This window comes from Periplaneta americana, chromosome 13 (genome assembly GCF_040183065.1).
Source record: "Periplaneta americana isolate PAMFEO1 chromosome 13, P.americana_PAMFEO1_priV1, whole genome shotgun sequence".
Lineage (NCBI taxonomy): Eukaryota > Metazoa > Arthropoda > Insecta > Blattodea > Blattidae > Periplaneta > Periplaneta americana.
In genome coordinates, this window is record NC_091129.1 from 117,375,422 (window position 1) to 117,663,779 (window position 288,358).

Genomic DNA, 288,358 nt, shown 5'->3' on the forward strand with positions numbered 1-288,358 from the left:
GAAAAATACCCAATCCCACTTGATTAATAACTATATAAAATATTTGATTTTTAATAATATTATTATCTTACGTAAGTTTTATAGCTTTCAGTAACATATACTATATATACACTATTTAGCCGCCACTCAGTAAAATATAGAAATCAAAATTTTATTTATGTTATTCTCCACATCTACATATATAACCCCAAAACGTTTCACTTTCATATCATCAATATAGCAATAATATGTATAATTAATGAAAAATAGTCACATCATGGCATTAACTACAATAATATTTCATTCCTAATGGTAACAATGTCATCAAACTACCTCAAGATTTGTAGTTTTTAATATCCAATACACAGCTGTACCCAGAAAATTACACACCACAGAATAGAACCTGTAAATTATTTTTAGTAAGTTAAGTTTTTAATAACCAATTTAATTTGAGCTCTAAATATGTCAGCATTTTTGCAGATCATGGCCTTCGTGTAATATTGTTTACTGTAGTGTGTGTTTTGTTTTATTCTGAAATGCAACACGGCCGACTTGATGCTCGCTTCGCTTCTCCTGAATGCAATTAGCTAGTTCTCAAAACTGACGACAGATGGATTTTGGAGAATAGGAAAGTTATGTAGGAAAATTAACATTTCACTGAAAACTACTATTTTTCCGAAAAACTTTGGGTACAAAGCTTCAAAATGAGACGCCATTTATTAAAATCCGTTCAGCCGTTTTCCCGTAATTTCCATTACTAGTTCAAATTAGCCTATTAACCTGTTTGTCAATTTAAGGATTAAGGAATGAAAAATTGAGTTAACCGAGAAAATATTTGAGCGAATGAGTTTATGAAAATGAAGGAGTGAATTAAAGAATTACTGCTGATCGAATTAAAGAGTGAAAAAATGAGTTAAACGAAACAATAGTTGACTGAGTTTATGAGAATGAAAGAGTAGATTAACGAATGTTTGAACGAAATTAGGAGTGAACAAGTGAGTTAATAGACAACATAGTAAATGAGTGAATGAGTTATTGAAAGTGATGAAATGAATTTAACGAATTATTGAGCGAAATGAGAAAAACAAATAAATGAGTTAATAAACGATGCAATAATTCAGTGACTAGATATAACGAATGAATGAAATTTAAAAGAATCATAATTTTGTGTTTTATCGAGCTACCATTATGTAGTTTGCTTCAAATATTTCACTGTTAAATGAATTCATCGTTGTTTTCCTGCCTCTCTGTGTATCTCTATTCTGTGTGCTGGTTGGGATAAGCCGGCACCAGATTTGAGAGTCTGGCCAGTCTGCTGACGAAGTTTATTAATCCAGCAGACTGCGTGGTGGGGGGCCGGCGTCGAGTCCGGGTGAATGATGAATTGCTTCCGCAAACAAACGCTTAATGAGGCTACTTTGACATCGCGCCCGTGGGGACCTCTGTCTGCGTCGAACAGAACTAACTTATGCGAGGTATATATATTGTTTGTAGGATTTCTATGGCAAATTGTGCCGCTCCATAAGCTTGCAGATACACTGAGTCAGACATCTGATGACTCTTCTCGATTTCCCACAGAAATATAGATATTTGTGTTAGAATTTTTAAAATAAAATTTCGGGTATTTGACTTGCGTCTTTCGCCCAAGCGTTCCCTCTAGGAGTGACGGGCCATAATTTTATACAGAGTGTCTGGGAAAGACCTGACGAAAAGAAAATAACTATATCTCTGAAACTATTGCATTTATTGTTGTGATGTTTTCACAGTTACAAAGAGAATAACAATAAATTTTAATGTACCCCTATATGAGCACCATTTGTGGCCCGGGCTTTGTCCAGGCGATACTCAATCTCCTGCCACACACGCGAAAGTATCTCCGGTATGACTAGTCCTATTGATTCGTAGATTCGACCACATAATTCTGCAATCGGTCACAGGAGTGCGATATACTTTGTCTTTCACAAAAACCCAATAGAAATAAATCCAATGGAGTCATGTCCGGCGACCGTGGTGGCCATGGTATAGGTCCACCTCTCCCAATCCAACGTTGAGGGAGGGTGTCTTCGAGGAAAGAGCGCACATAGTTAGCACAGTGTTTTCTCCTCGCGCAATGGTATGCGCACGCGCGTAACATGCTGCTAGGTAACAAAACTTATTGAGTTTCTCTTTATAATTGTGAAAACATTGAGGTAATAACTGTAATAGTTTCAGATATATAATTACTTCTTTTTCGTCAGGTCTTTCCCGGACACCCTGTATATTTCTGTCTTCTACCGTTTTCCCTTAGTGCATAACGCGTGGCGATTTATATACTACAGCATAGATTGATTATTAATGGAGCAGTAGTGAAATTACTGGAAAGGAAATAGCAATATCATGCGAAAACGTGCCTCCAAGCACCCTCTTTTTCCACCACAAACTTTACTTTGGTCCGACTGGTTTCTAACCTGGGTTACAAGCGTGGAGAACCAAACCTTTCCCTGGAAGTAAAGGCGGCGGGCACGTAAGACCGACATCGCTATTGCTATTAAATTCCGATTGTCTGTAAAGGTGGGAGCCGTAACCTCTCGCCAACCTCTGGGCCGATTTGGCTATCATGGTGTTGACTTTGACTTTCATTAATCTAATCGGTATCTTCTATTACCTGCAATTGTGTCATAAATTTTCGTTATGTGTCCCGCATTGTGTACTTCAGCTAAGATAAACAGGTGAAATGGCATTAATAAGATAGGCATATAGCATGAAAAAAATTAAGACTCATCTAGTTTCTATGCTTATTGTATAATATATATAAGATCCTACTAATAAAAACTTTTATACAGACGTTTAACTTCCTTATATATTTAAGAGCTTGTTTATAATTTGTGTGCAAATTACTTATTAATAATGAACGTACCTATTAATGAACTCGTCATAGTTCCGTCATTATTTTAGTACCGAAGGTAACAGAATAACTGAGAATCTTTATTGCCTCCGATAGTGTGCGCTAGTGTGCCGCGCTAAGTATCGATAGTAGAACTGGGCCTAATCGATTACATTATATTTTGATCAAAGAGTACAGCTACAGCAATATTATACTAATTATTCTGTGCTCTTTAATTTGTTGCTTTGTGGTTACAAGGCAACCATCATCATAAAATGACAATCGTTACGAACAGCTGTTAGGGAGGCGACCATTTTTTCTCTGTATACAATGCGTGTGTACAACTACAGCAAATCAATTCCCATGTATAGTTACACACCGCTTATACAACCATCGCTTATGCATGGTTTACTAGTCTCCATTGTGCGTAAGTCCCGTATAAAAATTATACACGGTTTATTAGTAAGACGGTAGAGTCCTGCTTGGTCTGGAAGCTATCAGGAATTTCTTATGTGCTGATCTTATACAGGGACATCATTTTATTTTTACTTCAATTTTTATTGTACCTGAGTTTTTTAATGTACTTCACACTCACCCTTCTACTAATGAAGTTGAACCGTCCTTCATACAGATCCAAGACCCCATATACAGTCATAGTAGCCTTACGGTCATAATAAACAGTACGTTCCAAAAATATGTTCGCGTTTTCCAGTGACGAAACAGCTTTCAATATTGAATCATTTTCGCACAGGTACTGTCGTCCATTTGCCTACGTCGTATCCCGGTTTCCCCCACTAGCTTTTATTCTCCAGCTAGTGGCTGGGCTGTCTTAGCTCTTTTCTGAAACCATTTATTGCTGTTAGGATTTGGACGTCTACGTAATATTATGCAACTGTTTAAAATAACTTCAATAAAAGGACCTCATTAAATAATTAACTGTCACGTGATTTCCTCCCTTTCTACGACCCTGCGACATAACAACTTGGACGGACAGTAGATAGTATGTCTGAGTAATTTTATCTTTTCGGATCGGGCAGAAGTGAAGATTGAATTTACAGTACCTAAGGTACTCTTTTATAGAGTAGGTACAGAATTATTTCAACATGAGTTACTAGTAGGCCTACGAAGGACGAAACTGGTAATTGGGATTAGGTACAAATAGTCTACAGTGCGATAATATGCACATTAGAACTGAAGCCTGTATCGAAATGAACGGCACCATTTTAAAAATGTGTTTAAATATCCTATTATGATTATTTTCAATTTAACTCCATTCTCTATATTGTATGCTAATGTGCTGTAGACAGTATAATATACACTGCATAATGAGTACGTCCGCACGGACAGCTCAGCTCGTGAGTAAAAACACTCACTGTTAATACTGTACTGTATTTTGATAAAACAAAAACCCAATGAAAATGATCAAATTAAAAAGCGCGATATTTCCTAGTTTACGTAAATGGATGAACTATTTTCTTCCCTCCTATACCTAGTAAAGTGATTTGTTTGTATATTACGCCAGTATCATCGAACTCCAGTCGTAGAAGTGGATAGCAAACGGCGTTGATCCAGAGGTATAGCCAAGTTAATATTAAAAATGTTAGTAAAAATAAAATGATGTCCCTCTACTTGGAATTAATATTACTTGGTTTACTACAGAGCAGAGAATCTTTATATATGTTTGATGAAGGATGGGTGGAGCGGAGAAAAATTCTCTCCGGTACCGGGACTAGAACCCGAATGAGCGCCGTCTTAAATCACTAAGTGACGGCGCTTATTCCGTCGGATCCTGGCCACTTAGTCACTCGTAATGAGTGCACCTCTGCACATAGTGTGTTGGACATTGTGCCACTGTCACACATCTGTGGCACAGTGCATGAGAGTTGGCCACTAAAGAGAAACAAAGAGGTGGAAATTAAACTGAAAGGATTCAATCCGGCATCGGAACTGGAATCCGGTGTGGCTTAGTGGATATAGCTAAAAAGCCCGCGTTCGAGTCCCGGTGTCGGAGAGAATTTTTCTCCGCTTCATCCATCCTTGATCACATTATAATGCAGAATTCCTGCACGGAAATATCATATCTACTTCGATACATCATAATAATATTTATGTTACTAATATGCTCAATAATTCTATCTAGTACTGTATTTCCAAATATGTTTTCAATAGAAGTTTTTCAAATATAAAATTCTTTAGCCTACCTACAGTGTATAAATAATACCAGAAAATTGAGATAGATTTGGAAGTGTACGAGACGAAAGACGTAGCAAAAAGTGATATGTTTTGAACTATGAAACTCTACAATCTGAGTTTAAAGTTTTTAAATAAATTTTTTGCAATTCATTTTGATTAATTTTCAGAAAAGTCTATTATGTGCAATACGAATATTTATTTTCAGTCAATGACTTTACTATTAATATATATAATGTGCAAGTCCTTACATTACATGATTTAATATTGTATGAACGTTTTCATCGGTTTCATACCAACATCATCAGATACAACATTCTATATAGCAATATCATCACTAACAGGTACATATGTCTTAAGACAACCTAATATTGTAATATATCGTCGGATACAAATTATATCCATAACAACTTTGAATAACTAGACTCAAGGCACAACCTCAGTCTATATATCATGACGTACATACATTAGAAGGTGGAAAGACGTGCAATAATGATAAAACAAGAATACGGGCACGAACAAATCAGTTAACATAGTTCAAAGACTGTAATGCATCTCTTCACACAATATAGCATACAGATTTCATTTTATTTTTTATTATTTTATCAGTGAAGACCTGCAAACATATTTGTATAAGTATTGTAATTACACATGTGCATTAATCATTTGACAATAGGGTGTAGTCACATAAGAAAGACACATTTATATCCTAATGATGTTGGTTTTTATCATGTTTTTATCATATTGTATGCTTATTAATATATATTGTATTTTGGTTTGTAGAGACATATGTACCTGTTAGTGATGATATTCCTACTGGGTATATACTGGGTGTTCATTTCAAAGTGTGTCATGACGTCACTGTTGTTGGGTCACCGATTTGAAGCGAGTTTCAGCTTATATGTCAGAGAAGTTGCCTATTATTTAAGGCGTTCTTCAATCTGAACTTGAGAACGTGTACGGTATAACTTGAACGTCGTAGCAACAGATGGCGGTCTGTACGGCCTGTGTGCTACCATAACCTCTTTCGAACTGTGTTTTGCGCCGGCAAGTCGTACGCAGGGTATTTGTTATCATCGGTTGCGTACGGTAACATTCAACAACACAAATCAAATGCTCCGTGTCCATGTTGACCGTCGAAGTTAATGTCAACAAATACGTAAGTAATCGTCTTAACCCTCTCCCCATATCCCGACAGTACGTATTTCCAAACAGTTCACATTCTTGCCACTACCGGCGTTACCGTACGTATCGGTACGTACTCTTCAGAATGAACGCCGTACTCGCTAGGCAACTTCTCTGCCTCACAGGTTACACACCTCTTCGGAAGTGTAGGAAGATTGAATTCTCTAGGCTCATCGGCTAGCCACATGACAGCATACAGCGAGCCATGACACATTTTGAACTGAACACCCAGTAGAATGTTATATCTGATGATGTGGTATGAAACCGACGAAAACGTTCATACAATATTAAATCATGTAATGTAAGGACTTGCACCTTACATATATTAATAGTGAAGTCATTGACTGAAAATAAATATTCGTATTATTTTTAAACAAAGATATGTATTTTATTCTTCTTTTATGCATAATAAAAATTAGTATCAATGATGAAAAATTGTCAAAGAGTTTCTTTAACGTCATTTAAAACATTTATAACGAACCGGGACTCCAGAACAAAACGCCCGTCCGACAGGGTTCTTCAGTGTTCAAATGCGCACTACTTCGCTAGACGAACTTAATGGTTCGGCAAGACAGATCAGTTTTAGTTTAATGTCTCTGCCGCTTTGCTCTAGCTTCCTTCTTCTATTCCGTCTTGCCTTTTTTTTCAGCCCTTCTCTTCTCTGTAGCCTTTTGTAAGAGTAAATTCATTACCGGGATTGTATTGACTCTTCTGAATGTAAATACGCAATATAATTCCGCTCCGAACAAATAAAATAAAAAATCTGAGTTTAACTCCAGCTAATGCAATGCTCTTTATTGTCAAAGTCGTCGGCACGAGAACGGATATGGTTCAATTAAAGTGCACTTAGTCTAGGACATAACATAATCGGCAAAGAGAATTGCACAAAGTTCTGGCATCAGATGTTTCGCAGTTCAATCAGGAAAAATATTAATAAGACTAGGACATTACTCAAATCGCTGATTATATTTGTTCGAAATACTATTTACACAGAAATAAAATTCTGTTTCATTAGCAAGTTGAGAATGTCTTGAAATATATAGGATGAACCGGAAGTCATGTAATTAATTTCAGGGGATTATTCTTTGAGATATTTCAAACAAACAAGTTTACTACAATATCTGACATCTTGATTACACAACTTTTAACACTGTATCACTTCGGAATATGTATGATAAGAACTTTCTTGTGTTAAATTTTAACGTACCATGTTAACATGTTTCGACCTATTTTGGGTTATCTTCAGAACTGATCGTTGTTGGTCTTGGCGCCTCTTGTTTCCTGTGAGGGTGTGTTCGTAGTGTAGAGTCAAAGAGTGTATGTGTTTTAAAATTGAGTTGTATGTTGAGAATATCGTTGGGGTGTGTTTTCGTGTGTCTGTATATTTCATATTGTTCTAGTGTGTTCAGTTTCTGGCTTTTTGGTTGGATGTGCAGTATTTCCATGTCTGTGTTGATGTCTCTGTAGGTGTGGTTGGCATTTGTGAACACATCACAGCCATAACAAAATTACAAAACACCTTCACATATGCAGAACACATCACAAATGCCAACCACACTTACAGAGACATCAACACAGACATGGAAATACTACACATGCAACCAAAAAGCCAGAAACTCAACACACTAGAACAATATGACATATACAGACACACGAAAATACATCCCAACGATATTCTCAACACATAACTCAATTTCAAAACACATACACACTTTGACTCTACACTACGAACGCACCCTCACAGGAAACAAGAGGCGCCAAGACCAACAACGACCAGTTCTGAAGATTGCCCAAAATAGGTTGAAACATGTTAACAAGGTACGTTAAAATTTAACACAAGAAAGTTCTTATCATACATATTCCGAAGAAATACAATATTTTGCTCGTTTTTGCTGATAAGAAATATTATAAACTTTCAATATGTAATGTCACAGTACTCACAATGTATGGAAGATGAAATTGCTTGACTATGACAGAGGGAGACAAATAAATAATAGAAGCTGCAGAAGTGAAACGTTTTAGAATAAGTGAAGACTGCATGTTGAAAGATAAAACTCCAATTAAAAATGTAAAAGGGTACTAAACATTTATTGGAGTAATGATAAAATACAAAATGACAAAGGCAAAATGCATCGGCATTATATAAAAGGAAGATGAAATGAGTGTAAAGTAGGAAGTTCTGAAATACAAACCAACTGGAAGAAGAGATATGGGACGTCCTAGAAAGAGATGTCTGCGATGAAGATGAAACAAACACAAGTGCTAGTTCAGGAAGTGAAAAAGAAGAATGTGATAATTCCGTTCTACTTTACGAAATCAGCATCAAGCAAGTTTTCCTATTCTTCATTAAACTTCTCTATATTCATCTTCTTACATCGTTGCATTACATCGCCTGTGGAATTCTCAACCTAGTGAAGTCAGGAATTGCCGGACACTATCGCAATTCAAAATTAAACCAGAAAAGTATGTTCTTTCTGATGGTATAAATTATTATTAACAAATTTACTTTATTTCCTGAATTCTAATACCTATAACAACTTACTTACTTACAAATGGCTTTTAAGGAACCCGAAGGTTCATTGCCGCCCTCAAATAAGCCCGCCATCGGTCCCTATCCTGTGCAAGATTAATCCAGTCTCTATCGTCATATCCCACCTCCCTCAAATCCATTTTAATATTATCCTCCCATCTACGTCTCGGCCTCCCCAAAGGTCTTTTTCCCTCCGGTCTCCCAACCAACACTCTATATGCATTTCTGGATTCGCCCATACGTGCTACATGCCCTGCCCATCTCAAACGTCTGGATTTAATGTTCCTAATTATGTCAGATGAAGCATACAATGCGTGCAGTTCTGCGTTGTGTAACTTTCTCCATTCTCCTGTAACTTCATCCCTCTTAGCCCCAAATATTTTCCTAAGCATCTTATTCTCAAACACCCTTAACCTATGTTCCTCTCTCAAAGTGAGAGTCCAAGTTTCACAACCATACAGAACAACTGGTAATATAACTGTTTTATAAATTCTAACTTTCAGATTTTTTGACAGCAGACTAGATGATAAAAGCTTCTCAACCGAATAATAACAGGCATTTCCCATATTTATTCTGCGTTTGATTTCCTCCCGAGTGTCATTTATATTTGTTACTGTTGCTCCAAGATATTTGAATTTTTCCACCTCTTCGAAGGATAAATCTCCAATTTTTATATTTCCATTTCGTAGAATATTCTCGTCACGAGACATAATCATATACTTTGTCTTTTCGGGATTTACTTCCAAACCGATCGCTTTACTTGCTTCAAGTAAAATTTCCGTGTTTTCCCTAATCGTTTGTGTATTTTCTCCTAACATATTCACGTCATCCGCATAGGCAAGAAGCGATGTAACCCGTTCAATTCCAAACCCTGCCTGTTATCCTGAACTTCCCTAATGGCATATTCTAGAGCGAAGTTAAAAAGTAAAGGTGATAGTGCATCTCCCTGCTTTAGCCCGCAGTGAATTGGAAAAGCATCAGATAGAAACTGACCTATAATACCTATGACAATGTTGTTAATACCTATAACAACATTGTTAATAATAAATTTGCTTATATTAATTTGTTTATTTTGTCTTCTTCTTCTTTCTGCTTATCCACAGTGCGGTTTTAAACTTCCGACCACGAGCGTTTGCTCATACGGAGGTAAATTCTTTAATTTATATTTCTCTTTTATTTAAATATTTGACAGTTCATTCTTGTTTTATGTGCGAGTATATTATAGTTTTTAATATATCTTTGTTTCCATTACATTTAATATATTTTTTAGATTATCTGATTGTAATAACAGAAAAAAATAATGATAACATTATTAATAGCGTTAAAATAATAATGATTATGTATCTGCACATACGCGTTGTTTCTTATGACACTACATTATTAACCCTGACCAGGTTTTGTAAAGTTTGTCACTGTTGCTTTATGCTATTTCATTCCTTGAGTTGTTTTTTCTGCAACTTACACAAGTTTTCTTTATTATTATTATTATTATTATTATTATTATTATTATTATTATTATTATTATTATTGTTATTGTTATTATTATTATTACTATTATTATTAACATTTTACCAAGACCTACTTTAGTCTATGGATCAGAACCCTAGACTTTGACAAAAAAAATATGTTCAAAGTATAACTACCAACGAAATGAAATTTATGAGGAAAACTATGCGATACACACTTTGGGATAGAAAATAAAATACAGAAATTTTGAAAGAATTGAACGTCCAACCTATATTAAATTTTCTTCAAATCTATAAAGTTAATTGGAAACAGTATGTCGAGAGAATGCGAACTGAAAGATGGCCAAAGGCAGTGCTACATTGTCGCCCTTCTGGACAACGTTCTGTTGCAAGACCATTAAAAAGATGGGATAAGACCATTGAAACCGCAGCAGACCACTAGTTCTAGTGCCTGAATGTGATGATGATGATTATCATTATTATTATTATTATTATTATTATTATTATTATTATTATTATTGTTAATATCAGTATTTGTATTACATTTCTTTCGATTTTACATTTTACTTAGCAGCAATTTTGTATTTTCATCATTTTTCATGTAATGATTGAAATTAAGTTGAAAGTAGCTTTGAAAATAAAGAGAATTAAAAGTGATAATACTCTTTTTTAACCTCTGATTGAAGAGGTTCTGGCTGAAATGTCCACCTATTATCAGGAAGTAGTTACATTTCACTTGACGATATGTCAGAGGAAGAACAATTTTATTGTTTGTATACATACGAAGTCTGATTAATGTAATATGTAACGTCAGAAATATATGCAATGCAGAGGGAAAGGAACTGGCCAACCTACCTCATTATCTCTGGCTTAGTTACCTCATGAATGATGCCTTTTTGGTGTCACTTGTGGGGTCCAGACCTGTCATCGGACAGTTGATTAAACAACAATACTTTTTTCTTTCTTCTGAAAGCCTGTTTAAATGTACATAACAGAGACTCAGTAACGATTTGTACGTTTATTAATTCGTATTTATACCTATAGGCCTATTTATATCACTATTTCGTATAGAATTTCTTTGAATCCGTTGCTGATATTTTATTCACTTTTAGTTTTATATTTATATGTATATTTTATTTGTATTTAAGTAAGTAAGTAAATAAATAAATAATTAAATAAATAAACAAATAAATAAAGAAATAAATAAACAAATAAATAAACAAATAGACAAATAAATAAGGACATTTTTTAAATTATGGTTTATTTAACGACACTCACAACTGCAGAGATTATATCAGCGTCGCCGGTGTGTCGGAATTTTTGTCCCGCATGAGTTCTTTTACATGCCAGTAAATCTACTGAGGTGAGCCTGTCGCATTTAAACACACTTAAATGCCATCGACCTCGGCCGGGAACGAATCCGCAACCTCGAGCATAATAAATAAGAATTAAATTAATAATTAAAATAAATAGATGAGAAAACAAAACAGACCACTCGGTCCAATGCTTGAGAGGATGATGATGATGATGATGATGATGATGATGATGATGATGATGAATAAAATACATATATATTTAATACCCATGTGAACAATTTTATTATATATCAACAACTGACTTATGAAATAAATATTAGTATAAGCTATAACTTGATTACATACATTTAACACCAACCAACCAACCAATCACACGACGTGACGCATAACTTTAGTAATGCAATTTGTTTCAAGTAACACACCTTCTTTAGGTGTTTGCCTTGTCTGGATTTCATAAGAAACATGAGGAGGCCAGCCTCCAATAATACAATATCATTTGAACAAAAAGTTACATATACACAACATAAATTATTTGATCAATTGGCTATTAAAGCTTTTGGACGTCTGTGTGGGCCAGTGAGGTTATAATTTCCAAGAGCGTTGACAAGTGGATTTGGATGCTCTTGTAGATATCTGCCGTAGAGATGAGTGATGCGTCGGATTATGATGCTCTGGATGGTTTCGAGACCCAGGTTCTCATGAAGTTGGGCGATGCGAAGTCCACGTGGTGAATTGGTAATCATTCTTGCTGCTCTGTTTTGCACCCGTTGGATTTTTAATAGATGAGTCTTGGCAGCAAAACCCCAAGCTTCGCAGGCGTACAAGATGGCGGATCTGATGAGTGAGTAGTAAAAGATTTTCTTTATTTTGAGTGAAAGTTTAGAGCTACGGTATAGGGGATAAAGTCTCAACAGTTTAACATGCGCTTTGGCTACAATCGTGTCTATATGCTGTTTAAACGTGAGCCTTCTATCTAAATGAATACCCAAATATTTGACGCTGAGTTCATAATTTATGTAGTTTCCGAATACACTGATGCTTTGAGGTAGTTGGACTCGTCTCTTAGAGTATATAACGGCTTGGGTTTTAGCAGTATTAATGTTAATTCTCTATGTCGTAAACCAATCTTCAAACTGACGAACATAACCTTGGAGAATGCGGATTATAAAAGGAAGGCTCTTAGCAGAATAATACACCAGAGTGTCATCGGCGAAAAAGGCAGTTTGACAAGATCTGTGCAAAGGAAAATCAGCTGTATACAAAAGATAAAGAATAGGGCCAAGGACACAACCTTGAGGAATTCCAGCTTTGATAGGGGTAACGGGTGAAAGTTAATGTTCAAGGTAAACTTGAAATGAACGAGAAGTAAGATAGTCGGCAATGCAATGCACAAGAGTGTCAGGAAAATTGAACAGAATGAGTTTACAGAGGAGACCATTATGCCACACTCTGTAAAATGCCTCCTTGACATCTAGAAATAAAGCGACTGTATGCTGTTTGCGTTGAAATGAGGCTGTAATATGTTCAACAACACGTTGTATTTGAAGCACAGTGGAGTGACCAGTACGACAACCAAATTGCTGATGAGGAATAAGTTGATGTAGATTGATATGGTTCCAGATACGTCGAAGTAAAATACGTTCATATAGTTTACTTATAGTTGACAGTAGGCTAATTGGTCTTAGGTTTTGCGGATAAGTAGGATTTTTACCATGTTTGGGCAAGGTGATGACTTTAGCATTTTTCCAACTTGTAGGAAAGACTGCCGCTGAGAGGAAAAAGTTAAGTATAAATGTGAGTAGTGTAACTGCAGTAATTGGCAAGGTTTCTAGATGTAAGGAAGTAACACTATCGAAGCCTGGAGATTTTCTTGAAGGCAGTCCTTTAATGAGTGAGGTTACTTCATGTGGAGTAATATCTTCTATCACGGCAGCAGGTGGTTTTAGAAGATAACGATGAACTCGAAGTTCAACATCTCTGGTGAAGTTTGAATCTTCAGGATAAACATTTGGCCGAAATCTTGTTTCGAGGGAGTTTGCTATTTTCGCTGCCTTTTCACATGGAGTATAGACAACCCCATTTGATCCTAGTATGGCCATAAGTGGTGGCTGTTTCTGTTTTGTAAATTTCTTTGTAGTTTTCCACAAAGCAGACGGATTTGAAGCTTCCTGTATTTCTTTATCAAGTTTATTTTCTGTTAGAAGGTAGAGTTCTTTCTTGATCCTCTTTGCCAAAATTCTACATAACTGTAGATCAAGACGATCACGATGTAGTTGCCATCGTTTGCGTACAGCTCGTTTTAGACGAAGGAGTTCTCGTAATGTTTGGTCTTCTTTAAAGGAGTTTGCAGGTGAAGAAATTTTAGTATGTTTGCGATATATCTCACGCAAAGTAGAAGTGTAGACGTTTAAAGCCACTTGAGCGTCTTCGACATCAGCAGGTTTTGGAAAGTTTATCATAATAGTGTCCAGTTCATCCTTGTATGCATTCCAGTTTATTTAACATTTCTATCACTTTATTTGTTAAACAAAGAACTTGTTTAACTTTCCTTTGTTAATGACAAACTATTACGGTATTTTACTTTCATTAATGACAAGTTTCGGCTAGTTTTCTCCATACTCAGATTTACAAACACTATTAGTAATTGATCTTACAGCAAATGTACGAGCATGTTATTTGTTGTCATGAAAACACGAAAACGCCTGCAGCGCCATGCCGCATATCAGAACGCAGCCCTGAGCTGTTGACAGAGAAGCCGCAAGTCTGCTCAAGTGCTCGAATCAGAGGCATCCAGTTTAATGCCGTGCGAACTGAAGCCTCCAGCCCGCCCTAATGGCAGTCCCTGCATGCGACTTCACCGCAGCCAGCCAACCACCATTATCGCGGTAAAAATCTCTTCTCCAGAGGAAATGGCTTCACACTTAATGTAGCGAAATGACGTAGAAGTCAAACTGGGGCGAGCGTAGACCCCTCCACCTGCGATCACAAACCGAGTTTACAACGTTTCGACTACAGCTTCAGGAACGTAACTAACAAGAGTTTAAAACAGGGCTGGGCACATTACGTGATTCTGAGAAATGAGCGATGTTTACTTTTAAAGAGCATTTCTCCCGAGCGATGTGACGCTTGCATATTGTACGTCACTCGCTGTCATTGCAGTGGTTGACTCTGCAGTAGGATGGCGAACTTTGAAGATGCATCCGTCTGAGAAGCTTTATGTCATACGAAAACCTAAATTATATTTTGAACATGGCTAATTCATTTGTTCCAAACATTGAACGACTTCTGCAAATGAAACGCTCTCATAAGTCTCGGAAAACAACACATAGTTATTTTGGTTATTGAGTTTGAAGAAGTTTTGTTTCAATAGTAAATATTTATTGATTTCAGATTGATAGAAGTACGATTTTGTTACAATAGTTTATTCATACAAAAAAGTAAGAGAATATTTATTATTAATTTTGTTATTGTGTTTATTTTATTTATTTATTTAACTAGCTAGTGAGTACAAATTAAATTTATAAAACAAAAGTGTTTCTAGCCACTACCGTAAGAGCCAGGCTGATGTACGGTGTGGTCTTAGCCAATAATATAACGTTAAATTAACAAGGACAGTAAATTTATGATTTAAATCCTTTATTATATATGTTTATATTATTAATACCATTATGTAATTGTTAAAGCATTGTGCATATAGCCTAATAATTTGTGTGTATGTGTGTGTAGAGCGAAGTTTATTTCATTAAATTAATAAGAGTGTTAAAAAGTCTGTACTGTACAATGGATTGATGTAATATCCTTATAAACTATTATGTACTGACAGACTGAATGACTAGAACAACCGTGGCTCTTGTTATATTAATGCAGGGAAGGTAGCTGTAATGTGAGTCCGCCACTGCGTGAGCGTTCTGCTCTGGCTTGGAATTGAAGTGCCTTGCGGAGCGAGAGCAGCTCTAGCCAGCTACACGGAGCCGCTCTCATGCCCGGCGCTGGTTTAAAATCATTACTATCTTTACCTCTAATTTTTACATAGGCCTATATTTTAGTCGTCGTCGTCGTCATTTTCCTAACAAGCATTAAGGGGAGAGGATGGTATTTTTTGGTGAAAAATGAGTAAATTAAAAAAAAAATTCTCTGTGCTATGTACGGAATGCATAGCATAACATTTCGTGGGTATTTGTGCCCTTATCGGATGTTGAGTCGCCATTTTTTAACTTCCTGCGTTATGGATTTTTAAATCACTCGTCCACTTTTATTGTTGTTTCCGGTAAATTAAATTTTCAAAAAAAAAAAAATTCTTTAAAATACTCTTTGATATGTATGGAATGCATTGCACAACATTTTGTGGGTATTTGTGTCCTTATCGGATGTTGAGACGTAATTTTTATACTTCCTGCTCTATGGATTTTTAAATCACACGCCCACTTTTATCGGTTTCCAGTAACTTCATTTTTTTTTGCTACATTGCCAGACAAAAATGGATATAATTTCTGAACTATTAAAGATACATGCATGAAATTTAGAACACACATTCTTTAGACTATTAGGAAACGTTTCTCTGTAACAGAATTTTGTTAATTGATTTCATTTGAAAAATACGTCCGTTTGTTTGCAAGAAAGGAAATCAGAAAATTGTTATTAAATTTAATTGTTTATTTTACAAACGTAGGGACTAATATCAAAAATCTGTTACAGACTGTTTGTAGAACATGCTTTTGCAAATACATTGCAAAAAAGTTTGAATCTATCTTTAAAAACGGTTTAGATATATCGGTTGTTATGTTTTATTTAACGACGCTCGCAACTGCAGAGGTTATATCAGTGTCGCCACATGTGCCGGAATTTTGTCCCGCAGGAGTTCTTTTACATGCCAGTAAATCTACTGACATGAGCCTGTCGCATTTAAGCACACTTAAATGCCATCGACCTGGCCCGGGATCGAACCCGCAACCTTGGGCATAGAAGGCCAGCGCTATACCAACTCGCCAACCAGGTCGACTAGATATATCGGTTTTAGTACAATCCTGCAATGGATATATTTTTTTTTTTAAATTTGGGCCCCCAAATAATTTTTTTTTTTTTCAAAATATTTATCTTTGGTTGAGTTCCTACAGCTATGAGCTCTCTAAATACAAAAAATTAATATTTTATACCAAATAGGAAAAAGATTTTAAATAATGCCATCCTCTCCCCTTAAGCCGAGTGGCCTGTTACGGTCTCATCTCTTCTTCGGATGACCTAGAGATCTTTTGCCATGCGGATGGTAACGAAACAGTGCTTTTGGAATTCTGCATCGATCCATTCGTTCGAGATGATCCTTCCACTGAAGTTGATATTTGCTGATGAACTGCATAATGGGTTCTATTTGAAGTTCTTGCATTATGTCCTCATTTATTTTATGATCCTAAAAGTGTCGTCATCATTATAATCCATCTTTGTCATCCGAGGCTTCTGTTGAGACTTGAAAGCAATGTGAAAATGACTCTCAATGGGTTGCTAGCCCAGAGAGGTACAATTGGTGGGGTTCCCACCTACGCAGCATTTCCTCTGCATATGACATTTCAGTTATATCGCTGATACTCGGTCCCCAGAGCCTCGTTCGTTCAAAACGGGTTGCACCACGTCAAGGTGAGGATGGGATTTGGGTAGGAGAGGTTGTAGATGGAATGCACATCACTACCTTTTAGCAACCCCTATATTTTAGTGTTTGTGTAAAAGTTTCACGCTACCGAAAGAGTGGAAGCTGCAATGAATAGCGCAGCTATCAAAATGCGAGCGTGGAAAGATAAAATGTATGTACTACTGTGAACCATTATTCATAGGCGTTGTATCAATTACGATATTAATATAAGGTCGGTGGAAATGTCACTTAAGGGGTTACGTACAGCTTACAGCCGTAAAAGTTGGGAAATATTCAACATTTTTTCCTCCATTACTGTATCTTGTACAATAATGAAAATTAGTATGTGTAAAACACTGTCTTTCTGCTATATGAAAAAAAAAATCTTTAAGATTAAGAAAAATTATTTATTCAAAATTCAGTTCACTGAGCAGTGATAAAGCGTTTCCCACATAAGCTTAACTAAATAACAATCCAATATTTTGTGATGAAAACTGTTTGTGTGTATTTATGCATGTCATATCTACAACATGATGCAAGATCACTTCTCTACCTTTGGTAGATTGTCTGATAAAAAATAAATTCATTTAATAAATGGTCAAATATCAGTATTTTCTTATAACACAAAATAAAAACAATATTGTTTATTAAGGAATGTAGTTGAAAGAGCATGATATTGTAAACATGAGTTTTAAGAATAAAATAAAAGTGAGAGAACATGAAAAGTTAAAAAGTTTATTAGTAGACTTCGTTGAATTGCCACACGCAGCATGCAATCAGGTTGCCGATGTACGGTAGTATAGAAGAGGTGAGCGACCGCCCGGTCTCGTAGCACAAGCAGTTCATGTTAAGAGATGTGACCGGTCCAAATAGATAAAGCAGCTACAGCTAATGTATATCTATGTAAGCACTTTTTTGCATTACTGTGGTTGGAATAGTCAAAGCTTAACATTTGTTCAGTGCAGACAAGAATTCAATCAAACATACTACAATGAGAGTGTTGCTGTTCCAAACAATTGCCCCTGGAATACCCTTACCTCCGCAGCCAGTCTTGACCCGTTGGAAAACGTGGTTGGATGCTGTTAATTATTATGCAGAATATTATGGCAAAATAATGGAGTTAATTGATGCATTGAATAGCACAGACAGTACCGCTGTTGCAGCTGTAAAATCATTGCCTTCTGAACAGCTATTGGAAGATATTCTGTTCATTGATTCTAATTTTAAAATCGTGTCCAAAAGCATCATCCTGTTAGAAACTTCTAAACTACAACTCTCAGAAGTTCTTAATATAGTGGATAAAATATCACAAACCGTTATCCAAAATAACAATTCACTAATTTCAGATAAAGTGAAATGTAAGTTGAGAAACATTATTGCTAAAAATTCTGCCTATTCACAAATTCGTATTATAAATGATGTACCATCAGGTCACGACAAAACGTCTGAAGTTGGTGCACTAAAAAGTAGTGATTTCCCGTTCTTCGAATATGCACCTATTACATCGTGTGATGTTGAACGTACATTTTCCCAATATAAAAATTGTTAGAGTGACCATCGGAGGAGGTTCACTTTGCAGTCGCTCAAAATGTACGTAACTCTTCACTGCAATGCATATATTCAAGGATGATGTGAGTATAATTGCATTAAATTTTAAGAGTTAATATATCTCACTACAAAATAATTGTGTATTTACATGTTTAGACATTTCCTACTTCAATGATCATTCATTATATTTCTTGAATGCAGGATACAGTTTTTATTGTAACCGCAGTATACTACTCAGTGTTTACATCACAGGCATACTCCATCCGTTGCACGTCCCCTTCTCATACAGTCTATATCGCGTGCGTAGTAAACCTTACGATTCTCGTGGCAATTCCACGAAGTCTATTTATAAGTTATGAGGGAAACGCTTCATCACTCCACTGTAAATTGCCACCAGTTTGAATTTTGAAAAAATTATATGAATAATTTTCTAAATCGTGAAAGTATTTTTTCTTATAGCAGGACAGTGTTTTACACACACAAATTTTCATTATTATACAAGATACAGTAATGGAGAAAAAATGTTGAATTTTTTTCAATAAATTTACTGCTCTAAGCTGTACCTAACCCCTTAAGGAATTCTCAATGCTTTCCAGATAATCGAACAGGTATTTTTTTCTACATTATTAAGTTGTAGGATGTGATTTTATTTAATTGTCTCGATATCATTAAAAATTTTACGATTCCTTCAACTATTGTGCCATTCATAAATTAAACTTGTTCAACAGTGTTACGTTCAATTACGAATTTCTCCCCTTTATATAAAAAAGCAAAATGTGAAATTTATTACATTACCTCAGTCTAATGTTAGCTGCGAGATTTGTATTTCCAGCACAGCAAGTACGACGAGGGGAGCAGAAACTTGAAACTAATGGCATGAAACGGGATAACTGAGTGTAAGTTGAGTCAGTTGATAATGCCTCAATTCTCTGCCCTAAGTAGCTGCGACAAATTCTCTGTTAATACTAAGCTAGGTTCGTAATACGAAATGGCTGACTGTAAGATACGAGAGATAAGAAAATGGAGCTGAAGACGGGACTACTCCAGACTTTGATTACGACATGTTGGAGAAGAGGGACGGTTGTTGCCATTAAAAGCTATTTTGGGGATTAGATAGGCATTTACAGAGTTCTGTAACGATGCTTGGACATCTGCAGTAGTTACCATATAAAACAAAAACAATATCTCAAAGGTTCTCTGCAAAAACGAGGTACCTCCACGTTTACAAAGTTGTTGAAAACAACAAAAGTTATTATAAAAAAAATCAAATTTTAACTCAGCTTCTTTTTTTATTTTTCAGAAAATGCCCTAGGTACCTAGAAGTTTCATTTTAGCGCCAATTCATTTATTATAATCAGCAATTTAGAGCATACATGGGCACAATTTTCGGTTACGAGAGGCGCTCGATTTGAAATAATTTGTTTACTAGGAGAGGAGACTGCAGAGTAGGATAGGAAATATAAACTGCTGTGACCTGCTTCACCTTATCGTAATCGCTAAGGCGGTCAGTGGCGAACTATTAGGAAAGCGCTTGGTTAACGTGAGACTCTCGAAAATTTTATTCAATTTGGCAAATTAATTCAGCATCTTTAATCATAAACCTTTTTACTGTTTCTCCATAGCTGAATTGATTTAAATCACAGGCGAGAAATTGCGTAACTAGCCAATAATATTCCATCACGTTGTCTACGTTTATTTTCTTGAATATTCTGACGTTTATCAAGATTACTTAATAGATTTGCACGTTCTCGACCTAAAATAAATTCAAAAAAATCATATTTCGTTTTCTGCGCACATTTAATATTTTTTTATAAATGTCTTTTGGAAATAATACGTACAAACAACATTTAATTCCTCGTACCTTTTAATGCAGCGTGTTTAAGGTATAATGTCGTATTTAGTATACCATGCAAATATTAAGATCATAGATCTTCGAAATAGTACGAAAAGTAACATTTAATTTGTCTTACCTTCTAATTCAGCATGTTCTTTATGACATAAGGAATAATGTCGTTGTATATTAAACTTATTAATGCCTAATAGGATTTTCGAGCATAACATACATCGTATGTTCTCCCCTTCTAAACAGCAAAAAAACTCTTCCTCCCATTTCTCATGAAATAATCGCTTTGTAACGCGTACACACTGCTTTAATAATGCCATTATACCACCACTGATATTGTTTATGAAACTGATATAGAACCTGCCCACGCCTAGGATCTACGTGAGAGAAGAACGGGGACTGTGAAGATAGTTATACATGATCATGAAATTAGAAATAGTGAACAAATTAATATTGCATACTGTAGATTACATAAAACTAGTACAAATTTTTCTATCATGGGGATGAAATTATATAATAAGCTTTCCAGTCAATATTATAAGTTACCAACCAATAGTTTCAAAGCTAGATTTTATAATTGGCTTCTAAATAATCCTTTCTATTCTGTAGATGAGTTTCTTAACATAAATTCACACGAAATTGTTTTTTAATAAATAAAGTTATTTAGATTAGTTACAATTATTTTTCTGTTTCGGAGTTTTTCAACACAAATTTGTATGAAATTGTATTTTAATAAATAAGTTTAATTGCAATTTAGTTAGTTTTCTTCAATTTAAAAGTTTCTAATTATTTTATGTTTTCATTGTATTACTTAAATTTTACTGCTTCTATTATTAGTGTTTTTTAAAATGTATTTATATGTTTTTTCAATGTATTCTGACGAAGCCTAAAACTCTATGTCTAATTGCCAAATAAACTGAATTGAATTCAATTGATGTCACTCAGAGCGATAAGCTCTGTGAAGGTCAGTGAGGCACAATTTCTCAAGTGAGGCACGATGCCCAAGTATGATTTAGAGGGATAAATTATAAACAAATAATTGAGCTACCACCTTTTTTCTGCTATAAAATTGGATATGATTAGTCACATTTTGCATTGAACACACATTTACTGTGCGAATATCATAAACTACAACACAGGACGTCAGATGCATATACATATATACAGAGTAAATGTCATTAAATTCAGGGAGTTATCCTCTAAGATATTTCAAACAAAAAAAGTTTAATAAAATTAGCATACCGCTACTTTTCCAAAATTGTTCAGATATTTCCTTAATTTACAATAAATCCATGCACCCAAATTAATTCGAATTTGTTGGATGCCTTTTTTGACTCATTCTAATTAACACTAAAATTATGCTGAAAATTGTTTTTTTCTATCTATAAGGGTCCATAATCATTTTTTTTTTTTTAATATTGGGGGAAGTTGCAGTCATAATAGAAGCGTTAATGTTGCTTAAAGGAATTTCACAGATTTATTACAGATGTATTTAAGACCTTGTAGAAAATAACATTATTTAGTAACAGTGTCTTATTTTTTCTTCTTGGAGCCAAATTTGTAACTTTTAAAAGTGTGGTTACTATGTTGAAGTGTATGTGTTGTAGCGGATGCTTGATTTCTTATGTATGTGAGTCATAGTTATGGGAGGCTTGATGTCGTCGCAATGTCTTAATTATAGTTTGATTGTTTTTCTGTGACTATTGTGTATTAATTAATGATGTGTGGTACGGAAGCTGCATACTTGTGTTATAGAGAACGGCTTTTAAGAAATGTTACGTATGTGTGTAGTAACTGATTTTTGAATGTATGTAATTGATGCCTGATGTTTGCTTTGCAATCGCAATATCTAGATTACGGATTGTTTATGTTTTGTTTACATTGTGTAAGATAATTTATTTTTTCTTTTTCATTTGTCTTTATGCTTATTTTTTTTGTGTAAAATTATAGCCCCAGCATACATATGTAAAATAGGGCTACCCCTCATTGGAGGTACAATAATAATAATAATAATAATAATAATAATAATAATAATAATAATAATAATAATAATAATAGAGGCGTTAAAAATTTGCGTTAGTGTAGGTAAAATCATACGCCTATGCAAGATTTTGTTTACTAGAATAATGCTAATTTTATATACGCCAGTCGCTTTGGATTTAATCCGTCTCAATGCTGAAAAGACGTCTTCAGGAGTAATATAAGTGAAATGGAATTTTCTCTAGTTGGACTTATGTAATTTTCCAGTTCACTTATTGTATTCTGTGTTGTAGTTGAGTCGTTAGAAATAAAAGTTACAGATGCGAAGTGGTCATTCAATCGGTCTAGAGAGATAGAAATTGTTTCTACCTGCTCTTTTGTATTCCCTACTCCCATTGTTCTGAGGTTTTGTCACATGACGGCTGACGTAGTGCTTGGTGAAATGATAAGATACTAATGTTTTTTATTTTGTTTTTTCCCGATTCCATATATTCTCAGTTTTTCTAGTTTTAGTTACTATTTCTTCCATTTTTTTAATCGTAGTTTTCTAAGATCTTATTACCTCTTTTTGCTATTTTATTCAATCTTTTTATTTATTTCTGTTGGTTTTTATTTCACACATTTCCTCTATTCGTTGTCCCTTCTCAGATTATCAATTTTAATATAGTACATTATCCAACAAGCCTATAATGGTAGTAATTAAGACGCGAGCATGTTTATGAAACGAGCGCAAACGAGTTTCATAATTTTCATACGAGCGTCTTAATTACCATTATAGGCAAGTTTCATACGACTTTTTATGCTCGACCATATTTCTAACTTGAAATTATTCATAACTATTCATGTTATTGTTATGTGAGTGCAATAGCCTACCTCATGAATTGTGAGATGTGCGCAGACGCGAAAGTATTGATTTTTTCAGGGAAACGAATGTCGATGACTTTGATATAATCTAGAGAGTAAGATAAACATTAGTCTTGATATAACCTTGAAATTGAATTCGACATTGAAAAACGAGATGACAAATTGAATTTATTTGAATGTTATTTACAATTAACGCTAATATAGTAACAGAACATAACCTTCTGCGACAGTATTGGATTTCCAGCCTCCGTGACCTTTCGATAGTTGTCTTTCGATTGCATATCCGAGAATAATCGAAAACCTGAACTTTAATGAATAGGTGTACTTTAATTACATGCATTAAAGGACTGCTACCAGGTGTATAATTACTACATTTCGGCATGGTCCAGCATAAATTTCTTTTTTTACATTTTTAATTAGCTGCATACATCTTTATTCGACTCTTTACTAAGTTTCATCGTTTAATTTTATTTCTTTCCCCGATCTCCCTTTATCGTTTCATTCTCCTTTGCTTTTATTTCAGATGTTAGCTGAATGCAACCTATAAACATTTCAGAAGTTCTCTCCGTTTCCACTTCTCATTGGATTGCTACATACACGGTACGGCGTCACATTTGCGGGAAGCCAGCTGTACAGTGCACTGCAGACTATTCACATGAATAAAGCAGCCGGCGGACTGCATCGTCTTACTTCTTAGAGAAATCCAATCACAGGCTCGTGTATAAAGCGTCCGTTTCATAATCTCATCCGGTTGCCACAACTGCGCGCGATGTTCACTTTTTCCAATACAGCGAAAAGTTTGATGCGCCAAAAAAGGGGAAATATGTTGCGCGAAATAAAATACTATTCAGTGGCGGCTCTTTCTACCAAGGGATTTAGCAATATTCCGAATTTCATTCAGAATGAATTAGCATTTTAATTGCGGTGATTGATGCATCCTAATAAGCCTTGTCCCATATTGGTATTTCCAATGCGTAATTTAATAGAAACATTAATTGTGTTTTTAAATTCATGATATTATTATTATTATTATTATTATTATTATTATTATTATTATTATTATTGCAAGGAGATGCACTATCACCTTTACTTTTTAACTTTGCTCTAAAGTATGCCATTAGGAAAGTCCAGGATAACAGAGAGGGTTTGGAATTGAAAGGGGTTACATCAGCTGCTTGTCTATGCGGATGACGTGAATGTGTTAGGAGAAAATCTACAAACGATTAGGGAAAACACGGGAATTTTACTGGAAGCAAGTAGAGAGATAGGTTTGGAAGTAAATCCCGAAAAGACAAAGTATATGAATATTGTCCGAAATGGAAATATAAAAATTGGAAATTTATCTTTTGAAGAGGTGGGAGCAAGAGTAACAAATATAATGATACTCGGGAGGAAATTAAACACAGAATAAATATGGGAAATGCCTGTTATTATTCGGTTGAGAAGTTTTTATCATCCAGTCTGCTGTCAAAAAATCTGAAAATTAGAATTTATAAAACAATTATATAACCGGTTGTTCTTTATGGTTGTGAAACTTGGACTTTCACTCTGAGAGAGGAAAATAGGTTAAGACTGTCTGAGAATAAGGTGCTTAGGAAAATATTTGGGGCTAAGAGGGATGAAGTTACAGGAGAATAGAGAAAGTTACACAACACAGAACTGCACGCATTGTATTCTTCACCTGACATAATTAGGAACATTAAATCCAGACGTTTGAGATGGGCAGGGCACGTAGCACGTATGGGCGAATCCAGAAATCCATATAGAGTGTTAGTTGGGAGGCTGGAGGGAAAAAGACCTTTAGGGAGGCCGAGACGTAGATGGGGAGATAATATTAAAATGGATTTGAGGGAGGTGGGATATGATGATAGAGACTGGATTAATCTTGCTCAGGATAGGGACCAATGACAGGCTTATATGAGGGCGGCAATGAACCTCCGGGTTCCTTAAAAGCCAGTAAGTAAGTAAGTAATGGAAAGAAAAAAAGATTTTATTCTCAACAAAAATATATTTAGAGGCATAAACAAAGGATAGTTACTGGCGTCTGCCTTAGAATATAGAACATTATTATTATTATTATTATTATTATTATTATTATTATTATTATTATTATTATCATTATTATTATTATTATTATTTAGTCAACTATACGACGACAACTTTGAACCTCATAAGCGACATTAATAAGACATTACTAATGACGCAACTAAGCCAGGGGATAAATGGATAGGGTGCCAGTTCCTTTTCTCATCCATTGCACAGGCCTACAGTACATCGCTGACTAGTAACATATTAGCCTACATCAATCAGACTTCGAAGTACACAAACCTATTGTTCTTCCTCTGACACATATTGTCAAGTGCGATGTACTGCCTGATAATATTCAGGGTAATTCACGAGGATTTACCGCCACTTACGGAGCTTATTTCCGAAAGCATTCTGAGCTAAAATGTCATACTTTAACATTTGTCATAATTTCGATATTTTCAGAATTACACTAATTTGAAGTTTTTTTGTAAATTACCATTATTCTTGAATTTTAAGGGTAAAAGAATATTACAGATAAAGAATCATTTCTTTAGTTGGCTAGTATTCTGAAAGAGTAATGGAACGGAGAAAAATTCTCTCCGGCGCCGGGATTTGAATCCGGGTTTTCAGCTCTACGTGCTGATGCTTTATCCACTAAGCCAAACCGGATGCCTACCCCGGCGTCGGACAGAACCGTCTCAGTTTAAGTTCCAACTCTTGGGTTCCCTCTAGTGGCCGCCCTCTGCACTACGTCATAGATGTCTATGAACGTAGGCCTGAAGTCCACACATGCGCTGAGGTGCACTCGTTATGAGTGACTAGTTGGCCGTGATTTAAGATGGCGCTCATTCCGTCGGATCCCGGCCAACTAGTCACTCATAACGAGTGCACCTCAGCACATGTGTGGACTTCAGTCCTACGTTCATAGTCATCTATGACGTAGTGCAGAGGGTGGCCACTAGAGGGAACCCAAGAGTTGGAACTTATACTGAGACGCCGGGGTGGGTATCTGGTGTGGCTTAGTGGATAAAGCATCAGCACGTAGAGCTGAAAACCCGGGTTCAAATCCCGGCGCCGGAGAGAATTTTTCTCCGTTGCATTACTCTTTCATCGTATGATGACGCAGAATATCTGCATGGAAATATCATATGTACTTCGGTACATTAAAATAATATATAGTATTCTGAAGCTAAAAATGTGTTGTGAATTCCATAGTTGCTTCGTACAAATGTTTTTTGTTTGTTTTTTTTATTTATTTTTCGATTTTTAACTACACAATCACAATTTTTACGCATTTATCACAACGATTGTTACAAATCACGCCACTCTTGTAAATTCTTTAACACTGTACATTACTTACTTACTTACAAATGGCTTTTAAGTAACCCGCAGGTTCATTGCCGCCCTCACATAAGCCCACGATCGGTCCCTATCCTGTGCAAGATTAATCCAGTCTCTATTATCACATCCCACCTCCCTCCAATCAATTTTAATATCATCCTCCCATCTACGTCTCGGCCTCCCTAAAGGTCTTTTTCCCTCCGTTTGTTTGTTTACGTTTAATGTTCAATACTTTTTCCTTTCAGTTGAGTCTAATCATCAATTGAGAATGGATGTCTACACTTTTTCCGAGTCAGCCGACATGATAATTTGTTATGGGGAGGCTTGAGATGCGGAAGAAGAGCTCTCCACATGTACCAACAACAGTTTAAAAACAGAAATCACCCTCACCATACAATGTTTGCTCGACTTTATCAGCGCCTTCGAGACGATGGGTCTCTTCGTCCCGGCGCATTGGTGGAAGACCGCGTAGACATCCATTCTCAATTGATTATTACTGAGGAGCGGATTCCTATGTAATTAAATATTCTTTTTGCGTGTGATAAAACACAATTAACAAAGTTAAAAATCCCGAACATGAAGTTTCAAGTTTAAAACGCGAATTTTATTTCACATAAAGACACATATTTCCCCCCAAAAAAATGAAAAATACATATTTTCAGGAAATATATTATAAACACACAAATCTTGGAGTTTTTTACTTAAATATTTTTTTACAAGAACTTCTAATATTTTAAAACTAAATCAATTATATCACTCTGAAGTACTTTATCTTTTTTTTTAAGAATTCTTGATTGCTTCGTGTTTCTAAGCACTGTGTGGTGTATCCGTGATCCATTTTCGTAATAGTATCGCATCAAGTTCTTAGAACTGCTAGGCAGCATAACAGTGTTATTATTAGAGAATAAATTAACATGGACAAGGAGGAGAGATCTTACAACACATAATTAGGAATGTTTATTGTTGCTGAAGATGATTTCATTCTACGCTTTGTTTGTGAAACACATAAGATAAGTGCTCGGGTATGAACATTATTTAATTTAAACAATCTCTCGCCTCTCGCTCAAGTCTATCAAGTAAGGCAATATATCTTGTGATTCCTTGTTATCGGGCTTCGTCAATCGATTTCCTTCAAGATATACTGAAAGATGGTTGTTTAAAAAACGATTTGGCTTTCCCATCAGCAAATGTAAGCTTTTTGTGTGACACCATAAAAAAACTCGAAACATCCAAAAACACGTTGTCTGAAACAGGGAGGTGCGTGCCGTGGAAATTAAACTAGACTCGCTACCAGGTTCAGAAGCGCAATTACTAACCGACAAATTCCAGAATGTGTTTGGGAAAAACAGTGAATATAAAAAAAAATGTATAAAGTTGCTCAAGTATTGGAGGATGTGCCTGTAGGTGAAATTGACGGTGTTTGTGTTTGTGACATTCCTCTCTTTAAATATGCACGTCTGACGTCCTGTGATGTGGAAAGATCGTTTTCACAGTATAAGTCGTTGTTCAGCGATAATCGGCATGCATTTGTGATGGAGAATTTGGAGATGACCTTTGTTGTTCACTGCAATTCTCGGCCAACTACTAGCACTCAAGTGTGGTTGGTGAGTACCTAATAACATTTGTTTTTTCCAAGCTAAGTAAGGTATTTTTGTCATAGGCCTATTAAAATATTTTTTTTTTATTTTCAGCAAATATTTTCGTACTTTTTAGCACATAAAAAATAAATATATTTAAAATTTTTAGCACATAAAAATCCGCTCCCTAATGATTACATTGAACTGAAAGGAAAATATATTGAAAATTAAACGTAAACAAACAACAACAACACTTCACGTCTCTTACAAACATCTCAACAAACAAACAGGGGTGCACACATTCGCATACAGTACATTGACGTGGGCCTACGCCCGCGCATAACATTTTCAACGATAACTTCGAAACGACGCGTCAAAAGACATAGGTTTTTAACAAAAAGGGTTCCTTATTGTTAGATCTATCACTCCTCACAGTTTGTCGCAGAAGTTTTGAATCACCCTGTATAAATGAATAACTGGTGTCGAGGAATAAAAATCCGTAAGTGTAAGTGTATTTTAGAGGCATTCCATTGTGAAAAATTCCTCATTGCCTCCTCTCTCTCTGGTTTGCTCTATATAACTCGTTGCTATGATACGAACGATAGGTGGCATTCATTGCCTGCTCGATTCGTTTGTAATTCCGAATTCCCTTAAAACTGAGCCAAACATACAACGGACTGTGCCTTTGAACCGACCTCAGCGACAATCCCCAGAACACTGATGCATTTTTACCATTGTTGGCTTCCCCAGCGGCTCTCTGCAGGCAATACCCCGCCTCCCACCGCATTCATATTTGGTTTCCAGCTGAGATTGAAATTCTCAGGTCGTAATAGCATGCGGTCTCTGTTCAAAAGCAGCACAGCACTGCCGACATATTTGCTTTGGCTTGCGATACCAATATCGCAAAAGTGAATGGCTTCTAGCTGAAATTCGGGTCATATTTCCTCAAATCCCTTTCCATAAGTTGAAGGATCTTTAAAAGAGTTCATTCAGGAAAAAGAAGAAGAGAGTCATATGACTGTGAATAGGAGGACAAATATTTGCGATATAGTGCTGGTTCTTATTCTAGTTTATATTGCGAACTCTTTAAGGGAAAAAATACAATATGCTTAGAGAAAGCTGAAACGAAAGAAAGTGCGTCATAAATATTTTAGTCAGTGATGAAAAAAATAAACAGCGAATGAAGGAACGATATCACTGAAATAGTACATATTTCCCAGCGATACGTTTTTCCTGTTTCGCAATAATTTAGTTTATATGAGGAGTAGGGCTGGGGACGGAGCGGTTCGGTTCGGAACAGTTACTGTGACGTCATTACTCGGTTGAACCGAGTACAAATTTGTGGCGGCGGCAGATTTAAAATTTAGATAGAGTGAGTCGATTTCAGAACGTACTTTGAAAGTGAAACCAAGTGTGTTTTAAAAGCGTTGTAGTAAAGCGCTTTCGCTTTGCCAATTGACGAGAAAAAAAAGTGCTTCTCTTCATTGCAAAATGGCGGTTGCAAATTTCATTTGCGTGATTACAACTATTTGCAGAGTTATTTTGTATGAAAGGCCTATTTAACTTTCATTACAGACGAAATAAAATTGATAAAATAATTTATAATACTATCGGCTAATAAATTAACATGTGAAGTAAACGTTAAACGCTAAGTAAAAAAGAAGATAGAAAGAAACGGGCTCCATGAAGCGCTGCCTAAAACACTTAAAAATAACACACAGAACTATTTACTATTACGGAAAGTGGATAAAGTAATCAATAAAACGTGGAATCTTAAACTGAAGAAGAACATAATGATTATTTATTATATAACATTACTAGCCTTCAATACAACCATGTTCTCTTTGGTGAAGAGTAATATTATTGGTAAATTAAAGTAATTAGGTAACATAATTCGTAGAAATAAATACAAATATAATGATGACTAATGAGGTAACACAAATCCAATAAACACAAATAGAAGAAAAATATAAGGCACTTCCTTTTTTAACATATTTTAATATTAATCAAACACTCTAATATGATGATGATAATGATGATGGTAATAATAATAAAATAATAATAATAATAATTATTATTATTATTATTATTATTATTATTATTATTATGTACAGTAATATGTTCAGACTGTCAATGTTCATTAGGCCCACTTGACAGGTCATATAATAGGATGATCTCCTCTTTAATACTAGAGACCTTTCAGCCCGCCTTGGGGATAAGGAAATAATTTGTCCTGCAGCAGAAAATATTTAAATACAACAGTTCCTACGTTGTTGTCTGCTAGAATTAAGTAAAACACGTGAACTCTGTTTGAACGTTTGAACTGACCGGTAACGTCTACGGTTAACTGAGTAACTTCGGTGCTCCGCTGCCAAGCACATAAACTGATAGAACCGAGTAACTCAACAGTTCTACCCGCTCCGTCCCCAGCTCTAATGAGGAGCATAAGATCAAAGTTAGACAACTCCATTTTTTGCGATTTCGAGATATTGATGGTTTCTCATAGAATTTTGTGTGCTGAATGCGATTCTAGAACTGTTTAGGGTCAACAACGGACAGAACAGAGCGAAAATAGCACTTAATTGTGCGCTTTAGAATCAAAATGTAGACAATTCCACTTTGGCTTGGTTTCGAATTAGGACAACATTATCAGTAGCCAATGAGAGGGCCACATTCGTACCATCTTTTCCCATCACGCATCGCGAATCCAACATGGCTGATTGTTTATATAATCGGTTTGTGGATGAATAAGTACTGTTTTACGTAAAGTTGCTTTGAAACCGAGTTAGAAGAGACTTAGATTCAAAAGTAGACAATTTCACTTTAAATATGGCTTCGTTTGGTTTCAAAAACAGACAACTCCACTTTAAATGTGGTTTCATTTGGTTTCAAAAACAGACAAGTCCATGTTTCAAAGGTGGACAATTCCACTTTTTAAACTTAAGGGGAGAGGATGGTATTCTTTAAAACATTTTTCCTATTTGGTGTAAAATATTATTTTTTTGTATGTAGAGAGCTCATAGCTGTGGTAACTCAACCAAATAAATATATTTAAAAAAAATATTTGGGGGCCCAAATTTGAAAAAAAAAATATATACCCAATGCAGGATTGTACTAAAACCGATATATCTAAACCGTTTTTAAAGATAGATTGAAACAGTTTTTTGCAATGTATTTGCAAAAGCTTGTTCTACAAACTGTCTGTAACAGAATTTTGATATTAGTCTCTACGTTTGTAAAATAAACAATTAAAATGTAATAACAATTTTCTGATTTCCTTTCTTGCAAACAAACGGACGTATTTCTAAAATGAAATCAATTAACAAAATTCTGTTACAGACAAAGGTTTCCTAATAGTCTAAAGAATGTGTGTCCTAAATTTCATGCATGTATCTTTAATAGTTCAGAAATTATATCCATTTTTGTCTGGCAATGTAGCAAAAAAAAAAAAAAAATGAAGTTACTGGAAACCGATAAAAGGGGGCGAGTGATTTAAAAATCCATAGCGCAGGAAGTTTAAAATTGGAGTCTCAACATCCGATAAGGGCACAAATACCCAAAAAATGTTATGCTATGCATTCCACACATAGCACAGAGTATATTAAAGATTTTTTTTTAATTCTCATTTTTCACCAAAAAATACCGTCCTCCCCCTTAAATTTCGACCTGCATATTAATTTTAATCACATTTTGAGACTGAAATAATATTTGTATGACTCAGGAGAATGTGTAAAAAAAATGTACGTATAACGGTGACATTGGTTGCCAAGGATCTAGTTTTTCGCATCTCCTGTAAAAAAATAAAAAGTGGAGTTGTCCAACTTTCATACCAAGCTCCTCACATTATAAGCATGGAGATATATTCTATGGACATACGTCATTTTTGTTGCTTAAAAGGATTTCTGAGAATATATTATTTCCCTACAACTACTCCAGACAATGTAATTCGCACAAATATGCAGTCTCTTTAATTTGCGCTTATTCAACCTGTGCTTTTATTAATTTTAAAAAGTAATAAACCAACAGTGTTATTACATATGGTAAAAAAACTCTATTCCCTGTGGTTCTAAGAATTTGTCTTCGCAAAACTAATATCCAATTACTCCATTCGAACGCATTGAATAATTATGCACTTCCCGTAAACGCATATTAACAGACTTCACAAATATCAATCTGCAAGTTAATTGGGCAATATGTAGCGATTCCGTAGCCAGATTCGACGGAAGGCGTGTTAACAGCTGTCCCAACTCCGCCTACCAATTAGATGACCCGCCGCACAATTTAATCCGAGGAATTGTCAAATTATCACAGCATTCGACAGTTCCATTGCTTTGGTTCGCATTTGTATGTATTAAAATGTCATCACATGTCATGTTAACTCAATAACCATGACAATAAAATTCCACAACCATATGAGGTCGCAATAGAGCATTGCTCCCAATTCAGTGAACAATATTAATTTGGCAATGGTATTTTAAAAATCTAGGTACCAGTTATTCAACATTGAAATAGCTGCACTGTACCGTGTTCAATAAACTTACACCTCATCATCCTCATACGGCGTCGTCACCGTCACCGTCTTTGTCGTGGTCATAATAATCATTATCAACACTTTCGTCAACATCAGTGCTAAGATATCATGATGACTATTACACTTTAACTACGTCGTACTACTTTTGACCAATAAAACGGTACGAAATGACGTGTTTCAACCAATCATGTCTGTTTATCGCTACAATTTTATCCTTCCGTAGCATTTGTTCGTTTTCATCATTTCCCTAGATTTGTTTCTCTGTTTACCAACATTTCAAACTGCAAATTCTTTACGATACTATAAAACATGCTTTGCGATCGACATTTGTTTACCGCATAAATAGTCAACTGAAAATGGCGGCTCCGTTCAAACGTTCTGGTAAAGCTAACATTAGTGAAATAGAATTTTAGTAAGTCATTTCATATTTTATTGTATTAGATTACTGTATTTCTTCTAATCTTTATATACTTTCTTCTGATCGTGTAATAGTCAGCTAAATACCACTCAAGTTTTGATTTTCTCTAGATAAATCAAAACCTCTAGTGAGAATTCTGTTGACTATTTCGTTTATGTGATATCATTCCATTTTCGGCCAATGAAGTGTAATGAAATTTTGAACTCCAACCAATCTCAGTTATATAGCCTATCGCGATAATATCTGCAGTCAATTTATCACTATCATTTTATCGTTATTTTGTTTATTCAGTGTCGCCAAATGTTTCCACGTAAATCGATGGGCATGAATCCATTGTACTAAATAAAGTGCGAAATCCTATTTCCACATTTACATCTTCATCTTCTAATTCCATGTCCATTGTATCTAAAGACAATGTCACTCCTTCATAATAATTATTCATTTAATTAATGTATTAATCAGGTTGTTTGTAATTATAATATAAAATGTTTAATTTAATTATGATTTCAGCTGATAATGAAAACGTATTTCTGTTATAATAACAAGAGAAAATCGCTGTACACGTAATTAGGCCTACATTTTTAAACCTGTATTTCGCTTTTCTCAATTGGCATTACTGAATAACATTCAATTTCTTTATTGCAGTAATCGATATTCATCTATTTCAACTTCACAATGTCTGAATAGGTTAAGTATTCGTTAATATACAATTTTTAACATTTTGTGATCGAATTTTAGGGATATATTATTTACGTTTTTATTTTATTCACGAAATAGTCCTAATAAATGCCACTCGAGGTCTGAGATTTCCCAAATAAATCCACGAGCTTCGCTCAGGCCTCTTGTGAAATAACTATTGGTAATTATTTTAAAAATTCTCACTATTTTTTTTTAATTTGCGATGTTTTGTGTTAAAAATCAAACTACAAATTCACATTAACTTTGCCCTAATTTTCGGATAAAAGTAATGGGTAATCATTGATATGAAGTTAACAAATATTAATAAGATTAACAGGTAAGTAAGGTAACAGTGATGAATGGTATTCAAAACCTTTTTCGTCAAATTGCAACATTTATTTTACATCATATCATATCATCAAGCATATCACCAAACTGCAACACACACCATTCGTTCTTCATAATTGTCCTTCAGTTGAATCGAAAAATCGAAAAAAGAGAGGAGTATTGGGAGGACAAATTTAAAAGCTACTCAAAATGCGTCCTTGCAAGGGGTCGGGGGGCGGTAATAAACTAAATATGTGAGCTCCAAGCCTGTTGGCCACTAGTCTCACTCCGGCTTGCGCTTCTCCACTGAAGGATTTCTAGTAAATTTTGAAGGGGAAAGCCGAAAATGGACGTAACCTCTTAGGTACCACATACGTGAGGGGGACGTAATGTGATCAAAATGATCACGGGACGGGATGAGGAGGCGATGGCTGGTGAAGATCTGCACATTGATATGAACTGTGTCATTTCGCAGTGCAGGAGGAGTCGAGAAGACTCTGTCGTCTGTTGTTCGATGACAAGGCAGGTGAAGACCGCCAGGAGAGACGCCGTGAATTCTGAATCTGCACATTGAAAGGTTGCCTGTCCTTTCGCATTGCAAATGTATTTCATTATTTTATAGACTCTGAACTAGGCCATTAAGTTGTTCGTTAGAAAAAAGGGGAACTTATGGGGAAGGGCCGTTACAACTATATTATATTAAATTGAGAGAAAAATCTTTCACTGTAGCATGTGATACGGGTAACAGGGTAACAGAAAATAATGAAGGGAATTAAAATATATATATGTGGTAAGGCTCGCCTTTTGCTTTTAATGCTAACTGTTCTGTTACAATATCAGATTTGATATTGTTAATATATGGCTTAACTGTTCAACAAAGCAACAAAGAAGCAAATCAAAACTTGAATTAAACATTCACGATTGTTTTATCTGTAAAGTGATGAGTCCCTTTTTTTTAAAGTTGAAACAAATCTATAAAAAATTCAACATGGGCTTAAATTCTTACATAACATTAATCTAATTCTTGCATTGTCGTTTGTAACCACGGGTGTGCCTTGCGATCTTGCTACTTGGTCCACAGTCCTTAAAGGATGAAATTTCTTTATTGTAAGTCCATTTAAATTACACATCATCAAACCATATAAAATGTTTGTTTCTAATGACGATCTGAATATGTCCCTTATAAGGTTCATCCGACCAAATCTTCGCTCACACGATGTAGAATATTTTTAAGAAGATCGTGGCGTGGTTTTAAGCTTCTTCAGTGACGACAGGGCTTTTGGACTAGATTTATGAATAGGAGAAGAAAGAAAGAAAGAAAGAAAGAAAGAAAGAAAGAAGGAAAGAAAGAAAGAAGGAAAGAAAGAAGGAAAGAAAAAAAGTAAAGAAAGAAAGAAGGAAGGAAAAAAAGTAAAGAAAGAAGGAAGGAAGGAAAGAAAGAAAGAAAGGAAAAAGGAAAGAAAGAAGGAAAGAAAGAAAGATAGAAAGAAAGAAAGAAGGAAAGAAAGAAATGAAGAAGGAAAGAAAGAAGGAAAGAAAGAAAGAAAGAAAGAAAGAAAGAAAGAAAGAAGGAAAGAAAGAAAGTAAGAAGGAAAGAAAGAAGGATAGATAGATAGATAGATAGATAGATAGATAGATAGATAGATAGATAGATAGATAGATAGATAGATAGATAGATAGATAGATAGATAGATAGACAGATAGATAGATAGAAAGAAAGAAATGAAGAAGGAAAGAAAGAATGAAAGAAAGAAAGGAAAGAAAGAAGGAAAGAAAGAAAGAAGGAAAGAAAGAAGGAAGGAAGGAAAGAAAGAAAGATAGAAAGAAGGAAAGAAATGAAGAAGGAAAGAAAGAAGGAAAGAAAGAAAGGAAGAAAGGAAAGAAAAAGGAAAGAAAGAAGGAAAGAAAGAAAGTAAAGAAAGAAAGAAGGAAGGAAACAGAGAAGGAAAGAAAGAAGGAAAGAAAGAAAGAAAGAAAGAAAGAAAGAAAGAAGGAAAGGAGAGTAAGAAAGAAAGAAGGGAAGAAAGAAGGAAAGAAAGAAAGAAGGAAAGAAAGAAAGAAGGAAAGAAAGAAAGAAGGAAAGAAAGAAGGAAAGAAAGAAAGAAAGAAAGATAGAAAGAAGGAAAGAAATGAAGAAGGAAAGAAAGAAGGAAAGAAAGAAAGAAAAAAAGAAAGAAAGAAGGAAAGAAAAAGGAAAGAAAGAAGGAAAGAAAGAAAGTAAAGAAAGAAAGAAGAAGGAAACAGAGAAGAAAAGAAAGAAGGAAAGAAAGAAAGAAAGAAAGAAGGAAAGAAAGAAAGGAGAGTAAGAAAGAAAGAAGAGAAGAAAGAAGGAAAGAAAAAAGAAGGAAAGAAAGAAAGAAAGAAAGAAAGAAAGAAAGAAAGAAAGAAAGAAAGAAAGAAAGAAAGAAAGGCCGAACCTTAGACGACAGTAGCAAAAACACAACTTCCATGGCGACCTGGAATCCAGAATTTCCTCCCTCCGATCTTCTAATCATGTTTAAAAATGATAAGTACGTTTTTCTCAATAGATTTCAGACAGCTGATTGAGCGGATGCTGCTATTAAGTAATAAGGAAAACTCATTTCGGCAGGGTTTGTTCTAGAATACCTTTGTGCCTAAGGGTGACTACAATAACCTGTGAGTGGCAAAGATGAAGGAGCTAACTGTCGAATATTACGCTGAAATGAAGTCTATCCCTCGGTTAGTAGAGAAACAAAAGGACCATTACGAGCTTGCGTACCACATGGTGAGATCCTCTGGATGCAGAGTTGGTTACGCCGCATTGTTTATCCGCAGTATTGTGCACAGGTGTAAATGCAGCGATTGTGTAGCGTGACAGGGTCTCGAACCTCAATGCTCAGGCTACGGAACGCAGAATGGGAGCTGTGACGTCTGAATTTAGTGAAGCGCTCTGTTTCATTGCTGATTACACAAGTAAAAATAGACAGGCAGTTATTTTAAGAAATGGAATGAGAAAATAGAACCAGGAGATCAAGTAATTATACATTTGAGTAATTCAAATTACTGTAGTAGCTGCTTGTCTATGCGGATGACGCGAATGTGTTAGGAGAAAATCCACAAACGATTAGGGAAAATAACGGAATTTTACTTGAAGCAAGTAAGGGTATAGGTTTGGAAGTAAATCCCGAAAAGACAAAGTTTATGATTATGTCTCGTGACGAGAACATTGTACGAAATAGAAATATAAAAATTGGAAATTTATCTTTTGAAGAGGTGGAGAAGTTCAAATATCTTGGAGCAAAAGTAACAGATATAAATGATACTCGGGAGGAAATTAAACACAGAATAAATATGGGAAATGCCTGTTATTATTCGGTTGAGAAGCTTTTATCATCCAGTCTGATGTTAAAAAATTTAGAATTTATAAAACAGTTATATTACCGGTTGTTCTTTATGGTTGTGAAACTTGGACTCTCACTTTGAAAGAGGAACATAGGTTAAGGGTGTTTGAGAATAAGGTGCTTAGGAAAATATTTGGGGCTAAGAGGGATGAAGTTAAAGGAGAATGGAGAAAGTTACACAACAAGAACTGCAAGCATTGTATTCTTCACCTGACATAATTAGGAACATTAAATCCAGACGTTTGAGATGGGCAGGGCATGTAGCACGTATGGGTGAATCCAGAAATGCATATAGAATGTTAGTTGGGAGGCCGGAGGGAAAAAGACCTTTAGGGAGGGCGAGACGTAGATGGGAAGATAATATTAAAATGGATTTGAGGGAGGTGGGATATGATGATAGAGACTGGATTAATCTTGCTCAGAATAGGGACCAATGGCGGGCTTATGTGAGGGCGGCAATGAATCTCCGGGTTCCTTAAAAGTCGGTAAGTAGTAACAATCACGAAAATCATAAACATTTCACGCAATTATGGAATTCGAAGACTCCCATGTTACTTTTGTGCGTTGTACTTGTATTTTATTTATTCATCTCTTATTTGTTTCTTTATTTTCATTATTTACTGACTTTCTACCGACTTGTTCAGTTGTACATCTTTTTTCCACTTATTTCCACAGACATTCTGGGCAAAAAATGTCATATAAACATGGGTCCCATTCTCAATATTTACAGAGTTACGTTTCGTTATTGGAACGCATTGCTGTGAACGCGTGATCTTGGTCAGCGTGCAGTCAGCAGCCAGCGCGAGCGCTACGGAAATCAAAGATAGCCGTATGCAGTTACGTAGAGCGACGAGTGCCGTTCACAAGCGTGCGGCCAAGTGTACTCAAGCGGATGGCGACATTTTTTAAAATGTGTTGTAAACTCTCCAAGACTGTAAATTAGGATGCAAAATTGAGCTGCAAATAATTAAGTCGGTGAAAGTGGTATGATTTGTAATAACTGTTGTGATAAGTGCGTAGGAATAATGTAATTTTCTAGTTAAAAATAGAAAAAGATGTCTGTACGAAGCAACTAAGGAGTTCACAGCACATTTTTAGCTTCATAATACTTGTTAATTAAAGAAACAAAACTTCTGAATGTTTCATTCTCTATTTGTATTATACTTTTACCGTCAAACTAAAGAAAAAACGTATTTTATAAACAAATTTAAATTAGTGTAACTCTGAAAATATTGGGAATAGGAACTATGTTTATATGATATTTTTTGCTCAGAATGTCTTCAGAAATAAGCTCCGTAAAGGACGGTAAATCCTCGTGAATCATTCTGTATATTTTTTTTGTGCTAATAATTTATTTTGTTTCTATATTTTCGTCGTTTCATAATCATCCATGTATCTTATAACTGATATTTATTTTACATTTTATTTCTTTCCTTCAGTTTTGTTTTTTTCATTCTTTATTTTTTATTTTCTGTCATATTTATTTCTTTTCAAGTCTCTTCTATTCTTTTGTTTTCTTCCATTCCTGCATTGGTTTATTCGTCTATTAATCTATTTCCTCATTAATTTTTGGTACAGTACAAGAGGTGAGACGTGACATGTGCGACAGGGGAAATGTTAAGGGATTAGAAAGACAGTTTGGAGCGCGAGGGCTGATGGTCGTTAATATTACACAAATCAGCCGACACGGACGTTCAACTCAGATTAAAATCCTATCCTTTCCCTTCTGACTCATTGGTGATACAGACGCGGCGTATGATAGGGTCACATGACAGTTCTTGCCTCTCCTACTGTAGGGGAGAAGTGGGTACAGTGAGACAGGGAGAACAGTGAGACATTTTTTATTAGATGGTAAATTTTGATGTTGAAATGCTTGTAACAGTGGAGTTGTATGTTGCATGAGCAAAGTAACAGTATTTTTATATTCGATTTGATTCTAGTTATAAAGGTGAGTGATGAAAAGATAATTAGTAATTTTTCACTCTAGAAGTAAAATTTTGGCTTGTGTTTAATGAAGGTTATATTGGATATAAAAATGAAATAGAAATATGAATGATTTGTTACCAAAAACCATGGTATTTGACGTTATGTTTAGCAAAGTTTCGTCTTTCTTGTTTTGATTTTGAAGTGATGGCGCCATTTTTAAACGAACTATGCGTAAGGGTACACTGAGACGTCTCACTATTCCCATGTACCAATGATTTGCAAAAACAAACTGTAATTATATTACATTTACCAGTAACTAACGTTAAAAATGAACATACTAATAACCAATTTAGGAACTATAGCTTAAAATAATGGATACATTACATTTTAATGGTTTCATAAATAAAAAATTATTCACAAAATTTAAGAATATGTTAAAAAATAATAAAGAATCAAATTAAACTATTATAGTTATAAGCTTTGTTGTCACCAAAAATTCATTTCATTTTTTCGCAAAAGTTTGAAATGTCATGGAAAGTTCAATTTTCCAAATGTTCCAGATGTTTAAATGATTTCGAAGCCAGACATCAAAATTACTCTAAATAAGCCTACAGAGCACGACAAGATAAAGAGACAGCAAGCTTTCCTTTCTTTTGAAATAAATGTAAATCATTTCAATGTCCGTTAATAGACACTGTGGTGTCTCACTGTACCCTCCTGAATGGGAACAGTGAGACATTTGCATTTTTTGACATACACGTATTGTATATTATGTTCTTTACAGCCTATATTAACATTTTTGTATATGTAGTATTGTACTCCATGTTTTAATGTATATTTCTATTGCACTTGATTTTAAAAATACTTGAATTATCACTTGCATAAGCCTACATATGTCTTAATATTTTGTGTCTCACTGTACCCACTACTCCCCTACCTATCCTCTTTCAGTACGACTCTCAGCAATACAATTTTCACTGCTATCTGTCAATTTCGTTACAATTCGTTACAGAAAATCTCTCGCTAGTCCCTAAATCCTCCATTCAAGTTGCCCAACTTAACGCAACCCCACAAGAGACCGTCTGCTCAATCAGGCAATATTCACACAAGGTATGCAAGCATCATTTACCTCTGATTGATGCTTTGTGATTTCCGTGTCGTGTAACAACGGTCTATCTGCCTCGTAAATCATCCGATAGAATCGATGGGGGCGGCGTTGGGCGTGGAACAGATCTAATCCGCTTGTCGCCTTGACAACGCTATTCTCTTGTCTTCGTTTTGAGTGTCTGTTGTAGAATAAATTGAGTGCAATGATTCTAGTTACGTTGAGAAAATGAAGTCTGCCTTCCTGGCTCTGATACATTATCTATAAAATTGTACGTACAGGGTGTCAGTGAAAGAATATGAATAGAGATGATGATGGACAGACTCGGAATGTGGTATTTCTTCCAAGTATGAAATAAGTCTCCACATCAGTGATGTTAAAGCCAGCGCATTTTTCTGACCTTGACGTCGTGCGCGGGCATTAAGCGCTAGGTATGCTAGGAGGAATAAGCAGCCTGTTGGATTAAGAAAACAGTGGTGCACAAACTTTAAACGGAACGTGAAATTTTATGTCGTTATTTTTATATGGCTTCTTTCTGTTTCTTATTTTCTATACTGTCTGTAAAACAAAAGTACTAACACCTATTTCTTAGCCTAATATTCCAGTTGTGTTTTAAACGTTAATAACATAATAAAGAGTAAAGAAGGAATATTCACACAAATTCCATAATAACTACAACTATACTGTACTAAGTGAATTAAACACATCATTAATAAAGAAAGTGTTATCCCAAAGAAAGACACTGAATATGACATGATAAGTTGAAATTGATATTGATGGTATCTTTATCCTTATAAATGTAATCAAAACCATATTATAGTACAAAGCAAAGTTGTCTAGGTATATGCTTTAACTGTAACTAATATTACATAATAAAATTCTTATCGCATTATGCTTTTAGGTTATATTGGTGCGCAACTCTCTGTTATCAGAATATTAAATTATCTCGAAATCTGCTGAAATCTGCTTTACCAACACATAGGCATATATCTTTTGTTTGTGATGTAACAGTATTTACTTTGTTAATTCATTTCCTTACAAACATTTTCCATGCGAATATTTTCAAACATTTTAATACATTATCTTCAGTAATACGTATTTACGATATATTAGATTTACGGAAACATTGTTTTAGAACCTGTAAGGCTACTAAACAAACATACCTGAAATTTTCACTTTTCTGTAATAAAAGTTGAGAAAATATTCCTTTTGAATAAAAAAGCAGACAAATCTAAAAATTAACATGGATACAGTTTTAATAAGTTCTCTTCCCTTTATCCATTGAATCAGTGCTGGCCATCCCTGAATATAGCTCGACCAAGCGGCATATACTACCTCTTTCGTCTGTCTCTTTCCTTTCCGCTGTAAAGCGCAAATATTAAAGGAAATTCATTATACAATGTTCCATAATAAAATTGTGTTAGAGTTATCAACACTATTCTAAAAACACACAAGAATCAAGCATTTATTTAATATTCATATCGCAATTATTTAAATTGGAAATTACATTTGGAGATTTGATACATACATTATTTTCTTCTCGCAAGACACAGTTATGTTCCGTTGCAGAATATAGAATCTCATATTTGTCCCCAACGAGTTTTACTTTCTTGGTTGCATTTTCTTTTTCCCCTAGATTCTTCACTTAAAAAACGTCCTAACAACCAGCAAAACAATCATCATGGCTTACTACATATCGAAAGCCGCGAAATCTATCTCTTTCCATATGAATGTAATATTCTTTCATCTTTAACATCAGAAATTCCCCATTGCAAGAGGTCGAATCAATAATTTTTATTCTCTTTAAAATATAAACACATTAGGAATTCTCGAGCGACTGCCTAAAATATCTTCTATGAAACACGTGCGAAAATAGGCTTTAAGCACTCGCTATGTTGTTCACCTCCCTTTCGGGTCGGTGGATGATTTTTATTCTTGTGCTAAGAACGATATAATTTCGCAACTTGTTGCATAAATAGCTATATAAATTCTAACTTTTAGTTTTTTTGAAAGCAGACTAGATGGCAAAAGCTACTCAACTGAATAATAGCATGTATTTTCCATATTTATTCTGCGTTTATTTTTGTCATGAGTGACATTTACATTTGTTACTTCAATGAAATGCGATCCCTAATATTTTTTAATGAATATAAAAAAATATGGGGAAGGAGTACATATATAGAAAACATGAATATGAAAGAAAGATTTAGACTAGCCTGGTTCAGACTGGGAATTTGGAAATGAAGAAGTAATATAGACAAATTACCTTAAGGCACATGCCCATTGTGTGGACGGAGAGAAGATGACATTCACATCGTTCTTGAATGTCAAAATACAGAAGATATACGGATGAAATTTATAAATGAAAAGTTCCTACAAATAAATAAAGAAATAGCTATAAAAAACTGATGAATAATAATAACACAAAATTGCAAAAGCAATTAGGTTTATATCTTTTTTGACTAAAAACAATAGAATGGAAAGAATAAATGAAATAGAATTGAATGAAAAAAAAGAAAATAAATAAATATATAAAAAAAATAAAGAAATACGAAGGTGAACAAATACTGATTGTAACTACATACTAGAATGAGTTGAGTCTTGCACAAATGTATTTATTTTTTTTTTATTTTAGTAGGTTATTTTACGACGCTTTATCAACAGCTTAGGTTATTTAGCGTCTGAATGAGATGAAGGTGATAATGCCGGTGAAGTGAGTCAGGGGTCCAACACCGAAAGTTACCCAGCATTTGCTCATATTGGGTTGAGGGAAAGCCCCGGAAAAAACCTCAACCGGGTAACTTGCCCCGACCGGGAATCGAACCCGAGCCACCTGGTTTCGCGGTAGACGCGCTAACCGTTACTCCACAGGTGTGGACTGCACAAAAGTAAAAGCAAGTGCAAGATAAAACATTATTATGTATTAAATATGTAAATTGTAGAAATTGTATTTCAATAATACTATATCTTTGTGTAAAAAATTATTATAAAGTGTGTAATGTAAGGGTTCAATTGATTACTTGTATGTACTTTGTCTGTGATCTATAATATAATAAATATCATCATCATCATCATTATATGTGTTACTTTTGATCCAAGATATTTGAATTTTTCCACCTCTTCAAAGGATAAATTTCCGATTTTTATAATTTCATTTCGTATGATGTTCTTATCACAAGACATAATCGTATATCTTGTCTTTTCGGGATTTACTTCCAAATCTATTTCTTTTTATGCTTGAAGTGAAATTCCCGTGTTTTCCCCAATAGTTTTAGGATTTTCTCCTAACACACTTCATCGGCATAACAAGTAGCTGATGTAACCCATTCAATTCAAAAATCTCTCTGTTATCCTGGACTTTCCTAATAGCATATTCTGGAACAAAATTAAAAAGTAAAGGTGATAGTGCATCTCGTTGTTTTAGTCCACAGTGAATTGGAAAAATGTCAGAAATTGTTATTATTATTATTATATTATTATTATTCTATTTACTGTTATTATTATTACTATTACTAGTCTTTTCTCTGCCAAGTCAGCAAAAAGTTAAAGGAGATTTCTTTCCATAACACAGGAAATGGACACACATGCACATGCTACGGTAGAAGATTGATCTCTCCAGGTGCCCGGGTTCGAATCCTGGTCTGGGCAAGTTACCTGGTTGAGGTTTTTCCGGGGTTTTCCCTCAACCCAATACGAACAAATGCTGGGTAACTTTCGGTGCTGGACCCCGGACTCATTTCACCGGCATTATCACCTTGATTTCATTCAGACGCTAAATAACCTAGATGTTGATACAGCGTCGCAAAATAACCCAATTAAAATAAAATATTGATCTTTACATTCTAGCGAGAAATCAAACGCAGGCACTTGAGTTTGTAGTTATATATGCTACAACTTAAGACACACTTTGAAAGAATAATAATAGTAATAATAATAAATTTAGTAATATTGTAGGTAAGTTCTATTGCGTAATTCGGTTTGTCTTAATGTGAACCGTAGGAATTGACTGTCATATTTCATCTTTTTGTAGAGAAATTTCAGGAACAAATCAGACTGAATAACAGCTTTGACTTGATGCATGAATTCGATTCTAGTGAAGAAAAAAAATGAATAAAAGAAGACAAAGAATAATGCACTAGACTTGAAGTAAAAATTGTGTTGGGAATAAAAAAGCTTTTCTTTGCCCATCAGAAACAAAACAATAGCGGAAACTGCCAGGGAACTGTGCAAGTCTAATATTATCAAATCTTCAAACAACAGACGAGCGTCTTGTTCCTATAGCAACCAACTAGACCTACATTGAATGTTCGCTTTAGGGTATTTTAATGTCTGGAAACAGTGGTCACATGGCACTATGTCGCCATTTTAAGGGTCAGGGAATTATTGAGCATTACAGAAAAACAGTAATTATTAAGTACGAGAATTTTATGTTGTAAAAACTCGCCAAATATTCATCTAAACTTCATCTTAAAATAAAATTACCCTAATATTGTCTTAAAAACAAAAATATTTTGTTAAAGATTATACAGACTATTACACTTTTACTACGTCATACTACTTTTGACCAATAAAACGGTACGAAAGGACATGTTTCAACCAATCATGGTTGTTTATCGGTAGAATTTTATCACTTTCCTAGCATTTGTTTCTTTGTTTGTCAACGTTTCAAACTGAAAATTCTTCGTGGTACTATAAAACATGCTTCGCGATCGTTATTTGTTTACCGCATAGATGTAGTCCGGGTCAGCTTACTTAATACCCCAAGGGTGAAACCTAACCATTTTTCCTCTACTACTACAAATGCTAGTGGATTATAGTGATTTTTTAGCTCTCAGATTGAATTTTCTTTTACCAACTTCGTTTCGAATGTCAGGTACTGACAAATACTATACAACTGGCAGTTATTTTCTAACCGTTATGTTGGCATCAATAACTTCGGTTTGCAGTAAACTAAACTAATGAAAATGCAAGTACCTAGGCTTGTTGAATTAATAATTAATTAGTAATATCGGTATTAATATTAATATCAATATACAATGCAGTTCTATTTCGTTGTGATTCCAATTCAACTCTATATTCAGGTAAGTGTAATTAAATAAGAAATAACTTATACACGTACTGCGTATGAAACATGCAGAAGGACAATGTTTTATGCATACCAATTTTCATTATTGTACAAGATACAGTAATGGAGGAACAAGTTTGAATATTTCCAAAATTTAACTGCTGTACCTAACCCCATAAGGAACATTATAAGAGAGATGGAGATGATATATCACTGTATCGATAATTATAATATTAGACTGTCTACAAACAGTCAATCATTGTGGGCCATTCACGTTTGTTAAGCACTATTACCATACGAAATTTGTCCCAGATTAAAATATACGGCACCGAAATTCCGTTCAGTTAATCAGTAAAGAATCTAGGTATTTATATGGATAAAAGTTTAAATTGGAACATTCAAGTTGCAGAAACCTGCAAAAAAGTATTCTCATTAATCCACTCGTTTAGGCGATTGAAGAATTTCCTACCCTTTTCCATGAAAAAAAAAAATGTTAGTGCAAACACTCGTGATGCCCCACTTCGATTGCTGTGATATTCTGCTTACTGACCTAAGTGCTACTTCGGCGCAGAGACTACAACGTGTCCTTAATATGTGCGTCCGTTTCGTCTGCAATATTAGCCGGGCTCATCACGTAACACCATCCCTCGAAATGTTTTCCTGGCTCCGTCTAGAAGATCGTAGGAAAATCCACTGTATTTCCCTTCTCTTTCACATATTGCATTTCTCCATTTCTGCCTATCTTGCGTCACGTTTTCAAAATTTATCCACCCATCATAACCTAGACACACGATCACAACATTCCTCAATATTATCCATTCCCTCCTAGCGAACATCCTCATATTCATCTTCTTTCACTGTGGCTGTTCCTCGGCTTTGGAATTCCCTACGATGAAAGAGTAATGGAACGGAGAAAAATTCTCTCCGGCGCCGGGATTTGAACCCGGGTTTTCAGCTCTACGTGCTGATGCTTTATCCACTAAGCCACACCGGATACCCAACCCGGCGTCGGATATAATTGTCTCAGATTAAGTTCCAACTCTTGGGTTCCCTCTAGCGGCCGCCCTCTACACTACGTCTTAGATGTCTATGAACGTAGGACTGAAGTCCACACATGTGCTGAGGTGCACTCGTTATGAGTGACTAGTTGGCCGGGATCCGACGGAATAAGCGCCGTCTTAAATCACGAAGTGATTTAAGCATATCATATATATTATTTTAATGTACCGAAGTACATGATATTTCCATGCAAATATTCTGCATCATCACACGATGAAAGAGTAATGGAACGGAGAAAAATTCTCTCCGGCGCCGGGATTTGAACCCGGGTTTTCACCTCTACGTGCTGATGCTTTATCCACTAAGCCACACCGGATTTTTCTCTGTTCCATTACTCCTTCATCGTATGATGACGCCGAATATCTGCATGGAAATATCATATGTACTTCGGCACATTAAAATAATATATATGATATGCGTAAATCACTTCGTGATTTAAGACGACGCTTATTCCGTCGGATCCCGGCCAACTAGTCACTCATAACGAGTGCACCTCAGCACATGTGTGGACTTCAGTCCTACGTTCATAGACATCTATGACGTAGTGTAGAGGGCGGCCACTAGAGGGAACCCAGGAGTTGGAACTTAATCTGAGACAATTCTATCCGACGCCGGGGTGGGTATCCGGTGTGGCTTAGTGGATAAAGCATCAGCACGTAGAGCTGAAAACCCGGGCTCAAATCCCGGCGCCGGAGAGAATTTTTCTCCGTTCCATTACTCTTTCATCGCATGATGACGCAGAATATCTGCAAGGAAATATCATAATATGTACTTCGGTACATTAAAATAATATATTTGGAATTCCCTACCGAGTAATGTCAGGGACTGTCAGACATCAAACCAATTTAAGAATAGGCTAACGAAATATTTTTCTAACAATTCTTGTTAACAACAATAGCTCTTTCAGGTTTCTCAATGTTTAATGGTTATATATATCACAGACAAATATCTAAATTATTATTATTATTATTATTATTATTATTATTATTATTATTATTATTATTATTATTAACAACCTTTCCTAGCACCGAATAATGTCTTCAAAGCGCTATTAATTTAGAATGTCCAGCATTATCTTCATTCAACGCAAGACCCCCTCAATACGTAGTATAACCCAACATATTACAAACAATGCCATTGCGAACACAATATCATAAGATCCATTTGTCTCTATGACTACTGCAGACAAATGAAGTGCGACCAGGATGTAATGACGTATGAATGTTTCAGGAATGCTCTCAATTCATCCCAAGCGGGGCAGACCTAGCCAGACTTCCAGTGCAATTACAGAACGGGGAGGTTAAACAGATGGAAACTGCAGCAGAATTCATCTCATCCCTCCTCCAACCAGACGCGGGGTGCGGCTAGCTTCCACAGAAGGCTATTACCCTGATTATCTCGCTATTGACGTAAGCACTTCCAACTTTGCCGCGCACATTCAAGTTTCGAGAAGAAACTTTTACAGTTTTCCTGAATGCTTCAACAGATATTTCCACCGTTTTGCAGTGTCAGACTTGGGCGGGTAGGCAATTTCAATTTTACAATTATTTTGCCATCTCATTAAACATAGTACTAACATAATAGCAGAGGTGCCAACTTTTGAATTGGGTCATCCGTAATCCCATCTTATGAACCAGCCCTCTTTTTGAAATAGCCAGATCTGAACTATATTATAAATCGTGGTTACAGCAACTGTATCAGACGGAAATGACGATTTCATCCGCATAGCTACCAAATCTTGCAAAATAGAACTAGAAGCAGTGTTGACATATTTTCTCTCTTTTTATTTACGTGGAATAAATTAGAAAATTATTTTTCTTTCCATTAAAGCCATTTCTTTCCTTTATAATTTTCTCCTCGACAGTAATTCCATAGGGGGAGAAATTTGTAATAATATGGAAAATCCATAACAGATGGCACCTCTCTTTTTGATATTCCTTCATACGAATTAAGAAGGGAAAGTAGGCACTTTCCAACAATGTGGCCTCCGCGATCTCCAGATTTCAATCCGGCCGACTTTTGGTTGCGGAGTTACCTTAAAGAATGAGTTTTCCTGGTACATCCATCTTATGGGGTAACTCTACCAATGTTAATAGAATATGTATTGCACAAAAAAGAATTATACGATCCATTTTTTAAATTAAAGAGTTTTGACTCATGAAAACCTTATTTTAAACAATACAAAATTTTAACATTTCCATCCATTTATATTTACAGATCCCTAATTTTCTTGAAACAGAATGAGAATAAATACAATAAGAATTTAGATTAACATAATTATAATACACGAAATGCACATCTGTTCTCAATAAAAAAATCATAGACTTGTGAAATATGAAAAATCGCCTGCATATACTGGCATCGTGTTTTTTTAATAAATTACCATTGCAGATACAAACTTTATCTTATGCAAAATTTAAAGTGAAAGTTAAGCAGGTTTTAACTGATCAACTTTTTATTCAGTAAAAGAATTCTTAAATCACAAGTTATGATATATGCAATACTACTAGATTAAATTTTTTAAATATATTTTAACTTGTAGTGTTTTAATTTTATTGTGTTTTTTATTTTTTATGTAACTGACGTGTACATCCATGTATATGGCCATGTATAGAATAAACAATCAATCAATCAATCAACTCTACTGCAACTGAAAGATGCCATCTCGCAAGAAAATGCCAATATTCCAAGACATCTGCAAAATTCTGTACATGTGTGTCGAAGACAGAAAGCTGTACGTTGGACAAGAGAACGCGCGGACATCTTCCCAATGTTTTGTAAGCCCCGTTGTTAGTCCAACACTGTGATGTTTTTGTTTTTTCCCTATCTCAAATATTATAATATTTATAGCGGTACAATATTTGAACTGACTTTTGAAATACCCTATATTTTGTACAAATATTTGAATTTCTTGTACGCACCTATTTGTGACACATGAATTTCCACCACAATTCCGTTGAGAAATATCATGTTGTTTTATGTGTTTATAAGCGCCAGTCGTTATACAAAAACAATACGCACAATGGAAGTCAAAACAGCCCTCGGAAATGGACTTTCATATGGAATTAAACAGCTATTACTGTCATCCCGCTCAAAAATTGAAAACTATCAAAATGAACCAGCTTAAATTACAACGAGCCTTCGTTGTGCATGCACGCGGCCTGACAGCAGAGCCCTCTCCACACAAAACAATTGAAACTCGCAAGCTCTAGTTGCATCCATGTTTATTTTCTGTATTGTTATTTTATTGCAGTATTTACAGTAATAATGAAAACAAACGGATGATATGTTACTCGGTCCATGAGTTAATAGCTGCCACAGATATACTGTATGCTAGTCCTAAAACTGTATAAACTCTTTCATTAAATGTGGAGAAGGGATAAAATCAAGAACTGCTTTTATGTAGTCCTTTTTCGCTTTTGTGCTATTATGATTTGTGCACGAATGCAAGCCTGATGTATGTATCAACTGGTTTTTGTATTACACATGAGAGGGACATAATAAACTGTGCTCAAAGGCTCAAATTAAATTATTTTGCAAACGTTCAGTCAGTTGTGAACGTTGATGTTACGATATGGATATGAAGAATTTCAACTCTACAGTTTGCAATTATTATTTGTACAGGGACATCATTTTATTTTTACTAAAATTTTTAATATTAACTTGCTTATACCTCTGGATCAACGCCGTATGCTACCCCCTTCCACGACTGGAATTCGATGATACTGGCGTAATATACAAACAAATCACTTTACTAGGTATAGGAGGGAAGAAAAGTAGTTCATCCATTTACGTAAACTTGGAAATATTGCGCTTTTGAGTTTCATTATTTTCATTAGGTTTTTGTTTAATCAAAATATAGTACAGTGTTAACAATGAGTGCTTTTACTCACGAACTGAGCTGTCCATTATGCAGTGTATATTATACTGTCTACAGCACATCAGCGTACAATATAGAGAATGAAGTTAAATTAAAAAATAATCGTAATATGGATATTTAAACACATTTTTTTAAGATGGTGGCCGTTCATTTCGATACAGGCTCCAGTTCTAATGTGCATATTATCGCACTATATACTATTGTACCTAACCCCAATTACCAGTTTCGTCCTTCGTACTAGTAACTCATGTTAAAATAATTCTGTACATACTCTATAAAAGTGTACCTTACGTACTGTAAATTCAATCTTCACTTCTGCCCGATCCGAAAAGATAAAATTACTCAGACATACTATCTACTCTCCGTCCAAGTGGTTATGTCGTAGGGTCGTAGAAAGGGAGAAAATCACGTGACAGGCCCTTAACGAGGCATTTTATTTAAGTTATTTTAAACAGTTGTATAATATTACGTAGACGTCCAATTCCTAACAGAAATTAATGTTCTCAGAAAAGAGCTAAGACAGCCCAGCCACTAGCTGGCGAATAAAAGCTGGTGGGGGAAACCGGGCCACGACGTAGGCAAATGGACGACAGTACCTGTACGAGAATGATTCAATATCGAAAGCTCTTTCGTCACTGGAAAAAGTGAACATATATATATATATATATATATGTATATAACGTACTGTTTACTATGACCGTAAGGCTATTATGACTGTATATGCGGTCTTGGATCAGTGTGGAGGACGGTTGAACTTCATTAGTAGAAGGGTTGGGAGTGAAGTACATTCAAAAACTCAGGTACAATAAAAATTGAAGTAAAAATAAAATGATGTCCCTGTACAAGCCAGTCAATACATATTAAATTAATAATAATCTGCAATTATTATTAAAGATAACAAACTTCACGTACACTGAAAAAAGTCTCATTAGCCATAAAATTATTCTGTATAGCCACATAAGCTACAAAATATAAATACTGTGAATATTTGTTAGTTCTCGGAACTGCATTTTGTATTTGAAACATTGTGCCGAATAACGGTCTATGTTACAATTTTTCAAAATCGAATTTTTAATGGAATAACGCTGTGTATAATCTTATACAACTGTCACAAAAATTGATTTTCAATATCTGCATCAGAGGCGCTTCTACACGAGTTAAAACCTGGTTGGAACAACAGTCTATGTCACTAGTCACTTCTAGCGTACCGTATCCAGTTTTTTACATCGTATCGGGAGTTATTGCACAGGAGTTTTTTTCTCTTTACGAATACTGGGTGCTTGAACTTTGTGTATCAGGTTTCGGTTGATCTATTACGTAAAACGGACGACTGCAAGACAGTGACGATTTCTATGGTAGATATTGACCGGCTAAAAAAAATAATATCAATAAGTGGAAAGATGTGTCACGAAAGTCGCTGAGAGATAGTGGCACTGACTATACAACAAGGAAGACGAATTCGCAAGTTAGTGTGAAAGATTCCCAAAATAATGTAAGTTCCTGTCTGTTATTTTTGCAGTATTTTATTAGTTGTATTTTAATTTACACTTTACCTAGTGTCAGTTGGTCTATGTTGTGTTTTGATACTATAGTTTATCTTAGAATTTTATCACGGTATTTTATTTCAGGAAGAGATTTGTGGAAATTCTTGTAAGGAGATGTGGTCACAGCTTGCTCTTGATGCCAGAAAGGAGCTGTTTAAAATGTATTACTCTCTTACAGTCTGCATTTAAAAACTGTGATTGTTATTGTCTTCAATATTAATAAAATTTATACATATCAGATAAGCCATCTGTTGGTATGGATACTGCACGGGTTCAAGTGCCATCCCGCAACAATTCCTTAACTGTAATATTTAATTCACAAGAAGTTGAACAAGGTGTATGTAGATGCAGCTGTCGATCGCAGTACGGTTAGTCGGTGGGCAAGCAGATTATCTTGTGAAAGAAGGCACGCCAATATTCGGGATACTCTTCGCAGCAGCAGACCATGCACTGTACGAAGTCCTGACAATGTGCAGAGCGTTAACAACATGGTTGTGGCTGACAAACGTGTTAACAGTGAAAGAATTGCCACTCCAAGTTTGAATAGGAGAAGCAAGTGTGTGCAGAATATTGAAAAATTTTGGATTAAAAATGGTTTGTGCCAGGTGGGTTCTGAGGATGCTGACAGAAGCCCACAAAGAAACCCGAAAAACAGTGTGCAGCGAACTTTTGGACCAGTATGAGAATGGTGGAAATGCAAGAATTGTGACAGGGGATGAAACATGGCTCCACCATTTTGAACCGGAGACAAAGAGGCAGCCAAAGGAATTGAGAAAAATATTATTTTATATTAAACATTTCATAGCGTGTTTTGGAAAAGCTACTGAATTCATTCCAGATATACTCAGTCAATCTAAGAGTGCAATGTGTTATGATAATGAATGATTAAAAGAATTTTAGGTTTGTTCTTTAAATGTGCCGAAATCTCATCCGAACAAATGCATCTCTTCGTTATGAAAATAAATTTTAAAATGTTATATTTGTTTGGATGAAATTTCTGCACATTTAAATTCTTTCAGTCATTAATTACCATAATATACCGCTCTCTTAAACGGACTGATCATATAGGGAATTAAACCAATGGCTTTCCCAAAATACCCTATGAGATGTTTCACATAAAACAGTTTTTATCTCGAAAACAAAGCAAAAACAAGCAAAATTGCATTGGTATATTTTTGTTTGAAATATTTCAAAGAATAAATAACATACATCTTGATTACACAACTTTTAACACTGTATCACTTCGGAATATGTATGATAAGACTTTCTTGTGTTAAATTTTAACATATTTTGTTTAACATGTTTCGACCCACTTTGGGTCATCTTCAGAACTGGTCGTTGTTGGTCTTGGCGCCCTTGTTTCCTGTGAGGGTGCGTTCTTAGTGTAGAATCAAAGAGTGTATGTGTTTTGAAATTGAGTTGTGTGTTGAGAATATCGTTGGGGTGTGTTTTCGTGTGTCTGAATATTTAATATTGTTCTAGTGTGTTTAGTTTCTGGCATTTTGATTGGATGTGCAGTATTTCCATGTCTGTGTTGATGTCTCTGTAGGTGTGGTTGGCATTTGTGATGTGTTCTGCATATGTGGAGGTGTTTTGAAGTTTTGTTATGGCTGTGATGTGTTCTTTGTAACGTGTTTGAAATGATCTGCCTGTCTATCCTATGTAGAAGTTGTTGCAGGTGTTACATTTGAGTTTGTATACGCCTGTGTGATTGTATTCGTTTGTTTGTGTTGTTTGTGTGTTAAGATGATTTTGTAGAGTGTTGTTTGTTCTGTATGCGATGTTGTAATTTAATTTCTTGATTGAGGTTGCAATTTTATGTGTGTTTTTGTTTTCGTATGTTAGTGTGATGTATTTTTGTGTTCTTTTGTTTGTGTTGTATTCTTCTGTTTTTTGTGATTTTGTTTTGTCTTACGTATTATGTTGTCTATTATGCAGAACACATCACAAATGCCAATCACAACCTACAGAGACATCAACACAGACATGGAAATACTACACATCCAATCAAAAAGCCAGAAACTCAACACACTAGAACAATATTAAATATACAGACACACGAAAACACACCCCAACGATATTCTCAACAGACAACTCAATTTCAAAATACATACACTCTTTGATTCTACACTAAGAACGCACCCTCACAGGAAACAAGGGCGCCAAGACCAACAACGATCAGTTCTGAAGATGACCCAAAACAGGTCGAAACATGTTAACAAGGTACGTTAAAATTTAACACAAAAAAGTCTTATCATACATATACCTAAATAAATAACATTACTTACGGTTCACCCAGTACACTCTGAAGTACAGGAGATAAAGAAAGGGAACATTTTGCGTGTCAAATATACGCCAGAGGTACCAAGGTACTTAGTTCTCCCCGAAGAAATATATTATTATAAGTTTTCCTTCGCCTCTTAAAAACCCACATCACCCACAGTCGAGTTAGACTGCTGAATACGGGATCAACTGCCACGTACCCACGCTAACCACTGAACCATGAAGGGAGACATATTTGTGGCTTACTAGCCAACCTGAGTACGATATCTGAGATTTGTGGTTTTATTCTTCCCTCCCAGCAGCTATCTGGCATTACGGTTATATGGGACATATATTACAATTTCGGTTTGAAAAACGGGCCCCTGCGGCATTAGATGTGATAACGCTGCTCCTAGGCAGGGGGCCGGTGCAGACACCATCTTTATGGATGCTCTGAATTCTAAACAGAAAAAGAGAAAGGGAAACCAAGAGAAACAGTAATTGCAAAACCGAAATGTTAACAGAACCAGAGAATTATCAAAATACTGTATCGTGTTAAGCTTAAATACAAACTAAAAGCTCTGCTAACTGACTACTAAAGTGAAAGTATTAAAGTATTATTATTATTATTATTATTATTATTATTATTATTATTATTATTATTATTATTATTATCACTGTGTTGGGCTATTATTGGTCTATGGCTGTTGATCAGAACAATAATATTATAATAATTAAATAAATAAATCAATAAAATAAATAAATAAATTTGTAATAATAGGTAGTAGTAATATTTAAATATTATTGCGACTATTATTATTATTATTATTATTATTATTATTATTATTATTGTCATCATTATCATCAGACAGTACTAGCACAAGATCATGATAATATTATGGTAAGAAAATTAAGAGAATAATATGAAAGAGGGCTATAAGGATAATCGAAAACAATATTATTAAATATATTATTTATATTATTTTAATGTACCGAAGTACATATGATATTTCCATGCAGATATTCTGCGTCATCATACGATGAAAGAGTAATGGAACGGAGAAAAATTCTCTACGGCGCCGGGATTTGAACCCGGGTTTTCAGCTCTACGTGCTGATGCTTTATCCACTAAGCCACACCGGATACCCACCCCGGCGTCGGATAGAATTGTCTCAGATTAAGTTCCAACTCCTGGGTTCCCTCTAGTGGCCGCCCTCTACACTACGTCATAGATGTCTATGAACGTAGGACAAAAGTCCACACATGTGCTGAGGTGCACTCGTTATGAGTGACTAGTTGGCCGGGATCCGACGGAATAAGGGCCGTCTTAAATCACGAAGTGATTTACGCATATTATATATATATATATATATATATATATATTATTTTAATGTACCGAAGTACATATTATTAAAGGTAAAAATTGTTCCCGGACCGGGTCTTAATCCGGGATCTTTGGCTAAGCGCACCAACGCTCTACTACTGAACTATTCAGGAACGATACACAATCTCGGTTATACCTTGGGATAGACGGAGAGGCGGTCACACACTGGTTCCGATCCCAGGTGGCAGACTTGTACGAAACAGGGATACAAACGTTGATCCCATAGTATGAAAAAGTCTCAATTCCAGTTGGGAATATGTTGAAAAATAGCTGTATCTGTTTCAATAATTTTATTCAATGAAATTTTATCATTCTGTAAATGGCCCCAGGGAAATTTTATTTTTTCACGTTCCTTGTAATTGCGCTCAAGTGACCAAAATTTGTATAAGCATTGCTTTGACATTATTAACCTGGTTCAAAAAAAACTTTGTTACCTGCCTCCAAAAGAATGTTTGCTTAAGACGATGACGGAAAAGAGAGAAGCTTGGAGAATGTTGGGTTTGCAGTGTAAGACCTGCTCCTGGGCACAAACCTGTGAACGAATCCCATGTAACTCCATTATGATATGATATACACCCTAGTGGTTTTTCTCTTCTTTAATTAATCTCCCTTTCACGTAACAATATTAATATGAATACAAAAACTGAATTGTTTTGAAATGGGTGAAACAAGCAATGAAACAATTAGCGTTATGCACAGACATCGATTACTTTAATTCGGTTTAAGAGGTTAGGTACAGCTTACAGCAGTAAAAGTTTTGGAAATATTCAACATTTTTTCCTCAATTATTGTATCTTGCACAATAATGAAAATTGATGTGTAAAAACTGTCCTTTTGCTGTATGAAAAAATATATATATTATTAAAATTTAAAAAAAAAATATATATATATTTATATATATTTTTTCAAAATTTAAAATGGTGGCAATTTACTGTGCACTGATGAAGCGTTTCCCTCACAACTCATAAACTTGTTAACATTTTCATGATCTCTCTCTTTCATTTTATTGCTGAAACTCATGTTTACAATATCATGCTCTTTCAACTACATTCCTCAATAAATATTTTTTTTTTATTTTGTGTTCGAAGAAAATATTGATATTTGACCATTTTTAAGTGAATTTATTTTTTATCAGACAATCTATCAAAGATAGAGAAGTGATTTTGCATCGTATTGTAGATATGACATGCATAAATAGGGCCTACACACAAGAAAAATTCATCACAGAATGTTGGATAGTTTTTTAGTTATGTGGGAAACGCTTCATCACTGCACAGTGAACTGAATTTTAAAAAAGTGTAAATAAGTTTTTTTAAATCGTAAAAATATTTGTTTTTCATATAGCAGAAGGACAGTGTTTTACACATACTAATTTTCATTATTGTACAAGATAGAGTAATGGAGGGAAAAAATGTTGAATATTTCCAAAATTTTACTGCTGTAAGCTGTACCCAACCCCTTAAAAATAGTCTTATTCCGATTGTCAAATAATATGATATTCAGTACTTATATTATCTATTAACATATTTATTTTCAATTGGGCTTTGTAGTTAGAATATCCTTTATTCGAAACAAGACGAATGGGCAGACATTTTAGATGAAATTTAATACGGATGAAGTTGATATTAATGTTAATACATAGCGAATGCTTTTGTTATTTGTGGTGCGAATTACAGAGGAATGTAGGCAACGAGTTTTCCACGAACTCTGCTCGTTTTTGTCCTCTGACTTAATTAAACTGACAGACTTAAAACTGTGGCGGACTTGCACGCAGCATCACAATGTCTGCCTTTGATTCCAGCACAAAGGGATCCCCGCTAAAAGCTTCGCAGGAAGAGAGGCTGTACGGACCATTCAGAGGGCTTTAAAAAATTGATTCAGCCAAGAAGGTGCACATAAAGCCTTCTCATCAATCACTATTCCCACTTGTGGATGGGTTAATCCAGTAGAGTGCAGTTCAGATTATGCTAGTCAACTCAATTTACGACATTACTTTAAAGGTAATAAGGCCATCTTCTTTGAAGATATTGAAGGGATAGAAGATTATGAGTTTACGTACAACTAAGTACAGGAAAAGAATGATTACATGCATATAAAGTATTTTGCAAAGAAATTGTTCTTTAAAATATAGGCTAATAATAATAATTTATTTATGTTTATTTATTTATTTTTTATTTATTTATTATTAATATTTGTGTGCTGAACAACAGCCAGAGGCCAATTATAGTTCAGCACAATACACAAACAGAAGATACAAAGGTACAAAAACAATTAAATAATATCTTAAATAAACAAAAACATACATAAATAAAATAGATAACAAGAACAGTAAATACTAATAATCGAAACTAAACTATACCTTAAAAGGATCTAAATTGTGCCCATGCAAATTGGCATATTTTATGCATCTACAGACTGGAGAAAGTGATTTAGAATTATAATATCATAATCAATAATAATAATATTAATAATAATAATAATAATAATAATAATAAACATATACAAAGAGTTGAAATTAATTTTAACACAAAATTCGCTTCACTTATTGTACAATAATTTGGTTCTACTGGAATGAGATCTGATTCAAGATACAGTTTGAAAAGAACAGTACGCCTAATGATTGCGTTAATTATAGCCTATTTCATTTACAAAGCCATAAGATAATTTTGGATTATTTATTTTGCAACCAAATTAAAGTTTGAAAGGTCCTCTACATATTACAAATATCAAATATTTCTTAGAATTATTAATATATGTAGACCTCATCCCCATGTATTGTGGGTCCCTATCACCACGGCATGCCGCGTACTCAGGTTGCGGATAGAGGAGACGGCCTCCAGATATGGAGGGTTGTTGTGAATATATTGAATAAGCAGTCGTGGACAGCCGAAAACGGGTGGTCCTCCAGCTTTGGGGTTGAGCGAAGGCCTAACAACCCATCACCAATAAAAAACAGCTTGTTACGAATCCACACAATAAGCCTCGGAATGGGACTGGTTCTCTGGCACGACCACATAAAAATTGGAGATTTGTCCTTCGAAGAGGTTGAAAAATTCAAATACAAGTATCTTGGAGCAACAGTAACAAATATCAATGACATTCGGGAGGAAAATAAACGCAGAAAAAATATGGGAAATGTGTGTTATTATTCGGTTGAGAAGCTTCTGTCATCTAGTCTGTTGCCAAAAAATCTGAAAGTTAGAATTTATAAAACAGTTATATTACCGAGTGTTCTGTATGGTTGTGAGACTTGGACTCTCATTTTGAGAGAAAAACAGAGATTAAGGATGTTTCAGAATAATGTTCTTAGGAAAATATTTGGGGCTAAGAGGGATGAGGTTACAGCAGAATGGAGAAAGTTACACAACACAGAACTGCATGCACTGTATTCTTCAGCTGACATAAAATTAGGAACATTAAATCCAGACGTTTGAGATGGACACTGCATGTAGCATGTATGGGCGAATCGAGAAATGCATATAGAGTGTTAGTTGGAAAAAGACCTTTGGGTAGGCCGAGACGTAGATGGGAGGATAATATTAAAATGGATTTGAGAGAGGTGGGATATGAGGATAGGGAGTGGATTAATCTTGCACAGGATAGGGACCGATGGCGGGCTTATGTGAGGTGGCAATGAATTTGTGGATTCCTTAAAAGGCTTTTGTAAGTAAGGAAGGAAGTAATTAATAATAATAATAATAATAATAATAATAATAATAATAATAATAAACATAGGCCCTATACAAATAGTTAAAATAAATTTTAACACAAAATTCGTTTCACTTATTGTATAGTAATTTGGTTCTATTGAAGTGAGCTCTAATTCAAGATGCAGTTTGAAAAGAACAGCAATGATTGCGTTACCCTCCTTAATTTACAAAGCCATAATATAATTTTGGATAATTTATTTTGCAACCAAATTAAAGTTTGAAAGGTCTTCTACATATTACAAATATCAGAACCTTCTTAGAATTATTAATACATGCAGACCTCATCCATTGTATGATTAAATACCAACCTTTAACCTTCAATGATTCTAAGCCATTAACTTGATGGCGGAATTGTATGAGGTAAAAAAAGCAAGACAAACTAACGTGCAGAAAATTCAATTGAATACAGGAAAAGTGTTTAAAGCGGTGCGTCTCCTTTAAAATGTAGGCCGGAGCATCCCTCCTGAATGCGCAAAGAACTTGAAAAGCTACAGAAAATTAATTAGATTTCGATACAATTAAGAGCACAAAATGTCAAAACTGAATCTTTGCAAAAAGCTTGGAAAATATATTGCCTCTGACATTTATGACGATTTTATGGTCCAAGACGCAGATTAATTATTTCTCTACGACGATCATCGGAAAAATGGATTATACCGAACTCTTACTGAAATTGGGGCAACTGGGGCAGACTCCAGCTCATTTTTAATCTCATATAGATTGAGCTGTAAAAAATAATGGATTTTTAATCGGAAGGTTCGTTCTTTGATTACCTCAGTTATCTAGACCCAAAATAATATTTTCCACATTTTTCTTATACATATACCCTATAGGAAATTACGGTGGTGCCGACGTAGTTTGTGGGTGTGAACAGAAAGGGATTGTCGTTCTGAGACTATAGTCGGGCATTAGTTCGAATTCCGCTTGTTTCATTACTGGTAGGATATTTTCTGAGGATTTTTCTAATTTTAAGAAGAATATTTGGTAGATTCATGGCAAATCCTCAGACTTGTCCTCACAATTATTTAAAAAAAATAATAACACACTGTAAAAGTGCCAGAATGGACTGTATTGGTCTTCAGGATCTCCTAAACGTAAATAACGACGCAAATAATCTGGAAAGTGTCTTCTGCCATAATAAAACCCTTTCATTATATTCCATATACAGGGATATCATTTTATTTTTATTTCAATTTTTATTGTACCTGAGTTTTTGAATGTACTTCACTCCCATCCCTTCTACTAATGAAGTTCAACCGTCTTCCACATAGATCTAAGACCGGACATACACTCATAGTAGCCTTACGTTCATAGTACGAGTAAACAGTGCGTTCCAAAAATAAGTTCGCGTTTTCCAGTGACGAAAGAGCTTTCAATATTGAATCATTTTCGCACAGGTACTGTCATGCATTTGCCTACGTCGTATCCCGGTTTTCCCCACCAGCTTTTTTTCGCCAGCTAGTGGCTGGGCTATCGTCTTAGCTCTTTTGTGAGAACATTAATTTCTTTTAGGAATTGGACGTCTACGTAATATAATACTGTTTAAAATAACTTAAATAAAAGGGCCTCGTTAAGTAATTAACTATCACGTGATTTCGTAACTTTCTACGACCCTATGACACAACCACTAGTATGTCTGAGTAATTTTATCTTTTCGGATCGGGCAGAAGTGAAGATTGAATTTACAGTACGTCAGGCACTCTTCTATAGAGTAGGTACAGAATTATTTCAACATGAGTTACTAGTACGAAGAACGAAACTGGTAATTGGGATTAGGTACAATAGTCTATAGTGCGATAATATGCACATTAGAACTGAAGCCTGTATCGAAATGAACGGCCACCATTTTAAAAAATGTGTTTAAATAGCCTATGCATCTTATGATTATTTTTCAATTGAACTTTATTCTCTATATTGTACGCTAATATGCTGTAGACAGTATAATATACACTGCATAATGAATACGTCCGCATGGAAAGCTCAGTTCGTGAGTAAAAACCCTTATTGTTAATACTATACTGTATTTTGATAAAACAAAAACCTAATGAAAATGGTCAAAATCAAAAGCGCGATATTTCCTAGTTTACGTAAATGGGTGAACTACTTTTCTTCCCTCATATAGGTACCTAGTAAAGTGATTTGTTTGTATATTACGCCAGTATCATCGAACTCCAGTCGTGGAAGGGAGTAGCAAACGGCGTTGATCCAAAGGTGTAGCCAGGTTAATATTAAAAATGTTAGTAAAAATTAAAAGAATGTCCCTGTAGTTCATTCTAATCCAAATAGAACATAGAATAAATGATATGCATTAATTGGTAAAAGATCAGTACCGATAATTATATCAAGTTTTTAAATTCGTCACTTACTGTAAATAAATAAAACAAATGAATAAATAAATAATAAATAAATAAATACAACCAACATACTTGGGATAATCGTGCCTGGATTGCTATTTATGTGGCAAACCCCTAGACTCTTTCGATAGGAATAACCTCCTAAACCCATGGTGAGTCGTCGTGAGCTTCCAGAGGAATTGCATATAGGCTTAGACTAGAGCTACCTGAAAGAGCTCTCAAGGGAAAGAAAAAACAGAAAGACGAGAAGTGTGGAGTGCGTACTCTGCCAGCAATAGACACATCAAAGAGTGAGTTCTCCCTCGGGATAGACTACAAGGCTTGGGTCGCACTGTCTGCAGTTAAACTAGTTATAATGATGCATATGTAGGCCTACTGTCTGCAGTCGCTGTGGCAGATTTAAAGAAGCATAGCAGTGACGAAATTTGATCATCTGTATCAGGCCCCAAACTCTATAATTACAATGCTTTTCACCTGACTCTATTCCGAGAAACAGGCATGGCAAGAAAGGGCAAGAGAAGAACAAGACAAAATAGGACAATAAAAGGAATAAAAGAAGGACAAGACAAGGAAGAGCAAGTAAATAATGAAGACAAGAAAGAATAAGGAAAGAAATATGGCCTAAAAACAAGGAAAAAAAACAAGACAAGGAAGAACAAATTGAAGAAACAGGGCATGAAAGACGAGAAATGAACCAAGACAAAGTAAGATAAATACTGAAAGAAGACAAAAAGGACAAATAAGAATTAGTATGACAATAAAGGAAAATAAATAGGACGGACAACTAAAGAAATGAGACAAGAACATAGCCTATAAATGGACAAGGAAATAAACAAGACAAGAAAGGACAAAACAAGGAACAAGACAAAAAAGGACAGGAGAAGATACAAGAGAAGAAGAAGCAAAGAAACAAGACAAGAAATGTTAAAAGAAAACATGGAAAAGAGGACAAGAAAATGAACAAGACAAGTACAAAAAATGAAACAGTAAAGGAACAAGACAAGAAAGGACGAACTATGAATTATGTGATATAATAAAGGAATGTCCGAAAAGGACAAGAAAAGAAACAAATCAACAAAGAAGAAGAAAAGAAACATGAAAAGAAAGGACAATAAAGGAAACAAGACAAGAAGATAAACATGACAAGAAAAGGAACAAGACATGAGAGGACGAGAATAGAAACGAGACAAAAGAGAAGAAAGAAGTAAGAGAAAAATTAATGATAAGAAAGAGAAAGCCAAGAGAAAAAAAAGAAGGAAAGCAAGTAAGGCAAGAAAGGCACGAAAAGAAATATGAGAAGAAAAGAATGAGACAAGCAACGAGAAGAAAGTTAGTTAGTGGGGTTTAAAAAGGGCGCGTCAGCTACTATGGCTATTTGCGCCCTTATCTAAAATCTTTCACTAAACACCGAGAAGAAATGCACAAGAGAAAAACAAAGCGAGAAATGGGAAGAAAAAAACAAGCAAGAAAGGACAAAACGTAACAGCACAATGAACGACAAGAAAATGATGAACAAAGAAGAAAGGACAAGAAGAGACAAGATATGAAAGAAAGTAAGTAAATGTCAGAAGAGAAGATGACGGGAAAGGATATTTCGAAAAGGACAGTCAAGACAAAATAATGACAACAGAGGGGGGAAAACAATACAAGAAAAGAAAGGATGATAAAACACAGAAAAGTGAGAACAAATGAGAAAGTACAGCAGGAGAGGAAAGTGTAACGTAAGGATAACACTAGAAAGAACAATACGGCAAATTAAAAGAGAACAAAGGATAATAAGAGACGAGTCAAGGAAAGAATGTAGAGGAAAAAATGGACAAGAAAACAGAAAAAGTTCAAGAATGAATCAGACAAATAAGATAATGCCAATAAAATAAAACATAAGACGAAACAAAAAGCAAAACAAGGAAAACAAAAAAGAAAACAAGACGAAACATCACAAAATAAGAAATAACAAAATAAGTAAAACATGGAAAGAATATAGGACATTAAGACGAAAAAGGAAAACAGACTAAAAGCAACGAAAGACAGTAAAAGAAAAACATCAGATAGAAACACAAACAATGGGAGCAGACAGACAGACAGACAGACAAACAAAGAGACAAGTGCAAAAAATGTACAAAATCTGATCATTTGATTCAGTTCGAAATTTCTGAACACCTCTCTTAGCGGACAGCAACGCGTTTATGACGAATTGTAATGACAAATGACGAAGTAATTGCTCTGCTTAATGGTAGAAAATTTACAACATGTTCGTGGAATAATATAAAATTACAAACAACGGAGAGAAGTATTAAATGTTGTAGAATGGATTCCAAATGGATGAAAATAATTCTCTTCAGTATTAAGTGGCTTTCTGTTTACACAGCGGGACATGAAGGGAAGACATAAACTCTTGGCGTAGGTCTGGCGTTGGCGGAGCAAATCTGTGGAATTGAAGCTATTGATTTCCTTGTCTGCTGATTCTTCGAGCAAACAAATTGTCAGCGCTGTCAGCGCTCGCAGCGACATATTGATGGGAAGTAATTGGAAGGAATTAACTCAAAAACACGCTGTCCCAAAGAGAAAGACGCTGCACTAAAAATAATCTGTGTCGTGAAAGTGACATCATTCCTCGATTATTTTGCATGTTTCGCAAGAATTTAGTTCCCTACTTCATCAGTTTACGTATTACTTATCAACCACTATTCAGAAGCATCTATAAATGAAACAATTAAATGTATACGAGTACATACTTAAGTATGAAACTTACTGTGTCAGCATTGAAGATAAAAAGCAAAATAAAAAGTGTCGAAAGGTATGCATTTTTCCTCATTACACAGCTCAAAAGATTCGAAAGAAACAGCAGTGGCTCACTAGTGAAGCGAGTCGGAGAGTTCATGAACGTAGATCCTTTCTCTGCGAGGGCTATTCTGGGGGTAAATTGGCGAAACAAATGTTTTTAATGTTTCTTTTATTAAATGAGTGAATAGTTCACAGAGTACATAATATGCTCAGAGAATAAAGACGAATGCATTGTTTACAGAGTACGCTTAAGTCGATAGAGGCAGCTTCGATTGCACGTCTCGCCGTTCTACAGCCAGAATCAACGGAAATCGCCGCACCAGCGTATACGTAATTAAGTATGGACACTTCGCGTCGGTACCTTTGATGTAGCCGGACTGATTTCAATGACTTTCAAGCCAGCTAGAGCGTGAGATTCTACTTTCTCCCTAGAGTTGGCGCTGACATCACACCAGCTAGCAGTCGACACAGCGGAAATATATCACATATAATTAATACATCTAGGTCATTATGTACTCAAATAAAATAAACTGGATCCATAAAATAATAAATTCGTCATTAACTGTAATGTCTAGACTCTAGAGTTCCTTCATGATGAGAGTTGAGACGTTGACCTCTACAACAATTGACATATGTAATGATTTGATAGCGCTGAAAATGGAAAAACAAAACTCTTATGAGAAGTAAAATCATATACCTATATTATATTATATTATATGCAAATATTAAACGAATTTGATGGATAATTTTATAATGTATTATATTATTTTATAATATAATTTATTATATCTGAAATATAAAAAAAAATATTATTACAACTAGTTTGTCACTGAGAAATAAGGAAAAGCTGTAAAATTTGGACTCTCACTTTGAGATAGGAACAGAAGTTAAGGGTGTTCGAGGATAAGGTGCTTAGGAATATAGGCTATTTGGGGCTAAGAGGGATGAAGTTAGAGGAGAATGCAGGAAGTTATACAACGCATTATATTCTTCACCTGACAAAATTAGGAACATAAAATCCAGACGTTTGAGATGGACAGGGCATGTAGCACGCATAGGCGAATCCAGAAATGCATAGAGAGTGTTAGTTGTAAGGCCAGAGGGAAAAAGAACTTTGGGGAGGCCGAGACGTTGGTGGGAGGATAATATTAAAATGGATTTGAGGGAGGTGGGACATGAAGATAGGGACTGGATTAATCTTGCTTAAGATAGGGATCGATGGTGGAGTTATGTCCGCTCTCACGAATAGTCTAAACAGCATCTGAGCAATTTGAGAAATTTATAAAAAAAAAAAAAACCTACCTTTAGCTAAAAGGTAAGTACAACACATGATTCTCGACTCATGTCGGAACTGAAAATCCCAGATCTGTCAATTCACAGAGGCATGCAAGTGAAGGCTTGGTCACGCAGAGCAAAATGAATATTTAACCAGGTGACAAACAACCCTCGTTTCACAAGGTTTGCAAATACAGCTCCAGCTAAAAACAGAAGAGAATCTAAATGGCTGAGTAATGTCTCCAGAGCTTAAGAGCACGGTTCTACATCGGGTCGGGCCTTCAGAAAACCAAACTAAGCCAATGTCTCCACAGTAAACAACACACCTATTTGCATTTGTCGGCAATGAATACATATTTGATGTATCTACAGTATGGCTACGGACGCTTCTGCAACTAACTCATTTCTATGGTATTAGGCTCCTAAAGGAACGCAGCGCTAGCCTATTCCTGAAAAATGTACCTCTATATCAAAGGACTAAAATAAAAATAGCACTACTAGCCTAATATATAATACGAAATATTTATTTTCAGTCAATGACTTTACTTTCTATATATGTGAGGTACGAGTCCTTACATTACATGATTTTAATATTGTATGAACGTTTTCGTCGGTTTCATACCAACATCATCAGATACAACATATTATATACAGCAATATCATTTCTAATAAGTACAGCACATATGTCTCTACAACCAAAATACAGTAGAATATATATTAATGAGCATACAACGTGATAAAAACAACATAATTTAGGACATCAATATATCTCTTTTCTTGTGTGACTACACCCTACTGTCAATTGATTAAAAAGCACACGTATGATTATAATACATGTACATATATAAAATTGCAGGACTTCACTGATAAAATAATAAAAATAAAAACTGTATTAGTACATTATGCAACGAGCCTATAATGAAGGTAATTAAGAATTGAGTATGGATATTTATGAAACGAGCGCAAGCGAGTTTCATAATTTTCATACGAGCTTCTTAATTACCATTATAGGCGAGTTTCATACGACTTTTTATGCTCGCCAATATTTCTAACTTGATATTATTAATTTTAATTGTATCTGACCTTCAGCAATGTTCCGTATGTTGTGAGATGTGCGCAGACGCGAAAGTATTGATTTTTTCCGAGGAACAGATGTCCACATTGACCTTGCTAGGCCATAAGAACCTACAGAGATAACATTGAAATTAAATTAGACATTGAAAAACGAGATGACAAATTGAATTTATTTGAATATTATTTACAATTAACGCTAATTATTATAGTAACAGAACATAACCTTCTGCGACAGTATTGGATTTCCAGCCTCCGTGACTTTTCGCTAATTCTCTTTCGATTGCATATCCGAGAATAATCGATACTTGCTGTTTTATAACGGTAGAAAGCTGACCTGTCATTGGCTGAACAGTTGTAACCTGAGTCGTCATTGGCTGAAAGACTTGACCTTTAATGAGTAGGTGTACTTTAATGACATGCATTAAAGGTCTGCTACCAGGTGTATAATTACTACATTTCGGCATGGTCGAGCATAAACTATATTAGGTGAAGAGATGCATTACAGTCTTTGATCTATACTAGTTGATTCGTTTGTGCACATGTTCTTGTTTCCACTACTTCACGCCTTTTCACCGTCCAAAGATGTATATACGTCATAATGTATAAATTGAGGTTATGCTTAGTTTCCACATAGATACATAACTTACACAATATTTTAGAAAATTTACCTTAGATTTATCGTTACTTATCTTCAAGTTATGAGTACCTACTTGTCTACATTATGTCACTAGACAGACTTTGAGACTAAAAAGCCGTTTTCGTAACTAAGTTGATGATTGCGGACCTGAGTTCAAGTCACGACGGTGACAGAATTTTAATTCTGGTGAACAAGCCAAGGTTGTAAGGGTTTTTCTCGGAGTTCTCCTCTTTTAACGTAGAATTACGTACTTCTATTCGGAATGGTACGCTGCTAACCGTTATGTAACTATGTCCAAATAGTAATATACGTTACAAGAGCGGTATGTTGACCTTTTCATGGTCGAGGAAAAGATTGAAAAAGCGAAACATAGTTGAACTTTTTTAATTTCCGAGAACATGAAAACAAACATACCGCTCGTGTATCGTACATTATTTTGTGCGAAGATCGTTTATTACATTCCTGAAAGACGAATTTCTCATTAGTTGCAATGAAATCTCCATGTTGGTTTCTGTTTAATGACGCCAACTTCGGAACACCAAAATATCTTTCAACATTGTTGCTGTAAAATGTTTTGTGTTTACTATACTCCAGCAGGCCGTGATATACGTCTGTCTTTTTTTTCCCCAGTCTATAAATGCGAACTTAAAACAAACGGTAAGGTTATGTAATGATTTATTTTTCATTTTAATATTTTAACAATATTATTTGTATAACATATTGCAGTAATAACATCGGCATCTGGAATCTTGTTGATTTTTTCACGGCTTCCTTAATGTTACTTGTATCAGGAATGCAATAAGTTTCGTGGAGTAGTAGACTTTACTTAATTTTTGCAAATATTTAAAAACAATAATTAACATTGCAATTTAGGTGAAATTGCAGAGGTAAGTTTCCAATTTATAATTATTATTATGTTAAACGTCTCTAAAAATAATATGTTAAAAGCCTAAAGCAGTAAAATGAATGTCGCGCTTAAGCGGTAAGAAGAGGGAAATTGTTATGTTGTTACGTTGGGAAAAGTGAATGTGGTATTTCACACTTACCGCGTATTGGTTCTGTGCGGAAAACAAGCAAATACGCACGATCTCGCACAAAATATGTTTCAAATTAATAACTTATAATTTTGAATGAATAAGCATACCGAAATGAGAAATATATCACCGTGTAGATAATGCAAAAGAAAAAAAAAAACTTCATGAAACCGGTTGTGCCCCAAGGCCGGCGAGACGGGTGGTGGGGCAAAACATGCCTCGAAATTTGTGTTCAAGAGAAATTTTATACGCATAACTACGAGGGAGAGTCAAAAAGTAACCTTAATAATTGTTTTTTTATTGAATATGTACAATAAGACTACAAACACTTCATCACTCTTCAACATAGTATAACAGGAAGACTTGCATTGAACGTAGTGGGGACTACTTTGAAAAAGTGATGAAGTGTTTAGAGTCTTACTGTACATATTCAATTAATAAAACAATAAATTATTAAGTTTTATTTTTGACTCTCTCTCGTATGTGAGATCTAACCCCATTCTGACATTTGAAGTGTCGATCAATCCCAGCGCGACAAAATTGACTACATAAAAATGAAAAATTATCTGGCGCGAATTTAACCCACAATTTAAAAAAAGTAGTTTTGAAAATTTATACAGAAGTGGCAAAAAAAACCAGACCGACCCTTGTAGCTGATACAAAAGAATCCTGTGCTGTGTATTGTGTCAAACAGTGGTAATTTGAATATGAATAGTGAAGCCAGAGGTTTGTATTGCTATTTAATGTAAAAATACGCAGTTACCTTTTCCGAATAGAGGTAGAAATGTAATACTGATGCCAGATGAAAATAAAACTCTCAAAGTTTTTTCGTCTGTAAGTTTGAGGCACTGAAGGAAACAAAAGACGGTAGGAATTGAACAAATGCAATAATTTTCATTGTTACAATTAGTTATACCAGATGGATGTGTTTTGTGACTAGCAAAATTTGAATCTGTGACTCTGAAATCAGCTAAAAGGGTCGGTCTGTTTTTTTTTTTTCCCCACTAATGTACATTTTCAAAATGCTTCAAATTTTTCTTACTCGATTATTTAATGATGCTGTGAGGAAAATATTTGGAGCTAAGAGGGATGAAGTTACAGAAGAATGGAGAAAGTTACACAACGCAGAACTGCACGCATTGTACTCTTCACCTGACATAATTAGGAACATTAAATCCAGACGTTCTAGATGGGCAGGGCATGTAGCACGTATGGGCGAATTCAGAAATGCATATAGAGTGTTAGTTGGGAGGCCAGAGGAAATAAGACCTTTGGGGAGGTCGAGATGTAGATGGGAGGATAATATTAAAATGGATTTGAGGAAGGTGGGATATGATGATAGGGACTGGATTAATCTTGCTCAGGATAGGGACCGATCGCGGGCTTACGTGAGAGCGGCAATGAACCTATGGGTTACTTAAAAGCCATAAGTAAGTAAGTAAGTAAGTAGGTAAGTAAAGTATCAACTACTAGGTTATTTATTGTCGATGGGATTGATGATAGCGAGATGGTATATGGCGAGATTAGGTCGAGAATTCTCCTTACGGTTTGTTAAAACCTGGTTGGAAAATTCAAACCAGGTAATCAGCCCAAGCGGGTATCGAACTCGAGCTCGAACGCAATTCCAGATCGGCAGACAAGCGCCTTAGCCGACGGAGCTACGCCGGTGGCTCTCCAAAATTCAAAGAACGAGAAAATGCAGAAGTGGAGACGAACACAACAATAGAAAAGGGCATTCCAAGACGAATCAAATAAGTTGAACATCATAGGTGTGGAACTCAGTAGATGGCAGAGACAGTGCAAGATACTGGCGGTGTTCGCAAGCTCCGTAGATGCTGTGAATTCCTTATATCTGATTAACAAATGAAAATAACGCAATGAAAAGTGTACCCGTGTGTAGCCAAAGAAGATTCGTTACCAAAACATCCGCATGAAACCTGTCGAACAGTCAAGGACAACAAGAAAGGTGCGGCAAATCATTCCTCGAAAACTGAGTTCAGGTGGCCATTTTATGCGCTTAACTTCATGAGATCTCAACCGACCAAAACAATTGACATTGATTGATCGAGCGCGACGAGACCGACTGAATAAATGGAAAAAGAATGATCCGAAATAAATTGGATAATCTACTTTTATAAAAGGTAAGAATGAATATTTGTGAACCTTTAGATTGTCTATAAACTAAAAAAGTTTACTATCATCATTTAATGAATATGTGATGTAAAAAGTTTACATAACTCAAAAGAGAAGAGAAGCAAAACAGAGGGAAAAAGCATCCTAAGACAAATAAAACAAGCACAAAACCACTACTATGAATACAAGACAGACAGAACGCAAGAGTGACGCTACATCGGCTCAAACAATAAATCCACACACACACACACATATATATATATATACGGAGATTCTTAATTGCATGCGATAGTGTGCGCTAGTGTCCCGCGCTAAGTATCGCTAGTACAACTGAGCCTGATCGATTATCACGTTGTAATTTGATGAAAGAATACAGGTACAGCAATATTATTGCAATTATTCTTTGCTGTTTGATTTGTTGCTCTGTGATTATAAGTCAAACATCATCATAAAATGACTATCTATAAGAACAGTTGTTAGAGAGGTGGCCAATTTTTCCCTCTGTGTACAACGCTTAAACAGGGGGCTTCGTGTGTATAACTACAACAAAAAATTTCCCATGCATAGTTACATACTGCTTGCACATCCATCGCTTATGAATGGTTTATTAGTAACTTTTTCTGTCCCAACTCTGCGTAAGTCTCGTGTAACAATTGAAGCACTGGGCCGAATAGCGGTCTATGTTACAATTTTTCAAAACCGAGTTTTTTTATGGAATAATGCTCTGTATAGTCTTACACAGCTGTAACAAAAATTGTTTTTCAATATCTGTATCAAAAGCACTTCTACACCAGTTACAACCATGAATTTCTTACTTAGAACAACGGTTAATGTCACTTGTAGCGTATCCAGTTGCTTATAACTTATCGGGAGCTATTGCACGGGAGTTTGTTCTCTTTACGAATACTGGGTACTTGTACTCTGTGCATCAGATTTCGATTGATCTATTACGTAAAATGGACGACTGCTACACAGTGACGATTTCTACCGTAGACAGTGACCGGCTAAAAAAAATCTAAGAAAAAAAAATCCAGGCAAATTAATATTAATAAGTGGAGATATGTGTCACGAAAGTCGCTGAGAGATAGTGGCACTGACTATACAACAAAGAGGACGAAGTCGCAAGTTAGTGCGAAAGATTCCCAAAGTAATGTAAGTTCCTGTCTGTTATTTTTGCAGTATTTTATTAGTTGTATTTTAATTTACACTTCACCTAGTGTTAGTTGGTCTATGTTGTGTTTTGCCACTACAGTTTATCTGAGAATTTTATAAAGGTATTTGGTTTCAGGAACAGATTTGTGGAAATTCTTGTAAGGAGATGTGCTCACAGCTTGTTCTTGATGTCAGAAAGGAGCTGTTTGAAATGTACGACTCTCTTACAGTTCGCATTTAAAAACAGTGATTCTTATTGTCTTCATTATTAATAACATCTATACTCCCATCTGATGGGATGGATACTGAATATCCGGGACAGGGGTTCAAATTCCATCCCCAACTATTTTTCAACTGTAATGTTTAATTTTCTTTATTCATTTGTTATTGTTACAACTTTCTTCTTCTTCTTCTTCTTCTTGATGTAGGCCTAAAGACCTGTTAGTTCCAGGGAGTCGCTCCATCTTCTTTTAGGACGACCGGGACCCCTCTTGCGGACTGGTATGCTGCCTCTTACTATTCGAGTCATACGATCTTCAGGCATCCTTGACACGTGTGCTGCCCATTATGACCTTCGTGTTTCTACCCATTCACCTATTTCTTCTATTTGGCATTGGTTCCTCATGTCCGCATTTTTTATTTTATCCAATCTTGTTTTTCCCACAATTTTCCTTAATGTTTTCATTTCTACAATTTTATCAATTGTTTTGATTTAGTGGTTTCGGCTCTTGTTTCGGCACCATATGTTAAAATTGACCTACTACTGTTTTATATATACGGATTTTCGTCTCTAATTGTAGATATTTATTATTCCAGATGGTGTCGTTCAGGGATCCTGAGATTCGTGATACTTCCACTATCTGTTGATTAACTTCAGCTATTAGGTCTTATGGTTTGTTATCATAACACCAAGATATCGGAAGTGATTCACTTGTTGTACGACCTTATCATATAATTGCAATTTACATCTGATTGGTTCTTTAGAAACAGTTAATACTTTAGTTTTCATTGTAGATATTTTTAAGTTGCATTTGTCGCATGTCTGAACAAATTTGTAGAGAAGTCGTTGAAGCGAATCCTCTGAATCAGCTATTAACACTGTATCATCAGCATAACATAACACATTTGCGTTCTTATTTTCTATTTTAAAACCATGAAGTCCTTTCAATTCTAAAATTATATCATTCATTAAAATATTAAAAAGGAGTGGGCTGAGAGAGTCTCCTTGGCGGATTCCCTTATTTGTTGGTAGTATTTTACTGAGTTTACCATCCAATTTTACTTTACAAGAATTATATGTACCTATATATCTTGGATGAGGTGTATAATCCCATTAGGTGTATTTTGTTTTTCAAGACTTTGTATGACATGTTTTAATCTAATATTGTTAAAGGCTTTTTCGATGTCAATGAAACAGAAGTAAACTGGTTTATTGAATTCTAATGTTACAACTTTCATTAATTTAATGGTGTCCCTACACCTCAGTACTGCAGTTATTTTCTAATAATAGTAATATTATTTGATCAATGTTGTATGTTTATTCATAATATGACATTGATTGTAACTTTAATAAATTACATAGTGTTAATTCATATTAATACTGTATGTAGCATTTAAAAATAAATGTCATAATCATTTTGTTCATAATTTAACCTTTTTATTGATTTTCTATATTTGATAATACGATACGTATTCTGATTGTATAAAACAGTTTATTGTCTGTATTCCCCAATAGCATTTCTGTGGAGTTAAAAATGTTACAAACTTCTATGATGTGTAATATGACTTTCAATAACATACAATCGTATACTTCGCTTAGTATACAAAACATATTGATGGAATAACGGTCTATGTTGTCCGTCCGATAGTAAATTTATGAGCGGAATTACGATGTAACATTTTTAGTTCTTCTGCACAGTTAGCAGATTGTAACATAGACAGTTATTCGGTCCAACGCTTCAATCATACATGGTTTATTAATAACACCGTTGCAGTATAGGAATCTTCTGATTTTGTGTCGATTGAGATATCAGTTAGGCTAAGGTAATTGGCGAATTATTAGACGAAACGTTACGTACAAGCAATTTAATTACTGAATGTGTAAAATATAATGAAAATAAAATTATAATATTTATGACATTCCTGTGACGAGTGCAGTTTTATTTACAAGACAGCGACACATATTCCACCTGTCATCATAACATTCAAGCTTCCCTAACTGTAATACGATCTAAACAGTTGCCGTGGAAACCAGCCAGTCCGCCCAACTTGTTTCCAGGAAGTAAAGCAGCACGTATTTCGGGATGAGTAACGCAATATCCGTGCACAGGATGCGTGGCCTGGGTCATCTGACCGGAGACAAGGCCGCGTCGCTTTATGACGGCTGCGGTTTGATTATCAGCCTGCGTCGTGACGCCCAACGCCGCTCTCCCGTCTTCACATCCCCAAAGCTCTGATGGCCTCTATATAGCTACAGAAGCTCATTTCTGCAAACATACCCAGCTTAGAGATAGACATTTCCAAGTTCCTGTCCTATCGAGAAGACGACGTCTACCCTCATATACTTGAATCTTCATTTATTTATATACTACTAATACTGCTATTTGTGGTGGTGGTGGTGGTATCAGTAATCTATTTAACGACATTTTGCACTGCAGAATTCATTAAAATGTCGAAATTCAACTTGTGAGAGAAGTAGTCGGTAAATTTTGCTAGGAGGTTTCTATCAGGAGATGTGTTCTTTAACGTGGCTTAAAAATTACTTACATCACATAGTCTGAAAGTGAGGTTTTGCGCTCAATACAAGGGCAATGTTTTCAAGTCTGATATAACTAGTTGAAAGGATAGTCTTATCGTTGGCCAATCACAAATCTAGAATCCACCTGCAAGCGATAGATCGTCTGCACTGTCAGGACGAAAATAATTAATTTTTTCTTAATGCACCCCTATAAAAGTGTAATTCTTTTTATTAAAACGTAATAATTGAAGTTTATACAGAAAATATAATATATGCCACCTGTAACTACTGTACAAAGTTTTATAAATATCAGTTAGATTTGAGAGAAGTTATTAATTTCGTCTAAATGCACCATCCTATAAAGGGTAGTTCCTCGTTTTCCCCAGCCGTGGGACTGAGGTCGGATGGTCTATGGCGAGTCCTCGGCCTCACTTCATTTCACCCCTTTGGCATGGATGAATAATGTAATATGATGCGAAACTGCGGTCAGTACCATCTGACGCAAGGGGGTTCAAATAAGATGATCAGCGCCAGACGTCGTGGGTGGTGAACATTAGAACTACGTGTTGGGTAGATTACCCAGAGTTCTCTATTTATCCGTTTATTCGAGAAGAACAGACGATGCTCGATAAGACAAGATGGCAGGCAGGAACTTGCTAATGAGTGGACATAAAGTGATACTACGTGTGTGTATAAGCAGTGTATGTTAAACAGTGATGTTTATGTTCGTTGTAAAAATAGTGTTGTTGACTGTATTGTAAAGTAATGGTAATATAATAAATTGAACTATCTAACTAGTGTTTGCAGACTTTTCCATTGCGCTGTACACTAAATACCCAAAGAATACAAACCCAATTACAGTATCTAACCTTTTGCTTTATTTTCTGTCTCTGTTTGGTTATATTTTAATTGGGTAGTGTAAAATATATCGTCTCTTTTATCTTCCTGTTGTCTCCGGTAAGAATTTTCAGTGGAATATGGTGTGAGAAATAAAAATGTAAATGTTTTATTTTAAATTGGGTTAGTTGAGAATATCGATGAGGGTGGGAGGGAAGGAATATGTTCTGCATAGTTTAAACAATTTCGTCATCAGGTGTGCTGCTAAATTCATGGAGTAATTAGCTTTTGTTTTCGCTACTTCGTGCGCTGCTAGATGTAATAAGTTCTCCACCGCCCAAAAGATGGCAGCAAGATCAGTTTCTACATTAGCGCCTCTATCATGTGTTACGGGAAGCTCAGTAAGTTTCGCATCCTATTATATATTCATCCATGCCTTTGATATGATTACCTGATTGGGTTTTTCCGAGGTTTTCTCCAACCAAAAGGCAAATTCCGGGTAATCTTTTGGCGAATCCTCGGGCCTCACCTCATCTCACTACATCTTGCCAAAATATTGTAAAAAAATTGTAGAAAATTACAAAATTGTAAAACTGTAAAAACTGTAAAAAAATTTGTAAATATTGTAATTGTAATATTGTAAAATGTTGACTTGTTTCACATCTTAAAGCTTCATTGCTCATGTAAGATCTATGGAATATAATAAATGAAATGAAATGACAACGAAATGAAATACAAACGTAATCAGAATTTGTAAACAAAACATATGCCGTCTGTAACTTCTGTACAATATTTAATTAAAAAATGTTACATAATCATGACAGAAGTTGTTAATTTTTATCTAAATGCACCTCCATAAAGGGGGAATTTCTCTTTTACAAATGAGGGGATCAGAAGCAAAGGGGTATAGGTGCACTTTAGCTACTTTTGAAAAAATATTATTGATAATGTTTAAGCTTTCGTAAATTCTGTGAAGTTTTAATTTTAAATTTTAATGTGTGATGTCTTTGCGAATATATTTTTCAATTATTTAGCTTACCCTGGAGGCAATTAAATCGCTTTTAAAGAAATGTCACTTGTACTCCTTTGCTTCCGACCCCTCAAATGTATTCAAGTTTGTACACAAAAAATATATATATATGCTACCTGTAACTCCTGTACAAAGTGTCAATAAATATGTTAGATTGGAGAGAAAATTACGTTTTGATCCAACGTAAAACGACTGGAGAAGGTAGAATTCAGTCGAATATTAATTAATGCACTAATGCGGTGGAAACGACAGCGCTGGCAACACATACGTCGTCTCATGGTAAAAGGGCCAAGACACGTCCTCAACTAAGGAAGGGAGCGTTTCCAGAAAAACTTGAAGATGTCATCGTTCGCCCGACATGGCAGGAAGAAGGGGTCAACTTCTGCTAGGGGCAAAAGCTTACCAATTGAATGATAACTGCCATAGTGTCCACCGCAAATACTGGCAGCTCAATTTCAGACGCTACGCTAACTTGGTCGACTTTCAGTAGGGTAACGGCAAGTTACCAAACCATGTTGCCTACAGCTCATGCATTTTGTCAAGTCACTCGCGATGTGCAATACGGGAACAGCGTTTCTGTGGAGGGTGTAGGATTAGAAGGGAAGGTCGGGCATGTGTCTACCGAGTTCAAGGCAAAAACTAACCCATTCCCCTATAATTCATAAGTAGACTCATCCGATCTCGTGCGCAGCTCTGTAGGAAGAGTGGGGGAGTGTCTGGATATAATTCATGCGCTGTACTTAATTGTTTGTCTTGGTCTCGTCAAATACCTGCCGAGTTTGTGTATTACATTCTGGCGATGATTATAAATTGAATTAATCTACTTGATAATAATTGCACAAATTTGTATAGCTTAATGAAAGTATGCTTGTAAATTAAATTATTCTGCTTACTTTGTATTGTATATATTTGTATAGTTTTGGCCGATGAATTGTATATGATTTAAATTGAATACTAATCTGTATAGCTCTGTTGATATATAATTTGTGTTTGTAATTTGAAGTAGTTTGCATGATATGTATTATCAATTTCTGTATATCAAAACTGGTTGAATTGCTTATGCCTTAAATGTAATTAACTTACTTGTTTTGTATTATACATATAGCTCAACTTATGAATGATCGTTTGCGTTTTCCATACATGTGGAGTAACGGTCAGCGCGTCTGGCTGCGAAACCAGGTGGCCCGGGTTCGAATCCCGGTCGGGGCAAGTTACTTGGTTGAGGTTTTTCCGGAGTTTTTCCTCAACCCAATACGAGCAAATGCTGGGTACCTTTCGGTGCTGGACCCCGGACTCATTTCACCGACATTATCACCTTCATATCATTCAGACGCTAAATAACCTAGATGTTGATACAGCGTCGTAAAATAACCCAATAATTAATAATTATCGTTTGCGTTTGTAAATTTAATAATCTGATTGGCTATGTATTGTATACTTTTAGTAGAGCCATCGATGTAGCTCAGTCGGCAGACTCGCTGGGCTGCTGATCCAGAGCTGTGTTCGGGTTTGGGTTGGATCCCCCTTTGGGTTTTCCCCAACCAAAAGGCAAATGCCGAGTAATATTTTGGCGAATCCTCGGATCTCACCTCATCTCACTACATCTCGCCAAAATATTGTAAAAAATTGCACAAAATTGTAAAAACTGTAGAAAATTACTAAATTGTAAAACTGTAAAAATTTGTAAAAATTGTAATTGTAATATTGTAAAATTTTGACTTGTTCCACATATTAAAGCTTCATTGCTCATGTAAAATCTATGGAATGAATGAATGAATGAATGAATGAATGAATGAATGAATGAATGAATGAATGAATGAATGAAAGAAAGAAAGAATGAATGAATGAATGAGTGAATGAATGAATAAATGAAACATCCTGTATAGAATGTTGTTCTAATCTGCATATTAGTTTGTCAAATTATTATTTTAAACAACGTTAATGTAACTTTCTAATTGGAATGACGTAGTAACGTAGAACACGTGTTTATGTCGTAGCAAAGCCCAGTACTTATTAAAATCATTTCAGTTCATGGAAATGTTCACTTTTTCATCGTATTTCCACGTCTAAATACCTTCCTTCATAAATAAATGAAGTGCCCTGGAGTGTATTTTAAGATTTCATGTTGTACGTTGGTTGCCATGGCGAGCGAGGAATTCTACTGCCTCCCTTGAATGCGGGTAATCCAGAATGAGTTCATTCTTTATCCTAGTGAGATTTTCATTACAAACAGGCGGCGGAGCAGTAACACATGATTTTATAACACGCAAGACCCAGATGAAGACTAGGGAGCGAGATCAACAACTAAACCGTGAAATTAAGCTACCCTAGGAGTGGGGGAAGTGCGGGATGAGAAGGCGACCTCAAAGAGTTTCAGCTCTTCTTTCTGCATTTATTCGAACAAGTTACATTAAGCAACGAGAACAGCATGAGACCTGTAATGTTTTGTAAATACTGAATATGAATTATTTAGCATTGCCATGATTTGTGCGACTTGAATTAAGAAATAATGTAAGCATGAATAATACGTGATTACAAAATAGTAATCTGATCCAATAATCACAAATAATTCGTCTTTATAATACTTTATAATAATATATATCACGTAGAATATTGCGATACAAGTGTCGTAAATACGTTATAACAGAATGGAGGAAATGTTGTAAAATACTACACGAAGTCCAGTCTTTTCCAGTGCCTTCTTACTGTACGAGCACGATGGGCATTTCCCCAGGGGCTCTAAGAGCATAGGGGACGGATGATAATTTATGCACAGACCAGAATCCAACAATAATTTTCCAATCACCCGCTTAAACAACAAAAACTAATTCGGTAGAAGAACTTGAAAACCATTTTGGGTCCGATAAGCTGTGCAAATTATTAAGGTTTTTATTGTTGAGACCGTCAGGCTTATCAAATCACAAGTGTGACAAATATGCTGTTTTTTTTACATAATAGATGAACGTTTTCGGTTCCACTGAACCATCATCATATTTCACTGAACAACAATAAATTTGCTCCGACTTATAACAATGTGACCCTTATGGTTTGTTATGCTCTGAATCCGAAAATGCATCTCTTTTGTTCGTATCTCGTAGGTTTTTAAGATATACTACGATTTCACTTTTCGATAAGCGCTCTGGTGCGGATTGGGGGTTGTAAACCAAAACAAAAGCTAATGCATTTTATGAGTTTATGACCTATTTCCGGTTTCTTATGGTTGTTGGCATGTTCTTTTCTACTTCAAATAAATAAATAGATATTAGTCCCTTCTATTCAGTAAATTACATAACAGTTCAAAGTGAGGTCTACACAGTGAACAAACAAGGATGTGGTTTTCAGTATTTAAAAGAAAATTTGCCACTTTGAGTGAAGGCAAATTAAAAGAGGGTATTTTTATATGTCCCCAATTTCGCAAAGTTATGGCTGACTCTTTGTTTCATGAGAAACTTTCCATTACAAAAAAAAATGGCATGACGCACTTTCAAAGATGTTTGCTCAAATTTCCTTGGAAATTCTAGGGCAGACAACTACATCGAACTTGTGAAAACTGTATTACGTGCCTATGAGAAAATGAAGTGTAATATGTCTTTCAAATTCCTATTTTTACATTTTCATTTGGATTTCTTTTCTCCTAACCTTCGAGCTATAAGCGACAAGCATGGGGAAAGATTTCATCAAGAAATGTCTGAAATAAAAATATGATATAAAGGAAAATCATCATCTAGCATGCTTGCAGACTATAGTTGGTTCCTTGTAAAAGACAGTCTTGGCTCTAGTTATAAACCGAAATCATTCAGAAAAACCTTTTAAATGGTATGTTCAAATTCCGAGATTTTTCTCATTATATAATTGAAATATTTTTATTGTTTTAGTTTTCTTTGTGTATTAAACTATGCAACATCATTTTTGTATCCAGTGCACATTTTTCAAGCATTATGAGGCATTTTGAATTCCCACTCTGTTATAATTTTATCAGTAGTAGCAAAAAATAAGACAAAGTAGTTTCCGTCATAAAAAATTCACTTGACTCTCCCCAGAAAATGGTACGTGATGCGGCAATCTGGATTTTAAATTCAGTTTTAGGGCACACATATTAGTAATATTCACATATTTTTAATTCGAAGCAAGGCAAAAAGTAAAAATTTGTTGTTCAGTGTTATTAATAAACCTACAGACATCTTAATTATAAAGAAACAGTGAGAAGCTTTTGTCATCCAATCTACTCTCAAAAAAGCTGAAAGTTAGAATTTATAAAACAGGGCATGTAGCATGTATGGGAGAATCCACAAATGCATATAGAGTTTTAGGTGGGAGGCCGGAGGGAAAAAGACTTTTGGGAAGACCGAGACGTAGATGGGAGGATAATATAAAAATGGATTTGAGGAAGGTGGGATATGATTGTAGAGACTAGATTAATCTTGCTCAGGAAGGGATCGAAGGCAGGCTTATTTGAGGGTGGCAATGAACCTCCGAGTTCCTTAAGAGCCGTAAGTATTATTATTATTATTATTATTATTATTATTATTATCACTATCATACATATAAGAACACGTCCACACATGTGTAGTAACAGTCAGCGCGTCCGACCGTGAATCCAAGTGGACCGTGTTCGAATCTCGGTCGGGGCAAGTTACCTGGTTGAGGTTTTATCTGGGGTTTTCCCTCAACCCGATGAGCAAATGCTGGGTAGCTTTCAGTGCTGGACCCCGGATTCATTTCACAGGCATTATCATCTTCGTTCAGAAGCTAAATAACCTGAGATGTTGATACAGCGTCGTAAAATAACCAAATAAAATTTTAAAAATATAAGAACAGAAAAATACTCATATTTTGACCGGTTTCAATTTATTGAATTACTGAATGAAGTATTGCGTGGAATCCAGCTTGCTTTAAAAAAAATTGTAGCATACCGGTATTTAATAACAAAGTCATAAAGGAAGTGTAGTACGTAATGTGTACACTGTATATTTGATGTCTCTTCATTTCTTGCCTCTTTTAAAACTTATGAGATGTTGATTGAAGTAGACTGCAAGGCAATATTATGTCTTTCTTGTTGGCTTTATTCCCTTAAGATATATCAGGCAACTGCTTCAGAACAAGACAAAGCTTCCAGCCTATGAAGCTGGAAATAAAAAAAGCTGGAACCAACTGAAGAAGCTTTATTACGTTCGGATATCATTATTGAGGCAGTTATTACAAGTCCTTGGATGTATTAGATTATTGTGAAGAACGCGAGTGGAGTAGCAGTGATGTGGCAGCTGAAAACAGAGGGAGCCTCCGTTCTTGGAAGAGGAAATTCTAGCTTACTATCAGAGTTTCAGGAACCATCTCCCACAGCCAAGGCCCAAGACCAATACTAAGCTCGCTTACCTCGCGTTACTGTAAGGAAACACAGTTGACAAGTGCATAACTTTACCATTCTACATGTTTTTATGTAAACCAGCCGTGGCGAAAATGTGACTCGCGAGCACATTGTGGCTCGCAGTGATAGCTATATATTTCTCTTGCTTCCTATCTCTTCCAACCCCCACCCTCTCACTCGCTGGAGTCAAACTCCGTTCCATTTATATTTTCCTCTGACCTGCGAGTGGCGTATCGTCGCAATGTCTCTCTCGAAACCACGTTTCTCTACAAAACGAAAGTTTTAAGTAGGATGGTAGGACGCATTTTTTTGCTGCCGATATGGTGAGAATATTAAATGTATGATTTGTTCACAAGTATTACGAGGAAAACGGTTGTATAACATAAAACTTCATTATACTACATGTCACTCAAGAAATATTAAAAGGTTAAGTATTATTATTATTATTATTATTATTATTATTATTATTATTATTATTATTATTATTATTATTATTGTTATTATTACTATTACTATTATTATCGGAATAATTAGCACTCTTTATTTATGAATGAAGTCATGTTTTCATTTCGTTAACAGGTCTAGACCGAGCAAATAAACTGCTGGAATTGAAAGAAAAAAATTAACCCCAGACTACTAGTAATATAAAAACATGGCACAGAAAAGGAACCATGCTAGTTATTTGGTAGCTTGGAAAATTACGAAGAGTTGTAAGGCATTTCAGGAAGGGACATTTCTGAAAACTTATTTGATTAAAATTGCTCAAGTTTAGTGCCCATAGGAGGTTCCTAATTTTGAAAATTCACATCTTTCTCGTCAAACCATCGGCACAAAAACTGAATTCCTTTCTAATGATGTCACGAAATAGATGGACATGAAACTAAGTAGTTTTGTATGTTTTTCTCTTGCAACTGACGAGAGTACTGATGTCACAGATATGGCACAATTGACCATATTTATTCTTGGAGTTGACGAAGAGTTAAATGTTGAGGAATATCTTCTAGATCTAGTTCCCATACAAGGCAATGCTACTGGTAAAGAGATTTTTAATTATTGCCGAATGAGTATCGAGAGTCACAATTTAGATTGGTCAAAGCTAGTGGCAGTAGCAACAGACATGTAAGGACTAGACCTATGTTGAACTTTTCAAATCTTTGCCAAATAATAAATATCCGAAGCTTCGTTCTTTCGCTTGCTCTGTTGAAGCCATGTTCGCTACAACTTACGTTTGTGAAAAATTATTTTCAACAATGAAAATAGTAAAAACCAAATTTAGGTCACGACTGACAGACAAATACCTTCGTGATCAACTACGACTGGCAGTAAGTGACATAATTCCTGATTTTGAAACTTTGTCGCAGAGACATTCTGAAGACAGTTAATTTTATGTTGTGATATTGTTCATTTATTGTTCATTTCTTTCTTCGTTACACGTACTAAACATTAGTTTGTAGCCTTGTACTGTATAAAATTATATTCAAGTGCTTGACGTAAGGAAAATGAAAATCCGTTACTAAGTCAGACAGTTGCTTCACTTCCACTTCGGGTGTCCGCCTCCCTCAACAGGTAATATGCACGTTGCAGGTTACACAGTGGCTCGGCGCACGATTACGTTTTCGCCACGGCTGATGTAGACTAAGCGTTTTACTCGTATTATCTTCTCTTGTTTTCTTTGTATTTCCTTCTTGTTTTTCCTTCGTTTCCAAGGTATTCCCCTTGTGCTCCTGTGCCATATGACCTTAACCTTGCCAGAATAAATAAATAAATAAATAAATAAATAAATAAATAAATAAATAAATAAGTAAATAAATAAATAAGTAAATAAGTAAATAAAAATAAATAAATAAATAACTATCCAACTAAGTAAGTAAGTAAATAAGTAAATATATAAATAAATAAATAAATAAATAAATAAACAAACAAACAAGTAAGTAAATAAATAAATAATAATAAAAATTATTATTATTATTATTATTATTATTATTATTATTATTATTATTATTAGAATACAAAATATTGTGAATTTATTTCAACTCAACAATAGGATTTTTATTCTTCTAACAATAATTCCTTCCTACAATTCACCTTAAACGCTCTCGTCAACAATAGGATTTTCACTCAACACAGTATTCGTTATAGCACTCCACTGACGGCAATGACAATTTACTTGGACTATTACGAACAACAATAAACTGTTAATCTTAACTAATATTTACAAAGCACTATTTACAAATCAGAACTATCAGTTCTCAGTTCACAGTTCTTCTAGCTCAGTCACTCGAGTTCACAGTATCTCGAACCACAGACCTTCAGAGACAGTTCACTGTACCCGAACTCAGGTCCCTCCAACTGCGGTCCACTGCACTCGAACTCAGGTTCCTCCAACTGCGGTCCACTGCACTCGAACTCAGGACTTCGGATGCTGACACAGTTGCGGACGCACACTCGAGCCGAACTCCGGTACACAATACTGGCTTGCTTGCTCTGGCTTACTCACTGAATGGCTGATCAACTGAAACTGCCCGAGTTCGCTGGCGTTTCTTCTTTTATAGCAAAATCATAGTTGCGAGAAATTTCTACGGGTGTGCAGAGATAGCTCTCTCTCGCATTATCTGGATATATCCACTTCGACGGACTTCTGGAAGAGTCGGGAGGGTCCAGCCCCCCTTCACTCCGCACGCAGCAGCTGCGCGCGCACTCTCCCCTCGTCGCGTAGGCCCTTTCCCCCTCTCTTCTCTCCGCCGCGCGCCGTCCCTCAGTGCTCCGTGGAGTCCGCGCGATCTGCTCTCTTGCGGGACGCTGGTCGTGAGTTCGAATCTCACGTCGCTGTCACAATATTTATAAAGAAGAGAAACGTGATAACTCCAGCGAAGCGAGTCCAGGGTCCAGCGCCGAACAAACATTATTTGAAAATTGAAATATTTGTGATATGTAATTATAATTTTATAACTTGTTTGTGTAATTTACCAACCCCCAAAGATTAACGATATTGCAGAGATCGAGAGATCGTTGTTGGAATTCATCACAGATTATGAACACGTCTTAATAATGGGTGATCTTAACACGAATTTGTTAGCCTCTGATTCGAACTACACTAGACATCTATTGACCATGTTCCAGGCTCTTGATCTAGCAGTCCTTCCCCTTGAACCAACCCACCATACCCAATCTTCCGAATCCCTATTAGACTTAATTATTACGAAGAATGCAGACAAAGTACAAAAACATGGACAATGTGCGGCTTCGGGAATTTCGTACCATGATATTATTTATCTAGTATATTCCTTGAAGTATCCCAAGCCCACGCCTAAACTCATAAGGTACCGTGACTTGAAACGTGTTGATGAAACCCAACTACTCGAAGACGCAATGAAGATTCCCTGGGACTCAATATGGACCTTACATACTGTTGACGAGAAAGTTGTTAAACTAAATGAGTACATTATAAATTTATATGACAAGCATGCTCCTATCAAATCTAAACGCGTAAAAAGGACACCAGCACCATGGATGACTGCTGACATACGTAGTATGATTATGGACAGAAACGCTGCATACAAAACGTTTAAACATGACAAGACAGAAATCTCTTATAATTATTATAAACTCTTACGTAACAGAACTACTCAAGCCATTAGAAACGCAAAACTGAGACATTTTCATAACATCTTGAAGGGGGGAGCTGACCCTTCCAAACTGTGGAGAAACTTGCGGACAATTGGCTTAGGAAATCCCAGGACTCAGGTAGACAGTGTGCCAGTTTCTCTTGACGAACTCAATGACCATTTTGCAACTGTACAGTCAATAACCTTGGATACGGTCGACAAACAGCAGACAGTTAACGAATTACAAATGACTCCAATTCCGGATAGAGAAATATTTTTCTTCACTTATGTCACAGAAACTGAAGTGAGAGCGGCAATAAAACGTATTACTTCTAAAGCTGAAGGTGTAGATAATATTAGTATAATATTATTGAAGAAACTATTGGACATAATACTGCCGACATTAACACATATATTCAACGCCTCACTCATAACTTCTACCTACCCGAACCTCTGGAAGAAAGCCTTTATCCGTCCGATCCTTAAAATTAAAACCCCATTATGTGCAAATGATTTCCGTCCAATTAGTATCCTACCTGCCCTATCAAAAGCTCTGGAACGTATTGTTCACAAACAACTAATGAACTATCTAACCGAACATGCCTTACTGGACGAATACCAATCCGGGTTCAGAAATGGACATAGTACGACTACAGCACTACTAAAAGTGAATGAGGATATACGTGAAGCCACAGATGAACGTAAATTAACATTACTGACATTACTTGACTTCAGTAAGGCATTTGATACAGTTGACACGGACCTTCTATTATGTAAATTAAGACTTCTGAATCTTTCTGAAAGTTCTGTTACTTGGTTTGAATCCTACCTTCGCGAACGTCAACAATGTGTCATTGCATGCGATTATTCTTCAAGATGGTGTGTCGTGAAATCAGGAATTCAACAAGGATCAGTTCTCGGACCTTTACTCTTCATGATTTATATTAATGACGTGACTAAAATGATAAAACACTGCAAATACCATATGTATGCTGACGACTTGCAAATTTATTTGCATTTCCATCCTGATGAGACTAGTGACGCAGTAAATAAAATAAACGAAGACTTAAATTCGATTTCACTGTGGTCACACAAATTTGGATTAAGGTTAAATCCAGAGAAATCGCAAGCAATCGTAATGGTACATAATCGTCTACGAAGTACTCTTGATAGTGGTACTATACCACATATAATATTGAATGGGATTATTGTTAAATACAGTGAAACAGTTAAAAATCTTGGAATTTTTATGGATAGCGATCTAAATTGGAACACCCAAGTAACACACACTTGCAAAAAAATATTTTCTCAACTTCACTCTTTGTTTCATATGAAAGAATTTCTACCACTTAGTCTAAAAAAGAATCTTATTCAGACGCTTGTAATGCCACATTTTGATTATTGCGATTCCTTACTAACTAATGTAAGTTCACTCTTAGCTGAGAGACTACAACGTGTTCATAATGTGTGCATACGATTCATCTGCAATACTCGTAAATTTGACCATATAACACCTTCCCTCCAGTTACTTTCATGGGTGCGTCTGAAGGAACGAAGAACAATACATTCACTATCTCTTCTGTTTAGAATCATGCATACTTCTACTCCGAATTATCTATTATCGCGCTTTCAATTTCTTACAACTCTTCGAAACCGACATCAAGCACTTCTTTCTATCCCTCATCATAGAACGTCTCTATACTCATCCTCCTACACTGTAGAAATACCTCGTCTCTGGAATTCGCTACCTAATGATGTCAGGGACTGCCGGACTTTATCACAATTCAAAATTAAATTGGAAAATTTTGTCTTGTTTAATGCTTTTAGATATTGCTAGAAGTGTTGATTTGTGTTTTTTTTACTCCAGATTAAAATCGCAAGTTTCTTGTTTATGTTAGTTAATTAGGATACAATTAATTATACTTAATCACTCATTTAAAGTTTGTGTGACTGCAACCTGTGTATATTTTTGTGTGACTTTACTTCGTTTATAGTGTTTTTTTTCCTTTTTATTTCTGTTATTGTATTTGTATTCCTAGTGTTGTGGAAGAGAAGGCCTGATGGCCTTAACTACACCAGAATAAATAAATAAATAAATAAATAAATAAATAAATAAATAAATAAATAAATAAATAAATAAATAAATAAATAAATAAATAATAAATAAAATAACGGTAGCCTATTTCACGTTAAATAATATAGTATATTCATGTAAGAGAAAACATTTGTACTGTCTCATAAGGCATTGAAATAAAGAAACAAATACTGATGTGTCAATACATAATTTACACAAAGAAAATGGAAAAAAAAAGGTAATTCTTTTCTAAACTTTCTTACCTATTAAAATTTCAACGTGTATATTGTAAAAACACATTTCTTCCATTACAAGAGTTAACTTTTCTCACATGAAAATCCTACTACGTTTATTTTTAGATATAACATTCTGTTTATCAGGTAATATTACGTTAGCAGTTGAAATCCTTAAAACTGATCGTAAATGATTATCAATGGACAACTTAGCCTAGATTTGTTAAGTTTCAAGAGAGAAAAAACTGTTCACACTATAAGTGCTGCCGAACACAGATAACATTTCTGAACCTAATTGAAGTAATTGAGGATACTGCATTGTGACGACATAAATACTATTTACTTTTTGGCAAGAGATCGAATGAGGCGTTGTGTCTGTACTCCCCTATTACGTCTAGCGTAAGACTGCAGATAGCAGAGGTATATCAGGGGCGGTAACGGCTGAACGCGTGCTGTTGCTGGAACGAACAGGCATGTCAATTGATGCCCACAGGAGCAAGCGCGCTCTTTAGAGCCCAGGAGAGCCTGAGCGCTTTACAGCGGAAAGGAAAGAGACAGACGAAAGAGGTGGTATATGCCGTTTGGTCGAGCTATATTCAGGGATGGGCAGCACTGATTCAATAGATAAAGGGAAGAGAACTTATTAAAACTGTATCCATGTTAATTTTTAGATTTGCCTGAGAAGTATAAGTGCATTATAAGAATGTAAGTTTTAATTTTAATGCTTATTTTTTACAAGTTTGATTCTTTTATTCAAAAGAAATATTTTCTCAACTTTTCGTACAGAAAAGTGAAATTTTCAGGTATAAGCCTATTTATTTAGTAGCCTCACAGAATGTTTTCGTAAATCTAATATACCGTATATACGTATTACTGAAGATGGTGTATTGAACATTTTGAAAATATTCGCATGGAAATTGTTTGTAAGGAAATGAATTAACAAACCAACTACTGTTACATCATAAGCAAAAGGTACGTGCCCATGTATTGTAAAAATGTCAGCTCTATAGCTTCAGTAATTTTCGAGAAAATAATTTAATATTCTGATGATAGGAAGTTGCTCACAAATATCACCTTAAAAGCATACTGCGATAAGAGTTTTGTTGTGTAATATTAGTTACACTTAAAACATATACAGTACCTAGGTAACTTTGCTTTAATATTGTTTTAATTAGTTTATTGATTACTTTTCTAAGGCTAAAGGTACCATCAATATAAATTCCAACTTATCATGTCATACTCAATCTCTTTCTTTGGAATATCACTTTCTTTATGAATGATGTGTTTCATCCACTTAATACAGTATAATATGATACTACTATGGAATTTAAGTGAATATTCCTTCTTAACTCTCTATTATGTTATTAAGATTTAAAACACAAGTGCAATATTAAGAAATCAGTGTTAGTACTTTTGTTTTACAGACAATATAGATAATATTAAACAGAAAGAAGCCATATAAAAATAACGACAATATAAAATTTCACGTTCCGTTTGAAGTTTGTGCACCACTGTTTTCTTAATCCAACAGATTTCTTATTCATATACACAACCCTTCCTCTTTCCATATTTAGCGCTTGCTGCCCGCGCACGACGTCAAGGTCAGAAAAATGCGCTTGCTTTGACATCACTGTAATAGAACATCGCTGTTGTAGAAACTGAACACGACGAAAAATGTGAGTAACAATTGGACTCACTTATAGAATAGAATATGTGAAAAATGTGATTATATCAATGATTAAACGCTGACGAAAATTAATGTCATAAGTTAACAAAACATATTTGTGGAGAACTGAAAACAAAAGTCAGCATGAACTTACGACTATAGAACATGAGGACATCTGTACCTTTTCTATTCGCTTTCTGAATGTTCATGCGCTATAAAAATAATAATGATGATGATAATGATGAAGATGATATTCCTGTGTTTTAATTGTGACCATTAATTTTATATTTAAGTTTTCGAGCAAATAATTGTAAGGATTTCCCTGAGGTCACATGTCCCTGCAGATTTCTCAGCAGGCTGTACCTGGCGTCTTGCTCTCTGACAGCTGCATTATTCACGAGTTTTCGCATCTTGTTCAACACTTTCAGCTGTTACAGGCATTTGACGTGGAACAAATATCACGTCCGAAACACCTGAAGATCGCTGTAAAACAGTCGAAGTGCGGGGAACAAAAGACGAGCGATGCTGAATGGCAGCAGACTACGGCATGTAACCATCTTCACAAGGAAGGGTTACTTCTTCCTACGTATGTTTTAACTTGCTCCGAACTCATGTGGAAGAATTGTTCATCTTTCAGGAAACATAGCATTGGTTTTATAAATAAATCATAATGGTTAACTAATTTTGATGTGATCCTATTCCGAATGAATTATGACTGAATCAAAGATCGGCTAAACTAAATAAAGTAGACTCTTTTATTATTTTTGGAATGGCTTTGTGGTAGTTGCAGCAGGAGAATTTTTCGGAAAACATAACGGAAAATGTTATGTCCTTGTAACAATGGAATTCCTATTATTAATTTATTTATTTATTTAATTATTTATTTATTTATTTCATTATTCATTCATTCATTCATTCATTCATTCATTCATTCATTCATTCATTCATTCATTCATTCAGTCGACCTGGTTGGCGAGTTGGTATAGCGCTGGCCTTCTATGCCCAAGGTTGCGGGTTCGATCCCAGGCTAGGTTGATAGCATTTAAGTGTGCTTAAATGCGACAGGCTCATGTCAGTAGATTTACTGGCATGTAAAAGAACTCCTGCGGGACAAAATTCCGGCACATCCGGCGACGCTGATATAACCACTGCAGTTGCGAGCGTCGTTAAATAATACATAACACTTTTTCATTTATTTATTTATTTATTTATTTAATTACCTATTCATTTATTCTGGTAGAGTTATGGCCATGACGCCTTCTCTTCCAAACTACCACAAGTGAAATACATAATGAAACAATGACAAAAATCGTAAAGTCATGACTTATACTTGTGAATAACTTAAATAATTTTACTTGAACATTAGAAAAGTTTAGATAGTGTCTGGGATGATAGTAGGCCTATAACCAGGGTTGTCATTCGTCCCGAAAAATCTGGAGTGTGTCGATTTCATTTGCCGGAAAAAGTGTCGCGCCAGAAATCTATAAAAATGACCAAAATCTCAATTTTAGAGTTCACAATGTAGTATATTTGCTTCCTCGAAATCCAAGTCTGCTTCTTGACAAAGCTTAACAGTCAAATTGATTTACGAAATTAATAAGAAATGAATTTATATAGATATATCAATAACAAAGGTATTGTGGTCAAGACTGTTGGAATTAGCGAAGTAAACTCTTTCAAGAAAGAAAGAACAGCGTTTTATAATGTATGCTGTATATATGTTGAAATATGGGAGGCACATTTTTTTACGAAGATTTAAATTATTTTAAATGGATGACTTTGACGAGAACCCTCAGTGGGGGAACATTGAAAAATGTGTTGAATTTATTTATGATACAGGACATCAGATTAATGATTCTTTATTATTTGATCAGTATGTACAGAAAGAATTAGACGGAAAGGAAGTTGACAGTTACAAAAATAAGCAAATTGATGCAATGTGGGTATAGTTCTTTTCAATCACACAAATACCCCAAACAATTTTCAGAACTACTGAAATTAGCTGTCTTTTATTTTAGCATTTGTAGCCATAATGCTAAATTTAGAGAGGATATTTTCTCTCATGAACACTCAGTGCATCTAATGAGAGTAATAGATTAAAATTATCATCGATTAAAGTAATGTTATTATGTCTCGTGACGAGAATATTATACGAAATGGAAATATAAAAATTCGAAATTTATCTTTTGAAGAGGTGGAGAAGTTCAAACATCTTGGAGCAACAGTAACAAATATAAATGATACTCGGGAGGACAGTAAACAGAGAATACATGTGGGAAATGCCTGTTATTATTCGGTTGAGAAGCTTTTATCATCTAGTCTGCTGTCAAAAAATCTGAAAGTTAGAATTTATAAAACAGTTATATTACCGGTTGTTCTTTATGGTTGCGAAACTTGGACTCTCACTTTGAGAGAGGAACATAGGTTAAGGGTGTTTGAGAATAAGGTGCTTAGGAAAATATTTGGGGCTAAGAGGGATGAACTTACAGGAGAATGAAGAAAGTTACAAAACACAGAACTGCACGCATTGTATTCTTCACCTGACATAATTAGAAACATTAAATCCAGACGTTTGAGATGGGCAGGACATGTAGCACGTATGGACGAATCCAGAAATGCATATAGAGTGTTAGTTGGGATGCCGGAGGGAAAAAGACCTTTAGAGAGGCTGAGACGTAGATGTGAAGATAATATTAAAATGGATTTGAGGGAGGTGGGATATGATGATAGAGAATGGATTAATCTTGCTCAGGATAGGGATCAATGGCGGGCATATGTGAGGGCGGCAATAAAACTTCGGGATCCTTAAAAGCCAGTAAGTAAGTAAGTAAAGTAATGTTATTATTTCAGTATGACAAAACATTTTTCGTTGTAGTGAATTTTACGACAATATTATGAAAAATAAGAACATGCTGGGATGTATAACAACGTAAAAAATAGGAATGGTATGAGTAATCGTGTAAAAAATGAAGTCGTTTCTTTATATTTTTATGTGGGCTATTTATTTATTATTATTTATCCCTCCAGATTGTATCTAATACTAATCCCGAGACGTTATCCATTTTACTTATAGCATATGGAAACCCTAATTATAAGATATTAAAAACTAAAACATTAATGGACCTTAAAAGAGCCTATAACTTAGTACCAAATGTACATGCTGAGCTTAAAGCATGTGATATAATGATGAAATTGTTAAAGCATGTGGCTTTTCTATTTTTGTTTTATTAAAATACTAAATTTTAGGGGGTGAAAAAAATTATTTTGAACATATTTTCATTTATCATTCTTTTTCTATTCATAAAGGTTGTGCCAAGGAGTCTATTTTTATGTTTATTTGTAGAATTTTAGGTTCTTCATATCTCAGAACGTACAAAATACAAAAAGAGTTTTATGAATTAAAAAAGAAAATTGAAGGCTTACAATGCTATATGTGACAATGTGTTCACACCTATACTTCATCGGAATAAATAAGGAACTAAAGCTTGCAACACTGACTGAATTCTGGCTGATTGTTTTGATTGTACAAGTCGTCCGATATGCGACGCGCTTCTAAGGTTAAGATCTGAATTCTGACCTTGATCCTCCCCTCTGATACAAAATACTGCACTATCTTCCAAAGTAGACAATTTCTCTGTGAAGTGTAGTACTGTTTCGAGGAGTGTGTGGTGGAGACTATCGGCACACGTGGCTAGACTGATTCTTATTGGCTGCCGATAACTCGCCAGATTGTCTATAAAAAATCTACATGTCCATTTCTTCCATTACCAGTTCTTCAATTTCGAGGTCACTTCATAGGGATAGTTCAGTGAATCTTCTTCTCTTCATAAAAGTCAAATGTACTTTTTGTTGCGTGGTGTTTGATATGTTTTTATTTTAAGCTATTTCGTTTACATGACGGCATTCCATTTTCGGCAAATGAAGTGTCATGAAATTTTGAATTCCAACCAATCACAGTCACACATCGCGATAATTTCTGCAGGTTGATTTATCACTAACAATTTTTCGCATGGTCGTTCTTTTGTTTAGTCGGTGTCGCCAACTTTTTCCACGTAAATCGATGAGCATGAATCCATTGTACTAAATAAAGTGCGAACTCTTACTTCCACATCTACATCTTCATCTTGTAATTCCATGTCCATTGTATCTAAATAAAATGACACTCCTTCATAACAATTGTTCATTTAATTAATATATTAATCAGGTTATTTGTAATTATACTATAAAATGTTTAAATTAAATTATGATTTTACCAGATAATGAAAACGTATTTCTGTTATAATAACAAGAGAAAAGCACAGTACATGTAATTAACATTTTAAAACCAATATTTCGCTTTTATCAATTGGCATTACTGAATAACATTCAATTTCTTTATTGCAATAATCGTTATTAATCTGTTTCGACTTCACAATGTCTTAATAGGTTAAGTATTCATAAATAACATTTTGTGAGCGAATTTTACGGACATATCATTTACATTTTTATTTTAATCAAGAAATAGTTCTAATAAATGTCACTCAAGGTCTGAGATTACTATGGACTATATCGTGTCCGTTAATAACTATCGGTTCTTGAAGGAAAAAAGTTTTCTGGGTAGTGTAGTGGACTTTAATTATGTAGTGTATTTTTGGACTTAACAAATTGCAACATCATGTTCCTCTAGGAAAGTTCTTTCCTTTGGAATACAGTAGTATATAATACATTTCCTTCTCCTTGATAATTCGTTCGGAGAAAATCAACAGCCTTGAATTTCTGCGATTCACTGCGATATTTGGAAATTTCACTTCGTATTGTCGCACACAGGACTGAAGTACGTAAGGTGTGACAGTTGGTACAGCACACAAGGGACTAGGGTTCAAGCCCAGTGGTGCCGTGAGTTATTTCCCAGAGTGCGTTCTGTGTTGTGTAGCCTATCGATCTTCATCCGTTTCGCTACTGCAAACACGCAAAGAGAGAACGCGCTACCGATTTATGGGCGCAAACAACTATAATGTTTGGTTTACGTCTTTGGCAAAAGAAGAAACGTGGTTGAAAAATTTATCTATTCAACTGAAAATGTAGGCCTATGTCTCCTTTACTTGTCCAATGCACAATAACAGATGGAGGTTGGTTTTAAAGTAAAGTTAAACATTTTTGACAATAAAACATAAATAGTGATATATGCATGTTTTAAGTTCCACAGTTTACGCCATATTTTCACGAACTTTTATCTGTGAACCATAACTGTAGCTAAAACAGAAACTTTGACCCTGATGAATAGTTATATAAAATTAGCTCAGCCTGATAGTACGTCATAACTTCAGAAAATCTGTATTAATTGAAGCGATGAGCTCAAAAACCATTCAAGTTCACTTTTGGCCATTCATTTTTAGCAAATTTTAAATTAAATTTTGGATATTTCCACAAGTGTTGCGACTTTAAAAATTGGTAGGCCTATGCTACTTTGTTTTGATCTCCAAAATAACTAGAAATATTACGTGAAAAAGATAATAATTAGGTAAGAAATAAAAAAAGTTTTTTTTTCTTGCATTTTTTCTCGAAACTTGTGTAAATGGACTTGAATGGTTATTGATCTCACCGCTTCAATTTTTATACGACTCTTAGAAGTAGATGGTAGGCGAAATTTTCTATTTAGCTACATTCCATTTTTTTTTTTGGTATCTTAATTATGGAGAGTGAAAATTAAGTACGAAATACTGCTAATAACTTTATAATGTGAATGTTTCTAAAATTGTTAAAAACTATATTTATTAGTTTCATATCGCTTAATATTTTCCTCATATATTAGAAAGTGCATATCACTATGTATATACTGTGTGCCGAAAACATATTTCTTCAATGACAGCATAAACATATTTTTACATTTTTAAAACTGTTCTCTCAATTCTGTGTGAAAAGATCAATTTATTCGTCATTGTATTGTTTATTTTCTTTTAATTTTAGCCTTATGTAGAGAAGGTAAGTTAATTTAAATAGAGTATTTAATTGTTTTAGGAATTACAAGAGTCCATGAGTATTGTTTAAAAACAAATCTAGTCATCTATAGTGTAGGATATTGTGTATCATGGCGAATTTAGCTGTAAAACCTATATTACGAGGGATATTTCATAAATAATGCACAGGTTTGCAGAACTGTAAAGTGGACGTCGCAACACCAATGAAAATTACGTCTGTTGCAGTTTAAGGATTGAGGAAGAAGCACATTTGTTCGTTTCGTCCATAGCTTACTCTGTATTTAAGAAACGAGAGCTGAAAATGGAGCCCACACGTGCCTCGAGTACTATGACGATTGAAGATCAAAGATCGAATTTTTACTTGACAAAACCAGCCCCACAGAAATCCACACTTCCACAGTGCTTTGAGTGGAGTTTGTGGTGAACTTACAGTAGACCATAATACAGTTTCTCGTTGAGCTACTCGTTTCGGTGATGGTCCTGTCAGTAAGTTTGCAATGTCCAGGAGTTTCTGCTTCTGTTCAGTAGTCAAACAGTGATGGACCCATCGCACATAAATTCTCTCTTCTTCAAATACTTTGTCAACATATGGAATACTGAATTAGGTGAAATCCCCGTAGCTTCTGAAACTTCATCACATGTCGCTCGACGATCTTCTTGAAAAGCATCCGCCACAAGTTTCACACTCTGTTCTTGTGTTGATGTTTTCGACCTTTCTGGTCTTGCATCATCGTCTAAGCTGACACAAAACGAGTAGCCTAACGAGAAACTGTACTACTATCCACTGTAAGCTCACCACAAACCCGCTTCGCTGGGGATTTCTGTGAGGTTTTGTCACATAAAGATTCGATCTTTAATCTTCAATCGTCACAGTACCCGAGACACGTGTATGCTCCATTTCTAGCTCTCGTTACTTAAACACAGATTATGCTATGGACGAAACGTACACATGTTTCTTTCTGAATCCTTCAACTGCACCTGACGTAATTTTCATTGGTGTTGCGTCATTCACTTCACAGTTATGTCCACCTGTACATTGTTTATGAAATGACACTCGTACATATGAGGCAGTAGCTATCTGTAAGAAACGAAATAATGAAGTATCTCCTGAGATCCACTATACTGTTTCATAATAGGATGAGCCATCTGTAGCTTCAGCAAGTGAATGTGGACATTCAACAGTACGGTAGTTTTGAATAAACCTATGAATATAGAAAGACAGTCTAATATAATAATCCTTACATAGTAATAAGTAGACCGCGGGAGTGCGGGCCCTAGTACCGCGATTGCAGTTAACTATGCAGACGGGTATAGAGTATGACGTAAGTCTCTCTCGCCTTTCTCCGTACTGTTCCGTGCATCGAACCCGAAACATTCACAGTGTCTGGCTGTCATACTGAAGAATTTTGTGTGTGAAATGACACACATTACAATGCCTAAACAACTCGTTCACGAAGTGCAATACTAAATAATTTAGTGGAACAATTCGGACGCGATATACTAGGCGTGTTCTTAAAGTAAGTTCCGTTATCAATTATAGCCGTAACATCGCTGCAATAGTTATTTTGCGCATGCATATTTTCTTCTTCAATCTTCAGACAAGCTGTGCATGCAGTTTCAGAGCTTCAGTTCGTGTGTGTGGTTAGTTATGATCAGTTGAAATGTTTAAAGTGATCGAGCACCCCGCCGACTGTGAGATGCGCTCTGTTACCCGTTTCTTGAATGCGAGAAAAATCAAACCAGCTGACATTCATCGTCAACTTTGTGAGGTGTATGGTGATGATGCCATTAGTGATGGAATGGTCAGAAGATGGGTTAGGAAGTTCAAAGAGGGCCGCGTCTCTGTGCATGATGAGCAGCATACCGGTCGGCCATGTTTGGTCAATGACAATTTGGTGCGTGCTGTCGATTAAAAAATCATGAGGACAGGAACAAATTGACCATCCCTCCTACAGCCCGGATTTGGCTCCGAGTGACTTTCATCTCTTCCTGCACCTCAAGACGTTCCTCGGCGGTCAACGTTTTGATGGCGACGACACCCAAAATCTCATCTCAAAATTTGGCTGGGAACAAATTGACCATCCCCCCTACAGCCCGGATTTGGCTCCGAATGACTTTCATCTTTTCCTGCACCTCAAGAAGTTCCTCTGTGGTCAACGTTTTGATGGCGACGACACCCAAAATCTCATCTCGAAATTTGGCTGGGAACAAATTGACCATCCCCCCTACAGCCCGGATTTGGCTCCGCGTGACTTTCATATCTTCCTGCACCTCAAGAAGTTCCTCGGTGGTCAACGTTTTGATGGCGACGACACCCAAAATCTCATCTCGAAATTTGGCTGGGAACAAATTGACCATCCCCCCTACAGCCCGGATTTGGCTCCGAGTGACTTTCATCTCTTCCTGCACCTCAAGAAGTTCCTCGGTGGTCAACGTTTTGATGGCGACGACACCCAAAATCTCATCTCGAAATTTAGCTGGGAACAAATTGACCATCCCCCCTACAGCCCGGATTTGGCTCCGAGTGACTTTCATCTCTTCCTGCACCTCAAGAAGTTCCTCGGTGGTCAACGTTTTGATGGCGACGACACCCAAAATCTCATCTCGAAATTTGGCTGGGAACAAATTGACCATCCCCCCTACAGCCCGGATTTGGCTCCGAGTGACTTTCATCTCTTCCTGCACCTCAAGAAGTTCCTCGGTTGTCAACGTTTTGATGGCGACGACACCCAAAATCTCATCTCGAAATTTAGCTGGGAACAAATTGACCATCCCCCCTACAGCCCGGATTTGGCTCCGCGTGACTTTCATCTCTTCCTGCACCTCAAGAAGTTCCTCTGTGGTCAACGTTTTGATGGCGACGATGAAGTGAAAACTGCAGTGCCGGAGTGGTTCGCATTGCAGGCGGGCGAATTCTACAATGAGGGGATAGAAAGACTTGTGCCACGACTCGATAAATACCTCAATAATGGTGGAGATTATGTTGAGAAGTAACTGAAGTGTGGGGAATACAATGCAACAAAAATAGTTTGTAAATATCTTCCCGTTTACTTACTACACCCTTTTGGAACTTACTTTAAGAACACGCCTCGTATTTAGGCTATTATAGAAGGAGAAAGTGTTGTATGTGCCGTGTGTAATTTCAGATTATTACGAACTAAGAAGTACTATTTTGAAAGACACTGTAATAGTAAAGCACACAAGGAAAATGTTGAACGCAATTCAAACAAGAACCAATCGAGTTCAAATAGTCGGTCACAATTCAATATATAGACTTATGTGACATGTCGGTATACACAAACGTTGCATTCAGAACTTTAGACAATCCCCACTTTAGATCATTTCTGGAAAAATACATAGATCAACATATTCCAGGAGAAGCAACAATACGTAAATAATATTTTTTTACCAATTTCGTACCAGAATACGATTGCCAAAATTCGAGAAAGCGTAAACGATCAGAAAATATATGGGTTTCAGTTGATCATTCTACAGACGTCAATGGTAGGTATGTGGCAAATGTGGTGGTCGGTATACTTTCCGAGAACTGTGTAGGGAAGAAATTTGTGCTAACTTCAGAGAAACTGGAAAAGGTAAACCATGCAACTATTGTCCAAGTTTTTTATAAGGCTGTGCGCCTTTTATGGCCGGAAAGGATTACATATAATAATGTACTTCTTTTTGTCACTGATGCAGCTCCATATATTGTTAAGGCAGCGAAACAACTTAAAGAGCGGTATTCCAACATGGTGCATTTAACTTGTCTGGCGCACGGACTGCAAAATTACGTCGACATCGCATCAATTACATAAGTATGAAATGTATGATTATTGTATGTATGCAATTCATATACTCAAGACTGTACTTCTGAAGCACGCACAGTGAGTTGCTTACCTGAGAGTTCATTACACTCGCCACGGAACGCTCCAGTCATACTTAACTTGACGGTAAAGAGCCCGCACTCCCGCGGTTTAGTAATAAGGAACACAGCTGAGATGTGGGTAATAGATTATGGACTCACACCAGACAGAAACATTATAGGAAAAGGGGTTAGGAATAGCTTGCAAATAATATTTAATTTCAAATAGTCAACATACGTAAAAACCCCACAACAGGAACTATTAATGAGTAATTATTATTAATTAGTAATTACGAAGTGTGATATAATTATATCGATTTGCAATAAAATTAAATGAACGATGTTTCCAGGGTTTCATAAAATGTCAGTGGCGCGACAGTTCATGGAGGGCTAAGAACGATCGCCCTACTGTTGGCCTCATGTCTACATGCTTCAGCAGAGATGAACGTTCAACCAACCAATAGGGATTGAGATTAGGTCAGCGCAACGATCCCCCACCCCCCACGTGTTATGGCAGGCTTACGAAACCGGATTTCACTCACATTGCAGCTCCCCAATTTCATCACTATGGTGGTTGAGGACCGGTCCCATACAATGACTGATATATCAAGAGAAAATGTCCTGCCTATGACGCCTTATACCACGCAGCTATGGCCCTGGCCCCAGAGACACGCAACCTCCTGTTATGTATTGCAAAACATGATCTTCTCTGAACTACGCATATAAGGCGAAAATGTAGGTCTCAACTTAAACGTAATTTATATTAGATAATATTATAGTATCGATTGTAAATACATTTTTCTTGTGAAATTGATTTTAAATAAAGAAACTTATTGCGCAAATTTCTAATTATTTGGAATATTACGCCGCTTTTGTATGAAAGCAGGAATATTAATACTCAATTTCTATTCTTTTCTTATTACTATGAAATTTGGTAGCATAAAAATTCATGGTAGTGCTGGATTCGTTATAGTCAGTGTTTTGTTTTCGAGTATCGTAGCAACGGTAGCCGTTCACCGTAATCTGTTTTGATTTAGTGAGTGAGTAATTAATTACACGCATCCAGGCATTAGAGACCTGCTTCCTGGTTGATTTCTGCTGTATATCCTATCAGTTAATTACGTTATGCACTCACAGGCATGCATGAAATGGTAACAAACAGTTCGTTGAGTATGTTTACACATCAACTAGGATCATCTGCAAATTCATTCATCTATCATTCCAAAACCTATTAGGTCATAAGATGGGCACATTGGCTTTCAATTGTAAAAATATCAATACCACGAATAGCATTATCCTTCCACCAATGAAAGCTTAGGATAATGCTTGTTACGTTACCTCATTCTCTTTATCGGACCAGCGGACTCGCATCCGAAGGTGTACCAGAGAGAACAGACTGCCAAAACTTATTGTTGAAAGACCCGGAGCGCCGACACGGAGCACTGCGAGGTGATGTGCAACTAGCTACCATTCGAGGTCCCAAGTGATAGTCATTGAGGGCACCATAACTGTCCGCCAGTACGTGAATAGGTTAATGAAACAGTGGTAGCCTCTCTCAGATTCAATTTAAAAAGTGAGATATTTCAGGAAGATAATGCACGGACTCACACGGTACGCACAGCAATGCGTGCTATTCGAGGCATTGAGAACCTAATATGGCCACTAGGTCCCCAGACTTGAACCCAATTGAGTATGTGTGGGTTTTTAATTGGAAAATAATTGAACATTTCTCTTCATACCTCTTAATGTTTAACAACTAACTCTCTAACTATAGTCAGCATGGAAACCAATTCGCATGAAGGTATTAAGACCTACATAATTATTTCTATAACATATCGTATTTGAAAATATGATTGAGCCCAAGCTACTCACACATTGTATCCCTCTTCTAGAATGTTGAATTTAAGTTCACTTACCCCAACCCTTCATTGTTACTTCCATTTCAACTAGTGTATTTGAAAAAAATCTGATCATATATTAGAAACTGTCACGTGCATTAGGAGTTTCAGCTAATACTTTATGGGACAACATAATAAATAACGATGCAGAGGGGGGGAGAAAGCTTAATGAATTATCATAAATGCTAGCCCCAGAGTGTCTCAAAATTAAATGTCACATGATGGAAAAAAATGAAAAGAAATTGATATGTCTGGAAGACAAATAGTATTCGTAAATAATTACGAAAAATGTCCCCGTAAGTAAAATGTTTTAGGCCTGTAAGAGCCTCCGCTCGACCACAGTCTCAAATGAATAATATTAGCTGAAAGTGGCCAACGGAAATCCAAGAAGAAGCAACTAAATAGTTTTATTGAGACTGACAATTGAAAGAAGAATGTGGAACTCCATCAGAGGATATACGAGTTTATAGGTTTTCACGGGGACTGTGATCAAAATTACTTTTTTGTTTAATCTAGTTCCAGGACACGGCGGATTACCCAAAAACCTAGTTTTGAGCATTTAGACGTAAATTCCCTGCCAGTCCATAACGTGTTCGTTTCTTTTCCGTTCAGTCGCAGAGCCTGTTTTATTAACTATAATATTACGTTTCGTGTTTGAACCAGCTGTCAAGAAATTTACGTTTAAATGCTTGTCTTGTTCTGCCACACAATTCCTGCACTGCATGTACATATTCAAGATGAATTTACGACAATGCAGTGAATTTATCACCATTGCACAACGCTACTACAATCTCTAATGAAATTTTTCACAACTGTATAACATTACTGGCCTATTCAGATAAACCTCACTGACGACTTACTGCAGGCGGGAAGAGCGCCGGGACTTCATGGAGGGGAATGTCAGCGATTGCATGGGGATCGCCCGCCGACATGCAGAACAATGTTTCGGGAACTTTAAACTGCTCGCTCCATAAATCCAACTCATGTATGTACTTTGGGTTTGGCATGCGATTGAAGATAGGGAGTGAGGGAAAATTGTTGCATGTTTTCAGTAAGTCTGTAACAATGTGTATACTATATTCATTGTTCAGTAAATTAAATAAATGAAAATGTATATATTCTTAGTAATTAAATTACGAACATATTATTTTTGCGTTCTTAATCTTTCACAGGTACTGATTTCTAGGCATTAAGTTTGTTACGCGCCGGAGAGGCTTATATTTTACGTCTAGGGCAGGCCCATGGATAACATTACACAGTCTTATAACATTATTATACAGAGTGTTTAAAAAATGACGTTAAAAATTTTAGAAGTGCAAAGTAAAAAGAAGGGAAGCAAAATATTCCGGTATATATGGGTCCGCAAATTAACCGTTTACGAGACAATGACATTTTTTTGCTGGTTGGGGCTGCCAGCGAACATTCATGCTTTGTACGTATGCCGCACTCTTTCTATTTCTTTTCTTCCTAAGCGTGAGACGATATCTAAACAGACGATATGGTGAACGATGGATAGGTAGAAGAGGACCTTTACCCAAATCACCGGATTTAAATCCTTTGGTTTTTTGTATATGAGGTTATGCATAAAGCCTGGTTTACACAACATGCATCACCACACCTGAAGAATTGCAGCATCGGATTGTAGATATCTTCCAGCAAGTGAAGAATGACCCAGGATTGCTCGAGCGCATTCTTGAGTCTTTGCGAAGAAGACTAGATAGATGCATTCGAGTGGATGGTCAGCATTTTGAACACCTGCTCTAAATTCTTCAGTTAACATGTGCAGTTTGCTGTACTTTACCTTGTTTATCCTCAAATTTTACTATTCTTCAAACAAAAAAGTTTCTTTAGTGTATGTTCAATCACATATCTGTGATATTGAAGAAAAAGTTATGAATTTTACTGTCTCGTGATTGAGAAATTAAATAAAATTGTCACTGCTTTAGTTGGAATTAGTACTTGCTACTTAGGTTTCAGGGGGCCTCAACCAGGACAAAATGACATTATTTCGTTTTTTCACTGGGTTATTTTACGACGCTGTATCAACATCTAGGTTATTTAGCGTCTGAATGAAATGAAGGTGATAATGCCGGTGAAATGAGTCCGGGGTCCAGCACCGAAAGTTACGCAGCATTTGCTTGTATTGGGTTGAGGGAAAACCCCGGAAAAAACCTCAACTAGGTAACTTACCCTGACCGGGATTCGAACCCGGGCCACCTGGTTTCGCGGCCAGACGCGCTGACCGTTACTCCACAGGTGTGAACCATTATCTCGTAAACGGTTGATTTGCGGACCAAGGTTTTCTGGAAAACATTTCGCTTCTCTTCGTTTTTATCCCTAAAAATTTCACCACCACTTTTGAAACACCCTGTATTTTAGAATTAAAACTTACGGAGAGCACTTATATACACGAGAATGAAATGCAGTCCAGATATATATTTTTTTACTACGATTTTTTGTATTATTTTTTGGAGTTATATTCATAAAAAAGACGATTAAAATCAATTCGGACAATATACCTATACTCGCAAAGGACACTCACTCTTGCCTGATTATAATATCAGATGCAATTATTCTGTTTTTCCAGTAGAGTTTCCACAGAAACGTGACTTGTCACTGGTATTTAATCCTCTCGAGGGGAGGTTTGCATATCAGTCATTTGTATGGGATAAATGTGAGGGGTAAGTGTGCAAACCGCAGGCATGACGTCATGAGTTTACCTGCTGGAACGCTGGAAATAACCTCGAGGTCACTTTCACAGACAGACACTAAATAACTCTGCCCAGGACAAAGGCAGCCAACTGTGAAACCAGTACGCGCTTCTGGAGGGTGTGTTCATTACGTACGTCTGTCAGATGCGTTACCAGGTGTGTGATAAGCAAATAGGATGATAAAATAACAATAATAATAACAATAATAATAATAATAATAATAATAATAATAATAATAATAATAAATCTGTAGCCGAAATTTTTCTGGTTATTTTCGATTTTCCAAAAATAATTGGTGCTAACATACTATATAATTAACCACCGTGAAACCGAAAATCGCTTTTTTGAAATTTTTGTTTGTATGTCTGTCTGGATGTTTGTTACCTTTTCACGCGATAATGGCTGAACCGATTTATATGAAAATTGGAATATAAATTAAGTTCGTTGTAACTTAGATTTTAGGCTATATGGCATTCAAAATACGTTATTTAAAAGGGGGGGTTATAAGGGGGCCTGAATTAAATAAATCGAAATATCTCGCTTATTATTGATTTTTGTAAAAAGTGTTACATAACAAAGGTTCTTTAAAAATAATTTCCGATAAGTTTTATTCTTCATAAAATTTTAATAGGATTGATATTTAATGAGATAAATGAGTTTTAAATTTAAAATAACGATATCTAAGATGGTGCAATGAAATAAGAACAAATGACTTCGTCTATAAGGGGCCTTGGACAACAACAATCGAAAAAGGGGCCTTGGACAACAACAATCGAAAGCTATTAAACATAGCCTACAGAGAATGTTTGTGTGTTTGTATGAAGTAATATCGAAAGCTAAATTAACCGATTTGTGCAATTAATTATTATTTCACCATTGGAAAGTGTAGTTTCTCTAGATGGACATAATGCTATAATGTTATTACAGTAACTTCTGAGTAAATCGAGGACAGGTAAGATTAAAATAGATTCTTATGCACAGAAAATTTGACAGGATATTTTGTACATTCGTTTTCTGTATTTCTTAAAATAATATTTATATACACACTCATTTTAATCTCAGAGAATTAACAAACAAAATAACAATACAATACATTTTCACCGCCGCGCCGCCTCAGATTGTAGTGTTGTTGTTCCTGCAGTAATTCCTATGTGCAAAATATAAAATTTTTGAGTAGGGAGAAAAAACACATTTATTCATTCCATGGCAATGGTACTGTACATAGGAGATCGTGAATTCTTACATTTTCGAAAGAAAGAAATATAATTACGTATTACTGTTTATGCTGTATCACTATTTAAGTTATTTGAAGGGTTCAGAACCATGGTGGGCGAAGCGTCATTTTACTGAAGACGTAGAAAACAATGATTAAAATTAAGTTATTACCATAATTCAATGGAAACATATAGCAAGTAATATAAAGTTTACACATTAAAACTAAATGATGTCAGTCTTCATTAAACTATGGTTGCATGTAATAACAAATAAGAAACATGTTAAAGGAATTGTCATTGCACCAAATGAGTGGTCTCTGGACCAAAATGATCGCATTTTAATTATTTAAATACAATTTCAATTAAGTAACATATTAAACGATTTATCCTTCCAACAAACACGAATGTTCCCTGGATCAAACGTCCTATTTCAATTATGTAATTACTTTATATTTATTTCTAACAGGTGCAGCGGAGCGCACGGGTACGGCTAGTAATAATAATAACACTAATAGCAACAATAATAATCATTATAACAATATCAATAATAATAATAATAATAATAATAATAATAATAATAATAATAATAATAATATCAATAATGTTTTTGTTGTCATTGACTACATTACACTTTACTATATAATAAAAGAAAAATAAAATAATTACCAATACGGGATGCATGAATGAATTAATTACATTAGGACTGGGTACATAACCGGTGGTAATGATGGTACTGCACTAAACTTAACAATCAGAATTTACACAAAAAAAAAACAGTAAGAAACACAATAGAAAGATCACAAACAAAATAGAAATAGAAAACAAAACACAAAACAATTCCCCAAGACAAAACAAATCAAACAAACATTTAACAAAATAATAACACAGTTGCGAAACAATAACACAAATACAAAGCAACTCAAAACAAACACAAACAAAAACACAGTATAAATAAATACTTCAGAATGCATTGAATCGCTCTTAGCACCAAGTTGAAGAAGGTTCGAAAAGCTTACGCAACACTCTTCTCCATTTCAGTTTGGTTGATAGGTTTTCCCCTCTACTCACACTCTTTACCATCCGTGAAGGGGAAGATGCTACTGTCTATCTTGCTAACGTTAGACTAATTGACTTTGAACACAGTGAAAATTCTTATTATTGAAAATGTTTACCGGTAATCTATATTTCAAAAATCTATACTAAGCGTTTGTATTTTATTTTATTGTTGTTTATATCAACTGGCACATTAAAAAGCTACCTTACAGCAGAAGATAAATGTTTTCTTCACCGCTAGTTGCTGCTCTACAACATACAAAAAGGGACAATCTGCATTGTGTCACTCCCCCCTGACTTCATAATACAAACCAACATTCCTTAATTTAATTAATTATTAGTTGAAAATATTGTAAGAACAACACTATAATATACTGAAACATGTAATCATCAAGCATCTGTGTCACTGTATTTTATATCCACTTACGTACTTCATTTAATATTTTATTTTCTTGTGTGTACAACTTGAGGGGTGCAGGTATAAGAGGTAACAGCTACCGGTCTGTTACTAACGGACTCAGGGCAAGCAGAAGGGGAAAGAAATGCCTTTGCGTCCTCTTAAGTTGTATGGAATGTCGTTTAGTAACGCTTACACAAAACTTAAGTAATTTTAACACTTACTAATTATTTGAATACTTTGAATACTTACACTACACTTATTCATTTTCAATACCTTTAGCAGCACTGAGCACTTGCAATAAACACAAAGGAAGGAGCAAAGCAGGAAAGACAAACAGAAGACTGGGAAATGGTAGAACATACATCCTCTAACACAGCGTTTCTCAAACTTTTTTGAAGTGGGGACCACTTTTTTAAGTCAGAACGGTTCCGCGGACCACCTTACTCTTGTTCCCTTCGAAAGTAAATTTATCATTTTTGTAGCACTTTTTAATAACAGTATACTTATATTTTAAAATAGAATTAATTAATTATAATACGTTTGTAATTATATTTTTGTAGTCAATCACAAGTAACTTATAACAAATTCTGTGCATTGTTGATTCATCGCTTGGCTGTTTAGTTGTTTTAAATCCTTCTTACGCTAATAGTTGTCCATGTCTCTGTTAAATAGTGCCCATTATAAATAATGGAAAACTGGCTTCGATCCGGATCTTTGAAAAGAAAGAAACATGAAGATACGGTTCATTTAGACAATGCTAATATCAGAAGCTGTGTGTGAAAAAATATATTATAATGCCATTAAAGAAATATCTAGTCCTAGTGGTAGCTATTCAAAGAAAAAATCCTTTCGTAAATATGACAAGAGTTATTTGGAACTTGAATTTACTTGGTGTGGCAATGAGTGTGAACCAAAACCTCGGTGTGTTGTTTGTTACGAAGTGCTTTAAACGAGTGTATGAAACCCGTGGAATTGAAACGGCACTTAAAGACGAAACACGCAAGAGTAAAAAGTAAACTTGTTGCATTTTAAAATAGGCGGAGTGTAAAATTTCTTATATCGTCATCTGGAAAAACAAATAAAAAAATTAATGCAGAAATATGCCCGATTATCAACAAGTAAAGATGCAATTTGGCACGTTCTATTATTGGTATACGACGTACAGTACGTGCCCATTTCAATGTGCATACTGGGTGTCGGCAAAACTATTAAGAACGTCATAAATACATGAAAAGGTTCCTCTGTTACTTTGGTCCTCTGTTATGAATTCGGGTGATCCCTGGCTGGGTTACAGGCAGGAAATGACGGCGAGAAACGCCACGTTCATAGTGCTTTAAATCTCTCTTTTGTTGCTGAGAGTAGAGGAAGAAGTGGGTAGACGGGTAGGGTAAGAAATTTCATAAAGTATTAGTACTAGGAGAAAAAGTGAAAGGCGATTGCCATGTATCAATTCCAAACTCTTAGATTTTCAGTTATAGTGTGATATGCATTTCGTCTGAATTTTATTTTTTCTTCTGTCTTTTTTGAAGGACCACAAGCGCAGAACTCGAGGACCACAGGTGGTCCGCGGACCATAGTTTGAGAAACGCTGCGTCTGACACATTATTAAATATTTATGATACGCCCACCCTTACATATCATTAATAGTTAATAACTAATTTATAATAACTGGTACCCTATATTATGGAAACCTACCTAAGCTATTTTTGAATCTTTGAATTGGTAGGCTAAAAGTAACATAGGCCTTTACAAAGAAGTTTAGTTCAGTAATATCATGCACGCAGGACAAGCTACCTTTCAACTGAGTAAAATTTGGCTGACCTCTGTATGTTATTTCCTGAAAAGATAACATCAGTACCGTAGCTAAAAACAACCACTGGTTACTCTCCATTACGAATTCAGACACAAACAAGGCACGTGCGTTGTGAATAATGAAATTGGATATCATCAACTAAAACAATATACATTTATTCAGTTATAATTGCCATTACATTACAATTAATACAGTTAATTAATTCGACATAATTACATTGCGCACGTGATATTTTCAGTAATGAACACCATCGTAACAATTTTGCTAATTTAATGCATATAATTACACATGTTTTCTCATTTAGGAGTAATATACATTTATTAACGTAATATAAACATTTTATTTAAAAACAATACGAATGGGGAAAAAGGTATGGTATACTGTCATAATGAGGCAAGACCAAAATATGTTGGCTCTAAGAATATTCCCTCGTGCGGAAACATAGAGAAATGGTTATGTTGTGTCTCAACGAAACGGTAGGGTTATTTCTTAAAATACTAGTTGCACGACTTAAAAGGTCCCATGTACAACAGAACGTGAATAATAAGCGAAATCTATTTTAACATTGAACACAATTTATCTACGAGCATGTACTAGACACAAAATTCACAGAAGGAAGTCGTGTTGGCCTGTTGATAGGAGTTGTGTTTCGGGCATGGGTTCGATTCACGCGTTGACTGATTAACTGTTTTTTTTTTCTGAAATTTTCTCAAACAGTAAGTAGAAAGTCAGTTAACGTATGGCAAATCCTCGAACTCATCTCGCAAATATCATCTCGTTATCGTCAATTCCTTCGACGCTAAATAATCTAACAGTTGATACAGCGTCGTTAAATAACAAAAAAAAATCTGCGTTGCATCTAGTAGAAATCGGCACTTATAGAATACGTTACTCAGTTTCAAGAATGAAACTAAAATCGTAAGTATTGGTTTGAACGTGATATTTTTATTTTTTTACAAATGGAGATAATAGAAGTAGTTCTCTTCATATGAAGCGACAATACGAAATTAGTCTCACAAGCAAACATTCTGAGGAAGCAGATAAAAATGTTACATATTTTCCTTCCACCATGTTAATAATGTCAAAAAAGTGCTTATAGAAATTTTGGCCACTCGACCGAAAATTACGAGGCCGTCCAGAAAGTGATTTTCCCTGGGGCCGTTTACAGAAAAAAACACGATTGCATGGAAAGATTTAGGCCTATTGAAATAGATACAGCAATTGTTGAGCTATTTGTCACAATATCCCCCTACTGGAATTGAGATATGTTATACCGTGGGATCAATTTTTGTATCCTTGTGTCGTACATAGAAGTCAGCCGCCTGGGATCGGAACCAGCGATTGACACCCATCTGCACCTCTCTGTCGACCCCATGATATTACAAATGTCTCAATTCCGATGGGGAATATGTTAAAAAATAGCTCAACAATTGCTGTGTCTGTTCCAATAAATTTTTCCAATGAAATTGTGTTTTCTTTCTGTTAACGGCCCCTGGCGAACTTATTTTACAGCCCTCGTAATTGCGATCGAGTGGCCAAAATTTGTATAAGCACTCCTTTTGACATTACTAACATGGTGAAAGAAAGAAGAAAACAATTTTTATCTGCCCACATCAGAATATTTGCTTGTCAGCTCACAGCAAATTTTTACTATGGTTTATTCAAATGTTAAATGTTATGTTTTATTTAACGACGCTCGCAACTGCAGAGGTTATATCAGCGTCGCCGGATGTGCCGGAATTTTGTCCCGCAGGAGTTCTTTTACATGCCAGTAAATCTACTGACATGAGCCTGTCGCATTTAACCACACTTAAATGCCATCGACCTGGCCCGGGGTCGAACCCGCAACCTTGGGCATAGAAGGCAAGCGCTATACCAACTCGCCAACCAGGTCGACTGGTTTATTCAAAGTGTATCGTACTTTAATATTGCAAAATTCGCAATCAGAAATCAAACGAGTTGTTTCACAGATCTGTAGGTACTCTCGTTGCCAAGATATTACTGAGAAAGTCTGCGATGCACGACAAATTTTATATACGCAATTTCGGCGCCCTCATTCCCGTAACGAGGAGAAGTAGCATCATTGGACGTGTAATAGTAAATTTAAGAATGCTTTAAAATGCTGAACGTTATTTAGCTTCTAAAGTCAACGTGGGGAGAAATATCCCACAAATGTTTGCCTATTAGAGACAGGGTTGTTCTACACTATCTACCAAAAAGTAATTGGGCACTGTTTTTGCCCCTTTAGAACCTCGTGGTACCATCTCTTGTTGCTATAACAGCAGCCACCAAGTCAGGCATGCTCTCGACTAGTTTGAGTAGGATATTCACTGGAATGGGTCGCCATTCCTCTTGCAACATGGCACTCAGTTGGACAATGGAAGTTGGCCCCATGTTTCGGCGACAACTATGCAGTGGTATGCAGACAATAATACTCACCGGTTGAACTGGCCTGCACAGAGTCCTGATCTCAATCCCATTGAGCACCTTTGGGACGAATTGTACCGACGATTGAGGTCTCTGAAGATGCGGTCAACTTGCATTGTCCAACTGAGTGCCATGTTACAAGAGAAATGGTGACTCATTCCAGTGGATATCCTACACAAACCAGTGGAGAGCATGCCTGACAGGGCGGCTGTTGTTATAGCAACAAGAGTGGTACCACGAGGTTCTGTAGAGTAAAAAAATGTGCCCAATTACTTTTTGGTAGATAGTGTACTTGGAGTAAATGTACTGCATTTGTCTTACAGATTTACTTTAATCCCGGAGAAAGCCATGTTAAAAATTAATTACTTTTAATTTCCATCATCTTCGGTCGTGTTAGAACACGCGCACCTCGGATTCTACAGCTGCTTGGTAGAAAGAGCCACCTATATCGGCAGAGCAGATGGGTATATTTATGTAGTTTTGTAAGGGATTCGTATATTTATTTCACATATAATTCTGGCCGCTTGTCTGAGGAATCAAGTCGCAGTTTTATCGATAAAAAGTCAGAACCAAGTTTGAAGTCCGTTATAAAGTATACCAAGTGGACACACGTTAACTTCCACATCTGCACATCAAAGCAGGCTGCGGTGTTTACATTTCCAAGAAGAGCATAAAGTCTGAAACTTTGCTGCATATAAACCGGCAGGCAGGTAATGTTGGTTCAACACACGAGATGTGTGCTATCTGGAGCCGTTTTACACCCTGTCAAGTCAGGCTCTCTATGTACTCAGTGGCTAAAAAACTGCTGATAGGGGAGTTTTATTGGTAGGGTGGCTTACAGCGGACTTGTGAGTGCGCGTGTTCGATCTGAAATGAAGGCAAAGCCTTTCGGCTTCATTGAATGAAACGTTTTCTTCTTTAGTAGCCTAAAGATTAAAGGTGACATTTTATTGCAGAGCTCTGGAAATCGTCGCATATCTGCCTTTCCTAATCCTACACCTCTTTAATGCTGTATTTATTCACTCATTTTACCTGTATTTCTCTCCATATTTTTCTACCTCATATCATTACTTCTTTGTACACGAGCATTATGAACAGGTTTCCTTTTATCGTCAGTCACAATCGTGCATAATATACCACATTAATGTATCAGTGCCGTAAAATATTACCATGCCGACTACTGTAAAACGTTATAATTTCTATTATGTCGGCATAACTTGTGTTTTAAAGTTAATATTATGAAGGTGGAAGGAGTGGTGAACAGGAGAAGAGTTCGGGGCAGAAGAAGATATCAGATGATAGACAACATTTAGGTATATGCATCATATGAGGAGACAACGCGAAATGCAGAAAAAAGTAAAGATTGGAGAAAGCTACGTTTGCAATGAAAGACTTGCCCTTGGGCAGAACACTGAATGAATGAATGAATGAATGAATGAATGAATGAATGAATGAATGAATGAATGAATGAATGAATGAATGAATGAATGAATGAATGAATGAATGAATGAATGAATGAATGAATGAATGAATGATACAAGTTTGGGAAGTGAAAACGAGCAAACCGTGTATTGTACAACCATTTTTGCACGGTCATATTTTTAAAATTGCAAATACAATATATTTTGTGCGAGATTGTGCGTATTTGCTTGGTTTCCGCACAAAACCAATCCACGGAAAGTCTAAAATTCCACATTCAATATTCCCAACCTAACACACATAATAATTTCCCTCTTCTTACCGCTTAAGTGACATATTGATTTTACTGCTTTAGGCTTTTAACATATTATTTTTAGAGACGTTCAATATAGTAATAACTATAAATTGGAAACTTACCGCTCCAATTTCAGCTAAATTGCACTGTTAATTATTGTTTTTAAATATTTCCAAAAATTAAGTAAACTCTACAACTCCACTGCATTCGTTATGCAAGTAACATTAAGGAAGCCGTGAAAAAAATCAACAAGACCGGCAAAATTAAACTTGCCGATGTTATTACTGCAATAAGTTATATAAATAATATTGTTAAAATATTAAAACGAAAAATAAATCATTACATAACCTTACCGTTTGTTTTAAGTTCGCATTTATAGACTGGGGGAAAAAAGACAGACGTATATCACGGCCTGCTGGAGTATAGTAAACACAGAAAACATTTTAAAGCAAGAATGTTGAAGATAGATATTTTTGTTTTCCAAATTTGCCGTCATTGAACAGAAACCAAGATGGAGATTTCATTGCAACTAATTAGAAATTCGTCTTTCAGGTATGTAATAAACGATCTTCGCACAAAATAATGTACGATACACGAGCGGTATGTTTTCTTTCAATTCTCGGAAATTAAAAAAGCTCAACTACGTTTCGCTTTTTCAAACTTTTCCTCGAATATGAAAACTTCAACATACCGCTCTTGTGACGCATATTACTATTGCGTTGAAAATTTAGAGCAATGTTATTCCAAAGCTTTCGTAAAACTGTACTGTAATGGTAATTAAGTAACACTAAGTGCATTGCAATGGGTTAATTTCAGTATAGTTTTATATTATGAAGAATGGTTTCCCTAGCAACAAGTTTCTGTGTAGAAATTCTAACTTTCAAGGCGTAACAGCAATAGCTCTAAATACAGCAAAAAAAAAAAAAAAAAACGATCGAGCAAAAAATTATTTTCTGTAAAGTCACATAGGAGGTTTCATAAAATCAACGACGATATGTTATTTCTTTATTAAACGTTTTATAATGTTGCCGTACAAGAAAATAGCATATGAAGCACGTTTATAAAGTTATACATTTATAGTGATCCTCAATTCCTAAATACTGATTGAAATATGTTTCTCCCTGCTAGAGTTCGTAATCGTAGACAGAATTCGAATGTGTCTTGAAAATTCGCTGGGCTAGCGACCGGAGCGAGAAATGTGTTTACCTCGCGCGAGGTGAGAGAGAAACTCGGTGTAGTGTGTGACGTTCCATTGTAAAATAATACTTTCGATTTTTTTGCATTTCTCGGCTCACATTTCCCTTTACACATCTCTCGGTGCATTGTGTAACGGGCCTAACTAACTTACCTTCGTTCCTAGGAGACGTGGAACAAATGACTAACGATATCATCACGCACGACTTTATGGTACCTAAATATTAACTATGTATGAAGAAGCGATGGCTTGTGTGGTGGACAGAAGTTCCCGACCTCTGTCTCTATAGCAACGACCGGTGTCGCCTGGGAGCCCTGGGTTTTCCGGCAGAGAGGCATGAGTGAACCCATTATAAGCTGGTGGAAAAGCTGTCCCTAGCGGGTGAGGGCCAGGGGCTCTTTCGCATAGAAAACGCGGTACATGCTGGGCAACAAATTCGCATGTTGCCGCAGATAATAGCTTCATTCTCGACTCTGTTATACCTCTGATGAGAAGTTTCAGGGAAGAAATTTGAAATATTCTCGATATCTCTTATATGTAAATTAATGTTAATATTGAAATTCTCTGGAATTTAAAGGGTTTTACATTATATAGGACCTAGACATAGTAGTTGTCAAAAACATACAGTAAGATGAATACCAACTCTAGAAAGAATGATAATTTACATTTCATGCTATTATAATTTAATCATATTTATTGAAATGGATAATACTGCTCCTAAATCATGTTGTCATGCGTCCCGAAATATCACGACTCTCCGTATTTTGGGCTTCAGAAAGTGTCCCATTCGAACTGGCAAAAAATTGACAGAAGATTTGAGGAAATTCCGTTGTAAAATAGACAAAATGAAAAAGTATATAACAATTTCGATCATATCATATCATATCATATCATATCATATCATATCATATCATATCATATCATATCATATCATATCATATATCGCTTCAAATACATGAGGTGTACTATAAGCAGTAACATGAGCTGCTACCAAAAAGTCAAAAGGGGTATAGCAATAGCATAGGAAGCTTTTAATAGAAAAAGGAGCATCTTCTGCGGACCTCTGGAAAAAGAACTAAAGAAGAGACTAGTGAAGTGCTTTTGTGGAGTGTAGCATTGTATGGGGCAAAAAATGGATATTACGACGAAATGAAGAGAAGCGACTAGAAGCATTTTAAAATGTGAATATGGAGAAGGATGGAGCATGTGAAATGCACATACAGAGTAAGAAACGAAGCTGTTTTGGAAAGAGTGGATGAAGAAAGAATGATGCTGAAACTGATGAGGAAGAGGAAAAGGAATTGGCTGGGTCACTGGTTGAGAAAAATCTGCCTATATGAAGGATGCACTGGAAGGAATGGTGAACGGGAGAAGAGTTCGGGGCAGAAGAAGATATCAAATGATAGACGACATTAAGATATATGGATCATATGCGGAGACAAAGAGGAAGGCAGAAAATAGGAAAGACAGGAGAAGGCTGGGTTTGCAGTGAAAGACCTGTCCTTGGGCAGAACACTATGAATGAATGAATGAATGAATATCATATAAAGTCTAGGTAGGTAGGATCATTCGCCATTTTTGTTCTTACGTTGCCGAGCTACCATACGAGGAATCTATTTGCAACAGCGTTAAACATTATCATGTCGTAGCTCCTATGATAATAAATCAAACGCAATGTAATTCAACAAATAATTGAGCGGCAAATAACGTCTTCGTGTGCTTTCTGCGAACGCCAACTAAAGAGCTAAAATGGCGGGCGATTATATTAAGTATTTATCGAGCCTAAAGAAATGAATCAGTGAATCACAAGACGCACACGTTTAAATGTAGTCGACCTGCAACGCGATTGGCTGCCGGAAATTAGAGCGACGGGGCTATAGTAGATATGCTTTTTGGCATATTATGACAAATTGTTTATACGTGTTTGTACTAAATTTTATTATAATTATGTCTCATATTATGCTCTCTTTAGTGCATAATATTATACAGGACTTTTATTCCAAAACTAAATAACTATTTATTTCAAGAATTAAGAATTAGCCACGAAATCCCGTGAAGGGCAAGGGCCTCCTGACTATGCAGGGTGGCTTGTCAATCAGTTCCTGGTTAGCCACTCCGGGAATGATGGTCACTTTTAGATACTGTCTGGGTTCATATTCAAGCGTCCACTGTCCAGTAGTATGCGGATAGATGTGATTTCTATTTATAAATACACACACACGGAGTGTCAAACTGTCTCACCATTAATTTGACGGCTTCCACTGTTTCGAAGTTCATATGAACATAGATACTATGGGCCGTATTCATAGATATTTTTATCGCGGGCTTTCGGGGGATTATCACCGTTTTTCCTATTCATAATCCAGTGTTAGCGATAGGATATGATTTGAATTCTGTACTAGTAACCAGTGGATAGCCGGGGCTAGCTTAGTACGCTCGTAGCGCGTGCTGCGAAATGTCTATGAATAGCACCCTAAATTTCTAAATGTAGCATTAAAATGAGATTGTGCGAGTTCTCTCTATTACACCGAATTATCTGCCAATTTCCTATTAATCCTATTGCAAACTCAAATTGTAATGTGTGAATAAGAATATGACTTTTTTCTACTATCTTCAAGGTGGTGCTTCAGCCTTTAAGAGCCCAAACCGACCAGCCTGCTGCTAGCTTCACGCCCACATGTCGAAGCAAAGGTGGACGATCATCCAACCAAAATGGAAGTATCGTGTGGTTAGCGCGATGATCCTCCCAGCCGTTATAGCTGGCTTTCGTAACCGGATTCCGCTACCTATCGTAACTCCCAAAATGCATCACGATGCTGGCTGGTACCGATCTCATACACTGGCCGAAATTCCATGAGCAAATGTTTTCTCCCCATGAGGGCTCGAACCAGTGCGTATTACGTAACGCGAGTTCTAGGCTAGATATCTTAGACCAAGACGCTACGGCGCGGGACAATCTTCACTAATACTTGTGTAAAATACAGAACAATAAGAAAAACTTCAAGAAAGAACATTGAAGAAATTGATTGCAATTTTCGCTCCTTTTCCTACGAATCTCTCGGCACTAAAATGTGCAGGCTACTAAGCAAAACCACAGAAATAAATACCACTGACAAGAAAACAAATAGGAAGATCAATAAAGATGTGGGTTGGAAGTGAAATCTCTTCCTCCAGATAGAGTGAGAATCATTACATGCTTAAACGATTTTATTAATTTATAAAAAATTATTTACCCTCGAATACGAGATTAATTTCTAGTGATATCTAATACATAGGATTCGATGTTGCTACTCAATATATTTCCTAACGAATCAGAGAACTAAAAAACAATATTAGTTATATGTCATGGAACATCATTGTAATGGTTTGTTACCATGAGTGAATTAACAACAAATGATAAATGTGATCGAAACATGACACAATAAATGCATATTTGTTTCCATCGTATGGAATTCGTTGCTTAGATACAGAGATAGATAATGAGAAACATTTTGTGGAATACACATTGGTTTAATTACAACAGAATGAAATAAACTGACCATTCGTACTTACATTGCAACTTGTCACCAACAGAAATTGGAATGCAGTCAGGTACTTACCTGGAACAAAAGAATAAATGCATTATAACATACAACTTGCCAAAAATGATACCAGATTATACAGGGTGATTCACAAAGATTGTGAAATACTTTAGGCTGTGATTTCTGACATCATTCTCATGAAAAAAGTTCATATATACATAAGTCCGATTTTGAATAGCTTCGGATAAAATCAAGTTTCTTTCTTCCGTAACACGCAGTCTTGTGAACTCTCTCTCTCTCTCTCTCTCTCTCTCTCTTTCTCTATCTCTCTCTCTGGACGCCTGGAGTTATATGTGTTACAATACAGCTGATAGCAGCCGACACAAAATCTCGTGATATCAGGTTCAGGGTTAGAGATAACTGAACAACGTGTCTATCTAGCATCCGAACAATGAAAGTTGGGGAATGCAGCGCGCGCAGTTCACACTCGGGCGGCTACGTGTATTGCTGCAGAAGGTGGGTGTCTTTGAAAACCGGCTTTAATACAGATTTTTCAGGTGAGTAAAAACGTGAATATTGTTTAATGAATTTGTAATACACCTAGTGCCATTGTTGTAAACAATTTAAATGCTTAAACCTTCATAATATCTAGTATTAGTAGTAGTGTTTATTTATCTAACCTGGTAGAAATAAGGCCGTCAGGCCTTCTCTGCCCCTCTACCAGGGGATTACAACTATAATATGATGAATAAAATTACAATTAACATTAAATTTCCAATTACAATTACAATAAAAATTAAAGTACGACAAGATTACCTGATTAATGAAAGCTAGACATTTTATCATAGAAGTTAAGAACAAAGAATATTTTTGTATTTACTGAAATACAAATTAAACCTTTAATAACAAAATTCTATAGTGATGAAAATACCGGATATTGAAATATTTTGTGGTAGATTAAGAGAACTATTTACAAGAAACCATGTCTGAACAGGTCTCAATTATTGACCAAGTGCCTAGTAAGTTTGTGTTTGAATTCAATTTTATTTCGAAAGTCCCTGATGCTGGCAGGTAACTAATTCCAGAGTCTTGGCAGGGTTATTGTGAAAGAGGATGAGTATGAGGAGGTGCGATGGGATGGTATTGTTAGTATTGTTTCATGGCGAGAGCGTGTGTTCAGATTGTGGTGGGAAGAAAGGTAAGTGAAGCGAGATGACAGATACGAAGGAATAGAAGAGTTCAAGATTTCGAGGAGAAGAAGTGAATGTAAATTTCTTTTCTTATCTAGTTTAAGCCAACCTATTGTTTACACATATGTTTAACATTCAGAAGGGCGTTCCATAACTCACTAAATTAAAAAAAAAATACATGTTTATATGAACTTTTTTCATTAGAATAATCCCAGAAATCACATCCTCTAGTATTACACGATCTTTGTGAATCACCTTCTATTTAAATCTATAAGATTATATGTACTTATATATAAAGTGGTTAACTGTTTTTGATTGTAGTTCTGGCTGATGTGTATAACCTTTGACACGGAAATGGTCACTCTCCTGTACCATGAACTTATCTACGTGTCGTTCGGGTTAACGCGCGATTCACACACGGAAATATCAAGCATCGAGGTATGAGGATGAAGACAAGTAGTGTAGCAGCGACGTATCTGTATGTCAGGAAATGACATATTCCTACGAAGCTTTTATATCTTAGCGATAGAACTCTATTTCTCGTTCAAAATACCGGGCTTCGAATGTCTCTAAGTAAAACGCACACGTGTAAACACGGTGTACACGATGATTCCCGATCCATTCCGAGGTGGGACTTAGTCTCTGAACAGCGGCCAATTTCGGTGTCAAAGGATGTGCATCTATTATTATCAGGCAGCACATCTCATTTGGCTATATGTGTCAGAGGAAGAACAATTTTTTCGTATACATCTGAAGTCTGATTAATGTAATATTCCGTGGTTACAAATTATTGGACGATTTCAGAAGGCAATATTTTCACCAATATTGAACATAAATACATGATCTTACCACCTTAGCTGCACTCGATGTGAGTCCCGCGTGTAATACAGCAGACGTCCAGGCGATGATCCCATTCTTGCCAAATCCTCTGAAACATGTCTTGTATGATATTCCTGATTGCTGCATTAATGCGCATTCTCAATTCTGTCAACGTCGCTGGAAATAGAGGATATAAACATTGTCCTTGACGAAACCCCACCCAAAGAAATCACACACTGAAATCCGGTGAAGAGGGTGGCAACGTGCAGAAGGTGCTGTCTGTGTCCGTTACACGACTAATCCATCGACCTGGTCGGTGTTGATTTATGAAAATAGGCTAATGCCACAACTCACGGACGAGAAGAAACAGGAGTTTATTTTTTAACGAGACGGAGCCCCTCCACATTCACATACGGTGGTCAACACCTACTTAGTCGATGGATTGGTCGTGCAACGGACGCAGACAAGCACCTTCTGCACATGGCCACCCGTTCAGAGAATTTCATAGTGTGTGATTTCTTTCTGTGGGGTTTCGTCAAGGACGTTTGCATACCTTCACTTTCAGCGACTTTGGCCGAATTGAGAAGACGCATTAAAACGGCAATCAGAAACGTAATACAAGACATGATTGAGAGGGTTTGGCAAGAATGTCATCACAGCCTGGATGTCTGTCGTATTACGCGTGAGGCTCGCATCGAGTGGTTCTAAGGTCAGTATAAAACTTCAGCCTTCTATCTTTAAAATGTTTACTGCTTATAGTACACCCACGTCTAGTATATACAGTCACGAAGCTCAATACGTAGTAAATATGCAAACATTAGGTAGTTGCTCATCACTAGGATCGCTAATATCGGCTCATTACAGGCAATGCGAAATAGTACCGGCACAGTCTATTGTTTCTAGCACCCTCAAAACTCAAGCTTCGTGACTGTATATATAGTCCGTAAGATATGCGAACTGAACCTTAATTCCTTTTCAGCCTCGGCAATTCATTTCTCTCCCTGTATTCCTATTTCTCTCTTTTCTATCCCTCTCTCTTTCTTTCCCCCACTACTCACAACTTTAAGCCTTTTTTGCGGGATAGTTTATTTGCACTTGCAGTCCAGTGTTGTCAACTCAACATGAATACTGTAGCACGGAGTGGTGAAAGAAATATTATTAAGCAAGTAATAGCATTTTGCATAAGTCAATCAGCGTCATTAGACCTACTTAAATTAAATTACGAATAAGTAATAATTAACCTTACATTATTAGAAGCAATATTCAAGAGACATGACACTGTTTGACGGAAGTTTGGCAACATCCCTATTCGGCAAGTTTCGTGGCCTGCTGTTTGACGTAGTGGGAGAGAAACGGGTGGAATGGGGTGAGTAGAGGCGTTAACTTTTCCAAGAACGACGACAGCGCTGAAGGGGCTTAGATCCGATGGTCCGACAATAGTAGACTGTCAGATCGTTCCAACAACAGTCAGGAACCGTCCGTAACCATCGTGAGCATGCGCAGTACAGAAAAAGCGTTCCAACACAATCCGAACCAGTCCTGAACCGGAAACATGTACTGCAGTTTCCAACAAGCTTTTGACACGGGTTCGGAACGGTCAGAAATAGTCCGCGGATTGTGGCATGTACGGAAGAGTACACGAGACGCGCATGCGCATAAGCTCACCAACGTCTCCTGGATACTGAAGAAAGACATGATCGACTGTTCTCATCAATGAGGTTAAAGATGAAAAGTGACAGTACAGACGAATAATAAAACTAGAGATTTAATTTAAATTTTCGCTAAAAAGAAAGGGAATGGAAATTATTTGGGTATTGAAATAGTTAATTACAATTTCAACATGCAGGTTTGATTAAAAGTATAATAAATAACGTACATAGGCTACATTAATAATTAAAAAATAACTATTTTCAGATGAGAGTCCCCCAGTACACGACATTGAATTAGCGGAATTCTTGCCTTCCATATTTTTTTGTCATCTTTTTATAGAAAATGAACGAAATTCTATTTTCTACAATTAGAATTAGCTGCGAAACGATAATAATAAGCATCCCGTACTTAGCAAAGATAATCACAGTTACAGCATCTCTGGATTTAGTACATAACGATCCGCGAAAGCGTTCCAACAGCGTCCAGTCCAGTTTCAATCCCATAGCAGAAGCTCAACTAGCGCATGCGCATAAGATGGTACAGGAACCGTACATGAACTGATCCATGAACCGCTTGTTGGAACGAACCTTGTGGTACACACAAATAATTTCAAATTCACAAACACAAGTAAAATCGGATAATCTGTATTCCGGTTTCGTTTCAGTGGAGAGGAGTCCAACATTCTTTGCCCCCGCCATACTTGCCGCGCCGTCGCGTCGGTTCCTTAGCAACCTGCAGCGCGCGTAACGCGGACCTGATAATGCGATTAGAAGAGAAGTGACAGAAGAGCAGCAGCAGGCAACAATGAAGCAGCATTAATCCGCAAGATGGGGAGATACGCAACAATACCGGAGCAGATAACGACTATCCTGCGAGGGTTGTAATAGTCTGCTGAAGGGATGAATGAGCCGATGCGGAAATTGCGGGCTGCATTGTAGCCGGGGTTTAGTGAGCAATAACTGTCCGGCAAACAATTCTTGTCTCTCACGCTGAGATATTTCCATCAGTTAAGGACCCAGGCAACAGAAGTTTGTGCCTTAACATTATGTTTATAACACAGCAGTAACATTTAATTAATGTTACACTTAAGGGAATGTAGAATAAACTTTCATAATAACCTCAATAATTCACAAAATCTTATTTAACGCAACGAAAAGAACTATCGATATTGTCGATGTAACTCCAATCCGATCGTAACATCAAAATGTCCGAAGCTGTGAATATTTCCAAATAATTTATACAGACTATTACACTTTTACTACGTCACACTACACTCGACCAATAAGACGGTACGAAAGTACGTCTTTCAACCAATCATGGCTGCTTGTCGCACAATTTTATCGCGTCCCTAGCATTTGTTTATTTTTATCACTAACCTAGCATTTGTTTCTTTGTTTGCCAACATTTCAAACTGCACTGTCCTGGACGTCAAAAAAAAACAGAAAATTACAAACCACTCCAGTCGATGCACAGCACTTTCAAATATGACTCGCATTGGCATTCAAGAACAAGAATTAATAAAGATCACTGGTCATATATGTAGAGCACCATTCGGAAATCCTGAATAAGTTGAGGGATACACCATGTACATCAACGAGTTCCACTTCTTTTACGCACACGTCCAATATAACATCAACTGAACCACCAACCACTAAAACATTCAAATTTGAAAATTGTACTTTCATTAATAAAATTGTTTCCTTTAAAATTATTCATGTTTATTTTTTATTTCATCATCGTTAATTAAAAGGTTTCTTGTTTATTTCATCATCCCTAATTAAAACTTTTCTAACATTTGTTTATATTATTTAGGTTATGTTTGTTATAGCTTCTTCTGTATGATATTATGGATAGTCACGTATTAGAGATTGTTTAATTCTAAGATTTATTGAAAATCATATTTGTCAAGTGACGTTGATTATTGGGATCCGGATAATTGAAGTGGAATGCAAATGTTTTAATAAAAATGAAACTGAATCAACAAAGGCTTCTTGACTAGCAACCGTCTACTACAGAGTTCAATGAAGATTCCATAGTTGGCACAACTGATAACAAGAAAACATAATCATAAACCACAACTGCCATCTAGCGTAATGTTGAGATGGTACAATAATACATTTGAAGACAGTTGTATTTTCGTAAGCCAATTAATATTTTATTGTACTGGAGTACTTCGTTACTTCTAATATTTATATATTTTCTTCTAATCGTGTAATAGTCAATTAAATCCCACTCGAGTTTTGATTTTCTCTAGATAAATCAAAACCTCTAGTGGGATTACTGTTGATAAAATGTGACAACAGTGTTCATGTCACAGATACGTCCTGAAAATTATAGAGAATGTAATGAAAACAATAATAATTTTATTTTCACATAACTCCTTTCCAATTTATTGTGTCAATAATGTTACCTTGTCAAATGAAACAGACAATAATCAAAACTCTTTTTAGGATAGAAAGGTTAAAGTTGAAATTGTATTTCCTTAAGGGGTAAGGTACAGCTTACAGCAATAAAATTTTTGGAAATATTCAACATTTTTTTCCTCCATTACTCTATCTTGTACAATAATGAAAATTGGTAGGCCTATATGTAAAACACTGTCCTTCTGCTATATGAAACAAAATATTTTTACGATTAAAAAAAAGTTATTTATATATTTTTTCAAACTTCAAAATGGTGGCAGTTCACTGCGCAGTGATTAAGCGTTTCTCTCATAACTAATAAATTTTTAAACTTTTTCATGTTCTCTCTCTTTTATTTTATTGCTAAAACTCATGTTTACATTATCATGCCCTTTCAACTACATTCCTTGACAAATAATATATTTTTTAATTTTGTGTTAGAAGAAAATACTGATATCTGACCATTTTTCAAATGAATTTATTTTTTATCAAACAATCTATGAAAGGCAAAGAAGTGATTTTTCATCATATTGTATATATATGACGTGCACAAAAAATTTAATCACAGAATGTTGGCCAGTTTTTTAAGTTATGAGGGAAACATTTCATCACCGTACAGTGAACTTTCACCATTTTTAATTTTGAAAAAAAGAAAGGAAGTAAATAACTTTTTCAAATCATAAAAATATTTTTTTTTCATATAGCAAAAGAACGTCGTTTTACAAATACTAATTTTCATTATTTTCAATATACAGTAATGATGGAAAAAATTGTTGAATATTTCCAAATTTTACTGCTCTATGCTGTACGAGTACCTAATCCCTTAAGTAATGCACTGTTTTCATTTTTTGAATCTAGAAATATCTATGACGCCATCCGAGATCAATTTAAAAAAATGGAACCAAATTAAAAGAAAAACACCAGTAATTCACTGAAATGGATATATTTCAATCACATTTACAGATAAATTAAAAATTTCTATTACATTTTACTCCTAAATGCACGTTTTTAAAGTAGAGCACATGGCGTATTTAAAATATAATGAAACAGTTTTGTGTAAATTTAGTTAAATAGAAACAATTCTGAAGCCACTAATAATAATAATTACTTTTTTTTTTATTTACACGAAAACAGTCCACTATATTGAAGTAAATTCTGTTGAAATAAAGTGTGCGAAGGAGTTCAACTCAGCAACATTGTCGTAAATATGCTCTAGAACACTCATTCCTTCAGATAGTCTAATAATCTACAAAGACAATATCTGGTGATCTTGCTGGCCATGTTGCACAAAAGTGTCTATTGATAACAGGATCACCAGAACAATCAGAAACAAGGAAACTCGTCATAGTGATGTTAAAAGTCACCTTCCTTATGTAAGTCAGTGTCAGAATTTTTATGATTGGTAATTTAATTAAAGGTGCCTTAACTCTTACTTTCGTAAAGAAAAACCTGTATTACAGACTAAATATAGATTATATGTGGTGAAATCAATTCATGCAGGCCTACTTGAGACTCTGTAACTGAATCGTCCAGTTCGACTACTCTGACGCAATGTCCATCTGTTTGTTTGTATGTATGTAACCTTCATTAGCGCAATGTTGATTCAGTGTGCCGTGTTAAAACATAACATAGATGAGGACTGCATAAGCCCTAGGCGGGAATCGATGTGGCGACCGTCCAGTCGCCTAGGCTCTCAAATTTGATTAGCAGAGAGTCTATCTGTCTCTCGGTCTGTCCAGTTCATATCGTCCATCTTGATTAATACAGTTCACATGACATATGCTAACGAGAATTCACAGTCATTTGTTTATCGAAGTTATTGTTAACTTTCAGAATGCATTCGCACAGAAACATATCGATAGTGTTTAGATAAAAGAGCTTAACACTATTTTTCTTTAATGTGACTTTTTATGTAATTGGTTTAATTAGTTACAATTTAATTACAAAATATGAAGATATATTTTTGACAATTATATTTTCCTTCATATAAAGTAACTAATAATAATATTAATAATAATAATAATAATAATAATAATAATAATAATGATAAAGAGATAAAATTTAATTATAACTGTTTCTGAAACCTTTTCTCTTGTCAGATAAGCCCTTTACGTGAACACCATCGATATCAAGAGTGACGTAGAGCGGATGTCATTAGTAAATCTAAATTACATTGTCCAAGAGTTATGAAAACTTTTTACCACTCACTTCCACATTTATGGTCGTTAAATATTGTTACAAGAATTTTAATGATAGATTTGGTTTTTGTGTAAAAGAATTCCGGAGGTAAGATGACGTTATACGAATAATAGTGAAGACGAAGATGAAGTAGATAACAATGAAATGACAATGTAGAATATGATCGAGATGATAACCACGTTGCGATTAAAATTTTAGGATATGTAAGACGGCAAAATATATGAAAAATGGTGAAGACAACTGATAATGACACAAATACATGTTGCCAGGCAACAATAGGAAACAAAAGATGCGAAAACATATGAATCAGGTCTATAAATAATTGAATGTTCTTTTACATCTATACTAATAATAAATCTGTAGCCGAAATTTTTCTGGTAATTTTAGATTTTCCAAAAATAATTGGTCCTAACATATATAATTAACCACCCTGAAACCGAAAGTCGCTTTTTTGAAATTTTTGTTTGTATGTCTGTCTGTCTGTCTGGATGTTTGTTACCTTTTCATGCGATAATGGCTGAACGGATTTCGATGAAAATTGGAATATAAATAAAGGTCGTTGTAACTTAGATTATATGACATTCAATATACGTTATTTCAAAGGGGGGTTATAAGGGGGCCTGAATTAAATAAATCAAAATATCTCGCTTATTATTGCTTTTGTGAAAAATGTTACATAACAAACATTTCTTTAAAAATCATTTCCGATAAGTTTTATTCTTTGGAAAATTTTGATAGGACTGATATTTAATGAGATAAATGAGTTTTAAAATTAAAATAACTGTCATCTAAGGCCATGTAATGAATTAAAAAACAAATGACTTCGTCTATAAGGGGCCTTGGACAGCAACAATCGAAAGCTATGAAAGATAGCCTACAGAGAATGTTTCTGTGTTTGTATTAAGTAATATCGGAAGCTAAATTAACCGATTTGTATAATTAATTATTATTTCACCATTTGAAAGTGTAATTTCTCTAGATGGGCATAATGCTATAATGTTATTACAGTAACTTCAAAGTGAATTGAGGATAGGTAAGATTAAAATAGCTTCTTATGCTCAGAAAACTTGATAGGCTATTCTTTATATTCGTTTCCTGTATTTCTTAAAATAATGTTCATGTAAGTTACATCCGTTATCAACACACTTTTTATATAATATAATATAATATAATATAATATAATATAATATAATATAATATAATATAATATAATATAATATAATATAATATAATATAATATAATTTAAGTTATTTGAAGGGTTCAGAACCATAGTGGGGCAAGCGCCATTTACTGAATACGTAGAAAACAAGGGTTAAATTTAGGATATTACCATAATTCAATGGAAACACATAGCAATTAAAATAAAGTATACACATTAAATCTAAATGATGTCAATGTTCATTAAACTATGGTTGCATGGAATAAAAATTAAGAAAGATGTTAAAGGAATTGTCATTGCACCAAATGAGTGGTCTCTGGATCAAAATGATTGCATTTTAATTATTTAAGTACAATTTAAATTAAGTAACATATTAAACGATTTATCCTTCTATCAAACACGAATGTTCCCTGGATCAAATGTCCTATTTTAATTATGTAATTACTTCATATTTATTTCTAACAGGTGCGGCGGAGCGCACGGGTACGGCTAGTTTAAGTATAAAAATATAGGGGTGCCATTTGAAATTTCAAAGTAGGGTGACTGGGAGGGGGGGGGTAAATCTAAAAAGAAATTAAGCCTGGTTTCAGACTTCCCCCTCAATATCTACTGTAAATTGACGTGTTTTTTGTTTAAATTTAATTCAATTTAAATAATTAGTTATTTAGACTGGTAAGTTTTGAAATGAAAGCCCTCTATATAATATGACTAGATAAATGTTAATTTCCTTCCCTTAAAGACGAAAATTGTAAATGGGACTTACTCTTTATGAAGGAGCTTACGAAGTGAGTAAAGGAAAAGGTAGAAAAGAAGAAGATAAAATGCGTTTTCGTTTCTTTTCGCCATAAAGTGTTTTCTCAAAGCCTCTGCACAGTTTTCTCTGTTCCAGCCGCTGTCGCTAAGCAGGAAGCATCTGCCTTTATTTTCAATTGCTGCGGCACAATTCCGCCCGCATACAGAGGCAAAGTCTTATAAACTTGCGCTTTCAGTTCTCTCTAGCGAGACTAAATTCAGTCCGACTTTTAACTATATTCAAAGGGGTAGAATGCATATGAATTACCTTACAACTGGCACCACATTCAAGAGTCTGGTTACGTAACGATTCCAGCGCGTACGCCACTATCTTACACGGGACATTTTTTATTTATAGGCATTTTACTTGCTACCAAGTAATATTATATATTTATATAAAGGCTTATTTCTACTATGGAATATAATAATAGGACATTATATTACGAAATACCTGTTGTATTGTAAGTAATAAACAATAATGCAAAAATTTGTTTTCTTTGACTTTGAGTAAATTTCCAATGGTTATTGGGTCATTCCATACAAAATTTTAATAATATGCCAGTGATGTCATGAATTTTTTTGGACTTTTAATATAATAATGTTATTATGAAATAGTACATTATGCAACGAGCCTATAATGGTAGTAATTAAGACGCGAGTATGTTTATGAAACATTTTTCTCGTGACCAGAATACTGTATGAAATGGAAATATAAAAATTGGAAATTTATCTTTTGAAGAGGTGGAGAAGTTCAAATATCTGGGAGTAACAGTCAAAAATATAAATGATACTCGGGAGGAAATTAAACACAGAATAAATATCGGAAATGCCTGTTATTATTCGGTTGAGAAACTTTTAACATCCAATCTGCTGTCGAAAGATCTGAAAGTTAGAATTTATAAAACAGTTATATTACCGGTTCTTCTGTATGGTTGTGAAACTTGGACTCTCACTTTGAGAGAGGAACAGAGACTAAGGGTGTTTGAGAATCAGGTGCTTAGGAAAATATTTGGGGCTAAGAGGGATGAAGTTACAGGAGAATGGAGAAAGTTACACAACACAGAACTGCACGCATTGTATTCTTCACCTGACATAATTAGGAACATTAAATCCAGACGTTTGAGATGGGCAGGGCATGTAGCATTTATGGGCGAATCCAGAAATGCATATAGAGTGTTAGTTGGGAGGCCGGAGGGAAAAAGACCTTTAGGGAGGCCGAGACGTAGATGGGAAGATAATATTAAAATGGATTTGAGGGAGGTGGGATATGATGATAGAGAATGGATTAATTTTGCTCAGGATAGGGACCAATGGCGGGCTTATGTGAGGGCGGCAATGAACCTCCGGGTTCCTTAAAAGCGAGTAAGTAAGTATGTTTATGAAACGAGCGCAAGCGAGTTTCATAATTTTCATACCAGCATCTTAATTAGCATTATAGGCAAGTTTCATACGACTTTTTATGCTCCATCATATTTCTAACTTTAAATTATTCGTAAGTATTCATATTATTCTTATCTGACTGGGGAGCGGAATGACCTTGTGCAATATCTCGTAAATTGTGAGATGTGTGCAGACGCGAACGTATTGATTTTTTCCGAGGAACAAATATCACTGACCTTGATATAATCTAGAGAGTAAAATGAACATTAATCTTGATATAATCTGGAAACTGATTTAGACATTGAAAAACGAGATAACAAATTTAATTTATTTGAATATTATTTACAATTAACGCTAATTATTATAGTAACAGAACATAACCTTCAGCGACAGTATTGGATTTCCAGTCTCCGTGACGTTTCGCTAGTTGTCTTTCGATTGCATATCCGAGAATAATCGATACTTGCGCTTTCATATTGCTACAATGGTGCTTTCTGATTGGTGGAAAACCTGAACTGTAATGAATAGGTGTACTTTAATGAGGTCCATTAAAGGGCTGCTACCAGGTGTATAATTACTACATTTCGGCATGATCGAGCATAAATAAATTAAACTGCCAACTATGACCGCCATATCATTAATATTTTAGTCATACGGAAGACTGAAAATGGGTGACAGTTACATGTTATCCATAATTTAAAATATGCTAGACACCTATATGAAGTGTCACCGAAACTAAAGAGACGCCATTGTTGACCTGTACAACCATATTTTAATACCTTGAAGACTAATTCGAATAATATTAAGAGATGCTAATAAAACACCTTATTGAATGAAATAAATAGTTTTATATTCGAATGCAACGATTTAAATTCATGCGAATTTCATTCGTATTGAAGAAAATATTATTCTTAATCCATCTCCCAAGTTTATCTCAAAAACCCTATGAATAACTAGATTAAAAGTATTATTAATTTTTGTTCCGACTGTTGAAAATCGCTTGCTATGTGTGGCGGTCGCAGCGTTCGCGAGACTTCATAACGATGAATAATCTCAAACGTCCGTCTCCCTGACCTTGATCGCGCAACATTCTGTACGACGGGATAGCCTACCTGCTGAGCTCCTTGTTCCGGTAAGTTATTTTTATTATAAACTTACATGATATTTAAGTCAACATTCTGAAATTTTCACAGTGGAATCAATATACCCTAAAGAATTAAACACATAATTTTTCGTTTGTAAAAATGAATTGCATTTTGTGTTCTACATTTTTTAAAATTATATTACGGTGCGTAACTATTTAAAAAAATACATAGGCCTATTTTTTTATTTTGAGGGCATTTATAAACAAGGCTCTCCTTTTTCGAACTGCATTGAAATTATTTTCCCCATCTTCTTTTACATGGTAAGAAAACTTCAATGAATGAAACAGTGTTCTTTGCTAAACGAATAATTTTAATGCTGATTGCTGCCAAACTAAGGAGAAAATAAATACAGTATAATATTGCATGAAATTCATATTTAGAACATACAAAATAACCTACTACAATATTTTTAACTTTTGAGACATCATGGTTCAAAAACATACTTTTTTGATTGGAATGACCCAACTACTAGACTTCGAAGTTAAGTTCCCAGTCGGGGCGATACTGATAACGGAGTATTTGGTGGAGGTGGGCTAGGGCTAGTTCATTTTTTCCACGTGTTGTCTATCTCGTATGGTTGACGTTGAAGATTTCGTACGTACTAGCACTGAAGCTGAGACATTGGGACGACGTGAAATCATTCCGATGTCGAAAACGAAATGCAACTGAACAAATTTTTAAATACCAAGCCATTCGAAAAGTAATGACAACATAGTTACTGTTTCAAACCACATCCATTTAGGTGATTTTTGCCATTACACACTTCAAAATAGGCCCTTGTCATGTCAACAATATGCTGTCAAATCCTTGAAAGACGGTGGACTCCATCTGCAGCATCATTTCCGGATCTCTATCTCACTGATCGATCTAAAACTCTTTGGATGTCTACTCTTGATTGAAAGCTAACGCCTCGTCTCCACTCATCTTGCAATAGTTCGGTATGGTAGGACTTCTCTCTAACAAACTTCTTGTAATGCCGTAAAGCACTGGGTTGATTTTTTCCTCTTGCAACTTGTATTTTTATGAAACATCTTTGTTCATACCCACTGAACATTTTAAAGGAGGTATTACGTAACATATTCAAGTCATCCGCTTAGACAAGCAGCTGATGTAACCCGTTCAATTCCAAACCCTCTCTGTTATCCTGGACTTTCCTAATGATTAGCTAGTGGATGCGGGATGACTTAAGGAAAAGTGAAGTTGTTTTGTATCGGAGTATATGGCACGTGCCGCGTCGTCCGTCTTTTGTGTACCTGGCGAGTACAGCAGCGTACATAACGAAGGAACCCCGGTCCACATTGCAACGCAATGTGTGCAGTTGTGTTATCCTGCTCAAGTATTTAGTACGAGTTGAATAGTGATGTGCTGATTCATTTATAACGTCGAAGTCAAAACGTTAAATTCGCTCAGAGATACGAAATGCAATTAAGAAGTATGAGAGTGACATTTTATGTATTAACGAAGACAATATCGTGTGTAATGTATGTAAAATTGAAATAAAAACCAGAACACTTCAGACTATAGAGAAACATTGCAACAGTATATCGCACAGGAAATGAGTTGAAATGAAATCTGAGGAATCATCATCATCATCATCATCATCATCTAGTTTTGCGTGCAACATGATGCTCAGTACAAATATTCCTCTAAAGAAATTGAGTGATCCCCATTTTAGAGGCTTTCTTCAGAAATTCCCTCGATACAGAAAACTGTTTAAGCGATAGGCGAAGACGATTCAGCATCGACAACTTACGAGAATATATCGTCGTTTACTGCAATTTACTGCAACGCTGGTAATTGCATCAATGATGACGAGGACTGACCCTTGCAAGGTATGTACTGCAGTACGTTATTTTTATTTTCCTTCTGACTGTACGGAGATACAGTAGTATGATGACGTCGTCTGTTTACGTTTAAAACCTATTGAGCCAATGGTCTGAATGAAAAAAAAAAATGTAACATATAGTAAATGTGCACCTACATTCAACGATAAGTCATCCCGCATCCACTGTCTACTAACGACATGCTCTAGAGTAAAGTTAAAAAGTAAAGATGATAGTGCATCTCCTTGCTTTAGCCCACAGTGAATTGGAAACGCATCTGACAGAAATTGACCTACACGGACTCTGCTGTACGTTTCACTGAGACATATTTTAATTAATCGAACTAGTTTCTTGGGAATACCAAATTCAATAAGAGTATCATATAAAACTTCTCTCTTAACCGAGTCATATGCCTTTTTGAAATCTATGAATAACCGATGCACTGTACTCCTATATTCCTATTTTTCTCCATTATCTATTGAATACAAAATATCTGGTCAATAGTTGATCTATTACGCCTAAAACCACACTGATGATACCCAATAATTTCATCTACATATGGAATTATTACTATTCTACTTTAAAATAAAAATTCATACTTTTTCCAGAATTGTATTTCAAATTCAACATTTACCTATTACTGCACTTGTGTAATAATTAACGGAAAATGATTGCAGACAGGCAAGCAAACAGGTGATATGGAAGAAATTGAAAACAATTTTTTAAGTAAGAGTCATATATTCTTTTGTAGTATCACAATAATGATATTTTATATATTGTATAAAAAGGGAAAAATCTTAAGTTATATAAATCTTGTTATTAACTTATTTACGCAAATACAGAATGGAGTTAAATATTCATATGCGGATGATACCGTAATTCTTTTTGGTGAAAAATCTTGCAAAGGCACTTATATTAATGAGAACAATGGATTACAGGTAATTAAAGAGTGGTTTGATTCAAACGCTCTTTCCTTAAACACATCCAAAACAACTGTTGTTCTGTTTTCACTAAGGTCCAGTGGTCTTCAATCTCCTCCATCTTCTGTTAGGCTCAAAATTCATCATTCAGATTGTTCCTCTCAAAATTGTGAATGTCCCATATTAACCAAATCCTCGGAAGTTAAGTATTTAGGCATTACAATCGACCAACACTTACGATGGAACAAACATATTACATATTTATGCAATAGATTACGTAAAACAATTTATATATTTGTTATACTTCGGCTATATTTACCAGTTAATATGTTACGTCTTATTTATTTATCTATATTTCAATCCATTCTCCAATATGGTATTTTAGGGTGGGGAAATGCTTGTAATTCTAATCTCACTCCAGTAATATTTATTCAGAAAAGAATTATTAAAATATGCCTTAATAAACCAAATGATTACTCATCCGAGCTTTTGTTTACTGATTTTGATGTTTTGAAAATTAAACAGATTTATTATATTGCCTTATTAAACTTCATACATAAAAATCATAATACATTCAAATTGTATCATCATAAATATGGAACTAAAAGATCCGATTTTATACGACTAGAAGAACCAAAGTGCTTCACAAGCACAGCTCTTAGCCATGGTACCTACTTTGATCCAAGGTTTTGTAATAAAATAATTGAAAAATACCCAAATTTGGAAAAATTTAGTATCAGAAATTTCAAAAATAGCGTTACGAATTTAATTCTTAAAGAATATATGTTGATTTAATATGTGTATGTATTTGTATGATGTAAATTGTTAAAATTGAAATTGTTTTTTTAAAGTTAATTCATTCTTATAATTTTTTTTCTTGACCCACTTTGTGTCAAATAATTAACTTTGTTTGTGTTAAATATGTGTTTAGATAACTCCCTGAGCACGAATTTTTACTCCTTCAGGGAAAAATTAAGACTGTATTTTTGTACATGTTATTTTACTAACAATAAACAACAATAAGCAATCTTAATAATATCAAATGATGTATTTCCCTATAGCTTCGTTCGTTTGAGAACAAATGATTTCATAATACAGGGTGTTTAAAAATACGGGGCATAATTTCAGGTATGTATTTCCCACATGTAGACAATCAAAATAGTTCGTTACAACATGTGTCCGGAAATGCTTTATTTCCGAGTTATGGCCTTCACAACATTGAAATTCACCGGAACGTTTTTCACCGGAACCCACGTGCAACTGTTCCATCTCATCACCAGGTGCGGTAAACAGACTTACGGAGCAGGCGTACACAAACTTCCTGGAAAACACCATACCTCATGTTTTAGAAGACACTCCACTGATCAATCGTCAACACATTCACTTCTTGCATGATGGCGCTCCTGCACACTTCTGTCGTATTTCTCGCCGGTACTTGGATCGAAGGTTTCCTGATCGATGGATAGGTAGAGGTGGCCCAATTGCTTGGCCTCCACGCTCACCTGATCTGAACCCTCTTGATTTCTACTTGTGGGGCCATTTAAAATAATTGGTTTATTCGTCTCCGGTGCCTGATTTGGAATCCCTTCGGAATCGAATTGTGGCATGTTCTGAGGACATACACAATACTCCTGGAGTTTGGGATCGTGTTCGCAGGTCAATGAGACATCGATGTGAGGTCTGTATTCAAGCAAGAGGTGGACATTTTGAACATCTTCTGTAATGACAACGACCTGCGGAAAGAAAAACGTTCCGGTGAATTTCAATGTTGTGAAGGCCATAACTCGGAAATGAAGCATTTCCAGACACATGTTGTAAAGAACTATTTTGATTGTCTACATGTGGGAATTACATACCTGAAATTATGCCCCGTATTTTTGAAACACCCTGTATTGGAGGACATACTTTTCGGGAAGTCATATACGAGTATTTTATGAAGGCGTGAACTGCAAAAAGAGCCAGTTGGCCAAGATGTTTTCTACTCCATATCTCGTTCGTCTCTGCAAACAACCGCCAAATTTAATTTTCATGGGAGTGAAAGAGACTAGCTGAAAGTCTTCCAGCCAACGTAATATCTAATTCCATTTGATACGACGGACGGCTCGGATACAAATTACAACAACAGTTGCTACTCGACCCGACTGGCATTTGTTACTCTCGCGAAAAACGTTATGATTGCTCTGCATGGCGAGTGAAACACCGCCGAGCTATGAAGGGTTTAAATTTTTTATTAAGGATGTTCGTTATATATTTAGGGTGTTAACAAGGAGTAAAACACGCGTGAATATTGCTGCAGAAATACAGTATGATGCAATTCTTTTCCCATTTGTAATCAAAGAAACTACCTCACTACAAAAATCTTATTTTAAACGTCTCTATAGGAGTTCTCATTTACTTTTTTCGATGATATCACTGATGATAACACTTTATCAGTTGTTTATACCACACTGAACTTTTATCTGTATTGGCAACTGTTTTGTGTGTGTGTGTGTGCGTGCGTGCGTGCGTGTGTATGTGTGTGTGTATGCGTAGAAAGAATCAAGTATCCTATTTGAAACATCATCACTATCTTTCAGTGTATAATAATCCGTGCGCCAATCTTTATTTAATTACTAGACCTTTATTAAAAGACTAGGATTTTTTTTCGTATGTATGTATGTATGTATGTATGTATGTATGTATGTATGTATGTATGTATGTATGTATGCATGCATGTATTTATTCACACTGTAAATGGGTATATACCCCGTGGCAGTGGTAACTAATTACACTCAATAATGACAATTAATAATAAAGACAACTAATAAAAAACAATAATTAATAATAATAATAATAATAATAATAAAATAATAATAATAAGTATCCTAAATTAAATGAAGCATGGTCACTTAAAATAATATTTAAAGTAAATCTAATTTGTATCTTAACCCTAAGTTCGAACTAAGACCCACGAGTGTGACAGGTTCATATCTGTACAAGTACCTTTCGGCACTACACTTATTTCGCTGTCAACTCATTCATTGCACTGATTCTACCTGATTTCACTAGCACTTCTAACCATTTCACTGTTCAAATACTTTGCACAGCCACTTCACTTACACAATAGACTTCACTGACACAACACACTTCCTCACTGATAGAACACTTCAAATAACAAGATATCAATTACACCCTTTAAGTAGTGTATATAATATACTACCGTCTATTAGTAAAGTCCTTAAGCTTATTTTTAAATACATTTTTGGTTATTGGTAAAGCCTTTAGTAAGTCTGCAGGTAAAGCATTCCAGTCCCTGATAGTATAATTGAGAAAAGAAAACTTTCCAGTGTCCGTCCTCTGTCTTCTTTCCCTCAATTTATATGAGTGATTGTTCCTTGAAGAGTAATTTGGCGGCTGTATGTTTGAGATGAAGTGTTAAATCTCAAGTAAAAAAATATATATATATTAACGCTTTATTTAACTTTATGTTTTATGTTTCTTAGAAATTCAAATTTATTTGAGAATTTTATTCTAGTTACGACACCACAGGTCAAATTTGATAATAGAACCAGAATATTTTGGCAACTATGATACTGCTTTCTTTACTTTTTGTATCAATTAAATATCTCTAATGTAGACGACATTAAGACGGTATGTGGATCATATACGGAGCCTAAGAGAAAGACAGAAAATAGGAAATATTGGAGAAGGCTGGGTTTGCAGTGAAAGACCTACTCGTAGGCAGAACACTTACATATTTATGTAATGTTACTTATTTCAATTATGTATGTTATTCAAACTTACGAAATCTTTCCACGCCGACCAAATGCTATTTCGAGAATGATGAGCGAGATTCGAAGTCCACGAAGATTACAAGACGAGACTCGAAAGAAAGGTGCAACGAACACAGCGAGCGAGAGCGGCAGTTAGATTTGTTCATCTCTATTACGTACTATAGACTATATTTACAACACTGAATCACACAGCATATTCCGAATCTCACCGGACTGGTGAACAACAATGACGTCACGCTGCAGCGAAATAGGAACAAAACTGCTGGAAGGATCGATGGCTGTCATGGCGACTGTATAAATTGTTGTCTGTGCTACGATAGCAAAATTTTGCGAAATTTCCGTACTGTTATCTCGTTCAAATAAAAGAGAGCATAAACAATTTATTTCTTGAACCAGTAGTAATAACTGGTCCGTTGAGATGTTCCCTCATAAGCCATTAACATATTGTTTTTACGTTGTGCTCATTACAAACAATACAGCAGAACACATCGCCATGACACAACAGTGCACGATGTCATTAGTCTGCTAATTCCCGCCCTATACAAGAACCAATCAGATTCACTGATGGCGGTTGATGGAGACTGCCATCACCTCTGCAAGCTGATGGCACCGGTGCGACACCGGTGGATCATCAGTGACGCCATCGGTGAAATTCGGACCACCTTGATGCCATCAGATTGCTCAGCGCTGAGATTCGGAATACGCTCCTAGCTTTACTTACCTCCCACATAACGTCGTTCTCTAAAGTCTTATTGTGCTTTAAAATCAATATCGAAGACACTATAAAATAGACCACTGTAGTGGTATGGAGATATGCAATGCCTATCGGAATATAGATGGCCAAAGAAAAGTATAAAATTATTGTCCCCAGTAAGGAAAAGAAGAAGAGGTACACCGCGAATTTGGAGAGGAAAGTATACATCAGGTAAAGCCATGGATGAAGGGACCTTGTACTGGACTGGTGGCCGGAAACAGAGGGCTCGTGAGTAGAAAAATGCCGACGAACAAGAAGAAATCAATCTCCATCAACCGTGTTTGAATCTGCGAACATTAGGTCGAAAAAATAAAAGATAAATCCTTAAGCTTTAACCCTTAAATTGGCAAAACTTCATTTCCCATACTAGTTTATTAAACCTTGTCGGACTGCAAAAAAAAAAACTATCGCAATGTACAGGGACATCATTTTATTTTTACTTACATTTTTATTGTACCTGAGTTTCTGAATGTACTTCACTCCCACCCCTCTACTAGTAAACTTCCAACCGATCTCCACACAGAACCAAGGCCGCGTATGCAGTAATGAGTTAGTGAGTATAGTACGTTCCAGAAATATGTTCGCGTTTTCCAGTGACAAAAGAGCTTTCTATATTGAATCATATTTTCGCACAGGTACTGTCGTCCGTTTGCCTACGTCGCATCCCGGTTTCTCCCACCTGCTTCTGTTCGCCCCTCTGTAAAGTCTAGTAGCTGGACTGTCTTAGCTCTCTTCTGAAAACATTCATTTCTGTTAGGAATTGGACGTCTACGTAATATTATACAACTGTTTAAAATAACTTAAATAAGTAATTAACTGTCACGTGATGCCCCCCCCCTTTCTACGACCCTGCGACAAAACCACTTGGACGGACAGTAGATAGCATGCCTGAGTAATTTTATCTGTGCGGGTCGGGCATAAGTGAAGATTGAATTTACAGTACGTAAGGTACTCTTTTATAGAGTAGGCACAGAATTATTTCAACATGAGTTACTCGTACGAAGTACGAAATTGGTAATTGGAATTAGGTACAATAGTCTATAGTGCGATAATATGCACAAAAGAACTGAAGCCTGTATGGAAATGAACGGCCAGCATTTTCAAAAATATGTTTAAATATCCATATTATGATTATTTTTCAATTTAACTTTATTCTCTATATTGTACGCTAATGTGCTGTAGACAGTATAATATACACTGCATAATGAATACGTCCGAATGGATAGCTTAATTCGTGAGTAAAAACATTATTCTTAATACAGTACTGTATTTTGATTAAACAAAAACCTAATGAAAATTATCGAACTCAAAATTGCGATATTTCCTAATTTACATAAAAAATGGATAAACTACCTTTCTTCCCTCCTATACGTAGTAAAGTGATTTGTATTTCACGGCAGTATCATTGAACTCCAGTCTTGGAAGGGGGAGCAAGCGGTGTTTCCGGTTCTAGACTTTTAATCCGAATATATAGCCGGGTTGATATTAAAAATGTTAGTAAAAATAAAATGATGTCCCTGTATATATTTTATATGTTGTGCAATATTATAGTATTTTGAAATTTTAATTTTCCTACCATTTTTTTCTACTATTCCATTAAAATTATAGCATATAGCCTATTAAACTGTTGTATCCTATAGGATACTTTGTCAATTTAAGGGTTAATGAAACGGATACAGGAACACAATAAGTATGGCCAGCAGTAAATAGTAATAATCATCGAAACTTGGCCTTTGAAATTTGATGTTGAAATTTCGGATAATTTGAAACTGGACTGGCCAACGGGTCATTCACATTTTCATCTATTTGTCATCCAACTGCAGAAATAAATTATGTATTTACAACGAGATGATTAAAGTGGAATAGGAAATGTTTACGATGAGTTTTCGCACCTGCAATATTCACATGAGGCATTTATGTGGCCCGTTTGTGTGTTTTGCCTTCCTCTGTGTTTACACATGTGGTCGCCTCATTGCAGCTCATATAATACCTGCAGGCTCTGTTTAATTTCAACATATTGCAATATTTTGGTTCAGTTATGATAAAAACTCTATTACTAAACTGTTGTGTAAACATTAAAAATATATGTAACAGCTGAGACATATTTTTGACAGGTTTAAACCCCTACTAATAATTCATTCAAGGCTAAGAACATTTTTAGCGCTTATGTTGCATAATAAAGGGTATAGGGGCTAAAACACAAAATCAATTCAATGTCGCAATTGCTTTATTATGTCTATTTGTCAGTGTTTTGTGGATATAAATGAAGCTTTTGCTTTTGTGGTTCTGCATTAGAATGACTCAATCATGGATGATGTGCTCAGGGAATCAGAATTGGAAGAAACATAACATGATGAACTGAAAGTCGTAGATTTAGAAAGTGAAGAATATCAAGATATTGAAGAGATGTTGTTGTTGTTGTTGTTTTCTAATGCCAGGCGTTTGACAATAAAGTCATTTGACCTCTTGCACTCCAATATTTTTCAAAGATATTATCATGGTCAGCCACTGAAGCATAGATTTTGAGGTGTTCCGATCCATTTCTTGGTTTGAGTTGCACAATGGGCAGTTAGGGGACTGATATATTCCAATTCTATGCAGGTGTTTGGCTAAACAATCATGGCCTGTTGCCAATCTAAATACAGCTATAGACGATTTTCGTGGTAAATCGGGAATTAACTGTGGATTATGATGCAGAGTGTTCCATTTTTTCCCTTGCGATTGTGTTATCAAATTTTGTTTGTTGAAATCTGAGTAGCCTATGTAGATTTAATAAATCTTTTCACAGAGTAATAGGTAGATTTAGTAACAGGTCTGTAAGTAGCAGTGCTGCCCTTCTTTGCTAATGCATCCGCATTCTCGATTCCCAGGATTCCATAAAGGGATGGTATCCATTGGAATACAATTCTTTTATTGAGTGATATTAATTGAGAGAGCATTTTAGTTATTTCTGCTGTTTGAGATGAAGGTGTGTGTTTAGAGACTATTGATAGAATAGCTGCTTTGGACTCTGACAATATAACTGCATTCTTAAATTTATTGATGTGGTATAGAAGATTCCAGAGACTTTCACTTATTGCAACGATTTCTCCATCAAAACTTGTTGTTCCATATCCAAGAGATCTATAAAGTGAGAAGAGACAGCACGTAACACCTGCACCGGCACCTTGTTCTCTGGAGATCAAGCATACGTCGGTGTATAAATGAAGCCTGTTTTGTGGAGGGTAACTAATTTTAATTGTCTCTAAGGACAATTGTTTTAGTATTTCTCTGTTTACTTCTGATTTCAGTATTTCTTCTGTTAAATTTAGATTTTGTTCTATATTTAATAGAGTTAAAGGGTTTGGTTTAATTTATAAGTTTTCTTTTAAATTCGGGATATTGATTTCACTCCAACTGAAGAGATATGGGAAATTCGATAGGCGTCAATGATTCGTAATATATCTACACGAGTTATGAAAATACATATACAGTACTTATTTCAAATAACTGCTTATCTTTAGGAATTATTAGGGTATTAGCCGTACCCGTGCGCTCCTCTGCACCCGTTAGAAATGAATATAAAGTAATTACATAATTAAAATAGGACATTTGATCCAGGGAACATTCGTGTTTGATAGAAGGGTAAATCGTTTATTATGTTACTTAATTTAAATTATATTAAAAAATTAAAATGCGATGATTTTGATCCAGAGACCACTCATTTGGTCATAACATTATTTTAGGAAATACAGGAAACGAATGTACAGAATAGCCTATCAAGTTTTCTGTGCATAAGAAGCTATTTTAATCTTACCTGTCCTCGATTCACTCGAAGTTACTGTAATAACATTATAGCATTATGTCCATCTAGAGAAACTACACTTTCCAATGGTGAATTAATAATTAATTACACAAATCGGTTAATTTAGCTTCCGGTACTACTTCATACAAACACAGAAACATTCTCTGTAGGCTATGGTTCATAGCTTTCGATTTTTGTTGTCCAAAGCCCCTTATAGACGAAGTCATTTGTTTTTTATTTCATTACACTGCCTTAGATGGTGTTGTTATTGTAATTTTGAAACTCATTTATCTCATTAAATATCAGTCCTATCAAAATTTTCCATAGAATAAAATTTATCGGAAATTATTTTTAAAGAAACGTTTGTTATGTAATATTTTTCACTAAAATTAATAATAAGGGAGATATTTCCATTTATTTAATTCAATTCCTCTTGTAACCCCCCTTTTAAATAAAATATTTTGAATGCCATATAGCCTGAATTCTAAGTTACAACGAACTTAATTTATATTCCAATTTTCATATAAATCGGTTCAGCCATTATAGCGTGAAAAGGTAATAAACATCCAGACAGACATACAAACAAGAATTTCAAAAAAGCGATTTTCGGTTTCAGGGCGGTTAATTATATATGTTAGGACCAATTATTTTTGGAAAATCGAAAATTACCAGACAAATTTCGGCTACAGATTTATTATTAGTATAGATTTTATTTGAAAAATGTAAGTTATGTGACACAAGTGAATAAACATAGCAATTCGGTGTAGGTACAGTTGAGAGATGTGCATATTTATGATCACACTTGAGATATTGTAAATTAATGTAATTTATACATGAATAGATTTTTGCTCATATCACTTCCCACAATGTGTGCTGCAAGTAATCATAACAGCTGTGTTTTTCTTTTGTTCGTATAGCAACCAGACGAGACATGTAAGCAGCATCTGTAAATACAACAAAGGAACACGGTCGTAATAGTCATATGCGTTACAAGAGCGGTATGTTGACGTTTTCATGTTCGAGGAAAAGATTGAAAAAGCGAAACGTATTTGAGCTTATTCAATTTCCGAGAACATGAAAACAAACATACCGCTCGTGTATCGTACATTATTTTGTGCGAAGATCGTTTATTACATACCTGAAAGACGAATTTCTAATTAGTTGCAATGAAGTCTCCATCTTGGTTTCTGTTCAATGACTGCAACTTTTAAAAACTAAAATATCTATCTTCAACATTGTTGCTATAAAATGTTTTCTGTGTTTACTATATTCCAGCAGGCCGTGATATACGTCTGTCTTTTTTTTTTCCACAGTCTATAAATGCGAACTTAAAACAAACGGTAAGGTTATGTAATGATTTATTTTCATTTTAATATTTTAACAATATTATTTATATAACATATTGCAGTAATAACATCGGCATCTGGAATCTTGTTGATTTTTTCACGGCTTCCTTAATGTTACTTGCATTATAAATGCAGTAACTTTTGTGCGAGATCGTTCGTATTTGCTTGTTTTCCGCACAGAACCAATACGCGGTAAGTGTGAAATACCACATTCAGTATTCCCAACGTAAAACACATAACAATTTCCCTCTTCTTACCGCTTAAGCGCGACATTCATTTTACTGCTTTAGGCTTTTAACATATTATTTTTAGAGACGTTTAACATAGGAATAATTATAAATTGGAAACTTACCACTGCAATTTCACCTAAATTGCACTGTTAATAATTATTGTTTTTAAATATTTGCAAAAATTAAGTAAAGTCTACTACTCCACGAAAACTATTGTATTCCTGATACAAGTAACATTAAGGAAGCCGTGAAAAAATCAACAAGACTCCTGATGCCGATGTTATTACTGCAATAAGTTATATAAATAATATTGTTAAAATATTAAAATTAAAAAAATAAATCATTACATAACCTTACCGTTTGTTTTAAGTTCGCATTTATAGACTGGGGGGAAAAAAAAGGACAGACGTATATCACGGCCTGCTGAAGTATAGATATTTTTGTTTTCTAAAGTTGACGTCATTAAACAGAAACCAAGATGGAGATTTCATTGCAACTAATTAGAAATTCGTCTTTCAGGTATGTAATAAACGATCTTCGCACAAAATAATGTACGATACACGAGCGGTATGTTTGTTTTCATGTTCTCGGAAATTAAAAAAGCTCAACTACGTTTCGCTTTTTCAATCTTTTCCTCGAACATGAAAACGTCAACATACCGCTCTTGTAACGTATGTTACTATTGTGGTGTTGTAGAGTTTACTTAATTTTTGCAAATATTTAAAGACAATAATTAACAGTGCAATTTAGGTGAAATCGCAGTGGTAAGTTTCCAATTTATAATTATTACTATGTTAAACGTCTCTAAAAATAATATGTTAAAAGCCTAAAGCAGTAAAATGAATATGGCGCTTAAGCGGTAAGAATAGGGAAATTGTTATGTGTGTTACGTTGGGAATACTGAATGTGGTATTTCACACTTACCGCGTATTGGTTTGTGCGGAAAACATGCAAATACGCATCGATCTCGCACAAAAAAAAAATATTCAGAATATAGTTTAAAGGCACGGTTACCAGAGTGACAAGACAAAATCGCCGAATCTAAAACATAACGCACAGAGAATGATAGACGACGTAAACTCACAAGTTTGTCCTTTGTGTAAGTCTGGCATGATTATATAGAAAATAAGAGAAGTTTAGAACATACTGTGTAGTACACGGGGAAATCATACGGAAGGTCAGAAAGCGGGAAGCGTACGATTCTGAACGTAGTACGTGCAGCTAAGCTAGACGAGCGCTATTTCTATTCTTTACGGTGCCCCACTTTAGAATTCACATAATGCTACAACAAAATTCTTCTCAGCGCAGATGTTTATGAATTATGAAACAGTATGGATTACTCGGTACCAACTGCAATGCACAAAAAGAGAACACACCTAAAATTGCAGCCCGTCTTTTGGCGTACTTAGACGTGAATTTTTTATGACTGTACCTTGTGAATAATGAGCAAGCTTTTACTGTATTAATATCATAGTTCTCTGGATGACTATTCATAAAGCACGGCGTAACTTCATTTCAGCGTACAAAGCGTGAAACTGGGCGTACAAACTTACACAAGAATTTGTTTAAAAATGAAAATATACCAAGTATATGACGACTTTCTCTTTTTTAAAATAACTTTAAATAAACAGTGCAAACTCAAACGCGTCAAAATATATCACACGTTCTTAGTAACAATTCTATATATTCTATTTTATGCTCGACCATGCCGAAATGTAGTAATAATACACCTGATAGTAGCCCTTTAATGCACCTCATTAAAGTACACCTATTCATTATAACTCAGTTGTTCAGCCAATGAGAAATCACCATTGTACTGATTGTATCATTATAAAACCGCAAGTATCGATTATTCTCGGATATGCAATCGAAAGACAATTAGCGAAAAGTCATGAAGGCTGGAAATCCAATACTATCGCAGAAGGTTATGTTCTGTTACTATAATAATTAGCGTTAATTGTAAATAATATTCAAATAAATTCAATTAGTCATCTCGTTTTTCAATTCTAAATCAATTTCCAGGTTATATAAAGCCTAATGTTCATGTTATTCTTTAGATTATATCAAGGTCAATGACATTTGTGTTTCGGAAAAAAATCAATACTTTCGCGTCTGCGCACATCTCACAATTCAGGTCAGTTCCGCTCCTCACTTACATAACCATAACATGAAATGTTAAATGTTATGTTTTATTTAACGACGCTCGCAACTGCAGAGGTTATATCAGCGTCGCCGGATGTGCCGGAATTTTGCCCCGCAGGAGTTCTTTTACATGCCAGTAAATCTACTGACATGAGCCTGTCGCATTTAAGCACACTTAAATGCCATCGACCTGCCCCGGGATCGAACCCGCAACCGTGGGCATAGAAGGCCAGCACCATAACATGAATACTTATTAATAATTTCAAGTTAGAAATATGGTCGAGCATAAAAAGTCGTATGATACTTGCCTATAATGGTAATTAAGACGCTCGTATGAAAATTATGAAACTCGCTTGCGCTCGTTTCATAAACAAACATACTCGCGTCTTAATTACTACCATTATAGGCTCGTTGCATAATGTACTATTGTGCAACACTTGTCTGAATATAATGAATCTAGACGGAAAAGTAGCTCAGTTGGAATAGATACTAGCTATTCGATGGAAGGATTGTAGCTCCTTCCCGTAAGGCAGGATCGGCAACTTTTTATAATAGTGGGTCACAAGAATAAGTGAAGGAGACCTGGACAAGACAATATACAGAGTGTTAAAAAAAAGTATCCAATATTTTAGGAGGTGCTAGTATGCATCAAAACAAGAAAAAATGTCTCATAAACATGGGTCCTACAACACATACTTTCTGAGATCTGAACACTTGTTCATAGGAAGTGCTCAATGTGACGTCCATTCATGGCAATGCATTCCTCTGCCCTTCGGCGTAAGGAATCACGCACTCTTTGAAACTGACCTGATTGTTCTTGATAACCAAAAGTGTAGGGGATTTAGATTTGAGAAACGAGCAGGCCAAGGTGTGGGGTCTCCCCAATCAATCCAGCGGTTCTGAAATGTCAGCGTCAGGTCTTCACGCTCATTGCGGAAAATTAGAGGAATATTACTCCAAAGCCTGCGCAAAATTATACTCTAATGGTAACTAAGTAACAATAAGTGCACTGTAATGGGTCTATTTCAGTATAGTTTTATGTTATGAAGAATGGTTTCCTAGCAACAAGTTTCTGTGTGGAATTTCTAACTTTCAAGGCCAAACAACAATAGCTGTAAATGCAACAAAAAATACGATCGTGCAAGAAATAATATTTAAAGAAGTGAAGTGACACCATGGCATTTAATAATTACTTTGATGCATTTCCAGGTGAAATTTCGAAATAACATTTTGGCAACATAATTTTTTAACATCAGAGAATAAAATAAAAATCAAATTTAAAAAATTGAATTTGTTACTATTTTCACCTTAACACCTCCCCTTAAATTAGCCTATAGTTTACCAAGTAACTTATAAATGATAATACAATCCCCAACATGATAAATAAACTGAATTCATGAACAACTCATTAAACGTAAAATAAAAAGACACCTCCGTAAACCTCATTATATGAAGTATAATTTGTATAAGGGAATTCTATTCCAAATGATTCAACCGCGAGCAATGTTCCGTGAACATCCATTGCAACGTTACTTTGAGAAAGATTATTTCTTATCTGCACTCAAGATTGATAAACATCAAGTGCCTTTAAAAGCTTGTCAGAAGTTCGGAGGTAACCACAGCAGCAGTTTTAAGCTGTGCGTGTTGCTGGCCGGACAGGGGCAATTACAGAAGGAATTGCGCAGGAGTGGTTGGAGATCATGCATTAGCAATTTGCCATAGCGGCTTGGGTTCACATTCATCTCCATCTCTAACCGAGTCATTAACCTAATTGCATGTTAGGCCAAGGGCGAAGCTGCACGAACACGAACATCCACAATACAGCCATGCGCAACTCACGTTTTATTGTTAAATTCTGTAGTAATAATAATAATAATAATAATAATAATAATAATAATAATAATAATAATCATCATCATCATCATCATCATCATCATAGTCATCATTCCAATATATATATATATATATATATATATATATATATATATAATTTGAACTGGTAATGGAAATTACGGGAAAATGGCTGAAAGGATTTTAATAAATGACCCCTCATTTTGAAGCTTGGAACCCAACGTTTTCCAGAAAAAAATAGTAGTTATCAGTGAAATGTAAATTTTCGTACATCATTTTCCTGTTTTCCAAAATCCATCTTTCGTCAGTATTGACAACTAATTGCATTTCAGTATAAAACAAAATACTCACTACAATAAACAATAGGTTATTACACGAAGGCTATGACCTGCAGGATTGCTGATATCTTTAGAGCTCAAATTCAATTGGTTATTAAAAACTTCAAGACTTACTAAAATAATTTACAGGTCTGATTCTGCGGTGTGTATTCTGAGTACTGGTGTGTATTGGATATTAAAATCTACAAAACTTGAGGTGATTTGATGACATTACTATCATCAGAAATGAAATTACTATTATAGTTAATGCCATGATGTGACTATTTTTTCATTAATTATACATATTAATGCTATATTCATGATATGAAAGTGAAACTCTTGGGGTTATATATGTATATGTAGAGAATATCTTAAATTACGAGTAGATCTTCATTTCTATAATTTACTGAGTGGCAGCTATATATAATTATATATACGTAAGATAAAATCAAATATTTTTATAGTTATTAATCAAGTGGGGTTGGGTCTTTTTCATATACTTAATGGCGGTCTGGTGTAGAAATTTATATGCGTCATTCTCTTCAGTATTGGCTCGAGAGAGCGCAAAAATAACAGTTCCTAAGGAAAGACCAAAAGGTATTACTTACTGATAAAATAAGAAGCCTACAAAATGTTGTAGTCTCTCGATCATTTCAGCAAGATCTTTTAGCAGGATAAAATGATTTTACCCTCTACATTTCAACTTCTACATGCAGCAGCTATACCAAGATACTACGTCTATTGTTCGAAACCGTAGCAAACCTGACATTTTTTTAACACCTACATTCCACAATGACCTGAAATAGCTATTGCTTTACTTCCACATGAAAAAACACACTGATCACCCTGACATTGTTACTTGCGTTTTCGCGTTGAAACTCATAAATTGGAGGTGGATAGGTTCAAGAAAAGGTATTTTGCATAAAAAAAAACCATTCCGAGGGAGTATATTTCATTATTACGGAAGGAAATAACTTTCAAAACGTACTTCATTGAGAAAAAAATCTGAAAAAATTTGTATTTGAACGTCTATGAACTTAGTTTGCAGCATTTGCTGCACAAGCCACTAGTCATAAATATAAAATGAACTTACTTCCAGAATTCAATATCTCCGATAATTTCAAAATTGTTTTCCTCTTTTCATGGAATCGTAAGTTCGTTGACTTTTTTCTGACCTAAATCAGAATATATAACTATTTCTAATGTGTATATATATACGTTTTTTTTCAGTCGAAAGTTTAAGGGATGTGGGTAGTAATACCTTTGAGATTAAAAAACTTTAGTACAAAAGATTAGTTCAATATTTCTAGGCTTTTAGTGTTCAGAGTGGAATAAAAATTTCCATGCTTATACGATCAATCATTCTGAATTCAGTGGTATAAAATATATCTAATTAGTTTCGTATCCAAGTGCAAAAGAAAGGCCCTGATTGATAACCTTTATTCCCAATTTGCCATGTGTACCTCATTCTTCAGCTGCACATTACTTGCTACAATCTTCACTCGTAGACCTCGTATTTTTTTAAGTTATATAGTAATGTATATTGTAAATTTTAAAGCCAAATTTAGTTAAATATTTCACCTCTAGTGAAACAGAAAACATATTGAAATTTAACATTTTTTGCAATTTTTTTCAATATATAGACCTATATATTTTTCTCGTGTTATGTGTGTGATATTCGTAAACCCGTGGGTCTACTATGTAGAACATAGGCTGCAGAAAAAACTGTAAAAATGTCATAAAAATGTATTCAATAGTTTCAGAGAAAAATGCACTTAAGTTTGAAAAATGCCAACTTAAGGAAAACTGTATTTACAAGAAAAAAAAGGATATGTGAATTACATGCACCGCCAAATGCAAAGAGGTCATTTAAAGAGTTTATCTGCAGAGATACTCCCGACAATATTAATATTGTTTTAAAGAGCAAGTTTTATACTTTTTAACACATAAAATAAATATCGGATTTTTGACCCCTAACCACTGCTTGGTTCCCTTAAAGTTTTTTATGTATGTATTTCAGCCATTCTGGGCAAACTGTAAGTTCCAATCAAATTTGTTTATTATTAGTTTAAGACATAGATAAGGCTCTAAAATTAAATATTCTAATGTTTTATTTTCAGAAGGAAAATATTTTACAAGTTTGATGAGTATTGACTCTATACCAAAATAACCTCAAAACAAGTTGAAAACAGTAAAAATTCTTTATAAAAGAAATGTTATCTCGTTGGAAACTAGGAAACCATCTTATTGACGTAATTACTAACGTAACTTAATGTTTTTTTTTTTTTTTTTTACAATTCATTTTATTTTTTCAGATATGCCTAGTAATATAATAGAATAAGTATATATAAATTTCAATCATAAGACACATCTGTTTGCAAATGTTTATTTGCTATATGAATATGGAATATATTAACGTTTTCGCCTTTTTGGGCATCATCAGATATAATAAAATATGTAATCTGAACCTTGATCAATTGAGCAAATAACAAATGAGCAATGTATTATACCTGGTGTTGGATCTTCATGAGCTTTATGTATAAAACTATAAATAAAATTGCAGGATAATTAATTTCAATGTGATGCAAACTTTTAAAATTAAAATTTTAATTGATTGTGTATACATATAACTCATGTTACAGTATAAATACAAATTAATCAATTAGAATTATACGAATTATCAGTAATGTTAAAATAAATTGTGAATAAAATGAATATATTAGCTTAAAAAAGAATTAATTAAAATTCACATTGTTCGAAGAATGAAATGTCTTAAGGTACTGTATATAATATTGATGTTGTGTTGTGACTGATGGATCTTATGTTGTCGATTGGTTGTAATTATACGTGTAGAATTTCAATCGTGTAATATACGTTCGCTTGTGATCTGAATATTATCTGACATTGATGCAAATAGTGGTTGTTATTGATCATTTAGATCTAAAATATTCTATCTGATTTTAATAACATACAGATAATTATCATTGATGATTGCTGTGTGTAATCAAAATTTATCAGGGACTGTATATGTAAAGATGATTTATATGTATATGTCTTGATGTTTGTAGAAGTGTGTTGGTGGTTTGCCTGAACTAACCTAATCTACGCACGCAAAAGATTTCAGCCACTCTTCTCGGAAAACACAGATTCGTTTACGTGATTTATCACCAGAGCTATCAGATCTCATCACACTTGAGGGTCTACGGTATTTTATAAGTCTTTGTTGTTGTCCTCGTTGATATCTATATCTATCGTAAATGTGGTCATGGAATTTTTTTCGCCACTTTTCCGCCGAAACCAATGACCGAGACATAAAATGGAACAAAGTGGACATAATACTGAATGGCGCCAAACTAAAGTCAAAGTGAATAGTGGATAGATGACTCAGTAAGTATCCTGTAGGCTGTGATAAAGCCTGCCCTTTGTGTATTATGATTATTGCATCCGTCACATCAACGACACATCAACGATGATTAAATTTCTGCCTTGAACATGCGTACTAGAGTCATTTCTCTATTTCGTCTCATATTCCGTGGTAAGAATTAACATGAGTATATAGTATATACTAAAAAAAGTATATACTCTTGTTAATAAGAATAAAAACATTTGAGTACCTAATCATATTTTATTACATACTCATAACATGGAAGCACAGTAGAATATATTCAAGTGTCCATCTTGTACAGAATATATACTCATGTTTGATAAGAATAAAAGCTAGTATATTCTCATACTTATAAGTTCGTTCTCATGTTATTCTGAGTATGGTTTCTAGCAGGCTCAATTCTGAATATTTGTTGATTTGTGTTCAGTTTAAAGTTAAATAAAAAAAAGTGGCAGAATTTATGAATGATGTAGTACTTCATTGAAAAATATAGAAAAAGACGTGAACTTCAGAAGCCTTTAACGCTTCACAAAAGTGAATGTGAAAAAGGTTAAACACGTATTTATTATTCATAAAAAAACATAACCTATAAAAATATGAATGGCTATCAAATTATAAGGTTAGGTTGTATTGTTAAGTATAATTAACAATTACAGTTTATTTTGTAAAATTTGAATTGCAAAATGCAATTACCTGTAACCTTAAATTACACATATAACTCTCTATAATAAAAAATAGAATTAGCATAACTGGAATTCTAGAAATGGATTGTAATCTCTATCCAACATCCCGTAATGACGATTTCCCAGTACTATTTTCTTGTTTCCTGGTTATTAAGGTCACTTATCTGATTCACTCTCTCTTTCATGTTTATTTATTTATTTACTTATTTATTTGTTTATTTAATTTATTTTTTATTTATTTATTTGTTTATCTATTTATTTACTTATATATTTATTTATTTACCTATTTATTTATTTATTTACCTATTTATTTACTTATTTATTTATTTATTTATAAAAAGCAAAACACAAACCACTACAGCATGCGGATAGCATGTGAAAGTCTATAAAAAAACTGAGCATCATGGTGCAATGTGGTCAAAGAGGATAGGTAACACGAGTCCATACTAACTTTTAAACGATCAAGAAGGCTATAGAGATGAGTATATATTCGCGTTAGGTAGAATGTCTTTATTCTTACGAATATGAGTATGTTCTAGTGGTTACGAGTATATAATCACAGGAAGTGCTCATACTCATAAGTATAAACCTTGAGAAAGTACTTAAGCTTTATTGGAAGCATGTCTGTATGAGACTGTGCGGAAATACCTTCCAATGCAGGCTAAATCCAACTACAGTAGGTATATGAAAGAAACGAAAATCAACTGTAAAGTTCTAATATGGCATAAAATCGGGACATTTTGATGCGTGTGCAAATTATTTCGGGACGCGGGACGCAGTGGTCGAAATTGGGACTGTCCCGGGAATTACGGGACGTTTGGCAAGCCTACTTGTAGATAATGTGTATTTCTAGTTGTCTTATGTTCGTGTAGAACAGTGATGTCAACGCAAGCGCACTTTTCTGACCTTGACGTCGTGCGCGGGCAGCAAGCGCTAAGTATGGAAAGAGGAAGGGTTGTGTATATGAATAAGCAACCTGTTGGATTAAGAAAACAGTGGTGCACAAACTTCAAACGGAACGTGAAATTTTATGATGTCATTTTTATATGGCTTCTTTCTGTTTAATATTATCTATATTGTCCGCCAAACAAAAGTACTAACACTGATTTCTTAATATTGCGCTTGTGTTTTAAATCTTAATAACATAACAGAGAGTTAAGAAGGAATATTCACTTAAATTCCATAGTAGTATAATATTATACTGTATTAAGTGGATGAAACGCATCATTCATAAAGAAAGTGATATTTCAAAGAAAGAGACTGAGTATGACATAAGTTGGAATTTATATTGATGGTATCTTTAGCCTTACAAAAGTAATCAATAAACTAATCGAAACAATATTACAGTACAAAGCAAAGTTACTTAGGTACTGTATCTGTTTTAATTGTAACTAATATTACATAACAAAACTCTTATCGCATTATGCTTTTAAGTTGATATTTGTGAGCAACTTCCTATTATCAGAATATTAAATTATATTCTCGAAATCTGCTGAAGCTATAGAGCTGACATTTTTACAACACATGGACATGCATCTTTTGCTTATGATGTAACCGTAGTTGCTTTGTTAATTCATTTCTTTACAAACAATTTCCATGCGAATATTTTCAAAATTTTCAATACACTATCTTCAGTAATACGTATATACGGTATATTAGATTTACGAAAACATTCTGTAAGGCTACTAAATAAATAGGCCTATACCTGAAAATTTCACTTTTCTATTCGAAAGGTTGAGAAAATATTTCTTTTGAATAAAAAAATCAAACTTGTGAAAAATGAGCATTAAAATTAAAGTTTACATTCTTATAATGCACTTATACTTCTCAGGCAAATTTAAAAATTAACATGGATACAGTTTTAATAAGTTCTGTTCCCTTTATCTATTGAATCAGTGCTGGCCATCTCTGAATATAGCTCGACCAAACGGCATATACCACCTCTTTCGTCTGTCTCTTTCCTTTCCGCTGTAAAGCGCTGAGGCTCTCCTGGGCTCTAAAGCGCGCGCTTGCTCCTGTGGGCATCAATTGACATGACTGCTGTAGGCTGTGATCAAGCCTGCCCTAACGTTTTTATTATGATCATTCCACCCGTCACTGCCTTGAACCTGCGTACTAGAGACATTTCTCTATTTCGTCACATATTGGAAACATGCTTCTATGAAACTGTGCGGAAATATCTTCCAATCCAGACTAAATCCAGCTATATGAAAAGAACTAAACTCAACTGTAAATGTCTAATATGTCTTGAAATCGGGACATTTTGATGCGTGTGCAAATTATTTCGAGACGCAAGACGCAATAGTCGAAATACGGGACGGAAGGCAAACCTACGTGTAGATAAGGTATATTTCTAGTTGTCTTATGTACGTGTAGAAGGTCTAAATGTATCCTCAGCATTAATACTTAACGTTTCCATTTTGTGCAGTTGCATGCAGAATGTGGCTCAGGCTTCTTCATTCTGATTGGATCCACATATCCAGCCATGGCCTGTCTGTTGCAGTTAACAGCCTGCATTGCGCCTAGCTACCCTTCGGGATTCGAGTCGAGACCATTAACAGTTCCTCACTTGCTTCATCAACTGGAGATAAATTAATAGCACGTCGATACACGGACCTGCCTCGTTAATGTACTGTTGGCGGCTACAATGCGAGGGGATACAATGCCAGACAAATGAATCCACGTTAATTTCGTACATTACATTGCACTATTCACATTTCAAAGACAACAGTTGAAATAAATAGAATTAAATTAATATCAAGAAATTTGAAATGTAAATATGATATTTATAACAGCGACCTCCATTTTGAGATATGATGAGAGGAATGTTCCAATTTGCACATAGATCTGTCACTTCCGTTAAATATCGAATAAAATATACGCAACTCTCAATTCCTGCAATTCGGATATATGACGTCAAAACAAGCATAAAATTACATTCTTATTGAATTTAGTATTCCCAAGAAACTAGTTCGATTAATTAAAATGTGTCTCACTGGAACGTACAGCAGAGTCCGTATAGACCAGTTTCTGTCTGACGTTCTTCCGATTCACTGCGGGATAAACCAAGAAGATGCACTATCACGTTTACTTTTTAACTTTGCTATAGAATATGCCATTAGCAAAGTCCAGGATACAGATAAGGTTTGGAATTGAACGGGTTACATCAGCTGCTTGTTTATGAGGATGATGTGAATATGGTAGGAGAAAATCCACAAACTATTAGTGAAAACTCGGAAATTTTATTTGAAGCAAGTAAGGAAATAAGTTCGGAAGTAAACCCCGAAAAGACCAAGTATATGATTATGTCTCGTGATCAGAAATGGAAATTAGAAATTGGAAATTTATCCTTTGAAGAGGTGGAAAAAGTAACAAATATAAATGAGGAAATTAAACACAGAATAAATTTGGGAAATGCCTGTTATTAATCCGTTGAGAAGATTTTGTCATCCATTCTGCTCTCGAAAAAGCTGAAAGTTGGAATTTATAAAACAGTTATATTACCGGTTGTTCTGTATGGTTGTGAAACTTGGACTCTCACTTTAGAGAGGAACAGAGGTTAAGGGTGTTTAAGAATAAAGTGCTTAGAAAAATATCTGGGGCTAAGAGGGATGAAGTTACAGGAGAATGGGGAAAGTTACACAACGCAGAACTGCACGAAAGACCTTTGGGGAGGCCAAGACGTAGATGGGAGGATAATATTAAAATGGATTTCAGGGAGATGGGATGTGATGGTAGGGACTGGATTAATCTTGTTCAGGATAGGGACCGATGGCGGGCTTATGTGAGGGCGGTAATGAACCTCCGGTTTCCTTAAAAGCCATTTGCAAGTAAGCAAGTATAACAGTGACCTCCAAAATATGTATATATTATATTGTATTTTTCTAGCAATAAACATTATTATTATTTATTATTATTATTATTATTACTACTATTATTAGACATAAATTATGCAGGTCAGGTGGTGTTTCAGACGGATCCATAACGTCCAATCCATCAGCAAGGAAAAATGTAATTCAACTGGTCAAAAATAATTCGCGTAATATACGATGAGATATCATTATGTAAAAATCATCAGATTCTTCTAGTTCATATTGCAATATTTTCCAATGTGAACTGTAGGAATGCCAGATAACTGTCTTGTTTTAGTTTTTGAGGACAAAGATATAGACACCAATTAAAAAATCGCTGAAAATTTGTGCCGCATATTTACCCCTAAACTCAGCTGGAAATTATGTTAACAATTATTAATGTGGATATTGTTCGGCCTACATAAGAGTGTTGTGGAAGTTGGCTGGCGTTCTTTGTGAATGTAGCTTCGTCGACGGCCAAGACATTGGCATGCAATCTGGGCCTTGTTCCAGTAACCAATGGAAAAAGCATGACCTGCTTCTGAGAATTACTGAACCCGCTGGATGTGGTATAGTCGGGACAATAGTACTTTTAGATCCCTGATAAACGTTCAATGCTATACGACGACCATGGGAGCCACGACTACTGTTTCTGAAGTCATTCATAAGATACGAAATGTGTTCAACTTCGTATAGCCTATATATATATACTTACTTACTGGCTTTTAAGGTACCCGGAGATTCATTGCCGCCCTCACATAAGCCCGCCATCGGTCCCTATCCTGAACAAAATTAATCCATTCTCTACCATCATATCCCACCTTCCTCAAATCCATTTTAATATTATCTTCCCATCTACGTCTCGGCCTCCCTAAAGGTCTTTTTCCCTCCGGCATCCCAACTAACACTCTATATGCATTTCTGGATTCGCCCATACGTGCTAAGTGCACCGCCCATGTTGAACGTCTGGATTTAACGTTCCTAATTATGTCAGGTGAAGAATACAATGCGTGCAGTTCTGCGTTGTGTAACTCTCCATTCTCCTGTAACTTCATCCCTCTTAGCCCCAAATATTTTCCTAAGAACCTTATTCTCAAACACCCTTAATCTCTGTTCCTCTCTCAGAGTGAGAGTCAAAGTTTCACAACCATAAGAACAACCGGTAATATAACTATTTTATAAATTCTAACTTTCAGATTTTTCGACAGCAGATATATATATTAAATCCAGACGTTTGAAATGGGCAGGGCATATAAGACATATGGGCAAATTCAGAAATGCATATAGAATGTTAGTTGGGAGGCAGGAGGGAAAAAGACCCTTGTGGAGGCCGAGACGTAGATGGGAGTGTAATATTAAAATGGATTTGAGGGAGGTGGAATATGATGGTAGAGACTGGATTAATCTTGCTCAAGATAGGGACGATGGCGGGCTTATGTGAGGGCGGCAATGAACCTTCGGGTTCTTTAAAAGCCGTAAGTAAATAAGTAAGTATGTTTGTGTGTGTGTGTGTGTGTGTGTGTGCGTGTGTGATAGGATGAACCTTAAAATGAACCTTTGAGTTGTTTCGAACATTTCTCCTCGTTTTTTGATCCCTTTTCGAGATAAAAATTGCTTCATATGTAACATTTCTTAGCGTGTTTAAAGCCATTGATTTAATTCCCAATATGCTCAGTCAATTTAAGAGATCAGTGCATTATGGTAATGATTGAAAGAATTTTAGTTTTATCCTTTAAATGTGCAGAAATTTGATTCGAAGAAATGCAACACTTAAAAATTCCATTTTGGAACGAAAAGTTACAACTTATACAATTTGGAATTCCTCGTTAGAGGTCTTTCCTTCTCCACTCTTTCCTAGAGTAGTGATCGACAGAATTTTGTCATCACACTCTCTAGCTGAAGAGGATAAAAGTAAAATACTTTCAGTCATTTATTGTCGTAATATACTGCTCTCCTATACTGACTAAGAATACTGAGAATTAAATCAATGGCTTTCCCAAAACATCCTATGCAATGTATATCAAATAATTTCGAACCAAAAAGTTTAATACAATTTCGCTCGCTTTTGCTTCCTTTTCGAGATAAAAATTGCTTCATATAAAACATTTCATAGCATGTGTTTAAAGCCATTGATTTAATTCCTAATATGCTCAGTGACTTTAAGATATCAGTGTATTATGATAATAAGTGACTGAAAAAATTTTAGTTTTGCCGTTTAAATGTGCAGAAATTTTATTCTAAGAAATGTAACATTTTAAAATTTCATTTTGGAACGAATAGTTACATTTGTTCGGATGAAATTTCTCCACATTTGAAGGATAAAACTAAAATACTTTCAGTCATTTATTATCATAATACATTGCTCACCTAAATTGACTAAGAATATTGAGAATAAATCAATGGCTTTCCCAAAACATCCTATGAAACTTTTCACATAAAATAATTTCGAACCAAAAAGTTTAATACAATTTCGCTCGCTTCTGCTTCCTTTTCGAGATAAAAATTGCTTCATATGAAACATTTCATAGCATGTGTTTAAAGCCATTGATTTAATTCCCAATATGCTCAGTGACTTTAAGATATCAGTGTATTATGATAATAAGTGACTGAAAAAATTTTAGTTTTGCCCTTTAAACGTGCAGAAATTTTATTCTAAGTAATCTAACATTTTGTAATTGTATTCTTAAGATTGTAGTTGTAATCCCCTGGTAGAGGGGAAAAGAAGGCCTGATGGCCTTACCTCTACCAGGTTAAATAAATAAATAAACAAATAAATAAGTGAATGAATAAATAAATGAATAAATGAATGAATGAATGAATGAATAAATAAATAAATAAATAAATAAATAAATAAATAAATTTAAAAATTCAATTTTGGAACGAAAAGTTACATTTGTTCGGATGAAATTTCTGCACATTTGGAGGATAAAAATAAAATACTTTCAGTCATTTATTGTTATAATACATTGCTCTTATAAATTGACTAAGAATATTGAGGATTAAATCAAAGACTTTCCCAAAACATCCTATGAAATGTTTCATATGAAACAATTTTTATCTCGGAAAGGAAAGAAAAACGAGCAAAACAGCATTTAACGTTTTTTTGTCTGAAATATCTCGAACAATAACCTCTTGAAATGAATGATATTACTCACGGTTGACCTTGTATATATATTTTGACGCTCCTTGTTTCCAAAACCTCCTACTTTTCTAACACAAATATTTAGGGAATTCATGGCCAGGAAACCCTCGATGATATAGTTAGACAAGTGCAGGAAGATTTGAGCTTTTAGACCTTAAATTGATTGTACGTCTAGGGACTCAAAATTCGGAAATTTTGGCTTCTCGTCGTATTAAAATTACCTTCACAGGCAAAGCGACATTAAATTTCTATGTTATTGAGTAAGAGTAGGTATGTATTGTACAGTTGTAATCAAGCTAGGTCATTAGTAAGTTCTCTTGTAGCCAAGCTAAATAGGGATACCATGGTTGCCAGATTTCCACAGCCACATTACTACAAATGGAAAATTTAATTTACAATCCTGTTCTAGGCGATTAAATGAAACCTCAAAATGTTTTGAATGAATTACTACTAAAATAGTCATAATCGGCTTACTCTAAACTATATAACATACATTTTAAAACAATTTCATGGAATCTGAAATCATGGTTTTAACACAAAAATTATTTTTAATCCGTCCACATTGGAACAAAATGTTTTATACATTTTGTTTGACATAGGGGAGAGTTGGGTAGTATCGGACATCAGGTTATATCGGACAGTCCGTTTCTTTCATCTACCACCAGATGGTAGTACCTGAATGACATGGTTACGTTTGTGTATGCGACATCACAGAAACATAACCATGTCATTCAGGTACCATCATCTGGTGGTAGATGAAAGAAACTCACTGTCCGATATTACCCGATGTCCGATACTATGTCATACCCAACTCTTCCCTACATCTAGATATCACAACTGGGAACGAATATAATACTTTTCGTTCCATCATGATTGTTGAATAGGTTGGTAGTCTTGAAATTTCATGTCTCTTATAATCGAAATACAAAGATAGAGAATTAACTACAAAAGTATGAAAGAATGTTCGAATCTATTGGGGAACATTTAATAAACAAAAGCTCATACCCAAATTTTATAAAATTATGACCTCAATGATGTTGAAATATGGATGCTGGACTTGAAAACAGACGACAAAGGAAAATTTTATGAAATTATGACCACAATGATGTTGAAATATGGATGCTGGACTTGAAAACAGAAGACAAAGGAAAATTTTATGAAATTATGACCACAATGATGTTGAAATATGGATGCTGGACTTGAAAACAGAAGACAAAGGAAAATTTTATAAAATTATGACCACAATTATGTTGAAATATAGATGCTGGACATTGAAAACAGGAGACAAAGTAAAATTAGAAACAGCATAAATGAAGCTCGTCCCGCGCCGTGGCGTCGTGGTCTAAGGCATCCTGCCAAGGACTCGCGTTACAAAAGATGCGCGCTGGTTCGAGTCCTCACGGGAAAAGAAATTTCCTCACGAAATGTCGGCCAGTGTATGGGACCGGTGCCCACCCAGCATCGTGATGCACTTGCGGAGCTATGTTAGGTAGCGAAATCCGGTTGCGAAAGCCATTTACAACGGCTGGAAGTATCATCGTGCTAACCACACGATACCTCCATTCTGATTGAATGATCGTCCGCCTCTGCTTCGGCATGTGGAAGTGAGGCTAGAAGTCGGTTGTCGGTCGGGCCCTTCATGATGATTATTATTATTATTATTATTATTATTATTGTATATGGCAATGTGATTTTACCCTCTTTGCTGATATCTGGTATTAGCTGGCAACACTGAAGAGACTGCCAAATTAGCCTTTTATAAACTACTCTTACGTGATCCTCACTATATATTAAGTTAAATAGATGTACATTAATCCAAACTAGGCTACATTATCCTAAATTATTTTACATTCCTCCTGAGACACTCTGTATATGCTACAAAGTAGATAGAATAATCACCATTCAAACCGTTACATCTTAAAGTAATAAATGCTTAAAAGCGACCAACTCTGGTGATCATTACTGACACTCACAGCGAGGTTCAATCTCCAAGACACCAGAATCAAATAATGGCGTTTCAGCCAATATCAGAACTGCAGAGCGTGAGAAAATAAATTAAGCTGGCAATATCGCACAGTTCTGGCGTTCTTCCCGCGAGACCGGGGTAGAATGACGTCACGTCCTCCCTCGCGAGTCGTACGGGGTGATTCAATGTCGCCAATGGGCGCACAAATATGCACTCAGATAGTGATTATTTCAAAACATGGAAAGTATGAACATGGTGTCGTAATGAAAGGAATCGTGGCTTACTTTAGCAACTCCAACATCTGTACTCCACCTCTCTTCACGGTATGCATACAACCAGAACTTCCAAGATGTCAATCAGTGCCTTCTCTTGTACAAATTACGAAACCATTCATTAATAGGCCTAGGGGCTATTGTTACTTCAAGCCAGCTAGAGCGTGAGATTCTGCTTTCTCCCTAGAGTTGGCACTGACATCACATCAGCTAGCAGTCGACACAGCGGAAATATAACACATATAATTAATACATCTAGGTACATTATGTACTCAAATAAAAGAAATTGGATCCATAAAATAATAAATCCTTCATTAACTGTAATGTCTATACTCTTAGAGTTCCTATATAATGAGAGTTGAGACGTTGACCTCAACAACAGTTGACATATGTAATGATTTGATAGCACTGAAAATGGAAAAACAAAACTCTTATGAGAAGTAAAACCATATCCCTATATTATATTATATAATTTGATACATAATTTTATAATTTATTATATTATTTTATAATATAATTTACTATATCTCAAATATAAAAAAATATTATTACAACTAGTTTGTCACTGAGAAATAAGGAAAAGCTGTTGACTTGAATTTATTTGAAGCAAAGCGTTACTGCATTATGTAATAAGGTAGGCGATGTTTGGATCCATAAAATAATAAATCCTTCATTAACTGTAATGTCTATACTCTTAGAGTTCCTATATGAGAGTTGAGACGTTGACCTCAACAACAGTTGACATATGTAATGATTTGATAGCACTGAAAATGGAAAAACAAAACTCTTATGAGAAATAAAACCATATCCCTATATTATATTATATAATTTGATACATAATTTTATAATTTATTATATTATTTTATAATATAATTTACTATATCTCAAATATAAAAAAAATATTATTACAACTAGTTTGTCACTGAGAAATAAGGAAAAGCTGTTGACTTGAATTTATTTGAAGCAAAGCGTTACTGCATTATGTAATAAGGTAGACGATGTTTGGATCCTGTGTCTCAACTCTATACTCAATTATTATCTTAGCGTATGCTCGATTACACTAACCTCTAGCACTTGAAAGTGGAACTAAACGCCGGCACACAGAGAAACAAAACACAGGAAAATTCGCTCAGGTTCCGTTCTTTATAATCCCTATTCGCTGAGGGACCTTTCAAGTATGTAATGAGGGAATAAATCTATCGAGTATCGGCTGCTTGACGTGACAAATCCTGGGAAGGAAACAAATCTAAAAGAGACTGTAGGGAAACTCCTGAAATATCAGAGTACATTTATAAACTTCGCCATTTTTATATTCATGAGATGGGCTCAGTATCACCATTCCATTAAGTGCCCAGTGCTGTTACAATACTTCTCAACACTATTCTATTCATAATCCTAATCCTAATATTAACATACAAATCCCTTTCCCTGTAGCTCGTGAACCAAACTCTCTAGACTGCTACATGAGTAACATAGGGATTTATCTGAATTGGTAAGGCATGTGTATCTATATGGTGAGCAGTTTAATGTTTTAGAACATTAAAAAAGAGTATCGCCAGCATGATTGTGCACTGTGTAGGAGGCAGCGTGTGAGAGAGAGTGAGAGCGAGAGAGAGGTGTAGGTTTGTGCCATTTGTCATATTTTACGTCCCCCAGCATTACGACATTGTTAATGGCCTCGCAGTTTTTACCGTGCCATTCAGAAACTATCCTGCGGAATTTTTATGGAACATGAATGAATGTTTCTGATGCTTGCAATCGGCTTTCCCGCTTCCATATCTGCCCGCGATAAGGTGATGACAGTAAAACACTGAAAATTATTTCAGGTTATGTCCCTGTAACCATTTCTGTCTGACATCTTCAAAAGTTGTCATTAACGACTGTGTTAGTTGAAACTGGACAGGGAGAATATACTTAGATATACATACATACATACATACATACATACATACATACATACATACATATATACATACATACATACATACATACATACATACATACATACATACATACATACATACATACATACATACATACATAGACGACCCAACATGTATATGTGGCAGAGGGCAGCAAACAGTGAATCATCTTGAGTGTTCGCGGCTGGTGTACATGGTGTGTGGATAAGCTTCAGGGCTTCTACCACGTTGTCTTGGTGTTATTGGCTGACGTTTCGACCGCTGTGTTGTGGTCATCTTCAGAGCAGTTGTTGGATAAGGATATAGTCTGCCAGCTCGTGTATATATATAGTAGTCTCGATGGTCTCCAGGTCTCCACATGTACGCGGCGCCCTCCTTCATCCGGACATCGGGCACGGTATCAAGGTCACTCTTTCGGACCTTATGAGGACCAGTATTTAATATGAATACTCCCCTTCATACAGACTCCAACCCGATTGGACAACGTAGGACCAATCAGATGCCAGAAGGAGAACCTACGATCTATCACGGCAAGTACTCCCCCCATCGAGACTACTATATATATACGAGCTGGCAGACTATTTCCTTATCCAACAACCGCTCTGAAGATGACCACAACACAGCGGTCGAAACGTCAGCCACTAACACCAAGAAGCCCTGAAGCTTATCCACACACAAGTGAATCATCTTATTTATGAATGTGCAGACACCACACAGCAGAGGACATCGCTCATGAGAGACATCAGGAAGAACGGAGGAGATTGGCCACTGACTTTGCCAACAGCTTGTGAACAGTTACCTCAAAGTGTTCAATCAATTTATAAAAATGTATAAACTTGTGACAAAACAGCAACTAATATAGTGTAAAAGAAAAATGTGTGATGAAACAGCAACTAAAAGTGAGTTTAGAAATGTGTGACATTAACAGGCACTACTACTGTGTTAAAATATGTGACAAAGCTCAATGACCATACATACTGCACATACACATTTTAAGTTAATGAGAATGACAAATTATAAATATTTTATATATATATATATATATATATATATATATATATTTGTACTACATAGAAAGTGAAAGCATGTAGTATTACTTAGGTAATGGAGCATGCTGTAATTATATAAAAATACATACACACATACATACATACATAGGCTACATACATACATACATACATACATACATACATACATACATACATACATACATACATACATACATGCCCCGATGAGTGAAGTAAGGAACCAGCTAGCGGTCATATCCAAAGGAAAAGGGAAAGTGAATGGTCAACTACCTCCAAAGGTACTCTAACCAAGGCGTTCTTCCCTAGTGTCCAAGATAGATTGAAATTGAAGATAGAACTAACTCCTAACTTGACGACTCTGTTGACCGGACACGGAAGACTCAACGCATATTTTTATCGCTTTAAAATCAAGAATAGTGCGACATATGTCTGTGGGGATGGGGATCAGACAGTGGATCATATTATTTATGACTGTACGAAATTAGTAAAGGAAAGAGAAACACTAATCCTGTCAATACATAAATGTGGTGGGAAGTGGCCTGTGAATAAGACAAAATTAGTGAAAAGTTATGTAAAATATTTTATAAAGTTTGCAAATAGTACAGACTTTGAACAACTACAGTAGGCTGGCTAGTATACAAGGATAAGTTATTTGAGAAGACAAAGAGGTTAAAAGTCAGAATTAAGTGATAAGGGTACAAAATAGGTTACTTATATTCTGTAAATAAGCTAGAATATTAGAGGATATAATTTATCTGAAAATAGGCTCATCAAAAAGATAGTAGATATGTAAATACTGTAAATATTTAAATGCTAGAATATGTAAATAGATTCTTGTACTTCATAGGTTAGGAATAGGAAAATAAGTTAGATTAAGAAGTACCAATATTATCTTGGCAGTTACACATAGTAGATGAACTACACTAATCCATATATAGTCTAGAATGGCAACATAATTATATATAATGTAAATGGATTATGTACTTGAAGGTAAACCTAGGCATGTAGTATTACTTCTCATTTGTAATGGAACATGCTGCTCAAAAAGGTACATACATACATACATACATACATACATACATACATACATACATACATACATACATACATACATACATACATACATACATACATACATACATACATACATACCAGGATTGATAAAAGTATTGAATATATTAACGAAATAATTACTAGGCCTACATCTAAAAATCTTTTTAAACAATGACATTTGCATCTTTCCTTTAGAATCAGAATTCTTCTTAAACAATGCCATTGGTATCTTTCCTTTAGAGTCAGAATTCTTCTTCCCTTTTACTACTAGTATTTATTCCATTTGTTTATTTCGGACATTAACGAAAACTAATTTTTCCCCGACTGCCTGCTTGGTTCACATCCATATAACCTTGAGAAGCGTAGCGCATGGGCATAGTGGAGTTCTCGTATAACCTAGAAAGCTAATGTGCTCGTCCCATCAATATTGCCAACTGTTATCAGATATCGCATAGCAGGTAAAATCACAACGCTAGGTTCCGGTAGGTACGAAAATATTCATTACAATATAAATAAACTTTATTTATTTATTGATGTATTTATTTATTTATGATATAACTAATACTGAAACGTAATTTGACTGACAACATTAAATTTATTTCTTTCACTGTTTGATGAGACCAAACCTAAAATTTAATTTTGTTTGTCCACATGAGATCATTAATACTAAGTCCAGAAATCTTATACCACTTAAAGGCGATGTGCTATTGGAAACAGTTGAATTTTCACTGATTTTATTTATTTATTTTTCCGCGCTAAAATGTACGGTTTCATAAACATACGAGTAATTAGGAGACGTTGTGTTAATGTACGATTTATGTGTAACCAAAACTTTAAATTAAAAAAAAATTCAACGACAAGTTTTCATTTTATTTCTCAGTGGTTAAAGCTACAGTAATGAAACTTGGCATACTTATTCATTAATATCTCTGTTGTTAAATGGAGCATTTGATAGGCTGTATTCAGCATAGTTTTATTGCTAGAGAATTATACAGAGCATTGATTTCAAAACTTCCCAGTCTAAATAACTATTTAATTTAAGTAGGATTTAATTAAACAAAGAACACATCACTTAATCTTGAAAGAGTATTCAATATGTATTCAGTATATAAATAATTGAGATACATTTAGTTCTAATCAGAGCATTAATCAGATATCTACCTACCTTCTGTTAGTCTCAGCTGTTACATAAAAGGAGTTCAATATTCTAGGCCTACTGTCATCAGTACACTGCCTAATATTCTTAAAACTTTGAAGGACCAAGTGGAAAAGTTCTCAACAGAATTAAGAAATTTTTTCCATACACACTCTCTGCTCAAATTATGAATTATTTATGTTGTAAAATTAATTAATCTTCTTGCTATATATTGTAGCATATACTTTTGTATAAATTCTGACTTCTTCCACATATCAAAACTAAATGCAGATATTAAATCCATGGAATACGATAAATGAAATTAAAGATTAAATAAAAACTCATCTCTGTAGTCCAACTTTTGTGCGCGTTTTTAAAACGTTACTCAAAACCAAATTTTCTGATCAGTATTTCAAGACTAGAATTGCACCACTTTTATAAAACTTCAATTAATTTTCTTTCTTCCTTCCTTTAGCACAGGAGTCGTCATCTCAGTGCACTATGGTGCAGGCACAGTTTGCTCGCTAGCTCATTTCTATCCCTTAGACATCAACTGTGCAGCAGGAGTTGGGGGGAAGGAATCACGTGATGGCAGTGGCGTCCGTTCACTTGTTCAACCCTTTTAATCAGTCTCTAATAATTATAATAAACACGGAAGAAGGATGTACTTAATTTATTTTAAGAGGAACTGTATAATAAGTAAACCACTTTTCAGTTTAAGACAAGAAACATGTTGTATTTTTCCGTTATGTATTGTATCGGTTTTGAAAGTACATAGTTTTTTTATATTAAAGTAATTGAGAACTTACAGACCTATAGGCCTAATGCATTTTCACTATTACAAAATATTAAACAAATCGAATCCATTAGTAATATTTAAATTACATCATCCTATTGCTATATTCGACAGACCTATAGTTCTAATGCATTTTCACTATTACAAAATATTAAACAAATCGAATCCATTAGTAATATTTAAATTACATCATCCTATTGCTATATTCGACAGACCTATAGTTCTAATGCATTTTCACTATTACAAAATATTAAACAAATCGAATCCATTAGTAATATTTAAATCATGTCATCCTATTCCTTTCTTCAAGTGTCGTCAATAAAATATAATTAATTATCCACTTTTTATCTGACACTATATATCACAAAACCAATTATTTGTTATTATGTATAACATATGAAACATATTATCGTTTCTCTTACGAGACTAAAGTAGGCTTAAATTATTTTATTAAAATGTAAATAACAAATTATAAAGTTTATTTTCGCTGTTCGTTAGCATTGGTTTTTCTGGATTTTTAAATCACTTTTTAGTTTACGTCAACAAACAAGTTGTACTTTTTCGTTATGTATTGCAGCGGTTTTGAAAGCAAATAGTTTTTTTTTCATATTAAAGTAATTGAGAACTTACAGACCTATAACTCATATTCACTGTTACAAAATATTAAACAAATCGAATCCATTATTAATATTTAAATCCTGTCATCCTATTCCTTTGTTTAAGTGTCGTCAATAAAATGAAATTAATTATCCATTTTTTATCTGACACTATATATCACAAAACCGATTATTTGTTATTTTGTATAATATATGAAACATATTGTCGTTTCTGTTACAAGACTGAAGTAGGCCTAAATTATTTTATTACAATGTAAATAACAAACGATAACAATTATTTTCGCTGATCATTAGCATTGGTTTTCCTGGATTTTTTAATTCGTTTTTCCCTCACTAACTGGCTTATGTTAGGTGTCAATGCTCGTGTAGAACACAATCGAAGAAGTCATTGTAAATTATGGTCAGAAAGTTGGCTTCTGTGATGGCTTGGCTCGACACACTGCACACTACTAACTCCTCAGCCAGCGTCTCGGCGATCCGAACTAGTATGCAGGCTAGTTGACGATGGCTGCTTTAGTAGAACCGTTCTTACGGTACCGCTCATCCGATGAAATTTATTTCATTTTACACCAGCACTGGCAAGAATTTTTAGTACTTACGACAAGACAAGAGCTAAGAAATGAAGCAAGAGGTATGTTACCGCTAAGATCATTAGCGAAATGTAATCTGTTTGATCGCCAGCGAAACAAAGTTAAGTGCATTCAACTAAACATTTAAAATATATCACAAAAGGTGCCAAATACTGTTGGGTAATATTGTAACTACAAGAACTGGCAAGAGTTTATTTCAGGTAAAGTGGTTTCACTTGGTTCGAGAATGGCTCGCTGTGATGGCTAATGTAATTACGTCACGCTAGCAGCACGTGTGAAAGAGCTTGTCGATGATGATGCAGCACGCACTGCGTTCGCTTGACTCCCCTGCCAATTTTATCGACTTCGACGATTTCACGAACTACAATTTAAAAAGAGCTGTTTATTTTTTAAAGCAATCTTCATGACGTCAACATGACAACAAAAATCGATGTGACCTAGAGTAAATTATTACATACAAGTACAATTAATAGTTCCGGGAATTTATTGATCTTCACACAAAATGCTGTGCAATCTACCTACCTCAGTAAGCGAGAGAGTCTATCAATTGATTCATTCAATTCATTCAATGCAGCCATTCATCTATTCATTCAGCATCAGGCCGTTCATTAAATGATTCACTGAATCAAATAATCCATTAATTTATTCGGTCATGGTCATGATTTTGCATTGAAAACTTAGTAAGATAGTACATTTACTCATTCATTCATTTATTCATGTGGTAGATAAATAATGAATTAATTTATAAGTCAGTAAGGTAATCATTTACACAATATATTGATATATTGATATAGGTGTACTGCAAGGAACAATTTTGGGACCTATTTTATTTCTAATATATGTTAATGATCTGCTAAATATAAATTTAGAAAAATTTAATGAATCTATATATTCATATGCGGGTGATACAGTAGTTATTTTCAGTGGTTTTTCTTGGCAGGAAGCATATAGAAATGCTAATATAGGTGCTAACATTGTTAAAAAATGGCTTAATTCCAACTTCCTTTCTTTAAATATATCTAAATCAACTTTAGTTCCTTTTTCGTTAACAGCTGCCAGTGTTCAAAATTTAAAATTTAGCGATAAATATAGACTAATAATACACCGTGAAAATTGTTTAGATCCCAAAAGTTGTAAATGTCCACCTTTGAAAGAAGCCACGTATGTCAAATATCTGGGTATCATTATTGATCAGAATTTAAAATGGCCTCATCACATTACTTATCTTTGTAAGAGGCTTCGTAAAACAATTTATAAATTCGTTAATCTTCGATGCTACTTACCTATTAGAGTTCTACGAAATGTTTATTTGGTCATTATTCAGTCTATCATTCAATATGGTATAATTGTTTGGGGTGGAAGTACAAAAATTAATCTTAGTCCGTTAAATTTACTACAAAAACGAATAATTAAAATTTGTTTGAAGAAACGTTTCGATTATCCAACTAAATTAATTTATTCTGAATTTAATGTATTTAATATTGAACAAATTTATAAGTATACGCTGTTAAAATTTTATCATAAAAATCGTATTAAGTTTGTATTACAGACACACAATTATGACACAAGACGAAATATTAATTCAACATTAGTAGAACCTAAATGTCTCACATCTGCTGGTCTAAAGCATAGCATAAATTTTGGCCCTCGGTTGTACAATGCTTTAACTAAATTACACCCAGAACTTCTAACATGTAACCCACTAACATATAACAAGAAAATTAGAAACGTGTTAATATCTTCAATTTGATTAAATAAATTTATAGCCTATGTGTATCAATTAATCAACCTATATTATATTTCTATTCTATAATTTTGAAATATATATTAGTCCTACTTTTCACATGCGATACTATTCTTCTCTAGTGTTAATATTATATTATATAATTCCATTGCCGCTGTAATTATTTTTTAGTTTCTATTTTATTTTACTTATTTATTTATACTATCATTATTATTATTATTATTATCATTTTTTTATATTATATCTGAACTACGACCGAGCACGAGCGCTGCTCATTCGGTCTCAAATTTTATTAATACTACTGTATCTTCTTTTTATATTGCTTGTATTATTTTATTTGCATTTCTCTTTGTTTTGTTTTGTAATTATATTTCTTTATTCTGTATATTTGAATTTAAATAAAGAAATAAAATAAATAAAATAAAATAATTTATATAACAATGCAAGATATTTTAATTAACTCATTAGCTTTACCTGTTTCTATTAGCTATTGTCTGCAACTGTTTAATCCATTCCCTCGCTCATAATTTACCCATATTCGTTTCATGTGTTTCTTAAGATAATATTTACGTAGGGTACCTCATTTTGTTATTTACATAAACAATGATATACAACCGAGACAGTTGGCTCAGACGGTGGCGTTTGAGACACGCATTCGGGAAGTCCCGGGTTCAAACCCCGCGGCCGACCAATCTGACTGGGGTTTTTCCTGATTTCCCTTAGTCATAAAGGCAAATTCCGGATTGGAAAATACATGCCATGATTCATCACCGCATCAATTAGCAATACCAAAAGCATTCATCAACGTCTATAATCAGTTACAAGAACACAAGACATCTACAACACACAACAGAAACAGGAACTCAACAAGAGTAAAAACGGTCTACTGATATACCCACACATTCTAAATACACGACATGACCACAGATGTTAAGGCGTGAATAAAATAAATTTAACAAAACAAAAGAGGTGCACAATAATGTTAACATAAAAATTATCTTCGTAGAGAATCAACTCTATTAATTTGGAGTGATTTATTGAAGGATGCATTCAAGACTAATTTAGGAAAATGTTAAACGAATTATCCTTGTACCAAAAACGGATGTTCTCTGAACCAAATGATCATATTTTAATTATTTGCATGTAATAATAATTAAGAAACATGTTAAAGGAATTATGATTGCATTAAATGAGTGGTCTGTGGACCAAAATGATGGAATTTTAATTTTTTAATTACAATTTAAATTAGGTGACATATTAAACGATTTATCCTTCTATCAAACACGAATGTTTCTTGGACCAGATGTCCTATTTTAATAATTATGTAATTACTTTATATTTATTTCTAACAAGTGCAGCGAAGCGCACCAGTATCCATTATGCCCTATGAATAGTACTATGATACAATAAGTAGAGTAAATGCCTTGAGGCTTAGTTTATTAAACCGTGTCGGACTGTAAAGAAAACAACTATCGCAATGTCCGTATTTTATATTTTGTACAATATTATATTGTGTAATTTTGGTTATTTAATTTCCTAGCAATTTTTTCTATTGTTCTATTAAAATCTTCTTCTTCTTCTGCCTATTCTATTAAAATTATAGCATGTTATTAGCCTGTTGTGTCCTACAGGATACTTTGTGAATTTAAGGGTTTGTGAATTTAAGGGTTAAATGTGTTCAATATTGTAACAGCAGAGTCGCGAATATGTTCTTTGGAAGAGCTTTTAACGATGAAAGAGTAATGGAACGGAGAAAATTCTCTCCGGCGCCGGGATTTGAACCCGGGTTTTCAGCTTAACGTGCTGATGCTTTATCCACTAAGCCACACCGGATACAACCCCGACGCCGGTTAGAATCGTCTCAGATTAAGCTCCAACTCTTGGGTTCCCTCTAGTGGCCGCCCTCTGCACTACGTCAGAGATGTCTATGAACGCAGGACCGAAGTCCACACATGTGCTGAGGTGCACTCGATATGAGTGACTAGTTGGCCGGGATCCGACGGAATAAGCGCCGTCTTAAATCACGAAGTGATTTACGCATTTCATATATATTATTTTAAGCTTTTCTCCCAATTCATATACGGAAATTTTAGGCAAACCCATAGCTTTAAGTACTGTGTCCAAAACATGACTAACGGAAGTTGTCTTCTATTTCTTGTATTATCATATTCACTCTGGAAATACATAGTCTATAAACACGACACACGATATCGTTGGTATCAGAGTATTTAATTTCCTCTATTACATATTAAGCAGAAAGTAATTAATAAACACACCAACAGCAGCACACCAAACATAATAACCATCATCTTGCATGAAAAGTATTTGTAAATGTCGTGTTTGAAAATTAAATAGCCTAGACTGAAGGAGGATAACAAAGAATGTTAACGTATTGTAGGAACATCCTGTCACACAGGTATACAGTAGTACGTAGAATAACCTAACCCAGTGATTCCCAAAGTGTGGGTCGTGAACCTCTGGGGGAGGGGGCCGTGTAAAGAGCTTAGGGAAGTCGTGAGATGATTTACAAAATAAAAAATGCCTTATTAACACATTTACGTTGTTTTCGGAAACAAGCAAAATTGAATGTACAATTAAAAAAATGTTTCAGTAGTTAATAGCTAAAGGAAAAAAATAATTAATGCTATAAATGTATCTGTTTTTGAGAAAATAGCTTCTCAAATCTTGGCTCCGTATTCAATATGCACCCAATTATATCAGTTCCAATTTTAAGAAGATTTCTCGCTTTTGTTTACATGAAAATCATAAACTGGAAACTTTTTTTGCATAAACACGAGTATGTAAATGTTCTCAAAACTGGAAGAGCGTCTCTTGCAAGCACGAGGTATTCTTACATTCTTTTGATCTAAAACTAATCTACGCTCTGTAATATATATATATATATATATATATATATATATATATATATATATATATATTAACCTTCTATCAGTAAGTACATATTTCAGTAAGTGGCTTGTGCAGCAAATGCTGCAAACTAAGTTCATTAGACGTTTATATAAACATTTTTCAGATTTATTTCAATGAAGAATACCAGATATTCTGAAAGTTGTTTGTTTCCATAATAACTAAACATACTCTCTCTCGAGCGAATACTGAAGAGAACCACGCATATAAATATCTATACCACACCGCCATTAAATATATGAAAAAGACCCAATCCCACTTGATTAATAACTATAAAAATATTTGATTTTTAATAATATTATTATCTTACGTAAGTTTTATAGCTTTCAGTAACATATACTATATAGCCGCCACTCAGTAAAATATAGAAATCAAAATCTAATTTAAGTTATTCTCTACATCTACTTATATAACCCCAAAGCGTTTCACTTTCATATCATCAATATAGCATTAATATCGTAATTAATGAAAAATAGTCACATCACGGCATTAACTACAATAATATTTCATTTATAATGGTAATAATGTCATCAAACCACCTCAAGTTTTGTAGTTTTTAATATCCAACACACAGCTGTACCCAGAAAATTACACACCACAGAATCGAAACTGTAAATTATTTTTAGTAAGTTAAGTTTTTAATAAACAATTTAATTTGAGCTCTAAATATGTCAGCATTCTTGCAGATCATGGCCTTCGCATAATATTGTTTACTGTAGTGTGTGTTTTGTTTTATTCTGAAATGCAACCTGGCCGACTTGATGCTCACTTCGCTCCTCATGAATGCAATTAGCTAGTTCTCAAAACTGACGACAGATGGATTTTGGAAAATAGGAAAATTATGTAGGAAAATTGAAAGTTCACTGAAAACTACTATTTTTCCGAAAAACTTTGGATTCCAAACTTCAAAATGAGGGGCCATTTATTAAAATCCGTTCAGCCGTTTTCCCGTAATTTCCATTACTAGTTCAAATTATATATATATATATACATATATATATATATATATATATATATTAACGTTCTATCAGTAAGTACATATTTCAGTAAGTCTTTTCCTTTATATATATATATATATATATTGGATTTCAGCAGAAATTATACTTTTAACCTACCATCAGTAAGCACATTTTTCAATAAGTCTTTTCCTTATTTTTATTTTTTATATATTTATTTATTTTATTATTTTTTTTTTGGAATTCAGCCGGTTGAATTCAACCGTTAGAAACGGATTCAGTGTATATCTGTCACTGTCATGATTGTTTTGAGTATCTTTCGGAAGATATTCAGAAAGCTGTTATTTAAAATTGTACAAAGTAAATTGTATGTCGATTTTATCTCTTGCTGTTAAATTAACATCTTGCCCTCGCAAACTACTAAGTGTTCTAAGTGTTTGAAAAAATATATCAGAAAGGAAGACCAGTCTAAAAAGCCAAAAAGAATTCAAAAGTAGGTTTGCATATTTCAATTTCTCGTCTTGCAGGTATCGGCACATTAGAAGTTGGGTGGTATCTACCAGCATTGAGTAAAATTATCGTTGTTTTCCATCTTACAGGGATTTGCATCTTTCGAATGGGGTTATTTACTGGTATGATAATGGGGGGTTGCAAATAAATGACCCACCCAAAAGTGGGTCGCATCTTCAAGAAGTTTGGGAACCACTGCCTTAACCCCTCTTGTTACTGATTGATAAGGTACGTCCTAACATTTAAAGTCGACGGCGGGAAGTTTCTTTCTGCATAAAAGATCAGAAAATAGTAATTACTTCCGCAACTACCATAAGAGATAGGGACGTTGCACAATCTGTTTTAGATAGAAAAAGAGCAAAAAAAATGATATTCATATTTATACGCGAAAATATTGTTAACAGCACTAACCGGTACCCATAATCGCCTTTTGTTAAGCGGATTGCGCCCAATTTTGTGACTCTTTTCCGATTAGTAGGCTCTATTACTGTGAAACATTTCTTTAGAATACTCGGGACTCGAACCCGAGAGTTCCCGCTTCATAGTTCGGAATATTAAGGGGAGAGGATAGTATTTTTTGGTGAAAAATGAGTAAATTAAGAAAAAATTCTTTAAAATACTCTGTGATATGTGTGGAATGCATAGCATAATATTTTGTGGGTATTTGTGCCCTTATCGGATGTTCAGTCGCCATTTTTAAACTTCCTGCATTATGGATTTTTAAATCACTCGTCCACTTTTATTGTTGTTTCCGGTAAATTAAATTTAAAAAAACATTTTCTTTAAAATACCCTTTGATATGTGTGGAATGCATTGCATAACATTTTGTGGGTATTTGTGCCCTTTTCGGATGTTGAGACGTCATTTTTAAACTTCCTGCGGTATGAATTTTTAAATCACACGCCCGCTTTTATCGGTTTCCAGTAACTTCATTTTTTTGCTACATTGCCAGACAAAGATGGATATAATTTCTGAACTATTAAAGATACATGTATGAAATTTAGAACACACATTCTTTAGACTATTAGGAAACTGTTCTCTATAACAGAATTTTATTAATTGATTTTATTTTAAAAATACGTCCGTTTGTTTGCAAGGAAGGACATCAGAAAATTGATATTAAATTTTAGTCGCTTATTTTACAAACGTAGGGACTAATATCAAAATTCTGTTACAGACAGTTTGTAGAACATGGTTTTGCAAATACATCAAAAACTGTTTGAATCTATCTTTAAAAACGGTTTAGATATATGGGTTTTAGTACAATCCTGCATTGGGTGTATTTTTTTTTAAATTTGGGCCCCCAAATAATTTTTGTTTTTCAAAATATTTTTATTTGATTGAGTTGCCACAGCTATGAGCTCTCACTTACAAAAAATTAATATTTTACACCAAATAGGAAAAAAGTTTTAAAAATACCATCCTCTCCCCTTAAGCAGTACACCAAGAAAGAGGCACAGAATTTCTTATCTTTGAGAGATCTAAAAAACCTGCTATTTTGCTGACAAGTCGTCAGAGATTCATAGACATAGGAATAAGTATCAGAAGTCGACCGAACACACCTGAAAAGAACTCCGAAACTCCCTGACTCGATATCTGAAGTTAATTTAAAGGAGGCGGGATTGAAGCATTCCTCAACAAGTGTCTTCCGAGGATTTTTATTGGATTTCATCCTAAGATCTGGATTCGGCTCACGTTCCGACTGTCAATAAATCCAGATATCGAGTTTCATGTTAAATATTCACAACCGTAGCTGCCAGTTGATAGCCCTGCTTCTATACTTAAAGAGCATTAATCTTGTTTTGAGCAGGTGGAGACAGCATGTACAGTGATAGGCATGAATACGCCAAGAGGGTATGGTTTATAAATACATTTTATCGAGTAAAATAAATGTTTGTGCGAAATGTAGAAACGGATGAACAGTTCACTATTTTGGAAGAAGACATCAGTTTCATTCTCGAAATGAAACACATCAATTAATAACAGAATTTAGGTATTAACGACAATACCACCTGGGAATAACATTAAGAACAAGCTTTGTCCATTTTTTTAATGAGTTATGCATGCTGTATCGAGTAGGATTCCATGTAGTTTAATCCTATGAATGAAACATTGTGATTATGTGAACAGTACAACAAGCAAACATTCTGATGGGGGCAGATAAGAAAGTTATTTTTTTTCTTCCACCATGTTAATAATGTCAAAACAACTGCTTATACAAATTTTGGCCACTCGACCGCAATTCCGAGTCCATCCAGGAAGTGATTTTCCTTGGGGCCATTTACAAAAGAAAAGCACAATTGAAGGGTTTAGAGCCATAGTGGGCCAAGCGCCATTTATTAAAAACGGAGAAATCAAGGATTAAATTTAAGTGAATACCATAATTTAATGAAGACTGACATATCATTTAGTTTTAATGTGCATACTTTATATTACTTACTATATGTTTAATTGAATTATGGTATTCACTTAATTTTAACTCTTGTTTTATATGTTGAATCTTTCGTACACTACTTTTAACACTTGAATATAAATAATTGATTAAATCGCGATCTTACTGGTGTTAATTGTGTAAGCATGTGCGGCTTACGGCTGTTTCGGTGCTTCTTCACACCATCCTCAGAGCCTACTAGATCTCGATGTCATCTCAAACTTCAACTCAACAAACACAAACAACAAGAACACAAGAAATACATCACACTAACATACGAAAACAAAAACACACACAAGATCACATCCTCATTCAGAAAACAGAAATGCAACATAGCATACAGAACAGAAAACACACTACAAAGACATCTCAACACACAAACAACACAAACAAATAAATACAACCACACAGACGTATACAAACTCACATGCAATAGTTGCGACAGTTTCTACATTGGACAGACAGGCAGATCATTCCAAACTCGCTACAAAGAACACATTAAAGCAATAACCAGAGGACACAATACATCTACATATGCCGAACACATGACTAATGCTAACCACACATACAATAACATAAATACAGACTTGGAAATCCTACACATACAACCCAAAAACCAAAAACTCAACACACTAGAACAATATGAAATAGCCTATACAGACACACCAAAACACACTCTAATCAAATCCTCAACACACAGATCAATTTCAGAACACACACTATTTGACACCACATTTCAACACTTTTCAACAATCGAACGCACCCACACAACAGGCAGTGAAGTTCGAGATGACGCCGAGATCTAGTAGGCTCTGAGGATGGTGTGAAGAAGCACCGAAACAGCTGTAAGCCGCACATGCTTACACAATTAACACGAGTAAGATCACCATTTAATCAATTATTTCTTGTTTTCTTCTTTTTAATATATGGCGCTTGGCCCACTATGGCTCTGAACCCTTCAATTGCATGGAAAGATTTATTGGAACAGATACATCAATTGTTGCGCTATTTTTTAACATATTCCCCAACAGAATTGAGACATTTGTCATAGCATCATACCGTGGAACCAACAGAGAGATGCAGACGGTTGTCAAACGCTGGTTCCGATCCCAGGCGGCAGACTTCTACGACACAGGGATGAAAAAATTGATCCCATGGTATGACAAAATCTCAATTCAATTATTTATTTATTTATTTGTGCTATTTAAGTGGACAGGTTCTGAAATAATACAGGTCAGTTAAGACATTAGCTTTTTACTTTAAATTAAATTTCCGAAAAGTTGAAATTTTTTCACACACATTATTTCATAACTTCACAACCATTAGAGATAGAATGCTGAAATTTTGCACTGATTTCACATCCATTTATGCAAAAAAAAAGTAGACAACAAAAATTCTCATATATTTGAAAATAAAAAAAAAAAAATTAAAGTAACAAAACGTGATGCAAATTTTAATATATTTTATATTAGACATATAGAAAATTAATTACATTAAAATTAACAATTCTACATGTCGGAGAGTAGCCCACATTTTGGAAATAAGTTTTTATTCCCTGCAATAAAAAATTAAAGGTATCGGAAAACCCTAAGGGACATCTGGCCGACATCTACGGCTGACCACTAGGATCCGGAACACAAAGCAGAGGTTAAATTAGCTCATAAGATAATAACTGCCTCCCATTGGAAGTAGCCCAGAAGGACTCAGTAACTCTCCTACATGAATTTTACAACATTAAATATTTACATAAATTTTGTAGAAGAAAATTAAAATAAACATATATGAATTATAAAGTGAAGAAAAAAAAAATAAACAGAGTGCATATGATGACTCAGAATTTGGCAAGAGCGTTTCAAAACTGAAGTTATGATGTCAGCAGTAAGTGTCTGTGGTAGTTCAAAAGTCTTCCTGAAGCTTTCAAAGAACTTGGGAATCACACCACGAGCTCCAATAAGAAGTTAATATTTAGGGAGAAAAATTCGCTCCGGCGCCGGGGATCGAACCCGGCTCCTTGATTCTACGTACCAAGCGCTCTGACCACTGAGCTACGCCGAATTTTTCTCCCTAAATATTAATTGTCAATATTACAGATATTACTCTGTAGGACAAATTAATAAAAATAAATCTTTAATATTCTCATAGCTAGCAGTGGATATTTCTGTACAGATTACTGTGCACTTAACTGCGGAATCCCGGCCAAACAAGTCACTCAACTGAGTGCGCTCCTAATATAATGGCAGTTGACATTGGACATATACGTCAACATGTATGCCTAACTTGGAGTCAGGCCAAAAGGGAAACGTTCAAGGAGGAAGGTTCGGTCCGGTTTTGTGGATCGGATTCGGCGTAGCTCAGTGGTCAGAGCGCTTGGTACGTAGAACCAAGGACCCGGGTTCGATCCCGAATTTTTCTCCCTGAATATCAATTGTCAATATTACAGATATTATTCTGTAGGACAAATTAATAAAAATATCTTTAATATTTTAACATCCAATAAGAAGATCAATCACCTCAATGTCTTCAACATGGTATTTTGCTTTAAAGTAATCAACTGTTGGCAGATAAATGTTGATCTTTTCTTTATTGACATCCTCTGGCTGGCTACTCCCCATTTCAATCCTTATGGTACGATCAATTATATAAACTTTCTTGGTAGCCTGGGAATACGCTATGATGTCAATACGTCTAGAGGAGCCATTAGTAGTAAGACAAACAACTTCCTCTTCTACTATCCAAGACTTTTTTCTTAAAGCATTTGCAATTAAGGATATGATTACAATATGATTGCGGAGAGAATACGGAACAATGATAAATTTAAAAATAAAGTACAATTTGATTTCGGAGAAACATGAGATGAAAATACATTGAAGAGTAATGAAATGAAGTAAAAAAAATATTACGTAGTGTTATACAAGTGATTGTGTAAAATGGATAATGAATCTCTCTATGCCATTAGACAAATTTTGTTAATGTCCTCATTAGAAAATTTAAGAGAAATTCTCTTTTCATGCTCCGATAAAACTGGCTTTTAAAAATGTATTAGGCCTAGTACTGGGTGTTCATTTCAAAGTGTGTCATGACGTCACTGTTGTGAGTCAGGGTTTTTGCGAGCTAGTTGCTTTTATGTCAGAGAAGTTGCCTATTATTCAAGGCGTTCAATCTGAACTTGAGAACGTGTACGGTATAACTTGAATGTCGTAGCAACAGATGGCGGTCTGTAAAGTCTGTGTGCTACCATAACCTCTTTCGAACTGTGTTTTGAGCCGGCAAGTCGTACGCAGGGTATTTGTTATCATCGATTGCGTACGGCAACATTCCACAACACAAATCAAATGCTCCGTGCCATGTTGACCGTCGAAGTTAATGTCAACAAATACGTAAGTAATCGTCTTAACCCTCTCCCCATATCCCTACAGTAAGAAAAAAAAAAACTCACTTCAGTACGTGTTTTCAAACAGTTCACATTCTTGCTACTATTGGCGTTACCGTACGTATCGGTAAGTAATCTTCAGAATGAACGCCGTACTTGCTAGGCAACTTCTCTCGCATTTAGGTAATACGCCTCTGCGGAAGTGTAGGAAGATTGAATTATCTAGGCTCATCGGATAGCCACATGACGACATACAGCGAGCCATGACACATTTTGAACTGAACACCCAGTAGTAACTTCTTTTTAAATTTTATCAACTATTTAAGTTCTAACAAGTCTTGTTATGGTACATTGTAATTTTTGTCCACTTGTGAGTTCATTTTCTTGTAAAATTTTACAAATTTAGGTCCTGCATTTTCTGATATTATTTGTGGTCGTTCACGTACATATACCCTTAACAGTTTTTACTTGTCACCACTCCTTTGTAATTCTCGTTTGAAAACAGGAATAATTTAGGAAATTTATTAAAAACTGGGGACGTTCCGGGTACACATTTTAGAGTGGACAAAAGTATGGATTTGGGGACTGTCCCCGGGAAACGTGGACGCTTGGTAATCTCACCTTATTAATGTCAACGCGCTCTAAGGTTTCTCAGGATTGTCTTACTCAAGAACACTCTTAATGAATATTTGAAGACATTTTCATTATTAGCATTGCAGGAAAGGCGCGGATTTCTTAAATATTAAACAGAAGTTATTTTACCTGTAGAACTAAGTACTGTTATCATCAGCTCAAATGTAAGAACATAATTTCCTTTTCAATAAGGATTGGCAAATTTACAAAAAATAATAACACGTACCTAATCGTAATGCAATGAGATTTATTAAGTTGAAATGTCCAATACGTCAAATGTGTTATTATTCAACAACCAATAACTTTAATCTAGTTTATAGACAAAAATATGAAGTAACATTTCTTTTAATCCGTTATTTAACGACGCTTTATCATCTGCCTAGTTCTCTAGAGTTGGTCTTTATTATAGCAAGATTATATTATTTTGGTGAGATGGATTTTATTTTATGGATTATTTTACGACGCTGTATCAACATCTAGGTTATTTAGCGTCTGAATGAAACGAAGGTGATAATGCCGGTGAAATGAGTCCGGGGTCCAGCACCGAAAGTTACCCAGCATTTGCTCGTATTGGGTTGAGGGAAAACCCCGGAAATAACCTCAACCAGGTAACTTGCCCCGACCGGGATTCGAACCCGGGCCACCTGCTTTCGCGGCCAGATGCGCCGACCGTTACTCCACAGCTGTGGACGGTGAGATGGACAATGCTGGGTTTGAAAAACCTGTCCTTGGGAAGAACACTATGAATGAATGATTTTTTTAGTTGGTTATTTAACGACGCTGTATTAACTACTAGGTTATTTAGCGTCGATGAGATCGAGATGATATTTGACGAGATGAGGCCGAGGATTCACCATAGATTACCTTGCATTCACAGCCCAAGCGAGGATCGAACCCGCGCCCGAACGCAATTTCAGACCGGCAGGCAAGCGCCTTAACCGACTGAGCCACGCCGGTGGCTGAATGAATGAATGAATGAATGAATGAATGAATGAATGAATGAATGAATGAATGAATGAATGGAGATCGAGAATATAGATTACCTGGTATTCACATTACAGTAGGGCAAAATCTCGAAAGAAATCCAATCACGCAACCAGTCTAAACGGCATAGGAACAGATGGTCAAGCTTAGTCTCTGATCACGAGATCAACTCTTTATCCCGTAGCTATGCCCATAGTCCCATGCTGAGAACAGAGATGTGTGGCACCACTGATTATTGAACACAGAATGCGTGACATGGAAGATTTTGTGTGCCAGTTTTTGGGACCAACGCCAAGTGGGTTGAACAGACCCTTCGAAGATTGCCAAAGATTTAAGGGGAAGCAGGAACTATTGTTTCAGGAGATGTAATATCACGTATTTAAGCATAATTTCAACAAGTTGTTTCTATATTTATAAATAAAGAATATGTAGGCCTAACATTATACTGTACTCCAACCACGAGAAAGTCTCCAGGGAATGAAACGAAGCGGGGTGATGCTGTGAATGAATGTTATGTTATAAGATGTCATAAGGTCACACACGTGGGTACTCGTATCTCTATTGGCTACCTCTCGAAGCACAAACCATAACACTAATATACACATTTTTATAGAACCCTAGTTACAAAATTAGATCACTGTTAATATCCTGGTCTTTTAATCCCTCCATAGAGGAAATAACATATGCAGGAGAGCGCATGATTTTTAAACTGACGTTATAACGGTAATATTATCTATCTACTTCGCTCCAACAGATAACGCAATAGTAAGCACATTCCTTTCACGGTTTATCTCCTGGTTGGAGAACAGTACACGTATAGTACCACAAAATCATATTACTGTAGTTCCTGTTACGTTCGCAACTTTTTGATCTGTGTTTCCTTATCAAATATATAAATCACTATTTTAGCATAGACTAGATCAGGGGTTCCCAACCGGTGTGTCGTGAAGCTCCATGGAGTGCGTCGCGAAATTTTGTAGTTAAAAAATAAATTTTATGCCATCCAGAAAATCTCTTTACAACGCATTTTTTTTATTTACAACGAAGTCTTTGATACGGTACATTTTATTTTGAGACAGACTTTACCAATGAAACGTGAACACCTGCAACAATGCTTAGTAATTCATTTACTGTTCCTACTTAGTAATAAATACTGTAGGCGCTAGAGTTTAGAATCGTCAGAACATATTGCGACTATGATAGTGCGACTATTTTATGAAAAGTGCTTTATTTAGATTTTATCATGGAATTTTTAATTGGAAACGAAGCTCTGGGTTAGAATCAGATAACAGCATTGCCAATTCAAATAATGTGCGCGAAAATTCACTTCAGGGTTCACAAAAACGTACTGCGTTTCGTAAATATAGCGATGAATACTTGCAATATGGTTTTACGTGGCGTATAGGTGAATATAAACAAAATCCCGAATGTCTTATATGCGGAAATGTTTTGTCAAATCAATCGATGGTGCCGAATAAACTAAAAGGACATTTATAACTGCCGTTTTCAACGTCTTACTTATGTGAATCAGCATTTTATACCATGAAAATAGAGAACTCTAAACAAAGTAACAGATTGCTGCATCTTGAAGATGATTTGTGTCCTGTGAACCATAAGACCACGTACAGAGAAATTCTGTGCAACCCACCACGCGCAGACTTCACATTAATATAAATAAGTGAGTTTTCAAAAAAGATAATAAAAATCTTTTATCGGACATTCAGCATTATATTGGGATTCTTGACACATACTAAGTTTTGTATTTTTCTAATTCCACTCAAATTGCTGCTTGTTTTTTTAAGAATCTTCGATTGCGTATTAGCATCGACTTATCTACAACAGTGAATGTCCGATATTACATAGAAGTTTCAGTGTTTTTTTTTTTCCTGGCGGAACGCGCTTAACGGCGTTCCGGCACTTTTTCCTTGCATTTTTCATCATGCAAGCGAAATATGTGTGAATAACTATGTTTTTAATTTAATTTAATTTTTCTTTGAATTCGCTTAGACCTTGAAAGTCTTAGTTGGACGAAAAGGAGGATAAAAACGACAAATATTCCGTGCAGTGAACAATAATCATCTCCTTGTACGCTATAAAATATTCTACACAGAGTTTCACCTCTTTTCCTCCACAAGAAAATCACTGGGTGTTGTTATCATATTGTTATTAATAAAAACAAATATATGTGTCGCTATATCGTGGACGTTCAGTAAAGTGCGTCGTCAGTAAAAAAATGCTGGGAACCACTGGACTAGATTACTGGCTTATACAGGCCAGGGAAGATCGGAGGACTAGAAGGTAATGTGGAGATCGGTAAATGCGAGATGGGCCGAAGAAAATATCAGTACCAATGTTTTTCTTTTATAACAGTTGACAGTATTACTGAATTACCCACGGCATAGCTGCAAAATAATTAGTGTAAGTATATATTCATTCAAATTTATCTCAATTTGTGGTTTTTGACACTAACGATAAGTTTTAAATTTCATAGCGATCGTTTCATTCATCTCTGCATAGAAAAGTGGAAACTTATGGCGAGCAAACGCGTAGTCAAATCCAGTGTACGGCACTGGGAAAAGTTCTTACTGGTAAGGATGTAGAACGCAGCCAAAAATAATAAAAATTAGTCAATTTTTCCGAATGATCAATTAATTACGAAAAACCCTGTTATAGTCACGACACTGTTATTTCCGGCGTGACTCCTCCTCTATGCTTACGTCTTAGGAAGTGAAGGCTCTATAAAGTCTAGGTAGGTAGTTCGTTCGCCATTTTTGTTTTTTCGTTGCCGAGATACCACACGAGGAATCTATTTGCCACACCGTTAAACTTTATCATGTCGTAGCTCCTATGATAATAAATCGAACGCACTGTAATTCAGTATATAATTGAGTGGCAAATAACGTCCTCGTGTGCTTTCTGCGAACGCCAAAGAAAGAGCCAAAATGACGGGCGATTATATTAAGTATCTATCGAGCCTTAGGAAATGCATAACGTCATCATCAGCGAATCACAAGACGCACACGTTTAAATGTAGCCGACCTGCAACGTGATTGGCTGCCGGAAATAAGAGCGACGGGACTATATAAGTAAAAACTTTATGTTCACAATCTTTGTTACCTCGGAAACTAAGGTATGAAAACAATTAACCTCTAAAATGCGATGGACGAAATTCAGTAGGCTACAGGAAAATGTGAGAAAGAAACTTTTAACATTGCGCTCCCGGTTTCACTGCTCGGGGGAACATTTCCTGCAGCCACAATTCTTTACAAGAGCTTGGCACACAACCTCAAGAGCAAGCCGGGAAGAAAGTAATTCAGAAGACGAAAGAAAAGCAAGGAAATTGTCTCATCGTGCCCTGAATCCCGTGGAGAGGTCATGAATTCAAAACGTTTTTGTGTTCCCAATGCAAATCAGAGGTTGGTGTGACGTCAACAATTACTCACCTGCGAAACTTCGGGGGCGGTGAGCAATGCATATTGAAGGTCTCTATCGGTAATCGATAGGAGTGGAATTGCAAAGATGTGGACCACCCTATCGGTTTCCGAACAATTTAAGTGAGCGGAGAGAAATTGATTGTTCTCACGCGGAGATGACGTCATATTCCATTTTATTGAGTACCTAGATGTAAATATAAATAATAGTAATACTTAAGATTGTTGTAGTAAGCTATGAGAAAGGGAAGTATAAAGAATGAAGGAGAATGTGAGAATGTAAGAAGAAAGTAAAAACAAGTTGTAGGAAGCGAAAAAAAATTTGATCCACGATACTTTAATGATGTCAAGGAGTCTATGTACATTTTTAAATAGTACAATGTGCTTAGTTTCCAATTCTTGTATTCTTTAGTTCCTAAAACGTACAAAATGACTCATCTTTTACCATTCATAATCTATGTAAAAATTGTCTAAAATTTTCAATCGAAATATACACTGGCCTGCAAAATAAATGCCGATACGAAATTATATCGTTTTCCAACGACTTTAGCAAACATGGCGAGGTGAAAAGATGTTTTCCTGAGGTTAATTTTTTACAAACATATAGCCTAAATACCACTTTTATAACATGTTCAGGTTATTATTTAATATAATTGATTTTAAATTATTCATATACTTTTATTTTACAACATTGGGCCTATCAAGAATACCACATGAAAATATTGAATCTGTAGTTTATATGGTATTCCACAGCCTTCGTTATTATCCATGGATGCTGTCATTGTTACAACCGATATATACGGTTACTTACTTTTCATATTGTATTAACAAAAAAGTGTCAATTTTATTGTAAATATAAATAAACAGTAAATATAAATATACAATTTTATTATAAATACAGATACAGAACTGAAAGCTGAACATAATTAAAACATTCAACTGGAGTTTAGAGTTAAATGAAAATTAAACTTCGGGCCCTTATTACAAAAATTGTCTGCACAAATAAAACACATCAAATGTTAGTATTCTTTATAGTTTCTTACAAACCCACTTGCAGAATTTAACTTGTGCATTCTTCTTGGGAACAAAGCTCCATTTGCACAGAAAATGACTTAAGCCCCTTTACCCGAATACCATCGATTTAAATACTTCCTGATGTCGACGTTCCTTTTACGATCATATAGAGTATGTCCTAGCAAAGACCTTAGTAGTCTCATTTTTGTTCCTTCTATTCTTCGAAGTTGTCTCAATGTTAAGATCCATGTTTCTGAGCCGTATAATAAATTTTTCTCTTGATATGAATAATTTCAAGGGAAAAATCGTTCCGGAGTCGGGTATCAGTCCCAGGACCCTTCGCTTAGCGCACGATTGCTCTACCTACCGAGCTACGCAGGAACTACACCCGAACCATACCAATTTTTCCCTTTATATCCATACAACTCAAGTGAGCTGACAAGGCGCCAGAAATCCAACTTTTAGTGCACAGAAACTCTATGTGAGTCGAAATTGTGGTTTTCTGTTAACGTACCTACAGTGACGTATATATTATGCAAATCTGGCTTTCAGGTAAAGCTTCCAGTATCGATACCCGGCCCTGAACGATTTTTCCCTTGAAATTATTCAAGTTTGCTTCACAGGGAGCTTTTCCTTAAAGCCAGATTTGCATTTCTCTAGCTATATTGTTTATAAGTAATAGTAAAAAATATAATTTTGTTCGTTTTGAGACTTGACGAATTCAAAAATAGAAGAATAAGTAGATAGTACCGTTAAAAAGACAGACTAATTAGAAATTCCTCTTTCAGGTATGTAATAAACGATCTTCGCACTAAATAATGTACGATACATTAGCGGTATGTTTGTTTTCATGTTCTCGGAAATTAAAAAAGCTCAACTACGTTTCGCTTTTTCAATCTTTCCCTCGAACATGAAAACATCAACATACCGCTCTTGTAACGCATATTACTATTGTTCACCACATGTAACTTTCGTATATGAAAATGTTTCATAACGAAATTAAATATAGGAAAGCTAGAGTGTTCCATATTTTACTCTCTTTGCATAATTCTGTGCACAACATTATTAATCTAAGTTACATGAGTAAAATACGCAGGAGGCTAGAACTGGTGATCAAACAAGTCTACGCCGGCCATTCAAGCATGTCTGATGGAAGTCGAGCTGAACACACTGTAGAAGATGAAACTGAGACGATTGTGAAATAATCGAACAGGAAAAGAATACTGAATCGTAAATTTTATTATGGTGATGATGATTCTGTAATTTTGGACTAAAGTCTCTTACATTACATCACAATTCTTTCGCGTGCAATGCATTAATGACGAGAAATGCCTGGATTAACTTCCAGTCCGAAGAGTGTTAAGTTGAAGTCTTTAAGGTTTATTAATATTTATTGCTCTCGAACGCATTTGAATAGGCCAATTTCGCTACTCGTCATGTATGCAGAGTGTACGAGACCTAACACCTTGCAGTAGCGTCCATGAAACGCAGAGATGCAAGAACAACAGAATCAAGCACTCTTCGCTACTTGCCCCCAATGCGACATCCACTCCACTCCACTAACAAGTTACATCACTTTTCATTACCAACCTCGTCGGGCAGTCCTGAAAAATTTACGTCAAGCGTTTCACACATTCGCATACTGCGTTACGTAGACGGAAATAGCGTCAGCTCACGGTAATATTAACGTCAACTTGACAATACTTGACTCAGTCAAAGAGACGCAATCATATTTCGTAAACGTCTTGTAGTTTATCAGCTAACTAATGATATGATAATATTACAGCTACTTCTTTAAACATTGAGGACCGAATGGCAAATAAAACAGCTTATGGAAGATTAATTAAGTACTTAAACATTATTTATAAAAATTTAATTTGTACATATCGACTGAAATATAAAATAAACTAAGTCATTTGACCTCTTTTATACATGACATAAATAGAAACACGTAGCTAATTTTATACATACATAGTACATAAGATAGCTGTATCTGCATTATATAATCTATATATACAGGATGTTTCCGAGGTGGTGTTACAAACTTTCAGGGATGATGGCGAAGGACACATGTATGAATTTGAGACAAGGAACCATGATCCGGAAATGAATGAGTCGAAAGTAATAAGCAAAAATATTTGTGTGGAAAGGGAATTGTAATTTGGCACCACGTGCCCTTCTTCCCTTAGCTTTTGGAACAGTCGTGGGAAAATGATATGGGCCGGATGTCTTCTACGTGGGTACTTGTCCCGATACAATCTGTGAGCTTGTCTACTGTTCCCATTGGCTCATCCGTATTCGAAAATCAGGTCCGATTATTCCGCTCTCGTGTACTCCTCCACTTAACTAGGACTGATCGACTGGACACTGCAACTTGTACACATACACTGTTGTCTACAGACGTGCATATCAGGACCGACCATGTCCGTTACACATTACGCTATCTGCATTGCTTTAGTGTAGTTTCCTTTCCCCACCCCTCAGACAGCGCACTGAACGGATTACTGTAGGTAGACAACGTAAACAACGTCAGATGAATACAGTATGTGTAAGATGTACAGATAAATGCACATAAATAAGGTGTACAGAGGAATAAAATTATTTCATTTCCACACAACTATTGTTGCATGTAACTTTCGACTCGGTCATTTCCGGACCAGAGATCCTTATCTCAAATTGATACATGTGCCCTTCGCCATCATCCCTGAAAGTTTGTAACATCACGTCGGAAATACCCTGTATATACACACATACATACATATATACATACGAGGCGCGTACAGAAAGTAAGTTTCCCTTGTGCCGTTGAAAGAAAGAAAACACAATTTCACGTAAAGATTTATTGGAAGAGATATAGCAGTTATTTAGCTAATTTCCAATATATTCCCCACAGAAATAGAGACTCTTGTGATACCGTGGTATCAACTTTTGTATCCCAGTGTTGTATAAGTGTGCCGTCTGGGATCAGAACCAGTGTGTGGCAGCCGTCTGCACCTCTCTGCCACTGTAAAAATGATGGCCGGAGAGGAATTTCTTGAGGTGTAAGAAACGATGGTAATCACTCGGTCACATACGGTTCGACGCACAACGAAACTCCTATAAGAGTTTCGCGGGGAGGTACTTAAACACCCACCCTACAGCTCGGATCTCGCTCCCAGCGATTACAATCTTTTCTTACACCTCAAGAAATGCATGTTTTATCAAAGGCTGTCACACACTGGTTCTGATCCCAGGCGACAGACTTGTACGACACAAGGATACAAAAGTTGATCCCACATTATGATAAATGTGTCAATTCCGGTGGGGAATATGTTGAAAAATAGCTTAACAATTGCTGTATCTGCTTCAATAACTTTTTTCAGGAAATTGTGATTTTGTTTCCTCCAAACGACCCAAAGGAAACTTACATTCTGGATGCGCCTCGTACGTACATACATACATACATACATACATACATACATACATACATACATACATACATACATACATACATACATACATACATACATACATACAGAGGTGTGAAAATTATTAGAATAATCTTAATTTTAAAGGTTTTTTAATAGTTCCTTCACAAATATTCACTGAATTGATGAATATTGGTATATAATATTACTATACTGATGTAGGATATATTTCCTACTAACAATGCCGGAAAGCATTGTTGTACATTGGTATTTTTCTTATTTTACAATTGTTATGGGAATTCAGAAATTATTATATTATGTTGGCGGAATTGGAAACATAAAAAATTAATTAAGAAATGCTTTAAACAAATTGTTCTTTGCGTTTACATTGTTGCGAAGGTTCAAATGAACGTATACATCTGTTTTGTGCATATAATTTTTTATATTTCCAATTCCGCCAACATAATATAATAATTTCTGAATTCCCATAACAATTGTGAGATAAGAGAAATACCAATGTACAACAATGCTTTCCGGCATTGTTAGTAGTAAATATATCCTACATCAGTATAGTAATATATACCAATATTCATCAATTCAAATAATATTTGTGAAGAAACTATTAAAAAACCTTTAAAATTAAGATTATTCTAATAATTTTCACACCTCTGTACATACATACATACATACATACATACATACATACATACATACATACATACATACATACATACATACATACATACAAGGTGAATCCTAACTAATATCATGAATTTCAAAGGGTTACTCTTTGAAATATTCAAACAAAAACGTTTAATACAATTTAGCTAGTTTTTGTTCCCTTTTCGAGAAAAAAATTGTTTTATGTGAAACATTTCGTGGCGTGTTTTGGGAAAGCCATTCGTTTAATTAATTTCCAATATGCTCAGTCAATTCAAGAGAGCAGCGTATTAAGATAAATAATAAACGACTGAAAGAATTTTTATTGTTTCCTTTAAATTTGCAGAAAATTTATCCGAACAAATGTAACGTTTTAAAATTCCTTTCCAGGACGAAAAGTTATATTTGTTCGGATAAAATTTCTGCACATTTAAAAGAGAAAACTAAAATTCTTTCATTAACTTATCATTATAAGGCACGGCTCTCTTAAATTGACTAAGCATATTGGAAATTAGATCAATGGCTTCCCATCTCCCCCCAAAAAAACGCTATGAAATGTTTCATGTAAATTAATTTTTCCTCCAAAAGGAATAAAAAACGAGAAAAATTGTATTAAACTTTTTTGTTTGAAATATCACACACAAAAATCTCTGAAATTAATGACATTACTTACGGTTTACCGTGTATATGCTGTCAGGAAGTCAAAAGGAAATATTGCAAAGGCAAAGAAGCTTCTAATAGAAAAAGAGCATCTGGTAACCCTGAAACAATAACTAAGGAAGAGACTTGTGAAGTGCTATGTGTGGAGTGTAGTAATCTATGGGTGTAGAAACATGGCCATTACAGCGAAGTGAAGAGAAGCGACTAAAAACACTTGAAATCTGGATATGGAGAAGGGCGGTGCGTGTGAAGTGGACAGACATAAGAAGAAATGAAGCTGTGTTGGAGAGAGTGGGTGAAGAAAGAGTAATGCTGAAACTGGTCAGAGAGAGGAAAATAAATTGGTTGGGTCACTGGCTGAGAAGAAACTGCCTAATGAAGAATGCACTGGAAGGAATGGTGAACGGGAGAAGAGTTCGAGGCAGATAATAATGGACGACATTAAGATTTATGGATCATATGAGGATACTAAGAGGAAGGCAGAAATTAGGAGAGGCTGGAGAAAGCTGAGTTTGCAGTGAAAGACCTGACCTTTAGTAGAACAATAATAATTTGAAATTTATGCAGATTTGCAAAGCATACTCTTTATCTTTCTGTTTCAAAATGTTTATGGCACTGCAAAATAACGCAAATCTTTATTTAAACTCTATCTTAACTAGGAAACCCCCCATAAATCTGGTTATTTAACCCCCTAAATGAGTTTTCCCAAAGTACATGTCACGCTAAATGACATTCTCGCACCCGAAGACAATGGATTCACTTAGGGGAGAGTAGGGTAGTATCGGATATCGGGTAATATCGGACAGTGCGTTTCTTTCATCTATCACCAGATGGTAGTACCTGATTAACATGGTTACGTTTCTGTGATGTCGCATATAGAAACGTAACCATGTTAATCAGGTACTATCATCTGGTGGTAGATGAAAGAAACTCATTGTCCGATATTACTCTATGTCCGATACTACCCAACTCTCCCCTAATTTCATCAAAATCCTTAGCCTAGTTTTTAAGATAATATTTACAAATACATAAGAATTGCTCGTTTAATTGTATACGTTAAATTGTAACACTGAGCCGTAGACAACAGAGTCATGACAGCATAAAGATCACACGAATTAAGCAAAATCAATGCCTTTCGAGCCACCGACGTAGCTCATGCGGTAGCGTGTTTACCTGCCGATTTGGGATTGCGTTCGGACACGGGTTCGATTTATGCTTGGACTGATTGTCTAGTTTGGTTTTTCAGAGGTTTTCCCCAACCATAAGGAGAATGCCAAGTAATCTATGACGAATCCTCGGCCTCATCTCGCCAAATATCTCGCTATCACCTATTCCACTGAAGCTAAATACGAGTAACTCAGTAGTTGATATAGCATCATTAAACAACCTAGTAAAAAATTACCTTCTGCAAGTGCAAATTTAGCCACTGTTTATCTCTACTCATCGAAATACATGAATGAGGCAGTTTGTTAGCTATATTTATTAAATGTTGCGGAAGAGGTCAGTACATTATTTATTTTTAATTATGCTATGTGTACCTCTGGTAGTTTGATATTGAAATTCACTGTATTCTATAAACATTGAAATTCGGTTGAAATTACTTTAGGTAAAATCAGAATCCATGTTTCCAAAATATTATTCGGTAAAATTAAAAAATGCTACAGTAATGTAAATTCATATTAAAATTCATGTCCATTCCTCAGTGATGGAATAATTGACAAATAATGTCATTTTTGTGAATGTTCCATATCATTATACAGGGTGTCTGACACAAGTCATTCATAAATTGTTTTAGGCATCACGCACAACAACACTATGAATGGACATACAATGCTTTTGGCCTCTGAAATTCTTTAACTCGCAGCGTTTGTATTTAAGTTGAAGTGGCGATTGAGAACAGCTGAAATAATAAATAGACTCAAGTTTGGTGGACTGATTGATACAGTAATTCATACGATACGTCTGAGTAAAGAAACAAACATTTATAATACGTGGATCTCTTGAGGATAGTTCATGGCCCTTGGCTAGAGTAGGGTAAAGTTGCCTAATTCCGTGATATTCCTAATTCCGTGATACGTTTTCTTCACTGAATGTCACGGGGTTGGATATATTGCTAGGGAGTTCACCGATGTCTCAAAAGAAGTCGAAAGATGCACTCTTTCGAGAAAGATGTCTGGCGCTATGGTCGAACGGAAAAGCTTAGACTGAGATTCAATTTTAAAAAAGCATCACGGGATTAGGGGTATCACGGAAATAGGACACTTTACCCTAATGTGTTCGTATGAACTAGAATGTTCCACTGCAACAGCTATAAAATCTGGAATTCTACCTTCGAATCTCTGAATCTCGTAACAGCAAAGTCAAACATAGGCGAGAGACGAATTAAGTATAAGATATTCCAGTGAGCAAAATACATCGACATCATCCAAATTCATGCGGGTTGTTATCGATCTCGTATGTAAAGTAGTTGCAAACAAAAAGCGGACCGACCCTTGTAGCAGATTTCAGACCCTTGTTCACAGTTACAGCACGATGGACTGGTAACTAAGACTTTCGTGGTTCGAAACCTGCCTGGGAAGGAAACTTTTTTTCGTTCCTTATTCAAATTTATTCCCAATACGTTTCGATTGCAGTGATATTTTACTACTAAATTAACTTATTATTCCCATAACATGAATTTTACCAGCTTATTTTCTAATGGCTTTCGAAATGGGCTACGTCAGCAGTCGAACCTACAATAATTTCAATAGATTTCTCACTATCTTCTGAATGCGGGCGTGGAATGCGTAGTGCTCATTTCGGGGACTTAGATTATTCCGTCGGTCCGGTTTTTTTGCCACTACTGTACCATATGGTTTGTCACAGTCTGAAACGAACTTTTTTCTTGATCTACTCAGGTTTTGACGTTATCGCGGTAGTGTAACTAGGCGTGACTTATTCAAAATAATATTGAAATAAATCAACAAATTATTGTGTTAAAATTCTGCACTGCGTGTTTTTTTAAAAGATACGTTCCTTATTCCGAATGAAACAAAAATTAATTTGGAGGATTGAATATAACTTGTGTATTAAGAAAACGATGCTATAGGAACTGTAAGAAGAGAAAATAACTCGATAAAACATTATCCAAAGCAGGAATAAACGTTGGAAAGGAGATATAAAATAAATAAATAACATAACAGATTCACAGTACGTGTTTAATATAAAATTATCACAGGAAGAATAAAATTTGTAACATTCATTTGATGATGTCAGTGAACGTTATAACCACCCCTGATTGCGCCTAGGAATCCGTTCAACTACCTCCCACTTGTTTCGTATGTTATTTAGGTTGTCTAAGGAAAAATGAACGGCTTCAAACAGACACCCTGTACATAAAGTGGGTACATTTTGGAGATCAATATGGGACTCTGATAATAATGGCAGCACAGTTTTTAAAGTGATTTATTAACCAGCATCGAAATAATTAATGTCACTATAATCATGCAAATTTTATTAAGCGATGTAATAAAAAAACTATACTGTTTCAGTTATGAATAATTAATAGGACTACAGCCAAAACTGCACTGAAAACAAAGTCCTCTTTGAATAAACAGCTCCAAGAACCGTAATGAAAGTTTCAAACACGTTTTATTGCCAAACTTCGTCAAACATGACTCTGCTAACTTTGGAGAGAGGCGATATTCTGGGAGTTTTGCAAGTTTCTTTTTTTGAATCAATTAAATCCACACTTACATCCATGAACATTATGACTCCATCATTAAAAGCAGAGCTTTTCTTCCTACTCTTGTCATAAAGGGTTTTATTAGGTGCGAATTCACAGTATAAAAGCTCCAAATCCTGTGTTTAAAATTGCACTGAGTGTCGTTTCAACGTGAGATGTTCTGTCTGACTCTAGCTGCAGGGATGGTAAAGCTGCATTCCTTATTTAGCCCTGCCACTCATTTTGAGGTCAATTAATAATCTTGAAAAATCAACAAGAGTTTATATTGAATATTGCTTTTTAAGTCATGTACCATTTTTAATCTTCATATTTATCATCACTATGCAAGCAGATTTACAATTCGAGCAAAGGTAGGGCAGAACGTTAAACATTGTTCAGAATTAAGTGTAAAAAATCTCATGAATAGAACCCGGATGTTTGGCAAAATCCCTTTTTTGACTGGGTGCAAGTAAATAATTATTTTCTTAGATATAAATGTGATTTGGGGTAAATCAAAGTAATAGGGCCAATTTTTATTTTGCCTATTTTGCCTTTTTCTTATTAATTCAATAATAAATTACTTTTTGTAATTATGAAACATTTGTTTTGTTTATTTTCAATTTTCTAATTAATTATAATATAATGTGTATGAAATATAAGTATGTGAAACAATGATTCACTTTATTTATTTATTTTTATTATTTATTTATTTTTATTATTTATTTATTTATTTAACCTGGTAGAGATAAGGCCACCAGGCCTTCTCTTCCTCTCTACCAAGGGATTACAACTACAATATTAAGAATACAATTACAATTATAATTACAATTAATATTAAAGTTACAGATACAATAAAAATCGAAGTACTAAAAGATTAACTGATTAATAAAAGCTAGACAGTTTATTGTAAATGTTAAGAAGAGAGAAGCATTTCTTTTATTGACTAAGTACAAATTAAACCTACTCTACGCAGTAAGAAAATGATTAATAAGCTTGCTTTTGAACGCTACTAAATTCCGACAGTCTCTGATGTCACTGGGTAAGGTATTCCACAAGCGCGAGAGCAAGATTGTGTATGATGATGAATACGATGATGTCTTATGTATTGGTATGGCTAGTATGCGGCCATTTTGCGTGCGTGTGAAGAGATTAAGATATGATGACAGGTAACTGAAACGGGAGGCAAGGTAGGTAGGTGTAGAAGTGTGAAGGACTTGGAAAAGGAGAACAAGAGAATGAAAATTTCTACGTTCGTTAAGCCGTAGCCAGTTTACAGTTTGGAAGGATGGGGTAATGTGATCAGCGTGACAGACATCGCAGACGAAGCGAACACAAGAATTATGAACACGTTGTAATTTTTGCGACTGGTTGACATTGAGGTCAGTCAGTAGAAAATCACAATAATGGAAGTGGGGCATTACTAGTGTTTCCACTATTATTTTCTTGAGTGATAGCGGGAGGAATTTTCGAATGCTGTGTAAGGAATCTAGTAATAATAGTAAATAAATGTAATTTGTTTTTGTGCTTAATCTGCTAATAATCGTGCTAAAATAATATCTAATCTTCCTCAACTTGGTGAGGTTGCCAAAGAAGAATGTTAAACAGTAACATTTAAGGTGTGACATTAAAATGTATTACAATTTTTTTTACCATAAACTGAAATTTTCAGTAGATAATGTTTTACAATAATGAAAAGTTGCAGTAAAATAAAATAAAACAAAATAAGAAAATTCAACTGTAATTTGAATTTAAGTACAAGTGTCGCCGTAAAATCTGTAGTGAACCCTTCAAAGGTTTCGTAGAAATTTCCTTAATTATTGTTGTTGGTACTCCAAATTTATGACAGAATGACAAGAAGTATTTTGTCGTTGGTGTAATATGAATAATGATCGACAGTCCACAGTTACAAATATGTCATGTCTTCACGATATCAACAATCGGCTTTATAATTTTAAATATTAAGTCCCTTCGCATAGAAGTTGTCACGTAACATTTTCAATTGTTTAATTTTATATTTTGAAATCTTACTGTCTTTACTGTTATAATTTTGTGCTACACGTGTTTGTTATTGTAGGAGAAAGAAATTTGAGTGAGGAATATTCAGTTATTCTCGGGTGACTGAAGGTAATAAGATCGGTTGAAAACTAAACTAAACGTTAGTGAAATTGATGTCCATGTGTTTTGTTATGTAAGGTTTGTGAAAAGACAGTTAACCACGAAAAAAAGTTTTTTGTAAGTCAACATGAGTGTCACCTACGAAGTAAATATGTGAGTTATTTGATATAAATTAAATTTATTGTTAAACTATATTATGCCTCTTTAAATTTTCTAAAGCCTTTTTCAAAATTTATTGCACCTTTTTTTACGTTTTACTGCCTTTATTTGCCTGCCTATTTTAGCTGTTATAAATGCCTAAACATCCGGGCTCTACTTAAGAATATTTACGTTCGAGACTTCTCCGAAGAACTGAAGTTTAATTGTCAGCGATGTGGCAATGCTGTGTATTGAAATCTCTAGCTAGAAAACGCGAGTTGTAACTCATAGCACTGTTGCAGAAGCTGAATTAGCATGTTGTAAGGGGATTGTTTGTGCATAAGTCATTTAAGGGGACACTGTTGGTGAAATAATGGTGAAAAATTAAGAAACTCCACTTAAAACGTCTTGTGACTGTCTACTTAAAATGATCTAGGAGTGTATTTAAACTCCAAACTTTCTTGGGGAGAGCATGTTGATAATGTTACGGGTAAAGCATGGAGGGCACTTCAGTTTATTGTGAGAATCTTGAAAAAGACTAGCCCCAAATCGAGGGAAATAGCATATCTAACGTTAGTGCGACCGTTAATGGAGCACGGAACTACATGTTGGGATCCCTATAGAATATATCAGATAAATTCCTTAGAAAGAATCCAGTATAGAGCAGCTAAATTTGTTAAAGGTAAAAGAGAAGATGGAAAGATACGATAAAAGAATTTAAATGGGAAACTTTGGAAAACAGACGTAGGAAAACTAGAATAAAATCCCTGTATAGAGCACATCTATGCCAGAAAGCATGGGTAGACATAACGACTCGGTTAGAGAAGTCAACGTACTACGGTAGGAACGATCATGATTTTAAAATCAAATGTAGGAAACAGAAAACGGATGTAGGTAAATTCTCATTTTTAAATAGAACTATAAATGATTGGAATGACCTACCTGCAGAGGTCTTTGAGGGCTGTCATTCCTTAAGGAGATTCAAGAATAACTTAAAAAGTTGTGTATAAAGTGTAAATTAAAATTAAAGTGACATTTAACATTTAATTTTTTAAGGTGACATGTATTTATTTACCCTGACGAGTTACTCCCTTGAGTTTGAATTGTAAATTATTTAAAAATAGCGTATAAGAGGGCCTTAGACTAGAAATGTTTAATTTAAATGTAGTTCTGTTTATAAGTATGCATGAGGGTGTAATTATGTGTCTCATTTGAGCTGTTGCATTAGTGAAGCGTGGTGAGTCAGTGAAGTTATGGTTTTACAGTGCAGGGAATAGTTCCGATCAGTGACAATTTATGGTGTCAATGAAATGTGTTCTATAGTGTGAGTGAAGAGTGTTATATATTGTTAGTGAAATGTGTCCTAAAGTGTCAGTGAAATGCGTCATATTGCCACTACAGCGAGTGAGATGAGAGTAATGTGAAAGATTATCAGTACCAATGTGAAACTTATGTAGGGCCTATACATATATAGGTTGTATTGTAAAATTAGGTTCACTTATTAATTAGGTTATTTTATGTATTATTATTAATTGTAATTATTGTGTTAAATTGTATTGTGTGTTCTTATTATATTGTGTATATAACTGTATTGTCTATTGTATAATTGCATTGTATATTGTAATTTTATTGTGTATTGTTTATATTGTGTATACCACTGCCATCGGGTGCTTGCCCACTTGCAGTGTAAATAAATACATACGTATACATACATCTCAAAGAGCTAATTAATTTATATTCCCATTACTATTTTCAAGATTTTGAGCCAATATGAACTAAATATTAATGTCAGATTTTGACATCTGTTTATCTCTGATCCTAATAGCTTGAGCTGAACTATAACGGAACAATAGTTCACAGCTTCTTGTAAGTTATTTTACGACGCTTTATCAACAGCTTAGGTTATTTAGCGTCTGAATGAGATGAAGGTGATAATGCCGGTGAAATGAGTCCGGGGTCCAACACCGGAAGTTACCCAGCATTTGCTCATATTGGGTTGAGGGAAAACCCCAGAAAAAACCTCAACCAGGTAACTTGCCCCGATCGGGAATCGAACCCGGGCCACCTGGTTTCACGGCCAGACTTGCTAACCGTTACTCCACAGATGTGGACAGCTTCTTGTAGTCCATGTGTAAGAAGATAAAACGTTATCCCAAGTTTTCTATTAAATGCTCTTAAATGCTCAACGCTGCAACCCGGCAGGCAGAATTAACATCCGTTACCAAGGAAACGCGTACCTAAACTGGAGATGTACACCCAGTACACATATTGCAACAGCGGGCCTTGACGCATGGGAGCAATACGGACACAACGAGATAAAACTGAATAAGACGCAAGGAAAAATGTGGAAAGTGCGGAGGAAGACGGAATCCGAAGTACTATTGAAAATAAAATAAAAAAGTTAACGCTTTCCGTTAGTCATTTGTTCTTGCGGAATGGGCTCTTGATCCGTAGGGATGCATCAATCACGGAGCCAAAGGAGAGGAAATGGAGATAAAAAGCTGGGAACAAGACTGGAAGTCTTATTGCTTCCCAACATGCGGACTTGCGCCTGCTAGGCTGCAGCACCACCTAACACTACCGTTGCCTGGAACTACGAAGCTTGTCTGTCGAGTTACTAAACCCAGTGACTTCACAGTCATGACTAGAGCCCGGATGTTTAGGTATTTATAACAGGTAAAATAGGCAGGCAAAAAAGGCAATAAAGAAAGGCACAATAAATAAAAAAGGCGTTATGAATTTTAAAAGGCTTAATATATTTCAGCAATAAATTTAAATTATATCAACATAACTCTCATTTTTACTTCGTAGCTAGTTGACACATGCTGGCTTATAAAATACTTTTTTTTCGTGATTAACTGTCTTTTCACAAACCTTACATAACAAAACTGTTCCATCAGTTGAAAACACATGGGCACCAAATTCACTAACGTAAGCATGAAGTTTACTTTTCAATGGTTTACTGAATTTAAGCATTCTAGCTAACCGATCTTATTTATTACCTTGTCACCCGACAATTAGTGACTATTCCTCACTCAATTTTTTTTTCTCCGACAATAATAAACACGTGTAGCACAAAATTGTAACAGTAAGACTTGAAAATATGAAAGCAAACAATTACAAATTCTACGTGACAACTTTTGTAAGAAAGGCCTTAATATTTAAAATTATAAAGCTGTTGTTGGTATCGTGAAGACAAGACATATTTTTTTCTATCATTATTCATATTATACAAATAGTATTAATGCACGATTATTAGCAGATTAAGCAACGAAATAAATTATTTTTATTTACTATTGTTACTAAAGTGTCTCATTGTTTCATATATTTAAATTTCATACACATTACATTACAATTAATGAGAAAATTGAAAATAGACGAAAAATATTGGTTTAAAATGACAAAATAAGGCATTTATTATTGAATTAGTAAGAAACGTCTTAAAAGGACAAAATAGGCAAAATAAAAATTGGCGCCATCACTTTGATTTACCCCAAAACACATTTATATCTACGAAGATAATGATTTACTTCCACGCAGTAAAAAGGCATTTTGTCAAACATCCAGGCTCTAGTTATGAATAATAATTTTTGTCTCTTTCATCTTTCGGCAATTTCTTTAATGCTGGTTTAAATTGTTATTTCCAGTGGTTTAATTTTTACAATTTGCGTTCTCTTCACATGAAGTACATAGAGAATTGTAATAATGTAAAATATTTTGCAGAACTGCTGTACATGTAGCCAGTTAGGAGCTTATCATTACTAAATTCCACTTTTGGCAGAATAGGTTTCGTCCGGGAAGATAATATAACAATTGTATCTTCACAGTAACTCAGGTCATTGAGGAGACAAGAGAATTTATTCTCCATATACGAGTACGTATATAATTAATTATGGTTTATTTAACGAACCTCGCACTTGCCGAGGTTATAGCAGCGTCGCCTGTGTGCCGAAATTTTGTCCCGCAGGAGTTCTTTTACATGTCAGTAAATGTACTGACATGAACCTGTCGAATTTAAGCACACTTAAATGTCATCGACCTGGACCGGGATCGAATCCGTTACCTCGAGCATAGAAGGCCAGCGCTATACCGACTGCGCTATACAGGCCGACTACATGTATATGTGTATGTATGTATATACAAAGTTCATATAAACATATATCATATTTTTTTTTAAATTGATTGACTTACGCCCTCCTGAATGTTAAACATAAACGTACATGGGCCTGTCGCAATTAAGCCATCGACTTAGGCAGGGACCGAACCCGCAACTTCGGGCACAGAAGATCAGCACTCTGCGACACCCAGGCCGACTGTATGTATGTATGTATGTACGAGGCACGTCCATAAAGTAACTTTCCCACTCGTCCCACAGCTAGCAAATCATATGTTGCGCAAAGCGACTGCGTGTACGTGATAGAGTAATGTCCTGGCATGGCGCATGCGCTAGCGGAACTTCCCGAGTGCTCTCAGTAGCTTCGTTGCATTGGTTGAAGATGGACGCTCCTATTCCAGCTCCCGCCACGTGTGAAGTGCGCTCAGTGATAAAGTTTTTGAATGCACAGGGCATAGCGCCGTTTGAAATTGATCGTCAGCTGTGCCAGGTCTATGGGCCTAACGTCATGAGCAAGCAGATGGTGCGTTGCTCCACAAGGTCGTCTGTGATGATGGTTGACCTCCCACTGCGCTCCTCGTCATGCGCATTTTGGCGTCCTGCTGAAAATTGTCAAAATCGGACACCTGTATATATAAACTTTTTCATCAGAATGATGTCAGAAATCACAGCCTAGAGTATTGCACTATCTTCGTGAATTACTCTGTATATAGAGGGTGGAAATGAAATAACCTTGCTGATCGAGATAGAGTACACTTAAGTGAATAGAAAACCTGTATTACGTTGAGTAACTAAATGAACGCTTAATTAGAAAATTAAGTATGATGTTTCAGCAGTTCGATACCATTGCCGACAGCACACTCTACTCGTGATACAGATATAAGAGGTCAATGAACTCGCAGTGGCTTGAAATTAGAAGTTTTTAAAATTAAATCTACAAGAAATCCGTCCACACTATTGAAATACGCCAGTGGGATATAGGCTATATTCTTTATTAGATTTACTTTCGATATGGAAAAAAAAATCAGGATCCTATTCGCAAAAGTTACCGAATAAGAGGTTGATAAACATTAGGTAAGCCGCACTGCGTTTTCCTCTTCAGCCTTCGAATCCTTGTACCATTCCTTTGATGGTGATGGTGCCATTGGTCATATAATTTGCGTAAGTAGTCGTTTTCATTCCGTTCAGGCAATCAGGAAACAATTTCGGTTTCGGTGTCTCACGCACAAAACTACGAATCGTCTAGAACTCATCACTACTGCGAACGACCAACCTTTGGATGAATGGCGAGTAGCATTCTACAGCTCCGCTCGGTGGCTCTGACTCACACAAATATATAGTCCCGTCGCTCTAATTTCCGGCAGCCAATCGCTTTACAATTCGGCTACATTTAAACGTGAGCGTCTTGTGATTCGCTGATTCATTTCTTAAGGCTCGATAAATACTTAATATAATCGCCCGCCATTTTAGGTCTTTCGTTGGCGTTTGAAGAAAGCACACGAAGACGTTATTTGCAGCTCAATTATTTGCTGAATTACATTGCGTTTGATTTATTATCATAGGAGCTTCGACATGATAATGTTTAACGGTATGGCAAATAGATTCCTCGTATGGTAGCTCGGCAACGTAAGAACAGAAATGGCGAACAATGCTACCTACCTAGACTTTATAGAGCCTTCACTTTCTAAGACGTAAGCAAAGAGGCGGAGTCACGCCGGAAATAACAGCGTCGGGACTATAGTGTAAGTCATATTTTTCAGATTGGAGATGAGAATGAAAGAATAATTTTGGAGAGTGTTGTTAGCATATCGAGGAGATAACGAGTCGGCCTGGTTGGCGCAGTTGGTATAGCGCTGGTCTTCTATGTCCGAGGTTGCAGGTTCGATTCCGGGCCAGATCGATGGCATTTAAGTGTGTTTAAATGCGACAGGCTTATGTCAGTAGATTTACTAGCATGTAAAAGAAATCTTGCGGGGCGGGACAAAATTGCAGAAAAACGGCGACGCTTATATAACCTCGGCAATTGCGAGTGTCGTTAAAAAAAATAAAAAAAAAACATAACATCGAGGAGATAACGGACGATCCCCGGGAATATACTCACAATCGTGGATTTGTCCTACATAAATACACCTCTGACATCGACCACATTTGAACTCGAGACATCGGAAGTCGTAAGTCTGCGCTCTGTCAATTGAGAAAATCATGAGATATGTCGAGAGTAGAACTCGGTTCTTCAGTGGAAATGCACTGTCACCAAAGAGTCAAGTGTAACACAAATAAAGAAGTTTGTACACAGAAACTACTTATAGTTTCTCTTTATATTCACAATCCAAACTAGTCAAAAGGTTTTACGTCTTTCTTTACTTCTGTCACTTCAATTGCCACCATGAACAAAATTTCCTTCCGGTGAAGTTTGGAGACTTGACAGCTATATGACAAGTACTCGCAATACCTCTTTCTAGCTCAGCGGTTCCGCGGCACTGGTGACAAATGGTTTTATTTTCTCCCTAAACGTATATCGCCGAAACTTTCTGCTTCGTTATCAATTACACGTGACAGAACCCGGCGCAGCAAGGTGTGTGCTATAAAAAAGTTTGTGCAATATCTTACGCCCGGGGTGGAAAAGCTCCGGGCCCGTTATGTTGCCTACTTATTGTAGATATTACAGAATCCATTCTGCGTGCCACAGGGAGGCTAGAAGGAAAGACATCGTCGAATTTACTCAGTAAATGTACAACTATCATAATATTTTATTTAGAGATATCAGACGAGGTGATCCGTTACGGGAAAACAACAGTGGTTCCTTATTGAAGTAAACCGCAGAGTTTCTGTACGTAGAACTTTGTTTGATAGCGAGGGCATTTCTGGAAAAAATTGTCGAAAGATTTGTCCTTAATTTGTTTCAAAGAATTCTTTACAGAGTATTATTACAGATAAAAGGCTGCCACCAGCGTGGCTCAGTCGGTTAAGGCGCTTGCCTGCCGGTCTGAAGTTGCGCTCTGGGGAGGGTTCGATCCCCGCTTGGCCTGATTACCTGGTTGGGTTTTTCAGAGGTTTTCCCCAACCGTAAGGTGAATGCCAGGTAATGTATGGCGAATCCTCGGCCCTATCTCGCTATCACCAATCTCATCGACGCTAAATAACCTCGTATTGATACAGCGTCGTTAAATAACAAAATTAAAAAAAAGGATTGAAGACAAATACATGGTTTATAGAGCATCTTACGGAGTAGACTTATAGACTAATGCAATATTTTATAAGCGGACGATTGTGGGATATGGTAGTCAACCATGGACACCACTTTCCCGCCAGGTATTGTGCAATAGTCCAATACACAGTTAAACCTATGCAAATGACTACAGTACCGAAATTTGAAACGAAGCAGGCAAAAGAAAATTAAACCTGCAAAATAGAATATCACCATAATTCACAAGCATATGCTTTTACTTTTTAACTTCGCTGTAGAGTATGCCATTAGAAAAGTTAAGGATAACAGAGAGGATTTGGAATTGAACGGGTTACATCAGCTGCTTGTCTATACAGATGACATGAATATGTTACGAGAAAATCCACAAACGATTAGGAAAAACACGGTAGGTTTGGAAGTAAATCCAGAAAAGACAAAGTATATGATTATGTCTCGTGACCAGAACATTGTACGAAATGGAAATATAAAAATTGGAGATTTATCTTCCGAAGAGGTAAATTCAAATATCTTGGAGTAACAGTAACAAATATAAATTACACTCGGGAAGAAATTAAACAAAGAATAAATATGGGAAATTCCTGTTATTATTCGGGTGAGAAGCTTCAGTCATCTAGTCTGCTATCTGAAAGTTAGAATTTATAAAACAGTTATATTACCGGTTGTTCTGTATGGTTGTGAAACTTGGACTCTCGCTTTGGGAGACGAACACATATTAAGGGTGTTTGAGAATATTGTTCTTGGGAAAATATACGGAGCTAAAAGGGATGAAGTTACAGGAGAATGGAGAAAGTTACACAACGCAGAACTGCACGCATTGTATTCGTCACTTGACATAATTAGGAACATTAAATCCAGACGTTTGAGATGGACAGGGCATGTAGCACGTATGGGCGAATCTAGAAATGCACTTAGAGTGCTATTTGGGAGGCCGGAGGGAAAAAGATTTTTGTGGAGTCCAAGACGTAGATGGGAGGATAATATTAAAATGTATTTGAGGGAGGTGGGATATGATGATAGAGACTGGATTAATCTTACATAGGATAGGGACCGGTGGCGGGCTTATGTGAGGGCGGCTATGAACCTACGGGTTCCTTAAAAGCCTTAAATAAGTAAGTATGTAGCGCGACAGAAGTGATCTTGAATGGACAGTGTGAAAGCTGTAGTGTAAAATATATTACCAACATATATTATTAAATGACTGCAGTTTTATGGCGCCAATTCTTTTCTACTCTGTACTACTTTTACTTAATTCAATAGTTGCTCTCAAGATTTTTTTAACGTTCTCTAATATGTACGTGTTTTCTCATAATCTCGTAACATTAGCTTCCTTCAACAATTAATGTTCATAAATGCTGATATCCCTGATAAATTCTCTTTAAGTATATTTTTATTCATAGTAGAACATATAAATTTTAATGTGTAATTAGGAGTTCCGAGAGAACTATGTATGTCAGTACAAGATTGCAGTGTCGGATATCAAATTTTGGCTCATACTGTAGTCCGGGTTCCGCTGAGCTGGTTACATACACATATCTGACATAGGTCCAGCCAAAACCCACGAGCGAGCTACTGCAATGCGGGTTGCTTATTAATTCAGGCGCCATTGCAATAAGGTCCCACTCAGCTTCCTCCAGTGTCGACTCAACAAGCTCTCGACGAAACAAACACAAGCGGTCCTCGACGGAGGAAGATAATAGAGTTGTGACGCTACAAAGAATGGCACAATACGATAACAAGTAGAGTTAACAGGAATCCGGGGAAGTAGGGCGTTTGCTAACCGAGATTGTACTAAAAGCATAAGAAAATATTAAGTCTATTTGTTTTATTTCGATCTATCACTCGTCTTGGAACTATGCGAGCTTTTCGTACTGTTTATAAAATCATCTTCAGTGTCGCTCCATCATCATTAACTACACATTCCTTGTCGCCATTTCCACAGTGTTTTAAATCGCTGTTATATCCATCGTCATCTCACTGTCAGCAAATCCATCCCCGTCACTGCTAACTTTCTGATTTCTGACGCCTTCCTCTTTATGCATCACTTTTCAATCGTCGTTGTTTAGTGAACTGTACGAAGACAGCTTAGAACATCATAAGTAACACCAGTAAGACATCACTCATGAGGCAACTAACAAGGAGAGGCCACGCACTGTATATCACCGAATTAAATCAGATTTTGTGACATGAAAGTACAAGACACACTGTTTAAAGTCATACCTGGTATGGGTGGCCAATGACCCCTAGTTTTGGAAATATTGGCTATTGTTTGTGACATACTTCCGTTAGGTGCCTAATAGGGAAGCATTAGACTGGGTAAGGGCGTAGCTCATATGGTTGGATGCTGAGTTGTCATCTAGGCAACCCGAGTTCGAATCCTAATGCCTTCTCATTTTTTAAAGCTTGATATTATTATTATTATTATTATTATTATTATTATTATTATTATTATTATTATTATTTTGATTCACTTTCAGTTGCCAGTTCCTACATTCAAAGCCATGTTGAAATATGCGTGGTTTGCATCAAAATTGATAAACGAACGAGAAGTGTTTTGTGAATGTGAAGGATATCTGTTTCCCAGCAGAAGTGCGGAAAAATGTGTGTGACTGTGGACAACCTTCTTTCATTTGCTGTGCATGGTGCAGGAAATATGTATGTTTTGTGTGTTTTTATGTCATCATAATGAATCGGGTACAAAACGAAATGGAATAGCTGCTACAGAAATAGAACAGACGCCAGTGACACATCTTACCTTCCTACGTGAGGAGTATTTCATTGTTTATCCTTTACAATACAGTGTTAGTTAGTTAGTAATTTGTTTAAAACATGATGAAGCATTCAATACATTGAGAAATATGATATAGGTATGTAAATAGATGACTGTGATCACAATATTAATCATTATTAAAAGAATAAAATATAGAACCAGTTAAGATTCGAACTCAGGTTGCCTGGATAACAACTCAGCATCCAACCATATGGGGTACGCTGTTACATAGTCTAATGCTTCCTTATTGAGCATCTAACGAAGTATGTCACAAACAATAGCCAATATTTCCAAAACGAGTGGTCATTGGCCCCCCAATATCAGGTATGACTTTAAACAGTACGACTTGTAGTTTCATCTCACACAATCTTATTCCATTCGGTGATATACAGAGCGTGTCCTCTCCTTGTAAGACAGAAGATAATGGGATAGAGTGACCAGTTTCTTTCCCTCTCCATTACACAACTACATCGCTGTGAAGTAACGTATTACACTAATCAGGCTTCAGATGTACAGTAGTGGCAAAAAAACCGGACCGACCCTTGTAGCTGAATTCAGAGCCTTGTTCACTCCAGAGCACGATAGACTGGTAACTAAGACTTTAGTGGTTCGAATCTTGCCTGGGAAGGAAACATTTTTTTTTGTTTCTTATTCAAATTTATTCCCAATACTTTCGATTGCAGCGATATTTTACTACTTAATTAACTTATTATTCCCAGAATATGAATTTTACCAATGGCGGGTTTATGCGAGAGCGGCAATGAGCCTCCGGGTTCCTTAAAAGCCAATAAGTAAGTAAATAAGTAAAGCTATTATGATAGGAGGAAAAATTTCTAGCTGGTTATATTAAGATTAAAAGATGGGTATTTTCATGTATGACAATTAACAATGCATAATCTTAAAGGACAAATCAAAATCATTGATTATTAAAATGGCTACTGCAAATCAAATTTTTTATTTGGTATGCTAAATTTGAGAGTGTTAAAAGAGTTCAAAGAAAATTTCGATGTGAGTATAGTGTGCGTAATGTACTTAAATACGATTCCATAATGTTGTGGTATCCAACATTTGTAGAAACAGGTTCTGTGTTAAAAAAAAATGCAGAAGGTCGCAGGTGAAACCATGTACGAGAAGCAGCTATCTCTTAGCTTCATCCCCAAACTCCTCAGACCTAACCCTTCCTGATTTCTTAGTGTGGGGTTTTGTTAAATACATTGTCAATTCACAGAAACCCAGGAACATTGATGATCTGAGAGTAAAAATTACTCAAGATTTTCAACAAATCACCCCTCTTATGTTACAACGGACATGGGCTGAATTGCATCACCGTTATGAGTTGTGTATGGTGCGCAATGTGGTTCATGTTGTGGTCTGAGAAATCTCCCATCTTTCATGGTTGTATGCACACAGTTTCAAGAAATAAAAGTTCAGTAGTAAATGGTTTACGGTATTTTTATTTTTCCGTACCCAAATGGATCACCCTGTATATCCATGTCTCCTGAACTATGTTGCGTATTTTAACACACAGAAATAGACCAGTTTATGGAATGACCCAGTGATAGAATTAAGAGTGGTAGTTGTAGTTATATCAGTTTAACGACACTTCCTGCTAAAGAGGCTATTCAATATGAGCGAGGAATGATAAACAAATTTTGCCTGGATCCCGGTGTATTGGGAAGTTTATTTCACATGGCAGAAATCTTCGACATGTGCCTATCAACTTTAGTTCCATCGCTGAGATAACCATGCTAAATATTTTATCGTCTTTCAAAATTCATAACACGCCGCGACCGTAATTAAACCCGAAAATCTGTGACGCAATGGTTATCAAGATACACGCTATAAGTAAAAAATTGGGTCTAAAGGCAAACGGAAAATGTCTGCATCATTGAATCCATGATTATTCCGCAAACATAAATTGTCAGACTTTTGAAGTACCACCTCACGAAACATGCTATTTTTATTTCGTACTTTTTTATATTTCGCTTATAACGAAGACGTCTGCTGGTTTCGCGGGTTGCATCATTATCCCCTCCATCTGTCAGGTGATGTCTCATTATAAGTTGAATAAAGTTAAAGTTGGGCTGTTTAAAAATAATGAGAGGAGCGGAACTTCCTGCTTCTATTAATTCTTCTCTTGTCCAGAGAAATAAAATTAATTATTCCTTCGAAATAAACAAAATTAAATATAGCTTTATTTGTTTCATGACATGTCAAAAATTTTACAATATGAAATAACAGAGAAGCAAATCTAAAAGAGTTTGGAAAAGTTTTCCAAATTTCTCTGAATTTGTTCGATTAGTGACTTACTGTTTAACCATCTTCATAATTATCATTATCTTAGAGAACAATAATAACTACAACATAGAGCAATTAACTGTAATACAAGTAAGAAAATAGTACTAAAGATAGAGTATATGTGTCATTTTGTGATAAACATTTCATCATTTACTATTGCTTTACATTTTTGCAAATATTTTTGTGATTTTATTTATAACAACTTGCCTCCCTTTGTCACTTTCTGATAAGTCACGTGACTATAGACGTTTATATCGATCTAAATGAGAATGATATCTCCTCACATCTTTTTCTTTTTTTCCGCCTGAAGACGACGGTATATACAACCTTCGCAACGCTGCTTTTCTCTTTGTCTCACCATTAATACAAAATCTGCAACATATCCCTCTTTCGAACAATCCATCATTGCAATCCCCAAATTTAGGCCAATTAAAATTAAGCCTCAAATTAAAATTAAACCAACTTTGTACCGTACTGCAGTTAACTATGGATTGAATTGCTCATGAAAAGCTGATGGTTAGCAGAGACAAATTACGAACGTATTTTTTAGCGGTTTGTATTGACGCGGTAAAGAGAGAGAGACAGGTGAAATACAAACAACCGCTATATAAATCAGTTTCATCGTTTTAAAGTAAAAAATTTCCGCGATTAAACTTTTTAATTGGAATTATTATTCTTTGTAATGGACAAGCCACACCGCACCTGTGTTCCTCTGACTGTAGTACCAACAAAGTACAAAGTTATTAACAATTTAATACATAGTCATGTTACGGAATGCGCGCTGGTTCGAATCTCCATGGGGAAAGAAATTTTCTCGTGAAATTTCGACCAGTGTATGGGATCGGTGCCCACACACCATCGTGATGCACTTGGGGAGCTGAGATAGGTACAGAAAATCCGGTTTCGCAAACCAGCTATAACGGCTGGGGGGATAATCGTACTAACCACACGATACCTCCATTCTGGTTGAATGATCGCCTACTTCTGTTTCGGCATGTGGATGTGAGACCAGCAGCCGGCTGGTCGGTCTTGGCCTTTCATGGGCTGTAGCGCCATGGATTTTTAATATTATATTTCAGTTTAATAAAAATATATATACTTACTTAACAAGACAGAAAGAAAATACATTTTTTTCTCAGCATAGCTCAGTAACTTATAGAACGAAAGGAATTAAGCATTTTAATAACTTTTATTCAACTTCCTTTAGAATATAGAATTTTACCAAATTGCCGATATTTTAAGAGTTGTTTAAAAATGCGTTTTTGGGAAGATTTTTTTTATTTTAATTATCAGTTGATTTATTTATTTAATGGTTTTAAACTGTCGTTTTGTTTATATTAATGTAGTCAGTTTAAAAAAATATATTCTATGTTTCTTATATCTAGATTTTTTTTGGCATCAACTACATCAAAATATATCTCGTAGTAACTCATAACTTTAGAGAGTAGTATTATTTACAATGTAGTAATGGACCTGTATTGCTACGGAATACATAAAACATATAATAGTAAATACACATTTACTTTACCACTACCTACAATAAGTATTCATAACAAAAAGTATTATGAAAATGCAAAAATTGTTTATAGTGACTTTCTCGGAAACAGCTACACGCTTTTGGCATACCTGACATAAAAAAAAATAAACTGACAATATCTGAATGTATGCAACGATTTCAAGGATTAGTTTTCCCTATTCGTAAAATTCTTTTGTTACGAGTTAGTGGATTGTTGAGTCAAACGCTAATACGGAGTGGGGGACACAACAGTTTTTCAATAGCAATTGCTTACGATATCGCTACGCACCAGCACTGATGATGTACTAATTCTCAAACAGTACACTGCTTGGAGTTTAAATATCAAGCGCTGGTTTTTAAAAGGGCGTATCGCCCTGCAGTAGAAACGTTTAATACAACAAATTCAGTTAACTACAAAGCGGGAGTTTGGAAAATATTTTAACAGAAAAAAAATTATAACTTCTTTGCACATATTTTTTCTATGGATTATGATATGGCTTGAAGGACATTCATTATAACCCCTAAATATGAGTTTTACTCGATGGGGAATACTCAGTACAGTAAATTAAAAGAAAAAAAAATCTTTCTGACTGCCTTCATGTGTTGTCCGTCAAGGTTAGCCAGGGAACATGCCATGGCAATTAAGAAACTTTTCGGAGCATGCGTGGGTATCTGCATGATATCTCATTCAATTCAGGATTTCTATGATTCAAATCGCCATATATGACACCCCACACTACAACCTATAGCAATTAACGCATTCCTGCCTAAATCGAACAGCATTTGCAAAAATTATCACGAGTGAAAAAAGTTATTTATATTTCGTTAAAACCGTACAAGATGGCACGCCTATACATTTCTCTGGCATAGTTCGGTAATTTCCAATTTAAACATTTCCAATGAGAATGGTGCGAAGGGGCGGATGCAAACAATGGCCACCGTGGTCTCCGGACCTCGCTTCTTTGGACATTTAGAGTTATGTCAAGCAAAAGGTGTACAATGTAGCGACATTAACAATTTCAAACAGTGAATCAGAGAAGCTCTTACATGCTTCACTCCTGATAATCTTGATTGAATGTAGCAGAAATTGGAGACTGTTTAGATGCCTAGAGGGCTACCCGTGGATATACAGTAACAAAGATTCATTTCCCCAAAAGAATTAAAAATGAGTCATGCACATCACTATTCTCGACATTATTTTTATCTTAACCAAACGTGAAGTTAATTGAACCGGTGAGATCAATAAATCATCATTCAAGTCCACTTTTGGCCATTCATTTTTTTGCGAATTTGAAATTAAATTTTGGATATTTTCACAAGTGTTACGACCTTAAAAGTTGGAATACTACTTTGTCTTGATCTCTAAACCAACCAGAAATATTACGTTCAAAAAATAATAATTAGGTAAGAAACAAAAAAAAAGTTTTTTGCATTTTCTCGTAACTTGTATAAATGGACTTGAATGGTTATTGATCTCACCGCTTCAATTTCATTCTAAACGTGACTTCTCCCTGTAGATTTAGGACTACAAAAGTGAGCTTTTAACCTAGGCCTGTTTTCAATCACATTTATTTTCTCCCTTGAGTCAATCAGGAAACTGCTCTTCTTCATTGTGATTGATCTCTTGGTAGGCCATATTTTGAATGTCACGTGATTGTTTTCCATGTTGCAATGCAATCAAAATGTATTTTATCCAAAATAATTTCAATAAAACGTGTTTCCTCCAAGAATTTCAACCAAAAGTTACTTTCTCTGAAATTTGAAATTAAATTTGAAATTTCATACATCTCATCATCTCAGGATTTCAATAACTTACTTCTAACGTCTTAATCACAATTGCATAAGAATTTTTTAAATGAAAATTCTATTCTGAAGCAGGGAGCAAGGATTGAATATTTTCTCTTCATTCCTTGAAATCATATAATCATTGAAATATCTCCATTATGATATTGTGTTAAAAATTCACCTTCAATTCGATCTGCTTTATGTAAATATATATAAGCTTATTCCCGGCTTCACACTGCTTGGCGAATACATAATTCCTAATAATATGTGAAAGCTGTACGTTGAATACAAGAGAGAAGCTTCCGCCCCTCACGGAAAGTTACATCACTATGGATTTCATACCGTACTATCAAATTTATAATTAAACCCTCAAAAGAGTAAACATTTTAATTCCAGTACACAAAAGGCTTCATAAACCTGTATTGCCGTCAACAATACGAATTTCGTGCGTGGAATTCTGTGGAACAATAGTGGAGAAAACATGATCACGTATGGTGCCGCATCATAAGCTTCATAACATTTAATTATTAGGGGATGAAGCTGCAATGGGGCAAATGGAGTTAATTAATTAGCGCATTGGGTCCGGCTCTAACGAGGACACGGGTTCAATGGGATTTTTTTTTTATCTAAATCTAATTGTGTAAAGTGTAACATGTAGTTTTGATGAGGATTTTACACACACGCAGTAGAATGACAACACAGTGTCGTAGATTTATTTAAACAAAAAATTATTTTATAGGCTAGTATTAAATATTTTACAGGGTTAGTTAAAAGTCTCGCACCACCTAATTAACTTTTGAAGCATGTGGTTCAGTGACATGAAACTTGGTATGTTGGGATAACCATATACTAAGAACTCAATAATGGTATTACCGAGTTTTTCTACTTCCGGTTTAACCGGAAGTAACTCCAGCTCTCTTATTTTAAATTGAACACCCAATATTTTTTTTTTTTTTGAATAAAGTTCATTAAGAGCTTTTCAAAAATTACCTACACATGATACTTCTGTACAAATTCAGTGTTGCTAAATCAAGTAAACAGAAAAGTGTAGATTAAATAGTGTTTAATATGTTTAAACCCAAACTATAAATCCAATACAAATTGTTTTATTTTTTTATTAATTTGGAGAGGATTCATGGTTGAAATAAAATTTGTTTAATAATCTGTGACCTTGACTCATGCTATGATAAAAAGCTGCATTGCTTTTACAGTTTTGTTCAGACAAACGCAGAGAATTCATATTTTTAATTCTATATTTATGTATATACCTTTCAAAGCTATTAAAATTTCTGTGAAAATATTTTAATAAAATAAAATAATACATTTGTTTAATGTTGGAAACTTTGAAATGTTTAAACAACAATATTCAGTTGGGTAATCTTTCTGCTTTTTTAAACAAATTTTTAATACTTTTTTCTATAGTAAAATTAACGGATAAAAGTTGGATTTGTAGGTTCAACCCCAACATATAATACCATACATAAATATAGATTGAAATAATGCTAAACAAATTACACGTAAACAGTTAATTGACAAAATATTTCTTAGAATAACAAAGTAACATAATGTTTTACGTACTTTATTACAAATATAATGAATATGATTATTCCATTTGAAATGATTATCAATAATTATACCTGAGTATTTAACCTCATTAACTTCATTAATAACTGAACAATTGCAATTTATATGGGAACAATCAGAATTATGCATTTTAATTTGTAGTATAGATGAAATTGGTTTATTACCTTTATTATTTAAAGAAAATGGGGTAGCTATTGCTTTATCTGATGAATAAACAATATTTCTATTTCTGTCCACAAACATCTGTGACATAGGTTACATTATATATATTTCAGACTTCAAATCGAAACGAGTCAATGAATCTGACCTACTATCGCCGTGTTTAGATCATGTTTTCCATTTGTTCCCGCTCTTGTGAATATTTGATTCATTCCTGTATACAGGGTTTTTAAGACAATTTATTATTCAGTTTTGAGCTGATATGTAATCAACATGTGGGGGTCAGCTGAGTGCCCATGCTATATTTATGTTCGGCTCACAGATCTAGCGTTGATAGTCATTACTGTTTCATACCTCATTTGTTACTCTCAAGGTCGTTGCAGAATCATGCCATTTCAACCAGCAGAGTGCACTGGCTCTTCCTTCATTCGACCAAGTTCAGAAGTTAATCTCCTGTCCGACGGTTGTTGTGAGGACCAGTAGTTCTACATGCATATGCATTTGGAAACCATTTCGCCCGAGACGAGTTTCTTACAACAATTATGTAAATGTAAGGAAAAGATCCGGATTATTATCTCTCAATCAAAGAAAATGCAATAATGATGGTTTAGAAGAGGAAAGGTGGCTTATTTTATAGATGAAACAAGGACACTGAAAAGGTATTGAAGTGTGGATCAAGTTATAAAACAATCCTATTTTCTCTTGACAGTCCTTAAAAGAAATGTATTATATTTTGATATTAAGAATTTACAAAGTCGAAATCGTCATCGGAAAAGCGAAATTTTAACGGAAAACCAAAGAAGAATTTTATTGGTTTGAAGAGAAAATTATTATGCATTCATAGGTTATAGAAATATACTATCAGCAGTTCAAGTAGCAAATGGAGCTATCAATCAATCAATCAATCAATCAATCCAATCAATCAATCAATCAATCAATCAATCAATCAATCAATCAATCTTTTTAATGTATCCAGCTGCCTGCCGACAACATAAAGTCCATTATAGTCCACTGTAGTCTATTCAATTGTAGTTTTTCACGAGAAATGAGGGGTATTTTGATCGGTGTTCATTATAGATGCCTGTTGGTAGTAACCAGAGTTGGGGTGTTGTCAATATATACTGCAGAACTGTGTCTCCTGTAACTGGTACTGATGATTTTAATTTACTTCTTCTGTGGTTTATAGATGGACAGTATAGAAGACTGTGTTCCAGATCTTCATCATGATTATTATACCACAAACAAGTAGGATTATCAAAATGTGAAATCGATGTAGGTACAATTGTGTGACAATGTGACCTGTTCTGGCGCTTGTTAAAATGTTTGAACATGTCTGGGCAAGTTTTTGTACATTTTCAGGTCATTTGGTTTCTTTTGTACGGACTGTAAAAGTTTTCCTTTGTCAGAAGGGAGCCAATTGTTGATAGGTTTATAAAATAAGACTTTACTGAAGTAAAAGCACTGAATAGAGATACCACTTGAAGAGGTCTTGGTTGCAAATATGTTGCCTATTTTGCAATATTATCGACTTTCTCGTTTCCAGGTATGCCACGATGACTAGGTATCCATTGAAATGTTATTTCCTTTTGAAGCTATGAAGACAGAAAATACTGAATCATAAATGGAACAGGTGTCTTGATGAAGTTGATGAAACTGAACATTTGGAAAACTTTGAAAATGAATTGTAAAATTAGGAAAATTAGATAAAAAAAAAGTTATATCTTTTCTCCTGTATAGTTGTGAAACTTCGACTCTTACTTTGAGAGAACAGAGTTAAGGGTGTTGCAGAATAAGATGCTTAGGAAAAATATTTGGAGTAAGAGGGATGAAGTTACGGGAGAATAGAGAAAATTACACAACGCAGAACTGCACGAACTATATTCTTCACCTAACATAAAGAGGAACATTAAATCCAGACGTTTGAGATGGGCAAGGCATGTACCATGTATGTGTGAATTCAAAAATGCATATAGAGTGTTAGTTGGAAGACATAAAGGTAAAATACCTTTGGAGAGACCGAGACGTATATGGTAGGATAATATAAAATGAATTTGAGAGAGGTAGGATGATGGTAGAGACTGGATTAATCTTGCTCAGGATAGGGACCAATGGCGGGCTTATGTGAGGGCGGCAATGAAACTCTCCCTTCTGTAAAAGACATTTGTAAGTAATAATGTTTGTAATAAGGATGAGAAACAATTCAAATTAATTCTATAGTAAAAGTAGGATACAGTAGCTACAAGTAGGCCTAATCGTCTAATTTCATGACGAAGATAATCCCAGAAATGTTTATTTTAGTCAGAAATAGGTCTATTCTATGCTCTCATTTCCTTGAATACTTATATTTCTCAGCACTTCCCACATTGCTAGAATATTTTTTCTTATGCAAGAATAATTAACTATACTACAGTTATATTACCGGTTGTTCTTTATGGTTGTGAAACTTGGACTCTCGCTTTGAGAGAGGAACATAGGTTAAGGGTGTTTGAGAATAAGGTGCTTCGGAAAATATTTGGGGCTAAGAGGGATGAAGTTACAGGAGAATGGAGAAAGTTACACAACACAGAATTGCACGCATTGTATTCTTCACCTGACATAATTAGAAACATTAAATCCAAATGTTTGAGATGGGCAGGGCATGTAGCACGTATGGGCGAATCTAGAAATGCATATACAGTGTTAGTTGGGAGGCCGGAGGGAAAAAGACGTGTGGGGAAACCGAGACGTAGATGGGAGGATAATATTAAAATGGATTTGAGAGAGGTGTGATATGATGATAGAGACTGAATTAATCTTGCTCAGGATAGGGATCTATGGCGGGCTTATGTGAGGGCGGCAATGAACCTCCGGGTTCCTTAAAAGCCAGTAAGTAAGTAAGTAACTAAATGAATATCATAAACTAGAAAAGTTTCAAGTGTATGCACACCACATTTCCTGACATATCCCAACTATAAAATAATGACCGTTATTTTCATTATATTATGGCTTGCATTAACATGATGAACCCATGTAAAGTATGTTGTATTCATTCCGCTTCTTTATTTTCAGATTACTAAGGCAGTAAAGGTCTCGGAATTTAATTTGAAGTTCACAAACATACCAAGTGACAAAACATTACAGATTAAAGCAGAGGAAAGAGCTCCTGTTAAATGCTTCTGCAAATTGAATTCCAGACACTTTCAGCATCCCTTTGAATCTATTTGGCGTGATTTAATTTTCTGCCTTGTACATTTTCTTGAAATTAAATACAAATACAGTGAACCAACTCCCAGTAAAAAAAAAAAAGAAAAGTTCGAGATTAACTCTGTAGTCAAGGCAACGAACATTTTAACCAAGACAGACTGGTTCCCGCATTGTGACCGACTGAGCAAATACTTTTATATATGAGATAATAACTATGAATTTTGAGTTCGAAACCTACAATGACGCATAATCTTGTCAGAGTATGACTACCCTGCAGCACTTTTTCTATTGGCTATGATCTATGATTGTGTTACGAAATATTTCATAAATATTTTAACGAGTCATAATAGGCCTAGTGTGGGAAAGGGAATTCATTCGACGAAATCTGTAGCTTAGCAGGAAGGGAATTCCCTAATCTACATATGAACTTTGATGAGATGGTAGCAGACATCGACATACCATTACATACGGCAGCCGTGTCGAAAATGTAATCGTGCGCCGAGCCACTGTGTAACCTGCAACGTGCATAGCACCTATGGAGGGAGGCGGGCACCCGAAGGGGAAGTGAAGCAACTGTCTGACTTATTAACGGATTTTCATTTTCCTTACGCCAAGCACTTAAATATAATTAGTACAAAGTTAGAAACTAATGTTTAGCACGTGTAACGAAGAAAGAAATTAATAAAAAAACATAGGACATATTATCACAACCTAAAATGAACTGTCTTCAGGATGTCTCTGCGACAGTTTCAAAATCTGGAATTATGTCACTTACTGCCAGTCGTAGTTGATCACTAAGGTATTTGTCTGTCAGTCGTGATCTAAATTTTATTTTTACTACTTTCATTGTTGAAAATATTTTTTCACAAACGTAATTTGTAGCGGACATGGCTTCAAAAGAGCAAGCGAAAGAACGAAGCTTCGGATAGTTATTTTTTGGCAAAGATTTGAAAAATTCAACATTTGTCAAGTCCTTAAATCTAGCTTTCATTTAACATCACATTGTAAATCAGTGAGTTTAAATTGAAGATCTAACGGCATTATTCGTACATCTGCTGTAAGAGGATCGACGTACAGAGATAATAATGATGATGATGATGATGATGATGATAATAATAATAATAATAATAATAATAATAATAATAATAATAACAACACTTAACCTTTTAATGTTTCATCAGTGATATGTAGTATAATGCTGTTTTATGTTATACAACCGTTTTCCTCGTAATACTTGTGAACAAATCACATATTTAATATTGCCATCACATTGACAGCAAAAAAATGCGTCCTTCCATCCTACTTGAAACTTTCGTTTTTGTAGAGGTACATGGTTTCGAGAGAGGCATTGCGACGATACGCCACTCGCAGGTCAGAGACAAATACAAATGGAACGGAGTTTGACTCCAGTGAGTGAGAGGGTGGGGGTTGTGGGAGAGGAAGCAAGAGAAATGCATAGCTATCATTGTGAGCCACAATGTGCTCGTCACATTTTCGCCACGGCTGACATACGGCAAGTGGATGCATATCACATTCTTCAATAAGTGTGTTCATTGATGCGAAATCAAGATAAGATTGGCCACATATGTTTATGTGTAATAGACACGTAGGCCTATTACAATTAGTCACAAATCAACGTACTTCAATGGAACTGCTTTCCTGTATAGGATTCCATTGTATTCACTTCTATCTTTATTCTCTAAAATACATCTGGATATGCTAATTTTTATTCTGTGTTACTTACCCATATGATAACGTTTTAGTATTTTTTGGGGTTGATATAGCTGAAAGTCTTAAGGCCTTTTGCTGACAATATGAGTAGCGTCGTGACATCGGTATATTTGTATTTTTGTTTGAGATGAACACACGATGCCGGACAGAATGTAGTCGGTGTTTCAAGTACAGGCAGCGGAAGCGAATTTGACACACGCCTAAGCAAGGACGTTCCGTGTTTTGTATAAGCTTACGATTATTGCGTATTATAAAATCAAGACAATACTTTAATTATGTATAAGGGTTAATATCGGAAAGGTCGAAAATGCTGCTGAGGTTGAGAAATCATACTTAAATTGTCACAAATGTAGTAAAACATAAGTCTGAAAAGATGTTTTTTTTTTTTAATATTTAGAATTTTGCATTACAGTTATAGAATGCCGAAAACGTATATGGCGTACAATATTGCTTTCTCTATTTTTAACTGTTATATGAATTTATTTATCACATTTATTCCGTACCTTACTTTTCTTGCATGTTGTTCGCCTGGTTTCGGTTCATGCTGCAATAAACAACAACATTCATTTTCAAAGTTTCAAATGAAAATGATCACGGAGTGTCGGATAGTATAACCTTGTATGCGGAAAAACTGCGTTCAACATTGGCTGAAACCAAGGGCGCATATGTAAAATATTTCACATCATCCATTTCTACACCATGTTTATAACAATCACACTTGTCATCTCACAAAACTCTTGCAATTTTGTATAGTGTATTGAAACCACCGTTTTTTGTATTATCGTGTTCATTTTCGCACACACACCTTTTTGCTCATATCATCGTATGCCATATATGTTTTCGGCATTCCAAAACTGTAATGCAAAACTCTGAATATTAAAAAAAAAAAAAATCTTTTCAGGCTTATGTTTTACCACATTTTGTGACAATTTAAGTAAGATTTTCAACATTATTCTCAACTTCAACAGCATTTTACATATTTCCGATGTTAACCCTTATATACAATGATTGTATTGTCTTGATGTTATAATACGCAATAATTTTATATGTGCTTGCTTAGGCTTGTGTCAAATTTTCTTCCGCTGCCTGCACTAGAAACATGTCGACTACATTCTGTCCGGCGTCGTATGTTCACCTTCAAACTAATACAAATACACCGATGTCACGGCCCTAAATATGAGATATGTTTGAAGAAATTATAAAAGCTCCATGCTTAAAGTTCGCTGGGATTTCTGGGAACTTTTGGCAGTTATTACTCTTTCGACACTTCTTTTTCGGCTTTTCGTCATCTAAGACCAGACATGGAACCCTGAAAATATTTAAAGATAGTTCGCAAGAAATCATGCCATCAGTTGGCGGACATTAGAATGAAGCTATAGATACGAGTACCTTTTAGTCATAGCAGTAGTGATAATGGTAATATTAGTGGTAAAAGGTTTTGGTTTGAGGACGCTCAATGACAGAAGAATAACATATTTGACGATACTTGTATGAAAACTGTCAACGGATGTTATTGATTTCCCTGAAATACTCAAAGTAATTGCATTTGATATCCCTCCACTTAGATATAGAAAAGATTTGTTATTTGATATTCTAAGATCGAGAAACGTATTTCATATCAACTCATCATTAGTTACAGTGTTCAGCAACCTTAAATTCATAAAGTAATAAAATTGAACTACTTTCCGGTACTAGAAATGTCAATCAGAAACCAAATTACTAAAAAAATTATAATAATAATTTATGTGATAACATTTTCGTAGGCCTATTTACTTTTTTTTTAATAATTCAATTTTTTCCTGGTTTTTGATCTGCTATAAATTAATGTCTCCTACAATTTATTATGAATTTATTAGATTTCTGATTTTTTGTCTGTGTCGATTCATTATACGCCACATCTCTCTTTTATGATTTCATTTTATTTTATTCCTATTATTTATGAGTTTCTTTATTTGTAACTGTCGTTCATGTAAATTATTATTAACAATTTTTAAGTTAAATTGCTCACTTGCGATATTTAAATTTGGTATATTTATGTGAAGAAGATGCTTTTTTATAAGTAAATAAACAATTATATTACGTAGACAAAGGTTTCAAAAGAACGAAGGCGAACCCAAGTACTCTTACACTTTTGGGAAATCTAATTATATATATATATATTAATAGTGATTAAATTCTTACACTTTTTCAATTGTTTTCGTGCTATAAACTACGCTCTCTATATATCCTAGGAATTTGCTACCCGATCCGTATATCCTCAGTAATTGGAAGAAAATTTGACTCTGGGAATTGCATTTGGAAATATTATGACTCACATTTGGTCTTGCGGTAAAATATGTTCAATTGATCCACTTTTTATAATATATTACCTAACAGTTACGCGTAGAGCACAATAATTATCGCGTTCAAAATTATTGACCATCAACATGTTAATTTTTGTAACAAAGTTACAAACGAGTTGCGTTTGTTTATAAATATGATACGGCCCCCTGCTAATACAAGTTAAAATAGTATTGATGTGTGGAGTGAATAAAAGCCAAATGAAATTTCGGTCTCCGTGGCAACGTGCAATATGGGTGACAAAAGACCTCCAGGGAACAGAGTAATAAATACACAAACCAGGTTGATGGAATAAATTATCAGACGCGACAGAACCACAGAGGAGCCAACAGTAAACTGAATATTTCAGCCATTCGTTAATGAAATGCTAAATAACGTTCGGAAGATTCCAAGCTTAAATTTTTAGAAAAAAGAAAACGTTCAAAGTTTAGAAATGGAAGAAAACTATTTCGTTGAAAATTATACTAACTTTTAAATGACAAAACAAGGATTATGGTCATTATATATAGGGTGTCCAACAACAACATGTGTTTTCCTGTTAAGCAGAGATGGGCATCGTGCCTCACTTGAGAATTTGTGCCTCACTGATCTTCACAGAGCTTATCGCTCTGAGTGACATCATCTTCACAGTCCCCGCTCCTCCCTCACGTAGCTCCTAGGCGTGGGCACGTTCTATATCAGTTTCATAAGCAATATTAGTGGTGGCATAATGGCATTATCAAAGCAGTGTGTACGCGTTAGAAAACGATTATTTCATGAGAAATGGGAGGAAGAGTTTTTTTTGCTGTTTAGAAGGGGAGAACATACGATGTATGTTATGCTCGAAAATCCTATTAGGCATTAATAAATTTAATATACAGCGACATTACATCTTATGTCATAAAGAACATGCTGAATTAGAAGGTAAGACAAATTAAATGTTACTTTTCGTACTATTTCGAAGATCTATGATCTTAATATTTGCATGGTATACTAAATACGACATTATACCTTAAACACGCTGCATTAAAAGGTAGCCTACGAGGAATTAAATGTTGTTTGTACGTATTATTTCCAAAAGAAATTTATAAAAAAATATCAAATGTGCGTAGAAAACTAAATATGATTTTCTGAAATGATTTTAGGTCGAGAACGTGCAAATCTATTAAGTAATCTTGAGAAACGTAAGAATATTCAATAAAATAAACATAGACAACGTGATGGAATATTATTGGCTAGTTACGCAATTTCTCACCTGTGATTTAAATTAATTAAGCGACGGAGAAACAGTAAAGAGGTTTATGATTAAAGCTGCCGAATTAATTTGCCAAATTGAATAAAAGTTTTCGAGTCTCTCACGTTAACCAAGCTCTTTCCTATTAATTCGCCACTGACCGCCTTAGCGATTACGATAAGGTGACGCAGGTCACAGCAGTTTATATTTCCCATCCTACTCTGCAGTCCCCTCTCCTAGTAAACAAACTATTTCAAATCCAGTGCCTCACGTAACCGAAAATTGTGCCCATGTATGCTGTTAAGAGATGATTTTTAGCTGGTTATTAGACGACGCTGTATCAACTACTGTAGCAACTATATGCAGACGACGTTCAATTGTATATTTCAGCCCATCCCGACGCACTAAACGATAGCATTAATAGTCTGAATGAAGATCTTGATTCCATCTCTTCCTGGTCTCAACAATTTGGGCTTAACCTAAACGCATGTAAATCACAGGCTATTCTGTTCGCGAACCGTAGAACCTGAAGTCAACGACCTGAATATTCCACCTGTGAAACTGAATAAAACAATCATCCCGTTTAGCTCTACCGTAAAAAATCTCGGAGTACATTTCGAATCTAATCTCAATTGGGATACGCATATTAAATATACATGTAAGAAGGCATTCTCTATTCTCCATTCACTAAAAAGATTGTATCATTATCCATCTAAATTAAAACAGACGCTGGTACAAACACTCATTCTACCTCACTTCGATTATTGCGACGTTTTGTTCAGTGATCTCAGGATTGATTCCGCTCAGAAACTACAGCGTGTTCATAACGCGTGCGTCCGCTTCATTTGTAATGTTCGATACTATGATCATATCTCACCTTCTTTCAAGAAGTTATCATGGCTTAGGTTACATGAGAGGAGAAATCTGCACTCACTTTCTCTCTTATATCGAATTATGCACACTTCATCCCCCTATTATTTATTCGCTCGATTTCATACTCTCTCTCGCTATCATAATATTAATACTCGATCAAAACGCGATAACACGCTAGAAATTCCACTTCACGCATTGTCTCTGTATTCCTCATCCTTCACTGTTGCTACCTCTCGTCACTGGAAATCTCTGCCGCCTGAAGTCAAGGGCTGCCGAACATTGAATTCTTTCAAATCCAAGTTAGAAAATTATCTTATGACGATTTGCCAAACTAACTTACTATTATGACAAGTGTTGTATTGCATGTTTCCACGTATTCACATTTTTTATGTTCTAATGATATTCAACTTATTTTATATTTTTCTTTTCATATTTTCCGAAAATGTTATATCTCTAATGTGATAAGTTGAGCTATATATAATCTTAATTTTTCTTATTGTGTGTACTTAGAAATATTGTATTCACTGTATACTTTGTACTGCACTATTTTATTACTATTATTATTATTATTATTATTATTATTATTATTATTATCATCATTATTACTATTCTTATTTATTATTATTATTATTATGACTAATTGTCTTTTTTTTTGTATGCCTCATTTATTTTGACCTGCTGTTCACATTTTATTTTGCTTTTTTCTTTCTTTCTGTATGTTATATATTATGTCTGATTTCTTCTTATTTGTTGTTTATATTTTATTATTATTATTATTATTATTATTATTATCTTATTCAGTTTTGTGTGTAAAATTGTAGTGTAATTTGTAAATTTGTAGTGTTTTTGTAACGCAGTCTTTACTCTTGGTTGAGTGTTAGAGAAGGCCGTATGGCCTTAACTCTGCCAGGTTAAATAAATCATTATTATTATTATTATTATTATTATTATTATTATTATTATTTAGCTTCGATGAGATTGGTGACAGCGATATATATATATATATATATATATATATATATAGTTCACATGCTATCAAGTTCCGTAAGGCTTTCGGAGTTTAGAAAATATTATTGGGTATACAGAGTGAAAATATGTATAATTGCATTAATTTTAAGAACAGAATCTTTAGGTTGTAAGTCATCAAAAAGTCAAATGTCATTTTGGTACTGTAATAAAGATTTAGCCGAAAAAATAATTTGTGTGAGAAGTTTGAAACAAATTTATGGTAAAATCATTTAGTATTGAGACGTATGAGTGGTAAGGTAACGCAATGAACAAGTTGAAAAAAATATATATTTTCTAACTTCTTCGAAAAAAAAACTTCATTTGTGTAACAATAACGTGCAAAATGAACTGATTAAAAACACATTTACAGCATGACGGAACCTTGAATGAAATCTGGCATCGCTGCACTTAAGGGTTACTCGGCAAGTGTACACTGTTTATCTGCGTTCTTATGTTGTACCTCAGCAGTAGCAAGTCTTATGCCAGTCTGTTCGTAGGATTCTAAAGGTGAAGTCAATTAAGGACAATGCGCCGACATCATAGCAATTGAGGGGTTTGGGGGAAAAACCAGGCAGCTTCATTTTTTTTAGCTATTTATGCACAGAAGAAAAAAAACGCTCTATTATTTGGTCGAAGAACCAAGTAGTTCCAAGAATTACATTCACAGCTATAATGCATTTTGGTCCTGCCTCTTCTGTACATGCTTATTGTTTGGCGGGAAGTTTTTCTTCATTAACTCGAAAAAGTACTGAATTGGAACCGCCTGGTTTTTTCCCCAAACCCCTCAATTGATAACAGTCAAAAGATTGGCTTCATAATCGATCCGGCTATCAGATTTGAGGGAACTGAATTACAACCACAGGAAGTAGATTTGAAAAAAAAAGACATTATGAACTCTCCTTTACTTATCTGGAATAAAAATACCACATACCCGTTTGTCGCTGTGAAGTAATTGGCTTGCTCTTTGGTGCAAGGGGCACTATCTCCAGATTTTGTATCAATTTCTTTCGTCGTTTCCATATCGATCTTTTGGAACTTCAAGATATAACTTAGTCATTAATGTTTTAAGACATTCCTTGTTAATTGTAAAAAAACCATCTGTACAGTATTATACCGGATGTTTCACACAACCCGTATCAGGCTTTATTTTTTTCTCGAGAACTATATGATAATAGTTTTAAAAAATGATAATCAAAACTTATGTAAAGAATCGATTGTGGTATTACCATTTCCCGTAGCAAACCGGAAATAGGGGTACCTGTGATCAACTTCGAAATTCCAAATGAGAATATAGGTCATTAAAGGTACCATTGGAAACTACTTTTAAAAATAAACAACTTTTACTGAAACTTTTTAAAAAACTTTTATGGTTTACACATAAAACAAACTGCGGCGTAACAGAAATAGTTACAAGTCCTATACTCAGACGTTTTTCTACAAAAAAAAGGACATTTTTCATCTTTCGGTTATTAGAGTAACCAATCAAAATTGTCAGTGTAGGACGGCCGACTATTACAACTTTTGGTGTTAGGTGTAAAGAAGGTTGGAAATAAAGAGATGTCATCATCACCATCATCTTCAAGGTTTAGGCCTGGTGGCCTGTTCCTTCCTCTTGGAAAGTGTCCTCCCATCTATTGCGGGGTCTTCCGACATTCCTCCTTCCTTCCGGTCTTGAGCCGTGCCTACTACCACGGCCGTTTACCTAGTACGTCACTTCATCCGTCAGAGCGCTCTCAGACGCCACAGAATAGATAGCGCTATCAATCCCTTCATTTGTTCTTTCCAAATAATCCTATTGGCCGGGTCATTACGTCTCACGAGGATAGAGGGGGAGAGAGTTTACCTGTTTTAACGGGGATACACGGAACGTCACTTGGGTTCCGGTACGCGGCAGATACACTTAACAAGATTTTGGCTCTCGTACGCGGGAGATATACGGAAACAATTGGCTCAGATTCAAGCTCTCGTACGCGACAGAAATATTTAACAAGACTTAGCATTTTGGTACGCGGCAGATATAGATAACGTGACTCGGGTTTTGTACGTGCTGGAGATAGATCAGTGGAGTAGTTAAATTGCGTCGTGTGTGTTTGGGATTTTAGTGGATCGTAGTTTGAAATATCGCTTGCTAGTGATACGTCTTGGGGGCAAGTTTTAGTATTTGCATCGAGTAACATATTTGTGAGATATATGTGTTTGAGGTAAATTGTATTGGGAATTATGTAAGGAGATATGATTTGAAAAGTGAGTTCATGTTCCGAGACGGTTAGAGTGATCAGGCAGCGATTACGGTCTCACTTATGGTTTTAGTGTTTTCCCTGCTCCATTTTGATTGTTGCTTTGCTTCGCCGCTATTTTCTTATCATGTGCGTCCAGTTTAGTTGCTATTTAAATGATCCTTGAAATTGGAATTATCGTCCGTTACTTATTACGTGCATCTGTCTCCATCCCTCTCTCTCTCCGTTGGGTGTTCATTTTGTAAAGTGCAGAGATTTGTGTTAGTGTTATTTGCACAGTTTATGTGAGCAATATGTGCAATGGGTAATGTATAGTGATCTGTCATGTAATGCCTTATGCTGGGTAGAGATTGTCTCTTATTGAGTGTACATGTATTTTTAGTTTGGTTAGTCAGACTGAGTGGTATCTATGGTCGAATGGATCATGTATTAAGTTAATGTGCTGGCTGTGTGTTGTGTTCAGATTCATACTCAGTTAATATATATATATATATATATATTTAAAGAGTGGTTCATGAACATATGGTTAATAAGTTAGTCATTGATGGTTGAGAGACGGCCATATTACATGGTTCAATCACTTATAAATGTGTTGGCCTCAGCCTTGTCATATTTACATGATTTATATATCCTGTGGATATCATTTCAGATTAGTTTGTCCTATTTTCACTCACCTATTTCATATTTATTGTTATTTCATTTTTCATTTATGTACATTGTTACTTATTATTGCTAATTATATTTGTTTTACAAATTCACACTATTCATTCTAAAAGTCTTCCACTGCGTACACCCAATCCTTTCAATGTGCCGTCCACCTGGCGAAAGCAGCCAATATAAGAGAGATAAAGAGGAGTGGATGATCGTACCACCGCCCTCACAGTCTGTAGTTCAGCATTTTTTTTTTTTGGGAATCTGTCTTCATTCATCCTTAATATATGTTCTTTACACTTTTTCTTTTGTCTTGCTAATCTGTTGTTTATGTTGAAAATTCCCAGTTCCGTCCTTATGCCTGTGCTTCTTTTCTGGTCCAATAGAGTGTATCCTGCCACTGATCTCAGAAATCTCATCTCCGCAGCCTCTATCCTTCTTCTTTCTGATCGAGTCAATGCCCAGCTTTCACTGCCATACATAAGAACAGGGACTGCCATTACTTTATAGAATTTTAGTTGGGTCTCTTTTAGTGTTTTCCGGGATAAAGTTCTTTTTATTGTACCGCACATTCTCTGGAATTTATTTATCTTGTTAAAATCGTTATTTTCGCAATAGGATACGTTGCAACCCGAATAATTGAAACTACTCACCTGCTCAATCATTTTATCCTCTATTACTATTTTGGTCCTTAGATGCCTAGTCCGCAGAAAGTCCATTGCTTTAGTTTTGGTTAAAGATATTTTAAGGTTATAATCTTTAATAACTTTCAATGACTTATTTGTTGCTATTTGCAAACCGTCCTCTGAATTACTGAAAATCACTTGATCATCGGCAAACAAAAGAGATAAAGAGATGTTCATTAGCAAATTACCGGAAAGATTAAAATATCATCTATTATCTACTTCATTACACACTCTGTAAGTCACAACTCTTTACTGCGGTCAAAGCTCGTTAGAATGAGTTAAGAATACACTGGCCGCCACGTAACTGAGAGACAACAGCCTCACAGAGATAATATAATTCAACAAACTTTAAGTTCTCCGCCAACATGTGTCAAGCGGAATAGTGCGATACGAGAAACAAATGGAAGCTGCAGGTCTCCTAGCAACGGCAAGTGTCTGAGCGGCCTCTCTCGCTTCTAAATAAACTTCTGGTTTTTATCTGTGCCTAATGTACACTTTGAATTAAAAGGGTCTGAAGAGTTACCGGCCGGTATACATCCCACGCGGTAATACGAGAAATTGCATTTTAATAACGGAAGAATAACGCCACTGTGCAAATGAATGAATTCGTGGCGACGAGATCGGATAAATGTGAGCGAGGTTCGCAGGAAGGGAGAGAAAGAGGCATGCATTGAAGTTTTGCATTAACTATATTGAAAATGTGGTGGTAGTGGTGGTGGTGGTGGTGGTGGTAAAAGCAGTAATAATAATAATAATAATAATAATAATAATAATAATAATAATAATAAATTCAACTACTTTTTGCTGGTGATCAAAATCATAATTATTTAGGATACTGAAGATGCATTGGTTAGTGATTTTTTATTTTATTTTAGTACGTAATTTTACGACGCTTTATTAACATCTAATAATAATAATAATAATAATAATAATAATAATAATAATAATAATAATAATAAATTCAACTACTTTTTGCTGGTGATCAAAATCATAATTATTTAGGATACTGAAGATGCATTGGTTAGTGATTTTTTATTTTATTTTAGTACGTAATTTTACGACGCTTTATTAACATCTAATAATAATAATAATAATAATAATAATAATAATAATAATAATAATAATAATAATAATAATAATAATAATAATAATAATAAATTCAACTACTTTTTGCTGGTGATCAAAATCATAATTATTTAGGATACTAAAGATGCATTGGAAAGTGATTTTTTATTTTATTTTAGTACGTAATTTTACGACGCTTTATCAACATCTAATAATAATAATAATAATAATAATAATAATAATAATAATAATAATAATAATAATAATAATAATAAATTCAACTACTTTTTGCTGGTGATCAAAATCATAATTATTTAGGATACTAAAGATGCATTGGAAAGTGATTTTTTATTTTATTTTAGTACGTAATTTTACGACGCTTTATCAACATCTAATAATAATAATAATAATAAAATAATAATAATAATAATAATAATAATACTAATAATAATAATAATAATAATAATAAATTCAACTACTTTTTGCTGGTGATCAAAATCATAATTATTTAGGATACTGAAGATGCATTGGATAGTGATTTTTTATTTTATTTTAGTACGTAATTTTACGACGCTTTATCAACATCTAAGGTTATTTAGCGTCTGAATGAGATGAAGGTGATATTGCCGGTGAAAAGAGTCCGGTGTCCAGCACCGAAAGTTACCCAGCATTTGCTCATATTGGGTTGAGGGGAAACTCCGGAAAAAAAAAACCTCAACCAGATAACTTTCCCCGACCGGGCATCAAACCCGGGCCACCTGATTTCGCAGCCAGACGCGCTAACCGTTACTCCACAGTTGTGGACTGTATAATGATGAGGAAATTAATACACGAGTATAAAAAATGGTGGCTGGGTGTAAATTATAAGACCTCCGATAATCTAATATTTAAGGTAAAGAGGAAGAAAAGCTATAGTTTGAAAAAATAAAAATTTTAAACGTTCAATAAATTTAAATATATGTGGCAACTTTTAGAAGCTGATAGGAAAAGTGTATCTGCAACTCAAAAAGTGAAAGAAAGAGTAAAATAAATTAGTAATTATGAGCATCTTCAAGGGACTTCTGGAAAGAAACAAATAGACCTACAGAAGAGACTAGTGAAGTGCTTTGTGTGGAGTGTGCATTGTATGGGGGCAGGAACATTGACATTACGATGAATTTAAGAGAAACGACTAGTAGCATTTGAAATATGAATATGGAGAAAAACAAAGCGTGTGAAATGGACAGAAAGTATAAGTCATCAAGCTGTGCTAGACAGTGTGGATGAAGAAAGAATAATGCAGAAAGTGATCAGGAAGAGAAAAATAAGTTGAAATGAATATATTAGGAAATTTATGATGAAATTGTGAATGCGCTCATATACAAGTCCACATTAGTAATTAAGAATAGCAGATTAAAGAAATATATTATCAAATCACTCCACATTTCGTAACCTTGAGAGAGGAAATAATATTGGACATATCTAAGTTTGAATGAGGCAAGGCAAGTTACTTGTTGAGTTGCAGAGTCATAAAATAATGATGTTTCTCTTAATAACAAATACTGTATTATCAATCGAATTACGATCGTAACAGATAAACGAGTTACAATCAAAATTATGACGATTATTTCATTTATATGACGTCATTCTATTTTCGGCCAATGACGTGTAATGCAATTTTGAATTCCAACCAATCACAGTCATACATCGCGATACTTTCTGCAGCTCGATTTATCACTATCAATTTATCGCATGTTCGTTCTTTTGTTTAGTCAGTGTCGCCAACTGTTTCCACGTAAATTGATGAGCATGAATCCATTATACTAAATAAAGTGCGAATTCCTATTTCCACATCTACGTCTTCATCTTCTAATTCCATGTCCATTGTATCTGAAGAAAATGACACTCCTTCATAACAACTGTTCATTTAATTAATGTATTAATTACTTTATTTGTAATTATACTATAAAATGTTTAAATTAAATCATGATTTCAGGAGATAATCAAAATGTATTTCTGTTATAATAACAAGCGAAAAGAGTAGTACATCTAATTAATACAAAGAGGAAAGGAGAAAATAGGAAAGACTGGAAAAATCTGGGTTTGCAGTGAAAGATCTGCCCTTGGGCAGAACAATAAATGAATGAATGAATGAATGAATGAATGAATGAATGAATGAATGAATGAATGAATGAATGAAATTAACATTTAAACCTCTATTTCGCTTTTCTCAATTGGCATTACTGAATAACATTCAATTTCTTTATTGCAGAAATCGTTATTCATATATTTCGACTTCACAATGTCTGAACAGGTTAAGTATTCATAAATATACAATTATTAACAATTTGTGAGAGAATTTCAGGGATATATTATTTATATTTTTTATTTTATTCACGAAATAGTCCTAATAAATGTCACTCGAGATCTGAGATTTCCCAAATAAATCGACAAGCTTCGCTCGTGGATTTATCGGCAAATCTCAGACCTCTTGTGACATTACTATAGTTTAAAAATAAAATAAAATAAAATAAATAAAAAAAAAGGTAATGAGAAAAGTGTACGTTATGATTGTAAAAATCAAGAAAAAAAATATAAATGGCAAGATTGAAGACCATGCTAATTTTGACGTAAGAATGGTTTATGAAGGAAACCTAGCAGTCATGAGAAATTACTAGATTTACGACTACATAAAAATTCATTTCAGCAGTTTTCTTAACATCGCTCTACTGTCTTTATTTCAGAAATTCGTTCTTGAACAATGGCTCTTGAGTTAACAGGGATGCTATAAATATGAAGTTGCATTACTTTGAAATTCCTGCGGATCGCGGAGAAAACGCAGCCCTCGTGTATAGCACTCCTTTGTAATGCGAAGTGTAGCAGAGGGGGAGAACACCCCGTTAACAGCTGGATAACGTGGAGAAGAACATTACAAGAACACTTGGCTTCGGTTCTGCTCTCAGTAATTCCACTTAATCCCTGTCCTGCGACGCTAGCGCCCGTGTTTGCGAATTCTGCTGCCAGTAAGTATTATTTGCACCGCACCTCGTTTCCAGTCAATTTTTGAAGAATTCCTAGAAGCTGCACAAACGCAGATGCGACTCCTTTATTTGTGTATAAGGTAGATCGTCTCCTGTTGCTTAGCAACAGAGTAAATAATCACCTAAGCTTATCTGCAACTTCACTTTAATCTTCAGTGGTTTAAGCGAATTAATAAAATATAACATTGATCTCGAAATATTTTCACAGTACTTTAGAATTCGAATACCTACTACATTTATTGTGCTATAAACTTGAAATAAGAGAAACCGGCAGCACTCAAATGCCACTTAATTTCTCATTAAGTATTACTTACTTACTGGCTTTTAAGGAACCCGGAGGTTCATTGCCGCCCTCACATAAGCCCGCCATTGGTCCCTATCCTCAGCAAGATTAATCCAGTTTCTACCATCATATCCCACCTACCTCAAATCCATTTTAATATCATCTTCCCATCTACGTCTCCGCCTCCCCATAGGTTTTTTTACCTCCGGTCTCCCAACTAACACTCGATATGCATTTCTGGATTCGCCCATACGTGCTACATGCCCTGCTCATCTCAAACGTCTGGATTTAATGTTCCTAATTATGTCAGGTGAAGTATACAATACGTGCAGTTCTGTGTTGTGTAACTTTCTCCATTCTCCTGTAACTTCATCTCTCTTAGCCCCAAATATTTTCCTAAGAACCTTATTCTCAAACACCCATAATCTCTGTTTCTCTCTCAAAGTGAGAGACCAAGTTGCACAACCATATAGAACAACCGGTAATATAATTGTTTTATAAATTCTAACTTTTAAATTTTTTGACAGAAGACTAGATGACAAAAGCTTCTCAGCCGAATAATAACAGGCATTTCCCATATTTATTCTGCGTTTAATTTCCTCCCGCGTGTCATTTATATTTGTTACTGTTGCTCCAAGATATTTGAATTTTTCCACCTCTTAGAAGGATAAATCTCCAAATTTTTATTGTTCCATGTCGTACAATATTCTGGTCACGAGTCATAATCATATACTTAGTCTTTTCGGGATATACTTCCAACCGTATCGCTTTACTTGCTTCAACTAGAATTTCCGCGTTTTCCCTAATCGTTTGTGGATTTTCTCCTAACATATTCACGTCATCCGCACAGACAAGAATCTGATGTAACCCGTTCAATTCCAAACCCTCTGTGTTATCCTGAACTTTCCTAATGGCATATTCTGGAGCGAAGTTAAAAGTAAAGGTGATAGTGCATCTCCCTGCTTTAGCCCGCAGTGAATTGGAAAAGCGTCAGATAGAAACTAGCCCATACGATCTCTGCTGTAAGTTTCACTGATACACGTTTTAATTAATCGAACTAGTTTCTTGGGAATACCAAATTCAAAAAGAATATTATATAAAATTTCTCTCTTAACCGAGTCGTACGCCTTTTTGAAATCTATGAATAACTGATGTACTGTACCCTTATACTCCCATTTTTTCTCCAATATCTATCTCATTAAGTATTACGGAGTGAAAATATACTAGATAGTAGGATATTACAAAATGTTTTCAAATCTGCAGAAGATTAATATTTTATTATTGCATCGCGTCCATGTACAGAAATTTTCATTTGTCGTCAATAAAAAGGAATTAATTACACCGGAAATAACTTCCCCGATGTGGAGGCTAGTCGTTTGGTATAAATTGAGGAACTGGATGAAATAAGAGAGTTAACCGGTTTACGATGGTCTTGGTTAGACAAATGATTTGAAATATTTCAAGCCCTGTTATTGTCACGAAGTATTACTTTTCTATCACTCCTCAAAATGGCAGGAAACGTTTGTAAATCTTTGTATGCGTAATGCTGTTGTTTGCAGCCAAGTGCTATGCCACGCCTTTCTTATTTGATTGTACTTCTACGCAAATGGATTTTTCTTGAACCCAGTTGAAACTGAATGTGTTATTTTTACTCTTAAGAAGACCGATCATAAACAAAATAAGTTTAATATGTTATGAATTATTGTTGACTAGCCGTACCCGTGCGCTCCGCTGCACCCGTTAGAAATAAATATAAAGTAATTACATAATTAAAATAGAACATTTGATCCAGGGAACATTCGTGTTTGATAGAAGGATAAATCTTTTAATATGTTAATTAATTTAAATTGCATCCAAATAATTAAAATGCGATCATTTTGGTCCAGAGACCACTCTTTTGGTGCAATGACAACTCCTTTCACATGTTTCTTAATTTTTATTACATGCAACCATAGCTTAATGAAGATTGACATCATTTAGATTTAATGTGTATATTTTATTTTACTTGTTATAGGTTTCCATTGAATTATGGTAATAACTTAATTTTAACCCTTGTGTTCTACGTATTCAGTAAATGGCTTTTGGCCCACTATGATTCTGAACCCTTCAAATAACTTAAATTATATTATATAATATTACATTACATATATTATATTATATTATATTATATTATATTATATTATATTATATTATATTATATTATATTATATTATATTATATTATATTATATTATATTATATCAGAAGTTACTGTAATAACATTATAGCATTATGTCCATCTAAAGAAACTACACTTTCCAATGGTGAAATAATAATTAATTATACAAATCCGTTAATTTAGCTTCCGATATTACTTCATACAAACACAGAAACATTCTCTGTAGGCTATCTTTCATAGCTTTCGATTGTTGCTGTTCAAGGCCCCTAATAGACGAAGCCATTTGTTTTTTATTTCAGTATACGGCCTTAGATGGCAGTTTTTTAATTTTAAAAGTCATTTATCTCATTAAATATCAGTCCTAACAAACTTTTTCAAGGAATAAAACTTATCGCACATTATTTTTAAAAAAACTTTTGTAATGTAACATTTTTCACAAAAATCAATAATAAGCGAGATATTTCGATTTATTTAATTCAGGCCCCCTTATAACCCCCCTTTTAAATAATGTATTTTGTATGCCATATAGCCTAAAATCTAAGTTACAACGAACATAATTTATATTCCAATTTTCATCGAAATCCCTACATCCATTATCGCGTGAAAAGGTAACAAACATACAGACAGACAGAAAGACAGAAAGACAGACATACAAAGAAAAATTTCAAAAAAGCGATTTTCGGTTTCAGGGTGGTTAATTACATATGTTAGGACCAATTATTTTTGGGAAATCGAAAATTACTAGAAAATTTTCGGCTACAGATTTATTATTAGTATAGATTCCAAGTTGACATGGGAAAGTCATATTGATCATATTTCTACTGAACTTTCAAGAACTTTGTTTCTCCTTAAGCGATTAAAAACTGTTGTATCTGAAAACTATATTCGTGATGCTTACTTTGCTTACTTTCAAAGTACTATTACCTATGGAATACCGTATGGGGCAACAATGTTTTTATAAATAAGATCCTATTACTTGAAAATAGGGCCGCAAGAATTTTATCAAATGCAGCTTTTAATGAACATTTGAACATTATTTATGAAAAACAAAATCATGTCTGTAATTAAATTTATATATTCTAGAGTTAATTTATATGTTAAAGATAATCTTCCAACTTTAACATTAAGAAATTGTATTCATTCCTATGACACAAGACAAGGAAATGATTTTAATATCATAACTTGTAGACTTACTAAATTTAAAAAAAAAAAAATGTCAAATGTCACTGAAGGTTGCAAATAAATTTCCATCACATATTTTTAATTTAAGCAGAGCTGCTCTCAAATTTGACATCTCTAATTGGTTAATTTTTAATCCGTTTTATAATCTTGACGAATTTTTTGATTGTACAATCTCTTTGTAACTTAACTAAACTTGTCTATACATTTTGTTTTTAGACATGTAATTTAAACTATTAAACTAATGAATAAAATTAAATTAAAAAAATTTGGCATTTATCCCTTTCGGAAAGACAAGGATTCAATTATTACAAACTGGTATTTACACTAGGTATTAAATGTATATACATACAAATAAACCTGTTATTTTGTAAATAAAACACACATTGAAATCACATTACGCTCGTTGCAGGGCTCTGTCAACAACCAGATCACTTGGACACCCGATAACACAACTAGATAATATAATGACTAGCCCACATGACGCAGTACGTACAAAAATTAACTGTTACAATTAAATGCATTGGAAAGGTTTGTGATATAGGTTTTGTTTTACGTACGTAAAGTTAAGTGGCGTAAAAATCACAGTAACGTAAACTTTAATTTTTCGAAGAAAGCAAACATAAGACATCCCAAATAATGTAAATAACATAATTAATCAATTACTTAATCAATTAATTAATTAATTAATTCATTCATTCATTCATTCATTCATTTAGTGTTCTGCCGAAGGACAGGTCTTTCATTGCAAACAAAGCTTTCTCCAATCATTCTTATTTTATGCCTTCCTCTTTGTTTCTTCATATGATCCATATATCTTAATGCCATCTACCATCTGAATTCTTCTACCTTGAACTCTTCTCTCGTTCACCATTCCTTCCAGTGTACCCTTCAGTAGACAGTTTCTTCTCTGCCAGTGACCCAGTCAATTCCTTTGCCTTTTTGTGATCATTTCCAGCTTCATTTTTTCTTCACCCACTCCTTCCAATACAGCTTCATTTCTTATTCTGTCTGTCCACTTTACATGTTCCATTCCTCTCCATATCTACATTTCAAATCATTCTATTCTCTTCTCTTCACTTCGCCATTATTTCCATGTTTCTGCCCCATAAAATGCCACACTCCATGCAAAGCACTTCACTGGTCTCTTCCTTAGTCCTTTTTCCAGATGTCCGCAGAAGATGCTCCTTTTTCTATTAAAAGCTTCCTTGGCCATTGCTATCCTCCTTTTGACTTCCTGGCAACAGTTCATGTTACTGCTTATAGTACACTCCAAGTATTTGAAGCTGTCCATTTGCTCTACTGCCTCATTTAGATTTCGCAAGTTTATTTTCTGTATTTTTCTTCTAATGACTATGCTCTTCGTCGTATTTGCATTTATCTTCATCCCATATTGCTCACAGCTTTCGTTTGGCTCCAGTAGCATATCCTTAGTATCATTTCCTCTTCTGCTAACAACGCCATATCATCAGCAAATCATATACTCTTATTCTTTTTCTTCATACTATCATTCCTCCCATTTTCTGAAAACAGTTCTTTACTAAATGCTCCAAGTAGATGTAAAACAGGGTAGGTGATAAAGGACATCCTTCACGTATATTCTTTTCCCAATTTCACTTCCTTCTGACATTTCTTCTCCTATCCTGACTTTCACTCGTTATTTCATATAAAGATCACTGAACTGTCTCCTCTCTTTCCAATCCACGCCAATTTTCTTTAGGATCCCCCATCAGCTTTTTTCCAATCCACTATTTCAAAAGTCTTTTCCAGGTCCACAAATACTACAGACGTGGACAAATTATTAGACTAAATTAATTATATGTGCAACGAAGCTGTATATATCGGTAGAAATAATGAAAAAAATATATATATATTTTGCACAGATATAATGAACAGAAAATTGAGTCTTGAGGTTATTAATATTTTGTGAACATTCCCTTATTCTTTATTAGCACGTAGATTTTGTCAGGGATGCTGGAAACCAAAGCTTGACACTTTCTTGGAATATCAGAATCATTTAGCCAGATATCAGAGAGTGCTTAAATGAGTCCATGTTTTGTTGTAAGCCTCTTTTTGTTCACTTTCTTCTTCAGTATAGATCACAGATTTTCAATTTAGTTCATGTCCGGTCTCCTTACAGGCCATGGGAGAATATCTTCTGCAGCATATAATTAAAACACAGGTAGTACCAAAATAACCAGAAAAATATACTTAACCATTGGAAAAATATACCAGAAGATGTAAACAATCATATTTAGAACAATAGAGACTCTATGAATTATACTGATAGTTGATATGACGAATTATATTATGTTTCCAAGAAAAAGTTTTAGTCTAATAATCTGTCCACGTCTGTACATACACTTCTTTATTCATCTAATAAAATAATATTACTAACTTTATTTTATAGAGGTTTAAAAACAACTAATCATATAGTCAGCTCAAACAGGATTTGAAGTAACACCCGACAGCAAATTCCGAGCAAAAATTCTATTCAATAATCCCCATATACTGTCGAGGAGAATAACTTTTATCATTGTATTAGTTATGTGACAAAAATAAATATTAGGGGGAAGAGTAAGGTATCCACTTCAAGAACGAAGAAGAAAAGCTATTAGAGTTAGAAGAACTTCCACATTTTGCTCCAAGAATCACTGTTCACATTTTTCTGTTATGCTTAATAATAATAATAATAATAATAATAATAATAATAATAATAATAATAATAATAATAATAATAATAATAAGAGTTCTTTATTTATACTGGCAGAGTTAAGGCCATAGAGCCTTCTCTTACACTATACCAGGTCACAAAGTATACAAGCAGTTAAAATTTAACAAAAAGTTAAAGAACAGAATATTAACATATTACAAAAAAAAAATAATAATAGCATAATAAAATCGACACTAAACAACATGAAAATAATACCAAAATAGAAGTAAAATACATTGGAATATAGTAAAAGCAACTCATTTAGTACAAGTGGTTAATATGAAAAACGTAAGGTAGAATATAACAAAATGGAATGTAATAAAATAATAATAAAAAAAGAAAAGAAATACGAATATTAAATACAATTCACAATAAAATGGCTATGATAATGAATTCATCACCTGATAAAGAGAATAAAAAGAGGAAAGGAAGGAAAGAAATATTTAGCCTATATTTTTACAAAATTATCGCAGAGAAAAGGGCTTATAACTGAAAGGAATCTGAATTGAAAAAGTGCAATTTTAATTTATTTTTAAAAGTAGACAATGTCCGACAGTCTCTGACATGTTGTGGTACAGAGTCCCAGAGATGAGATGCAGAGACCATGAAAGATGAAGAGTAGAAGGATGTTCTGTGTTTGGGAATGGAGAGTTCCTTCTCTTCTTGACGTTACGTTGTCTCTGTAGGCCCATGACGTCACTAGTAATAGTATACAGACAGTCTGAATGGAGTCGTTCCATAAATAAAGGCCGCGGATGAGCTTGTTACAGTCACCTAATGCCTTAATTTAGGTAAATGGGTGTTGCCAACTTTGTAAAGTTCACCTACAATGCGGTGAAATCGGGTTTAGCTCCCCCTTTCCCAGTTGAAGGGGATGGATTAACGGCAGTATTATAACCCCTAACGCTCTGGGTTGATCATTATCAGTTCAATTACAGGCGGACGGGTGCGTCGCAGAACATCAGCCTTGTTGCCCCTCGCAAGTAAGGCTTATGCAAACCCTCCAGGCAGCGCCGCCGCGTTGCCCAGCGACAAGGCTCTCTTCTTCCAGACTCTAATGTAGGTGAAAGTTGGGGAGTACAGTCCCTGTTCTATTGAAATGGAACCTCTTCGTTCGTAATATAAGTGGTAGCCGTCAGCTATGTGTTATATTATTAGGCCTATAGATATGAAATGTGGAAAGGGAGAAGAAAATCGTAGATAAGAATATAGAAGTTCAGTGCCAAGTTACTGAAGAGAAGTAGGAGTAGTTACATTTTAATTTATATTTCAGAAACAAATGAACTTACCGTTTATGTGCGGTACTCATAGTTACGCAAACACAGGGTGTTTCCGAGGTGGTGTTACAAACTTTCAGGGATGATGGCGAAGGGCACATGTATCAATTTGAGATAAGGAACCATGGAATCGAAAGTTATAAGCAAAAACAGTTGTGTGGAAATGAAATTGTAATTTCGCACCACGTACCCTCCTTCCTTCAACCTTTGGAATAGTCGTGGAAAGATGATATGCGCCGGATGTCTCCTACGTGGGTACCTGTCCCGATACAATCTGTGAGCTTGTCTACTGTTCCCATTGGCTCATTCGTATTCGAAAATCATGTCTACTTATTCCGCTCTCGTGTACTCCTCCATTTCACTAGGACTGATCGACTGGACACTGCAACTTGTATGCATACACTGCTGTCTACAGACGTGCATATCAGGACCGACCATGTCCGTTACACATTACGCTATCTGCATTGCTTTAGTGTACTTTCCTGTCCCCATCTCTCAGACAGCGCACTGAATGGAATACTGTAAGTAGAAAACGTAAACAACATGAGATGAATACAGTATATGTAAGATGTTCAGATAAATACACATAAATAAGGTGTACAGAGGAATAAAATTATTTCATTTCCACATAACTATTTTTGCTTGTAACTTTCGACTCGGTCATTTCCGGACCAGGGTTCCTCATCTCAAATTGATACAAGAGCCCATTAGACGATTTATTATTATGTATACGTTTATTATCACGTAATATAAAGGTTCCTGAAGAAACCATTATACGATTTTTAATTCGGAAACAATACATTAATTGAAAAAATAATATTGAACCCAAATTGAAATTACATCTTAAACTATACCAGTTAGCTTATGTCCATTTCTAGAATATAACTTCACTCAGGTAAGTTCCTCCAGACTTGGCAGAAATGTCTGCACGGCGCTTCACATTGTCTATCATTCCGCTGTACGTCCTGAATTTCGGTTCGAATTTTGTCATTGAAATCTTGGATCGTATGAGGTCATTCTTGATACAATTTTCCCTTCAGTTAACTCCACAAGATTAAATCTGTTGCTGATAGATTAGGCGACCGTACAAGCCAATTTATGTCACCAAAGCGAGAATTTCTGACTACATCCGTATATGATATTCATGGGGATTTAATTTTTGCAAAATTTATAATAAATGGATGGAAACATAAAGCATAATGTAAGATGCGCCTGACACTTTTGTCCGACATACCCAAGGCTTGTGAATGCTGAATAACAGATCGACGAGGATTCTGCTGGAACGCCTCTCTCTCTCTCTCTCTCTCTCTCTCTCCATATTTTCTGGACTATGTACGGTTTCTTGACATCAATTGATCCATAAATGCAATTCAAGATAATTTGAAGAGTTGAAATATTCCCATTTCTTCTCTTATGAAAGAGACGCCTAAAAATACCGTATATTGTATTTGTGTAGCCGAATCAGCGTTCTTAAAAAAATCATCTACAACAAATGCCCGATCTTCATTCAACCAATGTTCCATCACTACTGAATTTAATGGTACTAATTACTCAAAACATTGTTGTCTTCAATGATATATTAGGCCTACATAACACAAGGAAATGCTGCCAAGTTTAAATCGTCTAATGTTTTCTGTCGCATCTTCTATTAGACTCGAATTAATAGAGAATAGTAACTAATTTTTGTGTTGAAGACATTTTCTGTTCCGGTTAAATGTAAACTCGTATTTTTTTAATTAATTGCATTGAATTTCCCCTTCAATGACCTTTATAAAGGGCAAAGCGATATTATTAGTACTCCGTAACACAATGAGGCGTGATGTCATTCTAATTATATCATCACATTTTATCTAGTCCGCGTAGGTTTGACGTTTTCAACGGAAATTTAACATCAGAGAATTTTAATTAATTTTTGACATCTGTTACATTCGAAACTGAACAGTGATGCAATGCACTGTGGGAATGGACATAGTGTGGCATTATTCGACAATAGTGAAGAATTGATTATACTTTATTTTACCAATAAAAGATTAGAAAAATTATCCCAATATTATAAAAATCTATTTCGAGAATGTCGCTGTAAAGCTCGTTTTAAGCATTACCCTATTGCCTTCTGGTGTGCAACACCTTTAATTCCATAATGGGTGGTATGCATAACGTTAAACTTTATGCTGTTGCTATGGTTTTCATAGTACAGAGACATGATTTTATTTTTACTAACATTTTTAATATTAACCTGGCTATACCTTTAGAGAACCGGAAACACAGTTTGCTACCCCCTTCCACGACTGGAGTTCGATGATACTGGCGTAAAACACAAACAAATCACACTTTACTAGGTATAGGAGGGAAGAAAAGTAGTTCATCCATTTACGTAAACAAAGAAATAATGCGATTTTCAGTTTTATATTTTGCATTAGGTTTTTGTTTAATCAAAATACAGTACAGTATTAAGAAGAAGTGTTTTTACTCACGAACTGGGTTATCCATGCGATCATATTCATTATGCAGTGTATAGTATACTGTCTACAGCACATTAGCGTACAACATAGAGAATGAAGTTACATTGATAAATAATCATAATATGAATATTTAAACACATTTTTGAAAATGGTGGCCGTTCATTTCGATACAGGCTTCAGTTCTTTTGTGCATATTATCGCACTACAGATTAATGGATCTAATTCCAATTGCCAGTTTCGTCCTTCATACTAGTAACTCATGTTGAAATAATTCTGTACCTACTCTATAAAAGAGTGCCTTACGTACTGTAAATTCAATCTTCACTTCTGCCCGACCCGCACAGATAAAATTATCCAGACATGCTATCTACTGTCCGCCCAAGTGATTATGCCGCAGGATCGTAGAAAGGAGGGAAATCACGTGACAGGTAATTACTTAACGAGGCCATTTTATTTAAGTTATTTTAAACAGTTGTATAATATTACGTAGACGTCCAATTCCTAACAGAAATTAATGTTTCTAGAAAAGAACTAAGACAGCCCAGCTTTTACAGAGGGGCGAGCAGAAGCAGGTGGAGGAAATCGGGATGCGATGTAGGCAAACGGATAGTACTTGTGCGAAAATATGATTCAATATTGAAAGCTCTTTCGTCACTGGAAAACGCGAACATATTTCTGAAACGTACTATACTCACTAACTCAGTACTGTTTACTATATGCCGTCTTGGTTCTGTGTGGAGGACAGTTGGAACTTCATTAGTAGAAGGGGTGGGAGTGAAGTACATTCAAAAACTCAGGTACAATAAAAATTGAAGTAAAAATAAAATGATGTCCCTGTATATACTACGATCTTTATGTATAAAAACACATAGTAAATTCTTGCCTGCGTAGCAGATAGTTGATCTAAAAGGCCGTGTTTAACTTATGCCATAATTGGTAGTATAAATTATTATTTGTATGCATAACAAGACGCATATACTTCTACTTCTAAGTATAAACTAAGAAAAATCGTAGTTTGCCCTGTTTCAGACTTTGTTAGCTTAGCATAAGCGTTTGTGCAGTTTAAAATGGCAGAAATTATGTAAATTTACGCTTGAAAATCCTACAAGAAAAGACTAGAACCATCATAACGCGATTATTATAAGACGTTATGTCTTAGGTTTTATAAATAAAAAATGTCATGTGATCAATTTTTGCAATGGACTACTCAAATGGTGATTTTGAGATAACTTAACTAGAATTCTGTTAGTTGATTTTTGTTATTATTAAAAATAATTTCATTTTAGTAAAATGATTCTATGATGTAGGTATAATATAATACCAGTAAATTTAATTTACGTGAAAATATTCCATATGCCTACAATATTTACAATTTAATGCATAACATTTTGGATCCGTCCGATTTTGACTTTACTCAATTTTCATGTTATTTATTTTCTTCGTAATTCGCTTTTCGTCATTTTTTTACCACTGTAAACTTTCACCTCAACGTTCATAACCTGGACAGCTTTTTCTTTGTTACTTCTTGCGGCAGGAGTTTACAGTTTGTTCAGTAATACTGGGTATTCTTTTAGTATATTAACAAACAGCAGTTGTTCTCCATATCTCTCTCTTTACAGTTCCCACTTCGTTATAATTGTCAATTTTCTTGTTAAATCAACTAAATTTTAAGGACGACAATCAATTTCACCCACCAAAAATTTATTATAAATATATGGAAGGCGAAAACTAAGGAATCTTAGCGGATAAACCCCAAGTGCTGTCGATAATCGATCAGAATCGAATCCTCTCGATAGTATATACTACCGTCGCGTAGTACATACTTCGTAGTAGTAGTAATAGTAGTAGTATCAGGTTTATGCATAGAAAATGAAGTATATACTTCTACTTCAAGAATCTTCTACAGTAAAAGCAAAAGATACCACCCAATAATCTAATTTATATAGCAGCATTTTATGATTTATACAGTCAAATGCTCTTGTATAAATCACAGAATAGCTCCTCAACTTTCAAGTTTTTATTAATTACCTTCATTATCTTTTCATTTTAACTAAATGTTGTATTTTGTACTTGCTATTGTAAATTGTCTTTTGTTTCAAGGAACTCGGATGCAAAAACAGACAAAAAAATAGATAGAGAGTATTCCGGTAATTATCTTCTAGACCATAGATGGGCATCGTGCTTCACTTGAGAATTAGTGCCTCACTGACCTTCACAGAGCTTATCGCTCTGAGTGACATCATCTTCATTGTCCCCGTTCCTCCCTCACGTAGCTCCTAGGCGTGGGCAGGTTCTTTATCAGTTTCATAAGCAATGTCAGTGGTGGCATAATGGCATTATCAAAGCAGTGTGTACGCGTTAGAAAACGATTATTTCATGAGAAATGGGAGGAAGAGTTTTTTTTTTTTTTTGCTGTTTAGAAGGGGAATTCATACGATGTATGTTATGCTAGAAAATCCCATTAGGCATTAATAAATTTAATATACAACGACATTACTCCTTATGTCATAAAGAACATGCTGAATTAGAAGGTAAGACAAATTAAATGTTATTTTTCGTACTATTCCGAAGAAAATTTATGATCTTATCATTTGCATAGTATACTAAATACGACATTATATCTTAAACACGCTGCATTAAAAGGTACGAGGAATTAAATGTTGTTTGTACGTATTATTTCCAAAAGAAATTTATAAGGAAAAATCATGAAATGTGCGTAGAAAACGAAATATGATTTTCTACAATTATTTTAGGTCGAGAACGTGCAAATCTATTAAGTAATCTTGAGAAACGCCAGAATATTCAAGAAAATAAACGTAGACAACGTGATGTAATATTATTGGCTAGTTACGCAATTTCTCGCCTGTGATTAAATCAATTCAATGATGGAGAAATAGTAAAGAGGTTTATGATTAAAGCTGCTGAATTAATTTGCCAAATTGAATAAAGGTTTTCGAGTCTCACACGTTAACCAAGCGCTTTCCTAATAATTCGCCACTGACCGCCTTAGCGATTACGATAAGGTGACGCAGGTCACAGCAGTTTATATTTCCCATCCTATTCTGCAATCTCCTCTCCTAGTAAACAAACTATTTCAAATCGAGTGCCTCACGTAACTGAAAATTGTACCCATATATGTTCTAGACTCTAGAGAGTAAAGTTGGAAAAAATGTAACATGTTCCTGGAAATGTACAAACCCTCAAAAGAAAAAACTGCAAGTCTAACAAATCTTGGATTATGGATTAATATTGTTTATAAGAACTTCTACAAAGCGGTTAATTTAATTAATCCATAAACTCAAGTACGTATACTCAAGTAAATTATCTGACACACTGCCTTCAGAATACGACACATGAGAAGGTAACAAAAGCTGCTTCTTGGTTATTATAAAACAAATGAGAGTTCATAACAAAATTGTCTGCAGTTCCACGTACTAAGAAACGCTGTAGGATTCTTACGCTCGGAGATGAACTTTGTTGCTTTTCGGGGCAAACGAAATTTGCCCAAGTTCTCAAGTTTCTAATTAAATTTATGTATTATTCATGGAGCGTGAGCCAACTTAACTTAGTCAAGTCAACAGAATATCAAATTGGCCTTCAGGGAAGAGTGAAATATGAAAAAGGACTTGTCAAAATGTTTACGCTACATGATCGCCGAATCTCTAACGACGAAAATCTGTGTAGCAAACAAATTTGAAATTGTGTGCAGTATTCTGTCACGAGGAGTCGAAATGTGTACAGAAGGAAGCATAACAAATTTGTGATGTCGAATAACAGTTGCCAAACGTATTATGATTCTGGAGACGCAATACAATTTATAATCTGTCATAATTTCAATGTAGCATAATATTAAATGTATCACCATACGTTTAGTACAAAGTCATTAATATATATAGCTGCCGCATATACAGCATACGCCTTCTGGGGAAATAGCACTGCACTGTCTCGTAGTCAGGTTACACGTTCGTCACTACTGTACTCGCTTTTTGTTATTCCTCCGTATCTTTTTTCATCATTTCTTCTTTTATTTCTTAATTTTACTTTCCTTTCTCCATTTATCCTTTTCCTCTTTCCTTTTCACATCTCCTTTTTCCTCTATTTATTGATTACTGAATATATTTTCTTGTTTTCATTTTTGCTTTCTTTCTCAATTTTCATTTCTCTGTGCTTCTTTCCTTTTTTGATGTTTTCTTCCTTTACAGATCTCTTGAGTGCATCATTTCTTGTTGTCTTTATTCATTTTCGCTTGCTTTCTACATTTCATTTATTTACTTCTTCTTTTCTTTTTCCGCGTTTCCTTGAATTCTCCATTTCTTTATTACACTGTTTCTTATTTTATACTTTCATTTTTCCGTTCCTGCAGACGAAGGATTAGGGAAACAGTTGGAAGTGTCTGGGGTCAGGAGCATAGAAAGACTAACGGAGGAAATACAAGAGAAGACATGATAAGAACGAGCGAAGGAATGAAGCCACTGCCAAATATTAGTGATTGTGAGGACAGAATAGATAGGGCTTTTGAGAGGTTATTAAATGGCGAAATTGAGCACAGAATAGTGAGGAGGATGGAATTATCGAGGAAGAAGAGTCCTAAAAAGTGAGTGCAAGAAAGTTAGGGTTGGAAAAAGTGATAGAATAGGAATATAGAAGAAAGTGTTTAAGAAGATAGTGTAAGAGTGTAGTAAGATATACATACAAAGAATGAATAAAATAAAATTAAAGTGACTATTACACTTTTACTACGTCATACTACTTTTGACCAATAAAACGGTACGAAAAGACGTATTTCAACCAATCATGGCTGCTTATCGCACAATTTTATCGCGTCCCTAACATTTGTTTAATTTTATCGCGTCCCTAACATTTGTTTAATGTTATCGCGTCCCTTGCATTTGTTTAATTTTATCGCGTCCATAGCATTTGTTTCTTTGTTTACCAACATTTCAAACTGCGCCGGTCTGCACGTCAAAAAAAAAAAAAAAAGAAAATTACAAACCACTCCAGTCGATGCACAGCAGTTTCAAATATCACTCGCATTGGCATTCAAGAACAAGAATTAATAAAGATCACTGATCATACCTATACATCTTCCCTGAAATCCTATTTACAAGTAAATGAAGAGCACCATTCGGAAATCCTGAATAAGTTGAACACACCATGTAGGCCTACATCAACGAGTTCCACTTCTTTTACGCACACGTCCAATATAACATCAACTGAACCACCAAGCACTAAAACATTCAAATTTGAAAATTGTATATGCAATAATTATTCCTTTTAAAATTATTCACGTTTATTTTTTATGTCATCGTCGTTAATTAAAACTTTTCTAACACTTGTATATATTATTTAGGTTATGTTATAGCTTCTGCTATATGATATTATGGAGAGTCACGTATCAGAGAGATTGTTTGATATTAAGATTTATTGAAAATCATCTGTCAAGTGACGTTGATTACTGGGATTCGGATAATTGAAGTGGAATGCAACTGTTTTAATAAAAATGAAACTGAATCAACAAAGCCTTCTTGACTAGTAACACTGCCATCGTGATCTAGATCGAGAAGGCATTGCTAGTATCTTCTACAGAGTTCAATGAAGATTCCATAGCTGGCACAACTGATAGCAAGGTAACAGCTAACTTCGAGCATTAAAGTATATTTTATGTTCGAAGACAGCTAATCATAACACACTACTGCCATCTAGCATGCATCTAGCGTAATATTTGTAATGTTGAGATGGTACAATAATACATTTGAAGACAGTTCTATTTTCGTAAGTCAATTAATATTTTATTGTATTGGAGTACTTCGTTACTTCTAATCTCTATATACTTTCTTCTAATTGTGTAATAGTCAATTAAATCCCACTCGAGTTTTGATTTTCTCAACATAAATCAAAACCTCTAGTGAGATTACTGTTGAAAAAACTTCTGAACAAATATGAAGTGGAAGGGAGAGAAATTGGAAGTGTAATTAAGTGAATTAGATATTTCATGTTTTTCAGTGTTGTGGGTTGGAAGTAGTACCAGGGGTACTATAACTGCAGGAGTGTTATAGACATAATATATGAAAAGAGGTAATAAAATAGGAAATTTAAGAGTGAAGCGAAGAGAAAGAGATAAATACGTAAATAAACAGAGGATAGAATAGTAGAAAAAAATTATGTAAATGTTGTAATATAGAGATAAGGGAAATGTAAACAAATAATTAAGGAGAAAATAGCTGGAAAAGAATGATTAAGGAAGATAGATTTGAGAGTAGAGAAGAAAATGAATAAATAATGTCAATTATTCAGGAAAGCAATATGCGATATTTAATACCAAAGCGAGAAATGGAAGGGAGATAGTCCAGGTATGAGATAGAACAGAGGAGGATAGATAGGGAAGTATAGACAGCAATTCAGTTAAAACAGAAGAATAGGAAGTAATCGAGAAATACTTGACAAATGAGTATATTAATAGAAAAGGGTGGTATGTATAAAGGGATGGTGGATCGAAAAACAGAAATGTAATAGTCTATCATAACTGTGAATTGCAAAGTTGGCTGACAAATATATCATATCATATCATATCATATCATATCATATCATATCATATCATATCATATCATATCATATCATATCATATCATATCATATCATATCATAATCATAATCATATCATATATCATAATCATAATCATATCATATTATACCATAACATATCATATATCATATCATATCATATCATATCATATCATATCATATCATATCATATCATATCATATCATATCATATCATATCATATCATATCATATCATATCATATCATATCATATCATATCATATCATATCATATATCTACACCGTTTCGGGATCAAAGACGACTCAACGTGTTCATGCCTTCCAGATGCACAAACGGTAGATCACCTAATATACTCGTGTGTCAAATTGAATAAACAAAGAGATATACTGAAGAAGGAAATATATAGAAATCAAGATAGATGGCCAGTGTCACATGAGAAACTATTGTTAAAACACTATTAGGGATTCAGAAACTTTGTTCAATCAATAGATTTCACATCACTCTAAATAGTGAAAAAACTACTCTACTTAAAAGCAGCAGCAGCAGTAGTAGTAGTAGTAGTAGTTAGATATGTTAAAATAATTATAAGCAATTCACCACCTTTATTAAGTCAATAGACTTCACGGCAGTGTATTACATTGTAAATAGTGAAAATACTACTCAAGTTAAAATAGTATTAGTATTAATAATTTTAAATAATTCATAAACTCTATTCAGTCAGCTGACTTTACATCCTTGTGAATATTGTAAATAGTTTACTATTAGTTTTTGTTTTAAGTTCAGACAGAATGTAAAAACAGTGTAGCAACAAATGTGTGTAGTATTGCATTACTGCAATAGAGCATGCTCAATAAAAAGGGGATTATTATTAAAAAATCATATCATATCATATATCATATCATATCATATCATATCATATCATATCATATCATATCATATATCATATCATATCATATCATATCATATATCATATCATATCATATCATATCATATCATATCATATCACATCATATCATATTATTTTTCCTCTCTTTCTCCGTTTCTTTTCTTCTTCGGTGCTTCTTTCTTTCCCCATTTCTTAATGGCTATATTTCTTCTTCTTTCATTTCTCCTATCTTGATACTTGTCTTGAGTTATCTATTTTTTTTCTTTTCGACATTTCCGTTCTTTCTGCATTCCATTATTGCTATATTCCTTGCTTTCTTCTTCGCATTTTTACTTTCCTTCTACATTTCCTATTTCTGTTATTCTGTTTTCATTTCTGGTGTTTCTCTTCTTCGTCCATTTCCCGATTACTCTATTTATTCTTTTCTTATTTGGAGTTACCTTTCTTTCACCGTTTCTTGATCGCTCTATTTCTTCTTTTCTCTTTCGCTTTTGCTTTCTTCTACATTTCCTGATTTCTCTATTTCTTCATTTTATTTTTTTATGTTTCTTTCCTTCCTATATTTCTTGATTTCTTTATTTTTTTCGCTTTTCCACATCTTTAAGTAAAAGTTTAAATTGTGGAATAATCATTGTTAAGCGATGAAATGTGAGTCCACACTAGAATAAATCAGTTTGAACGTAAAATAAATGCCATGCACAGAATATTCCCCATTATCCACGGAAGTCCGGTAAATAAAACAGTCGTGGTATATTGGAATACTTATGAATAACACTGACCTGATTGTATTAAGAGAATCTCTACCAACAATTTTATAGCAGTCTGTAAAATTTGTAGTTTTAAGAGTAGTAAACTATGCATGGTCCTGTAAGCCTGAATGTAGAACGCAATATCTCGTCCAAAATGAACACCAATCTCTGTAAGTTGAACTTTTGCAGGAGCTGTTGGGTTCGCAACCGGACACTAATGGAAGGGAGCTGTAATGAAACGCCTGACCCAGTGAGAGGATGAAAGGGGGGGGGGCATATCATGCAGGTGCAACGGCTGTGATTGGCCGATGGTGGCATTACGCAGTGCGGGTCAATTTTCTGGGCATAAAACAGAAGAACGTGCATAGATATGAGAACAGGGAACCAGAGGAGAGAAGAGTTACCATATAATGTTGATCATTAGCTACAGAAGAAGAAGAAGAAGAAGAAGAAGAAGAAGAAGAAGAAGAAGAAGAAGAAGAAGTATAAAAGGACGGAAACGGATTTTATATTTTAAGGGAAGAAGTTGAACTAGCGCTTAGGGAAATGAAGAATTAGAAAGCAAGAGGAGTTGATAGAATTCCCGTTGAACTAGTGAAATGCTTGGGTAAAAACGAGAAGGAAATTCTATCATTATGCAACGAAATACATGAGCAACGCGACTGACCTGAAGATTTTACGGAGACAGTGTTGATTCCAATACCGAAGAAAAATAATGCCAAGTAATGTAACGAGTTCAGGACTATCAGCCTAATATCGCACTCGGCGAAGATTCTCTTGCGAATACTGAATCGACGTTTATATTCTAAAATGGAAGAACAGTTGGAAGAAGAGCAGTTTGGCTTCAGGAAAGGAAAAGGTACGAGATATACAATTGGACTGCTATGAACAATCGGCGAAAGATACCTAGAGAAGAATAAAGAAGTGTATGTAGTATTTGTGGACCTAGAAAATGCTTTTGACAAAGTGGATTGGAACAAAACTGATTAGTTTCCTAAAGAAAATTAGCATGGATTGGAAAGAGAGAAGACTGTTCAGTAATCTTTATATGAAACAATGAGTGAAAATCAGGATAGGAGAAGAAATGTCAGAAGGAAGTGGAATAAGGAGATGATTACGTCATTTATCACCTACCCTGTTAAACATCTACTTGGAGGATTTAGTGAAGAACTGTTTTCAGAACATGGGAGAAATGATATTAAGAGGAAGAAGAATAAAATGCATAAGATTTTCAGATGATATGGCGTTGTTAGCAGAAGAGGAGATGATACTAAAGAGTATGATACTGGAGCTAAATGATAGCTGTGAGCAGTATGGAATGAAGATAAATGCAAATAAGACGAAGAGCATGGTCACAGGAAGAAAAATACAAAAGACAAACTTGCGAATTTTAAATGAGGCAGTAGAGAAAGTGGACAGCTTCCAATATTTGGGGTGTACTATAAGGAGTAATATGAACTGCTGCCAGGAAGTCAAAAGGAGAATACCAATGGCAAAGGAAGCTTTTAATATAAAAAGGAGCATCTTCTGCGGACCTCTGGGAAAAGAACTAAGGAAGAGACTAGTGAAGTACTTTGTATGGAGTGTGGCATTATATAGAGCAGAAACATCGACATTATGACGAAGTGAAGAGAAGCGAATAGAAGCATTTGAAATGTAGATATGGAGAAGAATGGAAAGTGTGAAGTGGACAGACAGAATAAGAAATAAAGCTGTGTTGGAAACAGTGGGTGAAGAAAGAATGATGTCAAAGGGTAAATGGAGATCTGGTCTGTATCTTATACATGTACTACAAATTACCAATGTTCTTCTTATCTTTGGTTATTTAACGACGCTGTATCAACTACTAGGTTATTTAGCGTGAATGGGCTTCGTAATAGCGAGATGGTATCTGCCGAGATGTATGTGTGTATTTATTTATTCATACTGCAAATGGGTAAATACCTGGTGGCCGTGGTAGCTAATTACACTTAATAATGACAATTAATAAGCACAATTAATAATAAATACAATTAATAATAAATTAATAATAATACTAATAAATAATAAAATAATACTAATAAATAATAAAATAATACTAATAAATAATAAAATAATACTAATAATAATAATAATAAATAATAAGAATATAAATAAAATTGTGGCCCGAGGATTCGCCATATATTGCCTGACATTGGCCTTATGGTTGGGGAAAACCTCGGAAAAAAACAAATCAGGTGATCAGTCCAAGTTGGAATCGAACTCGCACCCGAGCACAACTGCGAATCGGCAGCAAACGCCTTGGTATGAATGTTCTGATCACTTACTTACTTACTTACTGGCTTTTAAGGAACCCGTAGGTTCATTGCCGCCCTCACATAAGCCCGCCGTTGATCCCTATCCTGAGCAAGATTAATCCAGTCACTACCATTATATCCTACCTCCCTTAAATCCATTTTAATATTATCCTCCCATATACGTCTCGCCCTCCATAAAGATCTTTTTCCCTCCGGCCTCCCAACTAACACTCTATATGCATCTCTGGATTCGCTCTGCGTTGTATAACTTTCTCCATTCTCCTGTAACTTCATCCCTCTTAGTCCCAAATATTTTCCTAAGAACCTTATTCTCAAACACCCTTAATCTCTGTTCCTCTCTCAAAGTGAGAGTCCAAGTTTCACAACCATAAGAACAACAGGTAATATAACTGTTTTATAATTTCTAACTTTCAGATTTTTGGACAGCAGACTGGATGATAAAATCTTCTCAACCGAATAATAACGGGCATTTCCCATATTTATTCTGCGTTTAATTTCCTCCCGAGTGTCATTTATATTTGTTACTGTTGCTCCAAGATATTTGAATTTGTTCTGATCACTACTATATCTATATTGATCTTGATTTTAACACCCACAAGGTGAGGAAATGACAATGCTTTCGGTAATTTTGTTGATAAAATGAAAATATGTTTACCTTCAGACGAGTTAATAAAGTACTAAGGCCGACCAAGTGCATCACGATAGTGGTTGGACACGGTCAGTAAGTAAGTAAATTGAACACGGGGATTACGGACCACATATTGCAGGACAGACCACCGAAACAAAAGAATATATATTAATTTACAATACTGCCGAGAAAAGTGAAACATTGTTTCACACATCCAGGCAGTTTAATTTCCCATGAGTGAACCATCTAGATGTGCGTGGCCGTGCCGTGGTAACAGGGAGGCCAGGTGTTTTATAGCCTTTAATCTTGTCAGAAAGAACAGCTTTGCGCTTTCCAATCAAATAACATACTGGAATACAGAACAAATGAACTCAATATCCGATGGTTATTGTGTCAGTTAAACAAAAAAGCAAAAACAAAAAAGGAACATACATACCAGCTATACTACTTCAAACGTAGTTTTTATTCTCTGAACTGAATACCAAAATAATTTCTGTACGTATAATGATAAAAGAGATTTTATAGGAATAAACTGAAGAGACTGACATTGTTTAGGAGAAAGGAGTTCGGGTTGGATTAGAATTCTGTTTAAACTATCGGGTATTTCCGAGAATTTATCCAACTTTAAGTTGAATGTTAAATATAAATAACCTCGGCGAATTCTCTGTTTCGTCTGGTGAAAACAGGCTAGCATTTCGCTTCAATCAATTTCGACAATTTGAAAAAGATTAGTGAGAAAGCTTTTACCAAATACCTTTCTATAATAATACCGGACAGCTGTTACTATCAGCATTGACGTGAGTGCGAAATATCGCGGACCTGACATCTAGCGGAGCGGCGTTGAATTACGTCCACAAATACAAATATGAACATAGAGGGATTCGGACTATTGTTTAAAACGTGATTTAATACTGTGGAAAAATATATGAAACACTTAACAAATGTTGAATAGTACTTAATATAAAATTATTATCTTATATCAAAGCTGCATATTATGAGAAATATTGAATACTTTATATTACTTCCGTAATTAATTGTTACATGTTTTTCCTTTGGTTTAGTGAGACAAAATCAATTCTGACATTAAGAATGACTTTACAATAATTCTTTATCACCCATTGCTGACAACTGCAAAGATAAAATTGATAGTAATCTGATGCTTGTAATAATTAGTAAAGGCATGTGGACAACAATAACACTTAATTTGATAAAACCTTAAAATTTCCAATACATTTTAACGTCTTTCATTTATTATGTCTAAATAAAGAAGACAATTTGTGTGTTTTTTTATCAACACAAAGACTAAAGAATGTTGTTGACTCACGTTTTATGATCCCTCGAAAATCGTAAGTTCGATTTGGAGCAATTTGTAATGCTGTAATTTTATAGCAATTATAAACAGCACATAATATACATCCTGACATTTTAACACAGCACTTAATAAAACTATCAACTAGCCCAGTAACAATATACATTGTAGTTGATTACAGCTTGTTTCGCGAGTATCACCACACCGGCCGCCTAGGTAGCAGCACCAGCGTCGTTCGCGCGCAGAACTGCTAGCTGTCCGGTTTGATTATAGTAGTGAAAAGAGAATTTTCTGCTGACCTTTGAGAAATTAGCTAGGGAAAAGACTAGTGAAGTACTTTGTATGAACTGTGACATTTTATGGGGCAGAAACACGGATAACACGACGAAATGAAGAGAAACGCAACATTAATATTTCAAATAGATTACAGTATTTAACTGTAATATACATTAGTATTGTCTGCTTTCAAATTTGACTAATTTTGGTGGAGGAAGCTTTGTTCGAGCACTTCGTTTGTCTGGAATCATTACTTTTAACCATAGCTCTAATAATGCCACAAATGCAACTAGTGGATTCTTAATAGGAGGCCCATACAGGGTATGAACTGTAAAAACAGCGTCGGCTGGAACAACGTTATAAGTTACATTTGGTAAAATTTACAGGAGCTGCAAAAATGTGCACGCGTACAACGTTGTTATTATGAGGGTAGGAAACTTTTGAGTGAACAAATTTCGCGTACTGCATTGATGGGCAGTTGCAAGCCAAGGAGTATACCAAGGTAACATGACATACAACACGCCGAATGAAAATTTTGTAACTTACAACGTTGTTCCATCCGACTCTTCGAAATTCAAATATCATATATATATATATATATATATATATATATATATATATATATATATATAACTGTCGAATTCCCGATCGGGGCAAGTTACCTGGTTGAGGTTTTTCTCCGGGGATTTCCCTCAACTCAATACTGTATGAGCAAATGCTGTTTAACTTTCAGTGCTGGACCCTGGACTCATTTCACCAGCATTATCACCTTCATCTCATTCAGACGCTAAATAACCTAAGATGTTGATAAAGAGTCGTAAAATAATCTACTACTATAACTGTCGACGATGTTATAAAAGTTCCATAAATTATAAAAAGAATGAAAAACATACGAAAATTCAGAGATGAAACATCAAGTTGTTAGTTCTAACTCTGAGAGTTTCTTTATGGTCATTTGGGAGTTGAAAATTACTGTACAACTTGAGAGAATATCAACATTTATATATGTATCCATGGCAACAGTGTTCTTGAGTCTCTGTGCTGCCGACAGGCATTTTAAATTTGTAAACTTATTACGCCGGCTTTTGTTTTATCTGCCGGGGTTGGGCAAAACAGGAAAAGAGAGAAAACATTAGCAAAGTGGAGGAGAGGGGGCTGAAGGGAGGAGTGAGGGTAATTCTGAACTCTACACACAAGAGCAGCTGTTTACAACTCTTTAAAACCTAGCGACGACCTGCGAGTGTAATCCCTCCTGAAACTGGAGCTCTGTGTTTGTTTGCAAGACTAATCTGCCAGAGCGATTGAGTAACTGGAGTTGGAAGATTAAATGCACACGAATCACATCGGGGACGGATGTGTAACCGGCACACACAGGTCTGCTTATTTTGTTATAGCGATCTCGTAAAATGAGGTTATGTATTCATGTCAAAAAAAGAAAGAAAAAAAAAACGAAAATCGACATTTGGAAAGAAGGATAACGTAATTATAAAATAATGAAATGTATAAAAACTCAGGAGAAAAGAAGCAACAAATAAACGAAAAGAAAAATACATATAATTAATGATTATGCAAACAAATAAAAGAATCACATATTCAGTACAGTCACCTAACATTATTCTCGGTCACTAAGATACAATTCGTTTCTTATCTTACGCCAAAATTAAGAACGTAGAAAATAACAGACTAACAAAGAAAAATAAAGTCAAAGAAGTAATTAAATAATTAAGGACAAAAGAAACAAAATAAAGAAATGTGAAATGAAGGTCAGAGAAAGAAGTATAGAACAGTTGATGAAGACTTAATATGGAATGGAAAAAAGAACGAAAGCAGAACAGCTGAAAGTTTGATAAAGGAGACAGAACAAAAAAAAATAATAGCAGGAAAAGTAAAACAAAAATGTGACATAAAAGAGAACGGTGGAAGTAACAAATTAAAAGTAGAAAGACAGAAATGTGGCTAATAAAATAAGATTTGCAAAATAAATGAATAAGTTTAAAATATATGAAATACACATGTGTATGAAAAGGGTTACAGAAAGAATATATGAAACAATGAGAAACAAATAATATGATAAATAATAAATAAAAATATCCTGAAGTGGAAAATATACTAGATATAAATAGCATGTTCGAAGTCTGCTTCATTTTACAGTATCACCACAGTCTAGTATATACAGTCACGAAGTTTGAGGTGATGAAAGTACTACGAACAATAGACTGTGCCGGTACTATTTCGCATTTTCTGTGATGAGGCGATAGTAGCGATCCTGGTGGTTAGCAACTATCTATGGATGCATATTCCCTACGTATTGAGCTTCGTGACTGTATATAGTAGACTGTGGTATCACTGAATGCAGAAGCTTGTATTACTGTATCTCAACATTCATATGTTTCGAAAAATAAATTCACTTTAAATGCATAACATATGAATGCAAAGTACAGAATATAGGGACAAAGTGAACAGAAAAGAGAATAAAAAGACGAATGGGAAAAGAGACTTAGTAAGGAGGAATGAATGAGAAAGATCATGGTCCTTCATGGGCTGTCCTGCCTCGGATTATTATTATGTGTTCATAAGCGTTTCAATTTATTTCTGTGTTGTTTTAAGGAAAATTCACTAAAAGAGGAAAAAACAAAAAATAAAGTTGTTAAAAAGTTTCAAACAATCATAATTATGCACTTAGACACTATATTTATGTGTTCAGTGCATAAAACCTCATTCTTTTACAAAAAAGTGTTATGAATTTACTTAAAAATTATGGTGGCCATCTATCCCTATATCCTATGGCTATCTCACCCACATATGTTGGGTGAGATGGCCAGTGGCCTATTATATTTCAAACGTATTTTTTTTATTACATCAGTGAATTCTATGCGCCCTGAGGCACTGTAGTGGAGAAATATAACCTAGAAGGAACGTATTTGATTTGTTTCGTATTTCTTTACCAATCGGTTACCCTGTTCTAACTGATTTTAAAAACGATGGCCATCTAACCCGGAATTACCCTATGCAATAAATGCAATGCAAAAAAATTGGGTAATGAGCGAAGCAGATTATGTTGCGCTGTTGTAAAAGTTGTTCCCTGGATCAAACGTCCTATTTTAATTATGTAATTACTTTATATTTATTTCTAACAGGTGCAGTGGAGCGCACGGGTACGGCTAGTATGTAAATAAACTGATCAAAAATAGACGAGTGAGTGATGGAATTTACAGAAGAAAGTATGAATGAATTGAAGAATATACGAATAAATAAATTGAAGGTTCAAACTAATGTTTGAGTGACTTAATGATTAATTAATTAAGGAATACGTAACACAAAAATAATTGAAACGAGTGAATGAATGAAAGCATGAATGGATGGATGAATGAATTATGGGATGGATGAATGAATGAACTTACGAATACACGATTTAAGGTGCAAACGAATGGAGAAAGAATGTACAATTTAAGAAATAAACGAATAAATGAATGCGCGAATTAATGATAGGATTAATTAAATAAGGAATCCATGATTGAAGAAATGAGAAAGAATGAATGGAAAATACTAAGACAGACATGAAATAAGCAGTAATGGTAGCAGTGGTCCTAGCATGTAATATATTTTAGTTGGTTATTTAGCGACTAGGTTATTTATCATCGATGGGACTGGTGATAGCGAGATGGAGAAATGAGCCCGGGGATATACAGTCTCTCAGTAGGAATGTGAAATACTTCAGGATAAAGGAGTTTTGGTTAATCTACATCGATTTAACGTGATATAACTTTGACAGAAATATGACGGTTGGGAAGTTATTGATGGGCGAAATTTTAATGGAGGGAGGCGTTATAGATGTATTTCTACGTTTCAGAACATTGTGATATGACACATTATTGAAAATTCTGCATCATGTGTTGTTCCAATAAGTTTATTTCATAAGTACAATCTCAAAAAGAAAAGAAAATAATTACACAAAATACTGTAAATTACTGAGGTTGCCCTTCTTATGGATTCCAAGAATTGTAAATTCATATCAGGTACCGGTTCTCTTTCCGACCTCAATGAATTACTTAGTAGCTTACCAGTCTCAGATAACATCCAGTAAACACGGGATAACACAAAGATAGATGGATCCCTTCGATTGGGAAAACGTCATCTGTATTCTTCAACATCAGCCAATGCATTGCTATTATAAACTCCATTAACAAAAAGGATGTCCGCATATTTACTATCAGCGTATTCCGAATCTCACCGGACCGGTGGACATCAATGACGTCGTGCAGCAGAGGAATAGGAACAAAACTGCTGGAAGGTTCAATGACTATCATGCCGGCTGTACATGTTGTTATTGTGCTAGGCTAGCAAGATTTTGCGAAATTTCCGTACTGTCATCTCGTTCAAAGAAAAGAGAGCATAAACAATTTATTTCTTGAACCAATAGTAATAACTGGTCCGTTGACATGTTCGCTCATAAGCCATTAACATATTGTTTTTACGTTGTGCTCATTACAAACAATACAGCGGAACACACCGCCATGACACAACAGTGCGCGATGTAATTCGTCTGCTAATTCCCGTCCTATACAAGAACCAATCAGATTCACTGATGGCGGCTGATAGAGACTGCCACCACCTCTGCAAGCTGATGGCACCGGTGTGACACCGGTGGAGCATCAGTGATGTCATCGTTGAAATTCGGAACACCGTGATGCCATCAGAGTGCTCAGCGCTGAGATTCGGAATACACTGTATGCGAATACACGATTTATATGTCAAGTGAACGTGTTTTCAGTTGTGTGTGTCCAACTGCTGTTGCGGTGCTCAGATGCTGCCGTTTGCTAAATATCTGGCATAACACGTCAACATGTTTCAGTTTTTCTCTCCTTAATTTCTCCTCAACCGTCAGACTTTAGACGTAGGTATACCAGGTTAAATGGATATAGGTTAACTCAAATTATATTACCCTCAATTATTTTACATTCCTCCTGAGACATCTGGTATAAATTGCATTGTTCTTAGTCCAACTATTATGCAGTTATTTATAGGTAGATTGTAATGATATTTACGTTATGTACAACCCTTTCCTTCGCTCTGGTCGCTCTCCTTTCCGTCAAATCAGGTAATATCACAATACTCGCGACATCCTAGACGTGCACTGTAGTCTGACAAGGCTGATCTACCTATTACCATGCTAAACAAGATCTGGAAGATTCTGGTAATGTCATAATTATTTTTTGTATAACGTTTATCTGAATAGGATTAAAATTTATCTCTAAAAATCTCGTTATGTAACTTAGACTGAATTTCCTTGCGTGCTACTCGGGGCATGCATGAGTTTAACACACGCACCCAATACGCCAGTTTTATTGGAACGTGCCTGCCCCGGGGCGGAAACAATTCCGACTGCGACGTGGAAGAAATCAAAGTTCTCTACGGCTGCGACGCCTCCCCCACTATAATGGTTTCCTTTCTTCCTTTGGAATCCGAAAGTAATATTCCCTCTGGAAGTTGAGGGCTCCGCTGCTCCACAATTTTCTTCAACCTTATTAAGCGAAAATCGAATAGGTCCGTAATTACGTCACATTGTTTTCCTTAGTAACCAATTATTAAGCTTCCTCGTTCTTTTCTTAGGAATCTCTCCCTTTCTACTGCACTCTCTAAGCCTCTTTCTATCGCCTATATATTACTCAGACCTCCTGTTATTATATCTTCTTCATAAAATTATTGCTTATATTTGAAATTCATTTTTTTCATTTTGAACGTAATATTTGTAGTCATATTTCCCTCCCTGACTCACTTACAAATGACTTTTAACTAACCGAAGGTTCATTGCCGCCCTCATATAAGCCCGCTATCGGTCCCTATCCTGTGCGGGATTAATCCACTCTCTATCATCATATCCCACCTCCCTCAAATCCATTTTAATATTATCCTCCCATCTACGTCTCGGCGTCTCCAAAAGTCTTTTTCCCTCCGGCCTCCCAACTAACACTCTATATGCATTTCTGGATTCGCCCTTACGTGCAATATCCCCTGCCCATCTCAAACGTTTGGATTTAATGTTCCTAGTAATTATGTCAGGTGAAGAACAAAATGCATGCAGTTCTGTGTTGTGTAACTTTCTGCATTCTCCTGTAACTTCATCCCTCTTAGCCCCAAATATTTTTCTAAGAACCTTATTCTCAAACAACCTTAACCTATGTTCCTCTCTCAAAGTGAGAATCCAAGTTTCACAACAATACAGAACAACAGTAATATAGGCTAACTGTTTTATAAATATTCTAACTTTTAGATTTTTTGACAGAAGACTAGATGACAAAAGCTTGTCAACCGAATAATAACAGACATTTCCCATATTTATTCTGCGTTTCATTTCCTCCCGAGTATCATTTATATTTGCTACTGTTGCTCCAAGATATTTGAATTTTTCCACCTCTTCGAAAGATAAATCTCCAATTTTTATATTTCAATTTCGTGGAATATTCTGGTCACGAGACCATATTTCCTTTCCTGCGCAAATTTTTGTTTAATAGCTTCAGTTATATTTCAGAGCCCTTTAAATACATTAACTTTCTTCTTCATATTTTTGTCCTTTCCTACGCGCTTATTCTAGATACGTCCAGAAAGTAAGTTTCCCTGGGGCATTTTACAGAAAGAAAACACAATTTCATTGAAAGATTAAATTGAAACAGATGCAGCAAAATAACTGTTGAGCTATTTTTCAACATATTCTTCATTGGAATTAAGATATTTATCATGGACAATGGTCATGGGAAGAAAAATAAAGAAGGTAAACTTGCGAATTCTAAATGAGGCAGTAGAGCAAGTGTACAGCTTCAAATACTTGGGGTGTACTATAAGCAGGCTTCGGCCTAGGGACACAGAGTAACAAGTATGTGGTTTAGAGTACACGGAGTACAAATGACGTCATAACCGTGTGCAATCACCCAACTGCAACAGCACAAGTGGGTCCGTAATGTGTATTACCGTTGTGTGTAGGCCTATTGCTGCTTGGCTGCGGTACGTGTAACAGGCTTCGGCGTAGGGACACCTGATTGAAGGTTACAACTCACGTTAATACTTTAATGGTAGACATTTATTGTCTACACTAGGCATGTCATGTATATACTGTATCTGTACAGGGTGAAATATATTTTGTGCCGTACTGTGAGGGACTGTTTACTTGTTGAGACACAAGGTAACGGCGCGCTCCATCACCCACTCCACTCGACCAACACAACACTATACTCCGTGCGTTCTGAACTTCATGCGTTTCTGTGCCCAGGACCGAAGCCTGGCTATAAGCAGTAGCATGAGCTGCTGCCAGGAAGTCAAAAGGAGAACAGCAATGCTCACAAATTTGACCATATTACACCCTCGTTCAAATCTTTATCCTGGTTGCAACTTAATAACCGTAGAACACTTCATTCGCTGTCATTTCTGTTTCGAGTTCTCCACATTTCGTTCCCGGTTTAATTACTTATCCTCCAATCACAATCTAAATACCAGGTCAAAGGAGAGCCAAATCGTAGCAATTCCTGCCCATAGAACATCCCACTATTCATCCTCTCTTATTGTCTCAGTACCCCGTAAATGGAATTCTCTACCTCAGAAGATTAGGGGCTGCCAGACAATAACCGCTTTCAAGAAAAGGCTAAACGGTTTCTTACGGGTGCAGTCAAATTGAAGTTATAATTGTGATCGAGTTTAATAATTTAATTTAATTTAGGTATATTATTATTATTATTATTATTATTATTATTATTATTATTATTATTATTTCATATTTTTTTGTTATGAAGATAAAAAGAATTGTCAAATTATTATATTAATTATGTATTATATTGTATTGTAGTATTGTATTGTATTCATTATGTTATATTCATAGCAATGTAGTAAATTTCTATCATACTGGTTGAGTAAAAGAAGGCCGAATGGCCTTAACTCTACCAGTTAAAATAAACTATTATTATTATTATTATTATTATTATTATTATTATTATTATTATTATTATTATTAATTGTAAGTAAATATCCGGTAATATAGAACGAATTCTTAGCTTCAATTATATAAAACACCATCCCACTATCAGCAGTTTCACCAACGATATAAAACTTTATGCTCGACCATGCCGAAATGTAGTAATTATACACCTCATAGCAGCCCTTTAATGGACCTCATTAAACTACACTTATTCATTAAAGTTCAGGTGTTCGACCAATCAGAAAATACCATTGTAGCAATATGAAAGCGTAAGTATCGACTATTCTCGGATATGCAATCGAAAGACAACTAGCGAAACGTCACGCAGGCTGAAAATCCAATACTGTCGCATTAGATTATGTTCTGTTACTATAATAATTAGCGTTAATTGTAAAATAATATTCAAATAAATTCAATTTGTCATCTCGTTTTTCGAAGTCTAAATCAATTTCAAGGTTATATCAAAGTTAGATTATATAAAGGTCAATTACATTTGTGTCTCGGAAAAAATCAATATTTTCTCGTCTGCGAACATCTCACAATTTACGAGATATTGCACAAGGTCAGTTCCGCTCCCCAGTCAGATAGGAATAACATGAATACTTGTGAATAATTTCAAGTTATAAATATGGTCGATCATAAAAAGTCGTTTGAAACTTGCCTATAATGGTAATTAAGACGCTCGTATGAAAATTATGAAACTCGCTTGCGCTCGTTTCATAAACATACTCGCGTGTTAATTACTACCATTATAGGCTCGTTGCATAATGTACTATTGCTGTTGATATCGTGTCATTAAATAACAGACAATTCTTAAAATCCTTGACGACATAAATGCGGCTCTTTCATGTTTTATTTTTGTAGATGTCGTTATATGACGAAAGCTACATTAACTGCTGATTAGTTTCCGCCATTGACATTAGCATCAATTAGGTCTCTGTTTGCACAATCCAATGAAGTGGACGCCGCTGTTAACAGATCATGGGTCGAGACCGTTAGATGTGGCCGGTCCCATTGAGCCCTGCGGTGTTGCATCCCCGTACAGAATTAATGCCTCGGTGGCCGTTGATAAAGCGGTTGTGCTACCGCGAACACTGTGCAAAATATCCATTCAGCAGCCAAGCTTTGTGTCTTGCGGGCTGAAGTCTACAGACGACAGTTCTCAGATGTGTGCGATCTTTGTCCTATCACTTCCTAGGAGCATCTACATGGCTTCGGCAAGATGAGGACGATGTCCAGTTTATAGAAGAGAGGAAAGAGTTTGCGGTCTTATTGAAGGTCGGATTACATCAGAAATCGATCAAGAAAATATCGAGGGATGGAAACCCGCTTCAGCCTGGAATGAAAGCAACAACGTTACAGTTGACAGTCAGCTGTTTACTGAGATAACAAGGTGAGGGAAAACTTAAATAAAAAAACAAATGGATTATATTAGAAATGAAACAAAATAAAATATACAAAATATGTGAAAGTATTAAATATAGTGTCCACATTTGTGGAGTAACGGCTAGCGCGTCTGGCCGCGAAACCAGGTGGCCCGGGTTCGATTCCCGGTCGGGACAAATTACCTGCTTGAAGTTTTTTCCGGAGTTTTCCCTCAATCCAATATGAGCAAATGCTGGGTAACTATCGGTGCTGGAGCCCGGACTCATTTCACCGGTATTATCACCTTCATATCATTCAAACGCTAAATAACCTGAGATGTTGATACAGCGTCGTAAAATAACCAACTAATAATACTAATTAAATTTGGTGAAACTCTGATACCTCCACAACACATACGGAACTGATGTTTCTTCAAAGTTACGCTCGATTTTATGTAAGCATATCCTGTGTACAAGGATTGGTATTATTATCATTGTTATTGTTTTCTCAAGAATATAATTATGATAGATTTCAGTATCGTGGAAATAATTAAAAAACGGAAGAATTAATGTATAATTATAGACATATCAGCCAACATGTGAAAAAGACCGAGATTAATATTTTTTTTTATTTTAATTCTATGTTTTGACTGCCTCCGTGGTCTGTTGGTCAACATGCTGGCTTCCAGATCCGGAGGTCCCGGGTTCGATTTCCGGGCTCGGCTCTCGGTGAATTTTTCTTGAAGCAGAAGAATTCCCTGGCTGTCTAGAGTCTGGAAATTTGTATGAATGTAAGTGTGATTGTGAGTGTGCCAGGTTAATATTAATTAACCAATCATCACAAATGTAAAAATACATCAGGACTGTCGCTGGACAGTAACCTGAACACAGGTTTCAGCGTCACATAGTTGAAAGGTAACTCCATCTGTTAGCACAAACATAAAGCATGTAATAGATGCTATAGAGTTACCAAAAACGAAAAAAAAAAATCTTAGTTCTTTATTTTAATACATGAAAAATAAATCCGTGGTGCTACAGCCCATGAAGGGCCAAGACCGACCAGCCGGCTGCTGGCCTCACATCCACATGCCGAAGCAGAGGTGGACGATCATCCAACCAGAATGGAGGTATCGTGTGGTTAGCACGATGATCCCCCCAGCCGTTATAGCTGGTTTGGGAAACCAGATTTTCGCTATCTATCGTAACTCCTCAAGTCTATCACAATGCTGGGTGGGCACCGGTCCCATATACTGACCGAAATTTCATGATAAAATTTCTTCCCCTATGAGGATTCGAACCAGCGCGCATTCCGTAACGCGAGTCCTAGGCGGGATGCCTTAGACCACGAAGCCACGGCGCGGGCCATATTTTAATCCATGATGCTAGATAACTATTCCTAGTGGAAAAATATCAACAAATATGCATTTTCTTCAATTTTCGTTATTTCTTTCTGTTACAGTGTATGATGCTATACTGCTATTTCTTTTTGAAGAGCTCCAACTTCACTTGCAAATACATTTTCCTCTTTAGAAATAATAAAAATCCACACACGAAAATAGTAATTACAGGTTCTACTAGAAACGTTTTGCTGTCAGTCATAGAGCCGAATATTTCTTAATTGGAGACAATATCAGAGACAATCTGTAGATTTTCCTTTTATTTTACTCTGAATAGTTATATACAGGGTGTAACAGGACCTCACTGACAAACTTTGAGGAATGATAGATCACACAGAGGGGGTCATTTTTTGTTAAAGTTCATATGATCGATGACACGTCCTTCACGAGTTATTCATCCTTTTTAGAAGCGCATTCCGCATCACCTATGTAGCATAAGTGTGCGCCTTAAATCCTTATAGTCTCCTGTTACAGTGCTGTAGTTTGTTAATGGTCTGTCTGTAGCGTTTTCAATCCGTCTTACCATCCAACAATCCAACACAACACTGCTATGCTTAACAGAGTTGTATGATGAATGCTGCTAAGGTGTCGAAAATGTAATGAGGTACTGTAACAGGGTGTGTCATTTTAACAACTGTTGTAAATTGTCAGAACATGCATGAAAAATTACATTTCATTTCTGAAAAAAAAAGTACTGGACATCTAACTTCTGGATGCATAGTTCCTAAAGGACGTGTCATCGAGCATAGTATTTAGTATTCATTTATTTAATCTGGTAGAGATAAGGCCATCAGGCCTTCTCTGCCCCTCTACTAGGGATTAAAACTATAATATGAAGAATAAAATTACAATTAATATTAAATTTACAATTAAAATAAAAATTAAAGTACGACAAGATTACCTGATTAATGAAAGCTAGGCAATTTATCATAGAAGTTAAGAACAAAGAATGTTTTTGTATTTACTGAATTACAAATTAAACCCAGAATAACAAAATTCTATAGTGATGAAATTACCATATATTGAGATATTTTGTGACAGATTAAGAGAACTATATACAAGAAACCATGTCTGAACGAGTCTCAATTACTGACCAAGTGCCTAGTAAGTTTGCGTTTGAATTGAGTTATATTTCGACAGTCACTGATGCTAGCAGGTAACGAATTCCAGAGTCTTGGCAGGGCTATGTATTATGAAAGAGGATGAGTATGAGGAGTTGCGATGGGATTGTATTGTTAGTATTGTTTCATGGCGAGAGACTGTGTTCAGATTGTGGTGGCATACTTCCCGTAACAAAAAAAAATGACCTCTCTATGTGACCTATAATTTCTCAAAATTCGTAGGTGAGGTTCTGTTACACCCTGTATAATTAGGCTAAATTTGAAAACATGTAGCGTATCTCATATTTAACCCAGGCTGTTTGTAGCCACATTAACTTTTTCTTTTCTTTTCCCGCAAGTAGTTTCTACATGAACGTAAAACTAATGTCACACTACGTGCCTTCCAGTTCTCCATGACAACCGAAGCAGAGCTAAATAACGTAGTTGCCCGCAATTCTGCGGCAACTTCTCCGACAGTATTGTAGTGCGGTCGCTCTAGACAGTCAATTGCAGGCGCAGTGCGGTTACACCTATTAATTAGAAATGTGCTTAGCACACATTATACCAAACACACAAGACAAACAATTAGTTCTAAGAGCCCTCGGCCGAGCTCGCACGTACCCAAGAAGCACAAGAGAATGTACTAACTTGACGTTACAGAATAAGTACATTTGTTTAATTATTTGCTGTGCAAATAAACAGATACATGTGCGAGGTTTAGGAACGGAGGAACTTCGCAAACATTGATATTACGCATATGGTCAGATCAAAGAGTATTTTATGGGTGTGGGCAACAGTAATAATAATAATAATAATAAAAATAATAATAATAATAATAATAATAATAATAATAATAATAATAATAATACTTACTTACTGGCTTTTAAGGAACCCGAACGTTCATTGCCGCCCTCGCATAAGCACGCCATAGGTCCCTATCCTGAGCAAGATCAATCCAGTCTCAACCATCATATCCCACCTCCCTCAAATCCATTTTAATATTATTCTTCCACCTACGTCTCGGCCTCCCCAAAGGTCTTTTCCCTTCCGGCCTCCCAACTAACACTCTATATGCATTTCTGGATTCTAACATACGTGCTATTTGCCCTGCCCATCTCAAACGTCTGGATTTAATGTTCCTAATTATGTCAGGTGAAGAATACAATCCGTGCAGTTCTGTGTTGTGTAACTTTCTCCATTCTCCTGTAACTTGATCCCTCTCCGCCCCAAATATTTTCCTAAGCACCTTATTCTCAAACACCCTTAATCTCTGTTCCTCTCTCAAAGTAAGAGTCCAAGTTTCACAACCATACAGAACAACCGGTAATATGTTTTATAAATTTTAACTTTCAGATTTTTTGACAGCAGACTAGATGACAAAAGCTTCTCAACCGAATAATAAGCCGCATTCCTATATTTATTCTGCGTTTAATTTCCTCCCGAGTGTCATTTATAATTGTTACCGTTGTTCCAAGATATTTGAATTTTTCCACTTTTTCGAAAAGATAAATCTCCAATTTTTATATTTCCATTTCGTGCAATATTCTGGTCACGAGACATAATAATATACTTTGTCTTTTCGGGATTTACTTCCAAACCTATCGCTTTACTTCCTTCAAGTAAAATTTCCGTGTTTTCCCTAATCTTTTGTGGATTTCCTCCTAACATATTCACCTCATCCGCATAGACAAGAAGCTTATGTAACCCGTTCAATTCCAAACCCTCTCTGTTATCCTGAACTTTCGTAATGGCATATTCTAGAGCGAAGTTAAAAAGTAGAGGTGATACTGATAATAATAATAATAATAATAATAATAGTAATAATAATAATAATAATAATAATCTAATAACTTATTCCGTCGTAGGTACTTAGTACATAGAGTGTGTGTTTTAATATCAAACGGCCCTTCTTTGGACTCCTGCTTAGGACGAAGATTTAATTTCATTTCACGAAACTGCATTTTTTGTATCTTGTCTTCTTATTTGTCCTGTAACGACTATGCGGTGGCTCTATGTCGTCCTGACCACATGGTAATAGAGGCCGCATTGTTAGGGAGATATGTTCAAACACAGAAAGACGAATATATCATTATAAATAGTAAATGCGAAATCTGCCGACAAACTTCCAGAAGTTGAACTAATGTGGTAGATTTTATATCTCCATAAGACTGTGAAAGTTGATATTTGATACATTAAAAAGAAATTAATCAAAACTTTTCTCCATTTGTCATACTCTGAAGATTAAAGAAACTATTAGAAAAAGAATAGATGATAGCATTACACAAGCTTTGGAAAATAATGTTACTCTCAACACTAGGTGACAACAGTACAGAGTTTATGTGACGAAAATCAAAATTGTTTAAAATGGGAAAAAGGATAATAAAAAGAGGTAGGATGTGAGACTGGGTGTCTATTGTCGCCCACACTGTTTACGATATATACAGGGTGATTCACGAGGAAAGATAAAAAGTTTACGATGTGAATTCTGAAGTCATTCTGAGTCTAAAAGTTCATAATATATGAATATAGGTCCGTTTTCGAACGGTTACGGAGATATGGCTCTTAGATTTCACAAAAACATCTGAGATTCCATTGCACTAACTCGCATTTAGAGACAGATAACGGACAAATTTAAAGTTTATATTCACGTAGGCATAATACCTAATATTCTAGAAGTCGGGGTCGATGTTTTCGCACATTTTCAAAGGTACCTCCTTCTGCTGCAATGCACTGTTGCGCTCGGGAGTGAATCGCGCTCATCGCTCGGGAGAGTTGCACGTGGCTGTTCTTATGCCCCATCCAAAATACGGTCGATTAGCGCCTCTCTCGTTTCCCTGTTCCTTTGTTATATCAAGTCTTTCATCCAACCCCATAGACAGTAAATACTCTTCGATATGGTACCCTTCTGTTCGGAAAGCGTTGTTCATATTCAGCGACGGCACGCAAGGAACTTGCATCGCACAAACCATAAACATACACAATATCGGCGTATTCTGTAGTCGAAAATTTATAGGGCATCTTGAAAAACACAACTTAACACTTCCGATAACTGTACCTGTATAACTACTGTACTGTAGGTAGCTGACTGAACTGCTGTGAACTGCTAAGTAATAGCGTATTTGTTGTGACATTTGTAATCCCCCTTCACCCGGTTTTTTCTCTTCTCTTATCTACATCGCTCACAATGCAGATTCCAATGTTACGTCATTCTTTGCGATCGGTGACCTTGTCTCAAGTCAGCAGCACATGGTAACGTCTGATTCATATTGGAGCGAGACGTTTTACCAAAAAAATGCATCTAGCTCCGCCATCGTTCGAAAACGCACCTATGTACATATAAACATTTTCACTTAAAAAGGGCGTAAGATATCGTATCCTACATGTTTGACATTTCCTCCTGAATCACCCTGTGTATATATATATATATATATATATATATATATATATATATATATATATATATATATATACGCATATACAGACATAGTTAAGAGATGGAAAGGTCGAATTACAGACAAATTTTATGGAAACCCTCCTAATGACGTCATAGTCGAAGGTTGAAACTTAAAGATCGCAAACTTTAAAGTCAATTTTCTACGCTGTAATGTTGTGTATTCCATTTCATTGAAATTATTAATAATTCGAACATTTTTTACCTTCTTGTAAGAAGCTGAATTTTTTCTGCATTTAAACTATGTAGATGAGAAATAATAATAATAATAATAATAATAATAATAATAATAATAATAATAATAATAATAATAATAATAATAATAATAATAATCACAAGCATACGTTAAAGAAAATATTACTGAGTTTTAAATGAAGACTATAGCGAGAATTGAAAATCTCCATAGAAACTCAGTGATGGCAAAACTGAGAATACAGAAAAGAATTCACAAACAAAAATAAGAAGAAAAATTATGTAACCAAATATTATCAGTACAAAAAACAGTGAGAGAATCTCGGGGTATCACACAGACGAACGGAGTGCTCAAGAGTGATCAATACGCATACTCTTGTTTAACATCGCAACTGCAGACTTGTCAAAAGAAGTGCGGGAAAAAGAATAAAATAAAATAAAAATACAGCTTTTGATGTACGGAGATGACATGCACCGTGATCAAACGACATTGAAAACCTGCAAGCAGCATTCCATACACTGATAATTTCCAGGAAAAATATTAGGTTAATGAATAATGAAAATAAAACAGAACAAATAATGTTCACAAAGGGGGAAAAACAGACACATGACAAAATTGAAGGACTGACGATGCAAATGACAAACAATTGCAAATGTCTGGAAATGAGGACAATGTATCTACGTACACCATAAGAGAAAAAAATATATAAAAATACGATGGAAAAATACAAACTGACAAGCAAGAAAAAGAATAATAAAAGAAAGATATAATGGAGAATATGGGAAGAAAGAAGAAAATAGTAAAAAAATTACGAGGCTTCATAAATTGGTCTTGCGTCGGAGTGTTAATTTCCATTCTAATGATACTTTTTTCCTGTAGATATTTCCATTAATTTATTAATACATTACCTTAGCCATTAAATAATTAACTCAATTCAATAGTTCATCCAGTCCCACAATCATTAATTAATTCATTCTTTCACTCATTCTTTCATTCAGTCATGCATTCATTCATTCATTCATTTATTCACACACTCATACATTCATTTACTTATTCACTCACTCACTTATGCATTCACTCACTCACGCATTCATTCTCTCACTCATTCACTTATTCATGTAGTTACTCAGTTACTCATGAATTCACTTACTCATATATTCATTCACTTATTCACGCATTCATTCACTCACTCATTCACTCTCTCTCACTCACTCACATATTCACTCAGTTACTTATGAATTCATTCACTTATTGACTCATTAATTAATTAATTCATTCATTCTGACTTATACATTCATTGATTCACTCAGTCACTCGCCCAAGCATTCATTCTGTCACTCACTTATTTATACATGTACTCAGATACTCATGAATTCATTCACTTATTCACTCATTAATTAATTAAATCATTCATTCTCTCACTTATACATTAATTGATTAACTCACTCACCCATGCATTCATTCTCTCACTCACTCATTTATATATTTACTGTTACTCATTAATTCATTCACTCATTAATTCATTCATTCACTCGCTTATACATTCACTGATTCACTCACTCACCCATGCATTCATTCTCTCACTCACTCATTTACATATTCACTCACGCACTCATGAATTCATTCACTCAGTCTGTCACACATTCATTCATTTAAATATTTATCCATTCATTCATTATTCGGTCACTCATTATGCATTAATTCAGTCATCCATATAATTGTTCATTCATTCATCAATCCATTCGTACATACAGATACATACATACATACATACATACATACATACATACATACATACATACATACATACATACATACATACATACATACATACATACATTACATTACATACTGTATATATACAGTGTGCAAAAAATGCACAAAATTAGAAATATTCTATTTTCGGAAAAACATAACATTAATTTATAAGAATACACTGTTGGAAAGAGTAAACTTTAAAGATGAGCAGGATTTTTTATTATGTTTTTTGAGGCTCAATTAAAATCTTATGGAGGTCGATACACAATGATGCGATGAATGTGGTTTTTGAAAACAATTTATTACTTCAAAAGGCAGAAACTGAATGTTGGTCAAATTAATAATAATTAATGGTCTTTCAAATACTCAAAATTAAAAATGATGCTGTAAGTGACAGCTATTTCCTCGCACAATCATTCGTAGGCGTCTTCTCCATTGTACAATAGCACTGGATATCTGTCTTTCATCAAGCCGGGCCCAACAATCAAGAAGGCGTTGTCTTAAATGTTCAATATTACGAATTCTTGTTCTGTAGTAAACTACTTTTTGTAGTTGACCCCATACAGAATAGTTCGTAGGATTAAGATCTCGTCTGAAGTTCCAGCGCAAACCATCAGAGAATCTAAAAAATGCCATATTTCACGCAATAATCTTTCAGGAGAGATATGATGTCCGTATCTTGCTAGTCAATCGTTGTACACTTGAAACAGACCATTCTCGCTGAGCGTAGTTCCTTACAATTTTACGTGCAGATAAATTATCATATTGGTGCAAATGTTTAATGAAAATCTTGTCTTCGTTCGTTAAGCGATCCATTATTCACAAAATGAGAACTTAAAACGGAAGAAACCAAATGATGATAGCACAACAAACGGCTTGGCCTGCTGAACTCGTAAGACCATAATGCTTAGTTCGGCATAAACGATCGATTTTGCACTGCCTTACAAAAAATAAAAAATTATGTTTAATAAATGATAGAAAATTAAATATTACAGTACAGTACTTTCCCAGTCTACAAGGACTGTGAAAATTGCCTGTGTAATAAACTTTAAAGTGAAATCATTAGCAACTGGAATATAACCATTTAAATTTTTAGCCGTTTTTTGGCCCACTGTGGTGTATATTTATTTAGATACGTTAATTAGGAAATTGTCATTATATCAAACAACAATATAATGCGTTTATTTTTGTAGACGGAAACGCATTTCCTTCATTTAGTGGATATTGTTTGGATAATACCTCACACATGAAAGCTGGAACTAATTAGAATATCAGAGACAAATAAATTTGCTTAATGCTGGCTAGCACCCCCGCAAACAAGTCACCCACAGATGTCAGCATCCACCGGGGGCGTTGTTGAAGGACGACGGGGTATGGGCAGCAATCTCCACCCAGCTTGTTCATTTCGTACCCTGATTCACTAGGTCAACACCAGAAGCGCTGCTGTCGTTTATGGTAGTACTGTAAGATGAATTGCGAGGCACGAACACAGAACCACGGTGTGCAAAGCCAAGTCAAACGGAGAGCAAACAGCCGGAAATTGTCTTTAAGGTGGAACAATTGCATCTCCGTATAATTGAGACGCGTTGCTGTTGGAAGAGACTTGTATAGAAACAACACAATTGTTGGTTTATTATTATTCATGTATTCAGACGAATATTTGTATGTATAACTTGGCTGTCTCCTGCAGAAAGTTTCAAACAATCCGTGAAACATTAAGATTGCTAATATTTATTAAAAAGAATGGTGGACAGTTGTAGATGTGACAAACAGCAACAAAGAAGAAAACAAGGATAACATTACTTTTTAATTAATATGTCTACATAATCATGCTTATAAAATAATAAAGTTATAGTATATTGCGATCAAGTGTGATAAGTGAGATTTACAGAAAAGAGAAAAAGTTTGAAAAGATTCGACCTGTAACACTTAACACATATATATTGCATACTACTTTTTATTTGGGCGAACTTAATAAAAAAATAAGTTATTATTAATCATTTTGGTTTGTTATTTGTTGATAGGTGTCATTCATTTGTTTTTATTCGTATTTGAGTCATTCCACGTCAAATCGCACAGCAACAAAACACACCTTCTCGGAAATGGTCGAATTTTTTTTCATGAATTCCAGACATCAAATAAGGAGACCCGTATTGTTTTATTTTCACAATTATTAATTATTTGTGTAGTTATGACTATTTGAAGTTACGCAAATTATGCGCGCACTGTTACATAAACTCGCTTGGAACTCTCTGTCTACATATAATTGAGATTTTCGGTTTGGCGCATTTGAAAGACGAAATACAACACTTTTTATTACTTTAGGCCTATCACAAGTAAATTTAAAATTAGGCCTATTTTTAATCGTTTCTTTTTCAAAGCAAAATTACTATATTAAATAGCCAAGTTAAAAATCTGAAAAAAAAAAATATATATATATATATATATATATATATATATATAGACTTGTTCGCTGATGTATTATCTGTAAACTACTGCTTTTATAAATATGGGATCGGCACCCATACATTTGTAACAATTTATTTTCCGGAGGCATGCACGCGCTCGCGATGCCCAGCTAATGAACAGCTTGCAGCCATAGGCTTGAAGGCTGCCCGTGGAAATTTCCCGTTGCATCTGATGTCACCATACTAATCATGAAATGATTAATACCTTAAGGAACCGTAAATATCTTATCTAAAATTATTTTATTATTGTCAGCTCAGCTAAGAGGGGAAGCCCTTCACAGTGCTATATGTTTATACTGTAACATAGCCAAGTGTTTGATGATAGCAAGGCTGGGTAAGGCAGTAAACTGTATGACAGTAAACTGATGGCAGGAGGCAAAATATAGAAGAGAAAAATAATCAGTTTGGGTTTGAATTTCACGGAGTGACGTGACTTCTATACAACATGAGTGATGGTAAAGATCGCGTAATATATAACAAGTGTTTAACTGTTTGATTGGTCACAAAAACCATTTTCTAACGTGTCATTTATATTTTTTCCATTCAATAAGCACAAAAACCACACTGAAAATTTGCAGGCCAGATACCATAATCTAAAACCAATAACTGGTACATTAAAATTATATTCTTTCATTCCGTTGTCAAAAACTGAAGATTTAATAAAACAATTTTCTTTCGAGAAAGAAGGTAGGCGAATGAAAATTTAAAGTGTGAACGAAAAGAAACATTTAAAAAGCATAATGTACAAATATTTGAAGATATCATAATAAGTAAATTAGCAGCGTTTCCTCGAGTGACTTGATCCGTACTGGGTGTAATGTTGCAACGTTCAGTAAATCATCCAGCGCCGATAAACTTCCCAGCGCGCTTTAAAGCTTCCCTTCCACTGCTACTGCACCGACCGCTACAAATTGTGTCGCAAGTAATTAAATTTCCATTAAACTATTGGAGATCCCATTCTGATTTTTTCTGGAATTATTAAGAATACTTCAGTGCACCTAGTAAGAATTTTTTTAAATTTTAATACGGCCATTTCACATTGATATATAACTTTTAAACATTGAATTATAAAAAAATATTTGTAATAATTATATTAAAATTAGTTTGTAAATATTTAATAAAAACAGTACTTTAAGCTTTTAAATGCATTTTTTTTTCAAAAAAAATTTAACATCAATATAGTCAGAAATATGACGCTTTAAATGTTGCATTGTGCGACATTTTTAACGAATTTTAACATGTAATATTTTAAAAACATGTGGACTTAGGAGGAAATAAAAATACACTTGTTGGTTTATTAGACCCATAGAGTTGGTAAAAAAAATATAAACGCAATCAGAAATATGAAGGTCAATTTTGTATACTTTTGTGCGATTTGACGTGGAATGACTCATTTGTCGATAGGTGTCATTCATTTCTTTTTATTCGTATTTGTTGATAGGTGTTATTCAATTGTTATTTATTTACCGCAAATATGTTTAACTTACAAAGCCTGCCAAGAACATCGGTAAACTCGTTTAAAAACACGATCGGCCAAAAACGAATTTAGTATTTAACCTGGTAGAAACAAGGCCATCAGGCTCTCTCTTCCCGTGTACTAGGAGCTCAAACCAGACGAAGAAGTAGAGAGTTAAATCACAGTCCAGTATATACAGTCACGAAGCTCAATACGTAGTAAATATGCATCCATAGGTAGTTGCTAACCACTAGGATCGCTACTATCGCCTCATTAAAGACAATGTGAAATAGTACCTGCACAGTCTATTGTTCCTAGTACCCTCTTAAACTCAAGCTTCGTGGCTGTCTATACTAGACTGTGGTTAAATGCAAAGAAATTTAAGTGGCATTGTTTCAATCTCATTACAGGAGATACAGTCATAATAGGACAAATGCCAAAAATAGATCAATTAATGAAGCAGCGAGGAGAGTGACATAATTATAACACAGTCTAGTATATACAGTCGCGAAGCTCAATACGTAGTAAATATGCAAACATTAGATAGTTGCTCACCACTAGGATCGCTAATATCGCCTCATTACAGGCAATGCTAAATAGTACCGTCACAGTCAATTGTTTCTAGCACTCTCAAAACTCAAGCTTCGTGACTGTATATAGTAGACTGTGATTATAATCTGAAGGAAGTTCGAAGCTCGAGTATATAACCCAGAAACATCGCGAAGCAAAGAACATATTTATGCAAGTACGAAAAGGAAATTAGTGAAAGAAATATTCCCTAGTTTAAAAATAGTAATATGCGTTACAAGAGCGGTATGTTGAAGTTTTCATGTTCGAGGAAAAGTTTGATAAAGCGAAACGTAGTTGAGCTTTTGTAATTTCCGAGAGTTGAAAGAAAACATACCGCTCGTGTATCGTACATTATTTTGTGCGAAGATCGTTTATTACATACCTGAAAGAGGAATTTCTAATTAGTTGCAATGAAATCTCCATCTTGGTTTCTGTTCAATGACAGCAAATTTGCAAAACAAAAATATCTATCTTCAACATTGTTGCTTTAAAATGTTTTCTGTGTTTACTATACTCCAGCAGGTAGTGATATACGTATGTCTTTTTTTCCCCCAGTCTATAAATCGTGTTGATTTTTTCACGGCTTCCTTAATGTTACTTGCATCACGAATGCAGTAACTTTAGTGGAGTTGTAGAGATTACTTAATTATTACAAATATTTAAAAACAATAATTAACCGTGCAATTTAGATGAAATTGCAGTGGTAAGTTTCCAATTTATAATTATTACTATATTGAACGTCTCTAAAAATAATATGTTAAAAGCCTAAAGCAGTAAAATCAATATGTCACTTAAGCGGTAAGAAGAGGGAAATTGTTGTGTGTGTTAGGTTGGGAATACTGAATGTGGAATTTTAGACTTTCCGCGGATTGGTTTTGTGCGGAAACCTAGCAAATACGCACGATCTCGCACAAAAGAATTTAGTATTGAGTATTTAGTATTTATTTAAGCTGGTAGAAAAAAGGCCATCAGTCTTTCTCTTCCCCTGTACTAGGAGCTCAAACCAAATGAAGTAGTAGAGAGATAAATGCAAAGAAATTTAAGTGGCATTGTTTGAATCTCATTGCTGGAGATACATTAATAATAGGACAAATTCCAAAAAGAGATCAATTAATGGAGCAAGGAGAAAGAAAAGCATCGAGAAGAGTGACGTAAATTGGAGGAAGTTCGTTGCTGGAGCATACAACCCAGAAACATCAATGAAGAGAAGAACATATTTATGCAAGTGTAAAAAGGAAATTAGTGAAAAAATATTCCCTAGTATAAAAGTTCTTTTCGTCGACTAAAATGTTATTCAAGAATAACAGACAAGCAGTGTTGAATCCTATTTAGGAAGTAAGGAGATTTTTCGCAATAAACGTATTACCTTAATCGAAAATTGGTTGTTGAAGTGAAAAAATGACTTAATTTGTGTAATTTCTACAACTGGAAATTGAATTCATGCAAGTGAGTAAATGTATTTTTTGTTCGACCATACCATAATACTCTCATTACATGTGATGTAACTGTATCTTAATGACATACACATTAAATTACAACTGTTCATTATGCTATTGCAACTATCGATTTCCAACTAAGCATATGCGATATTGATTAATATCATACGCCAACATCCCGCAACCCTTGAGAGCACTAATCCAAAATGGCAAAGGCGAGTTTTGAAAATGATATTGATCGAATCACTCAAATAAACATTAATCCAACTTCAAATATTCCATTGGAAGCCATTCCTCAGAACAATTTCACAAACTGAACAATCAACAACATATAATTATTTCAAATAAAATAAATTCTATTCCTGTCAATTTTATTATTCTAATAAAATGAATTCATTTCCTGTGTTTCAATGTGTGTTGCTTTGAAATTAAAATCTCCATACCAAGCTCTGCAAAATAATAAATAAATAAATATGGCGTACACGACTGCCGTCTGTTGCACTACTCGAGAACACTCTGAAAAGACACTCACACTCATGCCATCTGTTGCAATAATCGAGAACACGATGAAAATACACGCATGTTCACCATTTCATTATCACTAAAGTAACAAAGCAGGATATTTGTAAAAACTCAAAACTTAGGTATTTAATTTTATTATGGTCGAACAAAAACAGTGGTATGCATTTTGCCTATAATGGTAACGCTCGTTTCATAAACATACTCGCGTCTTAATTACTACCATTATAGCTCGTTACATAATATACTCAATACAATCCAGATTTCTGATGTTATACCGGTACCGTTGAATATCAAACCCAAAACTATTTGTAGAGATTGGCAACAAAATTTACGACACTGATTTTATTAATCACAGAAAATATTCTTCAATTACTCCGAATTTAAGAGGTTGTACTGTTCTTTATCCTCAAGCGATACTTAATTTTTAAATATAAACTTTATCTTCAAACATTCACAGTACATAACCGACTAAACTTCTTATCACCAAATATGAAATAACTATTTACCAAACAACATATTACCTTCCCTCACAACCGTATTCGATTTCGTTTACAACGAAGGTCCAAGGCTATATCAATATCTCATACTACATGGTGCTCCAGAATGGTACATATATGTCTTCTCTGATACTACATACGAGTTTTATTTCATAGAGCTCGTACGAATTTCAAATATTAAGGTCTCCAACAGCGAGTTCCCACTTCTTCGAAAAGGATTTTTTTTTAACGCGTGAATTATATTGCATTCTGACCAAAGACTAGAAACCTTTCAGAGCTGTTGGGTATGTTCTGCGTCGTGACTGGAATATGGAATGAATACCGAACGCTACCTGCTCCGGTTTCAGGTCACAGAATCCGTCTTGCCTTGTCTATACTCTTGTCACATCTTAATACCAAGAACTGTCATCTCTTTTCCCCTACTGGGAAGAGGAACATGATACACGAAACAATCTCTACACTTTTATAGAGACGTACAAGTCTTTAAGGAATGGAAGAGAGAAGAAAAGGTGAGATATGGAAAAAGAGAAATGGAAAGGTAAGAAACTGAAGTAGAGAAGTTTATTTTATTGAACTGTCATAAAAATTTGTACATAAATGAACTCATTTTTATGCACAGTGGGTTTGAATTAAACTTCTCTTCTCATGAACTGCACATAAAAAGACATACTTTTTAATTCCAAAAAGTTAGAATTTGACTTTCAAATAACCCTATTATTTGGCTCTTTGTATATTGTGTTTGACTTCAGTATTATACCGCTGTTTACGAAAATCACCTCCGAAGATAAAAATCAAAAGAAAATTGTACGTTTAATATGATTCAGTGTTAATTTTCAAGAAAGCAAAGTTTTAACCACAACATAGCTTTTAAAATTGCAGGAATCCTTAAGACTATCTACGTAAGTTCTCCAACGTGCTCAACGAAGAACTAATACGACCACATTACACCTTCCCTTGAAACGCTCCAATGGGTAAGATTACAGGACCGAAGATATATCCATTCACTAATTTTCCTATATCGCACCATCAATACTTCTTCGCCTAACTATCTCTCGGTGCGTTTTAATTTCTTGTCCTCTTATCACAGCATGGGTACTCGTTCTAAAAATGACTCTTTATTATCTATGCCTTGCCATAAAACAGCTCTTTCACAGTATCAGCAATTCGTTTCTGGAACTCCCTAGCCAGCTCCCTCAGGAACTGTCGAGCGATATTGCAATTTAAAAGTGAATTGTTTAAACACGTGACCAGTATTCAGGTTTAATTCTCCTTTGTGTGTATATGTGTATATATGTAATTTTCCTCAGTGTTGTATAGTTATAATTTACTTTGAATTTGTTATCCTTGTAATTTGTAATATTGGTTCACTTACCGCTAGCATATTCACTGAGTGTAACTTCTAGCCGTATATTACTTTTTTAATTATTATTTAGTATGTTCGCATTATTTTACTCGACTTGTGCTTGTATAACTATATAAATTTGTATTAGTGTTCTTTAAATATTAGTCTGTAAAATTGTATCAGCTTCTTTTGTTTCTCGCTAAGTGGGAGAGAAGGCCTGATGGCCTTAATTTCGCCAGAATAAATAAATAGATATTATTATTATTATTATTATTATTATTATTATTATTATTATTGAAGATGGGTTATCATACAACCCCGAATCATGTTTGCATTTTATTTTTTTATAAATTTGATAAATCTGATTATAACTATCTCTGTGAATAATGTGTGGATTTTGAAAAATATTGCTGAGTTATAGTATTGTTAAATAGACCACACAAGATTTACAAGGAATTGCTACTGTATAGCTATGAATGTGACCCACTTGAACTGTCGTCAGCTCATCACTAACTGCCTTCATAATATATTTTTCTTGTGTATTATTCTTCTCATTTCAATAATTCTATAAATTCTATTATTATTATTATTATTATTATTATTATTATTATTATTATTATTATTACTAATAGCACAAGCCCTTAGAAACAAATCCTTCGAGGTCCATGAAGAGGTGCACTGCGTTGCGTCTGAAGGCGGCGGAATTAGAAGAGCGGACATCGTGGCTCTAGACAAGACTAATAGTAAAGGCTTTATACTGGACCCAACTGTTAGATTTGAGATGAGCCAGACCCAACCATCCGAGGTCAACAAAGAAAAACAACAAATTTATGAGCCTACTATTCCGTATTTTCGAGAAAAATATCAGATGGAAGGCACCTGGGAAGTACATGGTTTAATGATCGGAGCGAGGGGCACCATCCCACGATCAACTGTAAACACTATCAAAACATTTGGAATCCATGACATAATTCCAAAAATAATTACTTCAACCATTAAAGGGTCTGTGGCAATTCTGAAAAATCATTTATACGGAATTTCATAATACCCCCCCCTTTTCTATTCGTTAGTGTGTGATTGTTACAAATATATGTACAAATTTATTATTTCTTAAACTTAAGCTCCTAGTTCACATTTAAATTTGGCTCATCTATCTTACTGTAATCATTACTATTCTTATATGTGTGTTATTCTGTGTTTTTGGCAACCCAGGATGCCTGGGCAGACTATTTCTTGAAATAAATTATATATATTATTATTAACCCGCCTGTGAACGGGTCATGAAAAGTTCACGTAACTGCAAGGGTTGGGTCTTTGAGACCAATTTTCTAAATATGAAAAAAGGTATATTTATTTGAGTCATATAATAATAGTTTTATTCTTTAACATACTACATTTGTGAATTTCACAAATTTCAGAATAGTATAACCTATAACAACTGAGTCATATATAATAATGTGGTGTTTGTCTTTCTAATGAATGACCTCTTCCAACAGGGGAAGTACGAACATTACAATTATTGTCGTCATCACTATGTTGTGCACTCTCTTCAACAGACTACCATGGTCTCCAAATATCTCACTAATTTTAATGTACACTAAGAAAATTAAACAGGTAATGCAAACTACGTACACTCCAAGTTGTTACAGAACTGGCAACTATGTGGTGTTTACCTCTGCGCGGAACGAAGGGAACAGCAATAACTCGTGTGGCCTTCAGCATTCAACCCCCAATCCCCGATTTTTCTCTGAGAAAACGTACAATATATTGCACTCTCAGTAAAATACTGTTGTATATCATAAACCTGATATTAGTTTCGTAAATTATTTCCAATCCTATTTTACTGGTTGGAGATATGAAATTCTAATAATAAAATAGTAAATTATCAAGGGTTCTGGTGTCTATTAATTAAAATATTTTTACAGCAGAATTTTACTAGGAAATAGCATAATCTTAACATACCATAATTTTTCAGTTACGATACTATTTTTTCTGGAAGTGCGATTATCACTTCATTATATTTTGCATAAAAACACTAAACCTTATTCTTTGCTGGGCATTTTGGAGAAATTACTTGATCGTTAAGAACCACTGCATTTTTCATAATAAATCTTGTGGTATTTTTATGACTTCATTGCAGTCATTAAGAACATAAACCACAATATCTCATAATAATTATTTGCAGCTGTTTTAGCAATTGCTATATTTTTAAACCCGTAACTAAACGATATTTCTACTGGCGCCTAATCCCAAAGTGGTAATTGAAACAATTTTTTAATTTCAGAAGAATTTATTACGAGAGAAAAACAATTTTTTTACTTTGAGAAATCAATTTATGTACAAAAAGAGATATTTTGGATACTGGTAACTCAGGTATGTATAGACATAAGTCACTCATAACACATAACACAACTCAGGGATCTCACAGACCCCACGTGCCCATCGGAGTGATTCATTAACCGATATTTGAAATATAACTCTCGGCGTCACAAATTCGCACCGCTTTCAAAACGTTTTATCGCAGTTTTTAGGAAGGATGAAATGGTGCGACTCGGCTGGTGAAAAGCACAATCAGTAGGGCGAGAGTAAGGCGTTCTAATTAGATTTTAAGCCACTTTCAATCCCCTCTAATATTTCTCTTCCTTTTCTTTTGAAAGTATAAAAATTGTGTCTGATTGATTTTTTTCTTCAATGCACAGACTTGCATCCGGCCCTTCCACACAATTCCGCCACTCTGATGATTGGGCTGTCGAGATTCCAGCCACTTCTTCGCGATCTCTCTATTTCTGACTCACCTCTTCTGCTTCTCTCGTAGCCCAACTTCTTTTCTTGTCTCTTTCTTTTTGTCTCACTGACGTCTTTGTAGGGGAGTTCCTTTAGCAAGTTTCTCTCTCTCAGTTCCGTTTCCAATCTAGAAAGGAAGTGTGGAAGCAATTCTTCTTAAATGGGAGACATGAGAATCGGTTTGAAAGTTCGGTGATCGAAACCTTTTTGTGTCCCACACGAGGGGCGTTCTGTTGTGCAAGTTTTAACGAGAAACACAGAAGATTAAAAGGTAATGCTGCAAGCTCTGACGGTGTCCAGATATCTGTTATCTTCTACATAATAGTGAGCAATATGGTGCAGGACTCAGATGAAGTATACAAGGCATATTATTTCAACATTTTGTAACATACGTTTACAAAAATCTGATTTCTACACTAGCTTGCCCTACTTTATAAATCAGATTTTCATCCCTTCATTTTTTACCTTTGTTTTCCTCTTCTCAAATTAAATTTTATATTATTTCTACCACCTCTGATTGAGATTCTGGCTGATACGTATATCTATTATCAGGCATCTCACTTGACGATATGTGTCAGGGGAAGAACAATTTTTTGCTTGTATACATCTGAAGTCTTACTTACTTACAAATGGCTTTTAAGAAACCCGAAAGTTCATTGCCGCCCACACATAAGCCCGCCATTGGTCCCTAGCCTGTGCAAGATTAATCCACTCTCTATCATCATATCCCACCTCCCTCAAATCCATTTTAATATTATTCTCCCATCTACGTCTCGGCCTCCCCAAAGGTCTCTTTTCCTCCAGTCTCCCAACTAACACTCTACATGCATTTCTGGATTCGCCCATACGTGCTACATGCCTTGCCCATCTCAAACGTCTGGATTTAATGTTACTAATTATGTGTTGTGGGTCCCTATCACCACGGCATGACGCGTCCTCAGGTTGCGGATAGAGACGGCCTCCAGATATGGAGGGTAGCTGCGAATATATTGAATAAGCAGTCGTGGACAGCTATAAGGAGTGGTCCTCCAGCTTGGGGGTTGGGCGAAGGGCTAACAACCCATCACCGAAAAAAACCGCTTGTTAAGAATCCTTACGTCTGAAGTCTGACTAGTTTAATATGATTCTAGTCAGCGATGTACGCAATGGAGGAGGAAAGAAACTACTCCATTATCTCCTGACCCAGTTGCCTCATGAGTGATGCCTTGTTAATGTTAATTGTGGGGTCCAGACCTGTCTTCGGACAGTGAACTAAACAACATTATTTCTATTTTATATATTTTCTTTTTCATTCCAAACACCCAATATTGAGAGCACACAAACTTTGTGTAACTCTGAATTCTTGTCAGCCCGCTTGAGATATATGGACATAAAGGGGAAACATTGAGCCTGTGTGTGGTACTTCCCTGGGTAGCTCAGTCGGTAGAGCGTTGGCGCGCTCATTCAAAGGCCCCGAGTTCAATATCCTGACCCGGAACATTTTTTCTCTTGAAATTATTCAAATCAGCTTGACAGGGAGCCTGAAAGCCAGATTTCCTTAATGCATTTTAGTTTTTTTTTTCGGAATTTGAGTCCCAAAATATATTTTCAAGAAACTAATTACTGTACTAATTTAAATTGTTGCAGCCATAATAATCGCACAAAAAAACTGAAAAAGGTAGGCCTACATCAATTAGAAAAATTCAAATTAGGGTAGACCAGTGTAATTGTAAACACTTTTCACGGATATCAAATATATTTCAACATTACACAAGTCTCAGTAATGGTAAGCTTGACAAAGAAACACTGTGTTATTTTTAGATCTTTCTTTTCCCTGAAACTGGGTTTAAAATAATAAGGTTGACTTTTTTAATCTTATAATTGCTAGTTTACATTTACCCCACCTGTTTACATTAACGCCTTTGAGAGGGGGTAATTGTAAACACCAATTTTCGCACGGGTTATCAGACACTGAACATTTTTTGTTCTGTTTCAGAAGAATGAGCTGTACTCCTTCCAACTACAATTTTGGTCACTGATACATTTCGTCCCTTTAACCTATGATATATGACGGATATAGGGCCTCATTAACTCTCCTGAGCTTCACGATAACTATAGTTACTATTTTTCACATCTGTGACAGCCCTCTCTAAATCCTCCACAGTGTAGTTGGGTGGGGGACTCTTTGATTACTGAAAAATACGAAATGTAACCATAGTAAAACATGTTTACAATTACCCCAAGCAATTAAAACTATGGAGAAAATGTAAACACGTCATAATTTAATGAACTGAGGTTATGGAAATCTCAAAACCATTGTAATAAATGTTAAGGGAGGCGATGGGTGAAATACCTATTTTCTATATTTCGTTAGCTAGAGACTTGACTTTTTGTATACGTACTCCCATTGATATCAGCAGTGATGTGTGTAAGTTTCGTGTTAATAAGATCAGTAGTTTAAAAGTTGTTTAAATTAAAAAAAAATTGCATATTTTCAAAATGCTACTTCTCCTCCAAAATTGAAGAACCAGGTCTGAATTTTTTTACAACAGCTTTGATCTCTTCAGAAAGTTTCTATGTTCTCACATTTTTTAGTTTTACCTTGTGAAAAGAGGAAAAGAAAAATATCCTATTCATATTCAATTTTTTTTTAATTTACAGAGTACATGCACACATTTTAATTTTTTATTCACAAATTATTTACTCTTTTGAAAAAGTGGCAACATACGTTTGTTAAGTATACTTTAGAGCACTTCTTAGAAAAAATTTCAACTTCTTAGCATAACATTTGTGGAAGCCTTAGCAATGTGAATGCAGAGAAATGAGCTGAAATAAAAAGTGTGGAAAAATGAGTTTAAAAGTTTGAATGCATTTCAAACTTAAAAGAAACTACTATCTACCAATAAATATTTACACTGTTCATTATTAACACTATATACATTCTGACAACTAATTTCTAGTTGGTTTTGTCTCAGATTCCTTTCTGCACTATTGTTCTCTACACTAGGCCTACTTGAAATGGTTTCTACACTACTAGTATTATGTTCTATATGAGGCCTACAACTATCATAATTATTACCACTACTATATACAACTCGAGTTTTTTCTTTTTCTCGCCTTTTCTTTACCATGTTCAGACAACGTTGTCTCACTTTCTTACTTCTAGGCATGTTGAATTTGTAATAGCTTATAACCTAAAAGTACACGTGACTACACTTCACACGGCGATAAAATACTATTTACACAAATAAATATATCTTACATGTACACTAAACTCTACTATACTACACTATACTACCGTAAGAAAACTAACGAAATAAATATATTTACAAAACTATTTTAAACGTTCAATTAAAACTCAAACTTTTCTAGCAACACACACAATTTCTTTGTATACAAACATTCACTTCGAAGTTATAAGATCTACAGACATAAGTGTTTGAACTTACATCGCTCTGCCATCTATTGGTGCATCTATAGTAATTCCTAAACCAGTCACAATGACTCAGAGAGCGAATTAGAACAATTAATCTGCATTCTCAGATGCAAAATCCGTGATAATAAAAGGGAGCAACAAGTTTAGTGCGGGCCACGCCTTCACGGGGGTATTTAAAGAGCGCAGCCTTTTAAAGATGGCGTAATTAATGACACTTACAACCGCCGTAGGGTTCTAAAACTCTGCCAAAGTGTAAAGTAGGCTTCATTACTTCATTTTCTACAAAAAACGAAAAATTCAATTTTTCACCAAAAATTACGAAATTTTCACCCGTCTCCTCCCTACACATTGCTCATAAAAACAACATATTCTTAAAAAATAACACTTTACGTTTACTTACATTGTCAAAAATGAAGGTGAAGCAAAATTCTTTCTCAACTTTTTTTGCAGACTCTTACAAAACATTCGTACACAACTAAGAAGTTACTCCTATTTGTTGCCACACTGCTTTGCAGGTTAGCCAACATGCTAATTTAAATATTCCCCTGAATTAAAATGTTTATATTAAGACTTTTGTATTTCTCATAGCATTTGTTTACAATTACCCCCTGTTTACACTTACCCTCATCTATCCTATACCATCCTCTCCCTTTAACATAATTATAATCCATTTAGGACTAACGTATGTACAAGCCTAGATCATATATGTAACAGATAGGTAGGCCTTATAGGCTTTCATGTTAACAACTTTTGTCAGGTTTACTACGCTGCCATCTAGTTGTTACATAAGGAGTCACGTCGTAATTACCATTTGAAATGCATTAGCGACTGTACTGCCATCTCGTGTTCGTTTACGGCGGACGGATGGCGATCCTGGCGGTTGTTCTCTTCAAAGTGCTGCCGATTTTAATATAGCGATGAGTTATCTGTTACATATATGATCTAGGGTACAAGGATAACAGGATAGTTGCTTATATAACTTAGATTCCTGCTCACAGTACACAAAAACAGGTTGGCAGCCATGTCTTAAGCATCGATTACTGATGAATAAACATGGGCACGTCTCTCAGGGCTGGAAGGCGTCGTGCGGGACGGTATCAGCATCCTAATTGCAGGTGATTTGTGAGGATTTTGATTCGCGGACGTGAGCAGCGTTGCAACTGTCTGAGGATCCGGTGTCGAGACTTTTACGACGCGTCATGTGACTTATATTCATCCCTTAGCCTGGGGGATTGTAAGGGAGAGGATAGACTCGTCGCAACTACCAACCTTGAATACGCGTAATTTAGCTCACAAGCAGCTGGAGCGAGTTAGGACGCGTTAAATAAGGTAAATGCACTGAAACTTGGAGGAAGTCTCAAATTTTGCATAAAGAATTTTGTAAAGGCTTGGTGGGGGGGGGGACAACTTCTAGAAACTGTGTAAAATTACAATCAGTATATTCTATTAAGCCTAGAAATGGAAATATAAATTTAAAAATAAATAATAATTAGACGTGTTAAACAGGGATACTGTCTTTCCTCAACGCTTTATATACATACAGGGTGATTCAATGAATTTGTTACAAACTCTTGGGGATGATAGAGGAGACAATTACGAACTTTCATATAGGAACCTATGTTCGGAAACGTTCTGTTTGGTAGTTACAAATATAGAAATGTTAGTCAGTGTAACTAGCAAGAATCGAACTAAAGGCCATCCTTTTGAAATTTGGTTGCAGACGACTGTCACTGCAAACGTTGGTGATTTCTCACAAACATGGTATAAGCTAGTTGAGATCGTAAATTATATTTTGACTGATTGATGCCAAATAAAGGAAATATCCAAGAGAGTGTGCTATACCATGCATTCCCTTAACCCATTCAGAAACTTCCTTCCGCCAGAATTAAAACAGACTCTAGTGCAAACCCTCGTACTACCACTGTTTGACTATTGCGACGTAATACTTACAGACTTGACAACTGACCTTTCGAACAAGCTGCAGCGTGTGCACAATATGTGTGTTAGATTATTCAGCAATGCTCACAAATTTGACCATATTACACCCTCGTTCAAATCTTTATCCTGGCTGCAACTTAGTAACCGTAGAACACTTCATTCGCTCTCTCTTCTGTTTCGAGTTCTCCACACTTCTACTGCAAATTATCTTCGTTCCCGGTTTAACTACTTATCCTCCAATCACAATCTAAACACCAGGTCCCAGGAGAGCCAAATCCTAGCAATTCCTGCCCATAGAACATTCCACTATTCATCCTCTTTTACTGTCTCAGTCCCCCGTGAATGGAATTCTTTAC